This window comes from Bos indicus x Bos taurus, chromosome 15 (genome assembly GCF_003369695.1).
Source record: "Bos indicus x Bos taurus breed Angus x Brahman F1 hybrid chromosome 15, Bos_hybrid_MaternalHap_v2.0, whole genome shotgun sequence".
NCBI classification, from domain to species: domain Eukaryota; kingdom Metazoa; phylum Chordata; class Mammalia; order Artiodactyla; family Bovidae; genus Bos; species Bos indicus x Bos taurus.
The window spans coordinates 63870102-64158459 of NC_040090.1; the positions used below are offsets into that span (position 1 = coordinate 63870102).

Genomic DNA, 288358 nt, shown 5'->3' on the forward strand with positions numbered 1-288358 from the left:
ATCAAGAAAATCCAAATTATATTGATAGGCCAGAGGATATGAGTTGAACAGCAGTTCTTACCAAATTGTGCTTAAAACAATGCCAGCAAGTCGTCCCTCAAATTTACTATGGAGTTGGGGAAGTCAAGTCTAAATTCAGAGGTAAGGGGACTGGAAAAGCAACAATGACCAAATATTCCTTTTGGGATACAAATAATCTTGTAAAATAACTCTAAATATCACTTTAAATTTTTTATTTTCAGACTTCATAACTGTAATTTCTGGCACATTATGCAGCATAAAGTTTTTTTTAATAAGCATTCACTGGATAAAACACTTGACTCAACTAAGGAATTCAGAGATTACAGTCTGTTCATTTCTGGGACTCCATCTTCCCCCAAAGGATTAACTGGATATACTACTACATTTGCTTTTCAGACATGTGTTAATCCGTACACACATACACACACAAAAGACGGTGGATTATGCACATGCATTTCCTTCTACTACCTCCCATAGTCCCATCAAAGTGACAGAAAAAGTCTTTAAAGAGAATGAGATAAAACAGGAATAGGAAACAAGAAACAGTATCATCAACAGACCGGAAGTTTTGAGAAATTTGTGAAAGACCAAAAGCAGATGGATGGACTGAGAGAAAGTTTATGGCAAACTGCAGGCCAGGACACAAGAAATGAACACGTTTCCCTAAGGAGGGCCTGGAAGGGAGCTCACACTCAGCAAGCTATACACTAATGAGCTGTGGGGCGATAACAAGTGGCCTCATCAGAGAACTAGACTCAGTGCCTAGGGACAGTTAGGCCCTTTCCTTTGACCTGTGCAAACAAAGCTTGGCAGCTGGGACTTTTGCCCTCAGGCCAAAAGCCAGACACACTGCCCTTTAGGAAGCAAGCTATCAGCTCAGAGAGGGTTCTTGGTCAGGATTTTGTGGCCTACCTGGTAAAAGATAATGAAGAAATTCTGGATCTCTATAATAAACTCAGAGTTCATTGTACTTAGTGCATGTGAATGGAGAAGGAAATGGCAACCCACTCCAGTGTTCTTGCCTGGAGAATCCCAGGGACAGAGGAGCCTGGTGGGCTGCCGTCTATGAGGTCGCACAGAGTTGGACACGATTGACGCGACTTAGCAACAGCAGCAGCAGCAGTGCATGTGAAATTGTGTTAGTCGGTCAGTCGTATCCAACACTTTGCAACCCCATGGACTATATAGCCCATAGGCTCCTCTGTCCATGGAATTGTCCAGGCAAGAATATTGGAGTGGATAGCCAAAATCACTCTTAAAATGCATCTCCACCCATTCCACCTGAAAACTTCTGTTTCCCCCCACCCCCTCAATTCTGTCCCCCACCTCCCCACCCCCTCCACCGCCCCAACCCCCACTTGGTTGTTTGTTTCTTCACCCACAGGAAACCCCACCGAGAAGTCTTCCTGTCCACAAACCCCACCTTCTAATATAAAAGCTGTCAGTCATTCAAGAGCTTCTTGGGAAAACAAATCTAAACAATTGAAGAGGAGGAAACCCAGACAAGCTACCTCTACTAAATTAAGGTGTTTGTTTAGTTCTTAATTTATTCATACAAATGAACAACAGGAAACATCAAACTTGTGAGGAAAAAAAACAATGCAAAAGGGAAAGACTTAGAAAATAAATTAGATAACTGAGGTTGGAGGAAAAGATAATCCAAGCAGTTAAAGAGAATTTTTTTAAAAAAACCTAATACACACAAACCAATCACATTTTTTATTAATCAATTAAGAAAAGTAATATTTAAAAGAATTCCAATAAGAGCAATAAAAGTGTTAATTATATCATTGGTGAAATTTATAACCTATTGCATTCTTAAGACAATTACAGTTTGTGATAAAAAGTAATAATCAGAGAACTTGAAAGAGTTCATAGAAGCTAAAAATGAAAATTCAATGGAATTGCTAAATAATATAGATACAATAGAAGATCAAGTTGGTTACCTGGAAGATAAAGGAAATAAAAAGACAGAGAATATGAGAAAAAAATTAACACATATGGAAGTTAGTGTTAGTAAATCTAATTTATAAAATGTGATTCTAAAAGGTACAGCAACTATGGAGAAAAAGAAATAATCAAGAAGATAATGAAATAAATTTCCTTATAAAAAAAAAAGTCCACCAATTACTGAGCAGGAAAAACAAACAAGAGCATGTATACAGACACCCTGGTGAAATTTTAGAACTTCAAGAACAGAAAAGTGTTAGTCGCTCAGTTGTATCTGACTCTTTGGGAAGCTTTGGACTGTAGCCTGCCAGGTTCCTCTGTCCATGGGATTCTCCAGGCAAGAATGCTGGAGTGGGTTGCCATTGCCTTCTCCAGGGGACCCAGGGATTGAATCTGGGTCTCCCACATTGCAGGCAGAGTCTTTACCATCTGAGCTACCAGAAAAATTTTAGAATTCTAAGAACAGAAAGAAACCCTAAAAGCTTCCAAAAAGGGAAGAAATAAAAAGGAATGATTATCAAACCATCATCCAACTTCTTTTCAGCAATACTAGTAACAGAAGACAATAAGACAAATATATGCTGAGTGTATACTGTGTGCTCGGCACTATTTTAGATCCTTGGGATATATCAGTCAAACAAACCAAAATCCTGCTCCAGTGGATCTTACATTCTATTGGCAAAAGTATTCAAAATGCTGAGGGGGAGAAAATGAGTTTTAGAATTCTAAACCTGGCAAAGCTATCAGTAAAATGTGAGGGCTAAAAAAAAAAAATTTATTTACTTATTTATTGTAGTGAAGGAAATACACCACTTATCATAGGGTGCCAAGCAAGCAGATTGGGCAACATGTTTTCAAAAGACTAGAACTCCCAAGTTGCTTTCAGGCAAGTATTTTTAACAATGCTTTTTTTAAAAATACAATTTAATTTCTTTATTTATTTTCAGTTGTGCTAAGTCTTCATTGCTGCGTGGCCTTTTCTCTAATTGCAGAGACTGGGTTCAGTTCAGTTCAGTTGCTCAGTTTTGTCCAGCTCCGTGACCCCATGGACTGAAGCACGCCAGGCTTCCCTGGCTATCACCAATACCTGGAGCTTGCTCAAGCTCATGTCCATAGAGTCGGTGATGCCACCCAACCATCTCATCCTCTGTTGTCCCCTTCTCCTCCTGCCCTCAATCTTTCCCAGCATCAGGATCTTTTCCAATGAGTCAGTTCTTCACATCAGGTAGCCAAAGTATTGGAGTTTCAGCTTCAGCGTCAGTCCTTCCAATGAATATTCAGGACTGATTTTCTTTAAGATTGACTGGTTTGATCTCCTGGCAACCCAAGGGACTCTGAAGAGTCTTCTCCAACACCACAGTTCAAAAGCATAGATTTTTTGGCTCTCAGCTTTCATTATAGTCCAACTCTCATATCCATACATGACTACTGGAAAAACCATAGCTTTGACTAGACAGACCTTTGTTGGCAAAGTAATGTCTCTGCTTTTTAATATGCTTTCTAGGTTTGTCATAAGTTGTCTTCCAAGGAGCAAGCGTCTTTTAATTTCATGGCTGTAAGTGATTTTGGAGCCCCCCAAAATAAAGTCTCTCACTGGTTCCATTGTTTCCCCATCTATATGCTATGAAGTGGTGGGACCAGATGACATGATCTTAGTTTTATGAATGCTGAGTTTTAAGCCATTTTCGCTCTCCTCTTTTTTTTAGATTTAATTTTTTTTAATTATATTTTATTTTTAAACTTTACATAATTGTATTAGTTTTGCCAAATATCAAAATGAATCCGCCACAGGTATACATGTGTTCCCCATCCTGAACCCTCCTCCCTCCTCCCTCCCCATACCATCCCTCTGGGTCGTCCCAGTGCACTAGCCCCAAGCATCCAGTATCGTGCATCGAACCTGGACTGGCATCTCGTTTCATACATGATATTTTACATGTTTCAATGCCATTCTCCCAAATCTTCCCACCCTCTCCCTCTCCCATAGAGTCCATAAGACTGTTCTATACATCAGTGTCTCTTTTGCTGTCTCATACACAGGGTTATTGTTACCATCTTTCTAAATTCCATATATATGCGTTATTATACTGTATTGGTGTTTTTCCTTCTGGCTTACTTCACTCTGTATAATAGGCTCCAGTTTCATCCACCTCCTCAAGAGGCTCTTTAGTTCTTCACTTTCTGCCCTAAGGGTGGTGTCATCTGCATATCTGAAGTTATTGATATTTCCCCCAGCAATCTTGATTCCACTTTGAACTTCATCCAGCCCTGCATTTCACATCATGTACTCTGCATATAAGTTAAATAAGCAGGGTGACAATTTTCAGCGCTAACATACTCCTTTCCCAATTTGGAAACAGTCTGTTATTCCATGTCCAGTTCTAACTATTGCTTCTTGACCTGCATAAAGATTTCTCAGGAGGCAGGTAAGGTGGTCTGGTATTCCCATCTCTTGAAGAATTTTCCACAGTTTGTTGTGACCCACACAATGAAAGGCTTTGGTGTAGTTAATAAAGCAGAGGTAGATGTTTTTATGGAATTCTCTTGCTTTTTTACTTGATCCAGTGGATTTGGGCAATTTGATCTCTGGTTCCTCTACCTTTTCTAAATCCAGCTTGAACAGCCGGAAGTTCACAGTTCAAGTGCTGTCGAAGCCTGGCTTGGAGAATTTTGAGCACTACTTTGCTAGTGTGGAGATAAGTGCAATTGTATGGTAGCTTGAATATTCTTTGGCATTGCCTTTCTTTGGGATTGGAATGAAATCTGACTTTTTCCAGTCCTGTGTCCACTACTGAGTTTTCCAAATTTGCTGGCATAAAGAGTGCAGCACTTTCATAACATCATCTTTTAGGATTTGAAATAGCTCAACTGGAATTCCATCACCATCACCATTATTTTCATTTCCTCCTGCATAGTTTGGTCTTAGGTCAAATAACAAGGAGGGAACCTAACTCCATCTATCAACAAAAAATTGGATTAAAGATTTACTGAGCAGGGACCTGCCCATCAGAATAAGACTCAGCTTCCCCCACAGTCAGTTTCTCCCATCAGGAAACTTCCATAAGCCTCTTATCCTTATCCATCAGAGGGCAGACAGAATGAAAACCACAATTACAGAAAACTGATCAAACTGATCACATGGACCACAGCCTTGTCTAACTCAATGAAACTATGAGCCATGCCATGCAGGGCCATCCATGACACACAGGTCATGATGGAGAGGTCTGACAAAACGTGGAACACTGGAGAAGGGAATGGCAAACCACTTCAGTATTCTTGCCTTGAGAACCCCATGAACAGTATGAAGAGGCAGAGAGTGGGGGCTGCTCTCTAGTTGTGATGAGTGGGCCTCTCATTGAGCAGCTTCTCTTGCTGCAGAGCACGGGCTCTAGGGTGAGCAGGCTTCAGTCATTTCAGTGTGTTGGCTCAGTAGTTGTGGCTCCCAGGCTCTAGGGCACAGGCTCAATAGTTTTGCCCCATTGGTTTAGTTGCTTCACAGCATGTGGGATCTTCCTGGACCAGGAATCAGACCTGTGTCTCCTGCATTAGCAGGTGGATTCTTTACCATTGAGTCACCAGGGAAGACCCAGGCAAGGATTTTCAAATGTAACATTAGGGGTGAGGGTCACAGGGTATGCGATCAGCTCATGGACATTTTTTCTGATTTGTTGCTGGGGAGGTAACAGTGATATTTCAGGGATCTAAATCATTAACCTTCTGGTTCCAACCAGTCTATGGTCTACATGTTTACGATCAGTTTATGGTCACCATCTTCAACCAGGTGGGGGGGGGGGGGTCTTAGTTCCTGCAGAACAACTCAAAGATGTGTGTCAAACTTATATGTAATCCCTTGAGGAAAGACCATTTTTAGACATTCAGGAAATCAGAGAACTTACTTCTTACACAACACAAGCCGAGAACTTAAAGAAGTAATCCGACAAATTGTAATCCAAAGGATTTCCCTGGTGGTCAAGTGGCTAAGACTGTACTCCCAATGCAGGGGGCCCAGGTTTGATCCCTGGTCATGGTCACAGATACCACATGCTGCAACGAAGAGTTCACAAGCCATATCTAAAGATCCCACAGGCCGTAATAAAGATCGAAGATCCCGCATCCTGGTGCAGCCAAATAAATGGTTTTAAAATAAACAGAAAAAAAACAAAATCCAAACAACAAAATATCAAAGTATAATCCAAGAAAGAAAACAAGAAGCAATGCTATCTGAATATGAGCCAACAGAAGTACAGAAAGCAAGAAGAGGAGCAAAGGAAAGAAGGTAGAAGGATCTCTTAGTTCTTCAAGTTTAGAAAAAACTCATTTAAGCTGCAAATTTTCAGTTAAATAGGATCACATTTCCTTCTTGATGTAGATTCATCTACACAACTCAGTTGATAGTAATAGCTGGTAGTTGTAGAGGAGCGCTTTACATGGGTTAATGTTTTTACTCTTCAGAAGACTTAATTATAATTACAGAGCAGAATATAAATATATTAAAATATGACTATGTGTATATAGATATATATATACACATGTACCTGTACATTAGATGTGTGTTGAAAGATGGACGGTCTTGTATAACTGGGAATCAAAAATGTCTGTCTTAGTAAATACAGAAGTAGAAGTTTAGGTACATTATTTAAAGTTATAAAGAATAATTTAAATATACTATTAGAAACATTCAAAATATATTACAAATAATATAAGTAACACAAAGTGGGTGATAAAGGGATACAGACAAGTTGGGAAGAAGTATAAACAAAAGAAATTACTAATTTTTCCTATATGGGAGTCAGTACATACTTTCTAAAGTTGACAAATTGAGAAGTGGAGCTATAAGCATATTATTTTAAATTATAATGGTAACTGTGATGTGATCTAGTAACAGTGCCTGTTAATGGTGCTGATTCTGAAGAGCAGGCCTAGGTTGCAATGGTATGGAGATCATACCCATTTTTCTAAAAAATTTTCGTTGGATTGTAGTTCATCTACAATGCTGTGTTGGTTTCTGCTATATAGCAAAGTGAATCAGTTATGCATATACATATATCTACTCTTTTTTAGAATCTTTTCCCAGATAGGTCATTACAGAGTATCAAGTAGAGTTCTCTGTATACAGTAGGTCCTAATTAGTGACTCACATATCCATTTTGCACTCTTCTGTACTGATAAATTTTTTTCTTATTATGTGTGTGTAAAACTGCCATAAAATAATAATAAACTGCTTCAACAATACTAATATGTTAATATTTTTAAAGAGTGAAAACATACTGTTAATCTTTTCCACAAACACAGCAATAACATTTAATATATGCAGGTATATGTTACTTAGTCATAGTTGCCAAATGTCCTCAAAGGCTCACAGTTTTTAGGAAAAGTTCTGAGGCCAAAGAGAGTTTATCATATTATTTATCTGACTTTTTTAAGTTGAAAAACAAATAAAACCCACTTCCTAGCTTTTCTGATTTCGAATTTGGAGAAAATTGCAAATATTGTGTGTTTTAACCTTGTTGACCCTACAAATGACTCAAAAACGGATGAACTAAAGACTTTGGACTTTCAAAAAAAGGAATTCAATCACTTAGGATTCCTCATCCGTCAAACTAGAATAAAATGCAGTTTGTATTAAGCAAGCTTCGCTGACAGTTAATATTTATTCAGTCAGGGATGCTGTGGTGGAGTGGACAGAGCTCAGGTCAGAGAGCCTTTCTGTCCCCGCTCTGTCCCTAACTAGCCCAGTGACCTGAGGCCACTGCTTAGTCTTCCGTTCCTTCATTTGTAGAGTGTGGATATAATCCACCTCCTCACTACTTCATATTGTCCCTATGAGGATCAAAAGGGATAAATCATTTGAAAGTCTTTGAAATATTACAAAGTGCTCTGAAATTACAATGGAGTACAATTTGGATGATAGAGTTTCAAAGTTGGAAAGAACTTAGAGGTTAACTAGTCAAATTTCTTTAATTTGGTTTCTTTTTCTGACTTACTTAGAGGTACTTCATATATTATTACCAAGAGTCTTATAACAGAAATTGATTTAAAATGATATTCTGAATTATGTCCTCTTCTAAAATTGCAAAGAATCATAGCTTGCTGATGCTGCAAGGGACTTTGCCAGTCATTTCATCTAATCCCCTTGTTTTAACGTGAAGCAATAGCAGCCCAAAGAGTGCGCTGGCCTAGGACCAACACAGGACAGTGAACTCAGACCTTGGGTTAGAATGTGGGTTCCCAGACTCCTAGTCGCACGATCCTTTCCCATGTCACTGCTAAATCAAGAAAAGAGTGACCATTTATGAATAATAATAGTTAATAAAGGTATATATTGACCTGACAAGGTATAATTAACCTGACCACAGTATGCCAATTATTTATAACCATTTTTATAATGTTCAAAAGATTTTTCTTTCCTCAAAAAGCAATTATATGACAAAATAAACAATAAAAATGTAAAATTTGAGGGAAAAAAAATTTTTAATGAAAAAAGTAATTATGTTTGAAAAATAATATAACTACATAGACTCAAAACTATTCTCTAAATAAAGCTAAGATTGTAAATATCAGCGCAGTTAGGCATTTAATAGTCAAATAAATTATCAACATTTCAGTGAAACTTGGATTCATTTAGGTCTTCATACAAATCTTTGGAAGAGAGGTGGAAGAGTGTAAATGGTAGGAACACAGGGTTTAAATCACAATGTAAATTCAAATTCCAGCCCTGCCAATTACTAGATATATAACTTTTTGAAAATGTACTCAATCTCCCTAAGTCTCAGTTTCCTCACAGGTATTATGAGAATCACTGTTGTTTTTCAGTCACTAAGTCATGTCTGCTCCTTTGTGATCTCATGGACTGCAGCATGCCAAGCTCCTCTGTCCTCCACTGTCTCCCAATTCACGTCCATTGAGTCGGTGATGCTAACCATCTCATCCTCTACTGCCCCCTTCTCCTTTTGGTTTCAATCTTTCTGAGCATCAGGGTCTTTCCCAATGAGTTGGCTCTTTGCATCAAGTGGCCAAAGTATTGGAGCTTCAGCATCAGTCTTTCCAGTGAATATTCAGAGTTAATTTCCTTTAGGATTGACTGGTTTGATCTCCTTGCATTCCAAGGGTCTTCTCCAACACCACGGTTCAAAAGCATCAATTCTTCAGCGCTCAGCCTTCTTTATGGTCCAACCCTCACATCCATACGTGACTACTCAAAAAACCATAGCTTTGACTGGACAGACCTTTGTTGGCAAAGTGATGTCTCTGCTTTTAAATATGCTGTCTAGGTTTTTCATAGCTTTCCTTCCAAAGAGTAAGCATCTTTTAATTTCACGGCTGCAGTCACCATTCACAGTGATTTTGGAGTCCAACAAAATAAAATCTGTCATTGCTTCCACTTTTTCCCCATCTATTTGCCATGAAATGATGGGACCAGACGCCAAGATCTTAGTTTTTTTTAATGTTGAGTTTTAATAACAATTATATCATAGGGTGGTTGTGAGGATTAAAAAGCAATTCACAGAATTCAATAAACAGGATCACTCACTTATTACCATTTGGGATTCTCACAGATGGAGAGACCAGAGTTCACAGAAACTATTAACTCAAGATTGCTCACCTAGTAAGTGGTAGAGACAAAACTGAAATCTGTTTAGCTTTGCTAAAAGCTCCAGCTCTTTCTACAACTAAAAGAAAGTTCTCCCTAAATAGGACAGCTTTGTCAGCCAATTTCAGATGATAAGGCCTCTAAATGCTTGCCTCTCTGCTGGCCTGCCAAAAAAAGCTGCTGGACTCTCAAGTTCACAGTCCCTGTGTACTGGGGAGGGGTGGCCACCCATCTGTGCCACACAAACCTCTGTTGTGTTCCTATGACCCTGATTTTGTGTACAAGAGGAAGCACATGCCCTTCATCCCTTCCCCCATCTCAGTTTGCTCCTGACAGGACTCTGGAAAATCCTTCTCCTTTTTACACCCATATCTGATTGCAGGCTCTTCAGCACTTAAGTGCCCCTCAAGAACCCCTGATTTTTCTCTGAGAGGGCTCATGTAGACTTGACTCTCCCTATCCTAGAGGTTAGGGGACCCAGTCTTTTTATTTTTGTGCCTCTCAGAGACCAAGCATGAGTTGCATTTATTAGAACTCCATAAATGTTTGCTGGGAAAAAGTTGGAAGGAAGAAGGAGAGGCAAGTAGATACCAGTGTTCTTGTCACTCTAGAGTTCCTGAAAAGGGTATAACCAGGAGGTTATAACCTCCCTAGTTCCAAAAACATCTAACAATATTCACACACTTATCTCATGTATCTATCTATATATGGAAGTATTGATAATAGAGAAATCACTTTTAGTCTCAGAAATCAAGCTCAAACTTTAAGAGATTGTAGCGGGGTGTGTGTGTGTGTGTAAGTCCAAATTAGGTGGGGACTATGAGGATTGAATTGCAAATGTGAGTGGAGTCCAGTAGCAGAACATGGAAATTAAAAGGCCTCAGTTCTTCTTACAGATATGCCTCCAAGCTGCTATATAAACCTGGGTAAGTCACACTCTCAGGACAGTTAAAATAGAAGTAATTTTAAAGGCTGTCACTCTTACAGAATTGTCACAGACAAAAATGATAATGCATTTTAAATAGCCAGTTTTAAAAGGACCCATGGCAGTGATCATTGTGCTTTCTGAATTTTTACAATGCCTATTGATCTTTATGGACCATATTCTCTCATTTGAGCTTTTTCTAGTTGCACTTTCTCTCTATCCTGACTAATACCTCTAGAATTCATAACTTTTGGCTAAACAGCCATTCATTCCCATTAATTCCACCTCTGAAATGGCTTTAGAATCTGTTCCCAGCCTCTCTGTTCCCCTTGTGACTCTCCAAGTCTTTTCAATAATTCTCACTTAGATGCAAGAGCCTTTTTAATAGTCACTCTCCATTATATCTGCTTCATTCTAGGACATTAAACCCAGGTTGCCCATGGCATGTGTCTTTGAGAGTATGTAAAAGCTTAGCTTTTGGCAGCAGCTATTCTGGATATATCCTTCAGTATTCTCTGGTTTCTAATCCCTTGGCACACTATTCCAGCTCCTAATACCATTCATAGACTACCGGCTTTGGTTACCTGAGTGGACATGCTTTTCTGTCACTCCACATTCTATTTGACGTAACATTTTTATTCACAAGCCCATAGCTGCAACCCTGGGCAAAAGAGTTTTTTCACTGCCTTATTCTGGCTATGACTGAGTCATTCTATCCCACTAGCCTACTCATTTTGTAAAGGAGACCAGGCAAAGTCCATCATTAAAGTGTCATTCCAACACTCCAATTATAACATGATACTCTCTGATTTCAGAGTCAACAGCAAAATGTCAGTGTTGTTGCCCAGTATCTGGGGACTTGGCTGGGTATGAGACACAAATGATCTTTGGCGACAGAAGGCTGGTGGGAAGGAAAACAGAAGTTGGCTTTTGGGGAACACCCACCACTGGAATGGAAGGTGAACTAGGAGGAGCTGACCAAGCTCCAAAAGCAGGCCCTGGAAGAGATTGTCAGGGGAGCAAAGTCAGGAGGTCATGACAGTCTCAGCTACCAATCCAGAGGCTGTTGGAGCTGTCATGGAGGCAGAGGGGATGGCGGTTAACCAAGCCAATTACACTCTTTAAGTTTTCACCTTAAAAAGCACACAGATAAATCCTTGCTGAACAGTCCATTTATTCCTTCAATAAATCATTAGACACCAAGTATGTATGAGACATTGTGTTAGGCATTGAAAACACTAAGGAAAAAGAGAGCGGCCTGGTGACTTCTTTGCAAGCTTTGTTAAATAATTTGGCACACACCATTCTTCTTTACTGTCTGGTCAGTTTTAGAATAGGTTTTGGACCAGTAGATATGGCTTCTAGCCCATGCATTTATGCAAACAATTCTCAGGTGTGCCACAAATATGTGGTCAAGATAAGATTATAGCCTCCATCTCTGCTCTGAAATAATGAAGCAATCTTTTTTTAAAAAAAGAAATCCTTCATAGGCAAAGAACAAAAATATACATTGGTGGTTTCTGGTTGTCTTGAGTCTTCCAAGCAGTTTTTTCAACTGACCTTTCTCTATATTCAGTTCAACAAAAATCCCAGCCTGGAATCTTGAATAGTTAATCATCACAACACAATTTTCAACAATACACCCATGTGTTTATGCTAACTGTCAAGAGTACTTGGTGACCCAACCCAATGAAATGATTTCATTTTGTTGAACTTGCTTCTCACAGAAAGGTTAGTAACAACAACAACAAAATTATCCTTTTGAGAAGAAACTAGTTCATATCACTAAGAATAAGTGTCCAGTGAGAAAGAAAACTTACATAAATAAATAGGCATGTCAGGGAACTTCCCTGGTGGTCCAGTGATTGGGATTTCATGTTTCCACTGAGGGGCATGGGATAATCCCTGGTTGGGAGAACTAGGATCCTGCATGCTGCATAGCATGGACCATTAAAAAAAAAAAAAAAGGCATGTCATATTCTTGGCTTGAAAGACATACATTGTAAAGATGTCCGTTTTTCCTAAAACCAACCTATAAGTTTATTACAGCCCAATAAAATTCTAATGGAATCCTTTGGGGACTTGGGAAAACAGTTTTAAAATCTGGAAGAATAAAAGTCTGCAAGAATAGCCGGGAAGAACCTAATACAGAAGAATGTTCAGAAGGACTTTGCCAGTTATTTAAACTGCAGTATTTGCTGCAATATTCTGCTGCAGGCATAGACAGATAATGAATGAAACAAACTATTGAATAGTTGATATGAATGAGATTTGATTATATAATAAAATGGTGAAAAGAAAAGTGTTTGTTATTTGAACAGTCAGTTTAATCATTTGGAAAAAGAATAAAGTTGGATCCCTACCTTGAACTTCCAAATGGAATAAAGATTTAGAGTACTAAAAACTTTTTGATGAATAATTTTATAATGTTTAAATGAAAGAGGGTTTGAAAGCATGATACTTGGCTGTCTCAGCATCAGATCCCTGCCCCGCACCCCGAGGGTGTGATTCCCCACTGTGAGTGGTCTCCGTGTGACAGGGTACACTGCCTGGACGTTAGGTGCTGAGGAGATCAGTCCTCCTCAGGCACACACACGTGGCCTCGTGGGGACTTTCTGTGACTTGCTAACTAAAGACGGTGTTCACGACTGGTTTTCAGATGATTCTTCCCTGATATACAGACACTAGTACACTACACAAGTACATCTCGTTGCCCACCTTCCTGGAAGGAGCAATGGCCTTTTGGTTTAGAATCCAAGGAGAAAAGACTTCAGTCAAGGGGGACACATTAAAGATTCTACTGAATTGGAAAATGAAACTCCTACATTTTTATTTCTTGGCACATAGACAGAAAGAAAGTTCGAGTGTAGACTGGGAGATTAACTCTGACTGCAAAGGGAAAGAGAGTTATTGTAGCATAATAAGGGCAGAGAGGGGATGCCTAGGTTTTTACCTATGCATACTCTGTGACCATGTTGAAAGTCAGTACAGGAGATGCTAGTAACACCACACAAGCAGAGCCATTATGCACCCAGATCCCTTGGAAGTGAAAATTTGGGTCATCTGCACCACTAAAAACCCCAACCAGCTAAAGAACAAGTGGAGGGCAAAGAATCAGTTTTGTGTTTTCTAGATAGTATTTTGGGTTATGCATTCCAGAACTAACTTCAACATGTCAACATATCCCCATTTTAAGCACTAACTCTGTCCAAGCTTCCTAGAGAAAGATAAACCTTCTTGCTTACGAATTGATCTGCAGAGGAAGTTTATACCATCTGCTGTTTTTCATCTTGCTGTCTCCTCTCTCCCTTATCCCCTACCTCCTGGTCCTTGGGACTCTCTCCAACTCTTTCTGCTTTTGATACTTTGCTATTGTTTCCCTCAATTCATCAGGCTCTATCCCACCTCCATCCACTTGCAGCTTTCCCGCTTCCTTCCCTTTCTTCCACACTGCTCACCTCCTATAATCCAGGATGCCATCTAACAGTCTTCTCTGAAGCCTCATGGGTTCCTCCTTACTATGTAAGAGTACTTTATACTTTGTCATTATAGGTTTACATGTTTGTCTCTGCTTATGAAATTCACCTTTAAAACCCCAGAGCTTGGCCCTGAGAATAGCACAGAGTAGGTGCTCAGTAATGCATGTGGACCAAACAAATGAATCACCAGTGTTAGAGGCACGTTGAGAATGGATAGACTCTCAGCCATAGACTTTCTTTGTATTTTTTAAATCTTCTTCAATTTCCTTTGTTAATAATTTATAGTTCTCTGCATAAAAGTCTCTCACTTCCTTGGTGATGTTTATTGCTAAGTATTTTATTTTTTGGATGGGATTTTATTAACGTAATGGATTTTTTGTTACATTCCCTTTCTGGTATTTTATTTTTAGTGTAAAAAAATAACAGCTGACTTCTGTATGTTAATCTTGTATCTTGCCATCTTAATGAATTCATTTTGTGTGAAGTCTTTCAGTCAGTTAGTTCAGTTGCTCAGTCGTGTCCGACTCTTTGCGACCCCATGAATCGCAGCACGCCAGGCCTCCCTGTCCATCACCAACTCCTGGAGTTCACTCAGACTCACATCCATCGAGTCAGTGATGCCATCCAGCCATCTCATCCTCTGTCGTTCCCTTCTCCTCCTGCCCCCAATCCCTCCCCGCATCAGAGTCTTTTCCAGTGAGTCAACTCTTTGCATGAGGTGGCCAAAGTACTGGAGTTTCAGCTTTAGCATCATTTCTTCCAAAGAAATCCCAGGGCTGATCTCCCTCAGAATGAACTGGTTGGATCTCCTTGCAGTCCAAGGGACTCTCAAGAGTCTTCTCCAAAACCACAGTTCAAAAGCATCAATTCTTTGGCACTCAGCCTTCTTCACATTCCAACTCTCACATCCATACATGACCACAGGAAAAACCATAGCCTTGACTAGACGGACCTTTGTTGGCAAAGTAATGTCTCTGCTTTTGAATATGCTATCTAGGTTGGTCATAACTTTCCTTCCAAGGAGTAAGCGTCTTTTAATTTCATAGCTGCAATCACTATCTGTAGTGATTTTGGAGCCCCCAAAAAGATAAAGTCTGACACTGTTTCCCCATCTATTTCCCATGAAGTGATGGGACCAGACGCCATGATCTTCGTTTTCTGAATGTTGAGCTTTAAGCCAACTTTTTCGCTCTCCTCTTTCACTTTCAGCAAGAAGCTTTGTAGTTCCTCTTCACTTTCTGCCATAAGGATGGTGTCATCTGCATATCTGAGGTTATTGATATTTCTCCCGGCAAACTTGATTCCAGCTTGTGTTTCTTTCAGTCCAGCGTTTCTCATGATGTACTCTGCATAGAAGTTAAATAAGCACGGTGACAATATACAGCCTCGACGTACTCCTTTTCCTATTTGGAACCAGTCTGTTGTTCCATGTCCAAACTGTTGCTTCCTGACCTGCATACACATTTCTCAAGAGGCAGGTCAGGTGGTCTGGTATTCCCATCTCTTTCAGAATTTTCCACGGTTTATTGTGATCCACACAGTCAAAGGCTTTGGCATAGTCAATAAAGCAGAAATAAATGTTTTTCTGGAACTCTCTTGCTTTTTCCATGATCCAGTGTATGTTGGCAATTTGATCTCTGGTTCCTCTGCCTTTTCTAAAACCAGCCTGAACGTCAGGAAGTTCATGGTTCACGTATTGCTGAAGCCTGGCTTGGAGAATTTTGAGCATTACTTTACTAGCGTGTGAGATGAGTGCAATTATGCAGTAGTTTGAGCATTCTTTGGCATTGCCTTTCTTTGGGATTGGAATGAAAGCTGACCTTTTCCAGTCCTGTGGCCACTGCTGAGTTTTCCAAATTTGCTGGCATATTGAGTGCAGCACTTTCACAGCATCATCTTTCAGGATTTGGAATAGCTCAACTGGAATTCCATCATCTCCACTAGCTTTGTTCGTAGTGATGCTTTCTAAGGCCCACTTGACTTCACATTCCAGGATGTCTGGCCTAGGTCAGTGATTACATCATCGTGATTATCTGGGTCGTGAAGATCTTGTACAGTTCTTCTGTGTATTCTTGCCATCTCTTCTTAATATCTTCTGCTTCTGTTAGGTCCATACCATTTCTGTCCTTTATTGAGCCCATCTTTGCATGAAATGTTCCTTTGGTATCTCTGATTTTCTTGAAGAGACCCCTAGTCTTTCCCATTGGTATCTCTGATTTTCTTGAAGAGACCCCTAGTCTTTCCCATTCTGTTGTTTTCCTCTATTTCTTTGCATTGATCGCTGAGGAAGGCTTTCTTATCTCTTCTTGCTATTCTTTGGAACTCTGCATTCAGATGTTTATATCTTTCCTTTTCTCCTTTGCTTTTCGCTTCTCTTCTTTTCACAGCTATTTGTGAAGTCTTTAGGGCTTTCTGTATATTGTATGCAATTATAAGTCTGTGTTTATGTTATTTATTTATATTATTTTTGCCCACTAGGCTTTTGTTGCTCTGCGTCGACTTCCTCTAGTTGCAGTGAGCAGGGGCTACTCTCTAGTTCCGTAGACTGTCAATGGAACAAATATTCCTCTAGGTTTACTCTGCCCTAAATAACTAAAGCTTATACCCACAAGCACTTAGAAAGAGCCAGTATTAATTCTGTACTCCAGAATATATTGCTATTTTTCACATTCAACACTTCATGGGGAAAGAGTCTAGGCCTGTGGGTACAAAAAAGATCATAGTAATAACCAGTGAGATTTTCTCTACCTTTGGCCCTGATCCTGTGACTCACTTTGTTCAAGAGTAAGTTGTACAGACGCACAGCATAGTCTGTAGTGCATTTTCAGCTTCGGGAATAATTGAGGCTAGGAATTCAGTACTATTGCTGTATTACAGTTTGCATTTTTGTTACAAACTTCAATCACTAGTCGAGTTCTTCTTCCACTCCCTAACATTTCCCTAGGTCTGATAACTGTCTTGGTAAACACACTGTATATTAATAGCATGTGAAATTTTGGGAAATTTCCATTTCCTTCCTTTTTTCTCAAAAATGCTGTTTTCCATTTTTACCCACCATCATTGTCAGAAGTATATTATACATGACAGGAGTCTTGTAACCTCTCCAAATGTCTCTGTTTCCTCCTGAGAATATTTCAATCATCTCTGTATCTGTTTGGCCTAATTTTAATTATGATTCCCCTGGTCATGGGACTACTCACATCCAGCTTTCTGTTCTATGTAGTTACTCACTGAGCCAGAATTTTAAATCCACAAACTCAGAGTAACCACATTAAAGCTTTGGGGATAGTAGAAGCTATTTTATGCACTAAAGCAGCAATTTGCCAAATGTTCCCTAGTGATCTAAGAAAAAATTGCCGAGTTTTTCATGGTATTTAATTTGCTTCCAGGAATTTAGGGAAAGAGAGAATCTGAGTTAATGTGAACAACTGGATAATCTTAGATCTTACCTGTCCTAAAATCAATACTCTTGCCTAATTGAGTGAGCATGTACAGGAAATGTGTTCAAAGATACAGGCCCAGCTCTCTGAACAGTGAAACGCGTTACTTTCCTCTCTTGGGAAAATAACCATAGGAGAAATTCTGTTTCTCCTTCATGACTTCTCTAAAAGTTAATTGTTTACTTTATGCACCAAATAATAGTTAAAATATGCATATATTTTTAAATCTCAGGTTACCAAATATTGGGCATTCCTTGTTTACAGTATAGTCTTTAAATACATTCACCATTTTATACTCAGAAACTCAGTATTTATCAAAATAAAAAAGTGGTCCTTTAATGACTTTATAAATTACCCTTTCTATTGCCTTACAAATAGCGGTGAAAAGAAGAGAAGCAAAAAGCAAAGGAGAAGAGGAAAGATATAAACATCTGAATGCAGAGTTCCAAAGAATAGCAAGAAGAGATAAGAAAGCCTTCTTCAGCAATCAATACAAAGAAATAGAGGAAAACAACAGAATGGGAAAGACTAGGGGTCTCTTCAAGAAAATCAGAGATACCAAAGGAACATTTCATGCAAAGATGGGCTCGATAAAGGACAGAAATGGTATGGACTTAACAGAAGCAGAAGATATTAAGAAGAGATGGTAAGAATACACAGAAGAACTGTACAAAAAAGATCTTCACGATCCAGATAATCACGGTGGTGTGATCACTGACCTAGAGCCAGACATCCTGGAATGTGAAGTCAAGTGGGCCTTAGAAAGCATCACTACGAACAAAGCTAGTGGAGATGATGGAATTCCAGTTGAGCTATTCCAAATCCTGAAAGATGATGCTGTGAAAGTGCTGCACTCAATATGCCAGCAAATTTGGAAAACTCAGCAGTGGCCACAGGACTGGAAAAGGTCAGCTTTCATTCCAATCCCAAAGAAAGGCAATGCCAAAGAATGCTCAAACTACTGCATAATTGCATTCATCTCACACGCTAGTAAAGTAATGCTCAAAATTCTCCAAGCCAGGCTTCAGCAATACGTGAACCGTGAACTTCCTGATGTTCAAGCTGGTTTTAGAAAAGGCAGAAGAACCAGATATCAAATTGCCAACATCCACTGGATCATGGAAAAAGCAAGAGAGTTCCAGAAAACATCTATTTCTGCTTTATTGACTATGCCAAAGCCTTTGACTGTGTGGATCACAATAAACCGTGGAAAATTCTGAAAGAGATGGGAATACCAGACCACCTGACCTGCCTCTTGAGAAACCTATATGCAGGTCAGGAAGCAACAGTTAGAACTGGACATGGAACAACAGACTGGTTCCAAAGAGGAAAAGGAGTCCGTCAAGGCTGTATATTGTCACCCTGTTTATTTAACTTCTATGCAGAGTACATCATGAGAAATGCTGGACTGAAAGAAACACAAGATGAAGTCAAGATTGCCGGGAGAAATATCAATAACCTCAGATATGCAGATGACACCACCCTTATGGCAGAAAGTGAAGAGGAACTAAAGAGCCTCTTGATGAAAGTGAAAGTGGAGAGCAAAAAAGTTGGCTTAAAGCTCAACATTCAGAAAATGAAGATCATGGCATCCGGTCCCATCACTTCACGGGAAATAGATGCGGAAACAGTGGAAACAGTGTCAGACTTTATTTTTCTGGGCTCCAAAATCACTACAGATGGGGACTGCAGCCATGAAATTAAAAGACGCTTACTCCTTGGAAGGAAAGTTATGACCAACCTAGATAGCATATTCAAAAGCAGAGACATTACTTTGCCAACAAAGGTCCGTCTAGTCAAGGCTATGGTTTTTCCTGTGGTCATGTATGGATGTGAGAGTTGGACTGTGAAGAAGGCTGAGCACCAAAGAATTGATGCTTTTGAACTGTGGTTTTGGAGAAGACTCTTGAGAGTCCCTTGGACTGCAAGGAGATCCAACCAGTCCATTCTGAAGGAGATCAGCCCTGGGATTTCTTTGGAAGGAATGATGCTAAAGCTGAAACTCCAGTACTTTGGCCACCGCATGCAAAGAGTTGACTCATTGGAGAAGACTCTGATGCTGGGAGGGATTGGGGGCAGGAGGAGAAGGGGACGACAGAGGATGAGATGGCTGGATGGCATCACTGACTCAATGGACGTGAGTCTGAGTGAACTCCGGGAGTTGGTGATGGACAGGGAGGCCTGGCGTGCTGCGATTCATGGGGTCGCAAAGAGTCGGACACGACTGAGCGACTGATCTGATCTGATTCCATTATAATCACCACTAAGCCCCCAAACACTCTACAGCCTCAAGGAAATTCCTGATGATCAATTCCTTTGACATAACCTCAACAGAATGAAATACTCCAGAGATATTTGTGGAGCATTTACTATACTCCAGGACTGGGCTGAACAGTGGCAATAAAAGTGACTAAAAGAGACATCATCCTAACCTTCATTATATTTACAGTCTAGCTGGGAGATTGCAATAACAGGTCTTCATATGATTAATGTATAAACAGAACTCTGAGGATTTTGATCCCAATAATAAGCTGAATTCATCCGGTCAAGATCACCATGGATCTTCATATGGCTAAATCCAATGGTCAAGTCTCAGTCAATCTTACTCAGCATCTCAAAAGCATTTCATAAAGTAGCTCTCAACCTCCTTTGCTAAACATTTCTTCAACTGATGTCCAATTTCTTGGCATGACTTCTAAGTTCTTATCTTCAGTCCAGTCATTTTTGTAAATTTGACATTCTATATGTCTATCTGCTACCCAACACCCCTTCTCAGAGATCTAATAGCATCTCAAATTAAACCTATTTTGACCTGAACTTGCATTGCATTCTCCACTCCACACAAATCTACATCTCTCCTCCTGTTCACTATTTTATTAAATGGAACCTGATTTATTCAGTACATCAGATTAAAGATATTGGAATTGGTCATAATTTTTCTTTTTTGCATACTCCTCAGGTAAATGACCAGAAAATCCTGTTAGATTTATTTTCAACTTATATCACAATTTTACTGTCTCCGCCCACCTTCATCACTACTATTTTAGTTCAAGACACCATTTTCTATCATCTGGATTATTCTAGCAGACTCCCAACTCATCTCTTTGATTTTGCTCTTTTGTTCTATACTCCACACAGCAGTTAGAGCCTTTTGAAGGTCTCATCATGGCATTTCCTTGTTTATTTCCTCTCCATGGCTCCCTGTTACGCTTAGAGTAGAATCCTTACTCTGCTGTGTTAGACTGTCTATGTGCTGGTCTTTGCCTGCCTTTCTGCTTCCCTTCCCTTCTACTCTTCTTGCTATTCCTGGGCTTTGCTCTGCACAGCCCCACTTTGAGGGCTTGGCATTTGTGTCTCTCTGACTAGAATATTGTTTACCTACATATTACAAGTTCATACATGTTTCTGTTCAAACGTTCAGCTTTCAGAGAGAACTTCTCTGACTAACTGTAAACTACTAAACCAGCACAACCCCTCCACCTCCTTCTCTCGATCATCTTGACCTACTTTATTTTCCTTCTAGTTCTTATGCCCTGACATCACGTGTGTGTGTGTGTGTTTTGTGTTTCTCTCCAAGAGATTCAAGAGCACAGGAAATTTTGTCTAATTCACTCTTGTATACCAATGCCTAGAACTATGAGTATCTGGCACATACTCTTAAGATGTAGGTTACATGAATAAATGTGATGATAGTAAAAAGGAAAATCACAGAGGTAGTTAAGATAGTTATATAACTCAGACTGAGGTGTCAGGGAAGCCAGAGAAGGAAGCAAAGATCCATTCTGGTTAACACCTATAAACAAAAAAGGCAGCTCACAATGTGCATAACAGAGTTCTCTAATATTATACTCTCAAGACAGTTGCACATCCCTCCTTCTGAGCTGACCCATTGGGTAGGCATAAAAGCTCTATTGAAGAAAAATGTTTTTCATGTATAGTTTGGTTTTGTTTTTTCCCAGAGAAATGTAACCAGCAATATCTCATTTATCCATGTAACAGATCTGTTGGGTAGTCGGCAAGAGAGATGAAAGGAGAAGGAAAAAGAAAGGAATAATACCAGTATTGTCTCAGTAAAAAAGCAATGAAACAGAGAGAAGTCTTGTGACATACCCAGCATGATATTGGTAGAACTAGACATGTAATGAATCCTTTTAACTTATTACTGATCTCTGCTTCCAGGGCCTGAGATGTGGAGTGGGAAGAAGGCAGAGGGAGAGGGGGGAGAGAAGTTTCTGTGTATCAATTCAGAATGGATATGTTTTCTGTTATATCTTCTTAATCCATATCATCAATTGTAATTTCCATCATGATTCCCTGAAGGTTTGCAGTGCAGGAGACAGAAAGATGTAGGAAAGAGCTGGTGTTCTATAAATCATTATTGAATTGATAAATTAGTTGGTAAGAGCAAAGGGAACAAGAAAGAAGGTTTTATTGCATGTGAATACATGTGAATTCACATGTATACACACATAGGTACAATTCCTAATGATCTGGGCCTATGTGAAGAAAAAGGAATTTAATAGCCTAAAAAGAATTGGAATTTCTGAAATTCGAACATGGGAGTAAATAGGGAATCTGTTCATTTCTCTGACTTCTGTGTTTTTAGTCTCAGTGAACTGTCAACTACCAGATACTTCTTATTTATGACAAAGTATCTTCTTTTCAAAATTATCAAAGAACTATATTTGTCAAGTACATTTTTGTTGATATGTCAGATTTAATTGTGTATCGTGCTTCCTCACTCCAGTCCAGGTGTATGTAAGATCAAAATGACAGTAACAAGCAGCATCAGCTTGACTTGGCTCTCAGAATCCCTTAATCCCATCCAACCAAGTGCATGCTGCTCTTCAGTGTGGGCTTGTGTAATACTCTAGCTGCACAAGACTGGGAAGGATGGGAAACTACTAGATTCTACAAATGTCCTTGGATGGCTAGTACCCAGTGCCTCATGGGGGTAGGACCACAGATGGGTGTTACCTGTGTCACCAATTACTACAGTCCTGAAAGCATAGGTAGGGTCCTCTGAGTCTGTGGTCAACAGAGATCATTCAGTTCAGTTCAGTTGCTCAGTCGTGTCCAACTCTTTGTGACCCCATGGACCGCAGCATGCCAGGCCTCCCTGTCCATCACCAACTCCCGGAGTTTACCCAAACTCATGTCCATATTAAGATCATTGTAAGCAGTAATTTCCCAATAAAGCAATACGGAGGAGGAATTGAAAATGGCAACATGTAGCACTAGAAAGAAAAAGTGTGGTCTCAACAATGTAGGGTAAGGACCAGGCCTTCTGTTTGCTTTCAGGCTCTTAATATTTTTGTGTAATGTAACTATGGATGGGGATGGGATTTGCAAAAACTTATTTTGATATAACCCTATTTATTTATTTTTGCTTTTGTTTCCCTTGCCTGAGGAGATATATATTTAAAAAAATATATTGCTAAGACTAATGTCAAAAAGTATACTGCCTATATTTTCTCCAAGAAGTTTTATGGTTTCACCTCTTCAACTGTCTTTAATTCATCTTGTATACACAGTGTTCATCAATGATATTGGCCTATACTTTTGTGTGTGTGTGTGTGAATCTTTGTCTGGTTTTTGTTACAGGCCTCATAGAATGAATATGGAAGAATGTCATCCTCTGAAGTTTTTTGGAATAGTTTTAGAAGTGTTAAGTATTTTCTAAATATTTGGTGGAATTCATCTGGTCTTTAACTTTTGGTTTTTGGGAATTTGTTTATTTTTAATTCAGTTTTATCACAGGTAATTGGTCTGTTCATATTTTTTATTTCTTCTTGGTTCAGTCTTGGGAGATCGTACATTTCTAGGAATTTGTCTGTTTCTTCTAGGTTGTCCATTTTATTGGCATAGAGTTGTTCATAGTAATCTTTTATGATCCTTTGTATTTCTGTGGTATTGGTTGTAGCTTCTCCTTTTTCATTTCTAATTATATTGATTTAAACCTTTTTCCTTTTTTTCTTGATAAGTCTAGCTATAAATTTATCAATTCTGTGTATAATTTTAAAGAACCAGCTCTTGGTATCATTGAACTTTTCTATTTCTTGCTTGTTTGTTTGTTTTTAGTCTCTACTTCATTTTTTCTGCTCTGCTCTTTGTTATTTCTCTCCTACTAACTTTGGGTTTTGTTTTTTCCTCTTTTTTTTTAGTTTCTTAAGTGTAAGTTTCTTGAAATTTTTCTTGTTTCCTGAGATAAGCTTGTATTGCTATAAACTTTCCTCTCAGAACTGCTTTTGCTGAAATTCATAGATTTTGGAATATTCTGTTTTCCTTTGTCATTTGTCTCCAGGAATTAAAAAATTTTTTTTCCTCTTTGATTTCTTCAGTCACTCATTGGTTCTCTAGTAGCATGTTGTTTAGCCTCCATGTATCTGTGGTTTTCCAGTTTCCTCATAGTTGATTTCTAGTTTCATAACATTGTGGTCAGAAAAGGTGATTGATAAGATTTCAGTCTTCTTAAATGTACTAAGATGTTTTGTGGACTAGTATATGATGTATCCTGGAGAACATTCCAGATACACTTGAAAAGAATGTGTATTCTGATGCTTTTGGAGGAATTGGTTCATTCAGTCACTTAGATTTAATTTTTTGACACATCTTTATATTTAAGTGAGTTTCCTGTAGACAGTATATTCTTGGGTATTATTTTTATTCAATCTTTTCATTTTATTCAAGCCTCAATTTTTGTGATTTAATGAATATGTTTAGACTTTGATTTTAATGTAATTATTAATGTTATTGGATTAAAATCTATCATCTTATTTTATCATGTTTTATTTGTTCCATCTCTTTCCCTTTCATTTGGAGTGAGTGTTCTTTTTTTTTTTTTTTTTTTTTTTAGATATTTGAAATACAACTTTATTCTGATTCTAAACGAAAAGGAATGGGAATGACAGTAACAAACAAGATTCCACCTCTCAATATTGTCATGTGACTATAGCAGTCTTATATTTGAAACTCAAGGAGGAAACAACTGTGTTCCAAAACACCTAAATATGCAGGTCCAAAAAATGAAGGTTTTTTTTTAACTGCCACATTCACTCCAAAGCCCATCCATCTCCTTCAGCATCCAAAGATTAAGCACATGTTCTGCTTAGCTATATAATAAAGTGGCAAACACGCTGCACCACTGACATCACAGGACAGTTGCCTATAAAACTAGACTTCTGACGCTGGGCCCCAGCTTCACTTTCTCACAGGTCATCATCTTCATCCGGGAGAGCAGTTGTCTGAGCAACCTCTAAATCATGCTCATACTGTGCTGCCAAGGCTGGGTCCATGACCACCTCTGGCGGGGCAAGAGCAGGCATGGCGACAAACTCCTGGAGTGAGTGTTCTTATGATTCCATTTTATCTCCACAATTGGCTTTCTATTTGCACCTCATTTTTTAAAAGTTACCTCACAGTTCAAATATGCATCTTTAATTCATCACAGTCTACCTTCAAATATTATAGTGCTTCATATGTTGGATAAGGGCCTTATACCAGTATATTTCCAATTCTACCCTTCTGTTCTTTGTGTTATAGCTATCATACCTTATATTTTACATATGCTACCAAAAATATGCTGATACAACTGATTTTTCCTTTAGGTAATCAGTTGTCTTGTAAAGCAGTTAAAAATAAGGAAAAAAGAATTTTATATTTGCCTTCATTTATGCCAGAGCTTTTCATTTATTTGTGCAGACCCAAGTATGGAACAGAATATTTCTTCCTAAAGTTAATGAAGGTGGTGGTCCTGGTGGTCCAGTGGCTAAGAATTTGCCTTTCAATGCAGAGGACTCAGGATCAATCCCTGATTGGGGAACTAAGACCCCACATGTCTCAGGGCAATTAAGCCTGTGCACTGCAACTAGACAGCTTATGAACTGCAAGGAAGACCCAGTACAGCCAAAATATAAAAAATAAAGTTAATGAAAATATTTTCCTAAAATTGTAAGAAAAACTATTATGTTATCCAAGAGGCTGTTTGTCAAGGTTTATAGAAGATAAGAATTGATATCACAGTTACTCCTTTTCAGTATGAACATGTATTAAATGGCTTAATGTGTAGTTAACTATTTTTATCTCTTCAGGGTAACTTTTTTGTATAAGACTGTGACATTTATATTCAAATATTTCTGTAAAGTTCAAATTCTTTTAGAAGAAAATATTTGCAAGCAGTGTGACCAATAAAGGTTTAATTTCCAAAGTATACAATAACCTATACAACTCAGTAGCAAAAAACCCCCAAAACCTAACAAAAAATGGGCAAAAGACATAAACAGACATTTCTTCAAAGAAGAAATACACATGCCAATAAGCACATAAAAAGATACTTAACATTGTTAATTATGAGAGAAATGTACATCAAAATTGCAAAAAGTATAACCTCATATCTTTTTGTCCTTTTATTAAAAAAAAGATATGAGGTTACACCGTATGAGTTACAAGATGGAATCAATATAGGTAGGAGAAACATCAACAACCACAGATATGCAGATCAGTTCAGTTCAATCGCTCAGTCGTGTCCAACTCTTTGGGACCCCATGAATTGCAGCACACCAGGCCTCCCTGTCCATCACCAACTCCCGGAGTTCACTCAGACTCACGTCCATTGGGTCAGTGATGCCAAGATATGCAGATAATACCTCTCTAATAGCAGAAAGTGAAGAGGAACTAAAGAGCCTCTTGATGAGGGTGAAGGAGGAGAGTGAAAGAGTCAGCTTAAAACCAAATATAAAAAAACTATGATCATGGCATCTGTCCCCATTACTTCATGGAAAATAGAAGGGGAAAAGATGGAAACAGTGACAGTTTTCCTCTTCTTGGGCTCTAAAATCACTGTGGATGGTGACTGCAGCCATGAAATCAGAAAATGTTTGCTTCTTGGCAGGAAAGCTATGACAAACCTAGAGAGTGTATTGAAGAGCAGAGATATTACTATGCTGGCAAAAGTCCATATAGTCAGGCTATGGTCTTCCCAGTGGTCACGTATGGTTGTGAGAGCTGGATTGTAAAGGCTGAATGCCAAAGAATGGATGCCTTTGAACTCTGACGCTGGAGAAGACTCCTGAAAGTCCCTTGGATAGCAAGGAGATCAAACCAGTCAATCTTAAGGGAAATCAACCCTGAATACTCATTGGAAGGACTGATGCTGAAGCTGAACTTCCCATATTTTGGTCATCTGATGCAAAGAGCTGACTCATTGCAAAAGTCTCTGATGCTGGAAAAGATAGAGGGCGAAGGGGAAGAGGGCATCAGAGGATGAAATGGCTGGATGGCATCACCAATGCAATGGACATGAACTTGGGCAAACTTCAGGAGATGGTGAGGGACTGGGAGGCCTGGCGCACTGCACTCCATGGGGTCACAAAGAATCGGGCATGACTGGGTGACTGAACAACAACAGCATAGCCTCATACTGGTTGGAATGGGCATCATTAAAAAAATCTTTAAGGGAACTCTCCTACACCGTTGGTTGAAGTGTAAGTCGGTGCAGCCACTATGGAGAACAGTATGGAGGTTTCTTAAAGCACTAAAAATAGAATTACCATGTGATACAATAATCCCCCTCTTGGAAATATATCCAGAGAAAGCTGTAATTCAAAAAGATACATGCATCCCAATGTTCATAGCAGCCCTGTTTACAACAGCCAAGGGTGGAAGTGATCTAAACGTCTATCGACAAGGAATGGATAATAAAATGTAGCATATGTACACAATGGAGTACTACTCAGCCATAAAAAAGAAAGAAAGGATGCCATTTGAAACAGCATTGTAGAACTAGAAATTTTCATACTAAGTTAAGTAGCAAGGTAATGCTCAAAATTCTTCAAGATAGGCTTCAACAGTACGTGAACCAGCAAATTCCAGATGAACAAGCTGGATGAACAAAAGGCAGAGGAACCAGATATCAAAGTGCCAGCATCCATTGGATCATAGGAAAACCAAGGTAATTCCAGAAAATCATCTATTTCTGCTTCCTTGACTATGCTAAAGTCTTTGATTCTGTGGATCACAACAAACTGGAAAAGTCTTAAAGAGTTGCAAATACCAGACCACTTACCTGCCTCCTGAGAAATCTGTATGCAGGTCAAGAAGCAATAGTTAGAACCAGACATGGAACAATGGAACAACAGACTGGTTCAAAATTGGGAAAGGAGTATGTCAAGGTTGTATATTGTCACCCTGCTTATTTAACTTCTATGCAGAGTACATCATCCAAAATGCTGGGCTGGATGAAGCACAAGCTGGAAACCTGATTGTTGGGAGAAATATCAGTAACCTCAGATATGCAGATGATACCACCTTCATGGCACAAAGCAAAGAGGAACTACAGAGCCTTTTGATGAAGATGAAAGAGGAGAGTGAAAAAGGTGGCTGAACTCAACATTCAAAAAACAAATATCATGGCATCTGGTCCCATCACTTCATGGGAAATAGATGAGGAAAAAGTGGACACAGTGACAGACTTTATTTTCTTGGTCTTCAAAATCACTGCAGATGGTGACTACAGCCATGAAATTAAAAGATGTTTGCAGCTTGGGAGAAAAGCTATGGCAAACTAAGACAGTGTATTATAAAGCACAGACATTACTTTGCCAACAAAGGTCCATCTAGGCAAAGCTATGGTTTTTCCCAGTATTCATGTTTGGATGTGAGAGTTGAACCATAAAGAAAGCGGAGCACCAAAGAATTGTTGCTTTTGAACTGTGGTGTTGGAGAAGATTCGTAAGAGTCCCTTGGACTGCAAGGAGATCCAACCAATCCCTCCTAAAGGAAAACATTCCTGAATATTCATTGGAAGGACTGATGCTGAAGCTGAAGCTCCAATACTTTGGCCACCTGATATGAAGAACTGACTTCTTAGAAAAGACCCTGATGTTGGGAAAGATTGAACGCAGGAGAAGAAGGGGACGACAAAGGATGAGATGGTTGGGTGACATCATGGACTCGATGGACATAAGTTTGAGCAAGCTCTGGGAGTTAGTGATGGACCGAGAAACCTGGTGTGCTGCAGTCCATGGTGTCACAAAGAGTTGGATGCAACTGAGCGACTGAACTGAATTAGGTCTTTGAAGATTGTGTTTGAAATGGTACAATATTTGCAAATATATAATTCTGGTTTAGACGTGAGATGGGAAGGAAGGTGGGAGGGATGTTCAGGTGGGAGGGGACATATGTAAACCCATGGCTGATTCATGCTGATGTTTGGTAGAAACCAATGCAATATTGTAAGGCTATTATCCTTCAATTAAAAATAAAGGAATTTAATAAAAATATAATTCACATACATTTGTGTGTATTTGTAAGTTTTCTGTTGCTTTTGTGTGTCTCTGTATAGGTCATCAGTCTTACTTCAAATGTAATACATACCAAAAAAAGTATTTGCATATGTTAAAATATCTGTATGCTTAACTGATAGCTCTATTCACCTCCAAGATTTATGCAAATTTTTGTAAGTTTATTTTGTAAGTCCATTACATGGTTATGTGTCAATGAGACCAAAGTCATAATTCTCATAGGTTAGCTGTTTCAACTTTTACCTTCTGAGCCCAGTCACCAGGCTTATACAATCACTGCTTCTAAAATGTCTCTGTTAGCGCAGGCTGCTATAACAGACGGAGAAGGCAAGGGCGCCCCATTCCAGTACTCTTGCCTGGAAAATCCCATGGACGGAGGAGCCTGGTAGGCTGCAATCCATGAGGTTGCTAAGAATTGGACATGACTAAGCGACTTCACTTTCACTTTTCAGTTTCATGCATTTGAGAAGGAAATGGCAACCCACTCCAGTGTTCTTGCCTGGAGAATCCCAGGGACGGGGGAGCCTGATGGGAGGCAGTCTATGGGGTTGCACAGAGTTGGACATGACTGAAGCTACTTAGCAGCAGCAGCAGCAGCAGCTATAATAGAACATCATTGACTGGGCAGCTAATAAGCAATAGACATTAAGTTCTCGCAGTTCTGGAGACTGGAAGTCTAAGGTCAGGATATCAGCATGGTTTTGGAAAGAGCCCTCCTCTGGGTTGCAGATGGTTACTTCTCACTGTTCCCTCACAGGAGAGAGCCAAGGGAGAAAGCAAGATCTCTCATGACTCTTATCCCATTCACGAGAGCTGCACACTCTTGATCTTATCTAATTCTACTACCATCAGATCAAGGGGTAAGGTTTCAACATAGGAATTTGATGGTGGAGGAGACACAAACATCCAGTCCATAACAACAACAGCAACCAAAAAACTGAAAACCTACAGATAAGAACTCAAAAAACAAGTAACTTGTTTCTGTGTGAAAGATTAGCCTAATACTTTGGCCACTTGATGTGAAGGGTTGACTCACTGGAAAAGACCCTGATGTTGGGAAAGGTTGAGGGCAAGATGAGATGGTTGGATGGCATCACCAACTCAATGGACATGAGTTTGAGCAAACTCCAGAAGATAGTGAAGGACAGGGAAGCCTGGCGTGCTGAAGTTCATGGGGTTGCAAAGAGTTGGACACAACTTAGCAACTGTCCAACAACCACCATAACACTGTCCGAAACATAGCTATGACCTACACAAACAGCAGGGCTCAATATCCACTCTAGCCCAGGGCATAAAGAAATTTTCAGTTGGTTCTTTTCATCCTACGTTGGGAAGGAGACACAGCACCTCTACCACCATCACAAGGTGTCCAGAGGAGGAGGCTCCCTAGGGTATAAGAACACTACAGGGTAAGCGGACCACAGGCAGAGAAGACTGGGAGGACGTTGGAGCGCTGGGAAGGAGGCAGTGGCACACTGCTCTGTATCCAGTCTGCTTTCACAGGCTGAAACTCTCCTTTCCTCATCTTTCCAAACCTAGTTTTCCTCTTTCCCTCTTGCACTCTTTCCCCTGTCTTCCCTAACTAGAGTCTCACGTAAGGCCTAGAAGGTAAAGCGTCCACAGCTTTCTTCCTGGAGCATTTGTTTCTCTTCACTAAGTGGTAACTCATGGCTATCCAATACCAATGAGAGTACGGAAAGGAAGGGGAGAAACCAGAAAACAACAGATTAATTCCTGGAGGTATGACCTTGCCATGTTCATAGACGATCTTCAGGGCCACAGTTTTAGACATTGCTGTGATGTATTTACATAACCTCCTGCCTGGATTTTCATCTTCTCTCCCTGTTCCTCTGCTTGCCTCTTTAAAATACTTAGATCTGTTGGCTTTTCTTTTTTTTTTTAAATCTCTTAACTCTGTATTCCTCTTGAGTTACTACTTTATTCCTTCCCTTCAGAGTTAGTCTCTTGAAATAATCTCTACACCAGGGGCATTCAAACTGGGAGACAGGTACCCCTGGAAATGTGCCAAGCTGTAAAAGGCACTGTAGTTTAATGGTAGGTGTGCAGGTCACACATAATAAGTCTACTCCAAGCTCCCTGTCTCCCTAAACCTTTGGGTTCCCTTCAACACATAATGCAGGGAAGCTCAGACATCTCAATCTCATTGTCATCAGCTGCCAATCAGTCTAAGTTTCAGTAAATCCAAAAGGTAGTTTACTAGAGGCAACTACAGTTGCATGAATTAATACTTGAAACCTGAAACCTCCAGTAAGTGCACCCGTATTAATTTAATTATTATTATTTATAATAATAATAATATTTATTATATATATATATAATAATTATTATATTAATTTAATTATTTTTATATTCTTCTTTTTATATATGTATATAAAATTATATATATATTCTTTTATATATATAATATATATATTAATATATATATATATAATAATTATTATTAATTTAATTATTTTTATATTCTTCCCTCTTTAGACTAACACCTTTAGAATACATTTCCACATACATTCCCCAGTTTCTGCTGGAATATATTCATAATATCTTGCGATTAGTTTGGTGTGTAAGTTGTCATCTCCCGTAATTGTTTTGACCCTTTGAAATGTGGTGAAATTTGACCACAGTTACAGGTATAATGAAAACAGGAAGTGATTATGGTGGGTATTGAGAAGAAAGAACATCCCCCTTCAAGGTGTATGTCTGAAGTGAGATTAGCACAGGAAGACTAGTAATCTCAGACAAAAGATAGAAAGCTATGTCTACAGACATAAGGGAGGCTTAGATTCTGAGTTTTATCTGAGTCTAACTAAATGTTCTCATCTCAAGTTTTAGGGTTCCATAATGTCCTGGTCAATACTATAATTTTCACATGGGATACTTAGTGAGGCTGTGAATTTAACACTTGCTATAATTCTGCAACCCACAATATTAAGTTTTATGTTTGATTTTCAGCATCAGCTCTGTAGTGACAAGAACTGAGATTCTTTTTAAGATGTCATAGTTCTGTGGTTCGAAGACCATGATTTTAACTAAGAGTTATAGAACCTAAGATTGTCATTTTCTTTCTGTAAGCTCTCTAGTGTACTCAGAATAGTCTATGATAGTCAAATATAGCTGCAAGGACTCCAACAACACTTGTTCAATTGGCATTTAATTAACCATAGGTGAGAAGTTAATCATAAATTACTTCATTCCATTTCCCATTGGCAAGAAGCTCAACATATTACCCAATCCCCAAATTCATCTTTTTGGGTCTGTCTCCTGGGACCACCTCAGATATGAATTCTAATAGCAGTCAGAGTTCAATTAGGAGACAGAAACCATACCAGTAATTAGAGCAAGGGAAATTTAAAATAAAGAAATGTTAAGTAATAAAAGGTAGTTAACTATTAACAAGGCTAGGGATGACTCAAATATCCGTAAGTAGCAAGTACAAGGAGAAGGCAATGGCAACCCACTCCAGTACTCTTGCCTGGAGAGTCCCATGGACAGAGGAGCCTGGTGGGCTGCAGTCCATGGGGTTGTGAAGAGTTGGACATGACTGAGTGACTTCACTTTCACTTTTCACTTCCATGCATTGGAGAAGAAAATGGCAACCCACTCCAGTATTCTTGCCTGGAGAGTCCCAGGGACAGCAGAGCCTGCTGGGCTGCCATCTATGGGGTTGCACGGAGTAGGACATGACTGAAGCGACTTAGCAGCAGCAGCAGTCTGTAGTCTAAGAAAGAGTGAGAAACGTATAAACAAAGGATTGAGCAGAGACCTGAGACGTCTTGAAAGAGAACATGGCTACCACAGAAAGACACAGCCTGGCCACAGTGTGTAAGCTTGGCAGAGGCTCTGGGTCAGAGCTGGTCTGCAGCAGTGGCTCACCATTGACAGAAGAAATAGGTGAATAGCTGTTTCATAGACACAGGACTGGGCTTCCCTGGTCGCTCAGCTGGTAGAGGATCCACCTGCAACACAGGAAGTTCAATCCCTGGGTTAGGAAGTTCCCCTGGAGAAGGGATTACGCTACCCACTCCAGTGTTCTTGGGCTTCCCTGGTGGCTCAGATGGTAAAGAAGCTGCGGGAGACCTAGGTTCTATCCCTGAGTTGGGAAGATCCCCTGGAGGAGGGCATGACAACCCACTGCAGTATTCTTGCCTGGAGAATCCCTATGGACAGAGGAACCTGGTGGGCTACAGTCCATGGGGTCACACAGAGTCGGACACTACTGAGCAACTAAGCACAGCACAGACATAGGACTAATTGTTATTAAGACTTCAATTTGACACCCCCCTAAACCTGCCTTTTCAATATGTTGGTGACTCACTCCCACATTCATCGATGCCTCATTTTCTTGAATTCAAAGCCTCTCTGATTCAATTTCTCCAGTGTGAATTTTGCTCTAGTTTTCTGCACAAGTGAGGGAGGAGTCATAGAGTAGTGGAGGACATCTAGGTGTGCTAACTTCTCCTTTCAAACAACCCTTCTATTTTCAACCCAACCCTGATCCCCTGGCTTCAAAGGTTGCTGAAGACTGCACACTCGAATCTTTATGGAATTCATAAGTAGAGAAAGTTTCACTTGTTACCTCTTCTCTGTAGGCACTTGGGTGATTTCTGGGAGTTTTGAGGAGAAAAGACAGAAGTCCTTTCTTTTGTTCAGTGTATCATATTTAACCAAAATCTCTCTTACCTTTTTGTTGTCTATTTCACTTAAAAACATGTCCTCTTTAGTCTATCGGATATTTATTTTGGTGTGTGAAGGGAGATGAGGATGTACAGAGTACATCACCACTGTACCAGAGTGAGCCAAAACCTCATCCATTCGTTGAGCATCTTTTCTTTCTCTCGTTTGTAACACATAGGGAGGAGCACACTTGGCTTTCAGAAATCAGAAATGGTATACAAAATTTATAACATTTTCTCTGGGCCTTAAATGATCAGACAACTAGAGATGTGTAGAAGGAAGTAATTGAGGCATATGAAACGATGGGTGGGACTGTGTGCAGAACTGAAAAAAATGGGAAGTGAAAAATGAGGTTGATAAGAAGACACTGAGCCAGATCTTAAAGGGCATTTTATACCATATAAAAAAAATTGAACTTTATGTATAAGAACCACTAGGTCATAAGAGATACACACAAACCATCTTGTACACAGTTGATTAATTGACCTCATAGTGGTCCCTTTTCAGTTCTATTGACTAGTAATTTTCCAGTTTTTACTCTCCCAAGCATGCTTAAGATTCCATCAATTTCTATGCTTCTATAATTTTTTACTTCTTTCTGCATCTGAATGTAACAGGACTGAAGAATACTCATCTTATGTATGCTAAATAAATTCTCCCCTATTTCCTGGATAACTGGGAAACTATACACACACACAAAGGAGACACAAGAGGCCTCAGCAGGAAGCAAAAGCCAAGGGACACTTGACAGCTGGCTAAGCTCTGAATGCACTCACCAATTCCCACACAAATGGATCAGCAGAGTGTGGAAGCCTTTTAGGCTCAGAGTGTTTGAAAACAAACACCATCCAAATCACTGGCTGACTACTAAGTCATGAAGTTACAAAAGTAAACGCTAGGAGGTTAGACTGAAAGAAATAAAAATTGCAATAAATATGTCAGCCGATATACTACCAGCTGCATACTGTGGAAAAGACAAAATCTGTAGTTCAAGTCCAGGGGAGATATAAACAAACAAAAACTCTCAAAATCCATGCTTGCTACAATATCCTCATATTAGTTAAAATGCCTAGTTTCAAAAAAAGACGAAGGTATGCAAAGAAGCAGAGAAGTAAAAAAGTAATCAGTACAAACTGACAGTTAGGGAGCACAAATGTTGGATTTATCACAAAAAAGACTTCAGAGCAACTATTATAAAGAAGCACAAATAATTTTAAAAATATATTTTGACAATCTTATATATGTATATATAATATATACTCTTAGCAATTGAGGCTATCAATATAAATATAAAGTTTTTAAAAATAAGATTCTACAATTGAAAAATGCCACACTAAATTTTTTTTTAATTACTAGACGGGCTTAACAGCAGATCTCAGATGTTAGAAGCATCAGTGAACTCAAAATAGAACTATAGAAATTGTTCAATCAGAACTACAGAGTAAAAAAAAAAAAAAAAAAAAACAGAAAGAAAACAGGAAAAAAGAACAGAATCTCAAAGACCTATGGGATAACATCAAGCATATAATAGGAACCCAAAAGAGAGGAAAGAGTGAATGATTCTGAAAAATATTTGAAGGAAAAAGGCCAAAACCTCAAATTTGATGAAAAACAAATGTATATATAGATTCAAGAAACACAAATAATCCTAAGTAAGAAAAAGACAAAGGTACCTGTACCTAGACAAAGGGGAAATATTAAACAGTAGAAGAAAAAAAATGGATAAGATTTTCTCTTTCTTTGTCTCGGTGTGGATATCTTTGTGACCCAGTTTAGATTCAAAGATTCTAAAGTAAACAGTAAAGGATGGAAAAGGGTGATAATGCAAACAGAAACTATACGGCAACTGCACTGTATATACTTTAGAAAAGATTCCTTGGGACCAAGTGGGACATGTCATATATTTAACAGTTGTAAATGGGTAACAGCTAAAAACAGCCACAAAATACATAAAGCAAAAACTGTCAGAATGAAAGGAGAAATAGACAATTAAACAGTTGTAGTTAGAGATTTCAATAATTCTCTCAAAGTAATTGATAAAGCAAGCAGACAGAAAATTAGTAAAGATATAGATGAACATGAACAGAACCACCAACCAATTGATATATAGAGGACTCTCCACTCAAATAGCAGAATAGATGTTTTTTTTCAATGACATGGAGCCTTCTTCTCTAGTAGAGATCATATGCTGGGATATAAGGCAAGTTTCAATAAATTAAAAACTATGTTCACTGATCTCAATGGAATCAAATTGTAAATCAACAAAGGAAAAAAATTTGGAGAATCTCCAACATTTGGAAATTAAGAAACACACTCTTAAGTAACTGTGAGTCAAGGAAGAAATTACAAATAAAACCAGAAAATACACTGAACTAAATATGAAAATATAACGTGTCAAAATTTATAGACTGCAGCTAAGACAAAGCTTAGATAGCATTATATGCTTCTATTAAAAAGGAAGAAAGACCTAAAATCTATAATGTAAGTTTTTACTATAAGAAGCTAGAAAAAGTAGAGCAAATCAGATCTATAGTAAATATATAGAAGTAAATAATAAAGATCAGAGCAGAAATAAATGAAATAGAAAATAAGGATACAGTAGAAAAAACAATAAAACCAAAAGTAGACTTTTTAATGCAATCCATAAAATCTATAAGCTTTCAGCTAGACTGACAAAGAAAAAAAAAGAGAAGATGCAAATTACCTAAACCAAAAATGAGACTCAACAGCAATTAGAAGGAATAGTACAAACAACTTCATAACACTAAAACTCTCAAGAAGAAACAGAAAATATGAAGAGATCTATATCCAGTAAATAAATGAAATTTTATTAAGAACTTTCCACAAAGAAAATCCTAGACCCAGAATACTTCACTGTTGGAGTCTATCAAACATTACAATAGAAATAACATCAGTCACATAGGAATTCTTTCATAAAATAGCAGAAGAGGAACCGTTTCCCCAATCCATATTGTAAAGCCAGTGTTATCCTGATAGTAAAGCCACATCACAAGAAAACTACAAACCAATACCTCTCATAAACATAGGCATAAAAATTCTTATCAGTAAACAGAATCTAGCAATGAATAGAAAAGATTATGCACCAAACCAAATAGAGTTTATCTCTGCTGCTGCTGCTGCTAAGTCACTTCAGTCGTGTCCGACTCTGTGCGAACCCATAGATGGCAGCCCACCAGGCTCCCCCATCCCTGGGATACTCTGGGCAAGAACACTGGAGTGGGTTGCCATTTGCTTTTCCAATGCATGAAAGTGAAAAGTGAAAGTGAAGTCGCTCAGTTGTGTCCGACTCTTCACGATCCCATGGACTGTAACCCACCAGGCTCCTCTGTTCATGGGATTTTCCAGGCAAGAGCACCTGAGTGGGGTGCCATCACCTTCTCCAAGAGTTTATCTCAGGTAAGTAAAATTGCTTTAACATTAAAAAGTCAATTGATGAAATATATTATATTAATAGAATAAAGGATCAGATCAGATCAGATCAGTTGCTCAGTCGTGTGCGACTCTTTGTGACCCCATGAATCGCAGCATGCCAGGCCTCCCTGTCCATCACCAACTCTCGGAGTTCACTCAGACTCAGTCCATTGAGTCAGTGATGCCATCCAGCCATCTCATCCTCTGTCGCCCCCTTCTCCTCCTGCCCCCAATCCCTCCCAGTGTCAGAGTCTTTTCCAGTGAGTCAACTCTTTGCATGAGGTGGCCAAAGTACTGGAGTTTCAGCTTTAGCATCATTCCTTCCAAAGAAATCCCAGGGCTGATCTCCTTCAGAATGGACTGGTTGGATCTCCTTGCAGTCCAAGGGACTCTCAAGAGTCTTCTCCAACACCACAGTTTAAAAGCATCAATTCTTTGGCGCTCAGCCTTCTTCACAGTCCAACTCTCACATCCATACATGACCACAAGGAAAACCATAGCCTTGACTAGACGAACCTTTGTTGGCAAAGTAATATCTCTGCTTTTGAATATGCTATCTAGGTTGGTCATAACTTTCCTTCCAAGGAGTAAGCGTCTTTTAATTTCATGGCTGCAGTCACCACCTGCAGTGATTTTGGAGCCCCCAAAAATAAAATCTGACACTTTCCACTGTTTCCCCATCTATTTCCCATGAAGTGATGGGACCAGATGCCATGATCTTTGTTTTCTGAATGTTGAGCTTTAAGCCAACTTTTTCACTCTCCACTTTCACTTTCAGCAAGAGACTTTTGAGTTCTTCACTTTCTGCCATAAGGGTGGTGTCATCTGCATATCTGAGGTTATTGATATTTCTCCCGGCAATCTTGATTCCAGCTTGTGTTTCTTCCAGTCCAGCGTTTCTCATGATGTACTCTGCATAAAAGTTAAATAAGCAGGGTGACAATATACAGCCTTGACGAACTCCTTTTCCTATTTGGAACCAGTCTGTTGTTCCATGTCCAGTTCTAACTGTTGCTTCCTGACCTGCATACAAATTTCTCAAGAGGCAGATCAGGTGTTCTGGTATTCCCATCTCTTTCAGAATTTTCCACAGTTTATTGTGATCCACACAGTCAAAGGCTTTGGCATAGAAATAAAGCAGAAACAGATGTTTTTCTGGAACTCTCACTTTTTCCATGATCCAGCGGATGTTGGCAATTTGATCTCTGGTTCCTCTGCCTTTTCTAAAACCAGCTTGAACATCAGGAAGTTCATGGTTCACATATTGCTGAATATGCTGAAGCCTGGCTTGGAGAATTTTGAGCATTACTTTACTAGCGTGTGAGGTGAGTGCAATTGTGCAGTAGTTTGAGCATTCTTTGGCATTGCCTTTCTTTGGGATTGGAATGAAAACTGACCTTTTCCAGTCCTGTGGCCACTGCTGAGTTTTCCAAATTTGCTGGCATATTGAGTGCAGCACTTTCACAGCATCATCTTTCAGGATTTGGAATAGCTCAACTGGAATGCCATCACCTCCACTAGCTTTGTTCGTAGTGATGCTTTCTAAGGCCCACTTGACTTCACATTCCAGGATGTCTGGCTCTAGGTCAGTGATCACACCTTCGTGATTATCTGGGTCATGAAGATCTTTTTTGTACAGTTCTTCTGTGTATTCTTGCCATCCCTTCTTAATATCTTCTGCTTCTGTTAGGTCCATACAATTTATGTCCTTTATCGAGCCCATCTTTGCATGAAATGTTCCTTTGGTATCTCTGATTTTCTTGAAGAGATCTCTAGTCTTTCCCCTTCTGTTGTTTTCCTCTATTTCTTTGCATTGATCGCTGAAGAAGGCTTTCTTATCTCTTCTTGCTATTCTTTGGAACTCTGCATTCAGATGTTTATATCTTTCCTTTTCTCCTTTGCTTTTCACTTCTCTTCTTTTCACAGCTATTTGTAAGGCCTCCCTAGACAGCCATTTTGCTTTTTTGCATTTCTTTTCCATGGGGATGGTCTTGATCCCTGTCTCCTATACAATGTCACGAACCTCATTCCATAGTTCATCAGGCACTCTATCTATCAGATCTAGGCCCTTAAATCTATTTCTCACCTCCACTGTATAATCATAAGGGATTTGATTTAGGTCATACCTGAATGGTCTAGTGGTTCTCCCTACTTTCTTCAATTTAAGTCTGAATTTGGCAATAAGGAGTTCATGGTCTGAGCCACAGTCAGCTCCTGGTCTTGTTTTTGCTGACTGTATAATATTCATGTAATCATTTCAGTAGATACTGAAAAAGCAATTGACAAAATCCAACACCTTTTCACCCCACTCCAGTAGTCTTGCCTGGAAAATCCCATGGACAGAGGAGCCTGGTGGGCTGCAGTCCATGGGGTTGCTAAGAGTCAGACACGACTGAGTGACTTCACTTTCACTTTCTAACACCTTTGCATGATAGAAACACCAATAAATTAGGACTAAAAGGGAATGTACTTAATTTGATGAACAATATTTATTAAATACCTATAGCTAACATGATACTTAATGGTGAAAGACTGAATGTTTTCACGGTAAAATCCATAGGTTTATAAAAAAGAAAGAAGGAAGAAAAAAATGAAAAATACGAAGAAAAAAGAAAGAAGTCCTTTGAGTCTAATCTAATGCATTGCTTAAAATAGAGATGGTTAAGGAAGTTTGGGAGGGAGAAAAACTATCATCTTTGCAACCAAAAGTTCTGTATTGATGCTCTAGGAAAGAACATGGTAGATCTGAAGGGGAAAAGTGGAAGTGATGGGTAAGTGATCCTAAGAAATTCTCATATGCATGTTTATTCTTTTCCATGTGGAGACCTGACTCCATATTTGTTTGCATATGTATGGTCGGTATTATAATGAGAAACTACACCAATTCAGTGCTGTCTTTCACATTTTGGCTGGTATATTTATACTGGAAAATGCTCAACACTGTTATTGATCCTATTGCATTAGCATCTACTCACACTAAGGAAGTAAGCCTTCTCATCTGAGTTTCAGCTTTGATGAAGGATGTATTTGAATTTGTTTTGGAAAAGGCTAGGACCACCTGATCTATCCCATAAGAAGGGTTATTGGGTCTCCTGTAACAGGTATTATTGGGATCTATCCCCTGAGAAGGGTTATTGGTGTAAGACCAACATTTTAATCAGGGTGCTGAGTGCTGAAATAGTCCAGCAGCACTCATGGCCACTGACACTGAACAAGGAATGAGGCCGGCACCATGTTAGATGGAATCTAAATTCACAGCGAGCTACTTGAACTGGAACTAGTCATAAACAGAAATAACTTAGATGGGTACTTTCCTGGACAGGTGAATACTAGCACAAATACAAAACGCAGCAGAAATGTTGGAGGGTTCCTGCACCTAAAACTTAAACATGGTTACACAGCATGTCAAGGATCCTCGCTCACATTTTTGTTCATTGGAACATTGAAGTTACCCTTAAAACTCATCTCTAAATTTTAGCTCCAGTCCTATTGCTAAAAACCACTACATCAACCATTACTTTTTAAAACTTTATCTAACTTGAGAGATCTGGGGGACTTCCCTGGTGCTCCAGTGGTTAAGAATCTGCCGTCCAATGCAGGGGACACAGATCCCATCTCTGGCTGGGGAACTAAGATCCCACATGCTGTGAAGCAACAAAGCATACCTGCCACAACCAGAGAGAAGCCTGTGCACCGCAGCAAAAGATCCTACGTGCTGCAGCTAAAACCCAGTGCAGACAAATAAATATTTAGAAAGAGAGAGAGAGACCTGTAAGGGGCAATAATGCAGGCTAACATTTACTGAGAACTTACAATGTACCAGGCCCTGTTCTATGTGCTTTACAGGTATTAATTAACTGTCACAATAGCCATAGAAGTAGTTGCTATTATTTCTCTCCATATTCCAGATTGGAAACTAAGGCACAAGGGGATTAATAATTTGCCAATAGTTGACTAGCTGCTGCTGCTGCTGCTGCTGCTAAGTCACTTCAGTCATGTCCGACTCTGTGCGACCGCATAGATGGCAGCCTACCAGGCTCCTCGTCCCTGGGATTCTCCAGGCAAGAACACTGGAGTGGGTTGCCATTTCCTTCTCCAATGCATGAAAGTGGAAAGTGAAAGTGAAGTTGCTCAGTCGTGTCCGACTCTTAGCGACCCCATGGACTGCAGCCTACCAGGCTCTTCCGCCCATGGGATTTTCCAGGCAAGAGTACTGGAGTGGGGTGCCATTGCCTTCTTTGGTTGATTAGCTAGTAAGTATCAAAGCTAGTATTCAAATCCCATGGCCTGCTTCCAGAGCCTGTGTGCTTGACCCCTATGTAATCAGTCCCTAGAAGCTCAGTTTGGTGTGAAAACTAGGGCTCCCAAACTGCTTATTCAAGGGTTTTAAATCTTTGCAGAAAAGAAGTTTAGATGTAGGAAAAACTCCTCTTTCCTTGCTGGTCAGCAGGACTCTGTGTGCATGTGTGCGTGCATGTGTGTGTGTGTGTGTGTGTGTGTGTGTGAGTCAGATCCAATATGCGTGCAGGTCTGTGAGTGATGAGTTGAGAATTTGGTAAAAATTGGTGGAAATGGTAGCTGAATTGTAGTGTTTGGGCTCAAAAATACATCATTTTCTCTGCTTGGCAGCTGAGCTGAAAACAGGAGGCCATTCTCAAATAAGAAATTGGATTGTCCAAAAGAGGGTGTGTATTTTCAAACAGAAATAGAGAAGGGGTCTGCTTCTCATCGGTTGAGGGAGACAAAGCTCTAGGGGACAGTGGCCACCTAAGCCTCATGAGAGAAGCCCAGATGCTGACTTGGTGCAAAATGAAGAAATTGTGCTGTACCACACCCAAAGGTGAACCCAGTCCTAACTACCCACTTGAGACAAACCAAGCAGAAAGGACAGGATTAGAGCCAAAGTAGGATTTCCAAGGTCAGGGCCATAAACATGACCTGGAGTGCTAGAGCTAATTCCAAATGAATATTAGGGGCAGAATCTTTGCAATTCAGAGGTGGGGGGCGGCGGGGGGTGGGGGGGATTTTTTTTTTTTTTTTTAACTTAGACAGAGAAACCAAACTGGGCCAAAAATTCTGGGATTTGTATGAAGGAAAATCAGTTGAGCCCAAGCTGGAACTGACAGTCAGAGAGCTGATCCCAGAGAACAGACAGAGAGGCAAGCCAGAGGAACCAGAAATCCTTCCCCAGATTCCACCAGAGATAGTTTGTTCCAAAGGAACATGGGGCCAGAAATCCGAGGAGCTCAGTCTAGCCTCCACCCTATCAGGCCAGATAGTGAGGAGGCCAGGAAAAAGAGCTGGAGCTGGTTAAGCTCCACAAACCATGCCAATCTAAAGAGGCTGTAGCTGAACCTTGGTGAGATTAGGACATAAAAAAAATCTGGGTTTTGTAAACCTATCTGTTTCTCTGCTCTCATACTTGCTTTCTTTTCCTTCAGTTCTTCCCCCTCAAATTCCAACAAAGTCTCAGCTGAGCCCAGAGAAAAACCAATCTCTCACACCTGAATCAGGATAAATGAAATACTGCAGAGGCAGCAGAGGCTGGGAATCAGAGGCAAAGAGAAAAGTAAGAAAGCAGGATGTGGAAGAGTTCTGAACAGCAGGTTATTACCCCCTCCTTAGGGATTTTTACCTTATCTTTATGTTTTTCCTTGAAGCTTGTGCTTGCACAATGACCTTGGGTAAGAGGTGCAAGAGGCTTTGTGACTTCCCATTGTCAGGGCCAGAGGAACAAATAAAGGATTGCCTCTGTGGACTTGTGGAATGTTTATTATCCTAAAGAAAAGCATTAATCTTCACTCACAGGGAAATCCTGTCATCTTATCTGAGAACTTCCTCTGAAATAAATAGTTTTCAGTGCCCTTATTTTATCTTTCCCAGCTTTATTGAGCTCTAACTGACAATGTTGTCAGCTTAAGGTATACAATAGGATGATTTGATATAAGTGTAAGAACTGACTCATTGGAAAAGACCCTGATGCTGGGAAAGACGGAAGGCAGGAGGAGAAGGGAACAATAGAGGATGAGATGGTTGGATGGCATCACTGACTCAATAGACATGAGTATGAGTAAGCTCTGGGAGTTGGTGATGGACAGGAAAGCCTGGCATCCTGCAGTCCATGGGGTCGCAACGAGTCGAACACAACTGAGCAACTGAACTTAACTGATGTTGTGACCACAATAAAGTTAGTACCTTAACACAGAAGAAAAGCAGGATAGGAAGGTTTGGTGACCTACCTGTGGGTACCCATCCATGGACAGTGGCTAGGATTAAAGGAAACCCCCACAGCTGCTCAGGTCAAAAATGATCATGAAACTAAACCCTCTCCCCTGATCCCAGCACGTTTCTGCCCTGTCCCTACTTCCTCCTTCCTCCCCAGAGAGCAAGATCTGGGAGGCCATGGTCTCAAGCAGAGCATCAAGGCTTAACCCTAGAGATGAGAAATGGAACTTACTGACAAATATTGCTGTGATCTCTTGGTATGTTGAAAAACTTCAAGGAAGCCAGGAAAAGGGCAGGCAACCCCAGCTTGCCTTCCAGTTCACCCTGTCTTGCTGACAGAGTGCCTACTACCCTTACAGGACACACAGCTGCTTTCATGATTCTAAAATTGCCCAGAATGTGAAAGACTTTTTAAAAAATTTATTTCTAGTTTAAAAAACAAACAAACCTTTTTCTCCTTTGTGTTATAATTCATATTTTTTTTTCTTAATCTCTTCTGTAGGATCTAAACAAATAAAATGTGACATTAACAGAAATCCATTATCATTTTCTGTAACCAATATGTAAATATTTTCCAGTCCTACTTTCTTTTTTACTTTTTTTTATCCATGCCACACAGCATGTGGGATCTTAGTTACCTAACCCAGGATTGAACTCATGCCCACTATGTGGAAGTTGAGAGTCCTAACCACTGGATTGGCAGGGAATTCCTGACTTTTTCCTTTTCACTTTTTATTTCTGATGCTCAGTTTTCAAAAATAGCTTTCCAAAGTGAATTTAGGAACTGAATGCAAGTTTTATGTCTTTGTCTTTCTATTTTCATTGTCCTTTGCAGTCTAGTCTACCACATACTCATAGGGCTTCCCAGGTGGCTCAGTGGTAAAGAATCTGCCTGCCAGTGCAGGAGACTCGAGTTTGATCCTGGGTTGAGAAGATCCCTTGGAGAAGGAAATGGCAACCCACTCCAGTATTCTTGCCTGGAAAATCCCATGGATGGAGGAGCCTAGAGAGCTGCAGTCCATGGGGTTGGAAAAGTCAGACGCAACTTAATGACTGAATAACAACAACAAAGCATGTTACATACTCATGCACCCAAACCAAAAGTAGACACATTTATAAGTTTACCTAGAATAATATCTGAGCTGATGTCATCACTGTTTTATAAATGCACAGTTAGAGATTTGTAAAAATGCAGTTTAGCAGGTTCAGAGTCTAATTTACAAAAAATACTTTGTATTTCTAAAAAGGGCAGAAATGTAGGCTTTTGTGCTTAAAATAGTAAAAAGAAATTTCAGCAAGAGAACTTTATGAAATCGGGTTCCTTTTTGCTTTAAAGTTTTGTAATTTTGTAACACTGTCACTAACTCTGTGTGCTGGGGCTTGTTATCTTACATTTTACCAAATAGACAATAGAAACAATTTAAATAGAAAAGTCTTATTTTAGTGAAATCTAAAATGATCCATTGTCAAATCAAAAAGTGGAGAAAATGTCTCTACCAAAGATAAATGTAGCTGATTTTACAATTTTTCCTAAGACAATATGGTTTTACACATTTTATCTGTTTACAGTTTACCAATCACATGTGAACCTTGCAAATATTATTAAATGTATGTTTATTAAACAAGTGAATTGTTGTTTCAGACAAGTAGAGAGACTTCTAAGGCTCAGACTTTTGATAAATGGCAGAAGCCGTCATAACTGCAGAGCACCAGTCTGACAGGAACTGGCAACGATAACACAGAGAACAATGAAGGTCGATTATCTCACCGTTCGCAGAAGAATGGCTTGGCATCTAGCCAGGTGTATAATAAGTCTATTTTAGTGTTTATCGTACAAACCGATGGATTTTTCCAAGGAATAGTAAATTTGGTGTGGCTCTTTTCTTTCTTATTTTAAAAAGAGGATTTCCTGACAATCTGTCTAGAAGTTATGATAATATCTTTGTATATTTTCATAAAATGGTACATCATGCACCTGTGATAAGGAACAATGGGACTTTGGTATCAGCTTTTTGATTCTGAGTGTTTGAGGACTTTTAATTTGAATGGTTCTCTCTAGACTCTTGTTAGAGACTCTTTTGTTAGCCTCCATCAAGGCTGACTAAATGTACCTGATCTAAATCCCTTAAAATATGTGCTTTGTGATGCCCCATTGCAATAAATAAGGGGAGTCACATTGCCTATAATGCAGCCAGGTCTGCACTCAGTCAAGAGGAGAGCAAAGCAAAAACAGCACTGCTACTCATACATTACCTGCAGTGTGTAACTCTAGGGTCACGTGTGTTTTTGAAACCAAATATCTGTATTTATTAGCACATTGCAGTAATTGCTGTGTAATTGCTACATAATTAACTTTCCTCATTGTTATAACATATGGAACTAAAATTTAAATTGTTGATTGTGAAAAGAAAACTTCAGCCTCAAATCACTTAACATTCTATTTATTATTGAAGCTGCCATAAAGAAGTCAAAATTTTGGTTTTTAATATTAATGAGGAAATTCCTCATTTTAAAAATTGGTTATACTATAAACCCATTTCACAACAAATCGTGGAAAATTCTTAAAGAGATGGGAATACCAGACCACCTTAACCTGCCTCCTGAGAAATCTGTATGCAGGTCAAGAAGCAACAGTTAGAACTGGACATGGAATGACAGACTGGTTCCAAATCGGGAAAGGAGTACATCAAGGCTGCATATTGTAACCCTGCTTATTTAACTTATATAAAGAGTACATCTTGTGAAATGCTGGACTGGATGAAACAGAAGCTGGAATCAAGATTGCTGGGAGAAATATTAATAATCTCAGATATGCAGACACCACCCTTATGGCAGAAAGTGAAGAAGAACTAAAAAGCCTCTTGATGAAAGTGAAAGAGGAGAGTGAAAAAGTTGGCTTAAAACTCAACATTCAGAAAACTAAGATCATGTCATCTGGTCCCATCACTTTATGGCAAATAGGTGGGGAAAATATGGAAACAGTGAGAGACTTATTTTGGGGGGCACCAAAATCACTGCAGATGGTAACTGCAGCCATGAAATTAAAGGAGACTTACTCCTTGGAAGAAAAGCTACGACCAACGTAGACAGCATATTAAAAAGCAGAGACATTAGTTTGCCAACAAAGGTCCATCTAGTCAAAGCTATGGTTTTTCCAGTAGTCATGTATCGGTGCGAGAGTTGGACTATAAAGAAAGCTGAGCACTGAAGAATTGATGCTTTTGAACTGTGTTGTTGGAGAAGACTCTTGAGAGTCTCTTGGGCTGCAAGGAGATCCAATCAGTCCATCCTAAAGGAGATCAGTCCTGAGTGTACATTGGAAGGACTGATGCTGAAGCTGAAACTCCAATACTCTGGCCATCTGATGCAGAGAACTGACTCATTGGAAAAGACTGTGATGCTGGAAAAGATTGAAGGCAGGAGGAGAAGGGGACGACAGAGGATGAGATGATTGGATGACATCACTGACTCGATGGACATGAGTTTGAATAAACTCCGGGAGTTGGTGAAGGACGGGTAAGCCTGGTGTGCTTCAGTCCATGGGGTCACAAAGAGTTGGACATGACCGAGTGACTGAACTGAACTGAACTGATAAAGCCATTGCAAATTTTGTAAATAATATTAAAACATTACTCACTCTTGTATTTGGTATAAAATTTAAAATTATTTTAAAATAATTGCTAACACTTCAAATAATGCTCAAAATGTTTAAAACTCCAACATCCATTAACAAAACTCTCAGCAAAACATGAATAAGAAGGAACTCCCTCAATCTTATAAAGGGCAACTATGAAAAACATAGAGTTAACATCATATTTCGTGGTAAAGGTTGGAATGACTTACCCCTAACATTGGGAGTGAGGCAAAAATTATCTATTCTTATTACTTCTGTTCAAGATTGTATTGAAGGTCTTAGACTGTGCAATAAACCGGAAACAAGAAATAAAAGGAAAAGAACAAATAAAGCTGTCTTTATTTGCAGACAACAAGATCTCCTATAGGAAATCCTACAGAATTACAAAAAGCTACTAGAACTAATTATTGAGTTTAATGTTGCAGAATACAAGACCAATATAAAAATCAATTATATTTCTACATTCTAATAAAGATCTTAACTTGAAATTCAATCTCAACTTGAAATTTATAAAAGCAATACCATTTATAATAGCATCAAAAAATATTTAGGAATAAATTTGACAAAATGTGTTAAGATCGATACATTGAAAACCATGAAACATTTTTGAGATTAAAATTAATGGAGACGTGCAGTACATTTCTAAATTGGAAGACTCAGTATTTTTAAAATATCAATTATTTCCAAATTGATCTATAGATTCAGTGAAATTCCAATCAAAATATTAGCATTATTTTTTCTATAGTAATTCAAAAACTGATTCTAAAATGTGAATGAAAATATAACATACCTGGAATAGTTAAAACAATTTTTAAAACAAAAAATAAGGTTCAGAGATATACACTACCTGGTTTCAAAATTACTATTAATCTACATTAATCAAAGTTGTGAGGAATTTTCATAAAATAGATATTTAGATTGTAATGATCCAAATGTAATGGTAGATAGGGTCTAGAAATAGATTTGACTGGTTTTCCAGAAAGGTACTAAGGCAATTTAATGAAAAAGGGAAAATCTTTTTAATAAATAGTATGAGAAAAATAACCCCCAAATGAACTTCTAAACTTTCACATCATGTGCAAAAATTAACTCTGAATGTATTATAGACCTAAATATAAAAATTAAAACTATAATAGATCTAGAAGAAAATGTAAGAGAAAAATCTTAATGATGTTTAGTTTATTAAAGAGTTCTTAAATATGACACAAAAAGCATGAACTAGAAAAGAAAAAAAATTGTAAATGTAAAAGTAAAAATTTGTAAATTTCATCAAAATAAAAAGCATTTGCTCTTTAGACACTGCTATGAAAATGAAACAGCGGGCCACAAAGTGGGAGAAAATCTTTGAGAAACTTTTATCATGCAAGAGACTTTATTTAGAATTTTAAAATATCTCTTATAAACCAATCAGAAGGCAACCTTTGTTAAAAATGGGCAAAATAGGGCTCTTCTGGTGGCCCAGTGATTAAGAATCCATTTGACAATGTAGAGGACACAGGTTCAATTCCTGCTCGGGGAAGATTTCACATGCCCCAGGGCAACTGATCTGGTGGGGCACGGCTAGAACCCAGCAGCCAAAACTACTGAGGCCACGCACCACACATACTGAAGCCCAAGTGCCTAGAGCCGATGCTCCACAAGAAGAGAAGCCACGGCAGGGAGAAGCCCACACACTGGAAGGAAGAGTAGTCCCGCTCGCCGTAACTAGAGAAAGCCTGCCTGCAGCAACAAAGACCCAGCACAGCCAAAACTAAATAAATAAATCTTAAAAAAAAAAAAAAAAAAAGAAGTTCCAGGCCTGCAGAAAGCACTGTTCAAATAAAACTACCCTGCGTATGTGTGTGCATGCTGCTGCTGCTGCTGCTGCTAAGTCACTTCAGTTGTGTCTGACTTTGCGACCCTATGGACTGTCGACTGCCAGGTTCATCTGTCCATGGGATTTCCCAGGCAAGAATACTGGAGTGAGTTGCCATACCCTTCTTCACGGGATCTTCCTGACCCAGGGATTGAACCTGCATCTCCTGTGGCTCCTGCATCGCAGGTGGATTCTTTACTGCTGAGCCACCAGGGAAGCCCTAAAACTACTTTACCTATCAAAAAAAAAAAAAGAGCAAAATAATTGAACAGACACTTTAGCAAAGTAGATATATGGGTATCAAGCACATGAAAAGCTCATCATGAGTCTTTAGCGAAATACAAATTAAAATCATAATGTAATATTACTATACAACCACTAAAATGGCTAAAATTAAAAAATTTTTTAAACTGACTATATCAAGTGTTAGTGAAAATATAAAGCAAGCATAATTTTCCCACGCGGGTGGTGGAAATATAAAGTGGTACACCACTTTGAAACAAGTTTGGCAATTTCTTAAAAAGTTACACATATAACTATAATTTGACCCAACCATTCCACTCCTGGGTATTTACTCAAGAGAAAAAACTATATTCCACATAAGCTAAGCTAAGCTAAGCTAAGCTAAGTCACTTCAGTCGTTTCGACTCTGTGCGACCCCATAGACGGCAGCCCACCAGGCTCCCCTGTCCCTGGGATTCTCCAGGCAAGAACACTGGAGTGGGTTGCCATTTCCTTCTCCAATGCATGAAAGTGAAAAGTGAAAGTGAAGTCGCTCAGTCGTGTCCGACTCTTAGGGACCCCATGGATTGCAGCCTAACAGCCTCCTCCGTCATGGGATTTTCCAGGCAAGAGTACTGGAGTGGGGTGCCATTGCCTTCTCCGATTCCACATAAGACTTATACACAAATGTTTATGGCAGGTTTAGCTGTAAGAGCTCCAAACTGAAAATAATTCAAATGTTCATCAACAATTGAAAAACAAATCACAACACATCCATACAATGAAATACTATTCAACAATGAAAAGCAACAAACCATTGATACATGCAATAGCTTAAATAAATCTCAAAATAATTATTCTAAAGTGAAAGAAACATGACCAAAAAAGAAAAAAGAAAAAAAGACACTCTGAATGATTCCATTTATATAAACTTCTAGGAAATGCAAGCTAACCTATAATAACAAAAATCAGATCCAGTGGTTGCCTGGGCCTGGGTTGGGAACAGGGAGGAATGGGAGAAAAAAGGACCCATGAAAGGTTTGCGGATGGTGTGTATTCATTACTTGAATTGTGGTGATGGGGATGGATTGTGAGAATAAAAATGTCAAAACTCATCAAATTTAAACTGTAAATGAGTGCAATTTACTGTATGGAAATATAGCTCAATAAAGCTGGGAGAGAAATGCTTTTTAAATATTGCTCTTTTTACCCCTTTGTCTGTGACTTATGTAATGTTAGTAATTCAAGTGCATGTGCTTGACACAACATTTCAAAATTTATACTTAGAGTATACTTGTTATACTTAGATAGATAAGCTAAAGTTATATCCAAGTGTCTAAATGTGGTTTAATAATATAGTATTATTAAAAGTTACTTTTAAAATATATAAAATAGAGGAAAAATATGAAATATATTTCTGACCACTCAGAAATAACAGCTGGCATTTTATTTTCAGGTTTTTTATGCATAGACAAAAATAATAGTTTTTAAATTTGGGATTATGTTATATGTAATGTTTTGTATCTTGATTTTAACTTAATATTACATTAAATTTCCCAAAATGCAATTTTTCTATTGTATAATAAATTATGTAACAATATTACATTATTCATTGTATGGATATGCCATAATTTATTTAACTTTTCTTGTATAAGGACATAAGGACATTTAGATTGTTCTCAAGTTTGCACTAACATATATAATGTTGAGTTGAATGTCTTTGAATGTGTGTATATTAAACCATATCCTTATTTTTTAATATGGATTCTTAGAAATGGATTACTAATCAAATAGTATGAATGTTTTTAGGTCTCCCAATCCATGGTGCCAAACTATTTTTCAGAAATATTGTACCAAGTTACATTCCACTGAAAGTATATAAAAGTATATGAAAGACCCAATCTTACAATATTCTCCAAAGTACTGAATATTATAGAGCTTTTAAATTTTAACACCATACTCCCCTACCCATTGTCTAAGGAAAAGGAATTTCCTTCAAGGAAATTATTATTTTGATATGACATCCTATTTAAAAGACACAAGTCAGCTTTGCAGAAAAGCAAAAACCAAAGTATTATATTTATATTTTTGACACAGTAGTGTCAAATTCATTAACATCATACTACATTGTAATATATATATATATTTATTTATAGCTTCTGATTTTGATATCAGTTCAGTTCAGTTGCTCAGTCGTGTCCAACTCTTTGCCACCCCATGGACTGTAGGATGCCAGGCTTCCTCGGCCATCATCAACTCCTGGAGCTTACTCAAACTCATGTCCATCGAGTTAGTGATGCCATCCAATCATCTCATCCTCTGTCATCCCCTTCTCCTCCTGCCTTCAATCTTTTCCAGCATCACAATCTTTTCCAATGAGTCAGTTCTCCACATCAGGTGGCAGGAGTATTAGAGTTTCAGCTTCGGAATCAGTCCTTCCAATGAATATTCAGGACTGATTTTCTTTAAGATTGACTGGTTTGATCTCCTTGCAGTCCAAGGGACTCTCAAGAGTCTTCTCCAATACCACAGCTCAAAAGCATCAATTCTTTGGCACTCAACTTTCTTTATGGTCCAATTCTCACATCCATACATGACTGCTGGAAAAACCATAGCTTGACTATACAGACCTTTGTTGGCAAAGTAAAGTCTCTGCCTTTTAGTATGCTGTCTAGGTTGGTCATAACTTTTCTTACAAGGAGCAAGCGTCTTTTAATTTCATGGCTGCAGTCACCATTTGCAGTGATTTTGGAGCCCCCCAAAACTAAAGTCTCTCACTGTTTGCATTGTTTCTCCATCTATTCACCATGAAGTGATGGGACCAGATGCCATCATCTTAGTTTTCTGAATGTTGAGCTTTAAGCCAACTTTTCCACTCTCCTCTTTTACTTTCATCAAGAGGCTCTTCAGTTCTTTACTTTCTGCCATGAGGGTGTTGTCATCTGCATATCTGAGGTTATTGATATTTCCCCCTGGCAATCTTGATTCCAACTTGTGCTTCATCCAGCCCGGCACCTCATATGATGTACTCTGCATATAAATTAAATAAGCAGGGTGACAATATACAGCCTTGAAGTACTCCTGTCTTGATTTGGAAACAGTCTGTTGTTCCACGTCCAGTTCCAACTGTTGCTTCTTGACCTGCATACAGATTTCTCCGGGGGCAGGTCAGGTAGTCTGATATTCCCATCTCTTGAAGAATTTTCCACAGTTTGTTGTGACCCATATAGTCAAAGGCTTTGGCGTAGTCAATAAAGCAGAAGTAGATGTTTTTCTGGAACTCTCTTGCTTTTTCTATGATCCAACAGATGTTGGCAATTTGATCTCTGGTTCCTCTGCCTATTCTAAATCCAGCTTGAACATCTGTAAGTTCACAGTTCATGTATTGTTGAAGCCTGGCTTGGAGAATTTTGATCATTATTTTGAAAGCGTGTGAGATGAGTGTAATTGTGCGGTAGTTTGAACATTCTTTGGCTTGCCTTTCTTTGGGATTGGAATGAAAACTGACTTTATCCAGTCCTGTGGCCACTACCGAGTTTTCCAAATTTGCTGGCTTAAAGAGTGCAGCACTTTCACAGCATCATCTTTCAGGATTTGAAATAGCTCAACTGGAATTCCATCACCTCCACTAGCTTTGTAGTGATACTTCCTAAGGTCCACTTGACTTCACATTACAGGATGTCTGGCTCTAGTTGAATGATCACACCATCAGGGATATCTGGGCCTTTAAGATTTTTTTTGTACAGTTCTTCCATGTATTGTTGCCACCTCTTCTTAATATCTTCTGCTTCTGTTAGGTCCATACCATTTCTGTCCTTTATTGTGCCCATCTTTGCATGAAATGTTCCCTCGGTATCTCTAATTTTCTTGAAGAGCTCTCTAGTCTTTCCCATTCTATTGTTTTCCTCTATTTCTTTACATTGATCACTGAGGAAGTCTTTCTTATCTCTCCTTGCTACTCTTTGGAACTCTGCATTCAAATGGGTATATCTTTCCTTTTCTCCTCTGCCTTTAGCTTCTCTTCTTTTTTCAGCTCTTTGATTCTGATATACAAACAAGTAAAATTTAAGGCATAATTTGTGAAATTATAAATTTATGTTTCTTTTATGTTTTATTATTTTCCAGCAGAAAATTGTCATCTGGCAAGAAGTGACAATAACTTAGCTACAGATATCAAGTATAAATTTTATAGACTATGAATATGAATATAGACTATGAATAGTTAAAAACATGAAAAGTCATCCTAGGATCTACAATCTAGATGTGTTTCCCAGATCTAGATATATATATATACCGTAACTTCATAGTTCTTTTAACTGTTAAATCAGGAAAAAAATTAAGACACAAATCAAGTGCTAGGTCTTTTTCACTTTTGTGTATTCTATAGAATGCTGAGTCTTTTGGGTCTTTGACAAATCTGACCTCACCCCAGTGATTGTCCTTGCTTGTCCAGCACTCAAAAAATGGTATAACCTCAGTCTGTGGTGCTACTGGGCCAGGACCCCAAGAGAATCCAGTCCCGGCCAAGATCCATAGGTTCAATGTCAGTTTTCGGTGGGGTATTCAGAAAAAAAAATGTTAAAGAAGCAGACAAAAAGTTACACTATTTGAGGCCAGAATAAACATACTATGAATGAGGTCTACAGGAACCTGGTTAGAGAAATTATCTAAAATGTGATTTGAAAGTAAATAATGTGCATGTTAATTAGAAATTGCAATATGTTATAAAGTGTGCCGGAATGATGAAGGGTCATGTTGAAATGATAGGTGTAATTATCTTTCCCTGGTGCAGTTCATCGTGCTTTGCAGTGCTTTGCAAAAGTTTGTGGATGAACAAACGATTGTTATCTTGGAGTCAAGACAAAAGATAGAGAAGAAAACAACAATAAAGAAGATTGATATTATGCTCAGAACAGCCCTAGATAGTTTTCTGTGTGAAGAAAAAAAGAGATGAATGTGAAGATGAGCAGTCTGAGTTTTCTTCAAAGTTTAAATAAGTCACACTTGAGCCTTTGTCAACTTCTTCCTCTCGTCAGTATTTCTGTTTGTTTGTTTGTGGTTTTTTTCCCATACAGATTTATGGAGAGATTTGGTGGAGTGGAAAAAATGATGCTCTCCCTAGCAAAGGAAGGAGGTCTCAGAGGCTTCAGTCCTGAGAGTAGATAAGAGATCAAGGAATTGGATTGTCTCGATCCAATTTTTACCAAAATGATGGGTCAGAGAGAAGGTAGTCTTCTTATATACTCTGACCTAGTTGACATTCTAAGGAAAAATGAGTGAGTGTTATAGCTATCAAGTTTTAAGGCTTATAAGTTTGAAATTTCTCTGAGATGCTATTTTAACCACTCCCTGCACCAAATGCCTTTCTTCTTTTGAAAGCTGTAATACTCCTCAGAAACACTCTTCTGAGTCATTTTCTGGCATATGGACAAGGAAGGGAGGAAATAAACAATTACATTGTTTTCAGAGGAAGAGGGAAGAAACTCAGGCTGAGGAATGGGGCCGGGGTGGCGGGGGCGGCGGGGGGGGGGGGTGGCGGGGATGTGACGCCAGAAGAAAGCTAGGGTCAGACTGGATCATCTGGGAGAAAAGGATGAACAAGGGGCCAGGCCTGGCAAGGAGACATGTCTTCAGGAGTTATCACTAGCAGGAGAACTTTGTCACCAAAGGCACTGCTCATTTCTGGGTAGGAATAGATGGGTGTACCCTACAGTGGAAAAGAAAAATCATTAGCGTTTTTTCCCATCAAATACTGACATGGTATTCAAGATTATGAGGTTTCCTTTCCTGAAAATATCTTCCTTTAATCCCACACTGATTTTGCAATTTTCTCATTATTTATGCCCTACCTCAGAGTACCGTGCAAACAAGTCTGAGTGATTTCCTGAGTATTCATCCTGGCCCCACTGATTACTAGCTATGTTAATACGTCCGTTCATTTCCTCCTATAGAAAATTAAGAGAAAAAAAAAAAAAAGAAGAAAAAGAAAAAGAAAAGGATAGTACCTACCATCTGGATCTGTTGTGAGAATTCAAAGAAATAGCACATACAAAACTCAGCAGACTATCTGGCCTAGAGCAGGTGGTTGCTCAATGCAACTGCTGCTGCTAAGTCACTTCAGTCGTATCTGACTCTGTGTGACCCCATAGACGGCAGCCCACCAGGCTCCTGTGTCCACAGGGTTCTCCAGGCAAGAATACTGGAGTGGGTTGCCATTTCCTTCTCCAACGCATGCATGCATGTTAAGTCACTTCAGTCATGTCCGACTCTGTGCAACCCTATGGACAGCAGCCCACCAGGCTCCTCTGTCCACTGGATTTTCTAGGCAAGAATACTGGAGTGGGTTGCCATTCAGCTTCCAGCTCAATGCAACTGCTGTTACCATTTCAGTTTTATAAGTATCTCAGTTTGGGGTATCTAGTACCAGCGGCTCACTGACTGGTAGACCCCAATTTAGAGTGGTGTGGCAGAGAGACCACTGGATGTTTGTTGCATCAGGTGTTCCTCGAGATTTGTCAGCCTCACCTGTCTCCAGGGTTTCGGCCTCTTGTTTGGGCCCAACTGATGCTGTAGTACCGACTCTGACTTCATACAGTTGCTGTATGATGTGATGGTGACTCCCTTCATGCCCATGCACATGCCTACTGACTCCCTTGCTGAAGCTTCTCTATGGATGCCGATGATGAGATGCCGTGGGACCCACACAGAACTCAAGGCAAACAGTTGGAATTGCAAGGAAGTTAATGCCTGATGGGATGAACCTCAGCTGACCAGAGATAGGAACCAGTGGTTGAATTTCTCCTTCTTTCTCACTGGGCAGAATGCTCTGAGATACAGTCATTTACACTCCTCTCTGAGGCCTACTCTATAAAATCAAGTGGTTACTTGTGCTTGATACCGAGTGATGCCAGTTCAGTAAAGACCTTGACATAGGCTCTCCCTCCTTCCCTGACTCACTCACCTTCTTTTCACTCCTGTTCTCCTGGTTTTGTCCTACATGGTAAATAGGAGCACATTTACTTCTGCCTCAGCTTCTGCTTTCTGGGAACCCACACTAAGACATTTATTATATCCACTGTTACTTCTTTTATATAAGATGGTATTTTTAATTTGTAGCTAAGCACATCGGAGAAGGAAATGGCACCCCACTCCAATACTCTTGCCTGGAAAATCCCATGGACAGAGGAGCCTGGTGGGCTGCAGTCCATGGGGTCACTAAGAGTTGGACACAACTGAGCAACTTTCCTTTCACTTTTCACTTTCATGCATTGGAGAAGGAAATGGCAACCCACTCCAGTGTTCTTGCCAGGAGAATCCCAGGAACGGGGGAGCCTGGTGGGCTGCCATCTATGGGGTCACACAGAGTCGGACACGACTGAAGCAACTTAGCAGCAGCAGCAGCAGCTAAGCACATGGTTACCCAGAGTAAACACTATAGTATCCAAATTTTCTTGCAGCTACATTTGGTCATTTGACTAAGTTCTGACCAATGAATACAATTATTTATATCAGTTCAGTTCAGTAGCTAAGTTGTGTCTGACTCGTACGACCCCATGGACTACAGTATGCCAGGCCTCCCTGTCCATCACCAACTCCCAGAGCTTGCTCAAACTCACGTCCACTGAGTTGCTGATGCCATCCAACCATCTCATCTTCTGTCCTCCCCTTCTCCCCCTGCCTTCAATCTTTCCCAGCATCAGGGTCTTTTCCAGTGAGTCAGTTCTTCACATCAGGTGGCCAAAGTATTGGTTTCAGCTTCAGCATCAGTCCTTCCAATGAATAGTCAGGACTGATTTCCTTTAGGATTGATATTATTTCCTTTAGGATTGACATTATTATTATACAATATTATATATTATATTACAATACAATATACAATACAATACACAATATTATATATTATTATATGTAATAATATATTACATTTTAATAATACATAATGTATATAATAAGACACACACACACTATGGGAAATGCCTTTAAAATAATGGGAGTGGTTTTTTCCTTTTCTTTACTTTTGCCTCCTGGTTTTAATATAAGTATGATGGCTGGAGCTGAGGCAGCCATATTTTACCATGAGGTGGAAGCCACGTATTGAAGATGGTGGAACATAAAGGTCACAGGGCTGGGGCTGGGGCTCCTGAAGATTGCACAGGTACCACACCAGCTCTAGAATGCCTACCTGGATATCATTTATAAGAGAGAACTTTCTACCTTTCCAAAGTCACTATTATTTTGGGCTTCTGTAACTTTCTGCTGAGCTTAATCTTAGCTCGTCAAGCAAAAAATTGACTTTCCATATAGATAAAATGAAGAAAAAGAAAGAACAAATAGCATCAAGAACAAATAGCATTTATATGCCTTATATGGCAGCATTTGATGCAAAGGCCAATGTTTTTATCCTTACATTATACTTCCTCTCACAAATTTAGATTATATAAGCTAGATGTCCAGTGACCTGAACACCTTTGAGTTACCAGAATGTTGACATTCCAGACTAACATAAAAAAAAAAAACAAAACCACTCCCCCTTCAGAAATCTGGCCTGTCAGTACTTCTCATCAGCATTAATACATGGCATTAATTACAATAGTGTTTACTATGGGTCAGGCCCTGTGCTAAGCTCTCTAGTTAGAAAACTTAAGATATAGCACTCTATATCAGACAAAATAGACCTTAAAATAAAGAATATTACAAGAGATAAGGAAGGACACCACATAATGATCAAGGGATCAATCCAAGAGGAAGACATAGCAATTGTAAATATCTATGCACCCAACATAGGTGCACCTCAGTACATAAGACAAACAGACATAAAAGGAAAAATTGACAGTAACACAATAACGGTAGGAGAATTTAACACCCCACTCACACCAATGGATAGGTCATCAAAACAGAAAATTAATAAGGAAACACAAGTCTTAAATGATACATTAGATGAGATGGATCTCATTGATACCTTAAGGACATTCCATCCAAATGCAGAAGAATACACCTTCTTTTCAAGTGCACATGGAACATTCTCCAAGATAGACCACATCTTGGGTCACAAATAAGACCTCAGTAAATTAAGAAAATTGAAATTGTATCAGGCATCTTTTCCAACCACAATGCTATGAGACTATATATCAATTATAAGGAAATAGCTGTAAAAAACACAAACACATGGAGATTAAACAATATGTTTCTAAATAACCAACGGGTTACTGAGGAAATCAAAAGAGAAATTTAAAAAATTTCTAGAAACAAAAGACATTGAAAACACAACAACTCAAAACCTATGGGATGCAGCAAAAGCAGGTCTAACAGGGAAGATTACAGCAATGCAATCCTACCTCAAGAAACAAGAAAAGCATTGAATAGACAACCTAACTGTTATGAACAACTATATGGCAATAAAATGGATAACCTGGAAGAAATGGACAGATTATTAGAAAAGTTCAATCTTCCAAGACTGAATCAGGAAGAAATAGCAATTATGAACAACCCAATACAAACACTGAAATTGAAGCTGTGATAAAAAAATCTCCCCCAGGACCAGATGGCTTCACAGGAGAATTCTATCAAACATTTAAAGAAGAGTTAATGCCTATCCTTCTAAAACTCTTCCAAAAAATTGCAGAGGAAGGAACACTTCCAAATACATTCTATGAAGCCACCATCACCCTGATACCAAAACCAGACAAAGACAAGACAAAAAAAGAAAACTACAGACTAATATCACTGATGAGCATAGATGCAAAAATCCTCAACAAAATTTTAGCAAACAGAATTCAACAATACATTAGAAAGCTCATATACCATGATCAAGTTGAGTTTATTCCAGGGAATATACGACATAGAGAATAGACTTATGGACATGGGGAGAGGGGAGGAGAGATTGAGATATATGGAAAGAGTAACATGGAAACTTACATTACCATATGTAAAATAGACAGCCAATGGGAATTTACTGTATGTCTCAGGAAACTCAAAGAGGGACCTAGAGGGGTGGGATGGGGAGGGAGATGGGAGGGAGGTTCAAAAGGGAGGGGATATATGTATACCTATGGCTGATTCATGTTGAGGTTTGACAGAAAACAACATTCTGTAAAGCAATTATCCTTCAATTTAAAAATGAATAAATTTTAAAAAAAGAATCTACCTAACCACTCAAATAATCCTATTAAAAATAACTTTTAAAAAATAGCTTCTATGAAGGATTTTTTAAGAGAGATAGAACACTATTCTGGGATTTTAGTTGGGAGATTTACCAGCATCCTAGATTAAGAAAGTGGTAGGTAGCAGAGTTAGAGAGGAAGAGTGGGCTAGAAGACTCTTTTAAGAGATGTTAGTAAGACTTGATGACTGAGAGAATGTAGGGGTTGAATGAATTCAGGATGATGGGTTCAGCTCTGGGCATGTTGAATTTGAGATATTCATGAGTACCAAGTACAGATGCTAAGTAGAAAATAAATATATCAGCCTGGAGCTCAGGGAAGACAGCTTACCTAGAGTACTTTTCAAATTATCTAGAGTACTAGATACTTTTCAAATTATCTACTTTTCAAATTATTAATTTTATAATTACCTGCTGTAACATTGCTCATTCCAGTAGACTGAGTTTCTTAGGGGAAAAGTAGTCTTATTAATCTTGGATTCCCAACACCTAGAACAGAGCTTGCAGCATAGCCAATGCTCAAGACATGTTTGTTCAGTGGCTGAGTGATAGATTAAATGAATGAAAGCATGAATTTCAATTGGTCAAAAAAGGGACATGTTTTTTCATCTCAAGTTGAATCTCCAATATACATTACAGTGGAAACATGATTACAAACCTCAGTTGGTTGCACAGTACTGTGGGTCCAGGTACATAATGTTTTAATAAACTTCTGAAGACCAGCTTCAGAATTGAAACCCCTTCCAAACCATTTCCATGGGGATGGGGAGGGGGGCGTCTTTCAAATTTCAAATTAGTTTACAGCATAACTTTGAACCAAAAGGTCCTTCACTAGGTGGGAATGTCATTCTTTCATGTGAAGAACTTACATAAGGCCCTGTACCTGCACTCTGGAAGCCATCATATTTTCTGTCCACCTGAGGCTCAGCCAGAGCATTGAGTGGTCATTAACTCAATGCTTCAGCACCACGTTGGGCACCCTCTTTTGGAATCAGGTCACTACAATGCCTATGAAGAAGTCTTGAGGGAGGGAACAGAGGCATAACCCCATGACTTGACAGAACTCCAGAGACTAATAACTGGACTAGATCAAGGACTCTAGTGGATTTGCAGGGGGCTTAGAGTTTGTCCCCTTTCTTCACACGCAGCTATCAGTAGCAGTTAGATATTTATCAGCAATACCAACTCTGATTCAGACAGTCCCTCCAATTTTTCTGTAATCATTACCTTATATTGTATATCAGCTGCTTGTGTAAAAAAGTATCCTTACATTCATTTACTAACTTAAATCTCATATTGTGTAAAGCAATTTATAGGACAAGTTGTTTTTTAGTTAAAGTAATGATTGTTGTATCACTCTGTGTTCTTAGGATACAGAACCAATAGGATATACAGAGGTATGTATGAGAGATTTTTTCAAATGGAAATTGGCTCAAATGTAATAACAATGATAAAGAAGACCCATGGTCTGCCACCTGCAAGCTGGAGAGCCAAGAAAGCTAATGTTGTAACTCAACCCGAAGGCCTGGAGACCAGGGGCCTGCTGGTGAAAGGTCCAGGGTCTAAAGGCCTGAGAACCAGGAGCTCTGATGTCCAAGGGCAGGAGAAGATGCATCTCCCGGTCAGAAAGCGAGTGAGATAGAGAGAGAGAAAATTCACCCTTCTTTCACTTTTTTGTTCTCTTTGGACCCCCAATGGATTGGATGATTCACCAACTTTGATGAGTGGATCCTTTCACTCAGTCCATTCAATCAAATGCCAACCTCTTCCAGAAACACCCTCACAGACACACTGAGAAATAATTTTTTACCAGCTACCTAGGCTTCAAGTTAACACATAAAATTAACCATCACAGTTATATTTCAGGAAACAAGTGACAAAGTCACAAAGTAAACAAGTCTACATGACAGCTTTGTCATAATACAATAACTATGCCTAGATATTGTATACCACTAGTGTTGCCAAAAACAATATTTGAGGAATGTCGATGATTTTCTTTCCACTTAATAAATGCATTGTATTGTGCTCAGAGTTGAGCGCATCAAATTGAGAGCAGCAGATGGGTGATAAATAACATTAAACTCAGAGTCAGGAAACCTAGATTTTAGACCTACAATAACTTCGTGGGTAATTTCACTCATTCTTTCAACAAATATTTCTTGGCCACCTTATGATGTGGATACTGTGCTAAGTGCTAGGGCACAAGAGTAAAAAGAAATTGGCATTGTATCTACATTTATAGACTTGTAGTCTAAAGGAGGGGCTTCCCTGGTAGCTCAGCTGGAAAGAATTTGCCTGCAATGCAGGAGACCCTGGTTTGATTCCTGGGTTGGGAAGATCCCAAGGAGAAGGGATAGGCTACCCACTCCAGTATTCTTGGGATTCCCTGGTGGCTCAGCTGGTAAAGAATCTGCCTGCAATGTGGGAGACCTGGGTTAGATCCTTGGGTTGGGAAGATTCCCTAGAGAAGGGATAGGCTACCCACTCTAGTATTCATGGCCTTCCCTGGTAGATCAGATGGTAAAGACTCTGCCTGCAATGCAGGAGACCTGGGTTCAATACCTGGGTTGGGAAGATCTCCTGGAGTAGGTCATGGCAACCCACCCCAGTATTCTTGCCTGGAGAATACCCCTAGACAGAGGAGCTTGGCGGGCTATGGTCCATGGGGTCGCAAAGAGTTAGACACGACTGAGTGACTAAGCACAGCACAGCATAGCACAGTCTAAAGAAGAGGACAGACATCAATTTTGAAAAAATCTATCTGTTAACAATGCTCCTGCTACTAAATACTACATGGAGATTTTAACAGGGTGGTAGGGTGGTCAGTACAGGTTTGATTGTGACTGAGATCTAAAGATAGGAAGGTGTCAACTAGATGAATGGGCAGAAGGAACTGCATAGGCAAATTGCCAGTACCCTGAGAGGGACATCAGGCATGCGTGCTGTGCTAAGTTGTTCAGTTGTGTCTAACTCTTTGCAACCCCATGGACTCTAGGCCACCAGACTCCTCTGTCTATAGGATTCTCCAGGCTAGAATACTGGAGTGGGTTGCCATTTCCTTCCCCAATTGATCGCTTACGAAGGCATTCTTATCTCTCTTTGCTATTCTTTGGAACTCTGCATTCAAATGGATATATCTTTCCTTTTTTCCTTTGCCTTTCACTTCTCTTCTTTTTTCAGCTTTATGTAAGGCCTCCTCAGATAAGCATTTTGCCTTTTTTGCATTTCTTTTTCTTGGGGATGGTCTTGATCACTGCCTCTTATACAATGTCACGAACCTCCATCCATAGTTCTTCAGTCACTCTATCAGATCTAATACCTTGAATCTATTTGTCACTTCCATTGTATAATCGTAAGGGATTTGATTTAGGTCATATCTGAATGGCCTAGTGGTTTTCCCTACTTTCTTCAATTTAAGTCTGAATTTTGCAATAAGGAGTTCATGATCTGAGCCACAGTCAGCTCTCAGTCTTGTTTTTGCTGACTGTATAGAGCTTCTCCATCTTTGGCTGCAAAGAATATAATCAGTCTGATTTCAGTATTGGCCATCTGTTGATGTTCCTGTGTAGAGTCATCTCTTGTGTCCTTGGAAGAGGGTGTTTGCTATGACCAGTGCGTTCTCTTGGCAAAACTCTGTTAGCCTTTGCCCTGCTTCATTTTATACTCTAAGGTCAAACTTACCTATTACGCTAGATATCTCTTGACTTCCTACTTTTCATCCCAGTCCCCTATGATGAAAAGGACATTTGCTTTTGGTGTTAGTTATAGAAGGTCTTGTAGGTCCTCATAGAACTGTTCAACATCAGCTTCTTCAGCATTGGTGGTTGGGCATAGACTTGGATTACTGTTATTTTTAATGGTTTGCCTTGGAAACAAACTGGGGTCATTCTGTCATTTGTGAGATTGAGCCCAAGTACCGCATTTTGGACTCTTTTGTTGACTATGTGGGCTACTCCATTGCTTCTAAGGGATTCTTGCCCACAGTAGTAGATATAATGATCATCTGAATTAAATTCACCCATTCCAGTCCATTTTAGTTCATTGATTCCTAAATTGTCAGTGTTCACTCTTGCCATCTCCTGTTTGACCACTTCCGTTTACCTTGATTCATGGACCTAACATTCCAGGTTCCTATGCAATATTGTTCTTTACAGCATCTGAATTCAGTTTCTCCACCAGACACATCCACAACTGAGCATTGCATCCGCTTTGGCTTAGCCTCTTCATTCCTTCTGGAGCTATTTATCTGCTCTTCTCCAGTAGCATATGGACACCTATGAACCTGTGGAGTTCATGTTTCAGTGTCATATCTTTTTGCCTTTTCATACCATGGTGGCTCAGATGTTAAAGATTCTGCCTGCAATGCAGGAGATCTGGGTTTGATCCCTGGGTTGGGATGATTCCCTGGAGGAAGGCATAGCAACCCACTCCAGTATTCTTGCCTGGAGAATCCCTATAGACAGAGGAGCCTGGTCAGCTACAGTCCACAGGTTTGCAAAGAGTCGGATATGACTGAGTGACTAAGCATGCACTGTTCATGGGGTTCTCAAGGCAAGAATGCTGAAGTACATCATGCGAAATGCCAGGCAGGATGAAGCACAAGCTGGAATTAAGATTGCCAGGAGAGATACCAACAACCTCAGATATGCAGATGATACCATTTTAATGGCATAAAGTGAAAAGGAACTAAAGAACGTCTTGCTGAAGGTGAAAGAGAAGAGTGAAAAAGCTAGCTTAAAACTGGACATTCAAAAAATGAAGATCATAAAAAAAATTTTTTTTTTAAATGAAGATCATGGCATTTGGTCCCTTCACTTCACGGCAAATAGATGTGGAAACAATGGAAGCAGTGACAGACTTTATTTTTGGGCTCCAAAATCACTGCTGATGGTGACTGCAGCCACGAAATTAAAAGAGGTTTACTCCTTGGAAGAGAAGCTATGACAAACCTAGACAGCATATTAAAAAGCAGAGACATCACTCTGCCAACAAAAGTTTATACAGTCAAAGTTGTGGTTTTTCACCCCAGTAGTCATGTATAGATGTGAGAGTTGGACAATAAAGAAGGCTGAGCTTCAAAGAATTGATGCTTTCAAACTGTGGTGCTGGAAAAGACTTTTGAAAGGCACTTTGACAGCAAGGAGATTAAACCAATCAGTCCTAAAGGATACCAACCCTGAATATTCATTGGAAGGACTGATGTTGCAGCTGAAACTCGAATACTTTGGTTACCTGATGTGAAGAACTGAGTCATTAGAAAATACCCTGATGCTGGGAAAGACTGAAGTCAGGAAGAGAAGCGGATGACAGAAGACGAGATGGTTGGATGGTATCACTGACTCAATGGACTAGAATTTGAGCAAACTCAGGGAGATAGTGAAGGACAGGGAAGCGTGTTGTTCTGTAGTTTATGGGGTCTCAGAGAGTCAGACATGACTTAGTGAAGCAAGGAAAGTCTAACCACATACGAAGTTTAATAGATCACAAACTAGTGGATATTTGAGTCAAAAATTATGAAATATCACGTTAAGTGACCCTTTAAGTAAATGCTTTATGTTGTAAAATAGTTAATTCTAGAAATTACACTTTGTTATGTATATATGCATGCATGCTCAGCTGTGTCTTCTTGCATCCCTATAGACTATAACCCATGGGAATTTTCAGGCAAGAATACTGGAGTGGTTTGTTATTTCCTTCCCCAGAGGATCTTCCCAACTCAATGATAGAACTTGAGTCTCCTGCATCTCCTGCATAGGCAGGCAGATTCTTTACCACTGTGTCACCTGGGAGTCAAATATTTTATATGTGAATCAGAGTCAAAGTTGAAGAATTTTAGAACTTGAAAACTTACAGATGGTCCGTCTAATCCACCTCCCATGTTTAGTAGATGAGAAAGCTGAGTCTATTTTAAAAAAAGAAAAAAGATGTTCTTAGAGTCTCATACAATTAGCAGCAGGAAGCCACTGTTGATAGGATGGATGGCCATCTCACCATAATACCGGGGAGGAAATTACTGCTCTTTGAGCTCCTCTTCTAGTTCTGAAAAACTACAATGTCTTAAAACAATCTCTGGGACATGCCCAAAAGGTATATGTAATGTTCTCCCTCTTTTAACATTGTTTGCAGGTAAATTACAGTCTAGTCCATTTGATCTTTCAGGGTTACCTAGCAACTTGTTGGTAAGAACTGGGAATAAAGCCAATTTATTACTTACCTCTGAAATGTTATTGTTGTTTATCATGAATTAAATTGGCTTTACTATCTAACCAGAGAGGATTAAGCAATAACTTTTACCTTGTCATTGTTGAAGACTACCTGCTCATATCACATTATGAAGTGTGTACTTATGTAATTTAATCTTAGATAGAGAGAGAATAAAGATATGAAAATACCTGCGGTTTCTTGACTCTTAGTTTAGGCACATTGGACATCAAACCTCTATTGACTGTACTGAAATTTTATAGCTTATATCAGCAGTTAAATTTGTATGGCTTACTAGACATACAAAGAGATGATAAGATAGTTTTATTTATCTTGCCTGTTTTTACTGAGGTCTATTATATTGGTGAACACATTTTGAATATGTACTTGAATGTGTAAGATAGTGTGAATAGCATGAAATATCACAGTTACAACAGAAGACTCTCATTCATTTTTTTTTTCTACGTATAGGTTTTAAAAATAGTGACTTTGCTGAAGCTTTTTAAAATTGCGAATAAAAATTTTTGATGGAAAAAATGTTTTAGTTTGTTATGTTGCTTCAGATAAACTTAATTCTAATATTGTTGTATTAAGTTCAGTTCAGTTGCTCAGTAGTGTCTGACTCTTTGAGACCCCATGGACTGCACCAATCCAGGCCTCCCTGTCCATCACCAAGTCCCAGAGCTTGCTCAAACTTATGTATATTGAGTCTGTGACGCCATCTAACCATCTCATCCTCTGTTGTCCCCTTCTCCTCCTGCCTTCAATCTTTCCCTGCATTAAGGTCTTTTTTAATGGTCAGGTCTTTGTATCAGGTGGCCAAAGTATTGGAGCTTCAGCTTCAGTATCAGTTCTTCCAATGAATATAGGACTGATTTCCTTTAGAATTGACTGGTTTGATCTCCTTGCTGTCCAAGGGACTCTCAAGAGTCTTCTCCAACACCTCAGTTCAAAGCATCAATTATTCAGCGCTCAGCTTTCTTTATAGTCCCACTCTCACATCCATATGTGACTACTGGAAAAACAAAAATTTTGACTATATGGACCTTTGTTGGCAAAGTAATGTCTCTGCTTTTTAACTACTGTCTACTTTTGTCATAACTGTCCTTCCAAGGAGCAAGGGTCTTTTGATTTCATGGCTGTAGTCACCATCCACAGTTATTTTGAAAAATAAAGTCTGTTATAGTTTCCATTGTTTCCTCATCTATTTGCCATGAAGTGATGGGACCAGATGCAATGATCTTAGTCTATTGAATGTTCAGTTTGAAACCAGCTGTTTCACTCTCCTCTTTCACTATCATCAAGAGGCTCCTTAGTTCCACGTCACATTGGGCCGTAAGGGTGGTGTCGTCTGGATATCTGAGGTTATTGATATTTCTCTCCAGCAACCTGGCCCAGCATTTGGCATGTTGTACTCTGCACAGAAGTTAAATAGGCATGGTGACAATAGACAGCCTTGACGTACTCCTTTCCCAATTTGGAACCGGTCTGTTGTTCCACTGTTCCATGTCTGGTTCTAACTGTTGCTTCTTGACCTGCATACAGATTTCTCAGGAGGCAGGTAAGTGGTCTGGTATTCCCAACTCTTTAAGAATTTTCCAGTTTGTTGTGATCCACAGAATCAAAGACTTTAGTGTAGTCAAGGAAGCAGAAGTAGATGATTTTCTGGAATTTTCTTGCTTTTTCTATGATCTAATAGATATTGGCACTTTGATCTCTGGTTCACTCTGTTTTCTAAATCCAACTTGAACATCTGGAAGTTCTTGGTTCACATACTGCTGAAGAAGCCTCGCTTGGAGAATTTTGAGCATTACTTTGCTAGTATGTGAGATAAATGTAATTGTGCAGTAGTTTGAACATTCCTTGGCCTTGCCTTTCTTTGGGATTGGAATGAAAACTGACCTTTTCCAATCCTGTGGCTACTCCTGAGTTTTCCAAATTTGCTGGCATACTGAGTGCAGCACTTTCACAGCATCATCTTTTAAGATTTGAAACAGCTCAGCTTCACTAGCTTTGTTCGTAGTGATGCTTCTTAAGGTCCACTTGACTTTGCACTCCAGGATGTCTGGCTCTAGGTGAGTGATCACACCATCATGGTTATCTGGGTCATGAAGATGTTTTTTTGTATAGTTCTTCTGTGTATTTTTGCCACCTCTTCTTAATAGCTTCTGCTTCTGTTAGGTCCATACCATTTCTGTCTTTTATTGTGCCCATCTTTGCATGAAATGTTCCCTTGGTATGTCTAATTTTATTGAAACGCTCTCTAGTCTTTCCCATTCTATATTTTTCCTCTATTTCTTTGCATTGATCGTTTAGGAAGGCTTTCTATCTCTCCTTGCTAGTCTTTGGAAGTCTGCACTCAGATGGATATATCTTTTATTTTCTCCTTTGCCTTTTGCTTCTCTTCTTTTCTCAGCTATTTGTAAGGCCTCCTCAGACAACCACTTTGCCTTTTTGTATTTCTTTTTCTTCAGGGTGGTTTTGGAAAAGCCTCCTGAACAACATTACGAACCTCCATCCGTAGTTCTTCAGGCATTGAATCAGATCTAATCCCTTGAATCGTTTGTCACTTCCACTGTATAATCATAAGGGATTTGATTTAGGTCATATTTGAATGGCCTAGTGGTTTTCCCTACTTTCTTCCATTTAAGTCTGAATTTTGCAATAAGGACTTCATGATCTGAACCACAGTTAGCTCTTGGGCTTGTTTCTTCTGACTGTATAGAGCTTCTATATCTTCAGCTGCAAAGAATATAATCAATCTGATTTCAATATTGTCCATCTGGTGATATTCATGTGTAGAGTTGTCTTTTGTGTTGTGGAAGAGGGTGTTTGCTATGACCAGTGAGTTCTCTTGGCAAACCTCTGTTAGCATTTGCACTGCTTCATTTTGTACTCCAAGGTGAAACTTGCCTGTTACTCCAGATATCTCTTGATTTCCTACTTTTGCATTCCAGTCCCCTTTGATGAAAAGTATATCTTTTCTTGTGTTAGTTTTAGAAGGTCTTGTAGGTCTTCATAGAACAGTTCAACTTCAGCTTTTTCGACATTAGGGCTGCTGCTGCTGCTGCTAAGTCGCTTCAGTCGTGTCCGACTCTGTGTGACCCCATAGATGGCAGCCCACCAGGATCCCCTGTCCCTGGGATTCTCCAGGCAAGAACACTGGAGTGGGTTGCCATTTCCTTCTCCAACGCAGGAAAGTGAAAAGTCAAAGTGAAGTCGCTCAGTTGTGTCCAACTCTTAGTGACCCCCTGGACTGCAGCCTACCAGGCTCCTCCGCCCATGGGATTTTCCAGGCTTATTGTTATATTGCATGATTTGCCTTGGAAACGAACAGAGATTATTCTGCTGTTTTTGAGACTGAGCCCAAGTACTGCATTTTGGACTCTTGTTGACTATAAGGGCTACTCCATTAGCTTTTCCTTTCTTTTTTATATATATACTATGTGCAATACATAAAAGGTATTTTTAAAACTATTGATAATATCAGGGTTTTTTATTTTTAAAGTAGTTTTTCACAAGTGTGAGTTTTCTTTTTAACACTTAACATCTGCAATATTGGAATTAAACTGAGAAAGAAAATTTTCAATGAAGCCTTAAAATTTTTTTTTTTTTTTTTTACTGCAAAAGTAGTACAGAATATAATGAAGACTAGAATAAGGGGCAGGGGGAACAGATGCCCGTGGAAACACTATCCTGAGACAACTCTGTGTTTCAATTTTTCTTTTTGTCTAACACCTCATAGGTGTCTTTTTTTTTTTTAAAGCAAAACATAGATGTGATCATACTGCATGATTAGTTTCACAACTTGTAGCGTTTTTTTTTTACCACTTAATGCTATATATTTTAAGCTGTTACCTAAAATGCTACTAAGTATTTATAGCTATCTTTAAGACATTTAATTTCCACAATCGTTATTTTTGCATCTTATAAATTGTGACATACAGTTTATGAATAAAACTTTTGCTCTATTACAGATTATTTCATTCAGCAAGAATCCCAGTTATGAGATTATGGGTTACAAGGGTATGAACATTTTTATAGGTTGAATCACAGTGCCAAATTTTTCTAAACAGGTTGTTTCTGTTTACACTCCACTCACAATGTCTCTCAGCACCTTTTTAATCTCACCAGCATTGAATATTATCCTTCATTTAAACAGTTACTAATATGATAGCTGACTGAAGTGTTACAATTTCTCCTCTGTTTGCTGTTGAAGAGTATAGGATAAAATCAAGGCTTTAGAATCAAATGATACTGCGTTTGGTCAGATTCCACAACTTCCTGTGTTACAGTAAGCAAATTACTTAACTCCTTTGAGGCTCTATTTATGGGTTTTTTAAAAACGTCAATAATATTTACCTCAAACTCAGGGTTGTTATAATTATTTTAAAAAGACAGTCTTATAAAGCATTTCATACCAGTGCCCGTCATGTGACAAATGATAATGAATGCTTCATTTTCTGTTGCAAAAGTATGTTTGATTGGTGTACTATCTAGGACTTTACACAATAGTTTGACTATCTTTATGCATGCAGCTTGTTGTAGAAGTCTGAAAAATCACTCGGATAATTGTTCCACCCCAGGGAGGTCAGGGAGTAATCCTATAGTTAAAGAAAAGCACACACCTGGTTCCCATCTTCGAGGACTCTGCACTCTAAAGGCCTTAGAATTAACTCTTGGGACTTTTAATTGTTCCAAGTGGTCTCAAAGGACAATGGTGGAAACACGCTGAAGAGTGTTTAATTTAATAAAAGTGATCAGAGGAGAGTTTCAGGAAAAAGCTATAGTCTCAGGGAAGACAAACAGTAAAGCAAGAAGGATACAGATTATTTGTTCTAGAAAAGTTGAGTACACTGGTGAGGTTGTATTTGAATGGGCTTCAGTGGTGGCTCAGACCCTTAAGAATCTGCCTGCAATGCAGGAGACCTTGGTTCCATCCTGGGATCAGGAATATCCCCTGGAGAAGGGAATTGTTACCCTCCAGTATTCTTGTCTGGAGAATTCCATGGACAGAGGAGACCGGCGGGCTACAGTCCATAGGGTCACAAAGAGTTGGACATGACTGAGCAACTTTTTCATTTTCAAACTTTGTTAATAAAAAGTAAACTATATAAAGCAGGGCAGACTAGGCTAATCTGATTTTGTGCACTTGCTATTTCCATACGCAGAGCAAGTTTTGCTCTTTGAATCCCAGAAAATACAAGAGGAATGGGAGTAGATGACAGAACATCGACCATAAGTCTGTCTAGTCTCGACCACTACCAAAACGAGTGGGCTAGTCAGACCATGATCAAATGCCTAACTTTCACAAAGTCAAAGATAATTAGGTTTGGCTGCTCTTTGCGGTCCCACTTGCATCATTTTTCTTTTACTGACTTCTTCCTTGCCTGGATAAAAATTTGCACTCTCGATTGGGGTTTTGGTGGGGCCTAAAAATTGCCCCTGAAAAAGCCAGTTTTCTGGTTGGGTAAACACTGCCAAAATAAAGTTCTTCATTGTATATATAAATCCCTCTAAGGCAGGCCTTTTTCTCTCTCCCGGTCCAGGATTTTCAAGCTTTCAACAGCCAAGTAACGCACTCCACTCGGTCCTTGATTCCCTGGGAAAGAATGCCTCCTTGGGGGCGATGGAAACGCCCTCTGAATTTTCTGGCACCAGCGGGAGTTTCAAGTTTCCACCGGTCGCGGGGAAGCGGCAGGCCCACTCCCAGCTCTGGGTTTGGGCGGTTCCGCTTCCCTGGGCATCGGGCTTCACTCTAGCCCAATCCCCCTCACGGAAGGAGTCGCCCACCCCCGCGCTCGGCCCCGTTCCCTAGGGACTCCCGAGCCGCGGCCGGATCCTTGCGCGTACCCGCCCCGGACGGAGACCCTCCCTTCCTCCGGGCGACGCCCCGGCCGGCGAGTGGCGGCGAGCCCGAGGGGCTGGGCGGGGCTGGGCCGGGGCGGGGCGCGGGCGGCCGGGTGGCGGCCGCCGCAGCGGCGTTGGCGCCCGGGCCGCGGCGCGAGGCCGGCCGGCCGGCAGGGGGAGGCGGGGGGCGCGGGGCAGCCCCGCCTCTCCCCCGAGGAGCCGCCGGGCAGCCATATTGCGGAGCTGTCTGCGGTGGTGGCGGTACCTCTGCTCTTCGGAGTCCCGGCGCTCGCTCCACCGCCGCTTCTCTCTCTCTTTCTCTCTCCCCCTGCCGCAGCCGCTCGCCCGCCACCGCCGCGCAGCGCCCCGGCCACTCTCGCGGCGGGAAGGAGCCGCCCGCTCCTGAGGTAAGCCGCCGGCGCGCTCCCTTCCCCCACTGCCGCTCCCGGGCTCCGCCGGAGCCGCTGAGGTGGCGGCGAGAAGTCGCGGCGCCCGGTGCTGCCCGGTGGCCTCGCCGCCAGGGCCGCGGCGCCGCCTGTCCTAACGGTCCGGCAGGCCAGGCCGCTCCCGGGGTCGCGGACGCCGCGAGGCTTGGCCGGCGTCTCTACCGCGGCCTGAACACGCCGCAGCAAGCTGCTCCCCGCCGGGCGCGGGTCCGCCCTCAGCGTCGGCCCCGGGCTCGGTCGGGCTCCCGCCGCTCGGGCGTCGCCCCGGGCTCGGCCTGGCTCGTCCCTTCTAGGTAGTCTTGAGAATTCAGATTTAAGCGTAGGAAAAATGACTTTTTTTTTTTTTTTTTGCTGTGGTAGGAAAGGAATTTATTACTACTTCTCCCCGGTCTCCGATTTGAAAGTAAAGGTGTTCAATTACTAGAGAGCGTGAGTTCCGCCGTGGCGGCAAAGGGAGGTTGCGTGACGGGGCTCGGGGCGCTAGCGGCCCCCCGCACCCGCGCGGCGGCCCTGGCGGCTCCGGCCCTAGCCCTACCTGCTGCTGCTGCTGCTGAAGTTGCGGGCGCCCCCCGAGCCCCGTAACTTTCTCCGATTTTGGATCTTAGACCCCAGTAGACAAGTTGAGTACATTACAGTCCCCTCTTCCTTTAAAGGGTTGTAAACGTAATTCTCAGGCTAACTTTGAAAGGGGCGGGGGGTGGGGGGAAAGCACTATATTATTTTAAATAGAGCGCATCACATCCTATACAGATGTAGCATGGTTCTTTATTCACACCATGTATTGAGCGGTTTTTTCTTTTTTTAAAATACCATTAAGGAGTGGTTATTAACGAGGCTGGAAATGTGTTGAAAGTCAGCTACATCAACGATATATTTTAAAATCTATCTACTTGAGATTTTTGTCGAAATGTTAATGAGTTCTGTGGCAATAGGCAAGCATGATGTAAATACCTAAGATAGTAAGCATTTGTTTGATCAACGAGCGCTCGAAAATAGGCATTGCAATCTATTGTTTACTGAGCATACATTTTTTTTAGAGCACTAAATACTCTTTTATATTTCGGATGGAGCTCTGAATGAACAATTGCCCTGTTCATTTGCTGGATAAATAATGGCTTAATCCGTTTGCCATAACAGCATTATTAGAGTTAAGAAGAGAGACTGATATTCAGGGTTGCATTAAAATTTTTTTTCAGTATTACATTATTTTCACGTGTGCTTTATCTGCCAAAGGCTAATAATTACCTCAAATGTGGTAAAAACGTAAAACATTTCTTTTGAAGTTAGTGGATTATAATTCATCTGTAAAATGAATTGCACTTTGTTTCTTTTGCTTAATTACTTTTGTAAAATGCATAATGGTATTTAATAAACAATGCTTTTTTAGTGAGGGATGAATAGATACGCATTGAAATTCTTTACAGTATATTTAAATGAAACAAAATTTGTGGCATTTAGGAATGTTGAATTCTTGCCCTTGTGGATTATACATCGTTTTGTTCACTCCTGTGTTCCCAAGCATGGCAGAGCGTAGGAGAGGCTCAGAACTGAAATTAATTTCAGCATGGGGAAAATATGTTTAGTCTGTCCTTTGTTTTGGACATTTGCATTAACTGGAAATTAAATTGATACCTTTTTTCTGTGGTGGTGAGAAATGACAGACTGCTGTTCTTTCTCTCTTTTGCTAACACTCAGTAGTCTCAGAGAACAAGGGGTATTTCTTGATTTTTTGCTTCTCTATTCCCAGGAGCAGAATTGGATTTTATTATTCATTTTTATCTTTGGCAGGCGGTTGAAATGAAAGTCTGTATGCATTTTATCTTAATTTCAGATCTGAATCTTCTAATATAATCTATCTAATGTAATTTTCTAGTACAATGGAGTCTGAAATCTTCAGTTAGGATGGGAGTCAAGTTTTTTCATTTATTTTTAACTTAATTCAGCTTAACATACATCATTTCAAAATGACAAATTTTAATCAATATTTCCCAAAGACCAAAGCCTAAAACAATGTGTCCTATTAAGACTGTGAGGATAGTCATGTTGGGGAACATACTTGATAGGGAGTAGTTAATACAATACTATAGTATTGGTGTCAGTCTGGGAAGTCAAGAAAGTCACCCTTTCTTGGATGGCTTGTACATCCTGCGGACCAGTCGCTCTTCTCAGGACCCTGCTAACTACCCTTGGCTTACTGGAGTCAGTGGAACCGGATTGGACTGCTGTAGATTCCACTCTTACAAGGTGATTTTAAACCTCGTGGTGTCAGGAGCCCTTCAGGGAACTTCCCTAACTTCTGCAGCAACTATATGCTCTGTTGAGTGGTTGGTGTCTCGTCTGACCCCAGAGATTTCCTCAATTTCTAGCCTCTTTCAGAGGAATCCTGCTTTACTGTTTATATTAGTTCTTGGTATATTTTTCAATATTCATTTACATTGCACATATTTTAAACCACTTTAAATGACTATAAAATTAATAAATTTTATGACAAAGTTAAAAAAACCCAGAAAGATGTTAAGAGAAAAGTAAAAGTTCTCCCCAACTTCCCAGAACACCCCCCGGTCTTGTTTTTCATAGGTAATTGCTATTAGCCATTCCTCGTATGTAGAAAATGCCAATATTTATGGAAAGGTAAATATATACCATATATATATATATATATATATCCCTTATTTGCAATTTTAAAGTCTTTAAAAGTAAGGTTATTTTGTAACAAACAGTGAAAGGATGTTTATTACTGTGTTTAGTATTCAGTACTTAAAATTGCTTGGATTTTTCATCATTTAAAGTCGAAATGGAATTTCCTATAAGAAGTGTTTACATACCTGTGTAAATTTTTTTCATGATTGAAGGTGAATTCACTTTTTGTTTTCTTCCTAGGGTATAGTATATAACTGACACTGGAAAATATCCTTTAAAAAAGGGTTTATGATTTTGGATAGTGAAATGTCCCTATGATAGATGGAGATTTTTGCCTGGAAACTCTTTGGAAAGAAAGTATGGTTCATATGATTCATTTCTTTATTTTTTCGTTCTTTTTAATAGTGAATCCAGTCTTGCACTTCTTAGAGGGTTTTTTTCAGGTTAGCATTTGTATAGGTTTTTTTTTTTTTTTAACATTACTCACTTTTGATGCATTGGGCCTTAGTTGCAGCACATGGTGTCTTTGTGCCGCATTAGGGATTGCTCCTTGCTGAGCACGGGTTTCTTTCTAGTTGAAGTGCATGGGCTCCAGAGCCAGTGGGCTCTGTAGCTGTGACCTGCGGGCCTAGTTACCCTGTGGCATGTGGGATCCTAGTTCCTTCTCCTTCTTTGGAAGGTGGACTCTTAACTGCTGGACTACCAGGAAGTTCCTGTATAGGTGCGTTTTTTTGAATAACCAATATGTATAGAAGTTCTTGCAAATTCATAGAATTTTAATTTTTTTTCAGCAGAATTCTAAAATACATTTTATAGAGGCTAGTTATATATGTCAATAAGGTCATTGGACTTTACTTTTACATCAGATGCTTTAATATGAATAGGATGCTCTAGAAACATTGGTTGCTTCTCTGCATAATTTACATACATTTGAAATAAGAAACTTTTAGTTCTAGTAAAGTTGATTGATTGGAACATGACGTTCTCTTTACTGTTAACTGGAGAAGAGATCAGCAAGCTAGTTTGTAGACCAAATTCAGCCTGCTACCTGTTTTTGTAAATAAAGTTTTATTTCAACACATGATAGCTCATTGATTTGCCTTGTTGTCTATGGTTGCTATTGTGCTACAACAGAGAGTAGTTGCAACAGGTTTTGTGGGCCACAAAACCTAAAAGGTTTACTTAGTCTGGCCCTTGGCAGAGAAGTTTGCTGACTCTTGCTTTAAGGTATCATTCATACATTTGGACATTTATAATCATATGCCAGATATTGTTTGCATTTGTTAAGATAATGAGACCATCACACTTTAATGGGAATATGCTTGTGCCATTTTATATACCATGACATGTATTTAAATGCTGTTTGTGTATATAAACTGTAATTCATATTCAGTGTAACAGCATTGTAAGCATAGTTTTTTGTGATTTGAATTTTTTGTTTTTTGTTAAGAAAAAACTTCTTGTGTTTCATAACCAGAGTAATTTTTTGTAATCAGAAATCCTGGTAGATTTCAGAATGATGTGGGCACAAGTGTAATAGAGGGAGCATTAAAAGGGAGAATGGGGACATAGGAGGTCTCAGCCCTGGTTAATTGAATCCAGTCATGTCTTGGCTTTTATCGTGAGTGTGGGATGGGCTAAACTTTCATTAGCCATCCTTAACAGTCTTGATATTTAAGCTGTTTCTAGATTCTAGACTGAAGGAAACTATAAAATTCTAGTTTGGTTATTAAGCAAAGTTGGTGCTCCAAATCTGTGCATTCTCCCAACCTTGATTGAAAATATTCCGTGGGGGTAGGGGAGAGTTTCTGAAAGTTCCAAAAAGTAAAACTTGAAAGCCACATGCTGGCAAGTATTTACATTGTATTTACAATTATTTACATAGCATTTAACATTGTATTGACACTTACTTACATAGTATTTACATTGTATTAAGTATTATAAGTAATGTAGAGATAATTTAAAGTATATGGGAGGATGTGTATAGGTTATATGCAGATATATTTTATATGTATATGTGTGCATGCTAAGTCTCTTCAGTTCAGTTCATTTGCTCATTTGTGTCCGGCTCTTTGAGACCCCATGGACTGCAGCAAGCCAGGCCTCCCTGTCTATCACCAACTCCCAGAGTTTACTCAAACTCATGTCCATTGAGTTGGTGATGCCATCCAACCATCTCATCCTCTGTTGTCCCCTTCTCCTGCCTTCAATCTTTTCCAGCATCAGGGTCTTTTCCAGTGAGTCAATTTTTCGCATCAGGTGGCCAAAGTATTGGAGTTTCAGCTTCAGCATCAGTCCTTCCAGTGAACACCCAGAACTGATTTCCTTTAGGATGGACTGGTTGGATCTCCTTGCAGTCCAAGGGACTCTGAAGAGTCATCTGCAACACCACAGTTCAAAAGCATCAATTCTTCAGTGCGCAGCTTTCTTTATAGTCCAGCCTCACATCCATACATGACTACTGGAAAAACCATAGCTTTGACTAGATGGACCTTTGTTGGTTAAGTAATGTCTCTGCTCTTCAATATGCTATCTACATTGGTCATAACTTTTCTTCCAAGGAGCAAGCGTCTTTTAATTTCATTTTTATTTATTTTTTTAATTTAAATTTTAATTTAAAGTCTCGTCAGTTGTGTCCAACTCTGTGTGACCCTATGGATTGTAGCCTGCCAGGCTCCTCTGTCCATAGAATTCTCCAGGCAAGAATACTGGAATGGGTTGCCCTTGCCCTCCTCCGGGGGATCTTCCCAACCCAGGGATTGAATCCTAGTCTGTTATATCTCCTACATTGGAAGGTGGGTTCTTCACCACTAGTGCCACCTGGGAAGCCCATGTATGTATAAAGATGCACATGTATTTTGTATAAGGGGCTTGAACATTTCTAGATTTTGGTGTCTACAGGAGGGTCCTGGAACCAATCCCCTGTGAGTACCAAGAGATGACTATACCTGAAGTGCTTACCATTTATATCTAACTACTAATGACAGCATGACAATGATAGATATTATTAAATGTGTTGAATTAACTGGCCTTTAAATTTGATTGTCAAATTAAATGAGATTATTGAAAGAGTCTTAAGTGTGATGATAAAGGCCTGAATTTGGAAGACCTCGTTAGGGGTTTTTATTTTTTTCCCCAGCATTCATGGTTGCTGTTTCTTGTAGCCTGTTGCTTACCAGTTCACTCATCTGAGAGGAAAATAATTGACCTTGATAATGATCAACAGAAAAGTTCCAGTGAATATTATGTACTTAATTTACTAACAAACATCTGAGGCCCTACTGTGAGCCAGACACCATTCCAGTTTCTCAGAAAGGAGATCAAATATCTCAGAAGTTAGAAACTTAGTGATAGGACTGCCATGAAACCTTACTGACTGCATCACAGAGTACTGTCTAATTTTAAAGATATTTCAGAAACATTCTGACTTTAGTCTGCTTTGAAAATTAAGTTACTGTAATAGCTGGTGTTTCAAAACATGTGGAGAGAATTCCTCAGGTCAGTTAGAGATGTTTCTTCTTTCCTGTACCTAGGGAACTTACTTGAACCTATCTTTGTTTTCCCATTTTTAAACATTTATTATATGAATTTTTGGTGTTTCCTTAAATGTAAAGTGAAGAAATTGGACTGGATTTAGCTTTCTTACCTTTCAACATTTGCAGTTAATTTTTGCAAATGATACTGTGTTGTTTTTCTGCCCTCCTAGGAAACAGTACAGATATAGTGTTTTCTCTTTTTTAAGTTTAAAAAATTCATTTAGAAAAGAATTTAGATTCAGTGTAAAACTTAGCTTTTTGCTTTATGTTTGTTTTAGGTTCTAGAAATTTGCTTTGCATTTCCAGTAATGTGTATATTGCTCAAAAATGTTGAATATTTTATTTCCTTGAACAGAAATCAGTTCCTACATAAGCAAGTACTTAATACCTTATTTAGAACTGCATGCCTCCCTTACAGGAAATTAGTTTACAAAGGTAATTACATCAATATTAATGTGCACTTACAGCATGTTTAGAAGTAGTCTTTTTGACCTGAAAACTGTAGAAGAAAGAGCTTTAACTTCTTGAAATGCTCTGGTAATTGGGGTGAGCTTCTCTAGAATGATGTCAGACGAACGCAGAATAGGATAGCCAAAAGAGCTCAGGACTTGGACGAAGAGGACTTCTGGCTTTGTTGACTAGCTTTATTACCTTGGGCAAGTGACTTATTTGAATCTTCATTTGCTTAGTTAGAAGAAAAAGGGATTGTGATTCTTAACTTGGTCAGAAGGAGGAAGGGCAGTTATTAGGAAGATTAGATGGAGGTAAAGTGGCTGAAGAGGGAGCTTTCTGCAAATAATTCCATTTACTACCCTTGTCCTTGCTTTTGGCCTTGTTTCTTTTTTGGAGCTAAACTTCTTGTCCTCTGCTTCTCTTGGAAAGTCTACATGGCATTATGTAGGTAAAGTACATTATTACTTCTATTAGATTCAGTACTTTACAGAGCTAAAAAATTTAATAAATGGTTCTTCGTATATTTGAGGTTTTAAAGCTGTAGGTCTGTAAACTTGAATAGAGAGAACAGTTACATCTTTACATGTTTTCTTCCATTATGAATGTGGGCAGCAGTAGCAGAGACTGTTTCTAATAGAAATTGTAGATATTTTAATGATGCATTATTGTTGCGTATCTCAGAATGGTGTTTAATACCCATCATTACTTAAAGTTTAATTATTAGATACACTGGTAGATATTTATTTAAAGATTAATAAAGCACATGTTACTGTATATATTTTATACGTTTTATATTTTTGATAGTTATAGTTCAGTATAATTGGTTTTTTATGTGATACTGTGTTATTTTATGTATTTGAAAGATAGTTTTCTAGGAAGGAGTTCATAGACTTAACAGAGGTCCCGTGTTGGGGGAGAAAAGTGATTAAGAACTTTTTTGCTAGATGCCATTATTGCATTAATTTGACTGCCAGAATTACCTTATTAATTCAGTTTGTACTTTGTTATCCTGCTTCTTAATCCCCAGTAAGGTGGCAGAGGAATCCTTTTGTAATTTTATGGTCTTAAGAGAGACCACATTTATATTCAGAGATGAGGTCTCAAAAGACAGAAAGAAAAAGTACAGTTATGCTTGCGGAAAAGAATATCTTAAGAATAAAATGAGGCATCCTCGTATAAATTATTGAAGCATCATTGTAGGCCCAGTATGGGCAGACTTAACACCTGTTTTACCCCTGACAGGTGGGGAGAGTCTGCTGTTGTGGAGGTGTTAAGTGTGAGGCTGTTTTTTCCATTGTACGGAAGAAAAGAGGCTGTTTTTGGGTCATCCTCAGAGTTAAAGGACGAAGAAGAGAAAGTTTTATATGAGTGTTTTGTCTCTGAAATATGGCGCTGTGTTTGAGTACATGTTCATGCATTTTCTGGAAATGAGAGATGTGTATGTTGGCGGTGTCTCTTAATACTGTTTGCCATGACTGCTTCATTGCTTCTGTGGGAGCCAGTGTAGAAAAGAGGTTGGGTGAGACCCCTAAGAAATTTAGAAAGAGCGGGGAGGAAAGAGTAGATTTTTTGTCAATAATTATTTGTTATGAGGGTAAGGGGAGAAGAGTTTGTTTTTATTATATATCTTTGATATACAGTGGTTAAGTGATTATATGCTATCATTTTTCTAGAGAAGAAAGAAAGGAAGGCAGTGAAATCCAATTTTCAAGATGAACCAGTTAGAGGTATAAACCAAGGACATGTATGTAGGTACCTTGGCTTTTCATGTGACATTTTATTAAATTGTTCATTCTGCTACTAACAGGTGCCATTTTGAAGGAGAAAAAAAAATGTGCTAATATAATCATAGAAGGACTAGAAATGCACTATTGAGGTTGAATAATATTATGATAAATATTTTTTAATGATCCCTAAATTGGCTAAAATCTTAGGATTTAACTACATTTATACACAGCCTGGTGCGCTGCCATCTATGGGGTCGCACAGAGTCGGACACGACTGAAGCAACTTAGCAGCAGCAGCAGCATACACAGCTTCACACTAAAAAATATAAGGTAGAATTCTTATGTATACCATGATAGGAATAAATTGGTATGTAGTGAAATATATTTTTAAAATTCTTATTTGATTTTTAAAATTAGTAGCTTAATGAAAAATAGGATATAGTTAGTATTAAATGCTCAGTTCCGTATATCCAAAATCCTTTGTAAGGATACCTGCTTTTTTACTTAATTATAATAAGTGGCTATGTATTCCACATTTTTACTTATCCTTATGTAAATGTTGACACAGTTTGTCCATCTTATCATGTAATTTCCACATTACTTTAATTGTGATTTTGATTTTAATCATTGGCTGTTATAATATTGTTTTACTGCTGAGAATATCTTTGTACACTTTGCTTTGTTTTGTTTATTTATTTATTTGGAATATACTCCAAAGTAGATTTCCTGTTCAAAGAAGCTTTGTTGCTTTTGTTATATATTGACAACTTATTTTCCAGAAATATGGAGTCAGTTTATGATGCTACTTGATTTTCAAGAGAGAACGCTGGTCTGAAAATACGTATTTTAGAAACTTCTTTTAGAAGTCAACTATATCCTTATTTGCAGAGACTTTTTGTTAGGCCATTCACTTTCCACAGTTCATATAGATCAGTTAGGCTTGTTGGAGATTTTAAAAGCTTAGTGTGTGTGTAAACCTGGTTTTGTATATGTTGGCCTGTGATATATTTGTTTTATGTCACCAGAGTGTTCATACTAAACCTAAAACTTCAATAGAGTTATTTTGCTTAAAAAGTCCTTTTCTAAAGAGTGTATCTTTCAGTAACTCTAATATGACAAACTTGGATAAATTATTTCTTTAGGGAAAAGGAAATTTAATTATTTACCTTTACCTTTTTTATTTACCTTTATTTAATTCCAGTAATTGATTAATACTTAACTTTAAGAAGTTTTGCAAAATCTTATGTATGTGATGTTTATTTACCTGCCTAGCTGATCCTATGTTTGATGAATACTCTTACTGTAATTTGAATGCGTTAACTTAGTTTATATTCTGGCATGCAAGTAATGCTCACTTTTTCCCTTTGTTCTTGTTTACCAGTGAAACCTGGCACAGGAAGGGCTCCGCAGCCATATGGTTTAGCAAATAACAATGATCAGGACGTGAGCAAGCTCTCTTGAGTATCTGCTAACTTCTCTAGGGTGTGGCCATGGGGTCTGATATGGTATTAAAGTGCTAAATCAAGAGGGTAAAAATTGATCGGTTGTTGTTCAGTTTCTAAGTACTGTCTGGCTCTTTGCGACCCCATGAATTGTACTATCTCCCAGAGTTTGTGCAGACTCACATGCATTGAGTTGGTGATGCCATCTGACCATCTCATCCTCTGTCATCACCTTGTCCTCCTGCCCTCAAATCTTTCCTAGCATCAGGGTCTTTTCCAGTGAGTGGGCTCTTTGCATCATTTGGCCAGAGTTTAGGAGTGCTTCAGCATCTGTCCCTTCCAATGTATATTCAGGACTGATTTCCTTTAGAATTGACTGGTTTGATCTCCTTGCAGTCCAAGAGATTCTCAGGAGTCTGTTCTAGCACTATAATGAAAGCATTAATTCTTTGGCACTCAGCCTTTTTTATGGTCCAGCTCTCACATCTGTACATGACTACTGGAAAAACCATAGCTTTGACTATATGGATTTTTGTCAGCAAAGTGATGTCTCTGCTTTTTAGTATGCTGTCTAGGTTTTTCATGAAGCTTCCCTTGTGGCTCAGCTGATAAAGAATCTGCCTGCACTGTAGGAGATCTGGGTTCGATCCCTGGGTTGGGAAGATCCCCTGGAGAAGGGAATGGCTACCCACTCCAGTATTCTGGCCTGGAGGATTCCATGGACTGTATAGTCCATGGGGTTGCAAAGAGTCAGACACGACTGACTTTCACTAGGTTTGTCACAGCTTTTCTCCCAGGGAGCAAACGTCTTTTAATTTCATGGCTGCAGTCACCATCCACAATGATTTTGGAGCCCAGGAAAATAAAACCTGTCACTATTTCCATGTTTTCCTATCCTATATGCCATGAAGTGATGGGACCAGATGCCCGTGTTTTTTGAATGTTGAATTTTAAGCCGGCTTTTTCACTCTGCTCTTTTACCCTCTTCACTTACTGCCATTAGAGTGGTATCTGCATATCTGAAGTTGTTGATACATTTTCCAGCAGTCTTGATTCCAGCTTATGAGTCATCCAGCCCAGTACGTTGCATGATGTACTCTGCATAGAAGTTAAATAAATAGGGTGACAGTATACAGCCTTGACTTACTCCTTTCCCAATTTTGAACCAGCCCATTGTTCCATTTCTGGTTCTAACTGTTGCTACATGTCCTGAATACAAGTTTCTCAGGAGGCAGGGAAGGTGGTCTGGTATTCCCATCTCTTTAAGAATTTTCCACAGTGTGATCACACAGTGTGACTGTGTGATCCACACAGTCAGAGGCTTTAGTGTAGTTAATGAAGCAGAAGTAGATGTTTTTCTGGAATTCCCTTACTTTTTCTATGATTCAGCAGATATCAGCAATTTGATCTCTGGTTTCTCTGCCTTTTCTCTGGTTCCTCTGCCTTTTCTAAATCCAGCTTATACATCTGAAAGTTCTTGGTTCGTGGACTGTTGAAGCATATCTTAATGGATTTTAAGCATTACCTTGCTAGCATGTGAAATGAGCGCAGTTTTATGGGAGTTTGAAATTCTTTGGGATTGTAATGAAAACTGACCTTTTCCAGTCCTGTGGTCATTGCTGAGTTTTCCAAATTGGCTGGCATGTTGAGTGCAGCACTTTAACAGCATCATCTTTTAGGATTTGAAATAGCTCACCTGGAATTGCATTACCTCCACTAGCTTTGTTATTCATGATGCTTCCTAAGGCCCACTTCACGCTCCAAGATATCTGGCTCTAGGTAAGTGACCACGCCATTGTGTTATCTGGGTCATTAAGATCTTTTTTTGTATAGTTCTTCTTCTGCCACCTCTTCTTAATCTCTTCTGCTTCTGTTAGGTCCTTGCCGTTTCTGTCCTTTATTTTCTTGAGAAGATTGATTTAGGGCAATTAAAACTTCTGGTACTGTATTCTGGTAGGAGCAAACCTGAAATACCTCTGTAAGGTTACATAGACAACTCAGGGCTTACAGAAATCCCACACTGGGGAGTGGTTAGGGACATGAGCTTTCTGACTAAAATTATAAACCCCATAAAGAAACAAATCATAATGAATTGGAAACAAAGTTTTATAGGGATATAAAATAAACATTGTAGGGATAAAAGGATTCAATACAAATTATAAAATAGTATAGCATTAAAATTTTTTTAAGAGACTAAAAGTGAATTTTTAGAAGTTGATATAATCACTTAAAATTTAATGTAGTGGACAGGTAAAACATTAAGAACACCTGCAGAGAATTAGTGACTGGAGGAGTGTTACACAGACAGGTAAAGAAATGAAAAATAAGAATTTGTAGCCATGGATTAGAAAACAAGACAGTCAGTATGTATCTAAGTAAAGAATTGCTGACTGGGAGAGACAGTGGCTAATAATTTTCCAGAATTTGAGAAAAGCACAAGTCTTCAGAAAAAGAAAGCTTACCAAATCCTCAGCAAGAGAAATAGAAGCAAATCTAAAGAATGTGCTCACACACACAATCTTAAAGGAAAGCAGAGAGAAAAAGCATACCTGGAATAGATTAAATTGACAGCAGACTTTTCATCAGTAACAGATGCCACGAGAAAACTAGTATTTTCCAAATACTGAGAGAATAATAGTTGATTTAGAATTTTCTATGCTATTGAATTATTACTGAATGAAAAAAGGAAGTATTTATTACAAAGATAGAATAATTCTAAACCTTTACTCACCTAATAACAGCGTTGATTGCTTGCTAGGTTGCACAGTCGTGTTTGACTCTTTGCAACCCCATGGATTGTAGCCCGCCAGTCTCTCTGTCCATGGGATTCTCCAGGCAAGAATACTGGAGTGGGTTGCCATGCCCTTCTCCAGGGGATCTTCACAACCCAGGGATCAAACCCAGGTCTCCTGCATTGCAGACAGTTTCATTATGTTCTGAGCCACCAGGGCTGCTGCTGCTAAGTCGCTTCAGTCGTGTCCGACTCTGTGCGACCCCATAGACAGCAGCCCACCAGGCTCCCCCGTCCCTGGGATTCTCCAGGCAAGAACACTGGAGTGGGTTGCCATTTCCTTCTCCAATGCATGAGAGTGAAAAGTGAAAATGAAGTCGCCTAAAACCATATAAAAAATGAAATTAAAAAACTGGCAATTCATAAGAAGAAATTAACATCCACAGTCAGTTGAAAAAAGGTAATACATTTTTTTCTCATTTTAATCAGCTAAACTGAAGGGACTTCCTAAGTGGTGCTAGTGGTAAAGAACCCGCCTGCCAATGCAGGAGACTTAAGAGACACAGGTTTGATTTCTGAGTCGGGAAGATCCCCTGCAGAAAGAAATAGCAACCCACTCCAGTATTCTTGCCTGGAGAATCCTATGGACAGTTGGCGGGCTACAGTCCATAGGGTCGCAAACAGTCGGACACGACTAGAGTGACTTAGCATACAAACTAAGCTGAAAGTAGAGAGACTGGAAACACAACATTAAATACTGGATCCGGCTGGATCTAACTTATCAAATGCAAACATACTTTATTTTCATTTATATCTGGAACAGTCAAAAAAGAAACGAAACTGACCAAGCACTAGATATAATGGAAATGAATTCTTTGACTGTAGTATATAATAAATGTAGAAATAAATGTAGACTCTGCCGCCAGGTCTCTAACCATTTTGTTTGAAAATTTAAAACTTAGTAGTGAGTAGAAATTATAATTGGACACTGAAGCACCTAGAGTTAAACAGTAATGACAGTGGTACAGAAAAATAGAAGAGTTTTAAATATAAGATATTTTTCCCCCTAGTTATCCCCCCCCGAAAGGAGATTTAGATTTGTTTTCGTAGGAACTCATTGCAAGATGTTTTGTCTTAAGCATGGATGTACTGTTTAAGAAACTGACCTGAAATGCCTTTAGTACATATCAGTTTGGAAGGCTCATGGAGCTCATCTGATAAGTGATTTAAGTGTAAAAACGAGGCTGAGAAGTTTAGAGGAGAACTGGTTTTTAAAAAGTCATTTAAAAATAACACACTTAGAATATAAAGTCCTACTAAGGTTTTATATAAGTGAGTAGTTGTGGCTTAAGATAAAAATTTTAGTGATAGAATCAAAAAGTACTTTATGTAATCTGGAAAGCACTGTAACTTCAAAAATTTGATAAAGATGCTCATGTTTTATGTTTGAGGAATTTAGATTATTTTACATAATCAGATAATTATTTTAAAATAGTCTCAGTGGCAAAACAGGGAGATCACTTTAAATTTGGAATATCCTTATAGTGGGATGTATTTAGTTTGTGACCTTAATGCAGAAAGAAATTTCTGCGTTTCTCTTATATTAGAAAAAAGATTGGAAATTACTTAGGTAGACTTTCAGTTTCAGGGATTAGAAAATTAGCCACAGAGTCAAAGCCAACTACTGAGAAGAAAAGTGATGAGAAGTAGGACAGAAATTTAAATAAAGCAGAGAAATAAGCAGATTGATAAAACTGAAAGCTTGTTTTTAGACCAATAAATGAAGCAAACTCCTGGCAAGGTTAACTGATCAAAAAGGAAGACAAAATGGACAGTATTAGGAATGGAAAGGGGATCATCACTGTAGATGTAGTAGAGATATTAAAAAAACACAGGAAAGATATTATGAATATAGAAATATGTCACTAAGACTTGCAGAAAAAACAGATTTGACTATAGGGTGTAGAGGTTTAAGCTGTTTTATAGACATGCTGAATTTGAGGTGTCATTTAGATGCTGAGCAAGCCAAGTTAGCTAAACAAGACTAGAGATACAAATTTGGGAGTTACTAACTTATAAATGGGTGTCCTGGTGGCTCAGATGGTAAAGAATCTGCCTGCATTGCAGGAGATGGTGTAAAAGATTGGTTGAGCGGCTGTTTCAAGACCTGAGATGATCTGATAGTAGGGATTAAAAGGAGGATTTAGAAGTGGAAGCTAGGACTGAAGTACAGTAAAGTTCATGAAAGTAGGTGATCCTACGATCACCTACTTTCATGAACTTTACTGTACTTCAGTGTAGAGATGGAGTATCTGTCATTTTCTAGTTAAGAGTTAAGCAACAAGAGAGAGATGAGATAGTTCATGCTTCTCACTGAATTTCATACACAATTGTATTAGGTGAGAAATTTCTCATGAAGTTCCCTCTGTAGGGAGGTTTATTAGCATGTGATCAGCTAAAATTTAGAGAAATGACCTCATTTTGATCCTTTGTTTTTATTTTAATTTGAAGAATTTTCGTTTTTATTAAAGTAGTATCTTAAAAGGGAGTTGATGCTTCTGACGTAGACTTCAGATGGGGGTGGGGAGGGCAAATATATTTTTTAAATTCAAAATTAATTGTATGTTTATCAGTAGTTCATAGTATGATGAATAAAAGTTCTTTACAGATATTACTTGTATATTGTGATTTTCAGGTAATTATATATTACTTAAAATAGGTTTTCAAATTGGAATGATAATCAGTTTTTTTCTGGACAGTTAAATGGTTAAGAATGTTAGATCTTTTGGTAGTTTTATAGGAGGAAAACCCAATTTTGTTAGATGTTTGTAAAAAAATTTACCCTAAAATAGCATGTTTTCCCTGGATTAAGATTTAGATCTGTTGCCTTAGTGGGTGAAGGTATAATTTAACGTTGGTCTTAAGGACAGTTCTGTATTTTAGTGAGGGCCATTCGCTTGCTGGTGAGTAGCATGCCGGTTGCTAGTGTGGAGACTAAGGCTGTTTATATCCACCTTAGGTGAAAAAGTTACTCTTAACATATTTGTCTCTACTTGGACTTGTAAACTTTCAAGGAGGAAAAATAATTTTCTTTAAAAATTTATCTTTGTGTAGTTTACATTAATCAGTATTTCCCTTTTTTGTCTTCAACAGCGTAGAAGAAAGGTTGAAAAGTGTTCTGGAGTTGATTTCTTTAGACTCTGAATCAGTTCTCTGCTGTCCCTCTCTACCAGTCTGGGCACAGGGGAGAACTTGACTTGGAAAGAGAGAATTTGGGCTCTTAGTAATCTTTCCTTTTACTATGTGTTATCTGTAATTAAAAAAACTTTTCGTTGATAATCAAGATGCTTTTATATTTTTATATGGTATGTTATTTGAGATGTGTGATATTTTAAATCACCAATTAAGTATTTTTAAAGCATGAGAAATAATAGAAGACATTGAAAATCAGAATAAAATGAGAACTTAACATTTTAAAATGTGAGTTTAAAATTGTATTTAATCTGTACATTATTATATAAAAAATTGATCGATTATGCTTTCTTTTCTTTAACAGACGTACAAGAAAATTCATAAAAGTGAAGAATTTTCGAAGAGGGCGACAAAAAGAGAAGAAAAATGCCGAAACCAGTAGGTGTATTTTATTACTTTGACACTGCTTACTTAATGGCGTTAAGTTTCTTTTGGAACAAGGCAAAGTATTATGGTAGAGTTTTGGTGGGGGAAAAGGCACTGACATTACTGTTGTTTGTTTTAAATTTATGTGGCTGAAGTAATGTGTTATATGGGCCAGTGATAGAGGTTTAAGTATCATGTATGTATTAAGATTACCATAGGTTGTGGGGTCAGACTTAGTTCTTATCCTCACCCTGCCACTTAATCTGACTGACCTTTGTTAGATTCAGTCCTTCCTGGTCTTAATTTCTTCACATGTAAAATGGAGATGTAATTAGTTACATGAGAGTCCGGTGAGGATTAGAAGATCCTGGTACATACACATTCAGTGCTCAGTAAAAAGTTACTTATTGTTAAAACAGGAGAACATGATGAGAGGTCAGAAGGATTCGTGCAGAATTAATTTTCTTGTAATTCTAGCTTTGATACTAGTGATAACAGTGCTGATGTTATATACAGTTGTGAAAATGAAAAGTGTTAGTCACTCAGTTGTGTCTGACTCTTTACAACTCCAAGGACTGTAATCTGCCAAACTCTTCTGTCCATGGGATTCTCCAGGCAAGAATACTAGAGTGGGTAGTTATTTCCTTCTCCAAAGGATCTTCTAGACCCAGGGGTTAAACCCAGGTCTCTTGGATCGCAGGCAGATTCTTCACTGCCTGAGTCAGGGAAGCCCAAAGTCTTAGGTTTTTGATTTAAAGGCGTACATACAATAATTTTATTGTTTTATTATTATATAATTTGTGACTGAGGTTTATTTTTTTATCCTAGGATCAGTGTTCCTTTTTTCATCTAACAAAATGTTTTTTTTTCTTTTTTTTAATGAACTTTTTGGCCAGTTATTTTTTGAAGAAAATCATTGTTTTTTGGTTTTTTGAATTTTCTGGCATGAATGTCACTTTTGAATTACTTTTCAAGATTGAGTAGGTAAAAAGTGCATTGTTGGAAGGAGAGAAGAATAAAAAGATAAAAGGCATAATCAATAGAAAGCAAGGATTATGTTTTTCTCTATTTGCAGATGACATGATTATGTAAATAACCTGGAATTTACAAAACAGCTATTAGAACTAATAACAGAATTTAGCAAGATTGTTGGACATAAGGTTTTATTTTTTTAAAAATCAGTTTTATATACAAGCAGCAAAATTCAAAAAATGAAGTAAAAATTCCATTTGTAACAGCATCAAAAACATAAAATATTTAGGAATAAGTTTTTAGAAAGTGTTTAAAATCTCTACACTGAAAACCTTTAAGAAATTAAAAAGACCAAAGGATATAGAAAAATATACATTGGTCATAGATATGTCTAGAGAATACTATTAAAACAGTTCTCTCCAAATGTATTGGTAGGTTGAATGTAATTCCAATCAGTTGAATCCCAGCAGTTGCATCCCTTTGGATAAAATTGGCTAGCTGATAATGTTTATGGAACTACCAAAACTTATGTGGAATATTTAAAGCAATTTAGAAGAAAAACAAGGGTAGAACAGTTAACACTCCTGGATTTCAACATTTATTTTCAAGAGACAAAAGTAAGACAGTGTGGTATTGAAAAATTAGATAATAGGATCAGTGGAACAAAAGTATACCTACACATACATTCTTACTAAATATTTTTAGCAAGATGTCACACGATTCACTGGGGAAATTAAATTCTTTTCAAGAAATGATGTTGTAGCAAAGAGTTATCCATACAGAAGATTGTGAATGTTAACCCTTACATCACAATTTACAGACATCTAACTCTAAATGGATCATAAGCATAAATTAAAAGCCCCAAACTATAAAAGAAAATAGAACATTTCTACAGTTGTGAGGTAAGCAAAGATTCTTTGATAATACACAAGAAGTTCATAGCATTTTAAAAAAAATTCATCAAAATTAAAAACTTCTGCTATTTGAAAAACACAGTAAGAAAATGAAAAGGCAAGGCAGAATGGGACAAAATAATTGTAGTATATTCTTTTAGAACTCTAATAAAGACAACCCAGTTTTTAAAAAGTGGGCCAAAACTTTGAGTAGATACTACACAAAAGAAACTTCACAAAAGAAGGTATATTAATAGCCAATAAACACTTGAAAAGATCCTCAGGGAAAAATAAAGCTAGTGAGATACCACTTTATACTTACTAGAGCGGCTAAAATTAGACTGAAAAGACCATGTCTGTAAGGATGTGCATCAACTGGAACTCTGTTTCTGGTAGGAATGTGAAATTTACAGCTACTTTGGAAAACTGTTTGAATAAGTACAGGAGGCAGGGATCAAGACCATCCACAAGGAAAAGAAATGCAAAAAGGCAAAATGGTTGTCTGAGGAGGCCTTAACAAATAGCTCTGGATAGAAGAGAAGTGAAAGGCAAAGGGGAAATAGAAAGATATACCCATTTGAATGCACAGTTCCAAAGAATAGCAAGAAGAGATAAGAAAGCCTTCCTCAGTGACCAATGCAAAGAAATAGAGGAAAACAATAGAATGGGAAAGACTAGAGAGCTCTTCAAGAAAATTAGAGATACCAAGGGAACATTTCATGCAAAAATGGACTCAATAAAGGACAGAAATGGTATGGACCTAACAGAAGCAGAAGATATTAAGAAGAGGTGGCAAGAATATAGAGAAGAACTATACAAAAAAGATCTTCATGACCTAGCTAATCACAATGGTGTGATCACTCACCTAGAGCCAGACATCCTGGAATGTGAAGTCAAGTGGGCCTTAGGAATCATCACTATAAATAAAGCTAGTGGAGGTGATGGAATTCCAGTTGAGCTATTTCAAATCCTAAAAGATGATGCTGTTAAAGTGCTGCACTCAATATGCCAGCAAATTTGGAAAACTCAGCAGTGGCTACAGGACTAGAAGAGGTTAGTTTTCATTCCAACCCCACAGAAAGGCAATGCCAAAGAATGCTCAAACTACTGCACAATTGTACTCATCTCTCACGCTAACAAAGTAATGCTCAAAATTCTCCAAGCCAGGCTTCAGCAGTACGTGAACTGTGAACTTCCAGATGTTCAAGCTGGATTTAGAAAAGGCAGAGGAACCAAAGATCAAATTGCCAACACTGGATCATAGAAAAAGCAAGAGAGTTCCAGAAAAATATCTACTTCTGCTTTATTGTGGAGAAGGCAATGGCACCCCACTCTGGTACTCTTGCCTGGGAAATCCCATGGACGGAGAAGCCTGGTAGGCTGTAGTCCATGGGGTCACGAAGAGTTGGACACGACTGAGCAACTTCACTTTCACTTTTCACTTTCATGTACTGGAGAAGGAAATGGCAAACCACTCCAGTATTCTTGCCTGGAGAATCCCAGGTACAGAGGAGCCTGGTGGGCTGCCATCTTTGGGGTCGCACAGAGTCGGACATGACTGATGTGACTTAGCAGCAGCAGCTGCTTTATTGACTATGCTAAAGCCTTTGACTGGGTGGACCACAACAAACTGGAAAATTCTGAAAGAAATGGGAATACCAGACCACCTGATCTGCTTGTTGAGAAATCTGTATGCAGGTCAGGAAGCAACAGTTAGAACTGGACATGGAACAACAGACTGGTTCCAAATAGGGAAAGGAGTATGTCAAGTCTGTATATTGTCACCCTGCTTATTTAACTTATATGCAGAGTACATCATGAGAAACACTGGGCTGGATGACACCACCTTTATGGTAGAAAGTGAAGAAGAACTAATGAGCCTCTTGATGAAAGTGAAAGGAGAGTGAAAAAGTTGGCTTAAAACTCAACATTCAAAAAACTAAGATAATGGCATCTGGTCCCATCTCTTCATCCCAAATAGATAGGGGAAAATTGGAAATATTGACAGATTTTATTTTCTTAGGCTCCAAAATCACTGCAAATGGTGACTGCAGCCATGAAATTAAAAGATGCTTGCTCCTTGGAAGGAGTGAAAGTGAAAGTCGCTCAGTCATGTCCGACTCTTTTCGACCCCATGGACTTAGGCCATGGAATTCTCCAGGCCAGAATACTGGAATCGGCAGCTATGACAAATCTAGATAGTATGTTAAAAATCAAGGATATCACGTTGCTGACAAGGGTCTGTCCAGTCAAAAGCTGTGCTTTTTCCAGTAGTTATGTACAGATGAGAGAGTGGCACCATAAAGATGGCCGAGTACTGAAGAATTGATGCTTTTGAATTGTGGTGTTGGAGAAGACTCTCTTGAGAGTCCCTTTGACAGCAAGGAGGTCAAACCAGTCAATCCTAAAGGAAATCAACCCTGAGTATTCACTGGAAGACCTGACGCTAAAGCTCCAGTACTTCAGCCACCTGATGCAAGGAGCTGACTTCGTTGGAAAAGACCCTGATGCTGGGAGAGATTCAGGGCAGGAGAAGGGGACGACAAAGGGATGAGATGGATGGATGGCATTACCAGCTTAATTGTGGTGAGCAAACTCCAGGAGATAGTGAAGGACAGGGAATCCTGGCGTGCTGCAATCCATGGTGTTTCACAACTTAGCGACTGAACAACAACGGAATTACTCTTAGAATCAAATGAAACAGCTCTGACGTTAGCCTTCTGGGCCTTTTTTAAACAAACATGTAAGTAGACTTTTCTGAAAAGCCTACTTGATGTTTTTTATGTTAACATCTGATAGGTTTTTTCTTGTTATATTTAAGTTAATATCTTAACATTTTCTCAGTTTTTCTAATGTGAATATGGGTAGAGAACTCACATATAAAAGCTTTTTGGGAAGAGCATAAGGAGATCCTGAGACTTTGAAATTGGAGAAATTCTAACCTAGGGCATTATTATTGTCTTTTTAGTTAAAGGTAATTTACTGTTCAGAGAAGCTTGGTGGGCTTGCATGGGGTTGCAGAGTTGGTGAGATTAATTCAGATCCACCCACAATAATTTTACTATCTTAAGATCAACTGATTAGTAACCTTAAGTACATCTTCAAGATCTCTTTTATCATGTAATATTAATGTAATCATGGGAGTAAGTTGTAGGGGTTGGGGGAAGTCATGAGGGCCGTCTTACAATTCTGCATATACACATAAGAAAATGTTCCAACTTCATTAGGAATCAAGAATCTGTGTATTAATAACATACTGAGATATCAGTTTATACCTACTAGATTGTTAAACATTAGCAAATCTGATGTCTACTAGTGAACATACAAAGCAGCAGCAATTCTTATTCACTGTTGGTGGGAGTGTAAATTGATGCTGTCATGTTAGAAGAAAATTCAGCATTACATTGTGAAGTTGAAGGTGTGTACTTGGTCACCCAGGGATTCTCCTGAGTTATACTTCTAGAGGAACTCAGACACTTGTAGTAGGAGACATGTACAAGAATGCTCACAGCAGTTTTGTTCTTAAAAACCAAAAAATTGGAAACAATTTAATGTCAATTGATAGGAAAATGATAAATGAATTACTGTCTAGTCACATAAAGATGAGTGAATTGCAACTACTAACAAAAACACCAATGAATCTTAGAAATATAACTGAAAAGGAAAATTATAGTTTAGCAAAATTTTTGTTTAAACCTTTTATTGAATTAGAATATACAAAAAAATAGAATATGCATATGCAAAAGAATATATATGCTGGATGCATTTTCATAAAGTAAATACATATTGTAATCGTTGTCCACATCAAGGAAGACTTTATTAGCAAGTACTATACAATTTTAGAAAGATCCCCTGGAGAAGGAACAGACAACCTGCTCAAGTATTCTTACCTGGAAAATTCCATGGACAGAGGAGGCAGGCAGACCACATACAGTCCATGGGGTCACAAGAGTCAGACATGACTTAGCAACTGAACAACAACAAAACAGCTAAAAATCAAAAACTAAATAATATTTTACCATAGATACCTACATTTGTGATAGAACTATTGTTTTTTAAAAAAAACTAAGAGGATCACAAACAGAAAATTTAGGTTAGTGCTTACTTCTGGGGATTGGAACCCACTCCAGTGTTCTTGCCTGGAGAATCCCATGGACAGAGAAGCCTGGTAGGCTGCAGTCCATGGGGTCGCACAGAGTCGGACATGATTGAAGCAACTTGGCAGCAGCAGCAGTGGGGATTGGGGTTCCAGAAATTCACAAAGAAGAAATATACTGGTGACACTGCTTTGTCATTTCTAGTTTTAAAGTTGAATGGTAGATTTATGGGTAAAGGAAAACACTTTGGTAATTCAAAATGTTCTGATACCCAATGGGTGGGTTTTCCATACCAGTCAGTTCCCGAGTTCTGTGTGGATACCAGGTGTGTGTCCTGCAGTTTAATTTATTCTGACACAGCTATCCAGAGTTAACGCAAACCCCAGAGATTAAGGGCCCAGACCACTAGACTGCTGAAGCTAATCACAGGTAATGCGTGTGACTGTCTCTCCTGACTAACTTGCCTAGGGTTTGGAGATACCCACAATCCCTTCTTCAGGTTCTGTAATATGCTATAACAGCTCACAGAACTCAGGGAAGCACTTCACTGCTGTTAATGACTGGTTAATGTAAAGGGAACTATAAAGAACATGGATGTAGAGGATGAGGTCCAGAAGGGTCCTGAGTGAAGTAGCTTCTTTCTGTCTTTGTGGAGTTTGCGATGCACCACCCTGTCAGCAAGTGGGTGCATTCTGAACCCCTTTGTTTAGGGTTTTATGGAGTTCCATTTCAGAGGCATGATTGATTAAATCATTGGACCTTGGAGATCAGCTCTCTTTCCTTCTCGTTCACTCTCCTGGGTAGTTGGGATGGGTGGCTCAAAGGTTTACTCCTCTAATGGCATGATTGGTTTCTCTGGGTACTGGCCCCCATTCTGAAGCTATTAGGGTCCATCTAGAGTTACCCATTAGCATAAACTCTGGTATGATCAAAAGGAGCTTGTTGTGAATAACAGAAAATCTTCTCACATCTATCACTCAGCGAATTTAAAGGATTTTAGGAGCTCTGCTGGGAACCAGGATAAAGACCAAATATCATTGTCTACATATGTTACATACATTTTATGTGTATTAATATTTCCAAAAAGATTATTATAAAGAAGGAGCTCTAAAAGGTATTTTTGATTGGAGAAAGTATTTCAGATAAAAGTACATGTGCAGAGGTACATGTGGTTTTTAGAATGAGTTAAAGATAAGGGGAAATAAGTCTGATGTAGAGTTCTAATAGTGTGAGTTAAAAGATAGGTTTTTACTATGTCATGGTGGATTCTAGGTGAAGATGCTATTCTGGAATAAAAATTACTTTGGTTAAGGCATGTTACATTTTTGGTGAGATACCTACCTAGGAAGTTATTTACACATAAAAATCAGAATTTGAAAAAGTCTAGCAAGTAAAAGGCAATAGATGAATGCTTTTTATAAAGTAAAGAATACATTTACAGTATAAATAAAACAATATTTGATTTTTGTGTCAAAAGAAATATGGAATAGTGAATGACATTCAAAGAATTTGGAGTTGTACCTCAGTTAAATACCTGCCCTGCTTTTTAATATCTGTGTGTTCTTGGGCAAGTGACAGAGAGTTTTCTATATAAATGAATACTTCTGTGGAAATGCATATATCTCCTGGTATTGTTGCAGAGGCTAAATAAAAATGTGAAAAGCACCAGACCTGGCACCTAATGTATGTTAAGTATTCAATAAATCAAAAATATAAATAAATCAAACTATCACTTTAATAAAGAAAATATTAGGTACATTGAGTTGTTTTTTAATTGCTTAAATATTTTCTCATGCCTGACATTATACTTAAGTATTTTCTTTTTTCTGCTGATTATACCTTTTGTTTTCATTGCAGATCAATGTAAGAGTAACAACGATGGATGCCGAGCTGGAATTTGCCATTCAGCCCAATACAACTGGCAAACAGCTTTTTGACCAGGTATCATTCACTACATGAAGTATGCAATTTTGACACCATAGTGTGCATGCTATTGCATACTTTTTCTGTTTTTCTATACCTTTACTTAAAATGCTACAATGTAGCATTTGAAATTTTTCACAGTACTTGTTCAGATATTTTGAACAACTGTAGGGATAGTCTTTCTCATTCCTAGATTTGAGAGATGGGACTTTTAAAAAATAATTATTAGCAGGTGTTTATTAAACATCTGATATGAAAATCATTGTAATGAGGACTAAAAGGAATTCAGTGATATTCTCCATAGTCCATGAGTGGAATAGGTGTTGATCCTAGACAGAGGACATAAACGAGCAATGGGCTTGTGTAGCCAGTGCACAGAAAGTCAGACTCTTAACACCAAGAGTTTACAGTGGAATAAGGGTTTATTGTAAGGCACCAAGCAAGGGAGTGGGAGACAAGTCTCAGATCCAGTTCAACTTGGTCTTTGAGTTAGAGGTTTTTTACAGAAGGGAAAGAACAGAGAAGCTGGGGTTAATCATCATGTGATATTTCTGTGACATTTCTTAATTGTAGTTTTGGTTTGGTTAGTCAGGATATCTCTGGTTTTGTTACCTGAGGGTCTCTTAGCTTATCTCGCCCTGGAGAAGTAACCTGTGTGTTAATGATGATATATGATGATACAAGGGCAGTTTTACTACATTATTGATATTATCAACAATGGCAGCAGTTCTGGCCATCTGACTCTGGTTGATTAGTGTTCAGTTAGCACAGGATTAAGGTCAGAGGGGACAAGAATGGGAGTAAAATTGGATAGAGAGATTAATCATAAACTCGGCAGGGGAACTTGGGTTTCAAGGAGATGGCAGGAGCAAAGGCATAAGCTATAAATAGGGCCGTGATAGCAGGTTGATGTCGTAGGCTCATAATATACTAGCCTGGAGTTAGAACATGGATGTCATGTTAAAGAACTTGAACTATTGATTTTATCTTTTTTATCACTCTTGAGTGCACACTTGAGCCACCCTGGGGAGCTTTAAAGAGAAAAATAAAGCAGTGCCTGGAAACCACCTCTAGAGATTCTGTTTGATTGTCTGGGACCTACTCTAAACTATTAGTACTTTTATTGAGGCTCCCCAGGTAATGCTGTATATAATGATTTAAGTAGTCAAGTTTTATTGAGAAAAGGAGGAAAGAGATTGGTGACTAGGGGTCAAGTGTTTAAGAAGTGAATTGATTGCAGAAAGGAGGAGGTAGCTTTTACATGAACTTTTACAAGAACTTTTACATGAACTTAGGATCAGGAGAGCAGTAGTCTGTGGTCATGCTAACTACTGACCTTAGAAAATGGGAGAGTTCCTGGTATTACAGCAATGAATAACATACTAATTACCTACTGATCCCGAATAATGATGACATAAAAATTCAAAACTCCTGGGAAGTTGTTTCTTCCCTTGACTAGGTAATAAACTTAATCTACTAATTAGATAATTAATGAACTTGAACGGCCAGATAAAATCTTTTTGGAGATGAAAGGATTTTTTTTGTTGTGAGTGAGCAATTTTTTAAGGCAACATTGTAAGCAATTGCATGCAATTTACATTATAGATATTTTACTTTTGTGAACTAATACTTCTGTTGATTCTTCTAGGTCTCATGTTTGTAAGTACATAAGCTGTCTTGAATAAAAATGTGGATGGAGTTAGCATTTACTGTACTCATAGCAAATTGAAATGTTATTTATAGTGAGCAAAATGTTTTGTGTTAGTCAAAAACAAATTAGCACATGGGCCTTTTTGGTATTGGATAGTGAGAAATAAAATATTTGTTTTTTTCCCTAAGCAGAATTGCTTTAGTTTAGATACCAGGGAAAAGGAAACTACATGTTTTATGATGCAGTAATGTGTAGTAGTTGAAAAACGTGGGCTCTGGAACCACACTGCTAGAGGTAGAGTACCAGATGTTGCTGTTTGACTTCATACATATTACTTTCTTTGTCTCATTTTTCTCATTTACACAAATGAGGATGGTGGTAACATTATTCCTTCAGAAGGTTTTTGTCAGAATTAATTGAGACTTCATGTAAACTGTGTATAACAGTGTTTGATACACAAACACACACACATACACACATTTCATATTGTAAATGAAAAGATCTAAGTTAAAGAGCATTGCTATCTGTTACGGCCTTTCTCAGCAGTTACTTCTTGTAGTCCCTGTTCTGTATCTTGGCAACTTGAGCCCAAATTCCAGATCCAAATCTGTGTTACCTTGGGTGAAGTTGAATATATGGGTGAGCTGGCTGTCAGGTCAAGGTCAGTAGGTTCAGGGTCAGACCAGCAGGCCTAGGGGCAGGAGTTCTATCAGATGAATCCACCTGTAGCAAACCCTCACTTCTGATTAGGATGTCAGCTTGAAGCCATCTGCCATGTGGAGAGGCTCTGGTTGAGTTTGTGAGGTCCTTGGGTTTGCTACCTGCTGACTTTCTTCACTGGCCTCCTCTTCTAGCTTCTGCATGTGGGACTATAATAGTACTACCCCCAGGAATACTCAGCATCATCTGTTATAGTGCAAGAAAAAAATACTAAAATGTTTGTTTGTATTTTTATCTTGCTTTTAATTTTTTAGGATGGGCTTTCTGATATATTAATGTGATAGCATATGTATAACTTATAAATAAATATACATATATTATAGTTATGTGCTAAATATACATATATTATAGTTATGTGCCCAAGTATGTTTTTACTTGTAGATGCATGATTTAAAGTTTCCTACAAGACTTTCAGAAATAGGGAAAGATGGAGCTTGTTAAAGGAATTTCCCAGCTGTGGTCTCTTACTTTTCTGGTGTGTGTTGTGACAGTCTGAATTTAAGAGGCTGTCCCTTGTGCTCCTCTGGCAGATCCCCTTTGTACTTAGCAGTGTTGTGACTCACAGAAAGCCTGGAGACAAAACTGAGGCTTGCTGCTTTGGTGCTGCTCTTGACATTTCTTGTTCCTGCCACTCTGAGCTGAAATGTTTTCTGTGGCTGTGTTGGGACAACCTATCTTTTGCCAAAGTTAAGTTATCTGGGATCTCCTTTGTCCACGTTCAAGTTTTAGTTGTTTGGCATTGATCAGCTTTTGCTGTCACTGTGGATATTTATATACCATATCATTCAGACAGTTCTCTCTCTTTTTTTTTAAAGTGGTAACCTTTCCTTGCACAGCTAAATTTTTTTTTTTCCACAGCTAAAATTTTTTTCTTATTTTTAATTTTCGTGTCATTTCAGTGAAATTTTTTCAAGAGGGAAAGTAAACTGAAGGGTTCCATTTACATCTTGAAACTAAAAGCCTGGCATGTTTTTAGATTTTTATTTTAAAAGAAATATTTGTTTTAAACCAAGAATGTTTACTAAAGAACTAATGTTGAATCTTTTTGTAAAGCTTTTAAAGTCCTAATAAACTCTCACCTCCCTCATTTTAAATTCAGATTTAAAAATATGCTTTTGTTGGCATAATCCTGAGTGTGAGTTAATAATCCTAGCTTACCACTTTCAGTTCAGTTCAGTTCAGTCCAGTCGCTCAGTCATGTCCAACTCTTTGCGACCCCATGAATCGCAGCACGCCAGGCCTCCCTGTCCATCACCAACTCCTGGAGTTCACTCAGACTCACGTATTCTTGAGTACCTACCACAAGCTAGTCATTCTTGGAAATGACATGAATATTAAGATGAATAAGGCAGTAATCTTTGTCCTTAGTTTTAAACAGCCAAGGAAGGTAAATAGATACTGTACTAATAATAATTAATTATGATAAAATAAATGTTTAAGCAGCAGTATAAATAAAGTACTGTGGAGTTACTAAGGACCAAGTGATTAATTTTGTCTAGATGATAGGAAAGCTTCATTCACAGAAGCGTGTTAGTTGAGCTGGGCCTTGAGAAATGCATTATTTAACAGGTGGTAAAAGTACAGGAGAAAAGCAAAGAAAAATAAAAGTACAGAAGAAACATTCTAGGGAGGGGAAGAAGCATGAGCAAAGGTATAGAAGGGTAAAATTTATGGCATGTTCCAAGAATGGTTTCTTGCTCAGTGAGAGTAGAACATAGAATATATGATGCTGAGTGAAGGTAGGTAGGAATGGAGGTGAAAGCAGCAGCTGGATAGCCTGAGGCATGGCAGTTACATGTCCTCAGAGAGTCTTACTACCAAATGATACTATTTGTTTGGGCTACTTGATAGTATAGTTTGGGTTGGGGGTAGTGATAAATTGAAATAGAAAAGTGGGATTAGGATTGCTCTGTATCTTTTCCTCAGATTCTTCTATCTGTTAGGGTCATGTTGGCAGATGAGAAGGAAAAGGGCATACAGAAGAGTGGATCAGATAAGATTGAAATGACATGAAATTTAATAAAACCTGAACTTAAATTTTTAGGAATATTCCTTTAATTAGTATGTTAAATTTAGGAAAGATCTTTACTATAGCAAAGGAATAAACCTATAATTTCCATGTGGTTTTGTTCTTCCTTTGAAATATAGTGCCTTCTGATTACAATGTGAGTGCTGAACTGAAATAAACTTTTTTTTTAAGGTGGTGAAAACAGTTGGTTTGCGCGAGGTTTGGTTTTTTGGGCTGCAGTACGTGGACAGCAAGGGCTATTCTACATGGCTTAAACTAAATAAGAAGGTAAAGTGTGTATGATAACATGTCTAGCTAATAATTAAGTTGCTTTGAAGTTAATTTTGATCATGTTAAATCAGTCAGACTGAGCCAGAAAAACTCAGAGTCTAACTGATTTTAAACCTCTTTTTATAGTTATCTCTGTGAATCATTAAAGGTGTCATGTCTTTTAATTTACTAAGGTACCATCTTAGTATCATCTTCAAAAAAAGAAATGTTCATTTTTTTCCTATTTGAAAACTCAGCAGTAAGAAATACTATAAGGTATTGCTAAGTATTTTGATCTTAATTTAAACATCTTCAGGATAAGTTGCTCTGGAGAAATTTCAATTAGGTTATTAATTAGGATCTGTGAGTTATCAGTCACATTCATAAGCATGGAATCTTTTTCTCACATTTATTATAGGTTTAAAATCTTAATAGATTTAGAATCTTATGTTTTATATCCTATTTTGTACCAAAAGAGGATATTATGTGACTATGGTCAGTTACTATGAACCTAAGATTTTTATTGACTATACTTGAAATTACTATTACAGGTGACACAGCAAGATGTTAAAAAAGAGAATCCTTTGCAATTCAAATTTAGAGCTAAATTCTTTCCTGAAGATGTTTCTGAGGAGTTAATTCAAGAAATAACCCAGAGACTTTTTTTCTTGCAAGTTAAAGAAGCTATATTAAATGATGAGATATATTGTCCACCAGAAACTGCAGTTCTTTTGGCTTCCTATGCTGTCCAAGCCAAGTATGGAGATTATAATAAAGAGATTCATAAACCAGGCTACCTGGCAAATGATAGGCTTCTCCCCCAGCGGTAAGTGAAGCATGCTTTTACGCTATAGTCTCTGAAAAATCATGTTTTAGAAGTTTGTAAATGGTTGTGTTTTTTATTTTTTTAGATTTTTAAGTTGCCAGTTGGGTTAGAGTATACTTTTTAAAAGTTATGACCCAGAAGCTACATAGATTTATGTACTCTGTAATTACTTAAACATTTTGTCTCTTCTCATTCTCACAGATAAGCAGTAAGTGGAGGCAGTGATAATTTGGGCTTGAGGAGGCATGACTGTTGCTGCTTATTAGTAAAAATTCTCATGCAGGTAGACCATTGCTTAATAAGTGTTTTTGAAAATAATAAGTTCCAGGCTACATTTCCTCCATAGAATTAAAATTAAATTTCTGACATTCCAAAAGACTTTTTAAACCTGGTTATTGGACTCTTGGTCTAGTGCTCTGTTCTCATCTGCAGCATACTACTGCCTGTTCTGAACTCGGGTCTGTTCCCCAGATGCAGGAAAGCCAATCTACTGACACCTGTTTGTGGTAAAGGAAAGTACACCATTTATTGCAGGGTACCAAACAAGGGAGTGAGAGGCAAGTCTCAGATCCACTCCCACCTGATCTTTGAGTTCGGTGCTTATTAAAGGGAAAGAACAAAGAGGCTAGAATTAATCATTGTTTTGTGACAGCTTGGGAGTCAGAAGTCTGTGGTTTAAGATTCTCTGGCTAGGTGGCCCATGACTTGGGGGTCTGCCAAGTAACCTGAGTTTGTACATTAATGCTGATATCTATAATAGCAGTTTTAGTATGGTAACGTTAATAGTGATATTGACAACAGCAGCTTTAGTCATCTGGCTGTTGGTTGATTAGTGTTCAGTTAGCACAGGATTGAAGTCAGAGGGGACAAGGAAAGGCAAAAAAGCTTTGCATATAGAGATTAATAAAATCTCAGTAAGAGAATTTGGTTTAGGCAGACTTGGTTTCAGTATAACAGTTATTTTAAAGTAGCATGCTGCAGGAAAGCATCATTAGCAGGCCTTGATTTTAAATGCTGATTCTACCCTTTGCTAATTATGTGGCCTCAGGTATATAACCTACACTCTCTGAGCCTTAATGTCTCACTCTGCACAATGAGGGTAACAGTTTTGCTCTGTCAGCCTTATGTTTATAATTACAGTTCATGAACTGTGTGCTTTACAGTTTTAATTGTAAAGTGTGATACAACTGTTAGTTGGTAGTATTATTTATAAAATTTAGAAATTACATCAAATATTACTTTTAAACATTTCAGTTCTTAATGGTAGTAGTATATATGACTCTGATATTAGAATGTAGATAGGGATTTTTCTTTAGAATCCAGAGAAATTATTACTGTTTGCACAGATTCCTGAATTTTAAAATTTCTATTTAAAGGCAAAACTGCATATTATTAACCTAAAATTTAAGTTCTCTATTACTTCCTCATAATATTTAAGCTCTTAAGTGTAATTTCTTTTTTGTAGGTACTAAATGTGAAGAAATCAAAACTACTTTATGTCTACTTTTATTATTAAATTCCTTTGGTTGTAGCATTAACAATTTTGGTTAGTAAATTATATTCTGTTGCTGTATGCTTTATAGGTACCATTAAGTACAGTAGGTTTAGTAATTGATCATTAAATGTTATGTACTGTTCTGCTCTTTAATATTATAACAGTAATAGTTATAATAGTATATAGTATTCACTGAAAGAATCAGGAGTATGAGATACTTGTTAGTCTGTTTATAATTATTGGTCCAACCCAAAATTCAGTGTCTCGGATTTTTTAAGCATTGAATTGAGTAATTGATTACTAGTGTAGTAGAATGGTGATGGCACACCACTCCAGTACTCTTGCCTGGAAAATCCCATGGATGGAGGAACCTGGTAGGCTGCAGTCCATGGGGTCGCTGCGGGTTGGACACGACTGAGCGACTTCACTTTCACTTTTCACTTTCATGCATTGGAGAAGGAAATGGCAACCCACTCCAGTGTTCTTGCCTGGAGAATCCCAGGGACGGGGGAGCCTGGTGGGCTGCTGTCTATGGGGTCGCACAGAGTCGGACACGACTGAAGTGACTTAGCAGCAGCAGCAGAATTGCATTTCAGATGTGGTTTTTTTTTTTTGTTTTTAAATTTAAAAAATTATTTATTTTTTTTAAACTTTCTGTTTTGTATCAGAGTATAGCAGGTTAACAATATAGTGATAGTTTCAAGTGAACAAAGAAGGAACTCAGCCATACATATACATGTATCCATTCTCCCCAAACTCCCCTCCCATCCAGGCTGCCATGCTACATTGAGCAGAGAATCCCTGTACTATACAGGAGGTTCTTGTTGGTTATCCATTTAAATATAGCAGTGTATACATGTCCATGCCAAACTCCCTAACTGTCCCTTCCTCCCAGCAACCATAAGTTTGTTCTCTAGGTCTGTGAGACCTAGAGAAATCCAGTCTATTTAGGAAGAAGAAAGATAGCACGTGCTGCTCAAGATTTGGTTTTTAACTTTGAAGGTCCAGTCAGGTGTCCTTCAAGTTGTTAGTCTCAGGAGGATTCATTCAGGTTATCTAAGTTTAAAAGAAATCCATAATGTCAGAATATTAAGCTTTTAGTTTAGAATGGAGGATATACTTTTTAGTCATTGATTTTATTCCATGTATGAAAGTGAAAGTTGCTCAGTCATGTCTGACTCTTTGCGACCCCATGGACTCTCCATGTAATTCTCCAGGCCAGAATACTGGAGTGGGTATCCTATCCCTTCTCCAGCAGATCTTCCCGACCTAGGGATCAAACCGGGGTCTCCTGCATTTTAGGTGGATTTTTACCAACTGAGCTGTGAGGGAAGCCAGATTCCATGTATAGTATATAACACACTTTTATCACTTAAGTGCCTGGGGGAAAGTTAGTAATCAGGTTATTTGGTGAACCTAAATCAAATACCTTAATTTAATGATTTTGATGGATATTTATAATCCTTGTATTGAAAAACCCAGATAAACAATCTGGTTTCCCACAGTAGAGTTTAGCAGTCTGCTGATAGGAATAGTCAGTCCCACCAGATACTATCCCTCTCTTTTGAAAAGAGCTAGATATGCATGTTTTTCTGTACCAGGTTTCTGACTTGGGTATCTGGGTGGTTTGCAATAGCTTTTCAAGGTGAGAAGGAACCCATTTCAGAGAAGGAAAATGTCAGTTTTGAACCTATTGACATCTCCAGTGTAAGAGCAGTTTTAGTAGAGTGTTGGGGGTTGAAGCCAGATTGTGGTAGAGTGGGGGCAGTGATGTGAGGTGCAGCAATAAAGGACAGTAAATACAAACAGTTCCCGAAAGAAATTTGGCTGTGATAAAAAAACTAAGAGGAGGGAAGCATGGATTTAAAGTGTTCTTTAAAAGATGGAAAATAATTGATTCCTTTATTCACTCTACAAATTTTTGCCTCTTCTGTTTTGGCACTGGGCATAATTGGTGAGGAACATGGATGTGATTGTTGCGTGCTTCACGCAAATAAGTATACTGCCGTGCCTCTCTTTTTTGTGCTTTGTTTTATTGTGTACTGTAGGTACTGTGTTTTTAACAAATTGAAGGTTTGTGGCAGCTAGCATCAAGCAAGTCTGTTAGCACTATTTTTTTTCAACAGCTTTAGCTCACTTCATGTATCTCTGTCAGGTTGAGGCTTCTTGCAATATTTCAAACCCTCCAGTAGCAAAATGATTATGACATTCTGAAGGCTCAGATGGTGGTTACCTTTTTTTTTTTTTAAACAATAAAGTATTTTTAAGTTTTAGTATATACATTGTTTCTATGGAGAGAATGCTGTTGCACACTTCATACAGTATAGTACAACCATAACCTCTGTATGCACTAGAAAACTGAAAATTTTGTGTAACTTGCTTTGTTGAGGTGGTCTGAAAATGAACCGAAAATGTCTCTGAGATGTGCGTGTATCTGGTAATATAGATAGGCAGGGATGATAAATGATGAAGTGAGAAAATATTTCCTGAGAAAATAGACAAATAAGTCATGTAAAGGGATTTCCAGGTGGCACAATGGTAAAGAATATCCACCTGCTAATGCAGAAGAAACAAGAGACATAGGTTCCACCCCTGGGTCAGGAAGATCCCCTGGAGAAGGAAATGGCAACCCACTCCTGTTTTCTTGCCTGGGAAATCCCATGGACAGAGGAGCCTGGGGGGCTACAGTCATGGGATCGCAGACTGGGATATGTCTTAGCATGTGTGCATGCACATACATGCACAAGTCGTTTAAATCAAATAGATTTAAAGCCAAGGTGAAACATTAGCCTTATCATGAAGAAAAGACTCCTTTTTTTCTGGACAGAAGATTTAGCTTCCCCACCCACCCCTCAGTAATTGTTTTTTTTTTTTTTTTCTTTAAAGTTTTTTTTCAAGTTTTTTATTTTAATTTTTGGCTGTACTGAGTCTTCCTTACTGTGCACAGGCTTTCTCTAGTTGTGGCACGTGGGGGCTACTCTCCAGGTGTGGTGCCTGGGTTTCTTATCGAGGTGGCTTCTCTTGTTGCAGAGGATGGGCTCCAGGGCATGTGGACTCAGTAGTTGCAGGCTCTAGAGTCATTTAGAGTCAGTTTTTTGGCAGGGGTGAGATTTAATAACCACTTTATTCCATGCACTAGGGACTCTGGAAGGGACTGGGGCTGGGCTGAGATCAGAGAAGGTACACTCCTAGAGGAAGGAGGGCAAAGAGAAGGACAGAAACCAGGGAAATATGTATTATATAGATGCTCTAATTTTATAGACCACATCTCACCCGCATGTGACCACTGCCCTTCCCAGCACCTCTTCACCCAGATGCTGGGTCACCCTCAGGCTAGAGTCTCTTCCCCAGCCCCCACCCACCCCCCAAAGCTCAGGGCCAAGGTCTCCAGAAAGCTCATGGCGGGGCCCTGGGGCCCTGTCTTGTCTTTGAGGCCTGAGACGCCAGCGGCAGCAGTCTGGTGAGGGGACCTGGCTCTCCGGAATGCCCGGCTCTGGGGGCAGGGTCCAGCCCACACACAATATGGCCGGGTTGAGGAGGCCTTAGTGCACCGGGTGCGGTGGTGAGCGCTGGACCAGGCGCTGGGGGTGCCGAGTCCAGCAGGAGGCACGGTGCTTGGGGCCTTGACCAACGAGTTTCGGCCAGGGCAGCCTGGGGCGCAGAGAACTCTGCAGCGCAGGGGAGAGCTGGGTGCTGGTGGCCGGCGGCCAGGATGGCGGTGTGCGCAAAGGCCCCTAGGCAAAGCAGGCACTTGGCGGAATCCGGACAAGTGGCCCCTGACTAGCGCCTCAGCTTCCTGGACTGGGGACAGGGAACCCTGGGGGCTCTACCCGGCTTCCACTGCCTCAGATAGCCCACAGCGAGCTCCACTAGGGCTCAGTAGTTGTGGCCCACCGGCTTAGTTGGCCTCACAGCATGTAGGATCTTCTCCGCCCAAGAATCAAACCTGTGTCCCCTGCTTTGACAAGGGGATTCTTAACCACTGGACAGTGAGGGAAGTTCTCTTTTTTTAATTTAATTTTTATTTTATATTGGGATATTTGATTTACAGTGTGTTACTTTCAGTGTACAGCAGAGTGGTTCAGTTATACATAAAATATGTCTATTCTTTTCCATATTCTTTTCCAAAGTGGGAATTTTTAGATACCTGCAAACCAGTTATGCAGATTAATAATACATTATATAAAATGGAAATGAAGGAGATTTGAGATGCTTAATATAAAAAACCAGAACATAAATCTTCAGATCAGTTCAGTTGCTCAGTCGTGTCCGACTTTTTGTGACCCCATGAATCACATCATGCCAGGCCTCCCTGTCCATCACCAACTCTCAGAGTTCACTCAGACTCATGTCCATCAAGTCGGTGGTGCCATCCAGCCATCTCTTCCTCTGTCGTCCCCTTCTCCTCCTGCCCCCAATCCCTCCCAGCATCAGAGTCTTTTCCAGTGAGTCAACTCTTCACATGAGGTGGCCAAAGTATTGGGAGTTTCAGCTTCAGTATCAGTCCTGCCAGGACTGATCTCCTTTAGGATGGACTGGTTGGATGTCCTTGCAGTCCAAGGGACTCTCAAGAGTCTTCTCCAATACCACAGTTCAAAAGCATCAATTCTTCGGCGCTCAGCTTTCTTCACAGTCCAAAAACAATACCCAGTTGTGGATGTGACTGGTGATAGAAGCAAGGTCCGATACTGTAAAGAGCAATATTGCATAGAAACTGGAATGTCAGGTCCATGAATCAAGGCAAATTGGAAGTGGTCAAACAGGAAACGGCAAGAGTAAATGTCGACATTCTAGAAATCAGCAAACTAAAATGGACTGGAATGGGTGAACTTAACTCAGCTGACCATTATATCTACCACTGTGGGCAGAAATCCCTCAGAAGAAATGGAGTAGCCATCATGGTCAACAAAAGAGTCCGAAATGCAGTACTTGGATGCAGTCTTAAAAACGACAGAATGATCTCTGTTTGTTTCCAAGGCAAACCATTCAATATCATAGTGATCCAAGCTTATGCCCCAACCAGTAAAGCTGAAGAAGCTGAAGTTGAATGGTTCTATGAAGACCTACAAGACCTTTTAGAACTAATACCCAAAAAAGATGTCCTTTTCATTATAGGGGACTGGAATGCAAAAGTACGAAGTCAAGAAACACCTGGAGTAACAGGCAAATTTGGCCTTGGAGTACGGAATGAAGCAGAGCAAAAAGGCTAATAGAGTTCTGCCAAGAGAACGCACTGGTCATAGCAAACACCCTGTTCCAACAACACAAGACTCTACACATGGACATCACCAGATGGTCAACACCAAAATCAGATTGATTATATTCTTTATAGCCAAAGATGGAGAAGCTCTATACAGTCGACAAAAACAAGACTGGGAGCTGACTGTGGCTCAGATCACGGACTCCTTATTGCCAAATTCAGACTTAAATTGAAGAAAGTGGGGGAAACCACTAGACCATTCAGGTATGACCTAAATCAAATCCCTTATGATTATACAGTGGAAGTGAGAAATAGATTTAAGGGGCTAGATCTGATAGAGTGCCGGATGAACTATGGACAGAGGTTCATGACATTGTACAGGAGACAAGGATTAAGACCATCCCCATGGAAAAGAAATGCAAAAAAGTAAAATGGCTGTCTGAGGAGGACTTACAAATAGCTGTGAAAAGAAGAGAAGTGAAAAGCAAAGGAGAAAAGGAATGACATAAGCATCTGAATGCAGAGTTCCAAAGAATAGCAAGGAGAAATGAGAAAGCCTTTGTTAGCGATCAATGCAAAGAAATAGAAGAAAACAACAGAATGGGAAAGACTAGAGATCTCTTCAAGAAAATTAGAGATACCAAGGGAACATAAATCTTAGTGGCATTCAGTTTAATTAACTTGTGCATTCAGATTTCGTTAACATTGTCATTTCTGCAGTTGGCTGCATTGCATTGCATTACATTGCCCTGGCTTGCCTCTTGATGAGCACAGAGGGCAGATGGCAAGAGAGTATTAAGAAAAATGAGAAAATTTAAGTGCTGTGAAGAAGTGTTCAATTTAAGTGTTGAAGATAAAAACGTTTGTTTATGTTTGCTTACATTTGTAGAAGAAACACTGAAATGATACAAAAGAAACTAATAAGTTACTTGAAGCTTGGGGGTGTGGTGGAAAAAATGCCTTTTCACTTGTAAACTTACTTAAAAGTATACCTGTAGAAAATATAAAAATTAAATTTAGCAGCAAAGAAAGTAAATACATAGAAGCAAAGAAGAATTCTGATTTTTTATCTATTCCTCTCCGATCTTTCTTATTATTCATGAGAAAGTTACTTTCCCTGTTTTTGATGCAGTATTTTATTCATTGCAAACATTTGAATTCCCATAAACTATCCATGTAACTATTTCTAAATGTAAAAGAATTTTAGGGTCATAAAGTCTTTTTATTTTGAGTTAATTGTAGGTTCACACACAGTTGTAATAAAAAATGGTAATGAGGTCTGAGTCCTGTGTATCCTCCGAGCCTTCCCTGATGGTAACATCTTGCATGACTTCAGTACAGTATCACAGCTAGGGTGTTGGCGTTGATGCCATCCACTGACCCCATTCAGGTTTCCTCAGTGTTCATGCAGTCATTTGTGTATATGTGTGTATGTATTTGTGCAGTTTTACATGTGTCTAGCTTTGTATGACTACCACAGTTAAGGGACTTGAATAATTCTAGACTTTTTAAAAGCATATTGATTTTGAATCTAAGGGACATTTTTATAGATTTTTTTCTTTCCTTACAGTGTTTTGGAGCAACACAAGCTGACAAAAGAACAGTGGGAAGAAAGAATACAGAACTGGCATGAAGAACACAGAGGAATGCTAAGGTATTGAGTGGTTATTTTCTTAGTGTTTTTCCTCAAATTAAGGTTTTTTTTAATAACACTCTTTATTATATCAGATTATCCCTCAAAGGTTATTAGACTTATATGAATACATGTAAAGCACTAAACTTTAATCCAAAATGTTTTGTAATTTTTTTGATCTTATTTTTATATATGTTAAAATCAGCTTTATTTCAACAGGGAAGATTCTATGATGGAGTACTTGAAGATTGCACAGGATCTAGAAATGTATGGAGTCAACTATTTTGAAATAAAAAATAAGAAAGGAACTGAATTGTGGCTAGGTGTTGATGCTCTGGGTCTGAATATTTATGAACATGATGACAAGTAAGTAAATTAGTTGAATAGTGAATTAGTCTTTATTCAGCAGTCTGTATGGCTTTAATCTTATGTGTAAAGTTCTCTTGGGGCCTGATTACTCTTAACTGCTGCTCTCTTGCCCCCAAATTAAAAGATTAGTTAATGTCAGATAGGTTCTCACATAACATACCTGTTTTCTCAACATCTTGTAGTTTCAGAGTTCTACTTCTCAAGAAGTATGGTTATCAAATAGAGTGATTTCACTTCTATTTGAAGTATGCTTCCTGATGTCTTGTGAGTTATATCTGGTAACTTAAAATTTATTCTCTCATAGATGAAAAGTGATTACTTAAATGTTTTGCCTGGCCTGTAGGTTGAAATTGAAATTAACATGCATAATCAGCAGCAGTGAGACAATGAATTATAGGTGTATAATTTACTGTATCTTAAAGCACTTTTTGTTTGAACATTTATAAGAATTATTTTGAATATTTTTAGACATCAATAAAGTAGAATGTTGCTGTATCATGCATAGTGAACAGTGGCATTTTATTTTGAAATCGACCCGGAATGTATAACATGTCAGGCTCTTAGAGCACTTTTAAGTAATGATAGCTACAGTTATTTTACACCTTTTTATTTACCATGTCACATGAGCCTCTTAACTCTATGCCAGTAATGCTTTTTTCTAAGATGTTTCTTTTTATTTTGGCTTCAGAACTTTATTTTCATTATTTGCAAGTATCTAATAAAGTACACATTCCTAAGCAAATACAAATTCCAAAAGAGAGTGTTTTACTGATTTTACTCTCCTATTTTTCCGTATATTACAAAGCAAATTAAAATGCTATGTTATTCAGAAGAGAAAATTTTGAAAGTTTTGAATGAAAAACAGAAATGACCTGAAGAGTAAATTTTGTGGATGAAATCTTTTTTTTTCTTCCTTTAAAAATTTTGAAAGAGTTTCCGTTAGAGTACCTGTTGGAAGTGTGACTACAGATAAAGATAGGGAATGTGAAAGAGGGGTGAGCTCAAGATGGGAGGGAATGGGATTAGGGATTCTGGACAGTGGGGACTTTGAACTTAACTGGAACAGGTCAGTTTCTTTTTATAATGAGAATATATTCATCTTAAAGGGTGCTTTTATTTTTTTGAGGTTAACACCTAAAATTGGTTTTCCTTGGAGTGAAATCAGAAATATTTCATTTAATGACAAAAAATTTGTTATAAAGCCGATTGACAAAAAGGCACCTGTAAGTAAAATTTTTTTATTTTTATGTATTAACTCTTTAAATTTCTGCCACTTTGCTATGCTAGCACTTGAAGAACGACAATAATAATAATAGATATTATTGTGTATTCATTGAATTGGTTCTGAGAAGTAGCCCTTTTCAAAGTTTTATTTTAACTGAGATTTAACTATAAAATAGGCAATATTTATTAGGAGATGGTTGGAAACAATCACCATTCCTATTTAAAAAAAGCATGTTTGTGGCTAGAATTAGTGGAGGTAACCTCCTCTACATTAACTTGCTTAGAGAGTATTGCATAATGAACTTTGGATTTTTGTAACTCAAAGCCTTGAACGTAAGAAATCTTTATATTTAAATAGTTTTTTTAATTGCTCTAGTGTCAGGTATACTCTAGTATTTTAGCTCAGTTATTGAAAACACAAAGATATGGAGAAAATTTCTGGGTTAAAAAGATTAACAGACTTGAAAAAAGGTCCAATTTTGAGATTAATGGCAAAGGCAAAACAAACAAAAAATCTTCCTCTGAGGTGAAGAAATTGATGTTCATAGTTTCTTTGGAGAAGAAAAAAGAATAAATGTCATTTAATACATTGAGAAGATAAGAGTGTTAGCTTCTCCACAAAACCAGTAGGGAACAAAAGGGTGAGGAACCAGTTTTGTGAAAGTATGGCATAAGGAGTAAAGAAATTCCATGATTTCTAAACTATATGGAATATGACATTAGAATTCATAGGAAAGGTTGAAATTTTGTAGAGATTATTGTGGGAAGAACTATCCTTCATGAAGATTTTAAATTCAGGCTCCTTTATGTTTAGGATTTTGTTTTTTATGCACCTCGTTTGAGAATCAATAAGCGGATTTTGGCCTTATGCATGGGAAACCATGAACTGTACATGCGAAGAAGGAAGCCTGACACTATTGAAGTACAACAGATGAAGGCCCAGGCTAGAGAGGAGAAACATCAGAAGCAGTTGGAAAGGTATGGAGTTTATGGCCTTTCTTTTTCTTAATTTTTGACTGCTGGGTCTTGCAGCACATGGGCACTTCTCTTCTTTTGTTGTGGGACATGGGCTCTAGAGCACCCAGGCTCAGTAGTTGGGGTGCATGGGCTTCTCTAGTTGCAGCACGTGGGCCTGGCTGTCCCAAGGTACGTAGAACCCCAGTTCCCCAGCCAAGTGTCAAACCTGCATCCTGTGCTTTGGAAAGTGGATTCTTTACCACTGGGCCACCAGGCAAGTCCCTGGCCTTTCATTTTTAGTTGATACCAGTAGGTTATCTAAAATTTAAGAATCCTCATCAGTTTCTATAGTATACTCTAAATTTACATTTTTACATTATATTCATTTAATACCATGATATATGGTTGACCAAAAAATTTGTCCAGGTTTTTCCAGAAGGTGTTACGTATTAAAATTGAATGACAGCATGTGTTATCACTGTCCTCTTTTAAAGTGAGTGTGTATAATTTTCAAGTTAGAAATCTTTGATAGATATTTCTGAGAAAATAGCTTTTTGAGACTTCACAGATATGCTTTTCCTGTATTGTGCTTGCTTTTTACTGACAGACTTTGGTGTGGACATAGTATGAAATTTCAAGTTTGTTTTGCTTGTGACTTGTGTGTCTTCATTTTTCAGGGTAGGAATATGCTGAATATTTTCTTTGAAACGGTGTCAGTGACGTGACGTGAGTAGTCACTATTCAGAGTTTAGTAACTCTGGCACTCCCTGCCAGTGACACTGATCTTTTAAACCAGGGTTCACTTAGACTTTCGAAAAATATGTTAAATATATTAAATTAAGACTTCTGAAACATAAAAGTATTGAATAAGTTCCTCGTTTACCTTGGAACCACATTATTGGCTCCAGCACTCATAATTCCCAAATCTGATTCTATACTAATTTAGACTTTATGCTTTATTTGAAAAAATTTAGAGACCAAATTCGGAGAAGGCAATGGCACCCCACTCCAGTACTCTTGCCTGGAAAATCCATGGACAGAGGAGCCTGGTGGGCTGTAGTCCATGGGGTCGCTAAGAGTCGGGAACGACTGAACGACTTCACTTTCACTTTTCACTTTCATGCATTGGAGAAGGAAATGGCAACCCATTCCAGTGTTCTTGCCTGGAGAATCCCAGGGACGGGGAAGCCTGGTGGCCTGCTGTCTCTGGGGTCCCACAGAGTCAGACACGACTGAAGCAACTTAGCAGCAGCAGCAGCAGCAGAGACCAAATTAAAGTTAACATCTATTGAGGAAATCATTGTAGAATAACACAATAATCTTAAGAGTAGAGTAGGTCCTAAAGAAAACAAAATTGAGGACCCCTAACCATATACATAAAAACATTGTGTTGGAAATAACATGATTTGAATCCAGTAATTAAATCAGCCCTCTGCCAGAAATAGTTTTGCCACCTATATTTTTAGTCATTGTATTAGATACATTTTTTTTTCTTAAATGTTCTGTGTAATTCAGATATTTTATTAATTCACATTGTTTCACTCAAGTTGTCTGCCTTAGAGAAGTTCAGTTCAATTGCTCCGTCATGTTGGACTCTTTGCAACCCCTTGGACTGCAGCACGCCAGGCCTCCCTGTCCATCACCAACTCCCAGAGTTTACTCAAACTCATGTCCATTGAGTCGGTGATGCCATCCAATCATCTCATCCTCTGTCGTCCCCTTCTGCTCCTGCCTTCAGTCTTTACCAGCATCCAGGTCTTTTCAGATGAGTCAGTTCTTCGCATCAGGTGGCCAAAGTATTGGAGTTTCAGCATCAGCCCTTCCAATGAATATTCAGGACTGATTTCCTTTGGGATGGACTGGTTGGATCACCTAGCAGTCCAAAGGACTCTGAAGAGTCTTTTCCAATACCACAGTTCAAAAACATCAATTCTTTACTGCTCAGCTTTCTTTACTGTCCAACTGACACATCCATATGTGACTACTGGAAAAACCATAGCCTTCACTAGACAGACCTTTGTTGGCAAAGTAATGTCTCTGCTTTTTAATATGCTGTCTAGGTTGGTCATAACTTTTCTTCCAAAGAGCAAGTATCTTTTAATTTCATGGCTGCAGTCACCATCTGCAGTGATTTTGGAGCCCCCCAAAATAAAGTCTGTCACTGTTTCCCAGTCTATTTGCCAAGAAGTGATGGGACCAGATGCCATGATCTTAGTTTTCTGAATGTTGAGTTTTAAGCCAACTTTTTCACTCTCCTCTTTCACTTTCATCAAGACTCTTTTTAGTTCCTCTTCACTGTCTGCCATAAGGGTGGTGTCATCTGCATATCTGAGGTTATTGATATTTCTCCCGGCAATCTTGATTCCAGCTTGTGCTTCCTCCAGCCCAGCGTTTCTCATGATGTACTCTGCATATAAGTTAAATAAGCAGGGTGACAATATACAGCCTTGACGTACTCCTTTTCCTGTTTGGAATCAGTCTGTTGTTCATGTCCATTTCTAACCGTTGATTCCTGACCTGAGTACAGATTTTTCAAGAAAAGTCAACTGCTTCATAAAACATGTTTTAAACAGGCATGAAACTGTCCTGTAATTCCTGACCCCACCATTAAAGATGCTAAGTTGGAATGTTACTTTGATCTCTGTCATTTTTTACTGGTCTCTTGTGGCTTAGGATTACATTGTAGTTCTTGATTTACTTTTCATTGAAGGATAATTACAATATTGTGTTGGTTTCTGCCATACATCAGCATGGATCAGCCATAGGTATACATACGTCTCCTCCCTCTTGAACCTGCTTCCCAACTCCCACTCCATGCTACCCCTCTAGCTTGCAACTAGCCCCAGTTTTGGTTCCCTGAGTTATATAACAAGTTCCCCGACTGGCTGGCTGTTTTGCGTATGTTAATGTGTGTTTCTGTTCTGTGCTTCTCTCCATTCATCCCACCCTCTCCTCCTTATATTCATCTTACCCTCTTATATTCATCTCCTCCTCTCCTTCCACCCACTGTGTCCATAAGTCTATGTTTACATATCCATTGCTACTGGGCAAATAGGTTCATTAGAACCATCTTGCTAGGTTCAATATATGCCTTAACATAGGATATTTGTTCTTCTCTTCTGACTTACTTCACATTGAATCTGTAGATTGCATTTGGTAGTTTAGTCATTTTCACAATATTGATTCTTCTAGTGCAGGAAAGTAGAATATCTCTCCATCTGTTTATGTTGACTTTGTTTTCTTTCATCAGTGTCTTATAGTTTTCTATGTATAGCTCTGTTTCCTTAGGTTGATTTATTCCTATGTATTGTGTTCTTTTTGTTGCAGTGATAAATGGGATTGATTCTTTAATTTCTCTTTCTGACTTTTTGTTGTTAGTGCATAGAAATGCAAGTAGTTTTTGTGTATTGATTTGGTATCCTGTGATTAGCTCTAGTAATTTTCTGATGGTATTTTTAGGGTTTTCTATGTATAGTAGTATCATGTCATCTGCAAACAGTGAGAGTTTTACTGTTTATTTCCAGTCTGGATTCTTTTTGTTTTCTTTAACTCTCTGATTGTCATAGCTAGGACTTCGAAATTATGTTGAATAATAGTGGCGAGAATGGGCACCCTTGTCTTGTTTCTGATATTAGAGGGGATGCTTTCAGGTTTTCACCATTGAGAATAATGTTTGCTGTGGGTTTATCATTTATGGCCTTTATTATGTTGAGGTAGATTCCTTCCATGCCCATTTTTTAAAGAGTTTTATCATAAATGGGTTCTGAATTTTTTTCAAAAGCTTCTTCTGCATCTATTGAGAAGATCTTATGATTTTTATCTCTCAGTTTGTTAATATGGTGTATCACATTGATTGATTTGCTTATACTGAAGAATCCTTGCATCCCTGGGATCATGGTGTGTGATCTTTTTTTCTTTTTCCCCAAATAAGTTTCACATATTTTTTACTGAGCCTCATAGCCAGCTAGCAAGGAAACAAGAAACATTAGGAGCCATGCATTCCATCTCTCCCATAAGTTTAGACAGTTGTGATGTTCCAACTGTGATTTGGCTGGTTTATCTGCAGATGGTCTTAACACACAGCATGTGTTCCACTTTATATGTGACACTTCTTATAGACCCAGCTTGGTTTTTCTCCAGTGTCTTCTCTTGGAATTGTCCCTGATCTTACTAGTCTTTGTTTGAATCCATTGAGGAATGGGACAATTCTGCTTTTGTTTCTTGGCTAGGAATTGCTTGACCCTGAGAGTCTTGTGAGACGACATCATGGGAAGCAAACTCAACCACACATAGGATGGTGGAGAAAAGAAAAGTGCATGTGTATTCTTTATAATGTGTTGTTGAATTCTGTTTGCTAGAAGTTTCTTGAGGATTTCTGCATCTTGTTCATCAGTGATATTGGCCTGTAATTTTCTTTTTTTGTGATGTCTTTTTCTGATTTTGATATCAGGGTGATGGTGGTCTCATAAAATGAATTTGGAGGTATTCCTTCCTCTGCAATTTTTTTGAAAAAGTTTCAGATGGATAGGCACTAGCTCTTCTCTAAATGTTTAATAGATTTCACCTGTGAAGCCATCTGAACTTTTGTTTGTAGGGAGATTTTTGATCAGTTTTCAGTTTAGTGCTTATAATGGCCTTGTTCATAGTTTCTATTTTTTCCTGGTTCAGTCTTGGAAGGTTGAACTTTTCTAAAAATCTGTCCGTTTCTTCCAGGTTGTTCATTTTATTGGCATATAGTTTCTTGTAATAGTCTCTTCTGATTCTTTGTATTTCTGCATTGTCTGTTGTAACCTGTCCTTTTTCATTTCTAATTTTGTTGATTTGATTTTTCTCCCTTTTTTCTTGAGTCTGGCTAATGGTTTGTCCGTTTTATCTCCTTAAAGAATCAGCTTTTAGTTTTATTACTTGTTACTATTGTTTCCTTCATTTCTTTTTCATTTATTTCTGCTCTGATCTTGTTGATTTCTTTCCTTCTACCAATTTTGGGGTTTTATTGTTTTCCTTTTTCAGTTGTTTTAGGTGTAAAGTTAGTTGTCTATTCGATGTTTTTGTTTCCTGAGATAGGATTGTATTGCTATAAACTTCCCTCTTAGAACTGTTTTTGCTGCAGCCCATAGGTTTTTGGTTGTCGTGTTTTTGTTGTCATTTGTTTCCAGGAATGGTTGAGTTCTCATTTTACTTCGTCAGCAACCTGTTCATTTTTAAGAAATGTGTTTAATTTCCATGTATGTGTGTTTTACAGTTGTTTTTTGTTTCCTTGTAATTGGTATCTAGTCTCATATTCTTATGGTGAGAAAAGATGCTTGATATGATTTCCATTTTTTTTAATTTATTGAGAATTAATTTGTGACCTGAGATGTGGACTATCCTGGAAAATGTTCTATCTGCATTTGAGAGGAGGGTGTATTCCTTTGCATTTGGATGGTATGTCCTAAAGGTATCAACTAGGTCCATATGACCTAATGTGGCATTTAAGGCTTGTGTTTCCTTAATTTTCTGTTTTGATGAACTGTTCATTGGTGTAAGTGGGGTATTAAAATCCAAACTGTTGTGTTACTGTCAATTTCTCCTTTTGTGTCTGTTTGCCTTATGTATTGAGGGGGTCCTCTGTTGGGTGCATAAATATTTGCATTGTTATGTCTTCTTGGATTGATCACTATGTAGTGTGCTTCCTTATCTCTTATAATATTGTTTTATTTTAAGGTCTGTTTTGTCTGATAGGATTGCTACTCTGACTTTGTTTTGATTTCCATTTTGCATGGAGTGTCTTTTTCCATCTTTTCACTTTCAGTCTATGTGTGTCTCTAGGTCTGAAGTGGGTCTCTTGTAGATAGCGTTGTATGGGTCATGTTTTTTTATCCATTCAGTCTGTGTCTTTTGGTTGGAGCATTTAATCCATTTACATTTAAAGTAATTATTGATATATATGTTCCTTTTGGAATTTTCTTAATTGTTTTGGGCTTATTTTTTGTAGGTCTTTTTCTTCTCTTGTGTTTCCTTCCTGTGGAAGTCCTTTTAACTTTGTCTGTAAAGCTGGTTTTGTGGTGCTAAATTCTCTTAACTTTCACTTGTCTGAAAGGTTTCAATTTTTCTGTCAAATACGAACGAGATTCTTGCCAGGTTGGGTAATCTTGCTTGTAGATTTTTCCCTTTCAGTACTTTAAATATATCCTGCCATTCTCTTCTGGCCTATAAGGTTCCTGCTGAAAGATATCTGTTAATCGAATGGGGTTTCCCTTGTATGCTGCTTGTTGGTTTTCCCTTGCTGCTTTTAATAGTCTTTCTTTGTGTTTAATCTTTATTAGTTTGACTAGTATGTGTCTCAGTGTGTATCTCCTTGGGTATATACTGTAGGGGACTCTGCGCTTCTTGGACTTGATTGTTTCCTTTCACATGTTGGGGAAATTTTCACATATAGTATCTTCAAATATTTTCTCAGACCCTTTCTTTTTCTTTTCTAGTACTGGGACACCTGTAATCCGAATGTTGGTGTGTTTAATATTGTCTGAGAGGTCTCTGAGACTATCCTCAATTCTTTTCTTTCTTTTTCCTTTAGTCTGCTCTTCAGAAGTTATTTCCACCATTCTATTCTTCTGCCTCAGTTATTCTGGTATTGATTGCTTCTAGAGTATTTTTGCTTCCCTGGTGGCTCAGGTGGTAAAGAGCTTGCCTGCAATGTGGGAGAGATCTGGGTTCAATCCCTGGGTTGGGGAGATCCCCTGGAGAAGGGAATAATAACCCACTCCAGTATTCTTGCCTACAGTATTCCATGGACAGAAGAGTCTGGTGGGCTACAGTCCATGGGGTTGCAAAGAGTCAGACACAACTGAGCTACTAACACACAGAGTATTTTAAATTTCATTATGCATTGTATGTCTCTGTTTCTTCTTTATTTCTTCTAGGTCCATATTAAATGTGTTAATTGATCCTTGCATTTTGTCCATTCTGTTTTTGAGGTTTTGGATCATCTTTATTATCATTACTCTGAATTCTCTTTCAGATGGTTTGCCTATTTCCTCTTCATTTATTTGGTCTTGTGAGTTTCTGTCTTGTTCATTCATTTGTGCAATATTTCTCTGCCTTTTCATTTTTATTCTAACGTACTGCGTTTGAGGCTTCCTTTCCCCAGGCTTTCAAGTTGTATTCCTACTTCCCTTTGGTTTCTGCCCTCAATGGGTAAGGTTTGTCCAGTGGTTTGGTTAGGCTTTGTGTTGGGAGTGACTTTTGCTTGTGTTCTGGTGAAAGGAGGTGAGGTGGTTTTTTTTTTCTCCCCTTCTGATGGGCTTGGCTGTGTGAGGTGGTATATTTTGGGATGTCTGGTAATCCTGTCTGCTGATTAATGGTTGGGTTTATGATTTTGTCTTGTTCATTGTTTGGGTGAGGTGTCCTGCACTAGAGTGCTGCCAGCAGTTGGGTGATGCTGGATCTTTTTAACACAGTTAACAACCCCATGGTTCCTTTCTTGGATTCCATGAAAGGTTCCAACCTATCATTAGTGAATATTTATTGCCTGCTTTGTATACAGTAGGAATTCATTAACTCTTTATTTCATTTGAACACCTGAAGGTTGTTTTATGTTAGTCCAGCCACATGGGAATTGATGGTCTTTCAGAAGTGGCATGCCAAGTCTTTGTTCATTCCCTGCTTTATAGGTCAGAGAGAGAGAAGTGACAACTGTGTATGTGGAAACAATTTCCATCAGGCCCAATGACAAAGGAGCCAGCAGACATACTTGGGGGAATGCCCAGAGGTGTGCTGCTGGAGTTTCTTGGGCAAGAACAGTAGTTGGGAAGAGGCAGCAGGAGGCCTCTTTCCCTATAATACATTGGCGTATGTAGCTATGTCCTCCTGCATAACTCTCATCACTTCTTTTTAATAGTGAAAATCACGTTCTTTTCCATGGATTATTGGTCCTTGTAGTCTGCGTTCTTAAGTTACTTGTGTCCAAATCAAATTGAGTTTACAGTTTAGAGTGAGATAGCTACATACCAGTTGTAGGTTAGCTATGGGATAGTCTGTGTCACAGCTGACTGCCTGTACGCCTGGGACTCAGCTGATGTCATACCAAAGAACACAGGCTTTGGATTAGATAAATCTGGGTTTGAATTCTAATACTTGTTGAACAAGTAACTTCTTATTCTCTTATCCTTACTGTGAAAATAATAGTCCTTTCAAGAGTTTTTGTGAGAAATAATAGGGTCAGTACAGAAACACTTAGCAGAGTACCTAATCCCTAATTAAGTAGTAGCAGTAAAGAATTTTTAATATTACTAGTACATAGTTTGATTAGAAGTTGAATATATGTTGCTTTTTAGTTTTCATTTTAAGAAAAATGTAATTGGTGCTATTAAAAAAGTAATGTATTCTAATATGGGGCTTCTCAGGTGGCTCAGTGGTAAGGAATCTTGACCTGCATACAGGTTTCTCAGGAGGCAGGTGAGGTGGTTTGGTATTCCTATCTCTTTAAGAATTTTCCACAGTTTGTTGTGATCCACACAATCAAAGGCTTTAGTGTAGTTGATGAAGCAGAAGTACATGTTTTTCTGGAATTCTCTTGCTTTTTCTATGATCCAGCTAATCTTGGCAATTTGATCTCTGGTTCCTCTGCCTTTTCTAAATCCAGCTTCAACATCTGGAAGTTTTCAGTTCTTGTACTGTTGAAGCCTAGCTTGAAGAATTTTGAGCACTACTTTGCTAGTGTGTGAAATGAGTGTGATTGTGTGGTAGTGTGAACATTCTTTGGCACTGCCTTTCTTTGGGATTGGAATGAAAACTGACCTTTTTCAGTCCTGTGACTGCTGAGTTTTCCAAATTTGCTGGCATACTTAGTGCAGCACTTTAACAGCATTATCTTTTAGGATATGAAAAGGCTCAACTGGAATTCTATCACCTCCACTAGCTTTGTTCATAGTGATGCTTCTTAAGGCCCACTTGACTTCACGCTCCAGGGGAATTTTGGCTCTAGGTGAATGATAACACCGTCATAGTTATCAGGGTTGTAAAGATCTTTTTTGTACAGTTCTTCTGTGTATTCTTGCCACCTCTTCTTAATATCTTCTGCTTCTGTTAGGTTCACACTGTTTCTGTCCTTTATTGTGCCCATCTTTGCCTGAAATGTTCCCTTGATATATCTAATTTTCTTGAAGAGATCTCTCTAGTCTCATTCTATTGTTTTCTTCTATTTCTTTTCATTGCTTGCTTGGCAAGCCTCTCTTATCTCTCCTTGCTATTTTTTGGAACTCTACATTCAGATGGGTATCTCTTTCCTTTTCTCATTTGCCTTTCGCTTCTCTTCTTTTCTCAGGTACTTGTAAGGCCTCCTCAGACAACCATTTTGTCTTTTGTATTTCTTTTTCTTGGGGATGGTTTTGATGACCACCTCCTATACAATGTTATGAACCTCCATCTGTAGTTCTTCCGGCACTCTGTCTCTGTCTCTCAGATATAATCCCATGAATCTGTTTGTCACTTGCACTGTGTAATCAATCATAAGGGATTTGTTTAGGTCATACCTGAATGGCCTAGTGATTTTCCCTACAAAAAGAAACTAGGTATCACTAAGAAACATGGAGAGCCAAAGTCATTTGTGTTAATTGAATGGGGTGTTCATTGGTGATGGCTGTCAGCAGGTGAGAATTCTTGTGAGATGAGAAGTACAAGCTTTGTAAGAGTGCAGTGTAATGAACTTTACAAAACACTTTAAATATCATAATCAAGTTAAATACTGGCTATACATTTATTTCATTTTTCAGTATAAACACTAAAATTCCTCCTCCCAACTTGGTTGTTGTTATCTTCAGTCTTTTTTTCTTGCTTCCGTGTCTCCTTTACCTCCATCCTTGAGGAAGAACAAATGAAACGTCAATAGGGAAAAGGTAAACAGCACCAGTGCCCACCTCCAGAAGGGGCCATCTGTGTGCCAGAGCAGGACTTGAAAAGTTCTGAGTTTGTGGAATATTATTGCAGCCTTTGGTCTTCAGGTCTGGTGAGATGTAAGTATTCATGAAGTGTCTCAGGGCCTCAGTGTCTCAGGGCGGAAGCTAACTGTCTTGGAGACTGTGGCAGCGCTGGATTTGACTAAGCAGGGACTGAGGAGTGATGTGGGCAGGCTATTCAGCATCTTCGAGTAGCAGGCAGCCTGGCATGAAAAAAGTAGCTCTTGACCATACTAGCAATTACTTGAGAAATACTGTGCTCTTGATGTCACAGACAAGCCTACTTTTTCAGCTTTCTAAAGAATACAGGAAGGGCACCAGTATCTGTGGGGCCTGCAGGGCCTTGTTTTTTCTCAAGGAAATTGGGATGTTCAAACTTTCTTAAACCTGTGTAACCCCTGACTCCTAGAGTGGTGGGGGCTGTTTACCTGTGTATACTCCGTTGATTGAGATAGGATGAAAGAGGTGAATGTGCTAAAAGTGAGTCCAAGTCTTGGGGGCAGGGGGGCGCTTAGTTATTCAATCTTCCTTCTGGCTGTTGAGAAAGTACCTTGTAGGGAAGTCTAAAACAGAGATGGAGCTCCTCTCTCATGAATGAACTCCAGGCCTTAGATTATTAAATGCTGTGAGGATTCATTAAAACCAGTTGGAAAGATATGGTCACCCTTAAGCTTAATGCAGGGCCTACTTTTCTTGCTGACTTGTTACAACTCTATCTGTTTGCCCCAAAACTGGAGTCTCTTTTCATTTTGAAAGCAGATAGGTACTAGTTGCTGCAGGAAGAAATAGGTAATAAAACTTTGCTGATAAGCTTATCAGAGATTGCAAGTTGAGAAATTATGTGATTTGGGCTTGAAATTCAGAATTGACATCAAATGGCAGCTATGTCTTTTGTAAATATTTAGGTATATTTAGATAAGTTTTAGAGGAAAGCATAATTATTATTATTTTTTTAACTAAAAAGGGTATTATTCCCATTGAAGTTGATAATATTATCAGATAATTAAATCTTATTCATCATTATATTTCTGGCCCTCAACATAGAGTCTGATCCACAGTAAGCCTTTGGTAGATGTTTGATAAATGAATTTGGCTATATTTAGGCCCATGGTAGATGCATCTAAATGACAAATGCACTCGTTCCCACCAAACTCTCAGGAAGATCTTTTCAGATAGCATTCAGTTCAGTTCAGTCACTCAGTCATGTCCGACTCTTTGCGACCCCATGAATTGCAGCACGCCACGCCTCCCTGTCACATCACCAACTCCCGGAGTTCACTGAGACTCATGTGCATCGAGTCAGTAATGCCATCCAGCCATCTCATCCTCTGTCGTCCCCTTCTCCTCCTGCCCCCAATCCCTCCCTGCATCAGAGTCTTTTCCAGTGAGTCAACCCTTCGCGTGAGGTGGCCAAAGTATTGGAGTTTCAGCTTTAGCATCATTCCCTCCAAAAAAATCCCAGGGCTGATTGATCTCCTTCAGAATGGAATGGTTGGATCTCCTTGCAGTCCAAGGGACTCTCAAGAGTCTTCTCCAACACCACAGTTCAAAAGCATCAATTCTTTGGCACTCAGCCTTCTTCACAGTCCAACTCTCACATCCATACATGACCACAGGAAAAACCATAGCCTTGACTAGACGGACCTTTGTTGGCAAAGTAATGTCTCTGCTTTTCAATATGCTGTCTAGGTTGGTCATAACTTTCCTTCCAAGGAGTAAGCGTCTTTTAATTTCATGGCTGCAGTCACCATCTGCAGTGATTTTGGAGCCCAAAAAGATAAAGTCTGACACTGTTTCCACTGTTTCCCCATCTATTTCCCATGAAGTGATGGGACCAGATGCCATGATCTTCGTTTTCTGAATATTGAGCTTTAAGCCAACTTTTTCACTCTCCACTTTCACTTTCAGCACGAGGCTTTTTAGTTCCTCTTCACTTTCTGCCGTAAGGGTGGTGTCATCTGCATATCTGAGGTTATTGATATTTCTCCCGGCAATCTTGATTCCAGCTTGTGCTTCCTCCAGTCCAGCGTTTCTCGTGATGTACTCTGCATAGAAGTTAAATAAGCAGGGTGACAGTATACAGCCTCGACGTGCTCCTTTTCCTATTTGGAACCAGTCTGTTGTTCCATGTCCAGTTCTAACTGTTGCTTCCTGACCTGCATACAGATTTCTCAAGAGGCAGGTCAGGTTGTCTGGTATTCCCATCTCTTTCAGAATTTTCCACAGTTTATTGTGATCCACACAGTCAAAGGCTTTGGCATAGTCACTAAAGCAGAAATAGATGTTTTTCTGGAACGCTTTTCCTTTTTCCATGATCCAGCGGATGTTGGCAATGTGATCTCTGGTTCCTCTGCCTTTTCTAAAACCAGCTTGAACATCAGGAAGTTCACGGTTCACGTATTGCTGAAGCCTGGCTTGGAGAATTTTGAGCATTACTTTACTAGCATGTGAGATTAGTGCAATTGTGTAGTAGTTTGAGCATTCTTTGGCATTGCCTTTCTTTGGGATTGGACTGAAAACTGACCTTTTCCAGTCCTGTGGCCATTGCTGAGTTTTCCAAATTTGCTGGCCTATTGAGTGCAGCACTTTCACAGCATCATCTTTCAGGATTTGAAATAGCTCAACTGGAATGCCATCACCTCCACTAGCTTTGTTCGTAGTGATGCTTTCTAAGGCCCACTTGACTTCACATTCCAGGATATCTGGCTCTAGATGAGTGATCACACCATCGTGATTATCTGGGTCCTGAAGATGTTTATTGTACAGTTCTTCTGTGTATTCTTGCCACCTCTTCTTAATATTTTCTGTTTCTGTTAGATCCATACCATTTCTGTCCTTTATTGAGCCCATCTTTGCATGAAATGTCCCCTTGGAATCTCTAATTTTCTTGAAGAGTTCTCTAGTCTTTCCCATTCTGTTGTTTTCCTCTATTTCTTTGCGTTGATCGCTGAGGAAGGCTTTCTTATCTCTTCTTGCTATTCTTTGGAACTCTGCATTCAGATGTTTATATCTTTTCTTTTCTCCTTTGCTTTTTGCTTCTCTTCTTTTCACAGCTATTTGTAAGGCCTCCCCAGACAGCCATTTTGCTGTTTTGCATTTCTTTTCTATGGGAATGGTCTTGATCCCTGTCTCCTGTACAGTGTCACGAACTCATTCCATTAGATGCATACTATTATTCTAAGGAATTTGTCAAAGGAGATAAAACTGATTTGTCATCATGTATCCAAGTTTAAGTTGATACTATGTTAGGAATTAAACTTGTGTTAATTGATAATGATTGAAATATTTTGCCCCTCCATGTTAATTTGCTTTTTAAAATGAAACGGCCTGTGCACTCCCTTCAAACCTTTGCTGGTTCTGCCAGTGGGTGGTTCCTGCTAATCTAAAGAAGGCATGTTCTTGGGTATGGCAACTGTGCAGTTAACTTGTTTTGTGCTCACATATAATTAATTGTCAGGAGTTCTTTTTATTTATTTATTTCTGACATTTCATTTATTTATTTTTTTGGATTGAAATCAAAGCAAAATGTTCATATTTTAATGTTTATGTTTCCATAGAGAATACTCATTTTTCCAGACCTAACTTTATGGTCTCAGAGTGGGAGCAGAGGCCATCCATATGGTCTTGAGTCTCTTTATCTCTTTGTAATGTATCCTCAGAGACAACAAAACTTTAAGTTCTTTTCAGTTCAAGAAGCATGTCTGGGTTCTTTCAGCGTCAAGATTCCAGCTAGTCACTTAATTCAGTGACTATAGTTTTTGTGACCCTACAATAAAAGATATATTTTAATCCAATGTATGTATATGTAACAGTGTTGTAGTCCTATATTCTTAACCATATGACTTTTGAATGCATCTAAATATAATGAATACTTAAAATATTGATATGCTGTCATTTCTTCTTAGTTGATTTACAGTTAGTACTTAGGTTTCATGTATATATTTTCATATAGTAATTTCTAACAACAGTGTAATTCCTTTTAAGGGCTCAATTAGAGAATGAAAAGAAGAAAAGAGAAATAGCGGAAAAGGAAAAGGAAAGAATAGAACGTGAAAAGGAAGAGCTTATGGAACGTCTGAGGCAAATTGAAGAACAGACAATGAAGGCCCAGAAAGGTAAAAGTTTCTTTTTGATACTGGATTCAAAATTGTTGCTCTGTCATCAGATAATATAGTATTTCTTAATACTATTAAATCTTATTTGTCTTTTTTAAAATATATTTTTTAATTGTAGGTAAATTGCTCTACAATGCCATACAGCTACACGAATCAGCCATAACTGTACATACGTTCCCTCTGTCTTTAGCCTCCCTCCCCTCCCACCACCGCACCCCTCTAGGTCATCACAGAGCACCAGGTTGAGCTCCCTGTCTTCTCTAGCGGCTTCCCACAAGCTGCTTATTTGACACATGATGGTGTATGTATCAATGCTGCTTTCTCTATCCGTCCCACCCTCTCTTTCCCCCACTGTGTCCACAAGTCCATTCTCTACATCCGTGTCTCCATTCCTTCCCTGCAAATAGGTTCATCTGTACCATTCTTCTAGATTCTACATATAATGCAAATTATTATGCCATGTTTGGTTTCCTCTTTCTGACTCAATTCATTCTGTATAACAGGCTTTAGGCTCATCCACATCACTACAACTGACTCAAATTTGTTCCTTTTTACGGATGACTGATACTCTTTTGTTTTTATGTACCACAGCTTGTTTATCCATTTATCTGCTCATGAACATCTCGGTTACTTCCATTTCTTATATAGACCTCAGTTCGGTTCAGTTCAGTTGCTCACTCATGTCTGACTCTTTGTGACTCCATGAACCGCAGCATGCCAGGCCTGCCTGTCCATCACCGAACTCCCAGAGTCCACCCAAAACCATGTCCATTGAGTCGGTGATGCCATCCAACCATCTCATCCTCTGTCGTCCCTTTCTCCTCCTGCCCTCAATCTTTCCCAGCATCAGGGTCTTTTCACATGAGTCAGCTCTTCGCATCATGTGGCCAAAGTATTGGAGTTTCAGCTTCAACATCAGTCCTTCCAGTGAACACTCAGGACTGATCTCCTTTAGGATGGACTGATTGGATCTCCTTGCAGTCCAAGGGACTCTCAAGAGCCTTTTCCAACACCACAGTTCAAAGAAAAGCATCAATTCTTTGGCGCTCAGCTTTCTTTATAGTCCAACTCTCACATCTAGACAGACCTTTGTTGACAGAGTAATGTCTCTGCTTTTTAATATGCTGTCTAGGTTTGTCATAACTTTCCTTCCAAGGAGCAAGCGTCTTTTAATTTCATGGCTGCAATCACCATCTGCAGTGATTTTGGAGCCCAGAAAAATAAAGTCAGCCACTGTTTCTACTGTTTCCCCATGTATTTGCCATGAAATGATGGGACCAGATGCCATGATTTTAGTTTCTGAATGTTGAGCTTTAAGCCAACGTTTTCACTCTCCTCTTTCACTTTCATCAATAGGCTCTTTAGTTCCTCTTCATTTTCTGCCATAAGGGTGGTGTGGTCTGCATATCTGAGGTTATTGATATTTCTCCTGGCAATCTTGGTGCCAGCTTGTGCTTCCTCCAGTCCAGCGTTTCTCATGATGTACTCTGCATATAAATTAAACAAGCAGGGTGACAATATACAGCCTTGACATACTCCTTTTCCTATTTGGAACCAGTCTGTTGTTCCATGTCCAGTTCTAACTGTTGCTTCCTGACCTGCATACAGGTTTCTCAATAGGCAGGTCAGGTGGTCTGATATTCTCATTTCTTGAAGAATTTTCCATGGTTTATTGTGATCCACACAGTCAAAGGCTTTGGCATAGTCACTAAAGCAGAAATAGATGTTTTTCTGGAACTCTCTTGTTTTTTCGAGGATCTAGCAGATGAGCACTTTGATCTCTGGTTCCTCTGCCTTTTCTAAAACCAGCTTGAACATCAGGAAGTTCACGGTTCATGTATTGCTGAAGCCTGGCTTGGAGAATTTTGAGCATTACTTTACTAGTGTGTGAGATGAGTGCAATTGTGTGGTAGTTTGAGCATTCTTTAGCATTGCCTTTCTTTGGGATTGGTCTGAAGACTGACATTTCCCAGTCCTGTGGCCACTGCTAAGTTTTCCAAATTTTCTGGCCTATTGAGTGCAGCACTTTCACAGCATCATCTTTCAGGATTTGAATATATATAGACCTAATTCTATTTAATTGCCAATTTAATACTTAGTGGAATTAAATCATAAACATTTTAAAGGCACATTCATGTATCCAGTGCTCATATATTTGTTTTTCATTTACTTAAGTACTCAAATATTTTTATATGTACTTTTATTATTGTAAATTACAAATGACTATATGTGTTAATTTTTTCCTTTGGACTCTCCAGGGTTCCCTACACAGAAATATATTTTCAATGCTTTCTGGCATTTAAACAAAATCTTTTTATGGATATTTAAGTACTTTAAGGCATCTAGGTAATTTAAGGTGTTTTAAGCTATTGTGACTTTTTTAACTCTTCTAGAACTCAATCTCTAGTTTCATTATATTAAAAAATACACAACACGTAGCCATGTTTTGTTAGTTTTTGATAACATGTTTGGAAGAACCTACTTCCTAGACAGTGGGTAACCAAAATGTTAGATTATATTAATGTTTTATTATTTTAATATTGTTTTATTTGGCTATGTCAGGTCTTAGCTGTGACAATGCAGGATCTTCACTTTGTCATGTGGAATCTTTTTTTGTCGTACATAGACTCTGTAGTTGTGTTACATGGCATGTGGGATCTTAGTTCCCCAACCAGGGATTGAACTAGAATTCCTTGAGTTGCAATTCAGATTCTTAACCACTGGACCACCAGGGAAGTCCCAACTACAATGTATATTTAGAAGGGCTACATTTATATTTAGCAAATGTGGTTTATATAAAGTAACTTTAGACAAAAAAGATAATGAGCAAAATAAAATGCTGTGTTCCTTCTTAAGAATTAGTACTTGCTTTCCTGATGACTAGTAGAATCAGACATTCAGTTCTGTTGAAATAGCTGTTACTTTTATTTAAGGTTTATTTTTGCTCCTTGTATCAGCTGATGGTGGGATGATGCTCTTGAGCAGTGGGTAGAATAATTTGCCCAGATGGATAACTAGAGGAGGAAGTCACAAAGATTGTTATAAATGCACAAATTGATCATCCCAATTGTAAGATGATTGGAAATAATATTTCTAAGAGAAGAAATAGATTTTACAAAGCCCTGGGTTTTACTCTTTACTCATGAGGAACCTTCTCAGAGCTGTAAGAGACCTAGAAACTGTTTAGTTTGAAACCCTGAGATAGTAAAGAGACTTGTTTGCAGGCCGTAGCACAAGGGTAAAACTAGTTTCCTGAATTCCGGCTTGATGCTGTTTATACCACTCTTGGGCTTCCCTGGTGGCTCAGCTGGTAAAGAATCCTCCTGCAATGTGGGAGACCTGGGTTCGCTCTCTGGGTTGGGAAGATCCCCTGGAGAAGATAATGGCTACCCACTCCAGTATTCTGGCCTGAAGAAGTCCATGGGGTCACAAAGAGTTGGACATGACTGTGCGAGTTTCACACACACTGCCACTCTAGGTGGTTTTTCATCAATTAAAGCAAGATATTCACGATGTGCCAACTTTGTGCTGAATTTTAGACAGACAGATACATAGCATTCATGGGAGTGAATCCTGTGTGCTTGACAGAAATGAGATGGATACATAAAAATTTTAATAAAGTTAGATAACATGTGCTAAGTGCTATGTGAAGAGTGTAAACAATATTTATATTAGAGGAAAAATCTTGGGAAAAAAAGCTAGAATGTTCTAAAGTGTTTTTTATAAAAGGAAGGTTTAAAGAAATTTATAATACTGCTTTGATTTTAAAGAGAAGATTGAAGGATAGCAGCTTTTCATTTATATAATAACTTTTCTGAGAGAATAGCTATTAAATCTTTCAGTCATTTATTTAGATGTTTGATAAAAATATTACTGATTTACATACAGACAAGTACTTAAGTAAGTGAACACTAAAGAATATAAGGAAGATAGAACACAAGAAAAAATATAGAGCATCCTTGTCAAGACAGTTTCAAATCAGTCATCTTAAGGCGAAGGACATCCAGTTTTGCTTGTTTCCTCTTCTTTTTTCTAATAATAAAGCTTTTCCAGGCTGTCCTAAACTCTGCATCAGTTGTCTTGTAATTTATGCTAAATTCTCATTCAAATGATAAGTAGCTCCAACCATTTCTAAATCGTGATATTCAGTAGATAAACCAGTAATTTTTTGTTTGAAAAGAAACATATTTCATTATTGTTATTTTCTTAAAAATTTGATATTGATGGTATTATTTGAAATTTGATACTACACTTGATCTTAGCCAAAAGGCCGAGAAGCGATTATTTTTTGAAATTTGAAATGTCACAAATAATTAAACAGAATCATGCTAACAGTTTGCATTGCCATATTCATTGTTGTTAAGTTATTTAGCTTCCTTTGTCATTCTTTTAACTATTTTTAAGATAACATTGGTGACTGTATTTGAGATATGACAGCCAAACTTGAATTTAGTTTCTGTTCTAAAAAAATACATTTCAAAATGAATTTCCACCTTCACAAAAACCATAGGAAAGAGTTTGGGGTATCGTGATTTCATTCTGGATACTTGTTATCATAATGACCCATATGACCATGATAGTGTCATCAGTTACCTGGAGCCAAAGTGTGAAGTCCAGTCATCCTTGAGTGTGAAGTCATGTGAGCCTTAGGAAGCATCACTACGAACAAAGCTAGTGGAGGTGATGAAATTCCAGCTGAGCTATTTCAGATCCTAAAAAATGATGCTGTTAAAGTGCTGTACTCAATAGGCCAGCAAATTTGGAAAACTCAGCAGTGGCCACAAGGACTGGAAAAGGTCAGTTTTCATTCCAATCCAAAAGAAAGGCAGTGCCAAAGAATGTTCATACTACCACACAATTGCACCACTCATTTCACCCGCTAGCAAAGTAATGCTCAAAATTCTCCAAGCTAGGCTTCAACAGTATGTGAACTGAGAAATTCCAGATGTTCAAGCTAGATTTAGAAAAGGCAGAGGAACCAGAGATCAAATTGCCAACATCCATTGGATCATTGAAAAAGCAAGAGAATTCCAGAAAAACATCTACTTCATTGACTATGCTAAAGCCTTTGACTGTGTGGATCACAACAAACTGTGGAAAATACTTCAAGAGATGGGAATACCAGACCACCTTACCTGCCTCCTGAGAAACCTGTATGCAGGTCAAGAAGCAACAGTTAGAACCAGACTTGGAACCACGGACTAGTTCCAAATTGGGAAAGGAGTACATCAAGGCTGTATGTTGTCACCCTGCTTACTTAACTTACACGCAGAGTATATCATGCGAAATGCTGGGCTGGATGAAGCACAAGCTGGAATCAAGATTGCCTGGAGAAATAGCAATAACCTCAGATACGCAGATGACACCACCCTTATGGGAGAAAGTGAAGTGGAGCTAAAGAGTCTCTTGATGAAGTTGAAAGAGGAGGGTGAAAAAGCTGACTGAAGACTCAACATTCAGAAAACGAAGATCATGGCATCTTGGTCCCATCACTTCATGTTAAATAGATGGGTAAACAATGGAAACAGTGACAAACTATTTTCTTGGGCTTCAAAATCACTGCAGGTGGTGACTGCGGCCATGAAATTAAAAGACGCTTGCTCCTTGGAAGAAAAGCTCTGACAAATCTAGACAGCATATTAAAAAACAGATTACTTTGCAGACAAAGGTCGGTCTAGTCAAAGCTGTGGTTTTTCCAGTAGTCATGTGTGCATGTGACAGTTGGACAGTAAAGAAGGCTGAGTGCCAAATAATTGATGCTTTTAAACTTTGGTGTTGAAGAAGACTCTTGACAGTCCCTTGGACTGCAAGGATAGCCAACCAGTCCATCCTAAAGGAAATCAGTCCTCAATATTCATTGGAAGGACTGATGCCGAAGCTGACATTCCAATACTTGGCCACCTGATGCAAAGAGCTGACTCATCAGAGAAGAGCCTGATGCTGGGAAAGATTGAGGGCAGGAGGAGAAGGGGACGACAGAGATGGTTGGATGGCATCATTGACTCAATGAACATGAGTTTGAACAAGGTCTAGGAGTTGGTGATGGACAGAGAAGCCTGCAGGGCTACAGTTCATGGGGTTGCAAAGAGTTGGACACGATTGAGCTATTGAGTAGCAACTCAATAGCTTGTTAAGCACCCAGTACTGTTCTAGGCCGTTTTCTGGCTGTTCGGGATATAGTATTGAACATGTAAGATCCCTACACTTGTGTAGCTTACAGTTTATTGAGGAAAGACAGAGTAATAAATGTAACAGATAATAAAAATCATTTTATGCAGTTGTAAGTGCTGTGAAGAAGATAAACAGGGTAATGTGATAAAAGTAATAATTGTGAGCAGGAGGGGGTTTATGTATACATTGTTTACAAATAGAAGTCAAGCTTTAATTCAGATATTAATTTACAATATGACCATAAGCGAGTCACTTTTAGCCTCTAGATCTCCTTAGGTTCCTAACTTCTAAAATGGAAGTAAATAATCTAGTTTACTGACGTTTTTATATAGTTACGGTAAAGATTTTTTGTTGAAATTTTTTCGTAGGTATAATAATGTGCATACCTCTTAGATGTAAGGCTCAGTGAATTTTTATAAAATGAATTTATTTTTGTAACTGCCCAAAACAAGATAGAGAACATTACCTGCCCTCAGGGAACCCCCTTGTGTGTCTCTTCCCAGTTTTTCATTCCAAATGTGAGATATCTTTCTGATTTGTATCATCATAAAGTTTAGTCTTTTTTTTTTCTAGTAGCTTTGTTGAGATACAATTTACATACCACACAGCCATTTGAAGTGTACGATGTGATAGCTTTTAGTAATATTCACAGGAGTTACGCAGCTGTCACCAAGGTTTTAGAACAATTTCATCACCCCTAAAAGAAGTCCTATAACTGTTAGCATTCACTCCCATTTATTCCCATTTCTCCCTGCTTCCCCACCCCCCATACCTGGGCAGTTACTAATTTAATTTTTTTATCGCTATAGACTTTGCTGTCCTGGACATTTCACATAAATGCAGTCATGCAAATCATGGTCTGTTGTGACTTGTGCTAAGCATAATGTTTGCAAGTTTCATCCTGTTTTCGCATCTTTGAAGGACTTTATTGCTGAATAATATCTTATGCATATGATGCTACATTTTACTTTTTCATCAGTTTTTGAACTTGTGGGTTGTTTCTACCCTTTGACTGTTGTGTTTGCTGTAAACATTTGCGTACAAGTTACTGTGTATCCATACGTGTTCACTTCTTTTTGCTGTAAGCCTGAGAGTGGAATTGCTGGGCCGTGTGTTTAACTTTTTGAGGACTTCCCCATCTGATTTCTAAGACAACTGTTTGCCATTAACATTCCTACCAGCAAGACATGTGTTCCCCACATCCTCACCAGCACTTGACGGTGTTTGTCTTTTGGATTATAGTCATTATAAATGGCAACCACGTGCTGTCTCATTGCGGTTTTGATTTGCGTTTTCCTAATGGCTAATGATGTTGAGCATGTTTCCATATCCTTATTGGCCCTTTGTATCTCTTTGGAAAAAATGTATTTTCAAATTTTCTCTGCAGTTTTCAATCAAGTCTTTCTGTTGTTGAGGTATAAGACTTTTTAAAAATTTGTTTGTAAATCTCATATATCACATATATAATATGCAAGTATTTTCTCCTGTGGGTAATCTTTTCACTTTGTTGATGGTATTCCTTGGTTTTAAATTTGGATAAAGTCCAATTTATTATTTATTTTGGGCTTTTATTACTTGAGTTTTTGGCACAATGTCTTAGAATCATCTTGCCTGTGTTTGAACTACATAGAAATTCACGTGTACTTATTTTTGGCTTCTTTTTGCTCAGACTTATGCAGATAGCTGTAGTTTTTTTTTTACATTATTGTGTAATATTCGACTGCACATATTTACCTGTTTATCCATTCTACTGGTGCTAGACATTGGGGATATTTCCTGTTTGAAGCTATTATAAAATCAGGCTGCTATGACCATTCTTGAAAATAGTAGTTGGTATACTTGTCCACTAATTTGTTGAATGTACACAACTGGAATTGTGAGTGGAATTGCAGGATCACAGCTGTACAGAGCTATTGTAGATACTGCCATCAGTTTCCCAAAGTGGTTGTATCAATTTTCATTCCTCCCAGTGCTCTACATCTTCATCATTACATCCACCACTCATTATTGTCATGATTTCTTTTTTGTTTAGCCGTTCTAGTGAATACAGTTAGTACAATGCATTCCTTGATGACTGATGACTTTGAGCACCTTAACAAATCATAGCTCTCTCTGAAGTGCCTTTTCACTTGTTTTGCCCATTCAAGAAAAACATTGGATTTTCTTCTTTTTCCTATTGATCTATTGATCCTATTGATCATGTAAAGGAAATCTTTACATGTATTATTAAAAAAAAAAAAATCTCTCCATGGTATACCTTTTTACTCTCTTAATGGTTGGTGTCTTTTAATGAAAAGACAGTCAACTTTAAGCTCTGTTTATCACTCTTTTTTCTTATGATTATGAATGTGTTATTCTTTACTACCTTCTAGAAACTTTGTTTTACCTTTCACATTTCGGTCCATAGTCCATATATGTGATTTTTGTAAGGGTCAAGGTTTATTTTTTACCCATATGTATTTCTAACTGACCCAGATCCATTTATTGCTAAGACTTTGTACCGAACATAGCATCACCTTTGTCACAAATCCAGAAGTCTCTGTGTGTGAATCTATTGCTAGATGTTGTTCCACCTACTGCTGCCTGCCTGCCAAGTCGCTTCAGTTGTGTCCGACTCTGTGCGACCCCATGGACTGCAGCCTACCAGGTTTCTCCATCCCGGGATTCTCCAGGCAAGAACACTGGAGTGGGTTGCCATTTCCGTCTCCAATGCATTAAAGTGGAAAGTGAAAGTGAAGTCACTCAGTCGTGTCTAACTCTTAGCGACCCTGTGGACTGCAGCCTACCAGGCTCCTCCGTCGATGGGATTTTCCCGGCAACAGTACTGGAGTGGGGTGCCAGTGCCTTCTCCCTTGTTCCACCTACTAGTTTGCCTATTGAATTGCCAGTGCCACAGAGTTCATTTACTAGTTGTATCTAAAAAGATTTTTAACTGATGTGTCTCATAAATAAGTCATAGGTATACAATAAAATGGTAGGAAGCATGTTTCAAGGACAAGGTGACTCTTGGGCTGCCATGTTACTTTATCTTTTATCTTTAATCTTTTATGGTATTAGTTGTTAATGGTTATATGTTATATACTTTTATAATCCTGAAGTTGAGAAATGGAAAATATTAATTACTTGAAAAACTTATTAGAGAGCCATTTAATTTATAAGAAGACATCTAATGTCTACAGAAGAGTTTAATATCTGCCAAGACTAGGCTCTTCCATTTAAGTCAACAATCTGAATATACTGCTATTTCACAGAATAGACCCTCTCCTCTCATAGTATTGTGAGGTGATGCACTTCCTGGTTCATTCCTAGGTTGGTAGTTTTCTCTTTGCTATATTAACTATTCCTTTCCTCCAATCTTCTGTGACTTTCTATTCTAGTTATTCACAATACTTTTTTGAAGAGAGAGCTCCTGGAGGAGATATTCTGGAAATGGAAACTCCAGGAGAAGAAGATCAGCTGTTGAAATGTTTTTGCTGCAAACTTCTGTGGGTTGCATGAATGTGATGAAAGCTCCATAACTCTGATTTATCTTCTAAGTTGGCACTTATAATCATGCTTTTCTGTTAAGTTCTCCACCACTGCCCGTGTGTGTGTGTATGTATGTACATTTTTTTTTTTTCTTTCAGATTTTTTTCCTTTAATGTTTCATTTTCAGCCACAGGAGGAGCTTAACACACTCTTCACATTTACAGTTCTGCTATTTGTTTGGTGGTTATAAATGTTTTATCTTTTTTGAGATGGGGCTTCTTTTTTCTCCTTTAATGCATGATTCTAGTGTGTGGCTCACTGTTTTGCTAAAATAAAATTAGCAGTGTGTTTGGTCTCTGTCAAAGAGCTGAGCGTTTAGCTGGTTGTCTTTATGAAGCGATTGTAAATGGTGAGCCTAAAGGTAAAGGTGGTACGGAGTTTCTAGAAGGTAGTAAAGGAAAGACTGTGTTCATAGTCATAAGAAAAAGAGTGGTAAATTGAACTTTTATAGTTACAATTGGGACTCTGGCCCTTGGCATGTTTGCAGAGGGTTTTTTTGACTTCTGAAAATCCATTTCTGCATTATTGCCAGTGTTTGTCTGGCTTTTGATTTTTTCCTCATGCTTTGCTTTTTTCCCAGGTTCTCCTAGATGAACAGTATCAGTCATAGTTCTTTTAATGACCTTGCTTGTTAACTCCAATGTCTGGCTAATTTATGGGTCTATTCTGTAGTCTGTTTTCCCTTTTCGGTGTGGAGGAGGGGATTTTAAAGGACCTCATTTGGTCCTGTCTGGTACGCCTGGTAGTTTTGATTAGATGCACGACACTGTATGTGAAAAAGTTATAGAGACTTTAGACGGTGTTATTTTCCTTCAGGGATGGTGGGGGTGGGGGCGGGTGGTGTCACTCAGTTGTGTCTGACACTTTGCAACCCCATGGACCATAGCCCATCAGGCTCCTCCATGGGATTCTCCAGGCAAGAATACTGAAGTGGGTTGCCATTCCCTTTTCCAGGGGATCTTCTCAACCCAGGGATTGAACCCAGGTCTCCTGCACTGCTGGCATATTCTTTACCATCTGAGCCACCAAGAAAGGCCTACATTTTCTTTTAGGGAGGATTTAATTTTCTTTTGACAGAAAGAATATGTGCAGATCACCTTGATGGAGTTGTCTGGGTTTCAGGCTTTGTTAAGGTCGGTCTCTTTCTAGTTTTCCTTTTCTGCTAGTCTGTAGCCATTTGGGGGTGTCATCTGAAAGACTTGAGTATTTACCAGGACAGTTATCTTATCTTAAAGGGCCTTGAATCCAGCCTTTGATTCCCAAACTGCAAGAGGGTGTTAATCTCTTAGATCAGCTCTTTGCACTCTTAGAGCTACTTTTTACTTGTTTCTGTAGTATTTGAGCCCATATGTGTACATTTTAGGAGTTGGCAAATATCTTGAGGGGAAATAACACACAGATTTTGAGACTTTTCTATTTATTTCTTTTCAGGATCTTGTCCTTTCAAGTCTTGGATGCTTTTGCAGCTCCAGAGTCTAGATCTCTGTTTTCTCAGCTTGATAGAATATTGCAGGCTCTGCCTTTATTCCACTCTGCTAGGACTATTATATACCATTTTTTGTATATAAAATAAGCAAGTATACATGATATACACACAAAGATACGCTTTCTCTCCACTTGTTTCTTAAACAAATTGCACCTTGCTGTTTTCAATTAATGTAATCTTGAAAGTCCATATGTATTCAAAGATACCTTCCTTCCTTTTTTACAATAACACAATACTTCATTGCTTAGATGTAGTACAGATACTTTAAAATTGCTTTTTTAGTAAGTAATTTATGATCATATTCTTTTTCTGTGATTTCTAAGAATTTTAATAATAGGACTTTTATTTGCTTTTGTTTTAGAATATCAATAGTATTAGTTCTTTCTCCAGTGTAAAAATGAACTGTTGCCCTAGACTGGAAAGAGGAGGAAAAAAAAAAAACCTATACTCCTTCTGAGATTTTTTTTTATTAGTATATTTTTTACTTATAACTGTTGGAATTTTATAGTTTCCAATCTTTGCCCTTGGGGTAACATTAGAGATCATTTGGCTTGTAAAGTCTTAGACTTGTCAAAATCAAATGGTACTTGTATTCAAACCTGATTAAGAAGGAGAAACTTTCACAAATTTTATTAGCTTGAACTTAGAATAACTTTCCTGATCTACTCCTAATTTAACTTCCATAACCATCTGCATCAGTATGCTGTGTACTATTAGTGAGAGAAACAATTTATTCTGGAAACTTTCCCCCTTCATCCTGAAAGAGCTGAGATTCTAAAAGAAGCCAGATTCCTTGGCTTGCCACTTGACAGATCCTCAAAAATTGTAGGTTCTAGATTTTTATGACCCAGATGGGTAAAAACATTGATGTTATTCACTTTTCTTATCTAATCCTTCTCCTCAAGCGCCTCTAACTTGATCCAAGGTCTGGAGGGATGTTTGTTTCATAGAAATACTCTCTTCTTTTTTTTTTGGCTGTGCCACGTGGCCAGCGGGATCCTAGTTCCCTCCACCAGGGCTTGAACCTGGGGCCACGGCAGTGAAAGCACTGAGGCCTAGCCATTGGACTGCCAGGGAACTCCTAAAATACTCTGTTCATGGGTTCACAAACTCCTTCTGTAAAGGGTTGGGTAGTAAATATTTCAGGGTTTGCAGGCCACGTGATCTGTTACAGCTTTCAGTTCTACCACTGCAGCACGAAAGCAGTCATATACAATACTTAAATGAGAGAGGGTGTGAGTTCTAGTAAAACTTTATTTACAAAAATAAGATACTGGGTTGGGTTTGATCAGTGAATCATAGTTTACAAATTATAGTTCACTGGAGGGAAAAGCAGGAGGATCTTTGTTGGCATTTCAAAATCTTACTTTCTAGAAGAGGCTAGAGTAGATTTGAAGTTTTCAGTTAATTTCTCAATGTTTAAAAAATTAGACTTCTGTGTAATTCTTAATATACAACAAAGCAATCACTGCTTTATTTTCTGTTCCTCAAATTAATACTTACTACAAAAAAAAAACTGATAGAAAACAAAGAATATCGGGAAATATTTATTTTGAAAGTTAACTTTGTAACCCAGACTTATTTTTCTTTATTGTATCATAGTGTAGAAAGAATTTCTATTACGAGAGAAAGCTTTGTTTTCATTTGTAAACTTTTCTAATTATTTGTTTGCTTTTTTAGAAGAAGGATAAAGTCATGAACTTTGTGAGGTTTATTTTATATGTCAATCAACCAGATAGAATATTATAATAAGAGTTAGAGGGGTTAGCTAGCTCTGATGTCTAAGTTTTAGAAGACAAATACTAAAATGAATTAATTCTAGAATTTAGCTTCAGTAACGTCCTTCGTTACATACATTTCATCTTTATAGCCAAATAGCCACATAGAATTTTTCACTTTATCTAGAGTTTAAAGTCATTTTTCTTCCCAATCTTCTCAAATCCTCCCAAGTCTTAACTGTAGTTACTTAAATTAGTTCTGACCAAAAACAGCAAAGTTAAGAACAGTAAGGTGATTTGTACGTGACAGTTAGATTTCAAACCTTTTGACATATAGATTTTTAGGTTTTCCTCTTTTCTGAAGTATACAGAATGGGAGAGTCATCCTTCGTAGGACATTGCACCCATCTTCATAGACGACATCCTCTTGTCTTCTGTCACAGATGTCCTTGCTACTTACCGCAGATTGTCAGAATAATAGTAGTTCTTAAAATTAGTACTTTCAAATTGATTTAAACTCATTTGGCTTTATGCTAGTAATATTTTCCTTTCTCAGCTCATTAGAATAAGAGAATTAACTTTATGATCTGTATACTTAAGGATTAAAATTCATCTCATTCATCACCAAATAACTAGTTTTCTTATCGTCCTGCTTGAGGAATGGATGTGTACTGATAATTCAAAATTTTCAGTAATTCATACAATCCACGTCAGAATTTCTATTTGAGTCAGTAAGTATTGTTTTCAGTCTTAATGTCTTGGGTTTACTTATCTAATACTTAGTTTAGATAAGTAAAAGTTTCCACAAGTTTTAAAGTGTGCTACTTTATAGATTTTTTAAATAGATAGCAGTTTGTTTGGTCAAAACTTTGGAGAGGGAACTTCCTTGTTGGTCCAGTGGTAAAGAATCTGCCTTCCAATGCAGGGGACAGGGGTTCGATTCCTGGTCAGGGAACTAAGATCCCACATGCCCCGAGGCAGCTAAACCTGGGCGCCACAGCTAGAGAGCCTGAGCACCGCAACTCCTGAGCCCAAGTCCTGTAGAGCTCCTGTGCTGCAACTCGAGTAAGCCCACACGCCACGAGAACCCAGCATAAATGAAATAAAAACTTTAAAACGAGCAATATATATTTTCTCAAAAAAGTTTGGCGAGGGTATTTGTTTTTTGAATTTTCATTGAATTGTAATTGATTTACAATGTTGTGTTAGTTGTAAGTGTACTGCAAAGTGAATCAGTTACACATATATCCCCTCTTTTTTTTAAAGATTCTTTTAACATATAGTCCATTACACAGTATTGAATTGAGTACCCTGTGCTATACAGCAAGTTCTTATTTATGTTTTACATATAATAGTGTGTATATGTCAGTCCCAATACCTCCCCCCACCCCCATCCCCTGCTAACCATAAGTTTGTTTTCTGTATCTGTGACTTGACTTCTGTTTTGTAAATATGTTCATTTGTACCCTTTTGTTTAGATTCCACATATAAGCAATATCGTATGATATTTGTTTTTCTCTGACTCACTTCACTCAGTCTGACAATCTCTGGTCCATCCATATTGCTGCAAGTGGTATTCTTTTGTTCTTTTTATGGCTGAGTAATATTTCATTGTATATATATACCACATCTTCTCTATCCATTCCTTTGTCTGTGGACATTTAGCTTGCTTCCATGTCTTGGCTGTTGTAAATAGTGCTGCAGCAAACATTGGGGTGCATATATATTTTTAAATTATGGTTTTCTCTTGGTATATGCCCAGGAGTGGGATTTTGGGGTCATATGATAGTTCTATTTTTAGTTTTTTGAGGAACTTCCATACTGTTCTCCATAGTAGCTGTACCAGTTTTTACATTCCCACTAACAGTGTAGGAGGGTTCTCTTTTGGAGAGAATATTTTTAAAAAATAAAGGATATGTTTCTAGAGTTAGGATAGAAACCTGAGTTATAAAGAATTTTCATTTCTTTGCATTTTTGGAGTGTAAATAGAGTTTTAAAATGTATTAGGCCTTTTTCAAGTTAAAAACAAGGTGTATGTTCATTTAAAGATGTGCTAATTTTTAAAAACTTTACAGCTTATATTCCTTGCTACTGTTTCAGCTTCTTTTCGTAATGAGAAAATTAGAATTAATCATTGTTTTGGGGGATACATATATTTGACAGAACTGGAAGAACAGACTCGAAAAGCTCTAGAATTGGACCAGGAACGAAAACGAGCAAAAGAAGAGGCAGAAAGGCTTGAAAAGGAGCGTCAAGCTGCTGAAGAGGCCAAGTCTGCTCTAGCGAAACAGGCTGCCGACCAGATGAAGAATCAGGAGCAGCTGGTAAGGGAACCTGGGTTCTATTAGGGAAAAAGAAAAATTTAGGCAAAAGTATGGATAGAATCAGTCCCACAATTTGAGACTATATATTCTCTGAACACAAATGCATCGTTCCACGCTCAGTAGCTCAGTCATGTCCAGCTCTTTGCAACCCTTTGGACTATAACCTGCCAGGCTCCTCTGTCCATGGGATTCTCCAGGCAAGAATACTGGAATGGGTTGCCATCTCCTCCTCCAAGGGATCTTCCCGACTCAGGGATCGAACTGGCACATCTCCCGTGTCTCCTGCATGGCAGGTGGACTCCTTCACCACTGAGCCACCTGGGAAGCCCTCTGAACACAAAGGTGTTGGTTAAACGTGTTTTCAGCTCTCCTCACTATGGTATGTGTGCACTCACTGCAAAGACATAGCTTTGTGAAAGTGAAAGTCATTCAGTTGTGTCTGACTCTTTGTCTCATGGACTATCCAGTCCATGGGATTCTCCAGGCCAGAATACTGGAGTGGGAAGCTGTTCCTTTTTCCAGGGAATCTTCCCAGCCCCGGGATTGAACCCAGATCTCCTTCATTGCAGGTAGATTCTTCACCAGCTGAGCCACCAGGGAGGCTGAAACATGAACTCCTAAAATACATTCACATACCTTTTTTTTTTATATATATAATTTAAATTTATTTATTTTAATTGGAGGCTAATTACTCTACAATATTATATTGGTTTTGCCATACATCAAAATGAATCCGCCACAGGTGTACACGTGTTCCCCATCCTGAACCCCCCTCCCACCTCCCTCCCTGTACTATTATTTGAATGTATTTTAAAGCAGTAAGTAGAATAACAAAGAAACATGAAACCCATGAAATAAATGAACCATTTTCTGTATTCAGACAGAGGAATGAATACCTGTCATCATAAAGGTAGTACCAGTGTAAAAATAGACAGTTTGGAGGTTGCAGTATTTATTTACTGTATTAAATAAATGATCAATATTGGGCAGCCACTGCTAGAAGTGTCTTGTACCCAAAATCAACAGTAAAAATTTTGTTTGCCAATGAGGACTAATAAGAAAACAAGTTCAGATAATGGAAACTGAAAAAAAAAAAGAAAAAGAAAACTTCTGTAAAATTAGGTATATTATACTTTCTTTAAAGCAAACCTAAGATCCAAGTAACTTAATGACAGAGTTTGGAAATGAGTCTAAACTGTTTATTTCTTCTTTTAAAAAGAAACCTAGAAATAAAACCATAAAAGATACATAGAGCTTGTAGCTAACAAAGGATTCTGATCCACTTTGATTTTATATAAGCTACTGGCATGTTTTGCTTTAGATAAACTGCCATTATGTATATTCTAAATTTTATAAGATAATCATAAGTTAATTATAAGATGGGTCATGACTGGATTTTTTTGTGTGTATTTACTGGACCTGCAAATGATGAGTATGCATGAAAGCCAGAAGAATTGGGATTTAAGTATTGGTTTAGGCATTTCCTTGCTCTGTGTCTTTGGGTCTTTCTGAGCCTCAGATCCCTCCCTTTGAAAAATGGAGTAAAACCACCTAATAGGGTGTCACGTGAGATTATTTGACAAAGTGCCATAAAAAGCATTATGTAAACAGTTTTTTCTTTTTTTTTCCTTCTGTAAGCATTAGCAAATACTTTATTGACGAAAGTTAAAAAGTAGCTCCTAGGTTCTTGCTATGAAAACAGGAGTAACTTTGTGTATATAGAATAATAAAAAAAAGTCTCTTTGTCTCCTTATGAGCTTATAATACAAATAAGATTTTTATGATCTTAAAGAAATAGTTCCTTTTTTTTTAAACAGAAGGCTCTATGAGAAACACATAAAAAGAGTCCGTGTTGGAATTCCCTGGCAATCCAGTGGTTAGGACTTTGCACTTTCACTGCAGGGGGCATGGGTTCTGTCCTTGGTGGGGAAACTAAAATCTTAAAAGCCACACGACGTGGCCCAAAAAGAAAAAACAGTTCATGTATATTAAAGCGTTTTTGACTTAAATTATTGAAACCCTATTATATTTTTTAGTATTGGCAATTGTTTCATTTATTTTAGGCAGCAGAACTTGCCGAATTCACTGCCAAGATTGCACTTCTAGAGGAAGCCAAGAAGAAAAAGGAAGAGGAGGCTACTGAGTGGCAACACAAAGTAATCATTTGTTCATCACTATCATTTACCAAACACCTATTTTGTACCCAGCATATGCTGAATTTATAGAGATTAAGATACAGTCATGATTTAGATGGGAAGAGATACCACTGTATGAATGTGTACATATTGTAGTTCAATATTAATCTAGTGATAAGAGCTAATTAGTACTTTGGGAACACAGAAGTGTTAGTTTCTTTAGGAATGAGGCAGGTGTTGGGGACACCCACCCTTAAAAATTTAAGCTAGCTGTTGAATGACATTCAGTTTGGGAGTAGAAAAGATGGGGACTGAAGAGATAGTCATTCCAGATTGTAGGAATTGAATGAGCATAGGAAGAATCTTATTTCAGGAACTTTGAGAGTTGAGGCTAGAAAGTTAGAGAAGTCATTAAGCTGTGAAAGGCTTTAAGTAAACACCCTGCTCAAAAGAAAGATGTTGGGAAGTATCTGTAGACTTTGGGCTTTGAAGATTTCAAAACACGTTTGTAACATGATGAAGCATGGTTTTATAAAAACAGCTTAGCAATCAGAATGATGGATGGATTAGGATAGTGGGCAGGATTACTTATGAGCTAATGACTCACTAAGGATGTGGCATTGAGAAAAGAGAGGGACAGGAATTGTTGAAGGACATTTTTTCATAGACTCAAAGGGGCATGGCAACCAAATGATTGGCTCTAAAGTTGAATTAGAAGAATGTAATCAAAACGATACTAAGATTCCAGAGTTCCTAAGTACGTGAAACTACTGTTGTCTGAAATGGCAAAAAAGTGAAAAATTAGGCTTTACTTGGAAGGGTGGGGAATATAAGAAGAGAATTTAATTCAGACTTTAAACTTTTAAATGAAACTATAATAATAATTTTTTACACTCAAAGGTATATAGTTCTGTGACTTTGCTACAACAACATGTACTTGTTAGCTAAAATGGTTTTCTTTCACTTTAAATTTTCTTTGTAGCACTTTGGATTTCATAGGGGAGTTTTTTATATTAGAGTTATGTATATATGTACATGTTGTTTAGTTGCTAAGTCGTGTCTGACTCTTCTGTGACCCCATGGACGGTAGCCCTCGAGGCTTCTCTGTCCATGGGATTTCCCAGGCAAGAATACTGGAGTGGGTTGCTGTTTCCTTCTTTAGGGGATTTTCCAGACACAGGGATTGAACTCGCATCTCCTGCATTGGCAGGCAATGTGGGAAGCCCATATATGTACATAGAGCTCCACAGAAGTGAAAGCACTGTTAACTTATATGTTAACACTTCTCTTATTAGAATTGTATCCCTCTTAGGAATGATTTATGAACTTCAGGGACACACAAACTTATAAAAATAATGTATCACAGAAACACATCCTGTGAATTATAGAAATCAGAAAATGCACGTAAAAGAAAAATCACATTCCCACAAACTAGGATCAGTATTTTAACATCACGGTGCCTATCCTTCCAGGATCTTTTCCTATGTGCATATGTGTGCTGTTGTTGTTATTCAGTCATTGAGTTGTGCCCCGATGCTTTGCAACCCCATGGACTGCAGCATGCTGGGCTCCTGTCCCCTCCCCTATCTCCAGGAATTTGTTTCAGTTCATGTCCATTGAGTTGGTGATGCTATCTAACTGTCTCATCCTGCGCTGCCCCCTTCTCCTCCTGCCCTCGGTCTTTCCCAGCATCATGGCCTTTCCAATGAGTTGGCTATTCCCATCAGGTGCCCAGAGTATTGGAAATTCAGCATCAGTCCTTGCAATGAATATTCAGGTTTGATCTCCTTGCTGGACTTGCAAGAGTCTTCTCCTGCACTACAATTTGAAAGCATCAGTTCTAAAGTTCTCAACCTTTTTTATGGTTCAACTCTCACATCCGTACATGACTACTGGAAAAATCAGAACTGACTACACAGACCTTTGTTGACAAAGTGATATCTCTGTTTTTTAATACGCTGTCTAGGTTTCTCATAGCTGTCCTTCCAGAAAGCTAAATGTCTTAATTTCCTGGCTGCAGTCACCATCCCCAGAGATTTTGGAGCCCAAGAAAATAAAATCTGTCTCTGCTTACACTTTTTCACCTTCTGTTTGCCATGAAGTGATGGAACTGGATGCCATGATCTTAGTTTCTTGAATGTTGAGTTTTAAACCAGCTTTTTCACTCTCCTCTCTCACCCTCATTATGAGGCTCTTTAGTTCCTCTTCACTTTCTGCCATTATAGTGGTGTCATCTGCATATCTGCGGTTGTTGATATTTCTCTGGCAGTTTTGATTCCAGCTTGTGATTCATCCAGCCTGGCATTTCACATGATATGTGCTACATACAAGATAAAATAAGCAGGGTGACAGTATACGGCCTTGTTGTACTCCTTTCCCAATTTTGAACCAGTCCGTTTTTCTACATCTGGTTCTAACTGTTGCTGCTTGTCCTGTGTACAGGTTTCTCAGGAAACAAGTAAGGTGGTCTGGTATTCCCATCTCTAAGGATTTTTCAGTTATGATCCACAATCAAAGGCTTTAGCATAGTCAATGAAACAGAAGTTGATATTTTTCTGGAATTCTCTTGCTTTCTCCATGATCCAATTAACGTTGGCAATTTGATCTCTAGTTCCTCTGCCTTTTTGAAAGCCAGCTTATACATCGGGAAGTTCTTGGTTCATGTACTGCTGAAGCTAGCTTGAGGGATTTTGAGCGTTACTTTGCTAGCATGTGTAATGAGTGCAGTTGTGTGGTAGTTTATACATTCTTTGGCATTGCCCTTCTTTGGGATTGTAGTGAAAACTGACTTTTTCCAGTCCTGTGGCCACTGCTGAGTTTTCCAAATTTGCTGACATATTGAGTGCATGTATGTGTATACATATACATTGGTATCGCTGAAGAATTGATGCTTTTGAACTCTGATGCTTTTGCACTGTCATGCTGAAGAAGACTCTTGAGAATCCCTTAGACTGCAAGGAGATCAAGCCAGTCAATCTTAAGGAAATCAACCCTGAATATTCATTGGAAGGACTGATGCTGAAGCTGAAGCTCCAGTATTTTGGCTACCTGATGAGAAGAGCCAACTCATTGGAAAAGACCCAGAATGCATGGAAAGATTGGAGGCAGGAGAAAAGGGTGACAGAGGATGAGATGGTTGGATGGTATCACCGATGCAATGGACATGAACTTGGGCAAACTCTGGGAGATAGTGAGGGACAGGGAAACCTGGTATGCTGCAGCCCATGGAGTCACGAAGAGTTGTACACAACTTGGTGACTGAACAACAACAATCATTTGTATGTCCAGAGTGAGCTCATGCTGTACATACTGTTCCATTTTAGTCAGTTTTCATCTCATCTCAGACTATATTCAAAAGTTTTTCATTTAGATATAATTGACATATAATGTATTTTCAGGTGTATAATATGGTTCGGTATTTGTATCTGTTGTGAAATGATCATCATGGTAAGTCTTGTTAACATCCATCATCATATAGCTACATAAATTTTCATCTTGTAATGTAAACTTTTAAGATTTGCTTTCTTAGCAACTTTGAAATACAGAATATATTATTAACTATAGTCCGTGTTAGTCCATATAATGCTCTCTCTATATATATCCCCATGACTCATTTATTTTATACATGGGAGTTTGTACTTTTTAATTCCCTTCTCCCATTCCTCTTCAACTTTTGTTTCTGGTAACCATTGATCTGTTCTCTGTATCCATAAGCTCAGTTTTTTTGTTTGTTTGTTTTTTGATTTTTTAGATTCCACATATAAGTGAGATCATGTGGTAATTTGCTTTTCTCTGTCTGACTTATATTACTTGGCATAATACCCTCAAGGTCCATCTGTGTTGTTGCAAATGGCAATATTTTCCTTTTTTATAACTGAATAATATTCCACTGTATATGTGTACTGGATGGAAATCCAGTATCTTAAGATTTTAGAAATCCAAAATCTTAATATTTGAATATATTATATTTATATTTGCATTGTATGGGGACTTCTCTGGTGGCTCAGCAATAAAGAATCCGCCCTCAATGCAGGAGACTCTGGTTCAATCCCTGGGTCAGGAAGATCCCCTGGAGAAGGAAATGGCAACCCACTCCAGTAATTCTTGCGTGGACACTCCTACAGACAGAGGAGTCTTGTAAGCTACAGTCCATGGGGTTGCAAAGAGCCAGACATGACTTAGTGATAAAAGAACAACAATACAATATACGTATACTGCCTTTTCATTATCTCTTTACCTACTGATGGACACTTAGGTTTTTTCCGTATCTTGGCTGTTGTGTAAATAATGCTGCAGTGAACATATTGGGGGGATGTATATATCTTTTCGAGTTAGCGTTTTCTTCCTCTGGATAAATACTCAGAAGTAGAATAGCTGGATTATATATAGTAGTTCTGTTTTTAAAATTTTTAAGAGATCTTCGTACTCTTTTCCACAGTGGCTACACCAGTTCACATTCCCAGTGAAGGTGAACAAGTGTTCCCTTTTTTCCACATCCTTACCAACACTTGTTATTTCTTGTCTTTTTGATAGTAGCCATGCTTACAGGTATGATGTGTTATCTCATTGTGGTTTTGATTTGCATTTCCCTGATGATTAATGATGTTGAATATCTTTCCGTGTGCCTGTTGGCCATCTCTGTCTTCTTTAGAAAAAATGTCTATTCGTATCATTTGCTCATTAAAAAAAAATACTATTAGGGTTGTTGTTTTTGTTGAGCTGTATGAATTCTTCACATATTTTGGGTATTAACACCTTATCAGAACTATAATTCACATGTATTTTCTCCTGTTTTGTATCTTGCCTTTTCATATTCTTGATATATATGTGTGTGTATATATATATATTGGTTTGCAAAGCCTTTTGGTTTAAAGTTGTCCCACATGTTTGTTTTTGTTTGTATTGCTTTTGCTTTTGGTGTCAAATCCAAAAATTTATCACCAAGACCTATATCAAGGCACTTACTGTCTATATTTTTTTGAAAAGTTTTATGATTTCAGGTCCTATGTTCAAGTCTTTCGATCCATGTTGGGTTGATTTTTCTCTGTGGTGTGTACAGTAGGCGTCCAGTTTCATCCTTTTGCACGTGGCTGTCTAGTTTCCCTTCCCCAATCTATATTCTTGGCTGCTTTGTTGTAAGTTAACCATATATGCGTGAGTATATTTCTGGGCACACAGTATTCAGAATTGACCCAAAAAGTCTATTATAGCTAATTTGCCAAGCCAGTGTCCAGAGTAGGATTTTGCATTGCTTCTGTTTGATCAGTCTCTTTTAGTAGGACAGTTCTTTTTGTGATACTGATTTATTAAAAGGATCCGCATTATCCCTACTTCTGTATTTTTCTAGTTTCCTTATGATGTCATTCAGCTTGTCTTTTTTCCTTCGGTATTCTTGTAAGCTGAAAGATAAATCTAAAAGCTTAAAGGATTCAAATTAAAAGTTTCTGGCTGTGATGCCTCGTAAGAGAAATTTTCATACAATTTATTATCCAAACTGGAACACTTTTTGAGAATGTAAGGGAGTGTTGTTAATTATTACACCAGGACTTTTCCAGGTAACCCAGCACGATATAATTACTCAGACAATTGGTGATGTTCGATATTTCCTGTTGTATTATATCAGAAGACACTTAATATCTGATTGGCCCAGTTATTTTAATTGATCATGGGATTAGAGTAATAACAGTCTTATTCTTCCCATGTCTGATTATATTTTATCATTGCTAAAATGTAATCTATCACGTGTGAATTTCTTTGTCATTATACCTATATCCATTTTCTCATCAACCATTTGTACAACACTTTTAGCAGCAATTGATAATCCTTGCTAGAATTAACAGTTTTATTAGGATTTACACAGTGGTGTCTTTAATTCTGAAAATAAGCTTTTATCACTGGGGCTTGTTTTTATTATCCTGACATATAGAAAGGATGACTTGAATCTTTTAATCACTGGTTCTCAAAGTAAGTTGCTTATAAGCTTATTTTTTTATGTTTAGGCTTTTGCAGCCCAGGAAGACTTGGAAAAGACCAAAGAAGAGTTAAAGACTGTGATGTCTGCCCCACCTCCGCCTCCACCACCACCAGTCATTCCTCCGACAGAAAATGAACACGATGAGCATGATGAGAATAATGCTGAGGCTAGCGCTGAATTATCAAATGATGGGGTAATGAACCATAGAAGTGAGGAGGAACGTGTGACAGAAACACAGAAAAATGAACGTGTTAAGAAGCAACTTCAGGTATTTAAATTTGCAGTTTGTATGCACATTTAAATATAGTTTGCATTTCCCCCTTTTGTTAAGACAAACTTAACTAAAAAGGAATACTTGATTTTTGGACGCGTTTAGCTCTAGCTGGCCTTGTGGTTGGTTTGTAAGTGCTTGGCCTACAGGCACATTATTTTTTCCATTGTATGTTCTTGTTACCAGATGTTTGTTAGCTTTGTGTAGAGACCTTAATTCGGTTCAGTTCAGTTGCTCAGTCGTGTCCGACTCTTTGCGATCCCATGAACTGCAGCATGCTAGGCTTCCCTGTCCATCACCAACTCCCGGAGTTCACGTCCATCGAGTCAGTGATGCCATCCAGCCATCTCACCCTCTGTCGTCCCCTTCTCCTCCTGCCCCCAATCCCTCCCAGCATCAGGGTCTTTTCCAATGAGTCAACTCTTCGCATGAGGTGGCCAAAGTACTGCAGTTTCAGCTTTAGCATCGTTCCCTCCAAAGAAATCCCAGGGCTGATCTCCTTCAGAATGGACTGGTTGGGTCTCCTTGCAGTCCAAGGGACTCTCAAGAGTCTTCTCCAACACCGCAGTTCAAAAGCATCAATTCTTCGGTGCTCAGTTTTCTTCACAGTCCAACTCTCACATCCATACATGACCACTGGAAAAACCATAGTCTACTGAAAAGCAGAGACATTACTTTGCCAACAAAGGTCCGTCTAATCAAGGCTGTGGTTTTTCCAATGGTCATTTATGGATGTGAGAGACCTTAATTAGTAAGTTATTATTTAATTATAGCTTTTAACTGTAGTTAATTATAGTTAAAAAGTAGAACCTAATGTTAATACTGTGTTTAAGAAACAAATTTTGTTTTTAAACAGTATACATATAAAGCGATGATAATTTAATAGACTACCTGTAAGACATTACAGAATCTAAATTTTTTGTTCAGATTTTGTATTGGCAAAAGATCAGCTTATTAAATGTACATAATTAGGTCAAAATAGTAAATTTTAGTAGTATTATACCCATTGGAGAACTTACTAAAATAAGTTCTGTAATTTTTAAATTGTGAAATCTTTAAGTATTAATAAGGAAAATGAGGTGATAGTGGTAATATTATCCTTTTGGAGAAAGTTTCTCTCATGGTATAGATTTTAGATCTTATGGTAACACAAACCATAATGGCTACATTGAACCTTTTTAAGTCATTTCAAGTATTAGATGAGAAGGTTAAGGAAATTTAGAATAACACACAAATCATCATAGTTGCAGAGTACAGAAATGAAGGGCCATGGGTATTCCTTTCTAACCACTATCCCCCACCATTACTAAAAGTAAAACAACTTAAACAATTTAAAGAAAAAGATTTCACTGTGGAAATTTTAATATAGTACAAAGTCAAAGATGTGTTATATATGTATTTTTGTCTTTAAACCTTTTCCATAGATTTTTTTTTTAAATCTAAGAAAATAATAATAGTCATACTCTTTATTTTTTAAACAGGCATTAAGTTCAGAATTAGCCCAAGCCAGAGATGAAACCAAGAAAACACAAAATGATGTTCTTCATGCTGAGAATGTTAAAGCAGGCCGTGATAAGTACAAGACTCTGCGACAGATTCGGCAAGGCAATACAAAGCAACGTATTGATGAGTTTGAAGCAATGTGAGAGCTGTTATTTTGCATACATGTTCTTCATAAGCTGAACCACCAACAGAGAAAAGCAGGCCTTTGCGGATGTGATGGAACGCATCCCACCTTGCCAAAGCAGTTACACCAGTTTGACTGTGGTGGCTAAAAGACATTTAAGGGGAGCTTTTCAACATTAAGGCAGTGTGATACCATGCTTGATTTTCTTTTTCTTTTGGGCCAGGGAATGAAGAACAGTGCTCCATCACCTCCTTTTTCATACTTTTCATTTTCCGTTTTTTTTTTTCTGTTGAAGATTAACACTAATTATCATGTCTGACAAATGTGTGTGTATGATTTAAGCACTTTGTACATTTTACAGGATGATGGTGACTTAATGAGTGTTTAGGTAGAGCACTCTTTCCTTCTCTTTCCACATTTTAGCTCCATGTATTTCCACATTCTCTCTCATTCTCGTTTTCTCAGTGTGTACTTTCCATACCTTAATATGCCCTCTAACCATAGCACTACATGTTTTAATCATTGGCAGTGATTAAAATAAGCATAGGTGAAAAGTCTTTGATTATTGTGTAGAAGATGGCTATGAATCATGAAAAGGATTAGAAAGTTTAATAGTATAGTGTACAGCTTGTAGTTAATTTTTTAAAACTCAATTTAAAACATTATTGGATTTTTTAAAATTACAGTCCTCTGACAGCTGGATTGATTGGTGTTTCATCTCCTGTCATCCTTTGGTTTTCTTTGCCCACTGATTTCATAAAGGTATAGACAGCAGGTAGTAAGTCCCTAGGAAAGTTTATTGATGAAACACTACTGCAAATAACAGTTGTCTCTGACATATTTCATAGATTGATTAGAAAAACAGATATTTAATAAAAGAAATTATACATTTGTTGGTAATTGATTGTCATTAAAAAAAACCCTGGACCTTTCTGGAAGGGCAGCGTATGAAAACATCAGTCCCAAGAAGGAGACAGTTATACTACCTCACTACTATACCTGCAGTGACTGGTCGTTCAAACACAGTGAAATGTGTAAGCTATGTTTTATAATACGTAGAGATACTTCCCATCATAAAGGGGTATTTTTGAGATTTCTTTTTCCTTCAGAATATCTTAAGAGTGCTAAATTTTAACTGCCTTTTTGTTGAACTGAACTGTGGGACTCTGATTTGTATTAAAATTGTAAGCTCTCACTGGTATACTATCTTCTGGAAGGGTGTTGTACATCTGAGGAAGTGTGTATGTGTGTGTGAATGTGTGAGAGAGAGGTTGCCCTTGTAGCGTATGACGAATGTCTGTACCTTCATTCTTGATGTAATTATTACATAATCATTTTAGCATATTTGGTTTCTAAATCATTGTGCTTATTTTTTCAATCTCTAAAGATACTTAAATTTGGTTAGTTAATTGTATTTTAGAAATTATAATTTTAGGTGATATTAATTTCATTAATGTTTTACAAAGAAATCTTTCCAGTTTAAAAGATGTTGAATATTCACATGTTCTAACATTTTCTTTACTGTAAAACATCTAGATTTGGAGATACGGAAAGCCTTGTTTTCTCTGTGTGGTTCAGCTACTTTCCATCTGGTATTATGCGTTCAAATTTACAATTATCCATTAAAATTGCCATTTTGTTAGACATTTTTCACGCACAATAGATTTAAGTTGTGTCTGAAAGTATCTCTTGTGCTTTTTTGATTTTGCTGACTTTAAAAGGATTAATCTGGGCAGACATTATGAAAAGGAAATGTTGCATTTAATATATTTTTTGGATTTAGTAGGACAAAAGGTAACTGGTTAACCTTGAAGTGACTGTTGTACAGTGGTTGTGCACATCCTTCAAAACACGGTGGAAGAGGATGTTTCTCCTTGTAGCACATGAGAGCAATAGATGGTGAGCCCTGCTATTCATGGTTAAAGCATGTGTTCACTTCAAAGCATTAAACAATTGCCATAATAGGTGATAATTTGGATTTCTATTGGATTTTTATTAATTTGCTTCATTTTGAATTGTGTGCACTACCATTCCTACTTCAGTTTGATTACAGTGTTGAAAAACTACCAGTTATATTTGCTGTTTATAATCTATTTGTAGATTAGGATTAAAATGGATTTAATCCATTTTTAAAGCTGTGTGAATTTTTCTAAACAGGAACAGCTATTTGCAATATGGGTTTCATTAAACCAATTATAACTTTTATTATTAGCAGTTGAGAAGCACATGTTCATATAGCAATGTAAAAATATATTAATGAGTATTTGGTAAATTCCAACAGGCTTTTCCCATTAGCATAATTTTGTGTTGTACAATTAAGTTACATCTATAATTTTGGATAACATTCATTGATTAACAATAAAGTGACAAAAGCTCATGCCTTCACGGGTCACTGTTGTTATTTAACATGGATTCCTTATATATATTTCCTGAAAATTATAATCTCTAATAGATCTGTAAATTATTATATTTTTAAAATGAGAAGTGATTAGGAAAAAGTGTAAAATCCTCATACATTTACTCTTTCCCCAAAATTATATATCATTTTTGGTATGGAAGTAATAGTGATTATTAATTTTCTGGAGAAATTAAATTATTAAAGATCAGCCCTCTTCCTAATAGAATATCATATAAGATTTCTAGTCATTGCTCTTATTGTATAGTGAATATTTAATTTTCCGTAGGAAGAAAGAGTTTCATTGTCATTGATTACTCTCACTGTTAAAATGTTAATTTTCTCTAAAGAGCTATATACTAAGTGCTTCTTATTATCATGAAGATTATTCCTAAAGAAACAAGTGATAAATCTATTCTAAGAAAAATAAAAGCCAGGTGTCTTCTCAGTTGATAATAATATTTGTCACTTTATTATTTCTACTCTCAAAAACAGGTAGTGATCTCTTTATTCTGATCCTGTTAGAAAAGAAAAGAGGCCCGTAGGCTCTTGTAACGTTCCCGGCGCCGCGTTTGAATTCGAGGAGAGGCAGAGCCGTGCCAAACCTCTGCCTATAAAAAAAAAAAAGAAAAGAAGCGGGAATTTTATTACAATATTTTGCTTTTTATCTGAGTAGAGTTTTTCTCTTAGAACTGGAATTAACACTTACGAAGTTACCTTAGACTGATTAGAACTCACTCCTGGTTATCATCAGAAAAGAGTTCCAATGTTATGATTAAAAATACCATTACTTTCTGTCTCAGCTCTTAACTACCTGTTGGTTGGTGATATTTTTAGAATTGAAGATAAAAAGATTTTTTAGGTCCCAAAGCATCCCATTTTATGTATGCATGCATAATGAAAGTAATTAGTCTTTTTGAAATCTAAAACTTTAAAGTATAGGGATTATTGCCTTTAGCATTAATTTACTGGACTGATTAGTAAACCAGAGCTTAGATATCTGTCTATAATAAGGGGAAACATTAAATATGGAACTACCCTGGTAGTTCTCTCTTGTTTGTTTGTTCTAAATAAACAGAACTTTAGCTTTTCTTATTCTGTATTTCATTCTTTTTTTTTTTTTAACTAGAAGATAGTCTATTAAATAGTCCTGTGTGGTTTATCATGTAGAATGACAAATATTCTACTACATATTAAAAGCACTGTGGATTCAGCAGATAGCATAACTTCATAAACCGTCAAGGCAATATGACTCCTCACGTAGTACACTGTTCGCAAGGAAAAATTGGCCTACCATATATTAAAGCCTGTCACCTTCTCATCCCTGGCTTTCCCAGTTAATTTTAACTCCCCTTTTTTCCCAGTGGACCTATTTCTTAATGTCTCCATCTTAGTGATTTTAAGAGCTACCATTTTCCCTCTGGAAAGATGATGACTTCTTGCTTTGCTGCCTCAATATTTCAACCTCCCTTAAACTGTGATAACAAAAGTTTTCTGATTTGAGGTTACATATGCTGCTTTAGAGGATTCCCTGATAGCTCAGTTGGTAAAGAATCCGCCTGCAATTCAGGAGACCCCAGTTCGATCCCTGGGTTGGGAAGATTTGCTGGAGAAGGGATAGGCTACCCACTCCAGTATTCTTGGGCTTGCCTTGTGGCTCAGCTGATAAAGAATCCACTGGCAATGTGGGAGACCTGGGTTCGATACCTGGATCGGGAAGATACCCTGGAGAAGGGAATAGCTGACCACTCCAGTACTCTGATCTGGAGAATTCCATGGACTGTATAGTGCATGGGGTTGCCAAGAGTCAGACACGACTGAGTGCTGCCTTAGGAGTTGAAATATTCTTTATCATTTCTTACAGAATTTTAGGGTTAAAAATTATGACTGAGATAATTACCCCATGGCATGTCTTTAAATTCAAGCTTATGTTCGGCTATGGAGTTCCCTAGCTACTAAACAGTTCCAGGTTCTTAACTGCCCTTCGTCTAGCCATGAACTGAGGCAACTTAGCACACATACACATTTAGCCAATACACTTTTATTCAGTGTGTTGTATATTCTAGGATATAGAAGTATGATTAGAATGACTGTGACCCATTGTTTTGGACTATCTTAAAGTGTGAAACCTCAAATATTTATCTTAGCTCTTGGATCATTTGCAATAATCTGTTACAGTACTAAATTTAAGATGGCAACACCATTTTATTGATTCATGGTATTTGTATGCCCAGATTCCTCCGTGCTTATAATCTAGTCAGTTGCTTCCATCCTTGTAATTTATTACTGGTTTAATTGTTCAGTTTTATTTGATGAACATTTTTAAAATTTAGGTTTACTTTGATTATTATGCATGTCATTGAGTTTGCTTCTAAAAGTAGTTGACTGGTGGTGTTTAACTAAGTCTATATAGCCATATGTCCATTTTCTTAGTGGTAACATGGGATCAGAATTTCTGAGATTTGTGTTATAAGCCTTGGGGAAATTCCTTTTGATAAAATATGGATTTATTATATCAAAGCCTTCTAGCACTGTATTGTAATGTATGCCATTATATCTTGTTTGCGACTTAAAACGATGTTTTATCTTATAGGCCTAGATATGCAGGAATGTCTTAGACTCATAGGGCAACACTACCTCCTTCCTCTCTTTCCTTTTGTTTATACTCTAAAATCTATGTAATTCAGATGTAGCATTTTAGTTTTATATGCCATCATTCCATTTATGTAATTATTTTGCTTTTAAATTTTAGCTAATTTGGATAAAAAGATACACTGTGTGATGAAGGAGACTACCACAACATAAAGAAGAGCAATAGAGGAAAATAAGCAACCGGTAGAGAATAAGAATATACAGTACAGTTTCTTAAGTATGGTTGTTATCTGATAAATGACTTAATTTTCATTTTATAGGTCAAATTTTAAACACTGATCAATATTTAAAGATACTCTTTAAAAAGTTTTTCTAACTTTATAAAAAGACTCATTTTATACCCAATTGACAACCAGTCAGTATAGTAATCTGTGTTCAATACTGAGAAGGTTAGTAGAGTTAGATTTCAGCTGAATCTTCATTACTTTATTGTATTAAAATACAAGATTTACCATTTTAACCATTTTCAACTGTTTGGTGATGTTAAGGGTATTCACATTGTTTTGTAACCACACATCACCACTGTTCCATCTCCAGAGCTTTTCATCAGCCCTAACAGACTCTCTCTACCCATTAAATACTAACTTCCCATTCCTCCCTTTCCCCAGTGTCTGGTGATCATTATCCTGATTTCTGTGTATTTGAATTTGACAATACTAGGTACCTCATATAAGTGGACTGACTCCTATATTTATCCTTTTGTATCTAAATTATTTCACTTAGCATATTTTTAAGGTTCATCGGTATTGTAGGACATAGCAAAGTTTTATTCTTTTTCAAGGCTAAGTAATATTCATTGTACACATATACCAGATTTCCCTTATCCATTCATTAGTTAATGGACATTTGGATTATTTCTGCATTTTGACTGTTGTGAACAATGCTGCTATGTACATTAGTGTACAAATCTCTGTTTGAGTTCCTGCTTTCAGTTCTTGAGTATATACCCAGGAATGTAATTGCTGAATCATGTGGTAATTCTGTGTTTAATATTTTAAGAAACTTGCCAATACTGTCTTTCTCAGCAACTACACTATTTTATATTCCCACTGGCAATGCATAAGAGTTCCAGTTTCTCCACATCCTCAACCAACAATTGTTATTTTGTTTTATTTTATTTGGCCACTCTGCTTTCGGAATCTTAGTCTCCCAACCAGGAATTGAACCCACGCCACAGCAGTGAAAGTGCTGAGTTCTAACCACTAGACAGCCAGGGAAATCCCTTTCATGTTGCTTTTGCTAATAGCAATCCAAGTGGATGGAGTGGTATCTCGTCTTGATTTTGACTTTAATTTCCTTATGATGCGGTATCTTGTTTGCTGAAATGTATATTCATATTTTTACCACTTTAAACTTGTTGAAGTAGAAGTTCTTTATACGTTGTGGATGTTAGCCTATATACGAGTGCAAATATTTTCCCATTCTGTGAGTTGCCTTTTTATTCTATCAATAGTGTTCTTTGATGCACAAGCATTTTTAATTTTGATGTAATGTAATTTGTTTTTCTTTTGTCGCCTGTGTTTTAGTCTTTGTTTTTTTTTTTTTAAGAGGAAAAAAATGCCTTTTAATGAAGGAACTATTAATGAGACAAAAGAGAGATTATGTAGAGTGGTCAAAGTCTAGAGAGATGAAAAATAGACTGTTTTAACTGGAATAGAAAATGTAATTTCCTGTGTTCTGACTGCAGGATGGTAAAGATATGGAAGGTTGAGTCAGGAATTAAAGGGGGCTTTAATCCTTCGCTGAGGTGGTTTAGTTTGATTTGAAGACATCTGGTCCCTTTGGGAATGCACTTACAGAAGGGAATAATAACTGAACTTTGCTCCCAAGGAAAATTCATGCTGCTTTGTACAGTGGACTAGAAAGAGCTATAGTGTAATTAGCCTGCAGAAAGGCTGTGGTCATGGAAATGGTATTACTGCCTTCTGAGTGTTTAAAGCAAACATTTAGATGTAATTTGCTCTCATGTTTGCTATATGTGGTAATGTTTTTCCTTCCACTTGTTTTCCAAATAACATCTTTTGAAGACAGTTAAGACATCCATTTTATCTGTGAGCTTTTAAGAGTGGGTTCTTTAGTGGGACAAAAAAAGAGCTGGAAACTAAGAACATCCAAGAACAAATACACTAGATTCTGAGTTCTCATTACAGGCAGGTCGTCGTACTCTGTTACGCTCTAGTTTTATAAGCGATTTCATAGTTCTGAATCAGAATGTCTCTTTTGGAGCATTTCACTGGGATCAGATACAGACGTTTAGATTCCAGACTTACTGTTTCATTGGCATGTGTTGACCAAATGTTAACATCCATGTAGTTTTGAATTATTAAGAATTGTTTATAGTTGAAAAACTAAGTTTTAAGGGGTCCAGGAAAAAGTTCTTTCAGATAATTATGAAGGGAGTATATATATCGAAACACAACTCAATGAAGATTATCTCAATGCTATGCTATGCTATGCTATGCTAAGTCACTTCAGTCGTGTCCGACTCTGTGTGACCCCATAGACGGCAGCCCACCAGGCTCCCCCGTCCCTGGGATTCTCCAGGCAAGAACACTGGAGTGGGTTGCCATTTCCTTCTCCAATGCATGAAAGTGAAAAGTGAAAGTGAAGTTGCTCAGTCGTGTCCGACTCACAGTGACCCCATGGACTGCAGCCAACCAGGCTCCTCCGTCCATGGGATTTTCCAGGCAAGAGTACTGGATTGGGGTGCCATTTCCTTCTCCAGATTATCTCAATATACATACCTAGTTCTTCACTGGCTGTGACAACTTTGAACAAATTAATTTGGAAATTTCTGAAGGTTTTTTAAAGTTGAGAATCTGATTATGCTCATCAACTTAGCTTTCTTTTTTTTTTTTTTTGATTCATGTGCTTATGCCCAAATGATATGTTTGTTTTCTTCCCCTTATTTTTGCTTATTTTCCCCAGACAATTTTAATATACTTCTCAATTTTTCGGCCGTAGAATTCTGAATATAAGTGTATGCTCTTTTGGTAATCTGAGTTACAGATGGATGGTTTTCCCCCCCACTAACTTTAAAATATGTTGATTTATCATTGGTATATAGATTAAATGTAGATGTTTGAAGCTTTTTAATTTGTGTTTTAAGAGTACTTATCAAGACAAAATATATGTAAAACGAAATCATAATCTGATGAATATGTTTGCTTTCTTTTAAATTATTTCATTAGTAATTTGCAAATGTACTACATGATCACACATTTTAGTTTCTTAGGACTTTCACTTTAATTTTCCAAAAAATTTAAAAACTAAAAATGTTGAAAAATATTTCTGTTGATTGGGGGCAAAATCAAATCGCTTTTATTTAGCACTTTATTTGTATTCTTAAAATACATTGTGAATACCTTCATTCTGTAAAAACTAGAGTACCAAACAGTAGAAAACCTGAATTAGAACCCAGAACCTAACCGTGTATATCATTTACAGTTTAATGTGCTGGGCCACATTACATTTCAGTATACTTGATGTTTTAAGAATATAATGAATTGAGGTGGGGGGGCATAGGCTGTATCCAAAGGCTTTTTATCAAAATGTATAGAAGATACATCCATTGGAAAAGCAAGGTTATTTTTAGAGCAGATTGTTGGCCTTAACATTTTGGGAATATTCTCAAGCATTAGGAAGACTGGAAGCCAGTATGTCTTCTCTAAATTACTGATGTGATGATGTACAGAAGTAGGAAAATGTTCCTCACTACCTATTTTTGAGCTATTATGTGTTCTTAGGCATTTGAAATTTTAAGAGGTTTTCAGTTTAATGGTATTATGAAAGGAAAGATGAATGGGAAACCAGGAGGCATGGATTTTCTTCCATTAAGTAATAAGATTAATACATACATGCGTATGCATTCATAGAGGCAGTCATTCTTCCAGTGATTTGCAGAGCAGTTGCTATTTATGCAAAGCCCCGGTAGAGTTATGAGACAGATTTGACCCTGTGAATATGTCAAGGAAACTAGTTAGGCACTTGAGACATGAACTCAAATTAACGTATTGAAAGTAAAGTAGTAAAAAAATCAGAAGGAAAGTTGAGATAAAATGTTCAGGAGTTAAAATGAGAGGTTATTATGATCAGTATACAAAGAAACATGATATTGACTTGATTAATGAGACTGGAAAAATTTTCTTTCATTTGTAAAATTCAAGCTCCTGGGGAGCATCAGAGTTATAAATTAATCACCGAGTAGGCATCCTAATATTGATTCTCTGCCACTAAATAATTGCATTTTCTTTAATATCAGTGTATCTGGTTTTCTTATAATAGAGTTTACTGAATAATAATGGTTTATGTTAGAATAGCCAGTATTGAAATATAATTTAATATTCAGCTTTCTTATAGCGCTTTTGCTAATTAATTATTTAACCTTCCACTAAGTTTACCATTTTTTTTTTTTTTACTATAAATTACTTTTTTACTTTAAGTAAATATCAGGATATCCATTACCCCAAACAGTACAGGTAGAATTTCCTTCTCAAACACTGGTTAATTGTTTGTGTTGATTTTTGTAAATATCCATATATAGCAACAGTTTGTATCACAGCTAAGCTTCAGAAAACTGGAGTATTGAAGGATTTTTTCTCTTTTGGTTACTTTTTTTGGAGATTATTTTAATCATTAAAATAATTATTATTGCCAGATTCCCTCTCTTTTTTATTAAAAGAATTTTGAGCTATGCGTAAAGAAAATTTTAAAAACTAGGAAAGTAGCTATTTAGTTATAGCTATTAAAGACATACATTTTTCTTTTTTTGAGACATACATTTTTCATTGTCTTTATTATCACGTGTTGAAGTTGCCTTTGTAAAAGTACTTTAGGCCATACTTAACTACTTTATGACTAAGTGTCATTTTTTAAAGAACTTGGTTAAATCATTAAAATTAAAAAAATTTAATTTTCATATGTAACCATGAAACTGAAGTCAGTAGGTAGAAATAAGGTAATACAGAAAAGTTAAGCTTACTTCCCTCTGTCCTCTAGTCTTGCAGCTCTCCCCAAAGTTAACTATTGGGTTGGCCAGAAAGTTCAGATTTTTCCATGAGATGTTATGGAAAAACCCGAATGAACTTTTGGCCAACCCAGTATTTTTTTCCAACTTATGCCTCCTGGAAATTACCTATCCATACAGAAGCGTGGGTATGTTATATACTACTTCTTGTTTACATGAGGTGTAGCATTCTGTATACATAGTTTGCACTTCTTTCACTGAATGGTGTAATTTGGAAATTATTACATAGAAGTACAAAACTACCACAGTATTTAATTATGTAGATGCCCCTTAACTTATGAACATTTATAGTTTTACTAATACTTTGCTTTATAAACAGTACTGCCATGTATTCTTGTACAAACACTGCTTGCATTTTATCCTGTTTAAGATACTGTGTCATAGTGTGGATGAGGTAAGTTTATAAAAGATTTAGATATTCTTAAAGGAGGTTTTTGGTTTACTCAAATGATGTAGGTGCACTTTTTACTTTTTAAAAATGTAAATAGTAATATGTGCTTATAGAAGCATCTTTATAAGAAAAGTAGACACTTTTCCTTTTCATAAATTGGATTTCTGTATTTCAGTTTAAAAGAGATGGCTGTAATGGTCTTTTCACTTTTGAGGGCTAAAGGGTAAAAGATCTGTCAGTATATAAAACTCCTTTGACTTCTTCAAATTTTGTAATCAGAAAATGTTATTTAAAGAAAAAAGAAGCAAATCAGTAGGGTAGGATTTTCTAAAGGTACTTTGGTAGCTTTTTGGTTTTTAATTTCCTTTGAGTGCCACCATTTCCTCAGTGTAGAGTTTTCATTTGCTTACTTTGATTAAAAATGAAAAATGGCAAGGTCAGATAATTGCAAACGAAGCACTTGACCATGACACCAAGCAGAGGCAAAAGTACTTCATAGAATATCAAAGTTTTCTTTGTTTTTTAAGGAGGTAGATCAACTTAATTCATCCTACTATTTATGTGATCTTCTTTTCTGACCTTAGGAAAATGTCCTTTGATTTCAGACTTTACTTTTCAGGTTAAATATTGCTCTTATACCTAGAGACTTTTGGTTAAGTGATTTTCTTGGACCCCAAATATTTTGGGGGGATACAACCTAGATTAGTTTCGAAGTGCTAATGATATTTCATGTTAATCAGAAGAAACAGTGATGTTAGTGGTTTGCAGTCTGCCTCTCTTCCTGTTCCCTTAGAGTCACAGTAAATTCTAAGCTAATGTACCAGAGAGGCTCATGAAGTCTAGGTCCTCAATCTGTAGTAGTTGCCATCTTTCTATTGCTCTTGCAGCTGCTGAGTTCTGTTTTTGCATAGGTTTTAGGCATGCTCAGAAATGTTTAGTCAAGTCAACATACGGACTTCCTAGCCCATGGTTATCCCCTTTCTAGGGGTGCAGGATCCTTTCCCAGATACTCTTACTTTTTCAACAGCAGTTTTGTTTTTTACAATAGATACATAGATCCAGATGTTATCAGTCCAGATCAGGTTAGATAAACAGGCAGTCTGCTTGGCACTTAAAGAGTGTCTGAAATAGATGTGAAGCAGCACAATGTAATGAATTTCATCAGGGTTTGTATTATGATCTGGCCACTTTCTAGATATGTGACATTCAGAAGCCACTCAGCCATTTTGAGCCTCAGTTTCTCCATCTGTTAAAAGAGAGTACCACTGACTGAGCATTGACTGTAATAATATACATGGAATATTTTGTTTACAGCCTGGTGTTTTAAAGGCATTTATTATGTCATTTTTGTTTTTCATAATATTTTTTTGTTCATCTCTCAGTGTTGTATTAGTATTTGTACCTCCCTCAGTCCTGTGGGTTCTATTTTTTCTGTCTTCTGTTTGCCTTTTAAGGACTTTGTGATTCTCTTTAGAAGGTTCAGTTCAGTTCAGTCGCTCAGTTTTGTCCAACCCAGCATATTCATTCATGTTGCTCAGCATATGTTTATTGAGTGTGTGCCAGGCCCTGTACTATGTCTGTAGAGATAAAATAGACAGTTTGTCCTGAGCATGAAGAGTTTGTGGTCTACTGCTAGAAAATAATGTGTGTGTTTGAACAAGTGAGGTTCAGGGAACCTCAGCCTCTGAATGTTGGAGTGTAGCAGGGCCCAGGCCTGCCCCGTCTACAGTACTTGGCTGTCTTAGTGACCTCATGCAGTGTTGTTGCTTGAGATACCATCTGTATGCTAAAAACAAATTTCGAGCCAAAACCCTCTCCCTTGTACTCCAGATGTGTGTGTCTATTTACCTGATATTTCCACTTTGATATCTAATAGGCATCTCAAACTTGTTACATCAAACCAAATTTGAGGTCTTCCTCCTCCTCCCCCCGCCCACTCATTACTGCGTCAGCCTTCCACTTCCCCGACCCTTCTTTCCGTGGGTCTGGCCCAAACCTTGACTGTAATGTGATTCTTCTTTTCCTCTCTTAATCCACACCCAATCTAATCACGAACCTGTTGGCCCAACATTCAATAATACATTTAAAAAATAACCATTCATACACCCTCCACAGCTGTCAGCGCATCCCACAGACCAGGATTGCTTGTAGTGCTGTTGGCGCCTTCTGATGGGCGTTCTGGAGTCCTCTCTTGCTCTTCTACAGTCTATGAGGACAGTAGCCTTGGAAAGGTAAGTCAGATCCTGTCACTTATGCCTGAAGAACCCCCAGACCTTTTCCATCTCAGTGAAAGCTATATCCCTCTCGGTGGCCATTCAGAGCCCAAGATCTGATCGCTTGTCACTCTGACCTTGTCTGCTGATTTCCCCTGTTCTCACTGAGTTGAGGTCAACTGGCTTCAGTGTTATCTTCTAAACTAGCCAGTGCTCCTGTTTACCTTTTTACGATGCACTTCCTTATCACGTCCAGGATTTTGCTTCAGTGTCACCTCAGTGTGGCCTTCCCTTTACCACCCTATTTAAAATTGCACTTTGCCCCAGTATTCCCTACCTATGTCTTTTAACTACTTCTCTCTGTAGCACTTACTATCCAATGTACTATGCATATATTTTTATATTTCAATATATATGTGTATTTTTATTAAATGAATGGGGTGGATGAATTCTGGGAGCTTAGAAGGAAGGCATCTAATCTTGGTGGAAGGCTCCCTGGAGGAGATGATTCCTAAGCCAAGTCTTTCAGGATGAGTTAGTCAGTGGTTGGGGGTGAGAGGCAAAGCTAGGAGGGCCATCCAGATAGCAGGAGTTATGTGTGCAAAAACCTCCAGACAAGGGCTATGCTGGAACTACCTATATGTTCAGTCGCTGATTTCTGTCCGACCATTTGTGACCCCATGGAATGTGGATGTCCAGTGGTATTCTCAAGGCTGGTTTACACATGGTTTAAGGAAAAAATTGTACCTTAAGAGTAATTTCCAATACTAAAATCAGGGGTGTCAGCTATGTAAGCAGAGGCTGATAAAGTCTGGGACTAAAGCCAGCTGTAGAGTTGAGGGGCTAGACAGTAGAACTGCCTTGGGCTGTGGGTTAGGAAAGTTCACTTGGGTTACTTCTAGGGACCTGAGGACAGGTTAAGATGGCTTTTATGTTTGTTCTGGAGCTACTAAGGAACTTCTGTGGAGGAGCCCTTGGCATTTAGTCACCCGAATATTTTAGTGCCTGGTACCTTCCAGGTACTATGTACATACTAGTCACCGAGAATATAATAGTGAAAAAGACTAGATCCTTATCAATGGGCTTACTTTGTATGGTAAAACATGAAACACACACACAGAGTAATTTAAAAGTTGTAAATTGTATTAGATTGGATCATGAAAAATTGATGATGTTCAGCCATCTTTGACCTATGAAAGCAACAGATCTATATTAATATTTTGAAAGGAACAAGGGAGTGAGTTGGGGAAAATATGATAATTAGGGTAGGAAGGTCGGAAGAAGTCTCTGAGAGGAAGTTGCATATAAAAAAAAAGATTTTAAAGTAAATCAAGACAGCAAATGTAAATGCCCGGAAGGATCAAAGGAGCACGGTGGGCCTGGCGGGGAATCCACGCCTGTTCAGAGAGGGCTCAGCTCCTCAAAGCAGCACCCTCAGTGCTGCTGCGCCTTCTGATTCTCCAGGATAAGCCAGCAGACACCTTTTTAAAAAAGTGTCCAAAGAATAATGCTTTAAACATTCAAGTAGAAATGTAATTTTATGTGAAATCTCCTAAAGTTTGCATGTCATTTATTTCAAAACATTTAGAAAACATTTTGCAAGCCAAACAATGTGTCTGTTCTCCAAAAGTGGCCCACTGGACACTGCTTTATAAGCTTTGCTTTAAAGCATTCCAAGGGGAGAGAAAAGCATGTGCAAAGAACTTGAGGCAAGAAAGGGCTTCAACTGGTTCAAGGAACAGGAAAGAGGGCAGTATGTCCAGAGCTAAGTGAGCCTGAGGGAGAGTTATCTGTGAGATGAAGTTGGAAAGGAGCCCACAGAAGCACAGGTCAGAAGTGGAGGGACAGACGTGCAAATTTAGTGTGTGCCAGACAAGCATGCACCTTGGGACCATATGCCTGGAGGGACAGACACCCTTTCCTAATCTGTACAAGGATACCATAAATGCTGCAGGCGTCCTTGAAGGTAGGTGCACTGTCCCATTTCAGACTTCAGTAACCTGCTTCCCTGGTGGTTCAGACAGTAAAGAACCCGCGGGAGACCCAGGTTCGATCCCTGGGTTGGGAAGGTCCCCTGGAGACGGGAATGGCAACCCACTCCAGTATTCTTGCCTGGAGAATTCCATGGACAGGGGAGCCTGGTGAGCTACAGTCCATAGGGTCCCAAAGAGTCAGACAAGACTGAGTGACTAACACACACAAAACTTGCCCAAAGGCCACTATAATGGCAGAGTGTGCCTTGGGTATGGGTTTCTTTGAATTGAAAGTCGCCCTCCCCCTGCTTTTTAAAAATATAAAAGGTTAAGTTTCCAATCGAGACATTTTCACATGACTGCCCTTTGGAGGATTTTCCTGTCTGCGTAACTTAAAGTGAGGGAATTCATTAGAGGGCAAAGAAGAATGCTCTAAATATTGTACTGAATATAGAGTAACACTGACCTGGAGACCAAACTCCATCAAATTGGAGATCAGACTTATTCCACTTCTTGTATGGGCTAGTAATGCCAACCTGTGAAGAGTTTAGTGCTCTCATTTTCAAGAGAAGGTGAGTATAGCTTTAAGATTTTAAGTTGAAATATGTGATTTATTCTTGTGAGGGTAAGAAAACATCCTTTTATTTTTATTGAGTGTTAAAGCTCTCAAAATCAAATGGGTCTGTGCTCAAGGGATCTTAGAAATCTAGTGGAAAATAAAATTTGAGATGAAGATGGTTATGGCTAGAAACAGGCCATTTCAGCTAGTTAATAGATGTTAAATAAAATATATTTCTTGAATTTGGTGAGCCGGACCTCAGTAATAAGAAGTGAACTTGGTCTAGAAGAAAATTCAAGAGACTGAGGATCAGATTGCCTAGAGAGTTTCAGCCAAAGAGGAGCCACGGAGGAAGGCGGCTGCAGAGTGAGGCCTGAGAAACAAGTCTCTGCAGCCTTGAGACAAGTTCACACTTTAAGTGAGCCACCTGAGGAAATGCCTATGGAGATTTCTAAGCTAATTTCCAGAGCTAAATGTGATGAAATATTTCATTAAAATTCACCAGCTGTTTGTTTTTTTTTTTTTGGTCACTTATTAGAATATTTGAAGACAGAGAAAGTAGCATAATTAAAAACATTCTTCAGATGCTCTGTGTGGGTTATTTGCTTTACCTTGTCGATAAAAAATGGATCTGATTTAACTTTCCTAAGAATTCTTTTAAACTATTAGATTTTTGCCTGTGGAATTAAAAGGAAAATTGTACTTTTCGGAGAAAAATCGCTAGGATTATATTTCGCTTTGAGGTTAGTAGACTGTAATTACTGAAAAAAGTAGGAGTCATCAAAATTTTTCTGTAAAGATATTAAATATTTTCAGGTCCAGATATTAAATATTTTCAACTTAGCGTGCCAGACAGTTTCTGTCGCATCTCACAGCCCCGCTCTTCTGGCATGAGAGCAGCCATAGGTGATGTGAGTGAAGGAGCCTGGCTACCTTCCAATAAAACTTCATTCACAGACACTGAAATCCGACTTTCTTATAATTTTATGTGTCATGATATCATCTTCTTTTGACTTTTAAATCATGGTCTCAACAAAAAAAAAATAGATGAGCTGAATGGTCCTTGAGCCATAGTTTGCTGACCTCTGAATTAAAGGATTTTAAAAACCATTAGATTCTTCCAAGAGCCAGTAATGCGGCTTTCTCAGCTGTCTAGATTGTTTATTTCATGGTAGAGGGGTTTTATTTTGTAATAATGAAGAGATTTCCTTATAAATTTAAAAATTTTCCAGCAGGGATTCTCAAACTGGGTACATCAGAATCATCTGAAGACTTTGTTAAAATGCCAATTTGCAGGGCTCCTCCCTCCCAAAGCTTCTGATCCAGCAAGTCTGTGTGGGGCCCAAGAACTTGGATCTTTAACCAGGAGGCTGATGCTGCTGTTCTGGGACCATACTTTGAGAATCACTTACTTAGAATGAGGATGTGCGCCCCTGTGAGACTAACACAGTTGCTTCTTTTACTCAGTGTTCTCAGAGTAGCTATTGACTAATCTACCTAGAGGGCTTGAAACCTTCAAATTCTAATGATTAAAAGATCAAAGATAATTGGAACCAAATTTATAACTCTATTACAGTATTTTTCCTCCATCGGTTTCTGAAAGTTTTAAACACATACAAATGAGAGAGTGCTTTTAACAGGGTTAGGGAAAGGAATGTGCCTAGGAGAAATATGAACAAAAAAATGTTATTATATACAGTACATTTTCTTAGTAAATATATATATAATAGATATTCAGGCATCAGGTTTTAAAATAGTACATTCCCAGTCGCTTTGGCATTTGGTATTCCTCCCCTATCACATCACCCTTTTTTTTAACTGTTTGTATCTACAGTATGTCTTCTTTTGCATGCATAGGGACTTGACCTAATTTTGATTACACACACACACACACACACACACACACCTGTTTTGATGAACATAGCTGTGGTTCATTCATTTTCACTGCCCTGAAAGTGTCTGTCTCATGAATGCATTATAATTTTTCTACTTTCTTAATGATGCCCACTTGGATTGTTCCTAGTATTTTTTATTTTACAAACAATATAGCCTGAAATTTTGAACATGTTTCCTAGTAATGTAAGCAACAGGATCTGCACCTATGGAGGGGAATTGATCAGTTCAGCTTTTCTGTGTCAGCATCAACTTGTGTTTCAAAGGAAGAATATGTCCGCACTGATTGGAGCACACTTGCTATCACTAGATTTTTAACTTTTTGCCAGTTTGAAAGGTTTAAAATGTGCTTTTAGTTTGCATTTTCTTGATTACTAATATAGTTCAGAATTTTTCTTAAATTTATGGACCTTTCATGTCTCCTTTGAAATAGCCTTTTTTGCCTGTTTTCTTAAAAGTTTTTCCACCTTGTTTTGGTAGTTCTGACTAGTTTTGACCCTTTCTTATTGTTCTACATAAATTTTATAATTAAATACCATAGGGAAAAAACCTTTTTGTTGGAAATACATTAATAGATTAATTTGGAAAAAATTACATCTGTACAATACTTAAGTATTCCTAGTCATGAATATGTAATGTCTCTGGATTTATTTATGTCTTCCTTAATACTTTTCAGTAAAGTTTAAATTTTCCATTAAGATCACCTATTTCTTTTGTTAGACTTATTATTAAGCATCTTATTTTTACCATCTTTTTAGTAGTTATATTTTAAAACTATTTGTGGCTGGTATATAAAAATGAAGTTGATTTTTGTTTGCTGATCTTATATTTAAGAATCTTGCTCAATTCTTACTATTTCTCATAATTTCTGAAGCCTTTTGGGCTTTCTGCATAAATAGGCCTCTTCTGCAGTTAATACCGTTCTCAGTCTGTCTTCTCAATCCATATAACTTCTTTTCCTTATCTACCAACTTGATTTGACTAAAGCTTTTGGTACAATGTAGAACCTCATTTCTAATTTAAAAAGATCCTTCTGACGTTTGCCATGACATATATTTGCTGTTTTGGTAGATGACCTTTATCAGGTTAATGAAACTTCTTTATATGTATATGCCTATTTTGCCAAGAGTTTTTCTTAAATAAAAAGGATACTTAAAATTTGTCAAATGCAATTTCTTTGTATTTTGAGATAATATGTGTATGTGCTTGTTTGTTAGCATATTGAATTAGTAGATTTTTCTAGTATTAAACCAAATTTCATTCTCAGGATAACTTAGTATGATTTACATCCTACCCTATGGCTTGGCCCTCCATGAACAGAGTCACCTGTATTGTGAATATATGCCTCGCTGATGTGTATGTATCTCTCACTCACAGCCTCCATCCCCATCACGAGTTGCTGTTTTTCTTAAAGGGCTTTTAATTTTATGGTGCCACCTGCTGGCGAGCTTTCAACATTTCTGATACTCTTTTTCACCTCTTAGGCCAACTGCATGCATGGTTTTCTCTGTTATAACTGTAACCCCTCATTTATTTTTATTTTCTTTCTTATACCATAATATTTATTCACTTGACTCTCTAATCCTCCTTTCTCTTGCTCGTACGAAAATTTTTTTCAGTATACTCATGACAATCATTCTTTTTTCCTTCCTTTTCCTTCTCTCCTGTTTTGTTCCTTTATGGGTACTATAAATCTACCTCATTGTTAAGAATGATGAGAACAGTGCTGGTTACTAGGGGGAAATATACAGCAATACATTGTAGACTGACATTTGGTACAATAAAGTGCCAGCTCTGCTAACCTTCAAAGTCTTTGAAAATACTTAAAATTTTCTGTAAAGTGTTCTTAAATTTCAAATACTAGTTAATCACCCTCTAATTAATTCTGCCCATTTAACATCAAAGTTCACTATAAAGAATAAATTGTAAAACTCCTTTGTTTCATTGTTTCTGTGTTCCTTTATCCAAGTTTTGAGAGTTCTACTGTATTTTACTACAAAGACTGATGCATTAAACTGCTTGGAAACCAAACTAGTCATCCATAACATGGTTTCCATGGGAAACAGCCCACCATAGCTGCCCTTTTGATAAATAACCCACCTATAAGATAGAGATTATCAGTAACTGCGTTTCCAATTGCTTAACCTTCAAGCATAGAAAATACGGTTAACAATATTTTCCATTCTCCCTGGTCACAAGACTAAGACTAGTTTGTGCGGAAAGGCTGCAACCATGAGAATCCTAGCATCTCTTTAAAAAGGAGATTTAACATTATTCTTATTTTCACATTGTAATAATTGTGGAGATTCAAAAGTGATTGAAATAGAAAAGTTAGAGGTTAAAGATCAGGAAAGAGATTGCTTTGGTAATTTGGTTACCTAGAGGGCCCTACAGAATGCAGGGGACAAGGGTGCTTCTGGCTTCTGTACTACAGCGCTGGCTTCCTTCTGTATTCTTTTGCTGAAATGCTTTCTAACCTTTCTATGTCTCTTTTAAAAGGTGGGGACCCAAACTGTATGCATTGTTCCAGATGCGTTCTTGCCAAAGCAGTATAAAGCAAATGTAACAGTTAGGAAGAAGGCTCTTTCCCTCACTGGGTAAGTACAACTGGTAACAGATTCCCAGTAGACCTGCCACACCCTTGCCACCTCAGAAATGCTGGCAGGACCCCATAAAACCTGAATCTGTGCATCCACAGCCCCGAGCTTTTAGTCTAGTGAAATGCCAGTCAAAAGAGTTGACCCAGAGCCAGCCCTCCCTGTGCAGCACCTAATCTCACCCACTCTAGATTCTTTCTCAGCTGTTTGCCTCTCTCAGCTCTTTGCCAGTCAAGAACATTGAGGTCAGACAGAGTTTACTACAGTGAGATTTTAGCTGTAATCTTCATGAGGTGATTAGACATGCTACTTTAGACTATTCTCTTACTTTGTGAAAGAACCTTCTTGATGTAGAGTAACGCTGTGCCAGCTCACACATATGGTACTGGTGTGCTGCTAGAAGGATTTTTTTTTTTCTTATTTGAAAAAATGTTCAGATATACTTAAAAATGAAGTGTCATACCTATGTATTAAGTAAAAGAATTCCAGAATTGGTTCGTAAACCAGATTAGTATTGTGCGTTGATCGCAATTTGGAAATATTTAAAAATCATTGCTCAATGTGATTACCACATGAAATTGTTTCAAAGTTATGTTAAGACTCATCCCATTTCTAAATAAAACTACGGCAGTACAGTTTATCTTATAGTTCTTGAATGGCACATTTGAGTCTCCCAACTTGCTGTTTAAACCTCCCCAAATTCTACACACAAAACTCAGAATATATTTGAGACAATACTTTAAGACGTGGAATTACTGTTACTTTTTAGATTCTTTTCATGTGACATTAAACAAACGGTGATATATTTTCACTTAGCCTGGATAATTTTTAGAAATGATTTGCTTGTTTGGCCTTGATATTTATTAATTTTCTAATCCCAAACTCCCAATACTTCCCTTTCCAATTCTTACTCCCCTTTGGCAATTGCAAGTGTGTTCTCTATGTCTGTGAGTCTGTTTCTGTTTCATAGATCTGTGTCAGATTTAGATTTCAAATGTAAGTGACATCATATGGTATTTGTCTTTCTAACCTATTTTGCTTGGTACGATATCTCTAGTTCCATCCATGTTGCTGCAAATGGCATTATTTCACTCTTTTTAATTACCTTGACTTCTGGATTGCTATGAATTGAGTTTAAGGTCATTCACTGAATCTCTGACATTCCATGACATTCCCAAAATATTTTCATTGTTTTGAAATCCACTTGAAGGGCTTGATTTGAAAGGCGTGTAGCTGTTTGTGACTCCATAGAATCTAGTTAATCTTATTCTTGATATTTGAGCTAAAATCCTTGGTTAAAACATGTTCTGAACAATCCAGATGGCCACAAATAATACTGTTCTTAGCTATTCATCTTTAAACCATTAATTCCAATGCAGGCATTTATGTAAGTAACTTCCATTTTGGAAAGTAGGAAGTCAAGAGATACCTAGAATAACAGGCAAGTGTGGCCTTGGAGTACAAAATGAAGCAAGGAAAAAGCTAACAGAGTTTTGCCAAGAGAACACACTGGTCATAGCAAACACCCTCTTCCAACAACACAAGAGATGACTCCATACATGGATATCACCAGATGTTCAATACTGAAATCAGATTGATTATATTCTTTGCAGTGAAAGATGGAGAAGCTCTATACAGTAAGCAAAAACAAGACTGGGAGCTGACTGTGGCTCAGATCATGAACTCCTTATTGCAAAATCCAGGCTTAAATTGAAGAAAGTAGGGAAAACCACTAGGCCATTCAGGTATGACCTAAATCAAATCCATTACAGTTATACAGTGGTAATGAGAAATAGATTCAAGGGATTAGATCTGATAGAGCACCTGAAGAACTATGGGCAGAGGTTCGTAACACTGTACAAGAAGCAGTGATCAAAACCATCACCAAGAAAAAGAAATGCAAAAAGGTAAAATGGTTGTCTTGAGAAGCACACATAGCTGAAAAATAAGAGACGTGCAAGGCAAGGGAGAAAAGGAAAGATATACCCACCTGAATGCAGAGTTCCAAAGAACAGCAAGGAGAGATAAGAAAGCCTTCCTCAGTGAACAATGCAAAGAAATAGAGGAAAACAATAGAATGGGAAAGACTATAGAGATCTCTTCAAGAAAATTAGAGATACCAAGGGAACATTTCATGCAAAGATGGACACAATAAAGGACAGACGCTATGTAGACCTAACAGAAGCAGAAGATATTAAGAAGAGGTGGCAAGAATACAAGACGAACTATACCAAAAAAGATATTAATGACCCAGATAACCATGATGATGTGATCACTCACCTAGAGCCAAAAATCCTGGAGTGCAAACTCAGGTGGGCTTTAGGAGGCATTACTACTAACAAAGCTAGCAAAGGTGATGGAAATCCAGGTGAGCTATTTCAAATCCTAAAAGATGATGCTGTGAAAGTGCTGCATTCATTATGCCAGCGAATTTGGAAAACTCAGCAGTGGCCACAGAACTGGAAAAGGTCAGTTTTCAGTCCAATCCCAAAGAAGGCCAATGCCAAAAAATATGCAAACTGCCACACAATTGTAGTCATATCACATGCTAGCAAAGTAATGCTCAAATTCTCCAAGCCAGGCTTCAACAGTATGTGAACTGAGAACTTCCAGATGTTCAAGCTGGATTTAGAAATGGCAGAGGAACCAGAGATCAAATTAACAACATTTGTTGGATCATAGAAAAAGCAAACGAATTCCAGAAAAACATGTACTTCTGCTTCATTGACTAAGCTAAAGCCTTTGACTGTGGATCACAACAAACTGGAAAATTCTTAAAGAGATGGGAATACCAGACCACCTTACTTGCCTCCTGCAAAACCTGAATGCAGGTCAAGAAGCAACAGTTAGAACCAGACATGGAACAATGGACTGGTTCAAAATTGGGAAAGGAGTATGTCAAGGCTGTCTATTGTCACCCTGCTTATTTAACTTCTGTGCAGAGTACATCATATGAAATGCTGGGCCTGAAGCACAGCTGGAATCAAGATTGCAGGGAGAAATGCCAACCTCAGATAAGCGGGTGACACGACCCTTACAGTAGAAAGTGAAGAGGAACTGAAGAGCTTCTAAATGAAGGTGAAAGAGGAGAGTGAAAAAGCTGGCTTAAAACTCAACATAAAAAAACTAAGATCATGGCATCTGGTCCCATCATTTCATGGCAAATAGATGGGGAAACAATGGAAACAGTGAAAGACTTTATTTTCTTGGGTTCCAAAATCACTGGGGTTGGTGATTGCAGCCATGAAATTAAAAGACGCTTGCCCTTTGGAAAAAAAGCTATGACAGACCTAGACAGCATATTAAAAAGCAGAGACATTACTTTGCTGACAAAGGTCTGTCTAGTCAAAACTATGGTTTTTCCAGTAGTCATATGTGGATATTGAGAGTTGGACCATAAGGAAGGCTGAGTGCCAAAGAATTGATGCTTTTTAACTGTGGTGTTGGAGAAGACTCTTGAGAGTCCCTTGGACTGTAAGGAGATCAAACTAGTCAATCCTAACGGAAATCAACCCTGAATATTCATTGGAAGGACTGATGCTAAAGCTGAAGCTTCAATACTTTGGCCACCTGATGCGAAAAGCTGACTCATTAGAAAAGACCGTGATGCTGGAAAAGATTGAAGGCAGGAAAAGGGGACGACAGAGGATGAGATGGTTAGAGAGCATCACCAACTCAATGGACATGAGTTCAAACAAGCTCCAGGAGATGGTGAAGGACAAGGAAGTCTGCCATGCTGCAGTCCATGGGGTCGCAAAGAGTCGGACACAACTAAGCAACTGAACACCACCAACAAAATCCTTGCAATTGAAATTTGCACATCCTTCAGCTTGAAAAGTCACACAGTTGTCCACCTCAGAAGAACAGCTGGGCCCCTCCTTAGCTGATTATAGTGTTATTGACCCAAGGAAAAAGACAGGGACTTCTGACAGGTTTCTGGTCCTGCGGATTTCTCTATCAGAATCCTTACCCTCTTCCTTGTGATTGAGTGGTCCTGAGGGATTATGATGGCGAGAAATTAGACGTGACATGGATAGCCATGGACCAACGAACTATAGCTGGCAGGTGTCTTCAGGGATAGAACACCTACAGCCTCGGGTGCCAGGCCGTATCTGAGTCATGAAGTGGCCCAAGAGGCCTCTGGTTGTCTGGTGCGTTCAGACCAACAGGCTTCTTGTTCTCAACCTTTGCTGCTAAGTCAGTTCAGTTGTGTCCGACTCTGTGCAACCCCATAGACGGCAGCCCACCAGGCTCCCCCGTCCCTGGGATTCTCCAGGCAAGAACACGTGTGTGTTGCCATTTCCTTCTCCATTTCTCAACTTTTAGGCCTTGTCATTTCTCTGAGGTGCTAGGCTGATTTTGGTTCAGGAGGCTGGGTTAGACCTGGTCTGATGACCTTTCCTGGGCCCCTGGTCGTGGGGGAGGGGGAGTGGCCTGAGGTGGGTAAGACAGAACTGGTGAAAATAAAGTCACTGATTCTTTGGGCACACCTGTCTCACGGCTCAGCTGCTTCTCTTGTGATTCACATACAAAGGCTTATCAGACTGTGACGTTAAGGGGAGTTTGTTTATACCATGATCTCATATCTGCATCAAGATTCTGGAACACGGCAAGATCTATCATGTTAGATTCCTTCTGAGAACCAAGAGTGATTTTAGCAAGGCTGAGGTCACAGTGTAGAGTCTGTGGAACCACCTTTGTTTTGTTGCAATGTGTACATTATTGTGTTTCCTTTGTGGCATTCCATCCCCCTTTATAATTCAATAGTAAACTCAGTCTTGGCTAGGTGTCACCGGAAAGGTGTTCAGGGTGGTGCCCTTTTCAACCGTATTATGGTGATATATAAAAGTTGTGTTTTCTTCTCTCTTGCCTAATTTTCCTGTTCACTTTCTGTGTCTTCATGCAGGTCCCTGGCATCTGACACATGGCGAGTTTTAAGATAAGGTCATACCAAGACATGCCTGATGATTTGAACGTCTCTCTCCCCCAAAGTCCAGAATCTCAGCTGGAGCCCAATGGACAAATGTTCCCTCAGTCAGGGCTCTTGTTGGTGGTTCTTTCCACACCTGTCGACTGTTGGCTTCCCTTTTCTTGCTATTCTGTCTCTCTCCTCACCCTTCTCGATTGTCTTTCCTAAGGACAGAGCTTAGAGAGCTGGGCCAGGGCAGGCGAGCTCTGCACTGCGCCCGAAAGTCCTAAGCCAGCATCCTGTCTTCAAGGCTCCATCCTCACAACAGATGCCTGAAGGCGTAGGCTTCTGAGAACCCACTTTTTTCTGCATGACTAGCTTGTAAGGAGGGATAAGCTGAGAGGATTTCCAAGAACTTTCCATTAAAAAAATGTGACATTTTTGGCTTTGAACCGAGAGCAGACTCAGTGGTATATAGCTCTGTTTCCTGGCACACATCTGTGGAATCTGGAAAAATTGTTGCAGCACTCTCTTTCATTCCTGGCTGTTTGTATAACTGTACATAAATGTAGCAATAAATATATTCTAACATCAGCCTGGGGCACTAGTTTCTGCTTGATTCTGCACACTGATGGTGGGCAGTGACTACCACATTCTCGAGGAACTGCCCTACCGGCCAGCGGGCTTGCCTGCCGTGTCTCAGCTTCTTGTCTTCTCCGATTTTACAGAGTGTTAGCTTGGAGTCGGCCAGTGTTTGAGAAAGAAGGCTGAGGGGTATGGTGGCAGAGCTGGGACGTGAAGCCACATTATTAATTTACTAGGTGGCACTATTCCTGACACTGCAAAGTGGCTTGAATGTCTGAGGACTGAAGCGTAGAGGATTGGGTGACAGGTTGCAACTGTCGGCTTTTTCAATAGCCACTCTTACATCCTTGAAGAATGTATTGTGCTTCAATTATATGACAGGTGCTCACCGGTCAGGCACAGAATTACCTCTTAAAGACTTTCAGAAAAACCACACAAAATATGCCAGCATGATATTGAATCTGTCCCTGAGGTTTTCCAAGGGCACTAAGTCAGTCTGGTTGTTTTAGAAACTGTACCTTTCCAAAGGGAGCACATAGGAAACGACTTTTTTGTTATGCCATTTGTCAACTTCAAGAAATATTTGTTCCCAGGCTGGTCTCATAGTTTATTTGAAGTCTTTGCTTTATCAGGCATTTTTTATAACTTGAAAGATAATCCCATACTTTGTGTGGTTTCTTATCACACTGCGGTTTTCCAGGCCGCTCCTTGATGACAAGCAGCAGGTGGTATAGAAGCATTCGGCCTTAAGGCCTGGGGGTGCAGTGCAGCCCGGAGCTGGGATCCTGTGGCCGGGGTTCTCAGGCAGCACTTGAGAGACTGCTGTTCCGTGTTAAAACAGTGCAGACTGAAACACTTGAGGAAATCACCTGGTTGGGGCCTTTGAACCACTGATCAGGTAACAATCCAAACAGCCAGGTATGTGCTTACTTTCACCTTTTAATAGATCCATCGGAGACCCCGAGGCTTGAGGTCAACAGGGAAAGGCGCAGCGTGGGCTGCTGCTACTGCAGCAAATTCCCATGTGCTACCATCAGACGGATCTTTCCACACACAGATCGGTCTGGCTATGACTGCTGATACAGGGAGAATTACCAGAAAAGAGACAGGATGAATGATCAGTTGCCTCTGTTACAGTGTGATGAGAGAGAAACACAACTATAGATAATGCCACATAACCAGCTGCTCACAGGCTTGTTCGTGGAGGTGGGGAAGGTTGCAGATTTTTAGCCTATGGGTGTCAAACCTAGGCATGGGTCATGGTGAAGACCCTGGACGGCTCCCTACAGTGCCCTGAGCCTCCTATGCGTCTGCCAGAAAATGAGACATTTGGACTAAATGTCTAAAACCCTTTCTGATCTTTGGGTTAGGAAGGGAGTTAGCTTCCTTTGGTCATGGGGGAGGCACAGGTGGGCAGCTGGGAGTTGAGAGTCTGAAGCTCACTCATTTTCAGGTTATAAGAAATGCATGAAGATAACAAGCTAAAGCACCACCTTTGTCAAGCTCCTTCTGAGGAAACAACATACGCAGCTCCTACTTCCTGTGGGAGAGGAAACTGGCTGGACTCCTCGTGAGCTCTCTTCTGCAGGGGCAGAGAGGCTGTGGTCTACACTGGGCCCTGGGACTGATGGGTGGGGAGTTGAAGCCTCAGCACAAGAAGCCCCTTTTCTTCAGGAACTGCTCACACCAACAGAGGCGGCAATGCCGTGAAGAGCGCCAAGGCCCTTGTGAACTGCTAGACTTCAGTCCTGCTCAAGCCAAGCTGTCAGGGGCATGGCCACCCAAAGGGAGAAATGCCGATCACTCCCAGTCACTTAGGAATGCATCGGGCAGCGTGACCTTCGCCCAGCACAGACACAACTGCTCTTGCACAGCGCCTCTGCCCCCTTGGCCTCCGCTGGCCCCCTCCTTCCTTTCCAGGCAAGTGGGACAGGTCGTTTGAGTGGTGAGTTTGCAGAGGAGTCGTGTTCCCACTCCTGTTCTCTGTCCCCAGGAAACACACACCATCTTGGCTCCTCCATGCCGTACTTCCAATGAGGCAGGCTTGGACTCCTGCACAAGATGGGTGTCTGTAAAATTTGGGATTCAGTATTAGAATCTGCCTGCAATGCAGGAGACCTGGATTCAATCCCTGGGTGGAGAAGATCCCCTGGGAAAGAAATGACAGCCCAGTCCAGTATTCTTGCTTGGAGAATTCCATAGAGGAGCCTGGCAGGCTACAGTCCACAGGGTCGCAAAGAGTCGGACAGGACTGAGCAACTGACATACACATTAGGGAGCCCAGTTTCGCACAAGCCCAGCTGAAGGTGATCATGTGAGTTTCACCTGCTTACTATTTTGCTTTAATTCTCAGTTTCACTCAGTGGTTTTACTTTCAACTTTATGAGCATCAGTATCATCTCGAGGGTTTGTGAAACCACAGATGTCCCCTACCCTACCCCGCCCCCCAGAGTGTCTGATTCTTGGGTCAGGGGTGGGGTCCAGGACAGAGGACCACACTTACAGGCCCGGGGGCACTGAACAGAGAGGAGTTCTGTTTACTGGTTTTGTCAGACTCCAGAACCAAATGTTCTCGAGGCTGTCTGAGTCAGCTGGGTGCCCTTCACTCAGCTGGGGCCAGAAAACATTCTTGGTCTGTATGAGTAATTCTCGCAGATCAATGTCCTCTTCTAGCCCACAGCCTTGGGCAGGAACAAATGGTTGTGGATTATGCTCATTTGTGTTCTGAGTAAAACATGAGAGCAATCAATTTTAGCCATACAGCAGCCTGAAGTACTGATTTAAAAACAGAATCCAAGACGTGAACGGTTCTCCTTTGATAAAAGGAGAAGAAAAAGTTGCCGCTGTGCCGGCCACCCCAGCACCACAGTCTCCCACAGGACTGAGCGGCAGTCTGTTCCCCTGGCCAGAGTCTGGACCCCACTCCCCACCCCGCCCACTCCCTTAGCCACTGGTTCCCTCCACCCAGCTCTCCTTGCTGTTGGGTCTCTGCTTTGCTCCAGGCCCTTGGCAGAGTATTACTGCGAACGACAAGGTTTTGCTTTACAACCTGAAAGAGCCGATGCCTCTCAAAACCATTTCTTTTTCCCTGGGATGATACAGTTATCCCCCCCAAATGTTGGATCGATCAGAGGGGAGGGCTGTGTGGGCAGAGCTTGCCCGTGGTTGCAGGGGGAGGTGGTGCACTTTGACCCCACGGAGAGATGGGAAATTGTGCTTGTGCCTCCCATTCAGCAAAGAAGGCTCAGGAAGGCAGTCTGGTGACACTGCTACCTGTTTCAAAGGACACAGAGACCTGCAAGATGGGCTGCAAGTCAGGAACCACGCCCCTGGTGGGGCTCCCCACCCCCGCCCCTCAGCCCCCCAGGCACTGAGGCCACTAGAGCTGGTCGATCCTGGAATGACTGTGTATCTTAACCACAGAACAAGAGTCTGTGGCTGGATTCAAAGGTTCCCTGAACCTCCACTTTAACCACTTGGCATTTCCCACTCCCAATCTGGGATGCGGATTCAAAAGGCTGTAAATTGTTAGAAAGATGGGGATCTCTGGAAGCCTGTCGCTGTCTTCTTCCCCACAGACACCTGATGGTCTCAGCCGTGGGCGGACTCTGGCTGGGGCGGGTGAAGGGGCAGAACTGAGAAAGCTCCCCCGCAGGGAGTCTCAGAAGCAGAAAGAAACGCTGGGGGGTGTGAAGCTGGGGGGTGTGAAGCTCTGCGCCCTGACGGGGAGGAACCTGAGCCCGGCGGCCTGGTCCCCGAGCTGCCCCTGGGCCAGCGGCCTCCTCGGGGCCCCCTCGGGCCCCTCCTGCAGCTCCCCACCTCCAGAGCTCCGCTCAGCCCATGCCGCTTAGCGTGGACTGGGACCTTCACTTCCCTCCGCTCGCCTCCCAGCCTCATGACGTGCAGCATTTTAACATGTGCGGCCTTCACAACTGCGAGAGGCGCTTTGTCCTGAATTTGTTAATCTGGTAACAGACACGGCAAACCGATAAATCTCCTCTGGAGTTTACTCAATAGCATTTCATGTAGTCATAAATTTCATTTGCAGTCTCCCTTAATCTTTTCAAAGGCATGTTTGAAATAATTATTCAAATGAATGAGAATTACATCTTTAGAGAGTGGAGGGGGAGAGGAGAGCTTTGAAGGCTGAGGTGGTGACAAGGCCAGTTTCCTAGACCCCACTGGCCGGTGCCCGCGCGCGTCGCAAGGGTGGAGGCCACCCCGCGCTCCCAGCCCGGCACCCAGACCTGAGGCCATGGGACGGGAGCACCGTATTAGGTCCCTCATTCGGCTCTCCTGGGAATTTGTTCGACAGCGAATTTAACTTTTCTATTCCTAATCTCATGCTGAATTTGTGCAAATGGAAAATGCAAATGGCAGCTGCCTCACACAGAAGCTGCTGTGTGCTCAGAAGGCCTTGTCAGGAATCTGAAAGCTAAACGGGGCTTTGAAAAAGACACCTGAGGGGGACTCTGTGTGTGACCGGAAACATTAGTAATGAGTGTACTGCCTTTTCCTCTCGAGGCCTTACAAAGAGCGCCAAGGAGTGGAGATGGGGGTCCAGACTGTAAAACCACCTCCATCCACCACAGAACCGTTTTGCTCGTCGGAGGGGCTGTGGCCTGGGCCCTGGGCCTAGCAGCTGGGCCAGGCCAGTCCTCACAGGCCTTCCGACCTCTGGGAAAGGTTTTCTCTGGGAAAACTTTCCTCCCACACAAGAGACAGGCTGCTCATGACTCCACACAAACTAGACGGGTGTGCGTCTGATAAAGTTCTGGTACAGTTTTCCAGGTCTTGCCTTGACCCCAGGTTGAGTCAGCATGTCTAAGAATGTACAGTGGCTACATAATGCCACAGGTGTAGCATTCCTCAGAACTAGACTTTAATAAAATAACACACCTAGGATGATCATGGGTTCATTCTTGTCTTGCAGCAGAATAAGAAAAAAAAAAGTTTGGAAGCATATAATGAGGCATTTGCTTTTGAGCAAGTGCTTTAAAGTCTTAAGTCTTCTCATTTGTAAAATAGGGATAATGCCTGTTTCGTGTGATTATACTGTATCTATTGTACCAGACCTTCATATGTGAGTGGTCTCCCCACAGCCCTCTCTCTCCAACTGGAGTGGGTAGCCTGTTTCCTTCTCCAGGGGATCTTCCCATCCCAGGGATTGAACCCCCCAGGTCTCCCACATTGCAGGCGGATTCTTTACTGTCTGAGCCACCAGGGAAGCCCTTAAGAGCAGCAGTTACTTATAAACCATGAAGCACCAGCTCCTGTGTCCAGACTGGCTTTGTAGGTTTTGATGGGTAAGGGGCCAATGTCCCCTTCCTACAGGTCAGAGGGGAGGGGCAGACAGGTCTGCCCAGCCTCACATTCAGGAGTGAAACAGGCGCTCAGCCCACAGCCTACTGAACTATAGCTTCTGGAAGGGTTTCTGTTTTATTATTGTTATTTTTGTTATTCCATTTATTTCCTCATTAAAATACTATACAAAACCTGTAAGCCAAGAAGGACCAGCCACAGGGATAGCAAGGACATGGGGTGCCAAGAACTCTTCAAAGGGGAGTGTCCCTACTGAAAGGCACAAAGGGGAGTGTCCCCACTGAAAGGCACATGGGCATGGAATATTCATTACACCAATGGCGAGAGTCCAGCTCTTCTGCAACGTAACGGATAGACAGGAAGGCTCTCATGAAAACATCTCAAACAACTGTTTTTTAAGCACCTCGCATTCACCTAACAATAGCTGTCATTAAATGCACACTATGGATCGATGTGTTCAGAGGGTTTAACTCATTTATTACCTCCGTAACGTGCCTGTCTAGTGGTTTTCCCTACTTTCTTCAATTTAAGAAGAAATTATCATGGGAAATAGATGGGGAAACAGTGGAAACAGTGTCGACTTTATTTTTTGGGGCTCCAAAATCACTGCAGATGGTGAGTGCAGCCATGAAATTAAAAGACGCTTACTCCTTGGAAGGAAAGTTATGACCAACCTAGATAGCATATTCAAAAGCAGAGACATTACTTTGCCAACAAAGGTCTGTCTAGTCAAGGCTATGGTTTTTCCTGTGGTCATGTATGGATGAGAGAGTTGGATTGTGAAGAAAGCTGAGCACCGAAGAATTGATGCTTTTGAACTGTGGTGTTGGAGAAGACTCTTGAGAGTCCCTTGGACTGCAAGGAGACCCAACCAGTCCATTCTGAAGGAGATCAGCCCTGGGATTTCTTTGGAAGGAATGATGCTAAAGCTGAAACTCCAGTACTTTGGCCACCTCATGCAAAGGGTTGACTCATTGGAAAAGACCCTGATGCTGGGAGGGATTGGGGGCAGGAGGAGAAGGGGACGACAGAGGATGAGATGGCTGGGTGGCATCACTGACTCGATGGACGGGAGTCTGCGTGAACTCCGGTAGATGGTGATGGACAGGGAGGCCTGGCATGCTTCGATTCATGGGGTCGCAAAGAGTCGGACACGACTGAGCAACTGAACTGAACTGAACGTGCCTGTCTCTACCTGTAGGATATATGCGGCAAGATGGTTGCCTCCAAAGGCTGTAGTCTTAACATAGAAATACATTTTTAAAAAGGTTAAAGATCTTAAAAGAAAACCTTTAAAACACTGAAAGACTAAAAAAAAAAAAATGCTTATAAAAAGGCTTAAAACACCAAATAAACATCATTAATTTAAAAAGAGCATCTGAGGCTGAGGATAAACAATGTTAAGTACATACCCTAACTAATGAGAGGGCCAACTGGAGGTATTTTGTTTAGAATAAGTTCATCATTACAGTTTCTTTTTATAATCTCTTCCTGAACGTTAATTGATTCATTAGTGAGTATGAATCTTTTCTCTTTAGACAAAAGTTCTAGGTGGGGGAGAAATAAACTACTAGCCCCAGCCAACACTGTAGTCTAACGCTCTCTGAGAGTCTCAGCTCAGACTCTCCCACCTAATACTGTGGATTTGCTGAGTTCTCTGCCAACCATAGTTTAACATGAAAAATCAACTTTGCTGACAAAGCTGAAACAAGTTACCTAAACACATAAGATCCTAGTTAAAAAGTTTAAGTGGGTGGGGGTGGGGGGAAGAGTATACTTAACAATGGCAAATAGCAACTTCAGGAAAAAAAATAAGAAAAGCAAAAGTCGGAAAAGCAATGAGGGGTAAAAGAAATCTGCTGAGATGAAAAATTCCTAAGAGGTCGCAAAAGAAGTGAAGGGAACCTACTGGGGGCATCATTAGTAAGATACTAAACTTGATTCATGCAAGGAGAGATGCAGAAAGACCTTTACAACAAAGATTTACAAGAGGTGATAAAGAAGCCTCAAGGCAAAGCCACAAACAGCCTGAGTTAATCAATGATGGGACATTATTAGAACCATAAGGTAGGACTAGTTGTCTTTGGCATTTAATTTTGATCGTCATAGGAATTAATCACAGCTCTAACACACACTGACACTGAATGTGTGCTGACGCTACAGAGGACGTGTCTGTCCTAGGCGCTGCAGGCAGGCGGGCGGGCCATGGGGCGAGGGGAGGACGCTTGTCATTAGGGGCTTCCGTGCTGCTGCATGTCAGTTTCTTCAAGAAACAAAAACAGACCACCATAAGAAAACTGAGTTTTTTAATATATATATATTTTTTTCTCAGAGGCAGAATCACATAGCTGTTTTGATATGGATTTCCGGTAGGTCTAAAATACTGCTTTTTTGGAGCTGTAAAAATCCCACTACACAAACACACAGAACAGACATAGAATAAACAGAATCACATGAATTCATCAGATGGTTATTCTAAACATATTCTTCGCCTTGTTTTCTTATAAGTTTGAAGGATCAAATTGGAATTTCTACTCTCAGCAAACGACTCTGATTTGGGAGGATAAAACCTAGAAGGAAAAGATAAAGTCCATAACTGGGTTCACTGGCAATGCCATGTCCGCATGTTTGTGGAAGTGTGCACGTTGACGGGTGTTCTGTATTAGATGAGATGTTTATAATTTCCCCCAAATGAAGAAAGTCTTCATATTTAAAACACATTCTTTATAAAAACAAACCATTGTTCTTCAATGTTATCTTCCCTTGAGGCACAAGTTGCTTCAAGAATGGGGTCAAAAGCTTTAAATGAACAATTTGTTATTCATCTGAAATATCTAGACAGAAAATTGGCAAATTCGGTATATGGTTTAAAAAATGAAATTTTACACTATCTATAAAACTGAACTGAAACACGCACAGAATTTCTTTTTTTACTGCCAAATTGTCAAGTGATCAAAACCTTAAACTGTTTTTCAATCTGAAAGACTAAGAGCTTTAGGGAAAAAGCCACTCCCAACATAACAAAGTGTTATTGTAACAGAAGCAAAAAGCAGGTTAACAGAGGGCATTAAAGAAAAAAAAAAAAACACAAATATTTAAAACCGTAAACACCCGTTAAAACTAGAGTTATATTCCAATCTTAAAAGAAACTATAGCAACTTAAGTGGATGACAATATTCAAAATATTCCAACAGATGTGATTTTATGATGTTAACATCATTTACAAAGCGCTGTGAATGAACACGCTCAGTGGTGTACTCCAATGAATTTAAAACCATACATGATCCTGTTAAGAGTATTTCACTGAGGACAGTCCTAAGGTGTCTTAAATCTATACTAGAGGTTTGGATAGAGAAAGCAGGTATACATTTTGTTTCTTATAAAGAGATTCACAATACAACAAGTGCACTCACAATTATACTAGTCACAATTTTTAATTTTACAGAATAAAGTTTACAGCATGTAAACTTAAAATATATTGATCTTCTTTAAAACCATTTTTAAAGAAGGGCCAATCTGTCATTTTTTAGAAATCAAAAACCAGCAGAAAAATGTAACTGATAAATGCAGTCTTTAAAATATTTTATGGCTAATTATATGCTAATTTTCAAAATACAACAGAATTTTTGGTCCATGAGGCCCTTAAAAAACCAAAAGGTAGGTAAGGATTCCCATTTATCAGTATAAAGTTCATGAAAAAATTCCAATATTTATTAAAACATCTTTTTACAGAATTCTTTTTTTGGATGGTTAACAAGAAATTATCTCTACTAAATAATGGGTGTGACCAGGCAGAAAACATAAGTGAATTAAGATGCTTTTAATATGTGACTATCTGAGAAATCTTTTTAAGGTCATCAATAGTGGATTTTCTTTGAATGCCAACTGAAATATAAGTATGATTTCTTAATGTGTATCAGTATTTGCTGCTTAATATGCCTGTTTTTCTCCCTCTAGGGTAGGAATCAGCAAACTCTGGCCCCTGGGCCAAATCTGGCCTGCAGCCCCTTTCTGTGAGCATATAACTGACATACAGCCATGCCCATTCATGTATGTATTTTCTGCGGCTGCTTCTTTCACTTTAAGGGATGAGGGGAATGGTTTACAGAGACCATATGATCCTCAAAGCCTGGATTATTTACTATCCTATCCTTTACAGAAAAAGTTTGTCAACCCTTGCCCTGCAGGGTTTCCCAGACCAATATAAAATAATGCATTTACTTCTCTACTGTTATTGACACTCTGCTTTCTCGGTGTATAACAAGGAAACTCAACATACTAGCTGAATTTCCGTGTTTAACATATTTGGAACACAACTGATCTCTCCAGCCATAATCTGTTTGATTTTAGGTCACTCAGAAATTCTCCAGGAGCTGGATGATAATAAAATGGATGAGCCACATCTAAAAGAATGGCCAGGAAACTGTACATCCTATTTATCTTGAATAAGGAAGCTGAGTAGCAAGAAGAATAATGAAAAGCAAATATCCCTTAGGGTAATTGCCATTAAGTCAGGGGAAAAACAGCTCGAGTTTTCAAAACACACACAGACATATCCAGAGCCATCCATCCTCCCATCTATTACAACAACTACAACATAAAGTATATTTATTTTATAAATATATTACTGTCTATATACATATAGATACATCCATAAAAGACATGTTAAATAATTATCTGTATAAGCAATACTACTTTAAGTTTTTTGTGTGTTTTAAAATTACACATTCTATTAAAATTATTAAAATAATTCTTTAAAAATATCAGGAATAAAGCCAGTAAAGAGTTGCTTTCCATTCAAGTGGTTCTAAATCTTATCATTGGTCATCCAGACTCCAGACTTGGTCGTCCACAACTCAAAGAAACAGTTCAATTAAGGAAAAGTTAGCCATCAAAAGAGTAACATTCTTACATTTTTAATACTTCTTAACAAATGTGTATGCGTGTATGTATATATATATATATATATATATATAAAACACTCTTTTTAGTTATATTACATATTCTCATAAATGAATTTTCATAAAAACACAAAGTTCAAGTTTCTACCAGTATCAAATATTTTATACTGGTGTACATTTCTTTCAAATGTTTAGGTCAGTGACACACTCTATCAGGATACAGGGATCATATAAAGGAGACTGAAAACTTAGGTATCGCATGCAAGAAAGGAGGAAATACTAAGGGCCAGAATTTGGCCAGTTGAGTACAATTCCCTCTGTAGTAAGACACAGAGACAACAAACCGGCTAGTTACTGTGTAAAGTCCAGTCAACTGTCAATTACTCAGGGCAGAATATTCCAGTCTGAATCCCTCCTCTTCTGTCAGCTGACCACCACTGGCAGTTTCATTACTTACTAATATACCTCTCTCCGGTTATTTGTTAGTGAGTCTGAAGATATGATTAAAGTGAAAGTTTTGGCTAAAATGAAGTTCTGAGATGAGCTCTGAATTTAATGATGGATCCTTTTACTTATTGCTTTAGATAATTAAGAAATTGCTGTATCTCAAGTCAGCCAAACTGCTGTATCTCATTCTTAAGCTCCAAAAGCAACATCAGTGCTTCCAAAAAATGGAGAGGAGTACAGATTGCCTCGACATAAGAAAACTGCTACTTCTTAACTTGCAGTCAATTACACTGAAGGATTTCAGTGTGGCTACTCAGAGCTAGTCACGTCAGGACAGGCAGGGGCAAGCTCCACTGTTTTGCCATAGTCTAAAATCCAGGAAGCAATGACAGATGGTTAGCTACAGACATTAGGAGGTAAATTAAAGGGTGTGCTATACATTTCATCTAAGAGCTCATTTAAGAAAAGTAAAAAAGTTTGGCAAAATCTTCAAACAATTCAAATGCTAAAACTTAAGAAAATGGAAGCAAAACCTACATGTACAATTTAAAAATGATTTCATACTTTAAAAAAAAAAAAAAAAGCAAGCTTAGAAGACTGAAATGAAAGGTACTCCACATTTGTAACCCTACTTTTGGCACTGGGTTAACGTCTACATTAAACTTGTTTACAGAGAATGACCGAGAAAATCAGGAGAACGATTTCACAAGTGAGCAGGTCGCTCAGAGGACGCTGCGGCAGGGGTGTGCGGCAGCGCCCATATCCTCTGCAGGCGCAGCGAGGGGCACCTCACCTCGCAGGCGGCAGCAGCGACTTGAACCCCACTTTCCTGAATTAGGTTTGCTGAACACGGTTCAGATTATTGGATATGTCAATATGCACAATGCCTTTTAGAAGCATTTACTGTAACCCAAATCCTACTTCATGTGACACACAGTGTCACACGAGTAGTGAAAATGTTGTACTAGTCAAAGGTGCTTGGACGTTATTTTCAGGCAGCATTTTACCTTTATTTTAAGTTCACGCTAGGTAAGTTTTAGGAGAAAGAAAATGCCAATAAATTCATTTAATATATTTTAATATATAAAACTATAAGACAGACACTTTTATTTACCTAAATTGTTACTTTTATTTTCTACCCTATTCTAGACTTCGATTTTACTTTAAAAATTTGTATTTAAATAAGGGATAAAATGTTGCCCAAAAGTCTAATCGGAGTTACACATTTGTGTTTTAACTAGATCTACAAATCAAAATAGTTCTTATAGTTAAAAAGATACAATTTGTATCAACAGTAAAAGGTACTTTCTGGTTTTTCAGGGCTTTACTTCAAACTGTAGCATGTAGAATAATCAGGATAACCATGGCATCTAGGCAGACTCCAGAAACAGCTCAGAATGAGTCTGTTAAACTAAGCAAAATTCAAAAACTGGAGGCAACAGTGAAGTCCTCATGTCAGTCACACGACTATCTGCCACGGATTGCAACATCTCTCTTCTAACCGACAACAGAAACGAATCCACACTCAGCAAAACCCATGACTTTGAAACCAGAAATATCCCTTACTAATACAAGAACAGACTTCAGTCTGTATCTAAAACTACACTATTTGTGGCAAGAATCTGGCCTTAATAATATGACAGGCCCCCCAAAAAAATTACCTTCAGGAAAATGGAAAATATACAGTATCTTACAAAAATTTTAAGTTACCATTTACAACTCCTCCATCACCATTTCTATAGTGCAGTATCAACAAATGTTGCATATCCTCAACACAGAAAACCACCTCAGGCCAGCCTTGATAAATAGCAGGACAGCTAAAGAGTATATTAAATATAAAAGTTGCATTGAGAATAATTAGATTCATTAAAAACAGGCAAGTACTGCAAAAGGGTTATTTTATCCAGTATTGTTGTGCCCCCAAACAAAAAGACAAACACACACATTAAAAAATACAAGTTAATGGAAGTCTAGGAATTCAATTCCATTTCTACTGTCTAGAAGCACATCATAGCTGGATAACAAAGCTCTATACTGTAACAGTTAACGGCTTTTGCCTTTTTTATATATAAAAAAATGGAAACGAGTTTTTCCATTGATTGCATCTGCTTTCCTTTAAGTCAACCATATTAAATTAACTAATTACTTAACACAAAAAATCCAAACGAAAATAGAACAATGAAAAGTGCCATATTGTAAATCATTCTAATATATACTGTTGCCCATTTCAACATAAACTTGTAACTTACATTTTGTTTAAAATATAAAGTCAGTGCTGTAGTATATCTTTGTTTCTATAAATAATGATTATAGCACAAAGAAGCCCACTTTCCCCAAATAAAAATAACTTAAAAAGCTGTAAAAGATCCCAATTAAGCTTGGCTTGAAAAAACAGTCTGCTAGGTCTAGTCCAATGTTCAACATTCTGAAGGTATTGTAATTGCTTGCAAGTGATAGACAAACACCAAGTTAATAAAACATGAAACAAAGATAAAAAGTGCTGCATATAAACCCCTGATGCACCAAAGATTAATATCAAAGATCACAGATACATCTAATAAACTGGAAAAATTTCCAGCCAAGGATATATAGCTTTAAAAAGGAAATGTTTAAAAAAAAAATGTTTGAATGTAAAGCAATCCCGTGATACTTCCACTATGTGGGGCTATACATACAGATTCCATGATACAGTATTTCACATAAATGGATACTATATAACCTCCTTGCTGAGAAGGAGATCACATGTGCTATTGTAGCAAACCTCCCTCAGCGTTTAAGCTGAACAAAAAAAAACTACTAAACACCACAAAGATGCATCATCTTTCAATAGCCCAGCTGTGATTTCTCCACTAGAATGGCTGCAGCCAGCTGCTGGGCGTCTGTCATGTGAGGGTTCCTCTTCATGACAAGTCTCACCAGGTCCGGCGGGAAGATGTTGCACAGGTTGACGAAGACCTTTTCTCGGCTGTCCTGGTACCTGGGGGGGTCCGGAGGCGGCGCGCCGCAGTATGGGACACGCCAGGTGGGCTCGGGCTGCTCGGGGAGGCTCTGGAAGGTGAACTGCTCGTAGCACGGCTGCGTGGGGTTATCGGGCAGGGAGTATGTCTGCCGATAGCCGTACGCGTCCAGCCCGTAGCTCTGCCGGTCCCAGCCGCCCAGCCCTTCCTGGCGGGCGTGGGGCTTCCGCGGCCTGGACGGAGAGCCGTCGTAGAGCCGCGAGTCGGAGATGCTGTCTATCCTTGTGGCCACCAGGGAGCGCCCGAGGTGCGGCGCCTTGGCGTGCGCCGAGCCGGGCGGGGACGGGTAGTCGCCGGGACAGCTGGACCGCGCGCCCACGGCCGGGTGCTGCAGGCGCACGGCTAAGTGCGGGAGCGGAGGCTTGTGATGGTACTTTGGTTCTTCGTGACTGTAACTCTGCACTCTGGTTAAGGGGTCGTGGAAACTCTGCAGGAAGGGCTGGGAGTTAAGGCGGCCGTGAGGGTGCATGTGCGGACACTTGAGGTTCTCTTCCAGCTGCGGGTCGGGGGAGCTGACGTAGGTGCGGTCGTTGTACCCCACGTATGAGTCACTGCTCCCGCAGCTCAGGCTCCCTTCACTGCTGCAGTCAGAGGCGACAGAGCTGATCCTGTAATCTGTGTCTAACGAGAAACGCCTTTCAGGGCTCCGTGGGCCTGAGATGCTCAGATTTGAATACGCATTCAACATGGAGTAATATCCAATGTCGACGGGCGAGTCACATTTTGGATACTGTTCATAAGGCATTGGCGTTCCATGATTTTTGGTTGCCATCATCATCGGAGGATATTGCCCCTGTGGTCTTTGATCCTGAGGTGGGAAGTGAACTCCAGATGGAAGGCCATTGCTTAAAGATGTAGTGCTTTGGGGTTTGGCGGTAGAAGTAGCCGGTATACTAACTAAGGAAGGTACAGACCTGGTTTCCAGTTTGTTTTTGGTGGGAAGCTTTTCCTCTAAGTCCTGGTAGACTTGAGTCCTTAGGCTTGGGTCTGATTGCCTCTTTGGAGCACCTCGCTTGACATCAGAAGTGCTGTCGCCCTTAGTGTTGCAGGGGACGCTGTTGCTTTTCACCAGTCCTCCTTCATTCGCAGTTTTGACCGCTGTGTTTCTGGACATGGCACGCAGCTCATCAGCCACGGACCGCTGAGGCTGACTGCCCCTTTCCGGATGATAATATTTGCACTTGTGTCCATAGGTACACTTCTTTCCTATGAAGAGTAAAATCAATTAGGCAAAGGAGCATTCCGCCAGCTCCTAAACACTCAGTGTGGCACTTTTAAGAAAGAAGCAAGCGCAGGAATGGGAGCTGTGCTCAAGGCCACTCTGCTCCCTGCTTCTGAGAAATGCCACCTTTCAGTCTTCCCATGTCAGTGCTATCAAGAGCAATAAGAAAGTCAGCTGACTGAGTAATAATTCCTTTCACGTCCTCAACTCCTACCCGCCTCTCCTCTTCCAGTACAACTCTGCAGTCAGGTAGGACATTTTGTTTTGCAGAGCAAAATGTGCTGCTGTGATGTGATAAAGCCACTCTAATCTGATATGCAGCTAGATGGAAGAACTCCAAGTTTTTATCTACCTGGAAACTAACTTCATGTAGAATTTATCTGAGTTTTTAGAACAGTGCTTTAATTCAGGGGAAATGAATATACACTGAACCCAACTAGGTAAAAACAATTATTATTTTTTTAATTTAATACATTCAAAAGAACCGCATACTATATGCCATCCAAAATTTTATGTTTATTTTTAATAACAAATGTTTAATATTGTGCTTTAAAGTGAAAAAAACTGAAAGTGTAGTCGCTCAGTGTGTCCGACTCTTTGTGACCCCACAGACTGTAGCCCACTAGGCTCCTTTGTCCATGGCATTCTCCAGGCAAGAATACTGGAGTGGGTGGCCATTCCCTTCTCTGGGAGATCTTCCTGACGTGGGGATTGAACCCGGTCTCCTGCATTGCAGGCAGATTCTTTACCATTTGAGCTACTTAAAGGCATTTATTAGATACTATAAAGAAAGTTACCATATGGACAAGGCTGCTTTTTGTGTTCAGGAACAATAGGTTTCTTCCTTAGAAAATTATCCAGGCTTGGGCCATGTCTGCCAAGAGGGTCATCTGGAGGCATGAACCTGTCATGGACATAATACAAAATTATATCTAAAGTAGAAGGTTGACAATTTAGTTCTAAAGACAGAGTGTAAAGAATATTCACCCTAAGGTATTTATTTTGAGATTTTAATCCAAATATTTTGATTCAACATTTATAGGATAAAAAAAATCAGTACAAACAGTTTTCTTAATGAAAACAAAATTAAAATGTTTCAAGCTGAACTTGCATTTAATTCAAACAAGTTTTGGGCCTAGCATGTTCTAATTAATTCTTCCTTTTCTCACGGGATTTTGTAAGGACTTAAGAAAACGATCACAATGGCATTTTACAACAGGCTTTAAGAACATTAATCTTGCGAAGCAATATGAGGCAGGTGGGAGCCAGGAGAAGGTGCTGAAGGACAGAAGGGAGAGGTGGGAGAGAGGATCAGGCAGACTGAAACGACCCAGACCCCTAGCATGTGTCAGATGCCCTGCACACATCGCTGCATCTCATCCCAGCAATAATCCCTTGAAGAATTAGTTCCATTTCACAGGTGATTACACTTTTCTAACTTAGGCTTAGATGAACTAAGTATTTTTATCTCAGTTCACATGGTATAACCAAGATTCAATTTGTCTAACTCCACATTCATTCTCTTCCCACTATAACAAGGTTACTTCTTAGCTGAGATAGAAAAGATCTTAAGGAAATAAACTTATTATCTTAGATCGACTGTCCAATCGAAGCAAGAATTCATGGCATGAATACTGTCAAGAGGTGACTGAGGATTTCTATTACTAGTTATGTTACTGAACATGAAATAAACCACGTTTACCTGTAAAATGTGAATAATGTGTCAACTCCTAAGGGGGTGTTAACATGCCTGAGTAATACCATTGAGCAACTATGATGTTTACTATTATACACATAATATGGTAATATTAAAAGATTAAAAATGGAAGACAAACACTCAATCCTACAACCTTAATACAATTATTTTCCATTATGTGTTGCATTTTAGTTATTTTCCTCTATGTACACAGCACTTTACAAGCACAAATGCAATTTTATACTTTGCTTTTTAACAAATATTTCCCCATGTTTCTGAATAGCTGAATAATATTCCACTAGGAGATGTACCGCAATTAACTGATTTCTGTATTGTATCTTTAGTTGTCTTTGAATTTTTGCAATTATAAATATACAGAAGTGAACATTTTTGATCTTCCTTTTTCCCTCATTATATATTCCAAGAAATGAGACCATTGCTTTGAGAGGGTATTTTTAAGACTTCTGCTAAACCATACCCAAATTTATCAGTTTCATTATGTCTTTAATAGATAGCATAGTGAAGTGAAGTGAAGTTGCTCAGTCACGTCCGACTCTTTGCGACCCTATGGACTGTAGCCTACCAGGCTCTTCCATCCATGGGATTTTCCAGGCAACAATACTGGAGTGGGTTGCCATTTCCTTCTCCAGTGATAACAGCATAAGGCATATACAAAAATATGTTTTTTAATTTTGTGAATTAAATGGGTGAAAAATATACTCTTTGTAGATTTAATTTTCATTTTTGATTATCAACAGGTGAGCTTTTCCCACATATTGGTAAATACAGTTGACCTGACATCTTTGTGCATATCACATGTCCATTATCAATTTAATCATGAATAGTTTTACATTGCTACAATATTTTTTAAAAATCATATATTTAAATAAGCTCTCAATGCTCTAAAGTAGATTTTGAAAGGCAGTGTTCTGGTGGTCAGTGTGTTCCACATTTGCATCCTCTGAAGGTGGCCAGCCTCCACATGTCAGTCACTCAGGGCAGCCTGCATCTCACACAGGGCCTCCTGAGGCAGGACTCTGCCATTTTCTGACTCCCACTGAGGATGAGTGGGGACATCAATAGTTGGAAGAAACTGTCTTACGTCTGGTCAGTGGCAAAAAGACAAGCCTATAGCCTGCTGCCAGGGATACTTAGATTTGCAGGGAAGCAGTGTTACTGTAAGTGGTTTTACTTACTTGTCATTGACAAATGAGTACATTAATAATCGCTCATCTATGAACTTTTTCCATTCTGGTTTCTCATTTGCCAAATCCCTGTAGTTATCATTGGACACAATTATACCATCCGACTCAAAGGCCAGTTTCACGATGAACCTGTCATCATAGCATACCACTCGCCTCCCCTGCACTCGTCGCGAAGGCGTGAACACCAGGATTTTTTCCTTCTCTAATTTACGTAGGATTTCTTGATCTGCAAGAATATCAGGGTAGGATTTTTAGTAATAAAAACATGCAAAACACATCTCACAACTTTCATACAAAGTCAGTTTTTATAACATGAACTGGATGCATGCACCCATTTAATTAGGGATTATGATTTATAGTTTGTAGATGGAGCAAATTTGTAGCTCCCAGTAACAGTTTTCCTTCAGGATTTTCAATTAAAAAAAGGTTTAAAAAAAGCCAAACAAAGCAAACCTAAAAAACATGAAAAGTTTAAATCTTAAAAAAAAAAAAGCATAAAACTGAAACATGACTGAACAAAGTCTGATTTTCATCACATAAAGCTTTTCTTTGACAGCTGGAGCCACCAGCTCTACACAGTGAACTAGCTTCTCACACGCCCCTAGCATGACACTGTCCTAACAAAGCAGTTGTGGTGGGTTTACGTCTGAGCAACAGATTCTTTCCCCCATGTTTATTTTGTGGTGCTGTTTTTCTAACTAGTGGATGTGATGATGGTGGCAGAGTTTGAGAAGTAAAGACGTCGAGCTAGCAAAGGGAAGGGTCTTCAGATGCAAAAGTTTCAAAGAGCAAGGAGGCGGTGAAGTCACAAGTGCTGTTCTGGACAAGGCCATTCTGTGTTCTGTGTCCTTTCCTGTTGAGACAGGTACTAACAAAGACCAGCTGTCTTGTGGGGCTGGACTGAGCAAGAAATTAGAAGTGATTACGTGGGGAAAACAGCCATTGATTAAAAATGGACAGGTAGGGGAATGCTCATTTTCTCTTTGGTTGGCACACACTTTCAGCACTTTCTAACTCTACTGACTTGTTAGTGTTTTGGGGTTTTTTGTTTTTGTTTTTTTAAAGGTAGCAGAGCTCATATTTTGACTAATGATAAAACTGTCTCCTCACCATGCCTTCTTCATACTTTAGCTCTTTCAATCCCAGACTTCCCACCATTGTTAAGTTCTAGCACAAAGTGCTGGGTATGAGCTGACAGACGTCATAATATTTTTTTAAAAAAGGCCCACTTCTCCTCAGTGCTTACTAACTGGAGTTACTGATTTCTGAAAAATTTCTCTTTTAAGTGGATAATCACTACATGCCTACTCTATGGTATGTGCTGTGCTGTCAATAATGTCCAAAATGAAGAACATTCTCTCCTCAAGGAGGCCTCAGTTATTGGGCTGGGCAAGCATGTAGACTGGGCAAGCTGGGTTTGTAACTGCCACAATGGAAGTATGAGCAGAGTATAGGGGATGGAGAGGTGACATGGGTCAACTTGGCATGTAGATTTCATGATGTCAAAATGAGTTTTGTCATGAGACAAAATGACTTCAGGACCAGAACTTTGGTTTAGAAAAGTAGCAGAGAAGTAGAAGTATGAGTGTTCAGAGTTCAGAACTCATGGATAAATCTCAGGTTCTGCCACTCTATCTAGCAACTGTAGTCTTACTGAGCCTGCTTCTTTATGTTCTCAAATGCTGTTTATAGGCTGCGAGGAATCAATGAGTTATCAGGTGTGAAAGCACCTAGCACAGTGTTCAGAAAGCTCTCACTAAACACTGTGTCTTTCAACTAATCAGTTCAGTTCAGTTCAGTCGCTCAGTAGTATCTGACTCTTTGCGACCCTATGGAATGCAGCACGCCAGGCCTCCCTGTCCATGACCAACTCTTGGAGCCTACTCAAACTCATGTCCATTGAGTCAGTGATGCTATCCTACCATCTCATCCTCTGTCGTCCCCTTCTCCTCCTGCCTTCAGTCTTTCCCAGCATCAGGGTCTTTTCCAGTGAGTCAGTTCTTTGCATCAGGTGACTAAAGTATTGGAGTTTCAGCTTCAACATCAGTCTTTCCAATGAACATTCAGGACTGATCTCCTTTAGGATGGATGGACTGGTTGGATCTCCTTGCAGTCCAAGGGACTCTCAAGAGTCTTCTTCAACACCACCGTTCAAAAGCTTCAATTCTTCAGCACTCAGCTTTCTTTATAGTCCAACTCTCACATCCACACATGACTACTGGAAAAACCAGAGCTTTGATTAGATGGACCTTTGTTGGTAAAATAATGTCTCTCTTTTTTAATATGCTATCTAGCTAGGTTGGTCATAACTTTCCTTCCAAGGAGTAAGCGTCTTTTAATTTCATGGCTGCAATCACCATCTGCGGTGATTTTGGGCACTGTTTCCACCATCTATTTGCCTGAAGTGATGGGACCAGATGCCATGATCTTAGTTTTCTGAATGTTGGGTTTTAAGCCAGGTTTTCCACTCTCCTGTTTCACTTTCATCAAGAGGCTCTTTAGTTCTTCTTCATTTTTGCCATAAGGGTGGTGTCATCTGAATATCTGAGGTTATTGATGTTTCTCCTGGCAATCTTGATTCCAGCTTGTGCTTCTTCTAGCTGAGCGTTTCTCATGATGTACTCTGCATGTAAGTTAAATAAGCAGGGTGACAATATGACAGCCTTGACATACTCCTTTTCCTATTTGGAACCAGTCTGTTGTTCCATGTCCAGTTCTAACTGTGGCTTCTTGACTTGCATATAGGTTTCTCAAGAGGCAGGTCAGGTGGTCTGGTATTTGCATTTGTTTCAGAATTTTCCACAGTTTATTGTGATCCACACAGTCAAAGGCTTTGGCAAAGTCAATAAAGCAGAAATAGATGTTTTTCTGGAACTCTCTTGCTTTTTCGATGATCCAGCGGATGTTGGCAATTTGATCTCTGTTTCCTCTGCTTTCTAAATATTCAGCTTGAACATCTGGAAGTTCACGGTTCACGTATTATTGAAGCCTGGCTTGGAGAATTTTAAGCATTACTAGCCTGCGAGATGAGTGCAATTGTGTGGTAGTTTGAGCATTCTTTGGCATTGCCTTTCTTTGGGATTGGAATGAAAATTGACCTTTTCCAGTCCTGTGGCCACTACTGAGTTTTCCAAATTTGCTGGCATATTGAGTGCAGCACTTTCACAGGATCATCTTTCAGGATTTGAAATAGTTCAACTGGAATTCTATCACCTCCACTAGCTTTGTTCATAGTTATGCTTCCCAAGCCCTACTTGACTTCACATTCCAGGATGTCTGGCTCTAGGTCAGTGATCATACTGACCTAGATGTGATGATCTGGATTGTGAAGATCTTTTTTGTACAGTTCTTCTGTGTATTCTTGCCACCTCTCTTAATATCTTCTGCTTCTCTTAGGTCCCTACCATTTCTGTCCTTTATCGAGCCCATCTTTGCATGAAATGTTCCCTTGGTATCTCGAATTTTCTTGAAGAGATCTCTAGTCTTTCCCATTCTATACTTTTCCTCTATTTCTTAGCACTGATCACTGAAGAAGGCTTTCTTATCTCTCCTTGCTATTCTTTGGAACTCTGCATTCAGGTGGGTGTATCTTTCCTTTTCTCCTTTGCTTTTTGCTTCTCTTCTTTTCACAACTATTTGTAAGCCCTCCTCAGACAGCCATTTTGCTTTTCTGCATTTCTTTTTCTTGGGGATGGTCTTGCTCCCTGTCTCCTATACAATGTCATGAATCTCCATCCATAGTTCATCAGGCACTCTTGTCTATCAGATCTAATCCTTAATAGATGCATGTAATTTTTGATCTCTTTTGAAAATGATAGAAAACCAAAACAAAATAAAAAGCCCAGTCTCAGCCACAGGATTTGCCATGTTATAGTTATTGTGTGTGCCCCCTACAAACATTTTGAGATGCCCCTTGACATCTCATTTATCAGTGTACCCATCATCAGGACTCAGATAAGAATACTCAATAAATGACTGTGAAAGGAATACGGAAGCTAGTTAAAGAAGTGTATTCTGAGGTCTTCCAGTTTATTCACTGTCCAGTTTATGCCCTGTTCATGCATAATCCATGGCCCTTTATCTGTGGGAGGGTTTACTCATGTACGATATGCCTGGATCCTGGAAGTGACTGGAGGAGTAGGATGGTTGCCTAAAAGTCATCACCATCTTGCTTAATTTGAATTTCTTTACCAGCCAAAGAAGGTTAAAAGGACACTAATTAGGAAGATAATTAGTGATAATTAATTAGGATAAATAGTCCTTACTTAAATAAATATGAATTCAGTCTAGCTGGTAAGTTAATTGAATCTCTAGTTCCTAGCACAGTACTTGATAACAGTCTTGTGCTCATTTGTTTAATATCTGTTCAATCACTGGAAGCCCAGCTAAAGAGCAAGCTTGAATCTGTATCTGAAAACTTTACAATATTTCTTGCTGTTGTTTCAGCCACTAAGTCCTGTCCGATTCTTTGTGACCACATGGACTGCAGCATGCCAGGCTTCCCTCTCCTTCACTTTCTCCCAGAGTTTGCTCAAAATCATGTCCATTGAGTCAATGATGCCATTCAACTATCTCATCCTCTGTCCCCCTCTTCTCCCCCTCCCCTCAATCTTTCCCACCATCAGGGTCTTTTCCAATGAGTTGGCTCTTTGCAATAGGTGGCCAAAGTATTGGAGCTGCAGCATCAATCATTCCAATGCATATTCAGGGTTGATTTCCTTTAGGATTGACTAATTTGATCTCCTTGCTGTCTAAGGGACTCTCAGTCATCTTCTCTAGCACCACAATTTGAAAGCATCAGTTCCTCAGCACTCAGCCTTCTTTATGTTCCAACTCTCACACCTGTACATGACTACTGGAAAAACTATAGCTTTGACTACATGGACCTTTGTTGGCCAAGTGATGTCTCTGCTTTTTAATACGCTGTCCAGGTTTGTCATAGCTTTTCTTCTAAGGAGCAAGCATCTTTTAATGTCATGGCTGCAGTTACCACTGTAGTGATTTTGGAGCCCAAGAAAATAAAGTCTGTCACTGTTTCCACTTTTTCCCCATCTATTTGCCATGAAGTGATAGGACTGGATGCCATGATCTTCGTTTTCTGAATGCTGAGTTTTAAGCCAGGTTTTTCCACTCTTCTCTTTCACCTTCATCAAGAGGCTCTTCAGTTCCTCTTTGCTTTCTGTCATTAGAGTGGTATCATGTGCATATCTGAAGTTGTTGATATTTCCCCTGGAAATCTTTATTCCAGCTTGTGAGTCATTCAACCTGGCATAAATATTTCTTATCAAGTTTCTTTTTTTGGTATAGTGAAAAAAGACTGGACAATTCAACTTACTAGTTATTACCTTGTTGATGGTTTTAGTTAAGAGAATTATTACCTGGAGGAGAAAACACCTAAGAGCCTCTGACAATAGTGGTACACATTTCACAAAGTAAACTGCATACTGATGAGCTCCAGAGACCTGATGTGCTAGTATCTGAAAGATTAAACTCAGCCACATCTCACACTGAGTATTACCATTTTCCCTTCTTTTGGATCTCATATTCCTTTCACACTCAAGAAGCTTTCATTTATACGTTTAAATATTGCTTTTTCTTTTTCAGTTTATCTTCCCCCTGATTATTAATGCATTATAGTTTCCTGTCAAAAATTGGGAAAGAAAAAGTACTAAGAAGCAGGGAGAAAACAAGACTTCATAAGAAATGACCCAGAGGCAATTACTGTTAATATTTTGGCATATTTCCTTCTAATCATTTTCTATGTATTTTTTCCTTCTATATGTGTATTATGTATGTACATATATGTCACACACCCATAAAATAACAAAACCTGCCTTAAAGTAAAAGAGCATTCCCTGAGATCATTAAAAATTCTGCCCAGATATTCTAATACTACATATTCTATCATATAGATATATATTTATTTACTAAGCCATTTTTATAATTAATGTATGGTTTATTTCCATTTTTTTTTCTATTATAAGTAATATTGCACTGGATGTCTTTGTGGTCAAAAATTTTTCCCTGTACCTTTGTTTATTTTCTGGGGCATTATTCCTAGAAGGGGGACTAGTAGATTCAAGTATTAATGTTTTAAGACCAAACTTTTCCAGAAAGGTTGTAACATCTATGTTTCCATAGCAGTGTACAAGTAACTCCCTGCAGGCACTGAGTATTATCAAGTTTTTAATCTCTGCTAATTTGATGGGTTTAAAAAAAAAGTCACTTAAATTTGCATTTCTTTATTTACTAATGAGGTTGAACAATTTTCCCCTCTTATTTGGCATTTGCATTCTTCCAAATATACTGTTTTTATCAATGTGCACTGTTTGTATCAATGTGTAAGAGTTCTTTTTATGTTATGGATGTGGATTCTTTGTTTATTTGTTGTATTTTTCTTGCTTATTTTCAAGAAAATTTTCTGAAATACAGAAGTTTGATCCAATTAAATCTTATCTTTCCTGTCATAATTTCTTCTAAAACTTTTAAATTTAGGAAGGTCTTACCTAGCCATTCAAAGACTATTTATCATCTCTGATGGAGATTTTTGACAATTAATTCTTCAACCATCTGCAATTTATTGTTATATGGTGTAAGATAAAGATCTAAATATGCATATTTTTTCCAAAGAGTTATCCAGTGTCTTGGGACTGCTGACTGAATTATGCCCACCCTTCCCACTTTACAGTTTATATAGTGAAAGTGAAAGTGAACTTGCTCAGTCGTGTCCGACTCTTTGCGACCCCGTGAATTGTAGCCCGCCAGGCTCCTCTGTCCATGGGATTCTCCAGGCAAGAATACTGGAGTGGGTTGCCATTTCCTTCTCCAGAGGATCTTCCCAACCTAGGGATTGAACCCGGGTCTCCCACATGGCAGGCAGATGCGTTATCCTCTGAGCCACCCGGGAACTCACAGTTTATATAGGCTAGGGTCCGATTCCATGACTATGGGCTCCATCATAACTTGTCTACGGGTTCTTATTCTAATTTAATAATTATAGAGAAAAATAAAGTCTTAAACTTCCCTTGGAGTACACGGTGGGTGGTCACTCCATTGGTTTTTTATTTGAAGAGTGTAGCTTCCTTCACACGGGTTCCTCAGTTTTGTTAATGTTAGGTGCAGAAAGGGGCAGGAAGGGTTGAATGCTATTTGAGAACCACTGACTGGAGCAAAATGTTGAGCAGCAATAATTAACAGTTACAGGGGACACCTCTGCCTGAAACTCATACATTTAAAAATTACAAGATAATGCAAAACATGGATATTTTATTGGGATTGAATCATTTCCTCTACTTGACACCAGACAGGATGACCCTAGGGTCTTTTTTGATCTGTAGTCACTGTTGTTATTTAGTCGCTAAGTTATGTCCGACTCTTTGTGACCCCATGGACTGCAGCATGCCGGATTTCCCTATCCTTCACTATCTCCTGGAGTTCAAGCTCATGTCCATTGAGTCGGTGATGCCATCCAACCATCTCATCCTCCGTTGTCCCCTTCTCTTCCTGCCTTCAATCTTTCCCAGCATCAACGTCTTTTGATTATTGCCTAGTTTCATACAGCAGATGAGAAAACTGGAGCCCAGAAGGGTCAGTGTGCTGCTCAAAGTGCCATGAATTTGAATCTAGGCCTCCTGACTCCTAGCACGTCTCTAAAGGTCAGAATTTTTACAAAATTTGAAGTAAAAAGTTGCAAAGTAAAAAAAAAAAAAAAAAAGGCTTAAGTAGCAAGAATTACTGTTTAGTTTACATAACCAGATAGTTTTTAAACTAGAAAATAATGTCCCACCAAGGGACTGAGTAAACTGTGGCAGACGCACGGATTATTCAGTGAGACGCTGGCTCAGGTGTGCTCGGAAGCTCACGGGCTCACCTGTAATAAGCGCATCAGGCCGGGACTGCTCTTTCCTCCAAGCAGGAACAAAGACGGTGATGTCCTTGTGGCCTCTTTCCAAAAACCAATCCACTGCTAATTTTATTCCTCGGCAGGAAAAGACTTCTTTGTTTCCATGGCTGAAATATTATTTTAGAACACTTAAAACACAATGAAACCTAAATTTGACTTCATTAATTCAAATTTATAAACAGACATGATAACATAATTAAAATAGTTTAAAGAAATTCAAGTTTAAGATGGAGTTTTATGGCTCAGAGGACCAATGAAATAACTAAGGAATGGAAAAATGTAAGGAACAAAAAGAAAATTAGGATTATTGTGTGGAGAATAAAGAAAAGTGGGTCTTCAAATGAGAAGTTGTAAAGGTAAACTAGTTAGAAAGAGAAGGCTCTTTTTGATAGGAGAGGGAAAATTGGGCCTGAGCACAGTGAGAATAATTTCAGTCAAATGTAAAAAGAAATCACGTAGAAAAAAATCTGTACAAACAGTGGAAACAGAATACTTAATAATGAGTTTCTAAACACTTTTCCTTCTCAAGAGTTCTTATGCATATATTTGAATCCAATGATTAAGCAATGCACGAAATTTATTAGGTGACTAATGTAAAACACATTCACACATGCACTTAAATGAAAAAGTCAATGCTTAATCTCATACAAGAAACACTTTCTATGTCCTGCAGTGAAAAGACACCTGGTTTCTGTTTAACAATATTGTGTAGGACAAGGATTAATGACAAAAGGGCATTCAAAATTGGATTAGCAGTTTTAGTGTCTAAATGAAAATGCCCAACTAACAGTGTGGTCATTCAATAAATATTTATCTTAGCACTGCACTTTAACCTAATAATTCAAAATAACACTATTCTAATGTTTTAAAAGAGTCTCCTGCTTTCACTGACATAATTACATTCTTATTATAGTTTGAGCCCTGAAGGCTCCATTCTTATCTATGGGGCAGAAATTCTTTAATTCTTGGGCTAAGGAGGGCTGAATGGAATAAGGTAAGTAAAAGCTCTGTTAACCTTTAACACAAATCACACATTAGGTATATAAATATATTGTTCTGGTGGTTCTCTGGGAAGCAGTAAAACTGTCTAAATATGGTTAACCATATTTGAAGGACAAAACAGAAATAGAATAACTTGCTTTGTAGGTGTTGGAGGCTATAATGCAAAACCACAGGAACTGTTTGTGTTCCATAGACCTGTCCTAATGGTTTGGGACAAGATTAGAGGTGAAATCAGATGCACTGAAAGTTTCAGAGGAAGGGTTAAAAGGAAGTCTGAAGTACATTTGCTAGGTAAGAAGGGATACCTGATGGCTTTGACAACACCCCAGCAAATGGTACAGAGTGATGTTAAATTTCCTAGAAAATACTGAAATTTAAGCAGTTTTCTGAAAACTATAAAAAAATGATGGCATTTTCTTGTGAAGATATACATACTAATTATTCCTCAAGACAAAACTCAACATGCTGAGAGCCAAGGATAAATACAGTCTGCATTAATGCTTTGAGATTTGAGTGTATTGTGCTTTACTAGTCACTGTGACATTTGGTGTGCTGAGACTTGAGCGTTTCACTGCCTCTGGCTCTAAAGGGAGGACCGTAAGCATTTTGTGAAGGTGACTTCAGTTGGTAAAGGCAACCGTCACTCGCACTGTAGAAAGATTCCGTCTTGTAAGTAAAGAACTTTCATAAAATCTGTATAAATAGCAAACCACTTACAAACACAGGACACAGATTTTATAGATTCTAACCCAGGTATTATACCATACGCAACACTTACCACAAAGCTTGTTCCCATTATCTGCTCCCTCCCCTGCACCCACGCCCTGCCTCCCATCCTGCAAACCCTTACAGGGGGAAGCAAGCAAGATGATGACTTCTGTTGCCACACTGTGAAAGGCAAAAGGAAGGACCAGCTGTTGCTGGACCCACATCTCTCTCTGATTTTGTTATTTGAGAACAAACAGCTCCCTAACATTTGCTTAAGAAACTAGTTGTTGCTAAACACATCCTTAACTGCTATGTTATTCATACCATAAACCAACAGGAAACTGGCAAAACTCTATTAACATCAGAAAAAAATATACTTTAAGGCAAAACATTACTAGGAATAAAAAAGTTACTGCTACTGCTAAGTCACTTCAGTCGTGTCCGACTCTGTGCAACCCCAGAGATGGCAGCCCATCAGGATCCCCCGTCCCTGGGATATCCAGGCAAGAACACTGGAGTGGGTTGCCATTTCCTTCTCCAATGCATTAAAGTGAAAAGTAAAAGGGAAGTCACTCAGTCGTGTCCGACTCTTAGCAACCCCATGGACTGCAGCCTACCAGGCTCCTCCATCCATGGGATTTTCCAGGCAAGAGTACTGGAGTGGGGTGCCATTGCCTTCTCCAGCTTGACCTACTAGACAAATGCAAAACCTTGCACAGAGTTAAAGAGAAAATCTTTTCAAGAACACACGAAGAGTTATAAAATTGGCTGTGCACTAGGCCACAGAATAGATTTCAACAGACATGAATCTATCATACAATGTTGACAATGTTATTAAAGATTAATATTGCTATATACCATAAACCAATTTAAAATTTTAATTTAAAAAATGACCCTATTTATAATAGTAACAAAAACTAAACAAATCTAAAGAAAGTATTATAAGAGCTTTATAGAGAAAATGAACATTGAAAACCTGTATTAAAGAGCATAAGAGAAGACCTAAATGAAAGGAACAATATCCCATTTTCATGGATGGTAAGACTCAATGTATGAAGATGGTAATTCTCAAATTAATGTTAGTACACTGAAATCCCAATATCAAAGGGTTTTTTGTGAAACTTGAGAAGTTGATCCTGAAGTTCATTTGAAAAAACAAGAGGCCAAGGACAGTTAAGTAATCCTGAAGAACGAAAAAGGAGGAACTTCTCCCCTAGCTATCAGTACTTCTGCATAAAACTACAGAAATCCAATCAGTGTTATATTAGTTAAGATTAAAAAACAAAATAAACAACAGAAAAGTGAACCTAAGATCGATCTCTCTCGCACACATATATCAGTTCAGTTCAGTTCAGTCACTCAGTTGTGTCCGACTCTTTGTGACCCCATGAATCGCAGTACGCCAGGCCTCCCTGTCCATCACCAACTCCCAGAGTTCATTCAAACTCATGTCCATCGAGTCGGTGATGCCATCCAGCCATCTCATTCTCTGCCGTCCCCTTCTCCTCCTGCCCCCAATCTCTACCAGCATCAGAGTCTTTTCCAATGAGTCAGCTCTTCACATCAGGTGGCCAAAGTATTGGACTTTCAGCTATACGTGTGTATAAATGATAAAAGTGACATTACAGATAGATGAAGAAAAATATGGATCATTTAACAAATGGTACTAGGGCAGTCAATTATTTAGGTGGAAAAAATAAAATTGTACTTTTACCTCATACCACACATAAAAATAAATTGTATATAGATCAAAGATTTAAATATGAAAATACTGTAACACTTTTAGAAGAAATTACAGGACACATTCATATCAAGATAGAGAAATTCTTTTTACTACCAAGGAAAAGAATGATACATTTGAGTACATAAAACTTCTTTGTGAAAAAGATTCCATAAACAAAATAAAAATGCCATAGACTGAGAAGGTACTTGCAATACACAGGACTGATAAAAAGACTAGTACTTAGAATACATAAAGTATTCCTGTACATTGAGAAGGGTAATCCTCCCCTTTTATTTTTTTTTAAGGCAATAGATATAAACAGTGAATTTACAAGAGAGGAAACCCATATGACCAACAAACAAATGAAAAAAGCTCAACGGTGAAGAAATGCAAATTAAAGCCAAAGTGAGACACCACTTCACACCCATCATATGGGAAGAAATAAAGTCTGCAAACACCAGATGTTGCCACGGATGTGTGACAGAAGTAACTCATACATTACAGGTGGGAGTATAAATTGGTATGACTATTCAGGAGGGCAATTTGGGAATACTTTATTATCAAGTTGAAAGCCGTGTTTTCTCTCAACATAGTAATTCCACATCCAGTGGTACCTTGAAATCGGACTGAAAGTACTCAGCAGTTGGCCAGCCTGAGATCTCCCATTGGGGCAGGCTACCGTCTTCTTTCTCTTTTATGGCTAGGGTGGGGAAAGGGACAGGCACCTGGGGACGTGTAGGGTTGGTCCCTGGGTGTCCAATACTTCCCCAGCCAGTCCTTTCCTGAACAGGCCAAAGAAATGAATGCTAACTAGGAAACCCCTGGAATGGCTGCTGTTGTCTTGGAAGTCCCTGCCAGCTGCCAAGGCCCAGAATCATTCCTAGTAACAGGAAAGTGAGCAGCTACTGGGTGACTCCAAACTGCAGATGGGACTTCCACAGACCGGGAGAGGCTGGGGGAGACTGAACTGGACCTACCCTCATGGGGCGTGTTGAAGGATGTGCTGGTTATAATATAAGGAGCAACTGAGGGAGGCTCTGATAAAGAATTATAAAAACAGAGTGATCTTGATAAAAAAGTTATGAAAAACAGGATGTCAGAGTGAACACAATGTAGCTATCAGTGCAAATTAACTGTCTGTTGAGTGTTTACTAAAAAAGTAGGATGATGTTTACAAACTGTAGTTCTAGTGCCATATAAATAGAGAAGGAAATTCATCACGGTTCTGTAGTCACTTACAGGCTATATGTGTATGCATTTGGGGTTTTTTGCTTAGTAGTAAAAATAGCTAATTCTCTATTTATGAATTGGCATGATCCTATGGGCCTCTATTTGTTATTTCAACAATTTGGCAATAGGATGGTATACCGCAAGCAAGTCCTGTTGGTGACTCAGAAGATTTATGGCCACTTTTGATTAGGAAAAGACCCTGGATGTTTGCTATAAAGTATCCTTTCGACTACTTTTGCTCAGTGGGATTGGTTTCCCAGGGAAAATGCCAAAGTCACTGCTAATTCTAAGTTCCTGTTGAGCAAAATGGATAATACACCTTGAAGGTTGTGTGTGATTAAACCTGGCCTTTAATGCAGAAAAATATAAGGAGCCTGCCAGTGGATCTCTTTCTGAAAGGGCTTATTTTACTCTGTCATGTTTGGAATAGGCATGTTTAGAAAAATCTTGCTTTGCAGTGGCTAGAGGAAGGCTCATCTGAAGCAGACAAATTGGTATATTTATACCAAATTTTAGAAAAACCCTACTTAAAAGGATTATTAGCATCTCTGGATCTCAGGAAATAAATGAAAGAATGAACTGGACAGCCAGTAAGAATGAATTTAAAAACGGAAAGAAGAGATTAAGAAATGGAAAGCACCTTTGTCTTTCTCCAGGTTTTCAACCCTTCTCTGCGGTTGCTCCCTTCCACCTCAGTAGAAGCTCCCACCCTCAGTCTTCTTTGCTCATCTGGGACCTGGGAAGAGGAGATGATGGCTTCTTGGACAGATGGTTCCCAAGGGCTTTAGGATTTGGGGATAACTTACTTGAATATTCTGGTATGGATTTCACCTCCAAGACTCCCCCTACATTCAACATGCAAAACATAGCTAGGGAGGCAGAAATGATCAAGAGAAAGTAACAAGGAGTCTGAGAATGTGGATAAGAAACTATCCTAGAATTAAGGCATCAGGTTGGCGAATTAAGGCATCAGGTTGGCAAATAGTTGCCCTAATAACTTGGAAGGAAGGGGAAACAAAAGGAGTCAGGCTGCAAAACAGCAGCATGAGCCTGAAACTACAGGGCCATATGAGCCAACTTGGTTTTCATCAAATGTGGAGAGAATCAGCCTTCTCCCTTTGGAGCTCCAGGGACTCTAATGCTTTTTAGAATTTAGTACTGCTGGGTGGATCAGATGTGGTGAGGACACCACAACCCTTTTCTCTAGCTGATGTCTACCTTAAGAGTTATCTTCCAGAGCCCTAGAAAGATCTGCAATAATGTGCCAAGGTTTTCTGTGGTGTGGTTTCAGTTTACAGCCACGTGTGTGAGGATGGACACCTGACTGATGGAACAGGCATGACTGGCGAATGGAGTGCCATGGCCGTGGGTCTCTTCTCCAGTGACTCAGGAGGATCCTCAAGCCTCGGACACCCACTGCTGATGGCAGACTTTTAAGTCTTTCTGCAAAAGGGGATGTGGGAGAAGCTGCAGAGCTGCTGCTATGTGAGTCCCAGTGATTCCATCAGTGGTTCACAGAGGCATTTTCTAAATTAAAGGGGATGGATTCAGGGGTGAATCAGAATAGACACTAATCCTCTCCACTTCCATGGTAGCTTTGTTGCTGGAATTCAAGCACAAATAAGAGAAAAGGTATCTGTACATCAGGGGATGTACATCTGTACATCAGGGACAGTTACTCAGGTACTGGCAACAGTTATCTAGTTGCGGGGGGGAGGGGGAGTGGAGAAAGGTGAAGACAAAAAGAAACTCAAGAATGCAGTGCTACCTGCCTAGTGAGAGTTATGCACACAGGGAGCAAACACGTTTCTGGGCCTACCAACAAATAAGGTAGACTTGACAATGAAAAGTCAGTATGTTACCATCGCAGGAAGGCCGGACATCAGGAAAAGGAACGCTGCCAGAAACTGAGGGAGACGTAAGGAATGCTGCCTCACTCTGAAGCTTTCCCATCTCCAGTGGGGACTGCTCTGCTGAAAGCAGACAGGAGACAATTGGCAAGTGGTGCCAACTATTAATGAGCAAAACCGACCTAATAGAGGAGCCTCATGGAAACACATTATATATGTTTCTTTTTCCTGCCTTAGACTTTTCCTATCCTTTCTTACAGAACTGGAACTATGCACATATTCTGCAATTTCTACTGACCCCTCTCATCCCACCTGTATACAGAAAAACATCCAAGTTGTGGGCATCCCAGACAACCTTCTACCCCTTCTTTTTCCCTATGGTTCCTGAGCAAATAGGTCTTCTGTTGGAGGAACATGCCTCTCTTGTCTCTAAATGCTGTTCATCTGTTGGGAAGATATCTCCTGGATAAACAAAAGGCTATCATATTCTGTACTCCAAGTAGAAGATTTTTGAAACTCCTAGGAGATGGTGAGTATGTGCTTAATGATACTGAGAGTAAATATGTGCTAGGGGTGTGCCAGGCTATGGGCCCAAATTTTGAATGAGAGGTTTTCTAGGACATGGGCAACTAATATTCCACATGGAAAATGAACTGCTCATTTATTAGTCATTGCAGCTTCCCCAGCAGATTTCTGTAATTCATTGTAGAGCTCATTCCAGACAATAAGATGAAATTAATTTGTAGACCAGGCTGTGAAAAGTGCCAGGAAGGTCTGGCACTTGGCTAATTGAAGCCTCATTGCGTGTATCCTGGGACTCCCACTCAGAGTTTCAGACGTATGTACCTACTCGTGAACTAGAAACTGGAAACCAAGGGAAGCTGAAATGAACAAAATCATCTTGACAAACATATTCTTTATACGATTTCCACTATCATAACTTTTCATTATTTTGTAGGTTCACTTTATCTCATATATAATGGGATTATCTTTAATTTATTCACATATAGTACTGTAACAAATTTGAAAAGCCCATCAGTTCTACTTTTCTGTCTTCAACAGAAGGGCAATTTCATAAACACTCAAATTAATATGATATTTGTTATATCATAAAAATATCATATATACTTTCCACTAGAGAACTGAAGTACACTTGCTTATTATGTGGCATTAAATTAGTCACCTGTGATGATTAATAGATTACAAAGGTATATTTTGTGATGCAGAGAAAAATTCAGGGAACCACACATTTTAATGTAGCCTGCCTCAATACAGGACCTAGAAGAGAGGGAAAATGGGTGAACCATTCTGTCTGCTGTATTTAGGAAACATAGTTTCATGTATTACACTGATAAGTTATATATACACATATCATTACTAGGTTAACCACAGGATAAGGAAGGGTAATTTTAGAATTATAACTGTTATCTTCCCATGGCAGACATGAGGAGCAACTGAGAAACACGGAGAAACCTAATAAGGGAATGAAAGCAACTATTAGAAGGGACAGCTTCTTTATAATTCTCTTCAAGGCATTAGAAAAATAAGCAACCTTTTATCCAATTATCTGTTATTTCTTCAAATCTGATTTTGATTTAGTTTGAGTATTTGCTTTGAATTAACTTATTACTTATTAGCTTCCCAGGTGGCGCTAGTGGTAAACAATCTGCCTGCCAATGCAGGACATGGTAAGAGACATGGTTTCCATCTCTGGGTTGGGAAGATACCCTGGAGGAGGAAATGGCAACCCACTCCAGTATCCTTGCTAGGAGAATCCCATGGACAGAGGAGCCTGGCTGGCTACAGTCCATAGGGTTGCAAAGAGTCAGACATGACTCAGCATCTAAGCACATACACATAACTTGTTACTTATAATGCTTGTAAAGAACCTTGGAAATCATAGGTGGTTTTTATTTTCTTATTTTCTAAAATTTATGTAATAAGTGTATCCCTTATATACTTGTATATGATCAAAGGAAAGCCATTCTTTTTTTTTTTTACATTTTGGATTATAATCCAATACTACTTATTTTATTTTTTGCTCAGCTATTTACTTATTTATTTTACTTTACAATATTGTATTGGTTTTGCCATACATCAACATGCATCCGCCATGGGTGTACACGGGAAAGCCATTCTTAAAAGGTTTTCCTTAACTCATCTAAAATCTAATTGTAAAAATTATACCTAGAAGGGCATGTTTAGTACTACTGCTAATAGTAAATTCAAAGTATTAGAAAAGAAAGTGTTGGTCAGTCGTGTCTGACTTTGCGATCCCATGGACTGTAGCACACCAGGCTCCTCTGTCCATGGGATTTTCCATACAAGAATACTGGAGTGGGTTGCCATTTCCTCCTCTAGGGGATCTTCCTGACCCAGGGATTGAAACTGGGTCCCCTGCATTGCAAGCAGATTCTTTACCATCTGAGCCACTAGGAAAGCAATAGTAAATTAGGACTACTAATTACCATGATAGTATTAGTACTACTAATACTACGACTAACTAGCATTACTATTACATAGATGGCTTTTCATGAATAGGTCAACACAGTGAAAATAACAACGTATGGAATTAGACATGAATTTAAATATTTTCTTTTGTACATGTCTGTGTGACCTTGGCAAGTTACTTATTCTGAACCTCACTTTTCTCATGTTTAAAATGGAGGTAATCCCACCTACATTACAGGATAGTGAGAACTGAACACGGTGACAGCCACAGAGCAGGAAACAGAGTGCCTGCACACAGAAGGTTTCAACAAATACTAGCTCCTTACTTCCTCATATCCTTTTGGTCCTAATTTTTAGAAAATGGTAAAAAAGCCTACTTTGGAATGAAAATGAAACCAGTAAATTTGTAATAGCTTTAATCTCACTGCTGAAAGTAAATTGTGATTTTTTTTTTTAGATCAATGTGTTTGATATGTGGAGATCACTAAGTGAAAGTCGCTTAGTCGTATCCGACTCTCTGTGACCCCATGGACTACACAGTCCATGGAATTCTCCAGGCCAGAATACTGGAGTAGGTAGCCTTTCCCTTCTCCAGGGGATCTTCCCAACCCAGGGATCAAACCCAGGTCTCCTGCTTTGCAGGCGGATTCTTTACCAGCTGAGCCACAAGGGAAATAAACAAAAATGAGATCAAGCTAATCAGGGGACTAAAAAAAAAAAAAAACCCTAAAAGATAATCCATCAGTTTTTTATAAGCTTCTATATATCATTTTTTATTTAAATCAAAACCTTGACCTATAAGTTTGCTACACTCTCCACTGGAATATTCAAATATGATCATAAAACTTTTGTGACTTTATTGGGTCATTATGAGTGAGTGAGTGAAGTTGCTCAGTCGTATCCGACTCTTTGTGACCCCAGAGACTGTAGCCCACCAGGCTCCTCCATCCATGGAATTTTCTAGGCAAGCGTACTGGAGTGGGTTGCCATTTCCTTCTCCAGGGGATCTTCCCAACCCAGGGATCAAACCCAGGTCTCCCACATCGCGGGCAGATGCTTTACCATCTGAGCCACCAGGGAATCAGCTACATATAATGATAAGGATACAAGTTTGTCAGTGAAGTACTTAGAATGAAAAATATGAGTAAAATGTATCCTTTTAAACTAGAAAACCATATTTGAATCTTTAGTACTGAAAGTCCTAAGTCCTTCAAGTTTAGATATAGTTATCTTAATTATATTAATATAATAGTAATAATAAAAAATATTTATTGAATACTAAATTATTAACATACCTAGGTGCTCTTCAAATATTTGATGACTTTAATTTTTCAGTTTTTTGGCCTCATTGCACATAAATCATGTTGAATATGTGAAAATAGATTTTAATTTTAAGCAACACTTTCAAATACTAATGCATTATCATTGTTAAATGATTGTTAAATTCTCCAACATTTATCCCATTTCCCTTAAATAGGGAGAAAGGTGTGCAGCTGGATATCATCTTCAATATGCAAATAAGAGAATATTTTCCTTCCTATCACTGTAGTCTAATTAAATTTCATATTGTATTTAAATATCTATAATTGCATATGCTGACCCTTGGGCATCTAGAACTTTTTATACTCAAGGCTCATAAGGAGCAATTTATGCTGATTTTGTCACTCTTACAGCTACTCAGCTTTTATTCTCTGATCTCTCTCCCACTACATCAAGATCACTTTGAACCGAAACCTACTGGTCAGGAGGCAATACACCCAGAAAATGCTCCCTTGTTGCAGGTAACTTGATCAAGTTTACCAAGTTGTGTCCTAAATAGAAATCCCAGTGTGGCTCAGAGGCCTTTGTAGGGGGCAATGAAGGGAATTTTTAATTTCCGTTTCTACCTTTGTTTGTTTTAAACAGTGGGCTTCCTTTTAAGATTTGCAGGATTGTACTGCTTTAAAGGAAAATAAAAGTCTGAAAAATCACTGATTTAGGACAATGAAAATTTCAACCCCAAAATTACAATGGAAGTCTTAACATGAAATAGTTTACTCTTACCTTCCTGTTGATACAGACACGGAGCAGTGTGGCCAAAGTTTTGAGAATCGGAAAGGATTAGGAAAAAGGGAAGTAGAAAGATTTCCTCACTTTATAAGGCCCACAATTTGAAGCCAGAATTAACAATAGGAAGCACATCTAGCTAATCTAGATCCAAGTGGGTCAATTAGCTTAAAGATGCTGAAGAGAACGTGTCTGTTAAGTAGATGCAGAAATGTAAAACCTGAATCACTTTTTCCTATTATAACTGGGTGACTTTTCCCATTTCTTATAATCACTAGTTAGGTGATTTATAATTATCAATAACTTTATTCATATGTAATGGGATTATTAACATTGCTATTTCATAGGTTAAGGTTTAAATAGGCACATATGAGATAACAGGAAAGTTTACAGACCATTTACTGACCACGTATTAAAATTCATGACTGATGACATGTAGAAGACACACTTAGGGTTATAAAGAGATGCGGTGGAATAGAACTAGTATCTGTCTTTGTCAGATTCCACCCTGATATAATCAAACAACAGAAAAAACTAGTTCTGATTCTCTGATTCTTTTTGTAGTATCTAGGATTTTCTTTAAAACAATAAGAAATGGGACACTGCCAACTAACCTTAAGTAGAAGCTATGATGCTGACAGTCATCTAGAGGGAAATTAAGCTGTCCTTTAATTGATTAAGCCCTTACTAAGTTGGGACTTAAAAAACATTTCACTGAGAAGCTGTCCAATAGAAGTATGATGTGAACCACAAATATAATTTAAAATTACCTTTTAAAAAGTAAAAAGTAGGTGAAATTAATTTTAGTAATATATTTCATTTAAATCAATGTATCACAAATTATCATTTTTATACATATTCAGCATGAAAATTGTTGATATATTTCACATATTTTTGTACTAGGTTTTCAAAATCTGGTATGTATTTTACATTTACAGACTATCTCAATTTGGATTAGGCACATTTCAATAGCTCAACATGTAGCCAGTAGTCACCATACTGGACTATGCAGGTCCACTGCACATAATTTTGAGACATTTTGTTCAGAACCAAAATCAACTTTGATTGAACCCTGGCAAGTTGTAGCCTCATATCTGTAATCTAAGCCAAAAACTTGGATTAGGTGTCTAGGAGGATTTAGTATAGCCCTGTATACTACAATGGTAAACAGGCAGCAGGATGGCAAACCCACCCAACAGCTGAAGGCAAATTATGGAGCCTAGACAAGATAGACTTCAATATTCAAATTCACACTGAAAAGAGTTCTCAAGTCCATTTAACTTTCACAAATCAGATTAGATACATAAAAGCTTTTGTGCCTTTAGAAAGATTAATCTATATAAATAAATCCTATTTATAAACACTGCTAAATTCTGCTTGTATTTTATAAATATGTAGGCTTAGTCCACTATTCTTGATATAAAGAAAAGTTAATACAACTTGGACATTTTTCTGTTCATATTCTGACTCTGTATCTGTCTAGACTTTAAGAAAATGACTTCAATGACTCACCTGGAGTGTTTTTCTTCACCCCAGGTAAGGTTCAGATATATGCCACACCAGCTGGTTTCTAAGACAAGTCTTTTTGATGGGTAGGGATCAAGCAGATGGTTGTTTTATATCTGTATTCTCTGCCATTAGATTGGTATACAAAAGCAATATTCTTAGTTCTTTTGCCAGAAGTTGTCCACAATTTAACTTCTGCATATATTTTCAAATATAAATAGGTGTCTTTGTCTGCAGTCTTAGTGCTCAAATCCTTCTCTTAATTTCTCTATAGAGTGGACTTTCTTAAAGGTAAATATAAACATAAGGCAATACAGGAAGGGATCCTATTGGTCAAAAATGGCCCACCTAAGATTTTTAGCAAAGAAAATATCTTCCTAATATTCTACACAAACATCCAGCAATAAGGCCTACCCACCAGTTAGGAGATTCGCTCTAAAACCAAAAGGCTGGATTTACTGACCAAGAGAGAGGAATTGCAATGATAGGGAGTAGTGGTAAGGAGGAGTGTCAACAGTTTGTTCATATCAAATAGAGAAGGCTGCTGCGCCTAGCTTCTATTCCATGAAACAGGAGAATCTGTGCTGCACATGGCATAGAGGAAGTAATAAGGCTCTGGGTTTTTTTCTTGTTCACCACTTTTATTTCATATATTTGGTAGAAGGTAAAGGAGAATGTAGAGAAACAATTTTAATGAAGTCTAGTGACTAGGTCATGAAAGCCTACTGAAGAAATCAAGAGCACTGACATCCAACTTACACTCCCTTCCCTGACAGCTCACAACATGGTACTTTGTTAACGGCAGGAAATGTCATCTGAACCTAAAACCACAGGCAAATGAAAACACTGGACTCATTTAAGGAAAAACTAAACTATCGGATACATGTGGATAGAGAATAATTCCATACCCCACTGCTGAACTACTGCAGCTTTAACAGAATCAGAATTTGAAGAACGGTAAAGCTATGTGGAGGAAATAAAAATCACAGTATCATTTAGAATTTCATTTTAGAAATATGATAAATATTGTTTATGCTTTATTTCCATGTCTAAATGTGGAATATACACTTCACTCATTGGAAAAGACCCTTATGCTGGGAAAGATTGAAGGCAGGAGGAGAAGGGGACGACAGCAGATGAGAGGTTGGATGGCACCACCGACTCGATGGACCTGAGTTTGAGTAAACTCCAGGAGTTGATGATGGACAGGGAAGCCTGGCGTGCTGCAGCCCATGGGGTCGCAAAGAGTTGGCCACGACTGAGCAACTGAACTGAACTGATACACTTCATGGTATACTTATCAAAGTATCTGCCCTACTGTGGAAAGAGGCCTATTTGCTGAATGACCAATTTGCAAAATTATTGAGAAGTTTTTTTTATTTTTTTAGCTTTTTGAAGAATTAACTGCACCTTTTTGTCAGTAATTGCTAGTTAGTCCAGCTTCACTAAATATTAATTTCATTGTATTTTATATTTCAGCAACCAAGAACTTTGGTACAAAAATTTAGGGCTTTTGCTAAATTTATTAGTTTACTCTATTTTTGAATATTTGTCAATTTTGGGTGAATTGGTTATTTAAGAAACTTACCCATAACTTCTATCAGTGTGGCACATTTGTAAGGGGATATTAATAAGCTGAAAGAAGTATGCTTCCTGCAAAGCAACACAGGATCCCTGCTATTTTGGGAACTATGCTGTATATTACAGTTATAGGGCTTATCCTTGGGCAATTTTGGGTTCACCCAGATCTAAGAGCCCAAGTCTCCTTTATGAAACAAATAGAAATCATTGAAAACAATTGATGATATAAATATGAAGAATTAAAATACACCTATAGGTTCATAAGAACAAAATGAACTGCTAAATTCCTATGGGTTAAATGCTGAATTAACTATAATTCAACATAATTCTATGGTGTTGGAGAAGACTCTTGAGAGTCCCTTGGACTGCAAGGAGATTCAATTAGTCAACCCTAAAGGAAATCAATCCTGAATATTCACTGGAAGGACTGATGCTGAAGCTGAAGCTCCAATACTTTGGCCATCTGATGTGAAGAACTGACTCATTAGAAAAGATGCTGATGCTGGGAAAGACTGAAGGAGGGAGGAGAAGGGGACGACAGAAGATGAGATGGTTGGATGGAGTCACTGAGACTTGATGGACCTGAGTTTCAGCAAGCTCCGGGAGTTGGTGATGGACAGGGAGGCCTGGCGTGCTGCAGTCCATGGGGTCGCAAAGAGTCAGACACGACTGAGCGACTGAACTGAACTGAAATGTTGAATAAAAAAACTGAAACAACTAAGTTTTCATTACATTAGTTACTATATTCTGGATTAAAATGTAGAATCTAGCTTTATAATGTAATAATAATTGTAATTTACTGAGCACCTATTACATGCCAGGCCCTTGGTACTGATCATCTTTAATTCTAATAACAAGCCTGCAAGATAAGAGTTCCCCCCTTTTTAGAATCCTGAAAACTGAGGTTGGACAGTTTAAACAAGTTACTCAGAATCACAAACATAGTGTGTAGAGAACTAACTTTTTTAAAAGCCCATTTTGGTAATTTTAATAAAGTGCCTTTCTTTCCTACTTTTAATTTACATCTAAAGAGTCACTTATATCAGTACTATTACTAGCATTTAAATGAAATTAAAATATATTCATCTTACGTATGGAATATATCTGCTTGAGAAATCAGAAAGGAAATAAAATATTCTATTCTTAATTTACTCTCACATTTACCTATTATAATTTATTATGTATATAAATTTATTATACAACAGGTTTGGTAAAGTACCATGAGTAGGATGTTAGGTTAAAAAGTAAAAGCATGTTTGTTATATTTTATACAACAGAAAATGGGTAAAATCTCTCTGCATTTTTGTTAAAATTAAGATTTTGAATCTGAAGTAGATATGCATTTCTAAATGACTTTTTTACTTTATGTAGATCTCATAAGTGGCGGAATGTACAAGTTTACTGTAAATTTCCGTAAGTTCTGGCACTTTCCAAGTTGTGGCGTGGTATTACATTTCACTGTGACTTACAGTATAATCCTGCTATAATACAAATGTGCTGTCACGTTCTCTCCTGAAATGCCTGAAGCATCTCAGTTTACATGATGGAATAAAATATATGATGGAGGTGAGAACCGAATCTACATTGTTCCATCTTCATAGTAAAAGGAACAGAATGGGGCCCAAATAGTGTGGGGGTACAAGTGTGTTTTCAATAATTATGTTGAAGGCCATGGCACCCCACTCCAGTACTCTTGCCTGGAAAATCCCATGGATGGAGGAGCCTGGTAGGCTGCAGTCCATGGGGTCACTAAGAGTCAGACATGACTGAGCGACTTCATTTTCACTTTTCCCTTTCATGCATTGGAGAAGGAAATGGCAACCCACTCCAGTGTTCTTGCCTGGAAAATCGCAGGGACAGGGGAGGCTGGTGGGCTGCCATTTATGGGGTCGCATGGAGTCGGACATGACTGAAGCAACTTAACAGCAGCAGCAGCACAAGTATCTTTTCGATAATTATATATAACAGACTGTTTGAAATGCCTCCATTATGCCATTTATTTTTGTATCTCATCATCTGGGATACAAAAAGTTTAGAGTTTTATGTAGATTTTTAGTTATCAAAGCACTTTTCAATTGCCACTGGGAACTAGATTTCAATCATGTGAGTTGATTCAACTGTGACATCATTTATCTAAAGGACATTCAGTTAAAAGAATTCACTTCTATGGACTTTGATGCGGTTTCTCCCCTCTAGGTTGTTCTGACAACCCCAAAGTGCCTTTCCCTCCAATGCCAAATTCTCCACTTTCGTCTTTTTTGTCTCCTCCTTCAGAGAACCCTGCTTCAAAAATTGAACACTCATATTATTGCTGTTGTGAAGACTTTCTCCCAAGCCCCTCAGCTGATATAGTTTCATTTTATGTAAAACTAAAAAGTCCTTTCCCAGCTCCTCCTCTTCCTTCCCTTCCTGTCAACTTTCTAGAATAACAGTGTAGCTCTAGTCCTTCATTTCTTGACATACTGTAACCAGCTTTCTATCTTTAATACCATATGGCTCTTGAAGACAATGACTTCCTGGCTGTCATGTCCTTGATCTTTTTTCAGTTCTACCCACAGGATATTCTCTCCTTAAAGCCTCTTCTTTGATGGCATTTGTGTGTCTCTGGTTCTACTAGCACTACTAACACTGGTATTTTCTAAACTACTCTTTTCCTGGATCATTAGTTTTTTCCACCTCCCGACCTATTGCTATCCATACTTTTCATGATGAATGGTTCTCAACACTGACTATGCATCAGAAATACCTGGGCACTTTAAAAGTACTGTAGAGTTATTTGAGCTCTATCATACACTTCTGAGTCAGAGTTGAGCCCTGGAAAATGTATTTTGTTAAAAACCCCTCTGCTGCTTTTAGCTGCATATGGCTATGGTGGCAGGTGTTTCTCTAGGCTGCCTTCCTTCATTACTCACTTGTTTGGTGATTCCATGGTGTTTTGGCTTTACACATTATCACTCTGCTAAGGTACTTGTTCAATAGTTCTGGATTATTTGTAAGAAAAAAAATCATTTCATGGCCAAGTGTGGGAAAGATTAAACAACAGAGAGATTATTTTGCTGAAGGACTTCTCAAAGTTGTATGTACACTTCATACCTTTATACTTATGGCCCTGTTTACTCCATTAGAAAGTGTTGTTTGCATCCAACTTGATCGCCTGCCTCCTATGCTGCTGCTAAGTTGCTTCAGTCGTGTCCAACTCTGTGCGACCCCATAGATGGCAGCCCACCAGGCTCCCCCGCCCCTGGGATTCTCCAGGCAAGAACACTGGAGTGGGCTGCCACTGCCTTCTCCAATGCAGGAAAGTGAAAAGTGAAAGTGAAGTTGCTCAGTCGTGTGCGACCCTTAGCGACCCCATGGACTGCAGCCCACCAGGCTCCTCCGTCCGTGGGATTTTCCAGGCAAGAGTACTGGAGTGGGGTGCCATTGCCTTCTCTGTGCCTCCTATAATCCGCTATAAATATCATGGCCAGATTATCAGTTTAAGGCACAGCTCTACTCTTGACATTTCCCTCCTCAAAGATTGTCAGTTACCTGTGGCTCAGAGCCAAGTTTAAATTCTCTAGCTTGGTATTTGAGGTTTTGGAAAATCTGACTTGAACATTTTTAACTTGCTTTACACCTTTCATTAGATGGTGAAAAATGTATAGACTCTGAAGTCAGACATATTTGGATGTGAATTACATTTTACCTTGGGCAAGTTTGCTTATAAATGAAAGATCCCCTTTCCCTTTCCATCAAGTGGAAGCAGTATTATTTTGAGGATTACAAGTTAATCCTTCTCATACCCTATGCAGAAATGCTTGCTAACTCCTATAAAACAGTGGTTCTCAAATTTTAGTAGGCACCATTATCAGTGGGGGTATTTGTTAGAAAAGGAGATGGCTGGGCTATACCTTGATCTAGACTTGGTAGGTCTATGTGTGGACTTGGCAGTTTCTAGAACTACACTGTCTAATATGTAGACACAGGCTACAAATTAAGCATCTGTAGTATGGTCAGTCTGAACTGAGATGTGCTGTAAGATACCCAATTTTAACACTTAATATGAAAGAAATAATGCCAAAATATCTCTAACAATTTTTTTTATTGGACATATATTGAAATAATATTTTGTCTCTATTAGCCTAGCGAAAATGTTTTTCATATTCATTTTACTTGTTTTTTATTGTGCCATTGAACAAGCACTGCTCTAGAATGCACACAAGTTAGCACAAGTTTCCCCAATGATTCTTTGGTAGTTATTCTCAGATCACTTTGAGAAACGATATATGAAATGTTAAGCTTTCTGAAAGAAGAACCGATACCTTTTTATATCCCCATAGTATTCTGAACATTGTGGACAGTTAACTATATACAAATTGAATTTAGACTCACTTTACATTTTAAGCCATCAAAATCCTAAAAAATTATTTTTGAATTATGTTTAAGTGGAACAACAACAACAACAATAACAAAAAAAAAACAAACACCTGAAATTATGGCTTTGTTCCCAAATTAAAAAAAAAAAAAATCTTCTCAAAGAACTGGGATTTTGGTTATTTGACTTTGTAGAGAAATAGGCCATCTATCCCTCTAGACTCCAAAACTGTTCAATATGATCATACTCAAGTTCTTCAATTAAAACTAATATTTAACTTTATACTGGGATATGTGCTAATTTTTATACCACAGTAAAGTTAGCCAGATGAGGGGGGGGAAACATTTCTGGGGAAAAGGAAGTCTTTTATTTAGGGACAAATGAGGTGAGAATGGCTGACCACTCTGGAAGTAAGAGTGAGAACTAAGAAAGACACAATTAGAAATATGGAAGCTAATGCTGGGATGAAGAACAACTTTGACATTAAGAGAAATGGTCACAAAATTAGAAATATGTTTTAAAGATTGTTTAGTAATAATGAATGAAGATTTCCCCACTTACCTCATTGCCACGTTGCTGCCATCGATAACTATTGGTCTCAGATTTTCCCCATCATCTGTTATAATCTCTTGCATTGGAGATTCAGAACGCTGAGATTCCAGGGAAGACGTTTCCCGCATTATAATGTTAAGTGTACTAACTGTTTGTTCAGCCTCACTTTTATTTCCAAGTTTGACAAGCTCTCCCAGAATATCGTTGATTAAAGCATCAGTACCAAGTTTGTTTAGCACAAGTTGAACCTGTTCTTCAGAATAACCTAACTTCAGTGCAAACTCCAGTTTTGTTTGGTATTCTCGCACCACATCAGGGGGTTTTTTCATTTCCTTGGATGGCTGGGACTCTTCAGGTTTAAAGTCTTGCAATATTTCACTGCATTTGAGTATGTGAGGCTCTAAACATGGAGACCTACATAGCTGTCTGTGAGTCTTGGTTAATAAGCATGGCTCTACTGAAATGCTACTCAATTGTTCTGACTCATTATCAGAATTTGTGCTTTCTTCAGAGTCACCAGAGCTCGCATTCTCTTCAGACACCTCTTTTTCTTCCTTGCCAGAATTAACTTTATCCATTGTTGGTTTTTCTACCATTGACCAAGGTACAGATGTACTTAAATGTGGGTCAGCGCTCTCCACATAAAGGTGGCCTGGGTCATGCCCCAGATGATCCTTCAAGCCCATGAAGCTGTTATGTGTACTTGACTCCACTTTGCTGTTTTTTCTGTATTCTTGAATGCAAAGCACCCCGTATTCCTAGAGAAAAATGTAGAATATTTAGAATTTCATATTTACTGGTTCATTTCTGGTTCAAAAAAGTTGGGAGTTACCAAACTACTGAATATCAACTTTGTTTCGTCTACGTCCTCTCATTACTCGTAACACACTTCCAAGATAGTATCGTGTCTTTTTCAGACAATGAAGTTAGGAATTAGAAAGGCTAAGTATTCCCTCCAAGGCAGCAAAGTAAATAAGTGGAGGAACTGATTTTTTTTTACCCAGTTTTGTCTGGTTTCCAAACCCTTGCTTTCTCCACAGTATCATGCTGCTTCTCAATCTAGATAGAAGAGATTTTCCCAGAGTTAGAAAGGCCTGTTTCTACAGTGACACACAGAATATTATAATAAAAAAAAGCATATTTTAGATGTGCTATGACAGGTTATATGCATTTTCTCTAAAAGAATTCACAAAAATTTGCAAAAATTCTTTTAAAGAGAAAGCCATGTGAAAAGGAAAACATTAACTTACTATAATTTAAAAGCTGTTAATTTGGATTAATCTAAAGACTTTCAAAAATAATTTAGGTATGGTAATAAAGGACCACAGATTCTACAAGAGCCAACAAGGAATGAAATAATTACAAAGTGAATTATATTCCACTTAAGAAGTGAATATTTTTGCCGTAATAATCTTTATTTTGTGAATCCTGAACATAGTAACAGAATACAACTCTCAACACTGTGCTACCCTTATTAAGTGCCAAAGAGTGGTCTCTTTCATTCCAGAGGGAAAAGCTCTTATTCTAGCACAATTATAGAAAGTATAGGAATATATTTCATTAGCGGCAGATAATTAAGTACACTGAATAAGTGAATAAATGTTATTCTAATTTATTGAATTTTATGGCAGAAAATACTTGTGTGTCACATTAGATAATTACTTAACTGCATCTGCATTTGGCTAAAGTCATCTTTTCTTCTACTTTCCGCATGCAGGAATGCTTTTACGTTTAAAACACTTTTGTCATTTTACTAGTTTCTTTAGAGTCTACTGAGATTCATCATTATTTCTCTACCAGGAACAGGTTAGCAAAATAAAATTATTTTCTCTTGTGCTTCACTGGAGGGACAATATGCACATCAGTAGTTTACTTATTAAGGCAATTTCAGTGTTCTATCCATGATTAACATTAGTAAGCCAGTGGCAGCTGAATTTGAGACTGTCATAAAACACCTATTTAAATAATCTAAAAAAGGAAATTGGAAAAACATCTTATTCTACAGTTCCTCAACATCTTATTTACAGTAGAAAGAAGATATATAAATGCTAAGAGAAAATGCTAAGTGATTTTCTAAGAAGCTGCACATTTGAATGCATTTGATTAAATTATTACAGAGTGAAATATTTCTACATAATGAAATAAATTATATTAACTATGGTAAATACTAGAGAAGAGACCATGGAATCTTTAGCTTGATAACAGTACACTTAAAATCCCTCCAGTGTAGAACTCCTACACATTTCCACAGGAGTTTCTTCAGGTTTTATCCCTTGAGAAGACAGATAACTTTAATATCATTGTTCTAATATGGCATTCATTAGTTTTTAAAGAAACATCACCCTCTCTTTGCTTCTGATTGCACAAATGATAAAAAAAGAAATTTTCCTCGGGAGACCTCTATATACATCTGCTCTATTATGAAGCTGTATCCATTTCAATTTCTTTCTATTAATATGGATGTGCATGAGCCCAATTACTAGAATTAAAGGAAGGGATTTTGAAAGCAAATTTTTATACTCAGTGATTTATTAACTACTGTAATATACTGACACCATAATGCAAGCAACAAATCACAACAGCATTCTAATAAAGGGATACAGTTAAAAAAAAAAATCTGTATTGTGGCCTTGGTAGAGCTTCCACCAAAAGTATCTTAAACAAGGAAAACCTATTGGAAGCTGGGCTGCCTGGCAACCAGAGCTGGTTGCTAAGCGGCACTCTTTCAACGTGCCATCATGAATGCTAGCACAGTGAAAGAATAATTTGGTATGAACAAAAGCCTATAAAAGAGACTGGGACTTAAGTGCGTCTGGTTTACCCTCTGAGAACAATGCAGCTGCCAAACCAATCTGGAAGCTCCGACATCATTGTTCTGTAAACCTCACAATCTGCTCTGACTGCAGGAAGTGTATTTAATGGGCAACATTTTTGATCTCCCCTAAAAAGTTTGGATTTTGCATAAGTGCTGTTGTGAGATAATTCGTCAAGATAATGATTCACCGACCAAATCCCTGAATTGAACTAGGAAATATTATTTTAATATTGAGCTGTAATGTTTTTCTTTTGGACTGTTTTAAACAAAATGAACACTTTATGAAAAATACAGCCAGTGGGGAACATTAGAATGAAATATTATGTTTAAAGAATTTTCACATTTGTTGAAGTAAAACCAGATATTATAAAGTTTTTAAACTGAAAATTAACCAGCCTAAAAACGTATTTAAATCTTTTCTGTTATCACTTTCAGTCTCATACTAAAAGTGTTGGTAACACTATGTAAATCTGCTCTGTGTAATTTTATTATAGGACTATAATGATTAGATAGGGATAAAATGGTATTATCAGTTGTTTCCTTTTTATAATATTAAGCTAGATAAAACTCATTTGTACTGAGTGAATACCACACCTTTAGCTTGTGATAATTCATATAAGTACTATGAAACTAAAATGTTTCCAAGTAAGCTAACACGATTTTTAATATTAGGTATAAGTGTAAGCTTGATTTACACTACTTCAAAAAATTTATACCTAATTTTGTTAGGCAAAACAACTTTTCTTTTAAAATATTCTGGTTGAACTTTTTTTTCACACTGACAGGCCTCTCTTCATCTTCCAGATTTCACTGGTTACCTCAAAGAATGTTATCCAATGTCATCTTGTACCAAGCAAGCAATTAAATAATTTTTAGTTCCTATAAATCAACAGACTAAATATGAAACAGTACATATAACAACAAATAAGTTTAATTACCAGACCTGTAAGATGCATATATTTTCTCCATTACATAATATAAATTTGAAATAACTTATTTTTACTGACCCAAATGGTAAAGATTTGGTTTTTAAAACTTTAATCTCTAAAATGCTTTCTTATTTACTTGTAATTAGTAAAAGATTGCCCTGAACGAATATGGCACTAAGAAAAATTGGCAATATTTTGAAATCCAGTCAAAAAAAAATTAAATGCTATTCTTAAAATTTAAAAGCCAACAAAAATAGTTTCATAGACTGCAGTATTACTTAATGTAATGTGCAAAACTTTACAAGGAATTTTTATTATAAGACATCTTAGAACAAAGAATGGTATATGATCTTAATTTGTGTTCAGTGCCTTAAAAATGACCAATATAATTTTGAAAATATTTAGCAAAGATTCCAAAAACATCACAAAATTTACTATTACATGCAAGGAAGAAAATATTTTTCTCCTCAGTTTTTAAACCATGAACTTTTAAGTTTTGCCATTTGAAATGCAAACACATATAAATCATCTTTAATCATCTATTAACAAGGGTAATTTTCCTCATTTCATGAAGGAGCAGCCTAGATAGTCTCATACACAAAGTAGGTCAGTGTTTATATTCCCACAGTTATCAAAAAACTCCAAGAATACAGCTTAACATTTAGGCTCTCTATCAGAGACCCGTTATGACTGGTCCTTATATATACTATATTCATGAACACAAAAGGTACTAGGGAAACATCTAATAGTCTAAGAACAGATTTCTGCACTCACAGAGCTTTAGATTTCCTTCAAATATTGTATTGGAAATGAACAATTTTTCTTGCTGAAGGCCTAGTAAGTTAAAAAATAATATTATATGTTGAAAAAGAACTAAAATGTCATGCTAATTTTGTTGATGATAAAGTATAAACAATTATTTAATTGCCAAAAAGAAGTTTTATACTAGCTGAAAGCAGATTTATGATACAATGGCTATTTACTAAAAATCTGCTGCATACACAAAGCTTTCCCCATTTAGTGAGCTTTTCTTAAAGTTCTCATTAGATAACTTAGATAATCCTTTATCTCAAATCCAGTAAAAAAATATTTTTATATTCTAAAGAGCATCATATTAATCAGGAATATTAGACCATAAACTTGTTAAATCAAGTTGTTTGTTTGTAACATCGAGTTACAATGCCATAAAGTGGGTTCTGATTGTTATCCAAATGGTAATAGTAGGAGAACAATGAAAATAAAATAATGAATATGTAATAAATACCTACTGCTGTAGTCTCTGTGTATTTAATTACCATTGTATTTCAGTGAGTGCTGTTGTCTGCATCTCTCTAGCTAACAAAAGAAGGATGTCCCTTTGAACAGATTGGTTAATGCTCTGGGGCAACAGATGTCTACTGGAACTGCAGGAGACCAGCAACTGGTGGCCTGCCCATCTTCTGAAAACTTTCAATAGACTTACGCATATGCTCACACAATAGGGCATGTGGTAGAAAGGAAAACCTCTTTTTTAACCCTTTATGCTCTTTCTTTTCCTCCCAACTGATAGATGAAAGTCTTTGTCTCCTCCCTTCCCCATTACAGATCTCTTGAAAGCAACAGTTCTCTAAGAGACGTCTTTAATCTCATATCTAAAACTAATGCAAGCAAAAAAAAAAAAAAAAGTGGGAAGAAACTCATGAAACTATACATGAGTACTGAAACTGCTGACAAAGCAAATGAATGCTTAATCATCATAATTACAACAAGATGAAACATCAAACAGCAATCCATCTCCCCAAGCTAGATTTTTAAGACAGTTGAAAAATCTATCAAATCTTACTATCATTTTGCAGCATCTAGGTCTGACAGTGACACCTTAAGGAAACTAGGAATGCGACAAGAAGATAAAATCTAAATTCACTGTTTATCAAAATATCATAATATTTTAACTTATCTTTAAGTACAAATGGTTACTTACATGCCTACTGTCTTGCAAATGTTTATGAAACTGTAAGTAATCATTTATATAACTGCAGAACATAAAAATGTAAAGTCTGCTTCACAGACATGTTTTACAGAAAGAATTACATTTTCTGGTATTTTGGCACTATGTAACAATTGGTAGCCTTTCAAATGTGTGCATTCTATCCTTAACAGAGTTCAAAGTAATATTCTGAATATTTAGCAAAGTTTAACTTCCAAGGCATTAAGTAGCACATATACTCACGTTCACAGGAAAATACAAAGACATTGGTTTCTGTAGCAGCTTCAGGAGTAACTCCTTAACACAATTTTAGCTGCAGACTTCCAGGCAGGCAAGAAGAACAATGAATGAGTGAACAGATGGAATGGCAATGTCTTTGCTTAACCTATTACCGAGTGGAATAACAGCCAATCACAGGCCAGAAAGCTCACAATTAGTCGGCCAGGCAGATGCAAGCCAACCTCAGCACCCTGCGTCAGGTTCGCAGGTTTCTAAGATAAGCAAGTTGATGTCATTCTTGGGGCTGCCCCGGGCAGCCTGTGTATTAACGAGGGGGTGTGCAGCAACAATAGGCCATACAAAGCTGGCTAGTAGGCAGCTGCTCTTTGAGAGCAGAGTCATTAGGGAGCAGGCTGCCAACAAGAAACACCTGGCTTGGGCAGACTTCAGCTTTTCCTCCTTGTTTTTAAACAAAACAAAGAAACCAATTATATTTTAAAGTAGTAAAAGTTGCATGTTTCCTAAAAGTTTAGACTATCCTCTAGTCTTTGAGTTTTTTGTTTCTGAGGAAAAAAAGAAAATGAGGTGTGTCAAAGTAGTAATTAACTACTGCAGTAACCCCTTTTCTTTAATAAATGATTTACAGGGGAAATGAGACAGAGGTTAGAGTAGAACTACTTCCCTGGAAATACTAGGAAATATAAAATATTTGTTAAGTATTGGTTGATTTGTTGCAAGACAATAAAACAGAGATGATGAAAGTAAGATTGCAAAAGAAAAAGGTTTAAGAGCTTATAAACAGAAATGATTTTTAAAAGTTCATTAGAAGTACAATGTAGTAAAATAAAGCAAGTCTGGTCCAACTTTATGCCAAGTGAGTCATCCAAACTGAATATTTAGACAAAACTATTTAATTTCAATCTAAAACCACCAAAATGACCCACTTTGTGTCAAATAGTGTAAAATTATTTTATTATCGAAACTAATCATGTAATGAAAGAAAGATCTTTCATTATGCTTTAATATACAACATGATGTTATGTGTTGTATTTGTATTCCATAAAATTTGTAAGATGTATAAATTTCAGTTCAGGAACAAGTAACAAAGTTATTTACAAAGAAGAAACATTGAAATATTTTACAAGGGCACCAAGTATACAGAAATCATCCCTGTCAGTGAGGAAGCTTGTTATCCTGATTTATTTCAAAGATTGCCAGACTAGAGTATTTATAATGTTCTGGACTATCTGCTTTTGAGAGCTGCATAAATTATATCTTGAGTGGTCTCTGATTATGAAAATTCAATCAAAATTTAAACACCATCAGGTGTTGTGAGAATATTTCCTTACTAAACAATATCTATAGCTGTTCTACTACTTGCTTATGTGATGTAGAACACACACACACACACACACACACGTACACACACACACATCCTCTTTTATTCCAGTGCAAATTAGAAGACTGAAGGCAACAAACTCCTCTTAAAATACAATTTTCTGATATAAGCTCATTGAAGCCGAGGTTAGGCTTTCCCGTTACATAATCAAGCACTGTACAGGTATAAAATTTGGCTAAGGCACCCCAAACAATCTCAATCAATCTAAATCAATCTCTCTTCTCACATACAAATATATAGACACTACTCACAGGACCATTTGAGAAAACTTAGAAAAAAGTTAATATTGGTTGGGACTCTTGGGCGTGTCTTTATTGTACTCAGTCAAATTTAAGTCAAATAGATGCTTTCTGTTTACAAAATAAGAGGAAAATATACTCTATACGGTTAAAATTTTTCAGCTACCTCACTGAAAACATTCCGTATGCCTACTAAAAGCCTAAAAATTAGTGGTATTTCCAGAAAGAAAACTAAAATATGAAGTATGGTGTTTGTAGGTCATTGTTTGTCTACAGATATTTTTCCTCAAAAAGAACTTAATATTCCATGGAAGTATGTCATTCTAAAAATGTTAGAAAATTTTAAAATTTGTGGAAATACTTTTAAACTAAATGTAATGATTAGATTCTAAGTATCAAACTAATTTCTAAAGGAAGAATTATTCTTTTTCTACCAAGGATTACAGCAATGTTTTTGCAACAGTTACACCCATGGCCTAATTTCATACAGCCACTAGAGATCAATATAAAGCATTTCTAATATTAGAGTTTATTGAAAATTATAAAGTGAATTTCATAGAGTTCAAATTTTATGCATATGAACACTACAGGAATCAAAAAAGTTAGAATTTTATCTTTTTTTTTTTTGGTGGTGTGCTGGTACTTAAAAAAAAAAATCTCATGAGTAAAAGGTACGAAAGATAAATCAAGGCCACTAGTATAGTTAATAAATAGACTTTTGGTAAAACTGAATTTGATTAAATAAGATCAAGATAAAAAATATAATATATATTCATGCAAAGTTGTTAACTAAAACCAAATAAAACATAAGCTATGTACTGACTAGAGATAGTGAGGTCAATATTTATGAATTTACATTGAACCCTTTTCCCTTTTGTATATAAAAAAGACACTCTTTAGTATGAACAGACAGTCCCTCTTTCCCTTGGACTTTCTTTCTTCTCTTTTTCCCCATTGCTACTATAGTTACTACTTTATAGCTTTAATTCAGGAGGAGGAGGAATCCTCTCACTAATTCCTGCCACTGTGAACACAAAGAATGAGAGAAAACTACCCACAGGCTCAGTGGGAAGCCTGATCCCTAGGACTGGATTAAGCTTTTTTGCAAACAGCAAATAAAGGCAGTGATCTGAAAAAGCTAATCAGATCCTGCTGTGGTATTTAGACTATGCTGGTTGCTAGTATTGGATAACTTGATAAGCACATTAAAACACCTGTAGGTGAACAGAGGCCCTCCCCAGCCTTTTTGAGTCCAATGGTCCTGCTCTACTCCCAGTTGCAGAGAAAATGCAAACAGCTGTATCAGGCTGTAATACTAAAATCTGTCAGTGTCAAAGGCTTTCCTAACATTTGAGAATTCAACTGTTGGCTGAGGTATGAGTGGGAAACACGTGGGCTGTCATGCTGGTGTTGGCATCAATTTTCTTTGTCAGGGGTGATCCAACCTGGCTTCCTGGAACCTTTCTCCTAGTATGCATTTTTTTCTCCTTCAATCTACAATCTCTTTTGATCCTCACAACACCACCACTGAAATAAGATTATTAATTCAAATCTTCCCAACTGTCTCTAGAAGTTTGAAAGATTAAATTTAAACAAAAAACTCTTATTAATTAAACAACAACAACCACCAACTAACCAAAAACCTAACTTATGCACCCAGTGTAAAAGAATGGAGCAAAATCAATCAGGGACTACTCTCTAACCTATGACAGTTATTATATATGTAGTAAGTCAGATGGGCATGAGAGACCCTTACTATATTTCATTTCCTTAGACTTAGATTACTTTTGTTTCTTAATTTATCTCCTTCCTTCTATACTCCCTAAGTACATCCCTGCCAAAGTAATTTTCACTGACACCACTCTTAGGTTTAAAAAAAAAAATCTCAGCAGTAGACCACATCTCTTGTCCTCTGGGTTGTTCTCAAGACTCCCCTTACAGTGGGGGCTCCCCTAAGCTCTGTCATCTTATTTCCCACTTCAATTAAGGTTGAAGTCACAGATGCTGAAACAACGGTCCCTTCACTCATGTTCTCTTGCACAGCCTCACCTACCCACATCATATTTGTTCTAATTCCAGCTCAAGGCTTACTTTTCCATAAAATCTTCTTGGACCAGTCTGGTTTTTACTGAATTTCTATAACATGAATAGTCTGTACTGCACAATATAGCATTTACTTATGAACCAGGCTGTAAGCTCCTTGAGGGCAGATCCATTTAATCTTCCTAATCCATTCAGAAAAAAAACCTATATGGTACCTAGCAGTGTGTTGCTATCTAGAAGACATCTGAAAAACAGGACCAGTAAAGAAATGGGCTCCTGCAAATTTGAATGCAGGCATTCACATGAACAAAATGCTCCCTGCTAGCTTTTATTTCTCCTGGTGAACAGGGTGAGCTTATCAAAGAGCCCGCAGTGATCTGCAGTGTTTCCACAGCCCTGGCTCTGCCATGGGGGCTGCTTTCAATATTCAGGGCAGCTGTGCAACTGAGTAATAAGCTCAGGCCTGGCAGGCATGAGAGGTCTCTTCTTGGTCTCCCCTTCTCTGCCCCAACTTCCTGACTAGAGAGGCATCCCTTGGAGTTACCCTATGGCCTCCTACTCCTCTTGGGGAAGGGGTCTGTGTGAGCCAAGTGCCCCTGCCTCTGCACATTTCTCTTGGGGTCCACCCTGGTGCAGACAGCACAGAGTTGCTTTGCTCTCCAGCGCTGCCTGAGACTGAGTGATTAAATCTTTCTAATTTGGGGGTTCAGTGTTACTAAGCCCTTTGTGCTGTGCTCTTAAGTCATGCTCTGCATTAGCTTCATTAACAAGAGTTGCTGTTTTTATGTCCATCTGCCTGGCTCCTTTGTCTGTTTCTCAGTTGGTTCAGAACTAAGACAGGAAAAAACAATATTCAATAACGTTTTGTTATAAAGAGCTACTAAGGAAAAAAAAAAGGTGATTAAAAGACTTACATAAATTAACTCTGAACAGACCACTTTAAAAATACTATGAAGGGATAAAGTTAAAAAAATAAAAGAAACAATTCTATAACAAAGAAAGATAATGCTTCCCCAAGTCAAAATTCTTAGGGTTTCACTATAAGAATACTTCAGCACCATATGACTAAGAGAAGACAAATCTTGATTCTCTTTATGGTTCAGAGACAAACAGTATATCCACAAAGTAGAATTTTTTCTCAGTGATCTAAAAACAAAGAAACTTTTCTAGTCACTTTAAGTGACAATATAACCCATATCCTACGACTTCAAATATTTCCTAATGACTAGCTTTCCATTTAGCTTTTCTTTTCTTTTTTTTGGCTGTGTGGCTTGACTTGTGGGATTGAAGTTCACGGACCAGAGATCAAACCTGGGCCCATGCAGTGACAGCACCGTGTCCTAACCACTGGATGGCCAGGCAATTCTCTCCCCTAAGGCCCCGCAAGCTCCATGTCACATTTTTTAAAAATTCGAATAAACAAGCAAGTTTTTTAAAAAGGTGATCTTCAATTCCTATACAACTTGCAAATATTCAAGGAATGAGAGATTTTAGTAGAGCTCAGGGAATATAAATGAACCCAAAATGATGTACTAGGTTGCGAAGGCAGCTGTGTGGGGAGCAGGAGAGAGAAAATTCATGAGGGAAAAAGGACCTGTATGATTTAAAAGAAGTATGAAGCACATGATATCATCCATGTTAAAACACACAGTTGTATTAAGCACCCCTGAAACTGAGGAAAAGCTGACCCAAACTGTATAATTTTATATGAAATATATGCAAGACATATTCTCCGCATTATAAGACAACTGGATGGTATATGTGGCACCTTATCTCTGACAGGAATGATAATAACATTTACAACTTTCCTCTCAAAGCCCAGTCTCTCCTTCTGACCCCATAGCATGGTACCTCCCACTTCCCACCCACACATGCTCACTCATGCACCTTCATTTCAGCTCAGAGTATGTATACAAGCTGAGGTTGGCACAGGTCTTTTCTTTTTTAGGTGTTAAATAACTATTTAGCAAGCTAATTCAAAACTGCTTGACCAAAAGTTTAAAAGTGAAATTGACAGACTCAGACCATAAGGAATAACCGTATCAGACAGAATTATAAGAGGACTCTAGGGGTCTCTGTTTTTGCTAATGATCTAGAAGATAGTATAATAGGACACTGAACATAAAGGAACTCAGGAAAAAATAAAATGTAGCTTACAGCAAATAATATAAAAGGAGTTGCAAACCAACTATGACCCAATTAAAGTTCTTTGTTAATTGTTAAGTTTGATCTAAATATAAATTCTTACTAATAATCAAGACAGTTGTTTCTTATACACCAATTCCTGTAAGATGAGAAATGAAATGCTTGAGTTAGTACTTCCAATGGTACTACTGGTTTTAGATAATTGTCCTAGTGTGCAAGAAACTGAAAAACTCTTTGAGAGGCTAACAAAATTAATGGTTGTGTTAGAAAATGCTAAGACTAGCACAGAAGTTCACAACACAATTTTTTCTTTATAGAGTTCTATTCATATCAGAGGATGATATAGTAATTTGCAATTAAATTTAGAATTCTGACAAGATTCCTTCTAAATGAAAATCACCAAATACTATAAGTTAAATCTAGACTATGAATCATCCTAAACAGCTGCCAAAACAATTCAACCATAAACTCTAACAGACCAAAGATTCTTGTATTTCGTTTTCTGCTGTATTTCCAGCACTAGCAGAGTGCCTACAGGTGCTTAATAAATATGTGCTAAATTACAGCATTTCAATAACTGGGCCAAAAATCTCTTTACCAGATTTATTTGTTCTTTACTTCCCTTCACATAACCTGCACTCCAGCCAAACACGAGGATTTAAGGCAGTTCCTTCAATTTGGTTGCACACTGGAATCATCTGGGGAGATTTGAAATATACTGGCATATGAATTTCATCCTGAGAGATGTTTATTTTTTTTGGTCTAGGTGAAGCATGGCCATAGGCCAGGTGATTCTAATGTACAGCTAAGTTTAAAAACACTGACTTAAAGATTCTTTCTCCTAAAATACCTTTCTCCATAGCTTCACAGGATAAAATCTCACCTATTAGTATGGAAGGTTCCCAACTCTGCCTTGAAACCTTTCCCAGAATACCGTTAAACTCATTTTTGGATTATCTGAGTATTGCACAGGGCCTGGCATACGGTTGGGACTTGATAAATGTCTGGGGGCATGGTACATAGTAGAGACACAGTACATACTTATTGGAAGAATGATGTATAGTTGGTCCTCATTATTTGCAGATTCTGTACTTGCAAACTTGCCTATTCACTGACATCTATTTACCCCCAAATCGGTCTGTGCAGTGCTTTACAGCCATTCCACAGCCATGTGCTTGTGCAGAGAGGCGAAAAATCTGAGTTGCCAGAAGCACACATTCCAGCTGAGGCTGAACAAATCCCTCATGTTGAAACAAGTGTCCTAAAAAGGACTGGTTAGCTCTATGATTTTCGCATTTTTGTGCTTTCTGTTGGTGAATTTGCTGTTTAAATGGGCCCCAAGTCTAGTGCTGAAGTGCTAAGTGCAAGAAAGACGTGATGTGTCTTATGAAGAAATATGCGTGTTAGGTAAGCTTTGTTCAGGTACAAGTTACAGAGCTGTTATAGGTTCAGTGTTAATGAATCGACAGTGTATACTTAATAAAGTGTCTCTAAACAGTACCACAGTACCGTTTAGCTTCCCTGGTGGCTCAGACAGCAAAGTGTCTGCCTGCAATGCGGGAGACCCGGGTTCAATGCCTGGGTCAGGAAGATCCCCTGGAAAAGGAAATGGCAATCCACTCCAGTATTCTTGCCTGGAAAATCTCATGGATGGAGGAGCCTGGCGGGCTACAGTCCATGGGCTGCAAAGAGTCGGACACGACTGAGCGACTTTGCTTTCACTTTTTCAAACAGTACCACATGTACAATAAGGTTATGGATAGACTGGTCCATGAAAATGTTCCGACAGGAGGCTTGCAGGACCCTAATCTTGTATTTCCTCAGGAGCAGTGGTTCAGTATTTGTCGTAACTTCACAGAACATAGCTACAGTTGACCCTGGAACAACACCGGGTTTGAAATGCATGCATCCACGAGACTGTGTGATTCTGGGATGGCTGATCCGGGGGTGCGGAACCCTGGATCCTGAGGGCCGACTGACGTTATAGAAGAATTTCTGACTGCACAGAGGGTGGGTGGTGTCCCTACTGCCTGTGATATTCAAGGGCAAACTGTTCAAGGAAAAACAAGATTGACTGTAATTTCACTCTCTCCTCAGAATTCTTAGTGACCGAACCTGTAATTTTTAATGCCAGTTTCATTTGGCAAATGGGCACCTCTTAGGTGCCAGGTCCTGGGGATACAGCAGGAACAAAGCCAGTCCTTTCTCTCAGCAAGTTCACAGAGGGAGAGGATGCAAACAATAAACACATGTCAGGTGACAATAGATACTACAGAGAAACTTTTAATCAGGGAGGCCTTCTCTGATAAGGTGGTGTCTGTGCAGATACCAAAATGAAGTGGAAGGAAGGTGTAAAAGGAGGACACAGGGCTAAGTACAAAGCTCTGAGATGAGCGCAGGACAGCAAGGTGGCCTGTATGACTGGTGGCAGGCGAGCAAGGGGAGGAGTCAGAAAGTGAAGTCAGAAAGGCGAGGTCCAGGGAAGCCACATCATGAAGAGCTTTGCAGGGCAACGCTTCTCAAAACTTTACACACCATTTGAATCATAGGAGAATCTTTTGCATGTATGTGCTTCCAGATACTTAAGAACTGTTTTGACAAGTTTCAACCAAAAAGCTAATGGGAGTTTGATGGAGAGTGTGTTGCAGTAATACTTGCTTAAAAAGCATGAAAGATTATATTGTTTAATCAGGAATAATTTATTGAAATTTCCTCTGTCAATATAGTTCCCTAGATTTCTTTGTAGTGGGCTTATAAGTTTCTTTTTAAACTTGTCTTAAAATAGTTTGCTTTTGTTCTTGCTATGAATGGTGGTTTTTTCCTTCCCTCATATTTTCTAACTAGTTATTGTTGGTGTCTAAAAAAATACTTATTTTATTCACATATATGAAACTTTAGTGACTGAGGTATCTCAGGGAACTCAGTGTTTCTATTAGTGCTTCACTGAGGCTCTTGGGTTTTCCAGGCATATATAAGAATGTAAAATCATCAGATTGCCTCTTTCTTACCAATTTTTATATCTGTTGCCCCATACTTCTGTCTAATTACATTGCAGCGTTAACAGTGATTATTTTGTGATGTTCCTGATATTAATGGGAATGTCTTTAGTGTTTTACTCTCAAGCATTATACTTAGCATACAGCACATCACACTGATGGCTCGTTAGGTTGTACATACACATACACACAAAACATACTTTTATATCATGTTGGGCAAATTTACCTCTTCATGCTTCAGCTGTAAATAAATAGTTGTTTTGAGATTTATGAGTTAACATATACAAAACACTTAACACTGGAACAGTGCCAGGCACAAAGTAAGCACTCAATAAGTGCTCAGTTCAGTTCAGTTCAGTTGCTCAGTCGTGTCCGACTCTGCGACCCCATGAATCGCAGCACGCCAGGCCTCCCTGTCCATCACCAACTCCCGGAGTTCACTCAAACTCATGTCCATCGAGTTGCTGATGCCATCCAGCCATCTCATCCTCTGTACCTATATGTAATTATATGTATATAGAGCTATACATTTACATACCACACAATATACAGCCTTTAGAAAGTTCCTTATAGAAGTATGCTTTCCTTCTACATGAAAGATTTAGGGAAAAAAATTTAAAATATGGATTGAATTAATATGATACATTAAGATGATCATGGGGAAACAGTGGAAACAGTGTCAGACTTTATTTTTTGGGGCTCCAAAATCACTGCAGATGGTGACTGCAGCCATGAAATTAAAAGACCTTGGAATTCCTTGGAAGGAAAGTTATGACTAACCTAGATAGCATATTCAAAAGCAGAGACATTACTTTGCCAACAAAGGTCCGTCTAGTCAAGGCTATGGTTTTTCCAGTAGTCATGTATGGATGTGAGAGTTGGACTGTGAAGAAAGCTGAGCGCCAAAGAATTGATGCTTTTGAACTGTGGTGTTGGAGAAGACTTTTGAGAGTCCCTTGGACTGCAAGGAGATCCAACCAGTCCATTCTGAAGGAGATCAGTCCTGGGTGTTCTTTGGAAGGAATGATGCTAAAGCTGAAACTCCAGTACTTTGGCCACCTCATGCAAAGAGTTGACTCATTGGAAAAGACTCTGATGCTGGGAGGGATTCGGGGCAGGAGGAAAAGGGGATAACAGAGGATGAGATGGCTGGATGGCATCACCGATTTGATGGATGTGAGTTTGAGTGAACTCTGGGAATTGGTGATAGACAGGGAGGCCTGGTGTGCTGCAATTCATTGAGTCGCAAAGAGTCGGACATGAATGAGCGACTGAACTGAACTGAAGATGATCATAATCATCTTTGAGTTACTAATATTGTGAACTAAATTAACATTTACCAATATCAAAACATTTTGGAGGATTATAGTATATATGCTGATACTGCCCTATGAATTTTTACATCAATAATCATAAGACTAACTTGTTAGTTTTGTTTTTTTTTTAATTTACTTGCTTTGCCACATTTGGGTACCACGATTTTGCTAATGTTAGAAAAGGGATATGGTATTCTACCCAAACTTCTCAGTGACAAAGTAATTGCCCCATGTACCAAAGGGAACTAGATTAGACTGGGCCATGTGTTCCTATATATGCACCACTATTTCTAATATCTAATTTACTGGTATTCTGAAACCTGTACCGGACCCCTTACTAGAAGTTCTAGGACAGAGCATATTCCAGCATGGTGTTCACAGAAAACAGGATGAGCAAGAGAGAGATCTCATAATGTAATGGCCATAAGAACTGACACCGTAACACACACTCTCTCAGAAAGTATCCAAATATCCTGGACAAATGACACAATTGCTTCGTGTCTCAGTTTCCTCAACCATAAAATGGGGATAAAAACACCACCAAGAGCACAGAGTTGTAATAAATATATAATAATAGTGCATGCGTGCATGCGTGCTAAGTCACTTCAGTCATGTCCAACTGTGTGCATGGCTCTACCAGGCTCTTCTGTCCATGGGATTCTCCTGGCAAGAATGACAACAACTGGAATGGGTTGCCATGCCCTTCTCCAGGGGATCTTCCTGATCCAGGGATCGGAAAAAAGTGCTTGGCACATAGTAAATATTAATTCTTATCTTAAAAGTTTATCCTGAAAGTGAAACTTCAATACAAATGATAGAAACCCTGATTTTCATTATTTTATGTCTTCATTAATATAATTCTAAAGTTCTGCCTTTGTTCATGATCTCACAATATGAATTTTGTTAAATTAATAAAATAATTTAGAACAATGTTTCTCAGAGGGAAAGGGGAAGAACACTTAGTTTGAAAAGCCCAAAATTTTTTGGAAAAAAGTTTTTTTTAGAAGAAAAGCAATTCAAGATTTAAGTGTCATGGAATACTTTGGCTAATAAGGATAATTAGAAGGCAATGGCACCCCACTCCAGACTGTTGCTTGGAAAATCCCATGGATGGAGGAGCCTGGAAGGCTGCAGTCCATGCGGTTGCTGAGGGTCGGACACGACTGAGCGATTTCCCTTTCACTTTTCCCTTTCATGAATTGGAGGAGGAAATAGCAACCCACTCCAGTGCTCTTGCCTGGAGAATCCCAGGGACGGGGGAGCCTGGTGGGCTGCCGTCTATGGGGTTGCACAGAGTCGGACACGACTGAAGTGACTTAGCAGCAGAAGACAATGGTATCAATAAATATGAATACATATGGTGACACATCATAACTAGACTTACCTTGGTGATTATTTTGAGAAGTATAGAAATACCAAATCACAATGATGTGTAACAGGAACTAACATTGTGTTGTAGATCAATTATACTTCAAAGCAAACAAAAAAATAGAAAAAGACAGATCAGATTTGTGGTTACTAGGGGCAGGGATAGGGGAAAGCAGTCAAAAGGTACAAACTTCCAGTTATAAGATTAAAAAGTACCAGGGATGCAATCTTCCTTGGTGGCTCAGACGTTAAAGCATCTGCCTACAATGTGGGAGACCCTGGTTCAATCTCTGGGTTGGAAAGATCTCCTGGAGAAGGAAATGGCAACCCACTCTAGTACCCTTGCCTGGAAAATCCGATGGATGGAGAAGCCTTGTAGGCTATAGTCCATGGGTGGCAAAGGGTCGGACACGACTGAGCAACTTCACTCAGGGATGCAATGTACATGATAAATATAAATAACACTGCTGTACATTATATATAAAAGTTTAGAGTAAATCCTAAGAGTTCTCATCACAAGGAAGAATACTTTTTCTATTTCTTTAATTTTGTATCTATATGAGATGATAGATGTTTACTTATTACAATAATCATCTCATAATGTATGTCAGTCAAATCTCTGCTGTAAACCTTAAATGTATACAGTGCTACAGCAATTATATCTTGATAAAACTGGAAGAAAAAAATATTCCAAAAAAAGAAGGTAATGGTAAAAAGCTTACTAAGGAATATGAGTATAAACACAGCTGGGAGACCTCCCTGGTAGCCCAGTGGTAAAGAATCCACCTGCCAATGCAGGGAACATGGGTTCAATCCCTGGTCTGGGAAGATTCCACATGCCTTGGGGCAACTAAACCCAAGTGCCAGAACTACTGAAGCCCACACACCTAGAGCCCGTGCTCTGCAACAAGAGAAGCCACTGCAATGAGAGGCTCACTCACTGCAACTAGAGAGCAGCCCCCATTCGCCACAACTAGAGAAAGCCCATGTGCAGCAACAAAGACCCAGTGCAGCCAAAAATCAATAATAACATTTAAAAAATGGCTGGGATGAGGGAAAACAAGGCAGAAATACAGAGGTCTGTTTCCTGTTTGTTTTTAAAAAAGGAATGGCAATCAGTAATTTACAAGAAATACATTGATTTTGATGGTGGGTAGAAGTGAAGGGACATGGAAGAAAATGGAAGTAAAATTAGAAGAAAGTATAATAAGCACCTGAAAGGAAACAAAGGTTTTCTTACAGAAAATGAGAAAACATTTCTTTCAGCTTAGCAATATAGATGGTGGATTGTGGAAACTTATTTTAAAATAAATGGCTGTAGACAATGATCAGCCATTGCCTCCACCTCTCTCATAATTTCATTAACATTTAATAAAGTAATAAATTAGTATACTCTTCAGAATTAGCTTTCTCTTAAGATCTGTAAGTTACTATAAAAAATTAAAGCCATAATAATTTTCTCCCTTAAATAATTGTTATTTAACAAATCTTTTATGAAAAAAATCCTATGACTTAGGACTCTATTTTGATAGTATTATCATTAGATATGAAGTAACTTAGTTCTTATGGCATTTTTGCAGATGTTAGCTAGGTGACCAAATTCCATTTTTAAAAGTGCACAACTAATACTTTTTATAATACTCTGGTGAAAGGCAGAACAATAGCAGCCTGGTCCATGCTCACCTAATCAAACTAAATCAACCAGGTTAAGTCAGTATTCAATGAATTCATGTATTCACTCAAGAAATGTTTGTTTATTTGAATGCCTACTATGAGAGATACTGAGTGAAGATGAGAGAGGGTATAAACACGAATACAGCTGCTACACTAAGGAATATAAATATACTAAAGAAACCAAACAGATGAATACCTATACAATATAGGGCATGTCAAAATTAATGCTAGTAATAGTGATATATCATGGAGTTGTTGTTGTTTAGTTGCTAAGTCATGTCCGACTCTTTTGCGACCCATACACTGAAGCTCACCAGGCTCCTCTGTCCACGGGATTTTCCAGGCAAGAACAGTGGAGTGGGTTGCCATTTCCTTCTCCAGGGTCTCTTCCCGACCCAGGGATTGAACCTGTGTCTCCTGCACTGGCAGGAGGATTCTTTACCACTGAAGCACCAAGGAAGCCTGAAATCATGGAATGCAAGAGACAAAGACATTTGCTCAGATTTGAGAAAGTTGTGAGAGGTGGATGTATAAGCTAAGAAGAGAATGACAATGACGACACACATTCCTGTATATACTATTGTGTATGTGTCTGTGGTAGGGCAAGATGTGGACTGGAGTAAGGAATGGAAAGAATGACTTTTCCCTAGAGAAAACAGGATCAAAGGCCCAGAGACATGAAAGGTGAGAAAATATACAGAATAAATGTGAGCTTAATTCTGCTGTAGAAGAGGCTAGAAAGTCAAGATGTAGATAGTCCATGCAAAGTCTTGAATGCCATACTAATGTCTCAATTTTGTTACCTGGAAATTACTGAAGGTTTTTGAAAAAGGGAATGGTGTAGTTCTACCCACATTTTAGAAAGGTAATTAAATCAACTATACACTAATATAAAATAAAACTTGAAATAAAAACAGAAAGAATGGGGAACCACTGAAAGTTTCTGAGAATGTGAATGATGTGTTTCTAACTACATTTTAGGATGGTAATTTCAGCTCTAATTAGTTTTGAGGGGCAAGAAACTCAAAGCAGATAAGTTAGGAAGGTATTATGAGATATTTTCTAAGATGAGCCAATGGGTCCAGTAAGGATTTGATATTAAAGACGAAACAGGAGAGAGTAACAAAAAATAATTGATGGCATCAAATGATACAAATACACTGCAGAATGACTGAGGACATCGGGTAAAGGTGATGAGTGGCACTGAGGGAGCTGTTTTGGAGATATGAAGACAGATGGGGTTAAGAGGCAGCTGCTCCTAACCAAGTTTTTACATCATAGATCCTTTCTCAGTCTAATGAAGACTATATACCACTTTTCAAAGTAATGTTTTTAAATGGGTAAAATAAAAACAGACTGCATTACAAAAAATCAATTATATTAAAATAGTCATCAAAATATGTAAAAATGTGATACAGTAAAATATATGCCTTTTATTAATACATTAAAATAACAAGATGTAGCAGATCTAATAACTCTCATGATTCAAAAGTAGTTAAAAGTGACAGTTAAGAATATTTATTTCAACTGTAATACAATAGGGAAACTTTTGCTGTTACTAAAATTGGACTTGTTGCTTACATTAATAATTGAGAGAAACAGTAAATTTCAATTAGAGGATATAAATATAAATACTAATTTTTTCCCCATTCAAATCAGAGAATGCCCAATTTCTATCAATGGACGCTTCAGGGAACCACAGAACACAGGCTAAAAACTCCCAGTTAAGGAGTAAGTGTGATCTGAAGAAGAGATGACAGCATCTTATTGTTTTAAAAAGTTTGGCAGGAAAAAGAGTAAGATATAGAAAGATATTTTGGTGGGGAGAGAGATATAAGTTTTTTTTGTTTGTTTAAGAACTTTAAACCAGGAGAATGGATTCAATGGGGCAGGAGAGAAAAAAGGCACGCCCACTTATGTATGAATTAAAGACTAGTAATAAATAAAAGGATAATAACTTAAGAGGGAAAAAAAGAAGGAATAGCAGTGAATTGGGAAAACAGGTAGTATTAGTGGTAAAGAATCTGCTTACCAATATGGGAGATACAACTGACGCAGGTTCAATCCCTGGGTTGGGAAGTCCCCTGGAGGAGGAAATGGCAACTCACTCCAGTGTTCTTGCATGAAAATCCCACGGACAGAGGAGCCTGACGGGCTATGGGAGTGCAAAGAGTTGGACATGACTGAGCAACTGAGCACATACACACATACGAGAAAACAGAGGTGGTTCAATGAGGCAAACCTTGGCTCTCCTTTACCCTGTAATTCTCGGTCAAAATTAACCAGACTACCATTCTCAACCCTGCAGTCCTTTCCCAGCCTCCACAAGCCCCAGAGGGCCAGGACCGACTGGGAAAGAAGAGTGCAAGGTGAGGACGGGCGCCGCCAGGGCACTGCCAGTGTTCAGGGGCAGGAGGTGCGCTCTAGTTGCTCTTCTGCCTCCTCTTTTTAATGCATCTTCAATCTTCTTTTTCAGCCTTCAAGATACCTAGAGACTTAATGCTGCCATTTGGCAGTCTAAATACTCCTGTCCTAGCTCCTCCAGCCAGTCTCCCCACAAAAAATCAAAACTTGAAAAGAAAGATCAGTGAGGGTAATGTGATGCTTATATGATTAGAGAAATTATTAAGCATCTAAGTGTGAAAGATTCTTGAGGAAGGGGTACAATGGATACTCTACGGACAGCCTGTTAAACAAAGCGACTATTTGAAAAGACTGATGAAAGATTGTTAAATATAAAAACTTAGCAGTCTCTGGACCTTCTTCCTTGTCGGTTCACCTTTCCTCCTCTGTGCCTGAGTGTGTTGTGTGCGTTGTGTGTGCGAGCACACACACATGCTTGGGGAGAAGGGGATGCAGGGAGCATAGAACGCGTTCACCACAGTTCTCACTCTTGGAAGAGATTCTTAAGCCATTGGGTTTGGTAAGCAAAAGGCTACCTTATTAGGAAGCAAAGATTTAGCAATTAAACTATCAGTCTCTAGATTCAGTACTTTTTCTTTTTTTTGGCCATGCTACACACCATGCAAGATCTTAGTTCCCAGACCAGGAATCAAACCCATACCCGCTATAGTGGAAGTACAGATTCTTAACCACTGGACTGCCAGGGAAGTCCCTAGACCTAGTATTTCTAAAATAAATAACTGATTATTTTATCTTCTAATTCTGACTATTTTTTAAGAGCTAACACAAAAAATTGCAGAAGAGGCTAAGTACACATTGACAGGAAATTATTTCAGGATTTTGATAAAATATAAATCCATGTTGAACTGAATTAGCTTATACTAGGTGCTTATCATCAAATAAGTACTCAGCCTATTAAAATGCACATAAAACTTAAGTACTCATTTGCTATCAATGTGGGGAATAAACATTTATGATCTACATGTTATTTTGAGGAATGCTTAGGCCCAAGACTCAGCACCTGGCAGAGCTCTTGCCAAATTCACATTCTGCTTTCTGGCTGTCACTAAGGAATTCCAAAGTGCTTTCTCTACCTGCCAGATCGTCACTCAGGTGCTATCCCAGCATGCGATGGTCTAGAAGCTAAGTTGCAGCTGCCAACCTGGCATGTGCTTCCCAGCCACCTAGGCCAGTAGTAAAATTTTCTACATCAACCAAATTCACAAAATTAATTTTGTGAAGTTTTTTTTTCTTATAAGCCAATTCCTGATGTTTTTTTTTTTCAGAATCACATTTATAGTAACTATATTCTGAACCTACTCTCTTAGTACAGAAAATCTTTTTAATTTGTGGATCAGGATTGACTTCAAACATTAGAAGCCTCTGATTCCCTGCAGACATTCTTATTCAAAGGGAGAGATTAAAGACCTTAGGACCTCTAAAGAGGTCTCTTTAATGTAATCAAAAGGCCTGAAAGAACACTGAAAAATAAAGAAGTGAATGGGAAATAAAAGGGCAGCAATTTAAGGCATTTTGTTTTTCTTACTTATAGGGATAACTAGAATGGTCTCCACCGTCCATTTTAAAGAATGTGGAGTACTTTCTATAATTCTGCAGTTTCTCTTGGCCAATATATTCATCCCATCCAGAAACCGGTCAGGAAGGAACTAGTTTTTATTTCCAAAGCTTTACAATTTGGGGGGTAAGAGTGGGGAGTACCTGGAAGGTACGCCCTGAAATACTTTAAACTAGGAAAGAGCATAGAAAAACAGAGCTGCTGGTTCAACCTCCAACCTCAGGAAATCCTAGCACACACACAGAAGGGAGCACATGAGGATCAAGAGGTGCAGAGATTTGCAGGCAGATATGCCCCGTTTATAGAACACAAATATTTTTAAAATAAACTGGGAACTTAGCTTATTTTGAAAGTTACACCATCCTATCCTTACACAATGATGACACAAAGCCCTGACAATCCAAAGCATTAGATTTACTTAGTTTATCCATAGGCCTTAAATGATAAAAACCATAAAAACTCAGTAGCTATATGAAACAGAAGGGAGGGTGGCAGGGCACAACCTTTAAAAGAATGACATAGCCCGAGGACACAACATGAGCTGATTAGAATCAAGTGGATCAAGGTGGCAGACAAGTCAACTTGACTAGACCTTAATCCTCAGTACACACTCATTGTAACACATCAGCAAGCTAAATAATATACCCAGAGGCGCCACACAGTTCCAAGGCCAACCATCAAAAACCAAAACATGGGCAACAGCCCAATCCTGGAAATCTCAGCCCCTTCCCCAAAATGGTTGTCATAATCCTCCCACTCGTTAGCCTATGAAATTACCCAGCCCATAAAGCAAACCACACCACACTTCAAAGTTGCACTCGCCCTCTGTGAAGGTCCACACTCTGTGGAATGTGTTTCTCTCTGAATAAAGCCACTTCTCTTATCTGTTACTTTGTCTCTCACTGAATTCTTTTTGCAATGAGACATCAAGAAACTGAGCTTCATTAGGTCCTAAAACCAGGTCTGAGATCTCAGGTGGGAGAGTGTGGACTTTGGCTGGGTTTGAGTCCTAGCCACATGGGTTAGAGTCCCAGGCAGGATTTTGGCTGGCTTCAGGTCCCAAACTGGGTTTTGCTAGGTTCAAGTCCTGGCATATGGGTTCAAGTCCCAATCTGAGGTAAATGGTTTCATATACATTAAATCTCTCTTCCAGATAACCTGGTGGTTAAAGAAAAATAAAATTCTGGACATTAAAAATGGATGACAACAGGATTATAACCTGTGATGTGGTCAAACAGATACTCAATGGAAAAATTAATGGTGTAAATGTATTCTAAAAAAAAGAAAGCAATTAAACATTTAAATTACAAAGGTCAAAGTGATCAAACAAACCAAAAATAAAGGCAGACAAAGGAATAAAAGGCTTTTAAATGTGAATAATCATGGAAGAAATAAAAACTTTAAGATTTATACCCTCCATTCCATTTCTCACAAAGAATACTAAACCTATAGGTTCTGTGGGTATCTAGCAAACTCCTGTTACTGAGATTTTCTAGGGCACCTAAGAACATGAAAAACATCCCAACCGGTTTATGAGAATAGCATAATTATGTTGACAAACCTAACAAAGATGGACAAAACTAACCAAATATATGTATAATCTTACTTATACTTTATCCAAAAGTCCTAAATGTAAGAAAGATAAGTTATATAGTATATTCAAATTATAATAATACACATTAGCCAGTAGATTTTATTCTATAATAGATTTTTCTAATATTGAACATTGTTAATTCAATTAATTTAATCATAAGTAATGATTAAAGACCTGTTTTGGATGGATGTGGAAGATGAAAGAGACATGAAGAACAAAGAACCTTGAGATTTTTGGTTTGAGCAGCTGAGAAGTCGGTATTAACTCTTACAAAAGTGGGAAAGACTTGGAAAGAGACAGATTTGGAAGGACAAAAATTCTGTTTTAGATAATTTTGTTTCAGATACTAATTGCTATCCAAGTAGAGCTGTCCCAAGATAGCTGGGTAACAGAGAGAAGTCGGGATTGGAGATAAATATTTGGTAGTCATTAGCATGTAGATGGAGAAGGCAATGGCGACCCACTCCAGTACTCTTGCCTGGAAAATCCCATGGACGGAGAAGCCTGGTGGGCTGCAGTCCATGGGGTCACACAAAGTCAGACACGACTGAAGTGAGTTAGCAGCAGCAGCAGCGGCATGTAGATGGTATTTAAAAATATAGTATTGGATGGATGGAAAACTGTAGAAAAAAGAAGAGTGTTCAGGATCCAAATTTTAGTAATTTAACAATGACACTAGATACTAGCTAGATTTGTGAATACCATATTTTAATATAGTATATGTTGCTATACTTATTTTTGAAATCAAGCTAAATTAGGACCTTGATACAAAATTATTTAATATAAACGTTATTATATCACAAGGTTGATTTCCTGCTGTCCTCTGAATACTTCGGTTTCAGTAGCAGTGTCATTTCTGTGATCTGTAAATTATCTGAATCTTTTTTGAGGGGCAGTCGATTTTAAAGTGTTCTGCAAACTGCCTCAGAGCCTGAGTAATGAGGGCACTGGGACTCTGACTCTAAGACTTTATTTGAAGAAAGGGTTTTATTCCAAGAGACGAATCTGCTTCATTTACTTTAAGTCATATTTTATAAATATCATGTAGCAGTGGACAGTGGTGAAAAGTAGAGTGGGTCTCAAAGTCTGAGATAAGGATGGAATCGTTTAGTGGACTGAGAGCAGTAAAAGTCAGCCTTACTGACATTTAAGCCTTATTTAAAATGACTGACTGCATGCTTAACTGAAAAAGAAAATAACATGAGTCAAATGCTGAAAATGCATTTTGAAGATGTGCCTAAAAGATACTTAGGAATTTAGTAATTTAAGGGAATCTTCCCATAATATATAAATCTATTTTCAAGCTTCTTATGTTTAACTTTTATAGGTATTTACAGGAATATATGTATGTAAGCAGGGGATACCTATGTCAGGAAACAACAGCCATTGGCATTTAAAATATGAAATAACAGAAAAAGACTCATTAAAATCAGAAATAAGCTCAAATACCTATTATTAATCAATACTGTTCTACGATTTCAACCAATGCAACAAGACAAGAAAAAAAGCTGAAGTTTTTTAAAAATTGGTATTATTTTCGAGTCACTAAGATCCTGACAATCAAGAGACTCAACTGAAAACGTACTAGAAGTAAGTCCTACAATATAACTAACAGTACATAAAAGTTCAGTAGGGGATTCCCAGGTGGCTGGGTAGTAAAGAATCCACCTGCCAATGCAGGAGATGCAGGTTTGATCCCTGAGTCAGGCAGATCTCCCAGAGAAGGAAATGGCAACACACTCCACTATTCTTGCCTGGAAAATCCCATGAACAGAGGAGCCTTGCAGGCTACAGTCCATGGGGTCACAGAGTCGGACATGACTGAGCACAGGGTAACTAGGTTATTTAAAATTGAATAACTTTCCTTTATACCACACACTACAAGGTATAATATATAAGCATATCAAGTATAAAATATAGTAAGGCAAAATCTCATTCATAATAATGATTGCTAACATCTCTCAGGGGCTTATACATTATTGGTTAATATCCACAACCATGATATTATATATAGGTACTATCATCACAATTTCACACAAAAAACTGAGGCTTAGGAAAATATAAGAAATTTGCCCAAGAATACAAATGTTAGAACAGGAATTCAAATTCAATCTTTCTGACTCTACTGAAAAATCTTTCTTAACACTATTATGTCACTCCTATCTATCAAATTAACAAAGACAGGTTGTACAGGGAAAGAGTGATGGGTACTGAGAGCAACACACATGGATTTCTAAAAAGAATATAAATTGGTGCAAATTTTCCAGAGGGCAATTTGCATGATCACATCTAGGATTCTGTATAAAATACATTCATAAGTGTGTACAAAGATCTACATACATGGACATTTATCATTGTTCATTATAACAATAAAAAATAGTCATACTTTAAATACTTAGCAATATAAGCTTGATTAAATTATAGTCATACTTGAACATGCTGAATGCCACTTGGCATTCAAAATAATAATCACAATATTCACATACAAAAATGATCTTTAAAAGGATATTTAATGATATAGGAAAACATAGTATATTGAATGAACAGTAAGGAACAAAACTACCTATGCATACAAATTTTTTAAAGGATGTGTTTATAGTTAGTAGGAGAATTAAAAAAAAAAATTACCAAAACTTTAAGTTATCTCTAGGGGAGAATTATGTATCTTTTTTTTTTTTTTTTAACTTTTTCTCTATTTTAAAAACGTGATAAAATAAATGTGTTAAAATATTTAACTCAAGTGAGAAGTTGCTATCTGACTCAGGGAGCTCAACCCAGTGCTCTGTGACAACTAGAGGGTGAGAGGGGTGGGAGACGGGAAGGAGGGAATATATATATACCTGTGGTTGATTCCTGTTGATGTATGGCAAAAACCAGCACAATATTGTAAAGCAAATATCTTGCAAGAAAAAAAAAAAAGAAAAAAAATACTTAACTTTAACTCAAAATTTAGTTTTAAAAGATAAAATGATAGATATGCCTTTAGAAAACATCTCTATTTGAAACCATTTTTTTTCCTATGCATGATACTGCTAATTTTAACACACTTTATGACTTAAAATTTTTATGTTACTTAAGGCACTTTTCTATCTTAGCAAAAATAGAAATACCTACTTTATCAAAACAATTTATTAAACATTTCCAGCATTTTAGATCTATACTAATCATTTAAAATGACAGCAAAATTCCAAGAAGTATCTAATGCATAAAATTGCCAACTCAGTGGGAGCAATTCAAAGAACATGATGACTTAAAGATAAAAAACATTTAAGTCAACAGTGGGGAGGCAGCTTTAATTACATGGGAAACCTGTTCCCTGTAAGTATACAAAACAATAAATTATAAAGTAAAAGCCAAGATTTAAAAATGACCAAAGTTACAGAATAAGGATAAAATTAAGCCCACATAATTTTGAATAGGAAATGAGTAGAGATGACTAAGAACAAAGAACAGAAACTAATTTTAGCTTCACCCTAAAAGACAGGAGGTAACAAATTTGAGAGTCCTTTGAAAAATGTAGGGCTTCCCGAAGAGCTCAGTTGGTAAAGAATCTGCCTGCAATGCAGGCGATCCCAGTTCAATTCCTGGGTCGGGAAGATCCCCTGGAGAAAGGATAGGTTACCCACTCTAGTATTCTTGCATTTCCCCTGTGGCTCAGTTGGTAAAGAATCTGCCTGCAATGCGGGAGACCTGGCTTCGATCCCTGGGTTAGGAAGCTCCCTTGGAGAAGGGAAAGGCTACCCAGTCCTGTATTCTGGCCTAGAGAATTCCAGGGTCCCAAAGAGTTGGACATGACTGAGCGACTTCCACTTTGAAAAATCCAAAATGTAAACTGACATATTAAAAGCAGTAAATTTGATTTTACAAATATTTTTTAATCTGGTAATCTCAATTACTCAGAACACAAGAGTCAGTGAATAAGTAGACAGAAAAACAAAACAAAATCTGTCTAATCAATTCAGTGAATACTGCTATATCATTTTATAATAACATTAAGTGTCTTCTATGTTCTGGACACTTTTACACTCATTAGCTTGAATTAGTAAAAACAACTTGCAAAGTACTGAACAAGAAATCAAAGAGAAACTGAGTTCTGTCTAGGGTCACAGCCAGTAAAGGACAGAGCTGGGATTTAAACCCAGGTCTAGCTGATGTTGGCTTCCCCAGTGGCTCAGCGGTAAAGAATCTGCCTGCAATGCAGGAGCCGGAGGAAGACAGTGGGTTTGACCCTGGGTGGGGAAGATCCCCTGGAAGAGGGCATGGCCACCCACTCCAGTATTCTTGCCTGGAGAATCCCATGGACAGAGGAGCCTGGCGGGCTACAGTCTATAGGGTTTCAGAGTTGAATTCGGCTGAGGCCAGTTAGCATGCACGCACTAGCTACCATCAGGGGTCCAACTGCTCTCTTTCAAAGTAAAGTCTCTCAGTTTGCCAACCTAGGCAGTCTGAGAGTCCTACAGGCCTTTAATTGTTACCTAAAATACTTTTATTTTAGCCATAATATTAGCTGTTGTCATTCAGCTTCACAGTCCATAGCAGTTATCTGCTTCAAATTAGAGGAAGTGACAACGTCAACAAGGAAAGAAGACCAAAAATCACTGCTATAAATCAACAGAAATCATTGAATTCTGCTGTCCTGATCATCATTAATAATAATAATAATAAAGCTAAACAAGCATTGCTGTTTAGTTAGGATAAATCAGAAATCTTGATAACTTCTATTCCATCACCTGGAAGATAGGCAAAACAACAGTATAAACTTTATACAGTTGATGTAAAACTAAATTAGATAATAGAAGTAAAGTGCTTAATACTGTACCTGCCATAAATTAGTGCCCAATAAATATTGGCTATTATTATGTTTTACAGTAAGTAAACTTAAAGGCTATATGACTTGAAGGCAGAAAAATATAATTTATGGGTATAAATTTTTCTATTTAAAAGTTAAAACATTTTGCTCTTGGAAGATCTTAAGACTAACTTTTAGAAATTCACTTTTATAATAACCTTTCCCAGCTAAGTGGGGTAGATAAGGCTCATTATATTTTTATAGGGCAAATGTATACGGCCACTCAAGAAATGACATTATACATTTTAAGTTAATTTTAAAATGTTGGGTATACCAATTGTGTTATTTGCTCTGCACTGATTATTACGATCATCTCTTAACCATTTCCTGGCTTTTGTTCATCCTACCACATCTCAGCAGATCCATTTAAAGAGCATACTCTGTGGCCTTTAACATTCATGAAGTATCTATGAGGTGAGTAGAAGACTTGGGATAAAACAACAGCCCAGAGTCCTGGCCCTTGAGGAGCCTAAAGACTCCAAATAAGATAAAGAAGATCCTAGACAAAGTATAGGGTACAGCTATAAACATTTTGTATGACTGTTCATCCTGATGACAGATTTAGGTTTGAGCTAGTATTTTTCTGTTGTTTTATAGATGGAAATAACAGGCACAGAAAGCAAAAAAGGAATAAAAATGAAATAGCTAACTATCACCAACTATGCAAGTGCGATAGACGGATTCACAGAATTTTGAAAACACAGGAGAATAAATAAATCATTTCACCTAAAGATGGGGGATTAGAAAATGCTTGTGTGCCGGGGACTAGCCCCGGCTGAACCAGGGTATTCGAAGGAGAGACGGCGTAGGCGAAGATCAGGAAACAATTGCTTAATTAAATGTTAATTAAGGATATAAAGAGTAATAGAATGAGGATAGCTCAGTAGGAAAATTCAGTGAAGAAAAGAGGCTGAAATAAGGATAGCTCAGTGAGGAAATTCAGTGGAGAAAAGAGGCTGAATAATTCAGCCAGAAGGTAAGAGAAAGAACGACATGGTGAGACCAAGTTTCGGTGAACAAGGCCCACACTTTATTTTCCAAAGTAGTTTTTATACCTTAAGTTATGCATAGAGGATAATGGGGGAAGGGGTAGAGTCATGCAGTAAGCCAGGCTTTCTTCCTGCAAACTTATCATATGCAAAAGTTTAGGTGATTTGCATCATCTTCTGGCCCGGAGGCCTTTTTCTCTAAAGGTGATTATTCTAAAGTCAGGCGCCAGCCTCCAAAAAGCATTAGATAAAGTTGCATTCCTACAGAGCAAAGGTGTGGTGGGCTATAACAAGAAAAAGAATTAATTCAAGGGTCCCAGGTTACAAACATTAAAGCTACTACTTACACCAACTATATTAATCAATACACTGCCAGGGACACAGCAGGTAAGGGATATGGAAACTTAGCAGCAAACATTGGCTCAACAAGTGAAAATCCCTTCACCAATACAATTTCTAATCAATCTTTTAACTACTCAAAAGAATCTGTGTTTAGACAGTTTAGAACATCTCCTGCCTCTCACAGTTGGGAGGCTCTGAACAATCACATGTGGCCGGAAAAACCTATTCAGGCAGGCTAGAGGATTTCCAAAGGAGTTTGTAGGTTAAACACTGTCACACCCAGGAATTATTAACTGGAGCTGTAAGCTAACTCTTTTTTCAGAGAGGTCGTGGGGGACAGCCCCCCGTAAAGTCAGAGGTGTAGGTGAAAGCACAAAGCAGAAAGTAGGCAGACTCTGGTTTTGGGGGTAGATTGCTCGAGAATTTCCAGGGAGACTCCTGAGGCTTGATCCCGCCTTTGCGTGTGCCAAGCCTCCTTCCTCATGACCTTTGCCAGAGGCGGAGCTCGCTCCCCGCACTTGTGTTTTCAATTTAAAACCCAAGTAAAAATTCTGTAACATGTAAATACAGCAATACAAAAAATAGGAGAGTGTTTATCAAAATATTTGCAGAAGCTATTTATGGATAAAATTTCAGGTGGTTTTACTTTTCTCTGCTTTTTTCCTTAATCAACCTGCTCTACTTTAATATCTTAAAATATAAGTAGAACAAAAACCAGCTTAAAATTGTGCTAACGCTCTTCTAGCAAACTGCCAAATTTTTAAGTTAATAGTGCATTCATACATGGAATGCAATCAGCTCTCTCTTTGCTAATGAGTGTACATATCAATCAGCTTTCCTGGAAAACTTTTTCATCATCAAAGACCTTAAAGTTTATTCTCTTTGATCATTACTTCTACAAATTCATCCTAAGAACACAGATGTAGAAAAAATTTTACTATGATATTCAACTCAATATGATATTAAAATATTGTGTGTGCTCAGTTGCTCAGTAGTGTCCGACTCTTTGCAACCCTATGAATTGTAGCCTGCCAGGCTCCTCTGTCCATGGAATTTTCCAGGCAAGAATACCAGAGTGGGTTGCCATTTCCTGCTCCAGGGAATCGTCCCAAACCAGGGCTTGAACCTGAGTCTCTTGTGTCTCCTGGACTGGCATGTGGATTCCTTACCACTGTGCTACCTGGGAAGCCATTAAAATATTAGGGAGTAACAAATACTGAAATAGGAGAATGATTACATAAAATAGGTTCTTGGGAAGAAAATGTTTGAACTATTTTTACGCTCATGAGAAAATCCTTAGTGCATGTTAAATGGGGATGGAAAAATGGAGCACCAAGCTCTATAAACAGTGTTAATTCCAATTATACAAGAAAAAGATACACCTTTTTAGAACCAAACCTCTGAGATGATGCCATTATGTAGTTTAAATCTCACAATGATAGATATATTTATTAACATGTATTAAGTTAAAGAGACCTTAATATTTGGTTCTCAGCCAACTTGAACCAAATAATCCAACTGGTTGGAACACTTGCTCTGTCATTATTAACTGTGAGACCTCTAGTAAGTTATTTAAACACAAGTTAGTTTGGTTTCCTCATCAGAAAAGAAAAAAAAAAAAGTACTGAAATACTTCTTCATAGGAGTGCAGTAAGTATTAGATGCATTAATGTATGTACAGCACTTAAAACAGTGCTTGGCACAGTGTCACCTACTATTATCAATCTTAACCTACAATGGTGTAAACCAAGTGAGATCTAAGCTGAGGCCTGAGTAATGCGCTGTGAACCAGGCAAAAGGTGAGAGGGACTAGAGGAAGAATATTCCAGGCAAGCAGGAAGATCTTGGGATTTTTATTCCCTATCCACCTTTAGAGATTTGATAATTTATCTTAAAGGCAGAATGCTTTGAATGTTCAGACATCTGCTTATGGGTTTTACTTGATGCTAGTTCACTGGGCATAAGAATTATCATACATCTTTACATTTTCAAACTATATTTATCAACATACAAACACACAATAACACACAGTTTAAAGGACAAACTAAAAAACAGTATCACAGGAAGGCAGAGCTGCCCGGTAGTTAAGGGATGACTTTCAAAGTCAGACTCAGGGGTTCAAACTCCCTTCTGCAATTTACTAGGCTGGGCAAGTTACTTAAACTTTCAGTCTCAGTTTCCTCATCTGCAGAATGAAAATAATAAAAACAAAGGATAAGCATGACATTGGCATATCTGTGCATAATTGTTGTTCAGTCACCCAGTCATGTCCAACTCCTCAATAGCTATTATTATGTTAGCTATAAAAACCAAAGCAAAGTTAGAGAACTGCTATCTCATCACAGACCTGAAAATTATCTTTATGCCATCAGATCCAAAATACAGTTGCTCAGTTGTGATATCCACTGAACACCTGGGGTCCAATTTGGCAGATATAATCCATGAAAACATAACTTCAGAGAAGCCAGTAACATAAAATAGGATACTTTTATTAGTCCAGTAATTAAAACAAAAATGTAGTAAAAGGAAATGACTAATAAAAACTTCCATCAGCATACAAACACTCCAAGTTTCTGTTTCCTATCTTTTAATATTTTCCATTATAATAAACTAATTTCATTAGACTTTCATTTTTAAAAGCAGGTTAAAAAAAGTGGCCTCTTTTTTGTTGTTTTGTTTAAAAGTTCATTTTACTTTACATGTAGTGTTTAAGTATTTGTGTGATGCTGGAGGTAGAAATGTAACTTACTTTGAAAGTAAAATGAATTTTTAAACTAAATAAAATACTCAAACATTTGAAATTATAGATACATAGTCAGTTACTAGTCCATTCTGATTTGTAGGGTACCTTCAAGTAGACAGATTAAGGTAATTTAAAATCAGAATGCCAAACTGGAAAACAGGTGAACAGAGAGGCAAGTCTGAAATAATCTTCCTGGGGTTATCAACAGAAAGACAATTTTACAAATACTTGGTGAAGCTATACTTATATTCAAATAACAGATAACACCAAAATTGAGAAACCGCTACTAATATTGAATATGTGATTAAGTAAATGAAAGTCATACCCTCATACCCTAAATATATTGACTTTAAAAAATATATAACACATTATATTCCTTGTGATTTTAATAAAATCCAAAACTTATATGAGTCTTTTCACTGTTTTCCGTTTACAATATGCATTAGAAAAACTAAATGAGGAAATAAGAGAACTGATGAACTTTCTCAAATTTCTAAATATACCGAGGCCCAAGTATCTCTGCAACTATTCTAAGATGATTTTTAAAAAATTAAATTAAATAAACCTGAATCAATAAGCGTATCATGGGCATGGGGATATTCCAACACAATCTTGCAACCAATAGGAAAACTTTCCCTAAATCTGGATTAGTATTTCATCCCTGTATCTATCACAAACCAGAATTGTTAACCGTTACCCAAACGGCAAGATACCCAGTTAGAGTAATCAGTCCTTGGAAGCTTTAGGCTGTTTTTAAGGACCTCAAGGGGGTAAGGACGAGGCAGTTAAGGGAAGAAAAGCAGGATTCATTTCTCCGAGTTACATCTTTAACACCTCTTTGTCGGGAGTTTAACGTGGGAACCGGTCCAGCTGAATGAGCGCAGGGCGAAAATGAGAATTCGTCTGGAGATTGAGGGGTTAGGGGTGCAGGCGGGATGGGAGGACAGAGGGGATTTCGCCACGGCCCGCCTGGGGGCGGCAGTTTGGCTGGACCGACGGATAATAAAAATCGAATGGCTGGGGCTGGATCTGAGCGGTCGGATGCCGCCTCACCCCACGGGCGCTCCGGGTCCGAGCTCCAGGAGACGGGCTGTGGGTCCCTGTCCATCCGGGACGCCCGGGCCCGCTTCCATATTCGGCTGGGAGTGGACCAGAGCCCTAGGCCTCGGGGGTCGGGCAGACCGGCCTCATCTCGCCCGACATCCCCGGTGGGGCCGGCTCTACCCACGGGGGGAGGATGCGCCGGGCTTTCCCCTCGACCCCGTCCGAGCCCCGGGAACGGCCGGGGCGCAGGGACTCGACCTCCCGGGACCAGGGCCTCCCTGGGCCTGGAGCTGAGCCGGCGCGGCCGCCCCGGGTCCCGGCCCCTCCGCCCAACGCTCGGGCGCGGCCTCCCGGCCCGCAGCCCTCCCGCCGCCCGGCTCCCCCAGGAGGGCCACGGTCGGCGCGGTCCGCCCCTCCGCCCCATTCCCGAGGGACAAACCTGGGGGCCGCTACCCGGCAGGGCCGACCCGGCGAGGGAGAGGCGCGCGGCCGCGGCGGGGCCCGCAGCGACAGCAGCCACCTCGGCCCTGCCGGCTCGGCGCCTCGCCCGCCCGCGGCCCCTGCGCCCCTTCCCCCGGCCGGCCCCACGCGCACCCCACCCGCCACGCGCGCGCCCAGCTCTGTTGCTCAACCTACTTGCAGCCTCTCCTCATCGGCCATCACCACATGCCCGGGAAGCCGGGGCCGCCCCAGGACCCGCTGGCGGGCGGCCGCCTCTCCTTCAGCCCCAGGCCGCCGCTAGGGCGCCGGGCGAGCGGGAGGCTCCCCCATTGCCGCCCGCCCGCCCGCCGGCCACCCGCCGGGGCCCCGGCTCGGCCCGCCGCCCGCGCCGCCGCTCCGAGAGGAGGGCGAGCCAGTCTTGCCCGTGGCCGGTTCGCTCCTCGCCCGCCCGCCCGCAGCCGCAGCCGCAGCCGCTGCGCCGCCGCTTCCTCCTCCCCTTTCCTCTTTTTCCTTCTCCTTCGCTTCGTCGGGAGCCGAGCTTGGCAAACCAGCACCTGCTGCTGGAGATCACCGAGAACTGAAACAGGAAACCCCAAGCCCAGGGGAAAACCCGGGAGGCGTGGAGAGGGGTGAGGGGAGCTGCTGGAACCTGTCGGGCTCGACCGGGCCACTGCGGCCGCCCGAGGTTCCCGCGCCGCCTCGCCTCGCGCCCAGCCCGGGGGTCCCGACCTCCCCGCCCCGCTCCCCCCTGCCGGGGCCGTGCAGGCGCCCCTCGGCTCGGTTACACCTCCTCCACCCAGCAATAACACAGATCATTCCTGGGCGGCCAAGGGAATCGCTGTCTTCCTTTTCCCGTGCTTGTTTGCTTATTATCGGTATTCCGTAATGAGGGGGAAAAAAAACCACACCCGGCATTAGCAAGACCAATAAGGGAATTTATTAATAAACAAACGAAGCTGTTGGGATTTCACCCAGGGGAAGAACTTCTTGCAGTAAGGAAACTGGCCCTGCTGAAGTGGCAACATGTCAAAATGGAGGCGAAAGCCAGGTTGAATCCAGATCTCTTTCCGGAGGTTGGGAGGAGACAGCACCGAGGTGGGAGTTCCGAGTGTGATAGCGCTGAGCGCATCGGGCCTTTCTACTTCTGCGGAATGTCCAACATCCAGCACAACCTAGGCCAGCGTTTCAGCAATGTTCAAATCGTCTCACTCACCTGCCTGTGGAATTGTCTCCTAACGCCTCACTCCTAGCCTTGGGCAGGATGCCTGTACTTTCAGAGGGAGAGGGAATTGTCTCCCTGAATTGTGCCCCTCCCAGGGGTCACAGACCAGGCAGCTGCTTTAAGTGCCTTATCTCATTTAAGTGTCACCACAGCCACCTGAGCTAGGTGTTATAATCCCCTTTTTCCTACAGAAGACTGACCCTCCTTGCATAGGAGGGATCCAGGTCCGTCTTCATCGAAAGCACATATTTGTTTCAGGGGACCTTGAATCACACTTTTGATCACACTATTCACCTTTTAACAAAATTATTTCTTGCTTCTCTGAATTGTTTTCAGTAGGGGCATACTCGCTTTAAGCCTGGGTTCTGCTGAATCTGATTGGGCTGCTTAATGGTAGTGATATCTGTGATGCTTAGTGGGGTTCACACTTTCCAGTTTCTGTATTTAAAAAAAAAAACCCTGTTTTTATGGCTCAGGTGAGCAGTACAGATGCCTCCACCTCTTTGGCCAGCATCTGTTACTCTAGCTATGGAGGATACGGGGGTCCCAGCTGAGAGTGATCTGCTGGCTGGTGTTCATGGCACAATGACACTGCAAGAGGAAAGGCGAGCATCTCACTGAGTCTGCTTTCCGCTACAGTAGGCCAAGTCTTGGGGCCTAGTAACTGAAATAGTAGACCAGCAGGCCTCTTTGGGGGCATATGTGAATTCTGTGGTCTACATTTTTAGTACCGCCTTAGGAAGTTTGGCAACTTGCTCTCTGCAGCCAGGTCAGTTTGAATTGGCAGTGAGGGAGGGATGCTTGGGAAAGCATTCCATGCTCTCTGAGCCAAACCCTCAGAAGTCTCTTGAGCAGTATTAGGGAGTGGCAGGGACTTAGAAAGAGGCTGGCTTGCTGACAATAGTAAGTGATGGCATCTGTGACATGATTTTAGTGATGCCAGGAAGTTCCCCTACTCCACAATAATACCACCCACATAGTCTATCTTACTTCCCTCAATTGACTCAACTGAATTCCACTCAATATTGATTTAGCATGATTGTGTACTATATTAGGTACTTTGGAGGTGAGAGATAGCAAGAAGTATTAAAATAGACATTTAGTGAATGTTCACTATGTTCCAGGCACTATTCTGAGCACTTTGCATATATTCTTTCACATAGCACCCACAAAACCCCTATGAGGGAATAACTATCACTGTTTCCATTTCACAAATGAGAAAACTGAGACCAAGGTTAAGGTCAGTAAATAACAGTACAAAGATTAAAACACAGGCAGTTTAACTCTACAGTTCAGGACTCATTATGTGAATGATACAGTAACCAGCCTTAGTTACCTTACTATGTAGTTGGGAGATAAAAACATGAAAGTTAAAAGAAGACAAAATAATTTTTAAGTTTTAAATATGTGTCATGGGTAATAAAGGCAATGAAAGTTCAGAAGACTAATAGAGAAATCACTTTAGACTGGAATGGATGAAAGATAGGGTTTCAAAAGGGGGAGATTTAAACTGGGTAATGAAGATGGATAGTACTTTGATAAGCAGAGAGGATAAGGAAGGGCATATGAGTGAAACAGCGTAAGCAAAAATAGAATGCCAGGGAAATCTGAAAAATAGGGATTAAAAAAAGCTGGAAAGGGAAAGTAGGGCCAAATTACACAGAGATTTACAAATGAGAGAGGGAGAGAGAGAGAGATGGGGAGAGAGACAGAGAGAGTTTGAGCTCATGTTGCCTTTATACACAGAGGGATCTGTGAAGGGTTTTGAACAGAAGGTAACATGGAGAACATTTCTAATTTAGTAAAATCAATATTGTATTGGTTACTGGATGGTTTGGAAAGGGGAAGGATTGACGCAGGGAAACAAGTTTGAAGGTCAGAATGGGAGAACAGAGGGGAATGAAGAAATCATGAGGGAGGGAATGAAGGAACCAGTTAGTGAGACATTGTGACGAAAATCACTGAGACTTTGTAAATGATTGGATACACTTAATGGAGACTAACCTAAGAAAAAGGAGAAGTCGAAAATGACTTAGGAGTATGAATATGAAACCTGTAATATCTCTGACTGGAAAAAAGGGAAGTCTGGGGATAGAGGAACTACTGTTTTGAGCACATGTTTAGAGGAGTTTGGGTTTAGGCATGCGTTTGTGGTAATAGTGGAGATATACTTGGGGAAGTGTTTCATAGCTTTATCTAGAAAACGCAAAAAGTTGGGTTAGTGAGGCTTTTATTTGCTACTGAGAGAGAATAAGTATGAATGTTTTATATGGTCACAATTATAACAATAACCAACCACGGTGTTCATCTTACGTAAACCAGAGTTCAAAGAATATTTCAATCCTTCTGTGGCTCTGAGATAAATAAACTTTAGGGAATTCCTCTTCTCTTTACTCCAAGTTCTATTTACTTGAAAGGAAAAAAAGATATATAAGGAAAGAAATTTCATGGCTCCAGAGAATGTCAGATTGATGAAAGAAAACTTAAGAGATCATTAAACCTGACCACAATTTTCAGTTTGCAAATGGTGAAACTGAGGATCAAATTTTGAATGTCTGATATTAAAACTTCAAAAATAGGCATTAGGCAAATATGGCACATTTGCTAATTATCAATGCTGGATTGCACATTTGTATTTTATAAAAGCAGCCTGGACCTTGAATTGTGAGTTTGAATTGCATATAATTAAAGAATTTGAGAGGCTATGGATCCATAATAGGCAAAGACTTGGGACAGTCTCATCAATTAAAAGCAAATATTTGGAAAGAACAGGTTGGAGGCAGAAGGTGGGAGGAAGAATGGTGGCAACAGCAGAACTTCTTTAAAACGTACTCCCAGGTAGACGATCTCACACAGAGATTCATATTTGAACCTAAAAAGACCGAGTTTCAGGAGCCCATCACACCTTACTTGGCTGCCTCATCATCCAGATGCCCAGTCACCTTGTCTAAGACCTCTAGGAGCTTCAGAAGTGATGGCCCATAGGTCACCTTCAGGTTCAGAACTGGTACACACCCCTGAAAACTACTTCTATCTGGAGCTTTACTAGTGGTGCCCTTAGGAATATTCTCATCCCCTGCTACATGTGGGGATGAGAATTATTTTCTTTGTTCTCACATCTCCTGCTTTATCAGTTATGCCAAAACACTTACCTTAGTTGAAGTGATGTTACTAGACCGTTGGATGCATCTTCTTCTCCAGCATTTTGTCCAGCACTTGATTTCCTCTGATGGAAGAGCTTCATCTATCCAGATGACTACTGTGACTTTTCATTCACAGTTTCTTTTACGTCTTTCAGAGAAGTTCTGGTTAATTCCAACAACCCATGATATGTAATGCTTCCTTAGTGTTATTACTCTAAACGGCCACTTCCCCAGCACATAATCTGTGTAAGATGGACACAGAAGGGTAAAACACTTCTTTTCTTTATACTACAGTGACTGGTTAGAGTTGCTTTTTAATACTGAGTTCTTAGGGAAAGGAAACTAGAGGGTGTGAGATATGGTCTGTTGGCCAATCCCACGACTTCTTTCTTTTGATGAGTAACCACTGGATTCAATATCAGCAGCATGACTCTTGTTTTCAGCATGTGGGAAGTCAGACAGCAAGATTTTTAATATGCTTGTGTCATACAGTTGTGTGATTATTCTACCTGAGCTGGACAGTGTGATTGTACTCATTTCACCGTATTTGACCAACATAGGAATTTTGAAAAAACAAACATTTAAGAAATACTTCTAAGGTGACATTTTGCCATCTTGACAGGGACCACACCTATCATTGCAGTTCATCTGGCCCAAAAGTTTTAAAATTGCTATTTCAACATGGATTTTCAAATGTACTAAAAGCATCCTCATCACCTCTGCAAGCATCTGTTGTTTTAGAAGGAAGCAGGCATGTAGAATTACAAATGTACAGAAGTGAAAGAGTTGGAAACAGAATTATGGAATTTCTAGGTTAGAGTACATCTTATGTTAAAAGGCTAAATCACAAGACTACTAATTGCAGCATTACTTGCAAAGTCAAAAAAATTAGGATCAACTTAAATGTACATTAATAGGAAACTATTCAAATAAGTTGTAATGTTGCCATATAATAGGATGCCATTCACCTATGAAAGAGAGTGAAGTGGTCCTGTGTGTGTGGAATAAACTTCAAGACCCTTTGTTTATTGGAACAGTAAGGGAAAACCAGTGTATATAGAATGCTATCATTTGTGTGAAAGACAAAGAATATATGTTTGCTTATATATGCATATAAAATCTCTGGGAGGAAACATAAGAAACTAGTAAGTATTATCTTGGACAAGGAAACTGGATGATTTGGAAGAAAGGGAGGAAGAGAGACTCACTTTTTACTCTACACCCAATAATGGCTTTTGAATTTTGAATTGGGTACTTGAATTAGCTATCCGAAAAAAAATTTTAAGTTTGCATTCATTGGTGATGTGTACTACCCCAAGGAAGATCCACTGGAGGAGGGCATGGCAACCCACTTCAGTATTCTTTCCTGGAGAATCTCATGGACAGAGGAGCCTGGTGGGCTACAGCCCATAGGATCTCACAGAGTTGGACATGACTGAAGCAACTTAGCACACACATTACTATTCACATCATTCTATTTGATTCTATAAATAAACAGATATTATTTTTTTCAAATAGTTGAAAAGGAAGAGAAAGAGAAGAGGAAGTTGAGGGAGTCCTGTGAGTTGCACGTGTGGAGTCTGGGGCTTCCCAGGAGAGGGGAAGATTCTTATGATCATGTGGAAGGGGAGATCCCATAATTGCTAAAAGATTCCCAGACAATATTAATAACACTGATCATTTTTTTTTAAACAATGTAGTTGTCAAAAGCTCCAAACTCAGATTCTGTGAAGATTTCTGATAGAAATTGAATAACTAAGGGAAGTTCTCATCAACAGATGCAGGAAAAATTCCTATAATAAGCAATAGGTATTGTAAATCAACAGTAGGCCTGGGCAGATGAAGCACATTTTGGGTTTTTTTTTTTCCCATGACACTCATCATCATTGTATTTGCTTATTCATTTTACCATGTATCTCCACATCAGAATGTAAGCTCCACAAAAGCAGGAACTCTGTCTATTCTGTTCACTGCAGTGTCTTCAGTTCTCCTATGCCTGGTGTGTAGAAGGCACCTGGCTTGGTTCTAGACTGGTGGAACTGGGGACCATACACTCAGTGACTCTCTAGCTAGTGACTACTTATTTAGGCCTTAATCTCTTAGAAAGCACTAAAGATATAGCCAGGAGAACCAAATTTTAGGGCTTCAGTATTTGAAAGAGTGGGGCTTCCCTGGTGACTCAGCAGTAAAGAATTTGCCTGCCAATGCAGGGAGCTGCTACTGCTAACTCGCTTCAGTTGTGTCCGACTCTGTGCGACCCCATAGACGGCAGCTCACCAGGCTCCCCAATCCCTGGGATTCTCCAGGCAAGAACACTGGAGTGGGTTGCCATTTCCTTCTCCAATGCATCAAAGTGAAAAGTGAAAGTGAAGTCGCTCAGTCGTGTCCGACTCTAGTGACCCCATGGACTGCAGCCTACCAGGCTCCTCCGTCCATGGGATTTTCCAGGCAAAAGTATTGGAGTGGGGTGCCATTGCCTTCTCCAATGCAGGGAGACATGGGTTTACGTGGGTTCAATCCCTGGGTAGGAAAGATCCCTACCTACTAGGGAGTAGGGAGTGGCAACAGTCTCTAGTATCCTTGCCTGGAGGATACCATGGACAGAAGAGCCTGTTGGGCTGTAGTCCATAGTGTTGCAAAAGAGTTGGATACAACTTAGAGATTAACAACAACAACATCTGAAACAGTGGGCAAAGCAGAATTCAAATTCAGAGCAACTGGGAAATTATAAAAATACTTAAGCATGGAGGAACAAGGCAAGGAACCAACTACTGAAGTAGTGGAACAAGGCAGGGGCTTGGCTTGAAAAAAGGAGAGGGAAAAGAAACATAACCAACCAGCAAACAAATGAAAACAAAGAAATTTCCCTAAACAAACAAATAGCACAACAATAAAATAGAAGAGACGGCTGCATAATTAAGGGCTGCAGTTTACAGAAAGAACAGGACTATAAACAGAATAGCTTGCTGCCGAGTCACTGTACCACTGGAGAGTTGGGTGGCTGAAGTGGGGGTCACCTTGATTTAGAGTCTACATTGGCTTCAGAGTCTAGGATGGGGTTCAGTTCAGTTCAGTTGCTCAGTTGTGTCTGACTCTTTGTGACCCCATGAACTGCAGCACGCCAGGCCTCCCTGACCATCACCAACTCCCGGAGCCTACTCAAACTCATGTCTATCTAGTTGGTGATGCCATCCAGCCATCTCATCCTCTGTCATCCCCTTCTCTTCTTGCCCCCAATCCCTCCCAGCATCAGGGTCTTTTTCCAATGAGTCAACTCTTCACATGAGGCCAAAGTATTGGACTTTCAGCTTTAGCATCAGTCCTTCCAATGAACGCCCAGGACTAATCTCCTTTAGAATGGACTGGGTGGATCTCCTTGCTGTCCAAGGGACTCTCAAGAGTCTTCTCCAACACCACAGTTCAAAAGCATCAATTCTTCGGCACTCAGCCTTCTTCACAGTCCAACTCTCACATCCACACATGACCCCTGGAAAAACCATAGCCTTGACTAGACAGACCCTTGTTGGCAAAGCAATGTCTCTGCTTTTTCATATGCTATCTAGGTTGGTGAGTGAGCCTAGATGCTGGGGTCTGAGGGATACAGAGACAGTTACCCTAGGTGCCGACAAAGTTTTGCATAGTCAAAACTATGGTTTTTCCAGTAGTAATGTACAGATGTGAGAGTTGGACCATAAAGAAGGCTGAGTGATGAAAAATTGATGCTTTTGAACTGTGGTGTTGGCGAAAACTCTTAAGAGTCCCTTGGACTGCAAGGAGATCAAACCAGTCAATCCTAAAGGAAATCAACCCTAAATATTCATTGGAAGGACTGATGCTGAAGCTGAAACTCCAGTGCTTTGGCCATCTGAATTGAAAAGCTGACTCACTGGAAAACAGCTGATGCTGGGAAACATTGAGGGCAGGAGGAGAAGGGGGATGAGGACAGAGGATAAGATGGTTGGATGGCATTATCAACTCAGTGGACATGAGTTTGAGCAAACTCCAGGAAAGAGTGAAGGCTAGGGAAGCCTGGCATGGTCCATGGAGTCACAAAGAATCAGACATGACTGAATAACTGAACAACTACAACAATAAGGAGGTTCCAGGTACTCCCGACAAACCTTAGAGCAGAAATCAATGAAACATTTACAGTGTCCACTTTTTTTGTTTGAATGTAGACATTCCAGGGGATAAATATCCCCTGGAGCCAGAGCATCCAGGAGCCAGAAACAAGGAGTCCAGTCAGGTGGCTCGAGTCTTCTCATAAGCAAGTGCCACAGGCAGAGGCAGGAGATTGTCTAAGCTGAAAAGATAAATAGATTGGAGCTTATTGTTGTTCAGTTGATAAGTCATGTCTGACTCTTTGTGACTCCATGGACTGCAGCATGCCAGGCATCCCTGTCCTTCACCATCTCCCAGAGTTTGCTCAAACTCATGTCCATTGAGTCGATGATGCCATCCAACCATCTCATCCTCTGTCCTCTTCAACCTTCTCCTCCTGCCCTCAATCTATCCCAGCATCAGAGTCTTTTCTAATGAGTTGACTCTTCACATCAGGTGGCCAAATTACTGGAGCTTCAGCTTCAGCATCAGTCCTTCCAATGAATATTCAGGGTTGATTTCCTTTAGGGTTGACTGGTTTGATCTCCTTCTGTCCAAGGGGCTCTCAAGAGTCTTCTCGAGCACCACAGTTCAAAAGCAACAATTTTTTGGCGCTCAACCTTCTTTATGGCCCACCTCTCACATCTGTGCATGACAGGAGAAATATCAACAACCTCAGATATGCAGATGATACTACCCTAATGGCAAAAAGCAAAGAGGAACTAAAGATTGGAGCTATCTGATGGCTTTTAATGGTTTTGGATACAGTACAGCCATTTATCTGTTTCTGTGTCTCACGACCATTCCTTTGATTCAAACATTTACCTAATTTGAAACAAAGTCAGTATTCCCCCAAAATGTTTCTCTAGCTCTTCAGTTATCACATGACTTCCTCTGGTTTTTTTTCCTCTGGTCCTCAGTAGACCCCTGAGGTTTACTGAGAAGGTTCAGGCCTTCTGGGTCATTTTTACAAGCATCTATTTTAAAAAGTGAGCATTTTCTGTCTTTGGCAGTTCCTACTTTTTTTTCTTTTTTTTAAATTTTATTTTATTTTTAAACTTTACAATATTGTATTGGTTTTGCAATATATCAACATAAATCCACCACAGGTATATACGTGTTCCCCATCCTGAACCCTCCTCCCTCTTCCCTCCCCATACCATCCCTCTGGGTCGTCCCAGTGCACCGGCCCCAAGCATCCAGTATCGTGCATCGAACCTTGACTGGCAACTCGTTTCATATATGATATTATACATGTTTCAATGCCATTCTCCCAAATCATCCCACCCTCTCCCTCTCCCACAGAGTCCAAAAGACTGTTCTATACATCAGTGTCTCTTTTGCTGTCTCGTATACAGGGTTATTGTTACCATCTTTCTAAATTCCATATATATGCATTAGTATACTGTGTTGGTGTTTTTCTTTCTGGCTTACTTCACTCTGTATAATAGGCTCCAGTTTCATCCACCTCATTAGAACTGATTCAAATGTATTCTTTTTAATGGCTGAGAAGTAATTGCAGTCTTGCTTAGAGAAATTCAGGAACTTGTCACTTTATTTTTTAATTTTTACTTATACATTTTTTCTCTCAGTAAATATTTTAATGAGAATTGAGGTGTGTAATATACATAGCAGTAACCTCCCTGGCATAAGACTTTTGCTCTAGCCCGAGTCTGGGGCTAACAAACTACATTTAACTCACATTTGAAGAGAAGGCCATTTTGAGCATCATTCATCCATATCCATTTTCACAGAAGATACCAATCTGGGGCCAGAGTCTCCACGTTAATACTTCCTCTCAGGGAAAAGTTCACATGGCAACACAAACACAGGAGCAATTTTGAAATATCTTATTGCTCTTTGATCAGGAGTGCCTTGGGATACCAATGGTTCTGTAAACACAACTTTGTCAAAATACCTAGAACACAGAGAAAGAGAAAAGAAGAGTAGAAAGGCTGGCAGGGCTTGGCTCATATATGATTCAGTCCTTAGATTTGAAGCCTCTTGAGCTGCTTGTAACTGTAAGAGGCAGCTAAATGCTCGACAAGTTTTGGCAAGGACAACGTGTTTACTAGAAGACCCTATCTTGATGAAATGGATTACTGCTGCTTTCTGTGTTTACTTTGCTAAAATGTATGCTTGCAAGAACATTTTAAAGTGTTGGTAGGATTGGATCTAAACAATTGTTTTTATTGTCTTGGTGGTCAATTAGTTATGTACAGAAGCAGGAGCGGGCATTTTCCATGACTTTTTTTTTTAATATATGTAGGTGACCAATAATGAAATTGAGATTCAAATATTTCAGCTGTATGGATATTGAACAAGGGTTAATGGGGGCGGATTTCACTGGTTTTAATATCTAGTACCTTATAGTATCATTTTAAATTATAAAAAAAAAAGTACATTTTATGGTAGAAAGTTTTTGTTGTTTTGTTGTTAGTTAGTCATTAAGTTGTGTCCAACTCTTTTGCAATCCCAGGGACTGTAGCCCTCCAGGATCCTCTGTCCGTGGGATAACCCGGGCAAGAATATTGGAGTGAGTTGCCATTTCCTCCTCCATGAGATCCTCCTGACCAGAGATTGAACACGCATCTCCTGCATTGGCAGGTGGATTCTTTACCACTGAGCCACCAAAAGTTTTTTAAGACATATAAAAACATAAGGTTTCAAAGATACAAATCATCTTTCATCCCATCACCCAGATATAACCAACCACCGTTTAACTTTTTCTTCCATTACATATCTATATTCCACTGCCTCTCCTGATTTATTTTTTGAGTTCTATCGTTGAAGTTGGAATCATAAAAGACACAATCCATAACTTAAAAAAAAACAAGTATTTTCTCAGAAAGGTAAGACATACAATTGAAAAAAATGTAGAGAAAACACTAATTTAAATATGATTAAGTGCCAAACTTATTGGAGAAGGAAATGGCAACCCACTCCAGTGTTCTTGCCTGGAGAATCCCAGGGACGGGGGACCCTGGTGGGCTGCCATCTATGGGGTCGCACAGAGTCAGAGACGACTGAAGCGACTTAGCAGTAGCAGCAGCAAGTGCCAAACTTGCCCATGTTAGGGGCTCATTCAATCAGCTGTGATCACCAGGACACAGATCTCAAATAATTCTGTCTGCCTTATCATTCATTCATTCAACACATGCTTATTGGGCATTTACCATATGCTGAGCACTGTTTGGTTGCACCCTACTTCCTAAAGCAGACTTAGAGAACCCCTAAGATGAAGGCAGTTACTGATTCCTTCAGTCTCCTATGTTCACTGCCAACCCCTTGTCTTCTTCTGCCCACCCCTGTTCCCACTCACTCCATGGGATAACACAGCCCTGACATTTTGAAAACACTCAGCATATGTTAGCTGTCATTACAGGCACAGTTTCTGCCCTTGAGAGCTGTATGGTCAAATGAGGGAGCTAAATGTCTAGTAAATACATTAATAAGTTGGAGAAAACAATTTGAACAATGACAGATCTTCATATAGTAGGATCTAAAACTATAGTTTAAACTGCTTCTCTCATTCCTGTCTCTTTCTGTAAAGTTGTTGCTGTTGTTTAGTCACAAAGTCTTATCTGACTCTTTTGCAACCCCATCAACTGTAGCCCACCAGGCTCTTCTGTCCATGGGATTTCCCAGGCAAGAATACTGGAGTGAGTTGCCATTTCCTCCCCCAGGGGATCTTCCCAACCCATGGATCAAACCCACATCTCTTGCATCTCCTGGGTTGGCAAATAGATTCTTTACCACTGAGCCACCAGGGAAGCCCTAGTACTTTCCATAAAGTACTTGCCACTTAATACAGTGATGGTGACACTCTCTGAAAAAGAAAATATTAAAAAGAGGAGCATGTCTTTTATGGAAAAAATTATTGATAAAATTCAGTTTTGGACACGTTGACTTTGTCTTCTGGGAGGGCTTCTGGAACGTCCAGTTAGAGCTGACAAGGGGCTGAACAAATGCCTGCATAATTCACCCTGTGGCTTTAGCATCATCCTGGATTCTCCCCTTCCCTCACTTCCACATCGAATCTAGAAGCCAGCTCTTGTTGGTTCCACTTTCAAAATATATCTGTTAATCTGCCCTCTTTTCTCCTCTCCCATCACCCTGATCCAACCACCACCATCTCTCTGTGTCTTGCTTTCTTCATCTGTAAAATGTAAATACTGATAGTGCTTACCTTATGGAATTGTTAATAATTTCTGTAAAGCACTCGGAATGCTGAAGGACAAACCGAAAAGTGGAGAGGATCAAAGCTGTTTGAGGCCACAGAACCTAGAAGAAAAGTAATTATCAGAGGTTAAAAGATTGGGAGTTTCCAACATGTGATGTTCCATTAGGGCATGTTTACATGAGAGTGGTGGAAAGAAAATTGAACAAGACTGTTCCATTTCATGTGTTAATTAGAATAATGTGTACAACAATTACCTATGATAAGGTTGAGTCAATTAGGTCTGTTGAGTCAAAACTTTTTGTATCAGGCCACTTCATAGACGGCTGGCCAGTCTGTGAATTTGCTTCCTTTTGGTCAGCTGCCCAGCCGTGTTCAATTAGTGGAGCCGAGAAAGGGGGTGACCAAACCACTATGGTAGGGGCTGCCTGTCAGCAGGGGCTCAAGAGGGAATAGTTTCCCTTAGAAGTGGCTCTGGATTCTGGGTGTGGCAGGTACCATGAATGACACTTACAGCTGAGAGTGCAGTTATGCAGAGGAAAAGTAGGCAGTTTGAAGCCTGGTTTTAGAGTCCCAGCGATTCAGTTCCACTTTGAACCAGCTCTGTCTGGTTCATTGTGCCTGTGATTAGAGCTAACATATACTGAATGTTTTCAACTAACGTCGAGCAAGTTAGTAAGTTTCTCTAATGCCCAACTGCTCCTTCATCAAGTGGATATGCTCATAATTTCATAGATGCTTGCTTTGGAAAGCTCAATGTGACCTTCACCAGCAGGTCCCAAATAACCTTTTTGCTTAGGAAGAGGGATGGTTTTAACCAGTTATTTACTGAAAATTTTGTTAAGATACTATGTAAAGTAGCACTACTCTTTGGGAATAGAACAAAGATACAATTCCCACAAAAGATTTTCTCATCTTTCAGAGGTGTAGGGAAAAGACATTCCTAAATGCTATTGAGAGTTAATAGGGTAACACCAGTAAGCACGACTGACATCTATGAATTTATCTCCTAAGAAGTAGGAGGAAATGGGGTAGAAGAGCTAATTAAGGTTCCTCTTCAAAGAAGCAGAATATTGTACTAAGGAACTCTGACAAAATAGTGTAAAGAGAATGAATAAAATGAAGGAAAGTCCCATGGAACAAAAGGTTGACCTAGGATTTCAAAGCTGTTCTCAGTGACTGTGAATGGGAATTACTTCCGGTCAGGCACACCGAGGGGGTCATTTGAGGTGGAGAAAGAGCAGTTTGGAAGCCATAATGTGGTGTGAAGACTATAGGACAGGAAAGAGAGAACAGTTAAATGCTAATTCACATCACATGTTAGTGCACAGCCATTGCCACCTGAAAAGCACATACTGGAATTCAAAGTGAGAACTCCCTGCCAAGAGCAAATGTTTTTGCAATGACTGCCAGCTGCCTTGTGGTGCCTAGGTTTCAATGTTTCCTTCTCTTTTAACCTAGAAGAAAACTGCCACCTACCTCAAGCTACCACGTATAGCTGGAGTAATGAATTCAATATTTAAAAATAAATAAAATAATCAGGATTCTGGTCTTACACAATAAAATTTATGTTTAAGTGTTTGGTATTCAATATCATAATTCAAGAGTTGGACCATAGAGAAGGCTGAGTGTCAAAGAGTTGATGCTTTTGAACTGTGGTGCTGGAGAAGACTCTTGAGAGTCCCTTGGACTGGAAGCTGAAGCTCCAATACTTGGGCCACACGATACAAAGAACTGACTCATTGAAAAAGACCCTGATGCTGGGAAAGACTGAAGGCAGGAGGAGAAGGGGACAACAGAGGATGAGATGATTGGATGGCATCACTGACTCAATGGACATGGACTTGAGCGAACTCCAGGAGATGCTGAAGGACAGGGAACCTGGCATACTACAGTCCTTGAAGTTGCAAAGAGTTGGGCATGCCTGATTGACTAAACAGCAACAATTTGATATCTCTAGAAGGGCTTGAAAACCAAGCTTGTAGGTGATAGAACCAGTCATCACGTCTACCATCACATTGCAGAAGTTTCCCAGTAAGATATCACTGTCTCTGTTCACAGGTTCAGACACTTGCCCTAATGCTGGCACTGCAGGTGGTCTGGAGTCACGATGCTCTGGAAAACAAATGCAGCTTCTGTCCCTGCTATTATTACTCTTATAATTATTGTCCGTCTTGTCAGAATGGACTCTGAGCTTCCTCCTTCTTTGGTCCAGATTCAAAATTGGAGGTGGCTGCATCCAGTCAGAGGAGTCTAGACCATGTGCCAGCAGCCTAGTTGTAAGGGAGGCTGGGCAAGTATCTGGAGCTTCTGTAGTGCGAGGTGGGTTCTGTCTCGTAAGGTTTCTCATGTATAACAAAGAGGTTTAGATGCTGGGGAGCCAAAAACATTAAAAGTGTATATAAGGTTTGTCTTCTAAGAATTCTTGATTTTGGTTACAACCTCTTGATTTAGATAGTACAAGATATTTTAGCATACCATGCTGACTTCTAGACATTTCCTTTTAGCTTCTAGTTCTTGGCAATTTCTGAGAAATGCCAAAGAAAGTGAAGGCAAGACTAATTCATTGGACCCTTTTACCAAAGTAATTTTTTCTACCGTGAGATATTATTAATTCAAAATTTTGAACATTTACTAGCATTAAAAATTAGGATGTGTTAGTTTTTACACAAAAATAGTTATGAATATATGGAATAATCACCCATAAAAATAATGAATAAGTTAAAAGAAAAAGTTATGGATTAATAAGACACTTTCTTACTTAAGCTATTCCATGATTAGGTAGCATTGTATGTTGGAAATCATCATCATCATCATTAGGGAAGGAGTATCACACTTTATATATTATAAAATATATAAGTATTTTATATATTTTTAGATTTATTTTAGATTTCTGTCCAGATCTCTGACAGTATATACATACAGAAAGAAGATTCAGTCTCCTTTTGTCACCAGTGAAATATTTTCTGTATTGTCACCAGACTGTAAATAACAAGCTTTCTCATCAAAGCTATTTAACATTCATTTCACAATTGATTAGCAATGCCAGTCATGATGCAGATGCATACCACATGTAAATATTTCTAATATCTATGGTCCCTGTACATCTTCCCCCAATGCCTAGTGTAGCTAATTTAGAAGTGATGAAATTTATAAGCCAGATGGGAATTAGACCATCTTCAGAAGCCTGAGAGATTTTGTCCATATGTTTTTAGTTGTTCCATACAGAGATCACATTTTCCCAAGTGATGCTGAAGGGATGAGTGGCTTGTCGTTGGTGCTTACTCAGTTCTTTGTCTTTCCTGTGAGTCATTATTGTTTTCTAGCTAGAAGCTGTGGCCAGCCTCTCTTTCAGTGTGCTGTTTTCATTCATTTGGAAACTAAAGAGCTGTGCTTTGCATCACGTCCTCACTGTCAGCAAAGCCAGCTCTGCTGGATTAAAATGCAGTGATGCATTAGCAGTTAGTGCAAAGGGCTGCAGGCTGCCTATCTGAGTCAAGCAGCCATGCTGAGCACACGGAAGGCCCTGTTCAGAAGGGGTCAGGGCTGGATGCCTAGAGTTAGTAGCATGTCAGGGCTGGTCATGGCGAGAAAACTGCTTTTATTTTGTGACTGGCAAGTACAAAACATGGCATGTAGGGGCGATGTGGGCTAGTAGAACTCACTGTAAGGTGGTCACATGATATTCATCCCTAAGCATCTGATATGGGATGGACACCTTGTACGGGGTAAAGTAGTTAATACATATAAAGTACTTAGAACAAAGTGTAGTTAAACTTTTGACTACACTTTAATAACTTATAAGTGTTATTTCATTTAATCTTTATGATAATTCTATTCAAATGAGAAAACTAGATTCAGAGATGTTAAGTAACTTTTCCAAAGTCACATAGCTAATTAATGATTTGGAGACAGAATTAAAGTCCAGTCTGCCTGACCTCCAGAACTCTTAACCTTTACCAGTTAACTCAAATTCAACATCTAGAGTTACATTCTGTTGGTAATAGGAGGGGAAAGTGCTATATGTCACATGGAAAGGAAAATGTGAATTAAAGATAACTGCTCCAGTGGGCTGCTCAGACAAAGGAAGGGACCCTTGCTAAACAGATTGGAAGTTCCAGAATGAGGTCCCTCAGAGCCACAGCTGAAAGCTGTTTTAATCTCTGAGGGAGGATTCTGTTGACTTTTATTGTTCTTCAGTGTATTTACACTTCCTGCAAATTACTTGACTATATAAATAAACCCACAGGTGTAGGAAAACTGTGCATGATAACTGAGTCAGGAAACAAAGAATTAAAGTCAAGCTATGCTAACCCTTGGGGTAATGGTGATAATCATAATATCCCAGAGAATGTTTTATTTACTGAAAGAACTTAGAGATTGTCTCAGAATGTTTTGTATGTATAGCAAAGGTTACAGGCAAAAAGAATTAAAAATCTTTCTGACCATAGTAAAATAATTTTTGCATGTATAATTTTAACAGATGTTTTGAAAAAATCATGAACCCTTTCAAGAAGAGACGTGGTTGTTTAAAACAGAAAGACATTGCTGTGATTTCTAGGAGGCACGGAGACTCCAGATGCTACTGGCCCAGCATCTCATGTTTTTCACAACACATTTGCATATATCATCATCTAAAGATTGAATATTCAATGGACACAAGTTTGAGCAAGCTCTGGGAGATGGTGAAGGACAGGGAAACCTGGCGTGCTGCAGTCCATGGGGTCGCAAAGAGTTGGACACAACTTAGTGACTGAGCAACAGCAACGACAAGGAGTAATGACGCAAGAAAGCTAGGGATGCCCAAGACCCTAGGGTATTGCTCTCCAAAGTACCCTAGAACCTGTCACTAATAGTTAGAGAAGGGTGCCTCTGGACCAGGAGTGCCCCTAGGCAGCTGGTTGTTCAACTGTTAACTTAGTGGATAAACTTTGCAAAGACCCTGTGCTCTGAATTTCAGCCAGGTTTCATTTCTCTAAATCCAAAATTTTCATAATTGCTTCTCCTTAAATTTTTCTATGACATTTTGTGTTACTCCACTGTGACTCCCACAGGACTTGATTACCTAAACTGCTTTACTTGTCTGTCTCTTTTCTAGAGTCTTGGGACTGCTTTATATTTACCAAGAAAGTTTCACAGCCGAGCACATTGCGTGGCACATGGTAGACACTAGATAGACAACTTTGCTGAGTAACTGATGTTAAGCCATAAAAGAGTAGGAAATTTTAAAGAGGGCATGGGAGAAGGATGGTCTATTTGTAGTTAGTACAGTAGAAGTTAATTAAAAGCCCTTCCTTTGAATTACATTAAATTGCAAAGAATTTTATATGTGTTTAAAAACCCACTTGGGCTTCCCTGGTGGCTCAGTGGTAAAGAATTCTCCTGCCAATGCAGGAGATGAAGGTTTGATCCTTGGATTGGGAAGATCCCCTGGAGAAGGAAATGGCAACCCACTCCAGTATTCTTGCCTGGGAAGTCCCATGAACAGAGGAGCCTGGTAGGCTCACAGTCCATGAATTCACAAAAGAGTCAGACACGACTTAGCAACTAAACAACAACAAAAAACCCACTTATTGTGCGTTTACTTTATTCCAGGTCCTGTGATGAATGAGACAAGATTCATGCTCTTAAGAAGCTGCCAGTCTCATTGGGTAGAATGAAACTGAAATAAATAATTACAACCCAGTATGGTATGATCAATGGTTACTATATGTCAGAACCTAAGTACTTTTAATTCTTTATATTGTTTAATTCTAACAACCCTATAAGATAGATACTATTATTGTCCCTTTTTGCAGATGAGGAAACTGAAGCTCTTTAGGTTAAATAAATCATCCAAGATCACATAGTTGCTAGGTGGTAGAGCCAGGAGAGAAACTCGGGTTGATTTGAATTCAGAGACTAAGCTAGAAACCAATGCCCTGTAACTCTTCAGCACAGAAGAGGGAGTGATTGCTTTGGGAAAGGAGAAGAGAAAGGGAAGAGGGAGGCTAGTAGGCATCAGTGAGGAGGTGTTCCTTAAGCAATGATCCGAATGACAGAGAGCAGTACGTCAGATGGACGAGTTGGCAAAAGAAGAGTGACGGCGAACATTTGCAACGATTTGAGAACTGAAAGACGTCATGTGTTCACGGGAACTGTGGTAGTTTGGTGCAAGGAACGGAGTAGGCAGAAGAGTTAGACAAGGATCATGTCATGGGAATTAGAATATCCTCATGTCAGTAGCCTCTGGTAGAATCTGCACCTATATTAAAGTACGTCTCACTGGAGGGCCATTTTGAACTTGGGGTCAGGGGCTGTACAGGGGTAGAATGAAAATTTGTATTACCCTGCCGCTCAGGTCCTTAATGGGCATGGGTCTGGTACTGTCTACAGAGTCCTCTGGTTCAGAGAGACCAATATAAGGGCTCAGAGAATTGCAAAGAGACTGGAATTTTTGACGGAGAAATTGTAAGTTTGTAAAAGAGCCAAAAATAACATGAGTTGATTCCTAGCTTAGACTGTAAACTCCATGACTGCTTCTGTCTTTTTTTTTTTTTATATTAGAGGATAATTGCTTTACAATGTTGTGTTGGTTTCTGCCATACAACAGTGTGAATCAGCCATAAGTAAAACTATATCCCCTCCCTCTGGAACCTCCCTCCCAACTCCCACTGTTTCTGTCTTAATCACAATCTCCAAGACTTGGCACATAGAGGGCTCTCAATGTACCACAATACATTTTGTTGAATGAATGAATAAAACAGTAAAACTGAGAATTTGCCACTAAAAAAGGCTTCAGTTCAGTTCAGTTCAGTCGCTCAGTTGTGTCCGACTCTTTGAGACCCCATGAATTGCAGCACGCCAGGCCTCCCTGTCCATCACCAACTCCCGGAGTTCACTCAAACTCACATCCATCGAGTCATTGATGCCTTAAGCCTAAAGAAAAGACAGGAAAAGCAAGAATAAGTGGAGAAGGTAGCTTGTGAACTCAGGAGATAGCAAGTAAGTGTTGGAGTGGCTGTAACACCTGCTAATGGCTAGCAGAGCTGCTGCTGTGAACTGGGCTCAGAGGACCTGGAGAAATCAGCTACTGGGCTGAAATTTTGACTTCCCTTGCTTAAAAGGAGGAATCATATACAATTTCTCTCAGAGTAGCTAAGACCTTCCTAGGCCTGTTATTTTTTTCTTTCATCTTAAATGTTATACATGAAATTTTTTGTTAGGGATGGTCATTACTTTAGGAAATCAAATAGAGGATTTAACGCAACTATTTCTTGCAGGTTTTGATAAGCATCTCATCTGACGGTTTGATTTGATTTGATGAGTAACATAGTACCTAGAGGAACAGAGGGACCGCACTTCCTGAAAGACAATTGCTAAATCATACCGCTCTCAGAGAGGCTCTTGATCCGAGCCGAGTCAGAGACAGATGATGCTGAGGGCACCTTCTCTGTCTGGTGCCCGATATGTCCAGGGGTCTCTGCGGCTGGTGGAGATGGATATGTGCTTTGAAAATAAAAACAATAGAGGTCATATTGTCATCCTATTATTAATATATAAGCTCTTCCAGTGCACTCTGGAATAATCATTTCTACCTCCACATGGAAATGGATCAGAAAATCAAAAACATCTGAGACATGTAGGGTGGAAGAATAAACTTATTTCTCCCCATCCAACTTTTCAGAATTAAAAAAAATTAAAATTCAATTATATATTATGTATTTTATATATAATTATATGTTATATATATTATATAATTTCAAAACATATTTTTATGTTTTATTTATAATTTATCAAAAATATATACAATCAGCTATGTATGTTGAAAATAGACCTCAGGGTTCTATTTATTCTCTCTCTGATATTCTATGATATTTATTCACACAAAAATATCTTCTTTTTCCTTCAGTAGTATAGAGAACAACAACAATAGCAAAATTATGAATACCTTGTATAACTCAGTTAATAATAGCAATTCTATAGTGTCATCTTTTCCTGGCTGATGTCCTGCCTGCCATGTTTGCTCAAAGCATCACTTACAGACTTACATCCCTGGGTGTAAATTTTCCTTACCTCCTAGCTTGTACAATATTGGTTGGTTAATATTTTTTTTGTCAGTAACTCATATATTTGAAAATGTTACCACAGAAAAGTTTTACTTTTTTTTAACCTAGCAAAGCCATCAGCTGCTATCTTTTTAAATTTCTTTCATTTCCTTCCCTTTACAACCTCTTCTATTTCAGAATTCCTGGAGAATGTGCAGGAATCACCAGGGTCCCAGAGAAACTCTCACAAAATATTGTTCAAACTAGAGAATACATGTTTCTTTTTCTTCTCATCCACCTTAAGGAATCAATGATATTACCAAAGTCTGATAGAGTTACATGTTTTGCATCTACTTTAACATTTGTTAATTAATTTATCCCTTCACTCAATAATAATTATGGATCAGATACGATGCAAGGAACTAGAGATTAAAAAATAATTAGTGAGAAGACAAATATTAAAAACAAATGATTACAGTAATAAAGAGATTAGTAAAAAAGCACTGTAGGACATACAATGATGATATGATAAACTCTGCTCAGAGAAGTGAAGCAAAGTTTTCTGACTATATATTTAAAGACTGAGTTAGAATTAACTTGGTAAACAATCCAGACAAAAGCATTCTAGAAAGAGGGGATAGGAGAGGTAAGGAATCATGGTACATTGTGGGAAATGCAAATATATCATACTAGTTAAGAAGAGAAGTGGTTGGGGAGGGGTTGTGAGTAAGGAGGCAGGAAAAGGTGTTTGGGGCAACATCACGAACGCCCGTGTCCGCCATGTTTGCCATGAGGAGTTCCGACTTTCTCCTGAAGTCAGGCGGCAGGAGCCATTGCAAAATTTTAAGCAGGGGTGAATTTTAATATTAGAGAGATGAATCTGGCTTCAGTTTAGAGGATAGATAAAGTGATTAAAACCACAAAGTTTCCAGTTTCATTTGGCATAGGCTGCTGAAAGACTGTTGTGGGGAGGGTTAGAGGTATCTCTTACCCAAGGGCTAGGTGGAGAGTGGTATGAGGTGAACACCAGGATTCTGTTTGAGAGAGATATTGGGGTTGAGTTGGAATAGAATTGTCCAAAGGAAACCGTTAAGGTTAGAGTCAGAGACCCAGAAGAGCAAAGAGTGAAGGATAACAGATTGGAATACATGGAGCAGGAGGTGGCCTGAGTAAATTCCAAAGATGGAAGCTGGGACTGTCAGGTAGTGGGACTTTTATGTTTTCACACATATGTATGGGCAGAGTGGGTTCATTGAATGTAGTCAGGATGAGACACTTGTTAGAACTCAGTTGTGACTGTCCAATGAAGAAACACTGAAGAGCGGCAAAGTTGATAAAAAGGAAGAGGTGGATTTGAAAGCTTTTCAGTTGCTTTCTTGGGATATTTTCTAAGATAAATTAACAGCAAAATGTGTCTCTAGGTAATGAATCAGATTTATTTATGGTAAGTGGTTATTTTATGTTAAACTTTGGAGTTAATTTTGGAGTCTATCAAAGACAATATGCTTTAGTTTTTGCATAATTAATACCAAGACTTTCTTTCTGACAATAGAGTCAAGAACCAGTTGTTTATGAATCCATCCCCTATTCATAATAAAACCTTATTAATAGCATGTAGTGAGATACTTGTCTTCTTATTATGTATGGGAGGGGATAGCCTCTGGGCCATCTAAAGCAATTTTAAGCTATGAATGTAAAAATTAAAAAGAAGTGGGGCCAGAACACAAACCACTGGAGGATATCATCTGACTTCTTAGGAGGTCACTTGTGCCTACCCTCGTTTTGCGTGAACATAAATAGCCGGAGTCTATATTAAGTTCATGCAGCTTGGCTTAGAGGCAAGCTGCCTGAAAGAAAAGGGCAATTGAGAGTTGAAAGCAGTAGTAATGGAGGTACCTGCTCTTCTCTGTGATACAACTCTTTCATCCCGTCCTTCTCCTAATCCCCAGTGACCTCACCTTTTGCCCCTCTCACCCTCTTTTCCAGCCAATGGGGCTCTGTTCTCCTTTTTATAGGTTGCCACTCTATCTACCTACCCATGCACCCCTTGGAAAGGTAGCTGCGCTAAAGTAGCATCCTCCTTACCAGGCTGCCTAACTTTAATCCCTACAATCCCACTCTGGCCTAAGGGTGGAGGCACTAAATGTCTACCCACCCCTCTTTAGGGATGAATCTTCAAGTTTCCTGTTTCTGTAGCAGGAGGTGAGTAAGCATCCCCTTGGCTTCCCTTGTGGCTCAGCTGGTAAATAATCCACTTGTAATGAGGAATACCTGGGTTCAATCCCCGGGTTGGGAAGATCCCCTGGAGAAAGGAATGGCTACCCACTCTAGTATTCTGGCCTGGAGAATTCCATGGACTTTATATTCCATGGGGTCGCAAAGAGTTGGACACAACTGAGCAACTTTCACTTCAGGGAAAACAGAAGGAAAACAGTGCAAACTTATCCTCTAGTAAGCATTCACTCCAGTGTTAAATTTTTCTTTTCTGATTTCTCTGTGAGATGAAAGTGTTACATAGTCAGTGTTGGGTGATGATCTAGTCGCTAAGCCATAATTGGCTCTTGAGACCCCATGGACTGTAGCCCGCCAGGCTCCTCTGTCCATGGGATTCTCCAGGCAAGAATGCTGGAGTGGGTTGCCATTTCCTTTTCCAGTCAGTGTTGGGAGTAGATACTAAATGGCTCTGTGACAAAGCTTAGTCCCCGTAAACTTCAATTTAAGAGATATGTTCAGATGAATTGTAAAAGTAGTGAGTGGGTTCAGTTTGAGAATAGCTTGGAGTGTTTGAAACTTGAGGAGCCAGAGACACACAAGGTCCCTTTAGAATTATAAAGCTAGAAGAAATAGCCCGTTCAGATTTTAATTTTTGTCTGTGCTTCCAGTATCGTTTCTGAAAACACTTTCCATGTGGCACTACTGGTAAAGAACCCATCTGCCAATGCAGGAGATGTAAGAGACACAGATTCAATCCCTGGGTTCAGAAGATCCCCTGGAGAAGAGCATGGGAACCCACTCCAGTATTCTTGCCTGGAGAATCTCATGGACAGAGGAGCCTGGCGGGCTACAGTCCATAGGCTTGCATAGAGTTGGACACAACTGAAGCATCTTAGCATCACACACAGTGAAAAACTGTTGATAAACACATCTTTACAAACTAAGCATAGGACCTCCCATCTTGATATTTTACACTTTTTAATACAATATTTTCAAAATTTTGAAATATTTATTTCTTGAGTGGTTATGTGTTAGCTTGACTCTTTCCAGTTGCAAAAAAAGGCAAGTTCTAGTGACTCTAGGCTTACTTAAGGAGCCAGCAGCTCCTCTGCTGTAGTGTTTGGCTCACTTGTTTGTTAATTCCTTTGCCCCAACTCTCCTCATGTTGGGTATTTTTCAGTTTTAACTTCCTCAATGACAGGACTTGGGGCAAGTGCCTAGCATGGTTGATTATGGTGTTTCTGGGGCAGTTCGGCAATCACTTGCCCTTTTGCCTAGCTAACCAAGCCAGGTTCGTTCTTGCTGCCCAACAGTCCTCAGCAAACACCTGTAGCAGGCAGATGGGGTTGTCAGTCTATCAGTAGGATATAGGTAGGGCAACTGAAAACGGGATTTAGGAGTTCTTTCAGTTAAAAAAGATTCCCATACAAATAGGATCATCCTTCCCATTTTAGGTTAATAAACTTCTATTCTTTTTAATAGTGTGATTATGTGTATAAATAGATTTGAGAACCACTACCATATTAATGTAAGTGCTAAGAAGAGGAGGCATTTTTCTCCTTTATGTCATTCATTTGCCTACTTTATTTAAAGATTTTTTATTATCTTTTCCACAATTAAATATCTTTATTTTTATATAAAGTTTAAATTGATCATTTTATATACAATTTAAGTATATTATATAAAATATGCTTGTTAATTAGTATTAATCACAATAAACTGTGGAAAATTCTGAAAGAGATGGGAATACCAGACCACCTGACCTGCTTCTTGAGAAATCTGTATGCAGGTCAGGAAGCAACAGTTAGAACTGGACATGGAACAACAGACTGGATCCAAATAGGAAAAGGAGTATGTCAAGGCTGTATATTGTCACTCTGCTTATTTAACTTCTATGCAGAGTACCTCATGAGAAATGCTTGGCTGGAAGATGCACAAGCTGAAATCAAGGTTTCTGGGAGAAATATCAGTAACCTCAGATATGCAGATGACACCAACCTTATGGTAGAAAGTGAAGAAGAACTAAAGAGCCTCTTGCTGAAAATGAAAGAGGAGAGTGAAAAAGTTGGCTTAAAGCTCAACATTCAGAAAACTAAGATCATGTCATCCAGTCCCATCACTTCATGGCAAATAGATGGGGAAACAGTGGCTGACTTTATTTTTTTGGGCTCCAAAATCATTGCAGATGGTGACAGCAGCTGTGAAATTAAAAGACGCTTACTCCTTGGAAGAAAAGTTATGACCAACTTAGACAGCATATTAAAAAGCTGAGACATTACTTTGCCAACAAAGGTCCGTCTAGTCAAGGCTATGGTTTTTCCAGTAGTTACATATGGATGTGAGAGTTGGACTGTAAAGAAAGCTGAGTGCTTAAGAATTGAAGCTTTTGAAATGTGGTGTTGGAGAAGACTCTTGAGAGTCCCTTGGACTGCAAGGAGATCCAACCAGTCCATTCGAAAGGAAATCAGTCCTGAGTGTTCATTGGAAAGACTGATGTTGAAGCTGAAACTACAATACTTTGGCCACCTGATGCAAAGAACTGACTCATTTGAAAAGACCCTGATGCTGGGAAAGATTGAAGGCAGGAGGAGAAGGGGACAACAGAGGATGAGATGGTTGGATGGCATCACCAACTCAATGGACATGAGTTTGAGTAAACTCCGGGAGTTGGTAATGGACAGGGAGGCCTGGCGTGCTGTGGTTCATGGGGTCACAAATAGTTGGACACGACTGAGCGACTGAACTGATAGTAAAGTATGGGCTTCCACAGTGGCTCAGCAGTAAAGAATCCACCTGTTAATGCAGGAGACTTGGGTTTGATCCTGGTTTGGGAAGATGGGAGGAAATGGCAACCCACTCCAGCATTCCTGCCTGGGAAATCCCATGGACAGAGGAGCCTGGAGGGCTACAGTCCATGGGTTCAGAGAAGAGTCAGACACAACTTAGCGACTAAACAATAGTGAAGTATGAGAGACTGAATATACAGACAATGGCTAGACCACATACACAAATAGAATTCTAACTCAAAACCTGTAGCAGCGTGCTAGGAAACCAACCCCCCTTACCTTGAGCCCAGGAAGCCGGTCCACTGTAAATCAATCTTGCAGGAGGTCAGCTTGATATCTCTAGTGATAATCCAGGAAGCTAAACAATGGCTTCTATAATAATCACTCCAAAATGACCAGAATGTGATTAATAACTAACAGCTTCCCTGATCTTTGTCCCTGCTTCCAGCTGAGGGCCAACAGGAAAAAGCCAAATGTGTATCCCTAACCAATCACACAGGATGCCCCAGTCCCAGCTGGCCCAGCCACGGCATCCCCATGCCAACAGCCTCCAGTCAGAGCACACCTGAAGCCTTCTCTTTTTGCTAATAGAACATTTCCTACTCCTCTGTCTGCTTTTAAGTCTCCCTGAGCCAAACCCAAGTGATGCAGTTCACTCTTTTGCTATAGCAAGCTCTGAATAAATTGGCTTTGCTTTTCTCATTGGTTGGTCTTTGTTTATGTCCACAGATATTATATATAAATACATTTATATAAAATAAGAGAAGCACACACTCTTCTTAAAAAATTCAAGCAACGCACACGATATGTTAAAATAATGCAATTAAGCCAAGAGGTTGAGAAATTTAAAAAGTTAAAAATGAAAGTGAAAAATGCAAAACAGATAAAAATTCTAAGTCTAAGCTCTCCACACGAGGACAAATCTTCAAAGCTTCCAGAATGAGGCCGCTTATTTCCAAGGTAAGTCCCCAGATTGCTGATGGCCCCGAGCAGGGACCTGTGGCCTCTGCCTGCCCCTTGCACTGATGGTTCCCACCATGCCCACAGGTCCTCTTGGTTAAATGCTCTGTGTGCTGTGGGACCTGGGTCCCTGCCTTAGGAAATAGCTGTACATGGCCCAGCTTGGTGTACCAACAAGCAGCCTTGGTTGCTGGACAATGTTGCTAAGGTTTCAGCTGGAGGACAGTCTCCCAAGATAGCAAGAAAAGGCCTAACACTTTGAAATGTTCCAGGTTAAAAAACAAATTTAATACACAGATGTGTTTGGGTTTGTACTTCTCCTTAATTTTGTGCATGATGCACCATGAGGTTGTCTTATCTAGCTGGTAAATCCAGTAGTAGTGGCACTGAGTGTACTCTAAGTATATTTCTTGGAGGTGGTCCTGTGGGCTGAGGAGAGAAGGGTAAAAAAACTCCTGGGAATTTCAGAACCGCTGGCTGCTGCTGTTGCTGCTAAGTCGCTTTAGTCGTGTCCGACTCTGTGTGACCCCATAGGCGGCAGCCCACCAGGTTCCTCTGTCCACGGGATTCTCCAGGCAAGAATACTGGAGTGGGTTGCCATTCCCTTCTCCAATCCCCACCTCTGGGGGGAGGTACAATATGGAAATAAGTTAGAAAGTCAGTTGGTGGTTAGAATTCGGTGTAGAGTGTGAGACAGATCCTCAGTCGGGCTCCTTAACCAGTGTTTCTCACTTGCTCAACACTGGACACATGTTTTACAGTTCAGTATTTCACTGTTCATGCAGTGACCTAAATTCAAATAGCCTCCAGTAATAAAGAGGTGTTTGCATGCTCAGTCACTCAGTCGTGTCTGACTCTTTGCAACCCCATAGACTGTAGCCTGCCAGACTCCTCTGACCATGGAAGTTTACAGGCAACAATATTGGAGTGGGTTGCCATTTCCTACTCCAGGGGATCTTCCTGACCCAGGGATCAAACTTGTGTCTCTCACCTCTCCTGGATTGGCAGGCAGATTCTTTACCACTGCACCACCAGGGAAGCCCTAAAGAGATGTTTACCCTATTCAAATCTCAATAGAATTTACAGAATTGATTTACAGTTTTCATTGCTTCATGTAATTGTGCCAAATCATGTCACTTGGTTTGTACATGTTGTTGTACTCAGATGGCTTTACATATGCTGTGTGTGTAAAAATATTTTCTGATCTTTTTTTTTCTGAAACTACATCTATAGCCAAAATTTTAGTATTATGTGTATTATCTTTTGATTTTGGGGGGATTATTTAAAAATGCATTCGTATATGGGTGATTCTTTTCTCCTCCAACTTGTAATACTGCTTACTCCATCTTCATTCTCTGTTGATGGATATTTCGCTTTCCTCTGAGATAGGAAGCCATCAGATGATTCCTAGCAGAGGAATAATGTAGTGTGACTCCTACTTCAGTGCAAGATCGAGGGAAATGTAAAACAAGTAACACACACTCCCCCATCACATTTACCCACTTACATTCATCTATGCCCATAAACTCTGCCTTCCCCCATGACTATTGATGGAACCTCTGTGGTGTGTGCTCCTCTGCTGGCATACCAGACCCCCGCTCTCTTGCCCACTCAAGTACATTTCCCAGCAGTTATCCCTTCTTGTCCTTGGAGCATCGTTTCTTGTCTTTTCACTAGAACAACACCCATCGGCTTACAAAACCCCGCAGGTATCACAGCATGTCCCTGCCACACTACATCCTGTTCTTAGCTCAGCAGCCAGAGTAATCCTGCTGAAATCTGAGTCACACTACATTATTCCTCTGCTAGGAATCATCTGATGGCTTCCTATCTCAGAGGAAAGGGAAATATCTATAAAGTGGCCAACAAGGCTCAACACAATTCCTTCTGCCCCAGCTTCATCTCATTTTTCTTCCTTATTTGCTTTACTTCAATCAAATTGGGCTCTTTGCTGTTTCTTGAATAAGCCAAGAGTGTTCCCAACTCTTTACATTTGCTTTCTTCTTCCTAGGATGCTTTTCCCTGGACATCCGGCTCCCTATCCTCCTATAAGACTTTGCTCCAGTAGCACTTTCTCAGTGAGTCCTATCTTGACCACCTTATTGCACATTCTATCCACATTCCATCTCCTTTCCTGTTTCAGTACCTATAAACCCCTGGGATTTATTACTTTCCAATATGTCAGTATTTGTTCTTTTCTGGTTTTCATCTATTGGTATATAAACTTCATGGAGGCAAGGAATGTATATCCACTGGTAAATTCCATGAGAGAACACTGTTGGCTTGTCCATTGCTCTGCCTCAAGGGTCTAGAAAACTGGTTCACAATAATTTTTATTATCTTATTATTTTTTATTTTTAAAAGATTATTTTTGGCTGTGCTGGGTCTTTTGTTGGTTTGCGCTGGCTTTCTCTAGTTGCGGTGAGTGGGGGCTACTCTGTAGTTGCGATGCAAGGGCTCCTCATTGCCATGGCTTCTCTCGTGTGGAGCACAGGCTCCAGGCACCTGGATTTCAGTAGTTGGGGTGCACGGGCTTAGTTGCTTAGAGGCATGTGAGATCTTCCTGGACTAGGGATCCAACCCATGTCTCCTGCATTAGCAGGCAGATTCTTAACCACCGGACCACCTGAGTAGCCCTACAAAAAACTTTAAATAGCTAGTTGTTGAATGAATGGATAAATGAAACAAAGAAACTAAGAAAAATTGTGCAGTGCTGACTCATGGCACTGAGCTACCCATCCATCCACACCACTGAACTGGCTCTGCAAGTTATTTGCTTTTACCTGCTTTAAGCTCAGAAAAGATCCTCGGTAAAACATAATCAGTTGATGGTCTTCCGCCTCATCTAATTCCTCAGATATTTCCAGGAGAGGGGTGAGCTTGGGGATGGGGCAGGGCAGTGAGGAAACTGGAATTATAACCACAAGGCTAGAAATTCTGCCCTGACTTTCATCTATTGGGCTGAGTTTACTTACTCATTCAAGAAATATTCCTAAAATTTCATCTCTGTGCTGGGTACTAGAGATACAGTTCACTCATTCATCCTTTCAGTTAACAATGCTGAATGATGCCCCCTGTTCCCTGTTCCAAGTTGTCTTTGCTGCTAAGTCGCTTCAGTCGTTTCCAACTCTGTGTAACCCCATAGACGGCAGCCCACCAGGCTCCGCCGTCCATGGGATTCTCCAGGCAAGAACACTGGAGTGGGTTGCCACTTCCTTCTCCAATGCATGAAAGTGAAAAGTGAAAGTGAAAAGTGAAAGTGAAGTCGCTCAGTCCTTTCCGACTCTTCGTGACCCCATGGACTGCAGCCTACCAGGCTCCTCTGTCTGTGGGGTTTTCCAGGCAAGAGTACTGGAGTGGGGTGCCACCGCCTTCTCCGAAGTTGTCTTTGCTTAGTGCTAAATGTCCAGATGCAGACAATGGAGGCTTGTCCTCAGGGAATGGTGAGGAAATGTCCTACAACCCCCTACTGGAGGAAGAAGGCAACTGGGAGGGGCTCATTTAACTCAAGATTGGTATCTACTGGATAGTGTGAACCAAAAGGAACAGGCAAAGCCCCAAACTGTCCTGGATTTTAAACCTTCTTTAGGTGAGAATATTACTTGACTCTCTTCTGGTAATAGAAGATTCAGATTCAACTGAGTGTAGATTTTGTTCCTGTCCTTGGTTGCCAGTATCACATTTGACCTAAAAAGCTGGGATTTGTTTGATAGCCTCCCACTACTTTAAGAATCTTTGTCTGTAGCTTTTGTTTTGTTTCTGGTCATGAGATTTATGTTTACAACCAGAAATAAATTGTGAACAAGATTCTTAAACATCCAGCAATGAATCCCTCACAGAGTGCTTTGTAAAGAGATACTCAGGAACTATTTGTTCCCTTCATTGTGTATTTTGCATACCAAGGAGAAAGTCTGCCTTTTCCTTCCTGAAGGCACCATCACTAGCTTTTTCTAAATTAAAAATTTCCCTGTTTATTAGACACCCATACCAAAAAAGTGACAAAAATCAATCACAGTGTAGGATATAGATTCTCTCTCTACTGTCTTGAATGAAGTGGATTGGATGAGGATTCAATTGAATCCTCTTTCAATTGGAGATATGGGTTATTCTTTTCAAAAGCCTGGTTGCGAATGAAGACAGAGGCTGGAAGCCAGAGAAGCACATCGAGTTAAGGGTGGACTTTTTAAATAGGATGAGAGTAACTTTACTGTGCTTGTATGGCCTGAGGGGCTCAGCTGAGAGGAGGAGGTTCAGAACACACAGAAGAGAAAAGAAATAATTGCATAAAGAACAAAGAAATGAATTAGTGGGCTTAGGGCGGTGGAGGATGTTAGGGGAGTGATAGGGGAAGCGGGCTTCAACAGAGCGGTGCAGGCTTAGAACAGCCTCTAAAGCCATAGGTCAGGGCCTCCAGCCACAGGCCCTGGAGAATACTGCTGAAATCCTGGCCAAGGTTCTCACAAGCTCAGGAGCGTGAGGATAGCAGTGTTACTTCCCAGGGATTGGAATTGTAAAAGCCTGAACCAATGTCTGGCACAAAGAGATACTGAGGGGCATTAGAAATTGTTATTACTAGTGAGTCCATGGGTCACTTTGGGAGAAAATATAGATTAAAAAATCTTTATTCTAAAACCATTTCTGACTTTAAAGATATGCAAAATAGTGCAAAAATTCCTGTTTACCTTTCACCCACAGTTACCTGGATTTTTACATCTACCACGTGTGCTTTATTATTTATTTTGTAGTACTCTCTGTCAGTGTGTATATAATTTTTTCTCATATGTTTTAGAATAAGTTGAAATACATTGACTCCTTTACCTCTAAATACTTCAGTGTGTATTTCTTAAAAACAAGAGCATGCTCTTATATAACCACAGAGCAATTTTTAAAATCAGAAAATTAACATCAATCTAGTATTATTATCTAACCTACAGACCTTATTCAAATTGACTTTGGTAAAAATTTTAAAAGTGGGTTATTATACCTGTCATCTTTCAACAGACTAGGAGAGATTCTTTTCTTAACTAAGATGATATATTCTCTGTAAATCAGGGCAGCGATCATTCAGAAAGCAAGGTTTAAAAAAACAAATGAAACTGTTAACAACTCTATGTTCAGCTAAGAAAAAAGATGGATTGATTTAAAATTGCTTGTAGTGGTTACAGAAAAAGGCTCAGTCTATTTGAATAAGATTGCTAACAGGGTTTTCGGTAATGTGAAAAAAAGAAAAAGATGTCTGGGTCATTGTTTTTACAGTAACACACCACTGAACTCAGGATTACTCCAGAAAATTACTAATGGAGATGTAGAAATAGTGGCTATCACATTTCTCAATGCTTTGTAAAATGTGGAATTTTCATTTCTAGCACATAAAAATGTCAAGATGTGTTCAAAGAGGAACACGTTGTTCTGGAACCACTCTCACACTCAATAGGCAGGGCCCCAGGGTCAGGGAGAAGACAAGAGGTCCTATCTCTCCAAAGCTGAAAAAGTTATACAACTCCTGGACAAACAGCAGGAAGAACAACATGATGAATAAGCACCTATTTTATGTGAAAAATGACTGAGGTAGTCCTCCTCTTGCTCAGCTTCTTGTAAATCCTTAGGGTCTTGGTTGATGCTCCTCATTTAA

The 288358-nt window shown here is 38.8% G+C and overlaps 3 protein-coding genes and 1 pseudogene across 7 annotated transcripts; 1 reads left to right on the forward strand and 3 right to left on the reverse strand.

Moving 5' to 3' along the window:
- Positions 1 to 71116: 71116 nt before the first annotated feature.
- Positions 71117 to 176151, forward strand: RDX (radixin). Of its 2 annotated transcripts, XM_027563805.1 has the most exons (16): positions 71117 to 71383; positions 87508 to 87581; positions 95389 to 95472; positions 100026 to 100121; positions 100655 to 100929; positions 109195 to 109278; positions 109477 to 109623; positions 110753 to 110849; positions 111665 to 111828; positions 125727 to 125857; positions 140924 to 141084; positions 143148 to 143240; positions 149219 to 149461; positions 150946 to 151106; positions 170693 to 170790; positions 175697 to 176151. In XM_027563805.1, the coding sequence occupies exons 2-15, from the start codon at positions 87570 to 87572 to the stop codon at positions 170757 to 170759; spliced, it is 1815 nt and encodes a 604-aa protein (XP_027419606.1). In that variant the 5' UTR covers positions 71117 to 71383; positions 87508 to 87569; the 3' UTR covers positions 170760 to 170790; positions 175697 to 176151. The 2 variants fall into 2 exon arrangements, with proteins under 2 accessions (XP_027419606.1, XP_027419607.1); XM_027563806.1 differs by lacking the exons at positions 71117 to 71383; positions 100026 to 100121; positions 100655 to 100929.
- Positions 115548 to 116168, reverse strand: LOC113905879 (60S ribosomal protein L39-like). Its single transcript, XM_027563807.1, has one exon. It carries the CDS (start codon positions 116073 to 116075, stop codon positions 115920 to 115922), a length of 156 nt encoding a protein of 51 aa, XP_027419608.1. The 5' UTR covers positions 116076 to 116168; the 3' UTR covers positions 115548 to 115919.
- Positions 130051 to 130139, reverse strand: LOC113906079 (annotated as a pseudogene).
- Positions 176152 to 183894: 7743 nt separating the features above from the next.
- On the reverse strand, positions 183895 to 256774 carry ZC3H12C (zinc finger CCCH-type containing 12C). Of its 4 annotated transcripts, none has more exons than XM_027563808.1 (6): positions 256289 to 256774; positions 221013 to 221761; positions 201965 to 202104; positions 194086 to 194320; positions 191991 to 192097; positions 183895 to 191177 (listed from the first exon to the last, which is right to left on the reverse strand). In XM_027563808.1, the coding sequence occupies exons 1-6, from the start codon at positions 256310 to 256312 to the stop codon at positions 189778 to 189780; spliced, it is 2655 nt and encodes an 884-aa protein (XP_027419609.1). In that variant the 5' UTR covers positions 256313 to 256774; the 3' UTR covers positions 183895 to 189777. The 4 variants fall into 4 exon arrangements, with proteins under 4 accessions (XP_027419609.1, XP_027419612.1, XP_027419610.1 ...); XM_027563811.1 differs by lacking the exon at positions 256289 to 256774 and adding an exon at positions 238455 to 238706; XM_027563809.1 differs by lacking the exon at positions 256289 to 256774 and adding an exon at positions 226957 to 229172.
- Positions 256775 to 288358: the final 31584 nt, after the last annotated feature.

Coding starts and splice junctions, on each gene's coding strand:
- RDX (XM_027563805.1), top strand. Junction 111,829..125,726: donor CATCAGAAGCAGTTGGAAAG/GTATGGAGTTTA, acceptor ATTCCTTTTAAG/GGCTCAATTAGAGAATGAAA. Junction 125,858..140,923: donor GACAATGAAGGCCCAGAAAG/GTAAAAGTTTCT, acceptor TATATTTGACAG/AACTGGAAGAACAGACTCGA.
- LOC113905879 (XM_027563807.1), bottom strand. CDS start 116,075: ATGATGTCGTCTCACAAGACTCTCAGGGTCAAGCAATTCCTAGCCAAG.
- ZC3H12C (XM_027563808.1), bottom strand. CDS start 256,312: ATGGCCGATGAGGAGAGGCTGCAA. Junction 221,762..256,288: donor CCGATGAGGAGAGGCTGCAA/GTAGGTTGAGCA, acceptor ATTTTTCTCTAG/GAATACGGGGTGCTTTGCAT. Junction 194,321..201,964: donor GCCTGATGCGCTTATTACAG/GTGAGCCCGTGA, acceptor ATATTCTTGCAG/ATCAAGAAATCCTACGTAAA.